The sequence below is a fragment of the Tripterygium wilfordii genome, chromosome 12 (genome assembly GCF_013401445.1).
Source record: "Tripterygium wilfordii isolate XIE 37 chromosome 12, ASM1340144v1, whole genome shotgun sequence".
Taxonomy (NCBI): domain Eukaryota; kingdom Viridiplantae; phylum Streptophyta; class Magnoliopsida; order Celastrales; family Celastraceae; genus Tripterygium; species Tripterygium wilfordii.
The window spans coordinates 11305281-11577303 of record NC_052243.1 but is presented as its reverse complement, the minus strand read 5'-3'; the positions used below and the strand labels follow the sequence as shown (position 1 = coordinate 11577303).

The following is a 272023-nucleotide window of genomic DNA, read 5'->3' as shown; positions in this document are numbered from 1 at the left end:
TAGGCTGGGATATCGTCGCCTAAGGAGTATTGCAAGTCCCCTGCTTCTTGCTCTCCTAGCCTCCACTAGGCTTGACTTCTCCGTTTTCACTGCAAATTCAAACCCATATATGAATTCCAACAAAAGCTGTTGCCTTTGTTGCAAATTCTACCATATGTGCTTTGATTGGTCTTGGGATAACATGAAAGCTTTTACTTTCTTCGGAGATGAAAAAATTATACTTAACTGTCACATGTCCACATGTACACATCACACTAGAGATGAAAAAATAAAAACAAATTACAATTAACTACCACATAAGCATTTTTAACGGAAGTGTGACAGAATAGCTAATTTGTATCACTTTTGTAAGTGCAAGCGCTTTATTGATAAAAAAAGATTACGGACTTTTTTTATCCAAAAGTCAAAGTTACATGGGCTAATTCTGTACTTACCCCTTCCAAATTCAATGACCATTTTTGAAGGTTTGCAAGGAAGGATGAACTATTTTATTAAAGAATTTTGCCGCATATTGTTTTGTGTTTTTTTCTATCAAATTTATTTTTCTGCATTGGATGAGATTTATAAACTCCGAGAATTCTAGAGTTCCATCATTCAGGGAGAAAATAGATTATTCTTCATTTGACGATGACTTGGAGCATCTCTAAATGCTAGTAATAACAAAATTAATTAATCAAAACACTAATTTAATTACTATTATTATTAAAAGAAAGAAAACCAATTTTACAAAGTTGTGGGGAGGAGGCGCCGCCTCCTTCTCTCCCAACCTCCCCCACCCCTTCCTTCTTCCCTCCTCTCCTCTCTCCTCTTCTCCTCCTCTCCCAACTTCTCCCCACTTCCCTCCTCCTCCTCTTTTCCTCTCTTTCCCTCCAGCCCATCTCTTCTTCTTCTTCTCCTCCTATGGGTTAGATTTGCCCTTTCTCCACCTAGATCTGTTTAATTTTGTTATTTTTTAATATTTTTGTATTTGAATAAGGATTTTCCTGGGTTTCTCTGCTCCAGATTTTGATATCCTTCATTTGTCGTGGATTTTCGATCATCGATGTTTTCGGTGTGCTCCGGCGACATATATTTAGATTTTTAGTGATGATATTTTCAGATCTGAAGGAATTTGACCTATCTAGTTGTAGGGGAAGTTAAGATCCTTATTGTAGATCCAAGTTGCAATCTGTGTGTGTTTTTTTTGTTTAGTTTTTGTTACTCGACATAGACTGGTGGAGTCGGACTCAATTGGCAATTGTTCGGTGGTACAGTGTCATCCAACAATGTCTGGTGATATCCATTTTAGTATTTGTGTTTTCTTAATTTGTTCTTGTTTTTTTAGTCCTCTAGGTTGTATTCCATTTTTATGGTGAGTCTGAGTGCCTACGAGTCTCATTTATCTAATGTATTGGATAACTTAATACAATCAGGTCTATGACATTTCCAAAAAAAAAATACTGTTATTATTACAATACTATAATATCTCATTTGACTTCTCAATATAATCACATACTCCAGTCCAAATAACCAAATGAATAATCATTTCTCAAAATTCTATTGTCTTCGTATATGAAAACCCAAAATTCATCAAATATCTTTGATCAACCCTATTTTGCACCTCTACTTTTTCTCTCCTATAGGATCAGATTTTGAAAGTTTGATTTTGTGGTTTGGAAGAATATTAATATTACAAATCTAACAATATATTTTTGTTTGAAATAAAAAAAAATTTGTTGCAATCGAAAATCAAATATTTGGAACTGATAAAACCTAGTGAGACAACCTTACCATTAGGTTAAGAGTAGCCTTAAATTTAATTCCATCAAAGTAGTGGGAAAGGTCCAAGTTACTTTATGGGATAAGTACTTAAAAAGCCCTTGTACTTTGCATTTTGGGTCAGTTAAGCCCCTGAACTTTTTTTTAGGCTAAATAAACTCAATTTTGCAATCAAATTACTTTTATTGAAGTGGGAAACACCTATATATAGCTATTACATTGGTTTACAATTAATGATCTACGTAATTACAATCTCTATCAAAGTCACTATCAAAGTCAACAATTGAGGCATCAATTAGTCAACAATTGAGGCATCAATTATGAACTTAGACAAATCAATATTGATTGCCGAATCTTCAATTAAGGAAAGTCTTCAATCAATATTGAGTTTGTCAATAAAGTCTTCAATCAATAAAGTAAATCTTGGGTAAATCTTTGACTCTATTCAACACTCCCCCTCAAGGTGGTGCATAGACATCGTACATGCCCAGCTTGACAAGTGAATCAGCAAACACTGAATTTGACACTCCCTTGGTTAACACATCAGCCAACTGATCTTCGGTCTTCATATACGGAACTTCAATTATTTTTTCTTCTAGCTTTTCATACACGAAATTCCTATCAATTTCCACATGTTTAGTCCGATCATGTTGCACTGGGTTCTCAGCAATTTTAATTGCTGACTGATTATCACAATACAATTTCATTGGTCTTTTAATGGACAAACTCAGCTCCCCCATAAGCCGTTTGAGCCATAACAACTCACAAATACCTTTCACCATTGCTCTGTATTCGGCTTCTGCACTAGACAATGAGACAACTTTTTGCTTTTTACTTCTCCAAGTAACCAGATTTCCTCCAACAAAAGTTAAATACCCAGTGGTTGATCTTCTTCGGTCTCCTTTACCTGCCCAATCTGAGTCGGTATAGCCCCATACGTCTGCATGCCCATTCTTAGAAAAAAGTAAGCCTTTTCCCGGTGCAGATTTTAAATATCTCAGAATTCTAATAACTGCATCCATATGTTGTTTACCAGGATTGTGCATAAATCTACTCACAACACTGACCGCATATGCAATATCTGGCCTCGTATGAGACAAATAGATTAAACGCCCAACTAACCTTTGATATCGTAATTTGTCTATTGAAGTTTGATTCGAAGACTCTTCCAATCCATGATTTTGTTCCATAGGAGATCCAATTGGCTGACATCCAAGCATACCAGTTTCTGTTAATAAGTCAAGCACATACTTTCGTTGGGATAAAAATATTCCTTGCTCAGAACGAACAACTTCAATGCCCAAAAAATATTTTAATCCTCCCAAATCCTTCATATCAAATTCAGTTGACAAATAGTCTCTCAGTTTACGCATTTCTTCAGAATCATTGCCTGTCACTACCATGTCGTCAACATAAATAATGAGAGCCGTTAATTTATGACCAACTCTTTTCAAAAATAAAGTGTGATCTGCATTACTTTGCTTATAGCCGAATCTTCTCATAGCAAGTCGGAATCGACCAAACCAAGCTCGAGGAGATTGTTTCAACCCGTATAAGGCTTTCTTCAGTTTACACACGACACTTTGATCACCTGGAGCTTCATATCCTGGGGGCAGAGACATATAAACTTCTTCTTGTAGCTCACCATGTAAAAAAGCATTTTTTACATCATATTGTTGTAGAGGCCAATCAAAATTTGCAGCTAGGGATATTAGGACTCGAACCGTATTAATTTTTGCAACAGGAGCAAACGTTTCCTGATAATCAACCCCATACGTCTGGGTGAATCCTTTAGCCACAAGTCTAGCTTTATACCTATCAACCGAACCATCAGGCTTGCACTTGACGGTGTACACCCACCTACAACCAACAGCTTTTTTTCCTTTCGGCAACTCCACCAATTCCCAAGTTTGATTTTTCTCAAGTGCTGTCATCTCCTCAGTCATTGCAGTTGCCCATTTTGGATCCAACAACGCCTCTTGCACTTTAGTAGGAATATCTATGACAGTCATATTACTGACAAAGCTTCGGCATTCCTTTGACAGTCGGTGAGTGGATGCATACTGAGCAATAGGATATTTCACTTTTCGCACAACCTCTGGTGAAAATCTATCTGGTGGAACACCACGAGTACTTCTTGGTGGGAGTACGTATCTGTCAGTTTCAATCGAGACACAAGTATTATCACAAATATTGTTAGTATTAACATCAGACTCAATGCTTACCTCAGGAGGATCTGTACGAGGAGTATCGGGAGTGGGTACTAGCGAAGATGAGAGAGAGGGAGCTTCAGCAACAGTATCGGCAACACACAGTGGATCAGGAAACAACTCCATCCAATTTGGAGCTTCAACAACAGTATCACCACTCGGGCCCGGAAGCGTGGAATTGGGTGAAGAAAAAAACATTTCATGTTCAGAAAAGGTGACATCCATAGTAACATAGAACTTACTTGTAGGAGGATGAAAACAACGATAACCCTTTTGTGAAGGATGATAACCGACAAATACACACTTGAGGGCACAAGGATCAAGTTTCGTGCGGAGATGTTTCTGTAAATGTACAAACACAACACAACCAAACACCCGGGGAGGAAGTGTGAGGTGCGATGGCAGTGTTACATAGGATGCCAATTTATCAAGTGGTGTTTGAAATTGTAGAACACGAGTGGGTACCCTATTCAAAAGATATACAGCTGTGGTAACAGCTTCTTCCCAAAAACGTGGTGCCATGTGGGCTCCAATAAGGGCAGCACGTGTAATCTCCAAAATTTGTCTGTTTCGGCGCTCAGCAACACCATTCTGTTGTGGTGTATAAGGACAAGTGGTTTCATGCAAAATTCCATGAGTCTGAAAATAAGCTTGTAACTCCTGATTTACAAATTCACCACCATTATCAGATCGAAGAACTTGTAAATTAGTAGAGAATTGTGTTTTGATCATGGTATGAAACGTGCGGAAGCAAGCAGCCACATCACTCTTATGACGCATAAGGTAAAGCCAAGTCATACGAGTGCAATCATCAATAAATAATACAAACCATCTAAAGCCAGTAGAAGTAGTAACAGGGGCAGGTCCCCAAACATCCGAATGAACCAACGCAAAAGGCACAACTCTTTTATTAGTACTATCAGAATAAGTAGCACGATGACTCTTGGCCAAAACACATGTATCACATTGAAAATTGGAAGGTTCACATGTAGAAAATAAAGTAGGAAATAAATATTTCAAGTACCCAAAGGAGACATGACCCAAACGATGATGCCATAACCGAATCTGATCTTCTGATGCCCTAGATGACCCTTTTGCTGATAGAGATCGTCCCATACTAACATCTTCCACATAATATAATCACTCTCTCTTAGTACCACGCCCAATTATCTCCCCGCTGCAGAGATCCTGAAGGAAACAAAAAGTAGGATATATTAATACTAAACAATTTAGTTGTGTAGTAACTTGTGGCACAGATAAAAGATTATTGGAAAGAGCAGGAATCAATAAAGTGTGCTCCAAGGATAATGAAGGAGTTAAGTTAACCCTTCCAGCGCCCGTAACCGGATATGAAACACCATTGGCATTGGTGACAGTAGAGCAATTTGGTAAACAAGCATCATGTAATAAGGACGCATCAAAGGTCATATGATTAGTCGCACCAGAGTCAAGAATCCAACCGGGATCTTTTTCAGAATTTGTTGCAAGAAGGGCTAGACCAACACTACCTGACTGTTGGAGAAGAGTAGGATCTACCACAGAGTGAGTGATATCAACTGGAGTAGTGGAAGCCATGGTATCCATTGAAGAAGGAGTCGGTGCCATTGGGACTGTAGGTGAGGTGCATAGCGCAACTTTACCACCTTTTCGAGCTTGTAATCGCTCTTTGTGAGCTTGCCACCACTCGGGATATCCATGCTTTTTGAAGCAAGTATCTACAATATGTTTGGTGCTGCCGCAATGAGTACATTTACCACCAGTAGGTACTGACAGTGACAAAGAACTTGTTGGAGTTCCATATTTTCGAACTGCCATAGCCATCTGAGGAACTTCTGAAGACATCATTGTATTCCGGCGAAGTTCTTCACGTCTCACAGTTGAGAAAGCATTATCAGGACCAGGTAGAGGATTAGTACGAAGAATATCTCCCCGAACAGAATCATATATATCATCAAGCCCAGCCAAAAAAGAATAGACTCGATCTTCATCAATTTCAGCCATTCGAGTCTTAATCACATCTGGCTGAGTAAAGGTAATTGGACGACGATGATCAAGCTCCTGCCAAATAACCTTAAGATCGGAATAGTATGCAGCCACAGGTCGCCCTGCCTGCTTAGTTGCCATAGCTTTTCGAGACAGATCATACAAAATAGATTTATCAGCACCCTCAAAATATGTTTGAGACACAGCATCCCAAACATCATTCGCAGTGGGTAAACGAATAAAAAGATTCATTATATCGGCCTCCATAAAGCCAATAAGCCAGCCTTTTACAGTAGCATCCTCCATCATCCACTTGTTATATGTAGAGTCACTAACAGTAGGTTTCGAGGTCGTACCTTTGAGATATTCCATCTTTCCTCGTCCAGCAACGAACATAGTAACCACCTGAGACCAAAGAGTGAAATTTGAGCCATTCAGTTTGATCCCATAAGGAATAGAGGTTGGTTCTTGAGTTGGCGTCACCACAGGTGGAACTATAAGAGCACCGGATTCAGCCATGAGTTGTTTGTAATTTCTGGATGAGATTCTGGTTCAATGGTGCAATCGGCACCTGTTATGGACGAAGCAATCGGCTTCTGTCGGATGGTTGGAGCAGTCGGCCCCTAGTAGCTACGGTGATGGAGAGGTAGTATGTTAAGAGAACTTTGCTTCGATACCAACTCAATTTTGCAATCAAATTACTTTTATTGAAGTGGGAAACACCTATATATAGCTATTACATTGGTTTACAATTAATGATCTACGTAATTACAATCTCTATCAAAGTCACTATCAAAGTCAACAATTGAGGCATCAATTAGTCAACAATTGAGGCATCAATTATGAACTTAGACAAATCAATATTGATTGCCGAATCTTCAATTAAGGAAAGTCTTCAATCAATATTGAGTTTGTCAATAAAGTCTTCAATCAATAAAGTAAATCTTGGGTAAATCTTTGACTCTATTCAACAAATAAGCCCCTCAACTATGAGAAATGGTCTAAAGAAGGCCTTCCCTCAAACCACTGTTAAATGATGCTTATGTGCACTTTAAAATCTTATGTGGATTTGATTTGAAAAAAGAAGAAGAAAATTATGTGTAAATGACATGTCACTTAAATCAAAATAACTATTAAATTAAAAATAAAAAAAATCATAAATTCTCTCTCTACTTCCTCCTCCTCCCTTCCCTCCCTCCCTGTGCAAAGTCTAATCCTATGCTGGTGGAGCAACAATGACATGGTTGGAGAGATCAATAAGGTTTATGGTAGTTATTGATGGAGATTACATGGAGAGGAACAATCGGTAGTTATTGATGGGGATCTCAAAGTTGATGAGAAACAAAGAATAACAAAATCTTAGAAGATGAAGAATAAAAGAAACCCAATTGAAAGAACCGACTGAAGATTTTGGACCATATACAAAGTCAAGCACATAGGGTTCTATTTCATCACATCTCGAGATAATTACAGACCATTATGGCAGACATTGGAGACAATTGCGAGCGGAAGGGTTCTATTTCATCACATATCACCGGCGTTATGACGGAAGGGCTCGTTTAAACCATTTTCCATAATTGAGCCTAAAAAATAGTTCAAGTGCTTAATCGACCCAAAATGCAAAGTCGAAGCCTGCAAGGGTCTTTTCAATACTTATCCCTTAATTTATTAAGAAATAATTAAAAAAAAACAGAACAGTGGTTAGACTATAATGGCATATCTCATTTTCTTATCTGATTTTGTGTCCTTTAATGTATTTTGGTCACTATCAATTTTTGGATGTATGTGGAAAGTTGGAGAAAAACAGTTAATGGGCTGGGGACAGTTTGGGCCTACAAGTATTTATATTTTATTGTACTGGGATTTTTGTTAGAATATTAATATTCCTATGGACTTTCAAAGTTGTCCATTTGCATCTGCGGTTGGCGATGCCCTTATATTATTAAATGGAACAAGTAGTGCCTACGGGTCAAACGGGCAAGAAGTCTTATTGGTCTTCTATCCACGTTTGTTGACTTTCTTAATATTTCCCTGTGCAAAAAGAGCATAAATTTTAGTTTACGGATAATTGGGAGTAAGAGCACTTTGGACAACTTAATTATAAAAAGATCATGGACATTTTTAAAATTATAAAAAAGTGTAATTTAAGCGTAATGTGGTCATCTGACTTAAGATATGTTTTAGTTTATACCTATAATATCTTTCTTCTTCTTCTCCCTCCAACTATCCAACTCTAGTGTGTCCTCTCTTTCTCTCATTCTTCTCTGCTAAAAGTTATCTCCTTCTTTCTCCCATTCTTCTTCTTCTTCTTCTTATTCTTCTGGTTCTCGATCTGAATTTGTTCTTTGTTGCATTCTTCTCCGTTTTTGGTCAAGTTTCTCCTCTCTTCATCACCTTCTTCGTCGTTGCTCAATTTGCACCGCGTCGAGTTGCTCTGCTTCGTTTTTGACAGATCTGGACTATGCTTCGTTGTTCAATCTGGGTTGTGTCTCGTTTTTTTGTAGATCTGGACTCTGATTCATTTTTTGCAGAGATGTATCACTATAGTATCAATATAGTATCACCAATACCAAAAAACCACTAAAATGATACAATTAAACCAGTATGTATACTTCATCTTCCTAATTACTTTTCCTTTTTTGATTTTCTTTTCTTGGTTACCTCTCTTGTTCGTTTTGGAAAAACATTTACAAGTGCAGAGATGTATCACTATAGTATCACGAACAACAAAAATTCATTAAAATAATACAATTGAACCAGTATACATACTTCTTCTTCATAATTACTTTTTCTTTCTTGATTTTATTTTATTGGTTTGTACATCTCTTGTTTGTTTTGGAAAAACATTTACAGCTGCAGAGATGTATCACTATAGTATCATCAACACCAAAAATCCACTAAAATGACATAATTGAACCAGAAAGACATGTAATGCAATCAAATTTACATTCTAACATTTATATCATCATTTTATGAGCAAAAGATATAAATTGAACACTAAATTGGATCTTCTATTTAAAAGTATAATTATTGTACCACAATTCGTGGAGAGAGAAAATCAAATTTGAGGTTATTTTGGTAAAAGATGATCCCCAACGTATTTTTTTAAAAGGATGTTTTAGTGATTACACCTTTTTACAATTAAGTACAATCTAATGTATCGGCCTCCAAAAGTCCCCGTAGTTTAATACACATCGCCCTATCAGAATTTGTTAATGGAAATCGTGTATGAAAAGCCAACAGGCCCATCACAACTTTGGGCCTTGATGTCACCCAGATGTGGGCCAGGTTGGGGGTTGATTAGGCCCAATATCTGGATTCCATCCAGACCCAGCCCAACTCAACATGGAGTGTCTCTCACTGTCAGTTACTCTCACCCGTTGAGAATTCAGATCCCTCTTCGGCGACTAATTGGCAGCAGCTTCCGTTGTAGTTTCTGAGTTGTGGATATGGATTCATCAGCACTACTGTTTGAGCAGCTCAAGGCTTGTACCCTGAATCCCTGAGCATATATACTAGGCCAGTCAATGCGTTTGGATTGTTTTCTTCTGATCGTGGAATTTTTTGATTTCAGATGGCGGAACCATTTTTCCTATTAGCGGGCCCTAATGTGATTGAATCCGAGGAGCACATTCTGAGGATGGCAAAGCACATAAAGGATGTGGCAGCCAAGTAGGTTCACTCTTTTTGCTTCAATCCCTTTGTTTATACTATCTTTGTTATGACTGGAAGAGATCCACAATTGAAGGAATTAGAGGTTTGTTTTTAAGGCTTATGAATTTGTTTATGATTTCTGTAATGTGTCTGTTACTGATTTGGGGGAGAATTGGAAAACTAGGAGTTTTATTATACTTCTTAGGTAGTTTAGCTCACTCAACCTTGTTGATCTCCAGCGTGGTAGAGCCTCTGCTTTCTTTCTTACAGAGTTGGTTTGCCACTAGTTTTCAAATCTAGCTTTGACAAAGCTAACAGAATGTCCTCAAAATCTTTTCGTGGTCTGGGCATGGCTGAAGGCTTGAAGGGGTAGGCTGGCGGTGAACTTTTTTGTTTTTATGCAATTTTTTTTCCTATCTTGAAGTGCTGGATGTTTCACTATACAATAATGCAGTTATAAAATCATCATCAGAAGTAGGATGTTGAACTTCTGGCTGATGTCTTATATATGTTTTGTGTGCTTGGGCTTTGCTTCATTTTTCTTCATAATAGAATAACGAAAGCAACAAAATGGTGAAAAGAGGGCATCTTTCTAGAGTATAACCTGCTCAAGGTTTGAAATTTGAACCCTCGAGGATCGTCTAGCATGTGCTTGGCTAGTCAATGTATCGTCTAGAGATTGTTTTTTTGGTTTGGTGCATTTGATCTTTACAGGTACAAGTACCATAGTCATAACTCCTACTTGAGAGTCCTAATGTGATTGAATCCAAAGAGCACACTAAGCATGCTCCAATCAAGTAGGTTCCCTCTTTGCTTCGATGCCCTTATTGTTCACGACAACTTACAAAAATGAAAGAAAGATAAGAAACTCATGTTGTTATGCAAGTCTGTAATTTTTTTTGATATGTCTTTATGATGTAATTTCCTTTTTCTGCAATTTTAGTCAGAAGAGGCCTGAGGGTCTTTATATATATTGTACATTGTACCTGTATCATATAAGTTGTTCATGTTGGCTTGAAATGCTATCAGAATAAAAAATATTGATTGGATTTAGGCCAAGCTTGGGGGGAGGGTTTACTGTGATTGGAGAATGGAGAATTCGGGAGGATTCAATAAAAAAGAATGTGTGAATTTCTATTCGAATCCCCCTCCTCTAAACCCTCCTCCTAAGCTCAGCCTTAGCCAACTTATCAAATACTTAGTGGACTAGGCAGTACAAAAGAACTACTATGCCTGTTGCAGACTGTCCCTGGGTGACTACTGTCTTGTCCACTGCAATTCTGCGGGAATCAGTTTATCTTAAAATGGTTAACTCAGTAGTGCAGCGACCACACTGATTTGTAGTTATGGGTTTATATGATGTATAAAGTATATTTGTTGTCATACTCTGCATGGGATGTTTGGATCAAGGTATTTGCTCTTATAGAATCTGATGTTTTCATGCTTTGCAGAGTTGGACAAGTTTATGATTGTTCTGTTATAGAAGTATCGTGGTGAATTACTTGCATGTTTTTCTTGGAGCAGCGTTCATCTGAGGTCAGTTGTGTATTTCCTGTGTTTTGCGTACCTTTAATATTATGATTCCATTTGGTATTGTTCTTACATTATTACTTCCATTGACTTTTTATACTTCTGGCCAAAAACAATGGTGGTAGTTGAACTTATTGTTTTACATATTAAGACGCCTTTTGAATCAAAAGAAGTAATTGAAGTGCCATGGAAGTTCCCAACCATTTTCCTTTCTCTGATAACAAAATGTAGGAGAACAGAACCTTGAACGGAGTACAGGATGGCCAGACACGTTGAAGCTGAAGAGAATATGAGACCCAAAAGCTAGAAATATGGTTATGGGAAATAAACAATCTATTCTTTTGGATTTTTTCTTGTACTTGGGTCAATATTATCTCAGAGAAAGATTAAGCAATATTAACTAGATACCTGAAAATCACTGATCACCAGCTTCCTTGTTCATGCTAGAACAATTTTATGCTACAGTATTCACTCCATTCCTTAAAACTATAATATTAAACACATGCTGAACATAACAATGACTCAACTTCAAGATTTTAGATCTATCTACATAAGAGAATATTACTCAGAATGTCCAACTCTCAAAAAGATTGAGTTGGGTATGGGGGACTAGGAACTTCAACAAGATCCTCAAGCATTTGCATGACCATCTTCATTGCAGGCCTTCTTGAAGGATCCTCTTGAATGCACCAGATGGCAATCATCACCCACTTGTACACCCTACTGACATCACTCATGGCAACTTCCTCATTATCGACCAAAACATTTAATCTTCCTGCCACATAGCATTCATAAGCCCAGTCTGCTAGTATTGCTTTCTCTTCTTCCTCCTGCTCCAGCTCCATTACCACACTTCTTCTGCAGCATATGATCTCTAGTAGCAAGATACCAAAGCTGTAAACATCAACCTTGACTGTTATTGGCACATTCTTGAACCATTCAGCAGCTACATAACCTCTTGTTCCTCTGATTAGGGTACGAGTTCGACTTTGATTGGAGAGCAGCATTTTTGCCAATCCGAAGTCAGATATTCTTGCCGTGAAGCATTCATCTAGAAGTATGTTTTGGGGCTTGATGTCACAATGGATGATAGGCACATCACACTCTTCATGTAAGTACAAAAGGCCTCTTGCAATCCCCAAAGCAATCTGCACCCTTGCATTCCAATCAGGTTTTGGAATGGAAAAGAGGAAATTTGCCAAAGTGCCATTGGCCATGAACTCGTATATCAGTATTCGATGAGACCCTTCATTACAGAATCCGAGGAATCGGACAAGATTTTTGTGATGGGTTTTGCTAATCGCTCCCATTTCTGTTTGGAATTCGCTCTCCCTATCTTTATCCAACTTGTCCAATTTCTTGACAGCAATAAGATTTTCTGAACCGTTTTTCAGAACACCTTTATACACAATGCCAAAGGTGCCTCTTCCGAGCTCTTCTTTGAACCCATTTGTCACTTCTTCGAGTTCCTTGTACGTAAAGTGTCGCAAATTTGTCTCGACAATGCTTGAATGTTTGACATCACTGACCACTTCTCTTTCACTTCTCTTGAAGAAGATCACACCAATTGCAACTACTAACAAGATGTTAAAAAGTATGGAGCCTCCTAGAGGAAGTTCTTCAACTAGAAATGATCTCTCTTTCTTATTGTTAGGCTTGTCAGAAGAGCCTGAAGGCGTAACTCCCTTTCTTGTTTTGATGAGGGCCCCTGTAACACCAGTTTCTCCTGATCTCCCATTGGAGAGTGGCAATCTTTTCTTCCAACATTGTCTACCATTGTAGATGACAACTGCACAAGAGCAATCATGCAAACAAGACTTTTCACATTGTGTTTGGTTATATGGTTCCAACCTTTCATAATCACCCAGTGGCCAGTTTACACTAGCAGACTGTGTCATCTCATACAGCTCTTCAGGGTCTCTTGCTCCATCTTCTTCTCCGCAACCTATGGAGATCGGTGGTTTGCAGCCGGAAAATCTATTATTCGGATCATTGAAATTAAAACCAGGTGGGCAGTCACAAGTGGGCTTTGAATTTTGAATTGAGCAGTAGCTATTGAAGCCACAAGCACCACTACCAAACTCACTAGTTATAGCAGTACATATGTTCTCAGGAAGGGATCGCAGTGGCGACCAGATCTGGGTGGTACTGGAATTTTTTGGATGAATATATTGTGTGAAAACACCATCAAAGTCTAATGTTGCTCGATGGTAGTAATCAAAAGTAAAATTAATACTGCTCCATGAAGGAAGTTGGGAAATCCCTCCATTATTTTTTACTATGTAGATATTTGCGGATTTGTTGAAGATCACCTGATAACCAGACTCAGCAGGGTCTGTAGTAGTTCCGCTGCTGTAATAAGAATTGTAGCGGGACTCAGATGGCCACGCTATAGGATTGAGCTCAAAAGTTCCATTAGAGAAACGGAGCTCAAACCTTCCCCTAGAGTAGTTGGTTTCAGTTAGCCTTGAAGACAACATGCTTCCCAAATCCAATATCTGGGTTGGTAAAATGGTATCTGTGGGATACTTAAAACTTTCCCAGACATAATCATTATTGTTACCTGCAAGAACAAAGTTTCCTGTGTCCAACATCGATGCAGAAGATACAGTTGTATTTGCAGGTTTCGTGTCCCACTTCGTTTGGCCTTGGGGATCTCTCAAGACAAGGCCAGAGTTGGTGAGCTCGACTGTTGATCCCGCTGGAACAGGTTTGTCTCCGTTTGCTCGCCAAACAATAGTTCTGTCAGGAATCTTATTGAACCATACGGCAAGCAAGAAAAGGTTTGTGTTGTTGAGTTGGCGAAAGCCGAATGAAAATTCTCCTGATGGTGAAGGCCACTGGGATTTTTCATCGGCAGCTGCAGTCAGTGATGAGGTGAGTGTTATGTTTGCCATGGAGAAACTAGGTGCCAGAGAAATGAAGAGGAAGAGAAGAAGGGTGGGTGAATAAGCCATTGGAGTAACCATGTTAGCAGTACTGCAGCTTGGCATGCAAAAGTTGGGGAAATTGAATCAATTTCAATCGAAGGAGGAGTCGTTTACTTATACCTATACACAGGTCCTTTATGTTGTAAGAGTCAAACTGGAATGCAACTTCTCAACTACTCATTCATTCACACTTTTACCAGTAGTTTTTCTTGTTCTTTTGTGTATTTTAAAACTGGAAGCTTCTTCGAAAATGGACCTGAGTAGTCATCTCATGAGTAGTTTCAAATCCTTTTTTTATTTTTGAAGGGGAGGGGGATTGGAACTGTGATTATTCTGATCATCAAAGTGATACACACCATTCTTATCACTCTAATTAGTGGCTCGGGTTTGAGTTTTAATTTCAGTCATCATTTTTGAACTTTTTGCAAAGAATGATCAACTATTTGATTAGTCAGAGCATTTCCGATACTAGTAATAAAATCAAAGAATTAAAATACTAATTTGAGGATGCTCTTTATGATAGTCCTATCTTATTAAAATGGTTACGGTTCAAACGGGGAAGAAGTGTTATTGGTCTTCTAGTGTAGCGTAATATCCACGTTTGTCTGTCTGTGCAAAACGCGAAAAGCATGTTTTATTTTTATACACAAAATGAAAGGAAAGGTCTTCTCACAAAAAAAAATAAAATGAAAGGGAAGCTCTATATTTTAGTTTAATACACATCGCCCTATCAGAATTTTGTTACTGGTAATGAAAAGCCCACAGGACCATAACTACTTTGGGCCTTGACGTCAAGTAGATGTAGGCCCGGTTTGGGATTTAGAAGGCCCAACATCTGGATTCCATCCAGTCATCCAGATCCAACCCAACTCAACATGGAGTGTTTCTCTAATCGTCAGTCACAGCTGCTCTCACGGTCTCGCCTCTTGAGAATTCAGATCCTAGGCTCCTCGTCTCTTTCTGATATATGTTCAGAGCCATCGCCGGCGACTAATTGGCAGCTTCCGTTGTGTTTTCTGAGTTGTGGATATGGATTCATCAACACTACTCTTTCAGCAGCTCAAGGTTTGTACCCTGAACCCCGGAGCATATATACTAGGCCTGGAAATGTGTTTGGATCGTTTTCTTCTGATCGTACTTTTATATCGAAATTTTGATTTTAGGGAGCGGAACCGTTTTTCCTATTAGCAGGCCCTAATGTGATTGAATCCGAGGAGCACATTCTGAGGATGGCGAAGCACATAAAGCATGTGGCAGCCAAGTAAGTTCACTCGTTTTGCTTCGATGCCTATATTATTTTCTTGGAAAATTAAAATAGAACGAAGGTGATCGAAGAAATGGTTTATGTTATCTTTGTTATGACTGGAGGAGATCCAGAATTGAAGGAAATAGAGGTTTCTTGCTAAGGCTTATGGAATTTGTTTATGATTTCTGTAATGTGTCTGTTACTGTTTTGTGGAAGAATTGGAAAACTAGGAGTTTTATTATACTTCTTAGGTAGTTTAGCTCATTCAACCTTGTTGATCTCCAGCGTAATAGAGCCTCTGTTTTCTTCCTTACAGAGTTGGTTTGCCACTAGTTTTCAAATCTAGGTTTGACAAAGCTAACAGAACGTCCTCAAAATCTTTTCGTGGTCTGGGCATGGCTGAAGGCTTGAAGGTGTAGGCTGGTGGTGAACTTTTTGTTTTTGTACAATTTTGTTTTGAGTTTTTCCATTCTTGGAGTGCTGGATGTTTCACTATGCGATAATGCAGTTATAAAATGATCAGAAGTAGGATGTGAACTTCTGATTGGTCTCTTATGTATGTATTGTGTGCTTGGGTTTTGCTTCATTTTTTCGTCATAATAGAATAATGAAAGCAACAAAATGGTGAAATGAGGGCATCTATCTAGAGTATGTCTTGCACAGTCTCTTAGGGAAATTTTAAGTAATATTTTGCATTCTACAATAAAAGCCTTGCTTCCATAAAAATCATAATCTGCATTGAGCATTAAGACAACTATACCATAGTGTTTGAATTACCAGTTAAACATGTATATGCACGACCCACCCTCACTCTATCATGCTCTATGTACAAAAACCTGCTTACATACTCCCATAGGCTATTAGGCACATGCCTATATACATATCTTTTTATATGAATCGTGGGTGTGATGCCCGTAATCATTTGGTGTTTTACACACAAACTTTTTTCAAATAAATAAAGAAATTTTTCAATGTTGCACTGGAGAACCTGGAGGCCGGAACAATAGAATTTTAGTGGTATTGGAAGGTCTCAAATTTAAGTTAGGATGGATAGCCTAGTATGGCTTCTTGCTAATGCATCTGTGATACATAGGGAAATTTCTTCTTAAGTTTGTGATTCTCCGTTTACTGCATCTTTTATGTTATTGTATGGCTGGATCTTTTGAAATGCCTTTTTTCCTGCTTGCAATGATCTGAAGTATTGTGAAATTTCTTAGAGTAACTAATTTTTTGTTTTGTTTGCAGATCTTAGAGAAAGTTAAAATAGCATATGACATCCCCATTGTCACTGATGTGCATGAAAGTATTCATGTAGCTTTTAGTTTTCTTTTCTAGGGTCAGGGAGGTTTTTTCTTAGATTTCTAGATCTTCTACTCTCCAGTGGTGTTTGTTCTGAAATCAACTAAAGAAATAAATTGAAGAACCACTTAGCAATGTTGTATGGTTGAACTGTTATGGGCAGCAATTGTGGATTGGTGCCTCCTCATTATTTAATGTCAGAACTTTGTAACTTTGACTTTTAATCAATGCAAAAGGAAAATTGGCTAATTTTCAATAGAGAAAAATGGGAACTAGCCCTAATTCTAAAGATCTCAAAAATACAATGAATTAAAGAAAATTGCAAAAATTTCCATGAATATTGGGACTATAGGACCTTAAAAAGTGTGGGCTTTACTTATCTATAAAATAAGATATCATGACATCTCTTCTTTCTTTTATAGTGTGAAGCAGTTGGCCAAGTTGCAGATATCATACAAATTCCAGCATTTTTATGTCTCCAGGTTAAGTTTCATGCTTGATTGCTTTCTTTGTTCGATCCCAAAGCTTCCCAGTTAAAAGTTATGTGACCCTAGTCTGAAAGTTGCATGGTCATTCTTCTTTTATCTAATTGTCACAACTTACAACAGACAGATCTGCTGGTCGCAGCAGCGAAGACTGGAAAAATTATCAATATCAAGAAGGGACAGTTTTGTGCTCCTTCAGTGAGTGTCTCACAAATTTCTATCTCTCTCTCTCTCTCTCTCTCTCACTCATTGCCATCATATTCTGTTTTTAACGAGATTGAATCTTTCTGAACTGATATTTATTGAAATTTGCAGGTTATGGAGAATTCTGCGGAGAAAGTCAGATTGGCTGGAAATCCAAATGTCATGGTTTGTGAGAGAGGAACAATGTTCGGCTATAGTAAGCTTCTAGTATCCAATTCTTCCCTTTAATTGTGAAAGGCGTTCTTGGTTATCTTTACAAATAAAGAGTAGTATGTAATAGATATTGAGGTTTCTAGTATCTTTAGTTCTTCTTCATCTTGAACTCTGGAAGTACTCTGTATTAATCCATAAAATTTCATGAAGCAACAAAGTTGCTTCATTGCAACCTAAGAGGCATAGAGTTCAAAACACGGAAAGGCTTCGCGCTACAAAGGCAAGGTTACATACATATGCCCTTCCCGAAACCTGCCACACCACTGTGGGAGCGTTATAAACCATTATCAACCCATGGATTAAGGGCTCCACAAAAACTGAACATACTAGTCTGAGATGTAACTTGATTCCAATCATTTTCTATTTTAATTTGGAATTTAAGTCATCAGCGCTTTGTGTAGGTTGTAAAGGGGTCTTGAATCTTGATGCTTAATGATATATTGATATTTTCCCTTCCGCAGTTGATTGATCCAATGTCTTGGATTTATTTTGTAGATGATTTGATTGTTGATCCACGCAATTAGAGTGGATGAGAGAAGCTAATTGTCCAGTTGTAAGTAGTTGCTCATTCATACTTAGTTTTCTTATTTGTGATTCGATCCTTCTTAGTGTTGCTATGCAAAATGGAAAAATTGCAGAACTGCAGATGTGAGAGGACTCCGAGTCCGTGGATAATCACATGGGATGGCAGGCAGCATATATACATATATACCTCAGCAATTCGTCAATGGCTGTACTTTTGATGCCTTGAATTTGAGGTGAACCCACAATTCTGCAGGTATCTTAAGTTCATATCAAATTAAGGTGCTGGCCTGGTATCTTTCATTGTGGGTCACAAGTGCGTGGTGAGATGAACCAGGATGAGATGGTCCAATAGTCTGCTATATCTGGTTGGGAGGTGGGCCGCCATTTTGAGCTGTGTGAACTGCATGGTTGGTCGTTGTCCTTCGATCTTGGATGATATTTTTGGCATTTTTGTGCATGTCTGTGGATACCTGATGAGGAATTACGCCATCAAATTAATTTGCAATTACCTTGGTGGAGGTAGGCATGATTTGGCAGTAACTTCTATAAGTTACTGTTCCGTGAAAATGGTTAGAGGAGCCGAAATTGGCATAAGATTCGCGTGACTTTGTCCTTCAAAAGACTATCAAGTATTCGAGGTTGCACTCACACTTACAAACCACGTCATTACCTTACACTAAGCCGATCGATGTGGGATTTCATGTATGTAGTTCTACCGATTTCTTCAAGTAAACTTTAGAATTGCTGAGGTATATTTGAGTAACTTATGGAACTAGCTATTGAGTTTATGTTTTGGCTTGGTGTTAAACAAGTTTGGAATTCTTTTGTAGTTCGCCGACGCTTATGGGGTCCTTAGTGATCCTGAGAAGCATGAGACATATGGTCAGTATGGCGAGGACGCGCACTCAAGGTATAAATGGGTGGCGGCATGACCCATTTGGCATCTTTTCGTCTTTCTTCGGTGGGTCATCATTTGGTGGTAAGAGCCATTTGCTCTCATTGATGCACGAGACTTAGGTACCAGATTCTTAAAGTTATAAAATGTCAGGGTTGTAAGGCCAGCGTGGCTAATATCTTCTGTGATCCTTGCATACAAGCAGACAGCAGCAGGGGACAAAGGCAGAGACAGAGACGGGGTGAGGATGTAGTTCATCCATTGAAAGACCACATCCTCGAGATGGTCTACCCTACATATGTTAAGCATGTGGCTCAGGTTGGTTGGGATGGCCCTTCTGGTAATGCTCCCAGTTGGGTGTGTCGTTCAAAACATGAATGTGATATGAATATAATTGCTGTCTGTAAAAAGATTCTATTCCAATTACATAGACTTCAATCTACACTTGACATCACTACAAATTCATAGAATAAATTTGAATACGGGAACTGAATTTATTATACAATATAGTTTATTACAAGCCGCGTGAAGCGCATGCATGCCCCTAGTATTAACTAGGTGCCTGAAAATCACCGATCACCGTCTTCCTTGTTCATGCTAGAACAATCTCGTGCTACATTATTCACTCCATTCCTTAAAACTATAATATTAAACACATGCTGAACATGACAAAGACTCGACTTCTAGCATGTCGAACTCTCAAAAGCTTGAGTTGGGCATGGGGGCTTAGGAACTTCAACGAGATCCTCTAGCATTTGCATGACCATCTTCATCGTAGGCCTTCTTAAAGGTTCCTCTTGAATGCACCAGATGGCAATCATCACCCACTTGTACACCCTTTCGACATCACTCATGGCAACTTCGTCATTATCGACCAAAACATCTAATTTCCCTGCCACATAGCATTCATAAGCCCAGTCTGCTAGTATTGCTTTCTCTTCCTCCTCCTGCTCCAGCTCCATCACCACACTTCTTCTGCAACATATGATCTCTAGTAGCAATATACCAAAGCTGTAAACATCAACCTTGACTGTTATTGGCACATTCTTGAACCATTCAGCAGCTACATAACCTCTCGTTCCTCTGATTAGGGTACGAGTTCGACTTTGATTGGAGAGCAGCATTTTTGCCAATCCAAAGTCAGATATTCTTGCTGTGAAGCATTCATCTAGAAGTATGTTTTGGGGCTTGATGTCACAATGGATGATAGGCACATCACACTCTTCATGTAAGTACAAAAGGCCTCTTGCAATCCCCAAAGCAATCTGCACCCTTGCATTCCAATCTGGTTTTGGAATTGAAAAGAGGAAATTTGCCAAAGTGCCGTTGGCCATGAACTCGTATATCAGTATTCGATGAGACCCTTCGTTACAGAATCCGAGCAATCGGACAAGATTTTTGTGATGGGTTTTGCTAATCGCTCCCATTTCTGTTTGGAATTCGCTCTCCCTATCTTTATCGAACTTGTCCAATTTCTTGACAGCAATAAGATTTTCTAAACCGTTTTTCAGAACACCTTTATACACAGTGCTAAAGGTGCCCCTTCCGAGCTCTTCCTTGAACCCATTTGTTACTTCTTCGAGCTCCTTGTACGTAAAGTGTCGCAAATTTGTCTCAACAATGCTTGAATGTTTGACATCACTGGCCACTTCTCTTTCACGTCTCTTGAAGAAGAACACACCAATTGCAACTACTAGCAAGATGTTAAAAAGTATGGAGCCTCCTAGAGGAAGTTCTTCAACTAGAAATGATCTCTCTTTCTTATTGTCAGGCTTGTCGGAAGAGCCTGGAGGCGTAACTCCCTTTGTTGTTTTGATGAGGGCCCTTGTAAAACCAGTTTCTCCTGATCTCCCGTTGGAGATTGGCAATCTTTTCTTCCAACATTGTCTACCATTGTAGATGGCAACTGCACAAGAGCAATCATGCAAACAAGACTTTTCACATTGTGTTTGGTTATATGGTTCCAACCTTTCATAATCACCCAGTGGCCAGTTTACACTATCAAGTTGTGTCATCTCATACAGCTCTTCAGGGTCTCTTGATCCATCTTCTTCTCCGCAACCTATGGAGATCAGTGGTTTGCAGCCAGAAAATCTATTATTTGGATCATTGAAATTAAAACCAGGTGGGCAGTCACAAGTAGGCTTTGAATTTTGAATGGAGCAGTAGCTATTGAAGCCACAAGCTCCACTACCAAACTCACTAGTTATAGCAGTACATATGTTCTCAGGAAGGTATCGCTGCGGCGACCAGATCTGGGTGGAATTGGAATCTTTTGGATGAGCATATTGTGTGAAAACACCATCAAAGTCTAATGTTGCTCGATGGTAGTAATCAAAAGGAAAATTAATACTACTCCATGAAGGAAGTTGGGAAATCCCTCCATTATTTTTTACTATGTAGATATTTGTGGATTTGTTGAAGACCACCTGATAACCAGACTCAGCAAGATCTGTAGTAGTTCCGCTGCTGTAATAAGAATTGTAGCGGGACTCAGATGGCCACGCTATAGGATTGAGCTCAAGAGCTCCATTAGAGAAACGGAGCTCAAACCTTCCCTTGGAGTAGTTGGTTTCAGTTAGCCTTGAAGACAACAAGCTTCCCAAATCCAATATCTGGGTCGGTAAAATTGTATCTGTGGGGTACTTAAAACTTTCCCAGACATAATCATTATTGTTACCTGCAAGAACAAAGTTTCCTGTGTCTAACATCGATGCAGAAGAGACAGTTGTATTTGCAGGTTTTGTGTTCCACTTCGTTTGGCCTTGGGGATCTCTCAAGACAAGGCCAGAGTTGGTGAGCTCGACTGTTGATCCCGCTGGAACAGGGTTGTCTCCGTTTGCATGCCAAACAATAGTTCTATCAGGAATATTATTGAACCATATGGCAAGCAAGAAAAGGTTTGTGTTGTTGAGTTGGCGAAAGCCGAATGAAAATTCTCCTGATGGTGAAGGCCACTGGGATTTTTCATCGGCAGCTGCAGTCAGTGATGAGTTGGGTGTTATGTTTGCCGTGGAGAAACTGGGTGCCAGGGAAATGAAGAGGAAGAGAAGAAGCGTGGCTGAATAAGCCATTTGAGTAACCATATTTGGACTGCATCCTGGCATGCAACAGCCGGGGCAATTGACTTATATATCTTCATTTCCTTCTGCGGTTATCTTATCAAATGGCAAAAAAAGACAGTTGGCTATGATATTCTTCATTTTTTTTTTGCGGTTGACGATGTTCATATGGTCAATATCTTATTAAATGGAATTATGGAACACGGTAGTGTTTACGGGTCAAACGGGCAAGAAGTCTTAATGTCTTATTGGTAGCGTAGAATCCACGTTTGTTCACTTTCTTAATACTTGTCTGTGCGCTTTGCTTCATTTTTCTTCATAATAGGATAAACAAAATGGTGAAAAGAGGGCATCTATCTAGAGTATAACCTGCTCAAGGTTTGAAATTTGAACCCTCGAGTATCGTCTGGCATGTGCTTCATTGGCTAGTCAATGTATCGTCTAGAGATTTTTTTTATGGTTTGGTGCATTTGATCTTTTCATATCCATAACCCTTACTTGAGAGTCCTAATGTGATTGAATCCAAGGAGCACACTAAGCATGCTGCAATCAAGTAGGTTCCCTCTTTGCTTCGATGCCCTTATTATTCACTAAAACTTTCAAAAATGAAAGAAAGATAAGAAACTCATGCTGTTATGCAAGTCTTATGTAATTTTTTTTGATATGTCTTTATGATGTAATTTCCTTTTTCTGCAATTTTAGTCAGAAGAGGCCTGAGGGTCTTTATATATATTGTACATTGTACCTGTATCATATAAGTTGTTCATGTTGGCTTGAAATGCTATCAGAATAAAAAATATTCTACCCTTTCTCCACCTAGATTTGTTTACTTTTGTTATTTATTTTTTTGTGTTTGAATAAGGATTTTACAGGGTTTCTTTTCTCCATATTTCAATCTCCTCCATTTGACGTGGATCTTCGATCATATATTGTCAGATCTGAGGGAGTTTGACCTATCTTGTTGAAGGGGAGGCCAAGATGCTTGTTGTAGATCCAAGTTGCAATCTCTATGTGTGTTTTTTTCTGTTTAGTTTTTTTTACCCGGTTTAGACCGGTGGAGTCGGACTCATTCGACAATGTTTAGTGTAATACGGTGTCATCCAGCAATGTCTGGCAATATTCATTTTAGTGTTTGTGTTTTCTTAATTTGTTCTTGTTTTTTTAGTCCTCTAAGTTGTATTCCATTTTTATGGTGAGCTCGAGTGCCTATGGGCCTCATTTACCTAATTTATTGAATAACTTCATACAATCAGGTATATGACATTTTCAAAAAAAAAATTATTGTTATTATTACAATACTATAATATCTTATTTGACTTCTCAATAGAATCACATACTCCAGTCCACATAACCAAATGGGTTGTATGGGCAAAAAATCGCCTTTATGCAAATATACACGAAAAGGGCCCATTGAAGCCCGGTCGACCAAAGAGGCCCATTGAAGCCCGATAGACCAAAGAGGCCTACTGAAGCCCAACTGAGCCAATCTAACGGGTTCATGGAAACCCATCTATTCTACAAGAGGGTCAAAGCCCATGATGCTAAGGAAACTTCTATTTGAGTCCTTGGGACTAATCAAAGTCGAAGCTCCGTCCGTACGGGTCGACATGTGTAGGTCATGTGACATTAGCACTATAAATAGAGGAGACCCTTCTCATTTATTGGGCTCTCCCACTGGAGGTATCCCTTGCTCTCCCTTTCTCTCACTAAATATTTCCCTCACCATCAACTAACTTGACCGTCGAAACTTTCCCGATCGACACTACACCGGTGTCCATGCCTGACGGTCGACCTCTAGTGTGATCTTGTACATTGTTGAAGGTCTTGTTCAACTTTACAAATTGATTGTAGACTTTTGGGTCTACATGGGTAATCATCTCCCAAAATTCATTGTCTTCATATATGAAAGCCCAAAATTCATCAAATATCTTAGATCAAATATCTTACACCTCTACTTTTTCTCTCCTATGGGTTCAGATTTTGCATACGAAAAAAGAGATTATCATTCTCTGTTACCCTATTTATTACTACTTTGAAAGTTTGAAAGTTTGAAAGTTTGATTTTGTGGTTTGGAAGAATGCTATATGCAAATGGACTATGAAAGTTCTTCATTTGCATCTTTGGTTGGCGATGCTCTTATATTAAATGGGGAACAACCGAACAAAGTAGTGCCTACGGGTCGAACGGGCAAGAAGTCTTATTGGTCTTCCATCCACGTTTGTTGACTTTCTTAAAAACAATAAATTTTAGTTCAAGAATAACGCTTGAGACCCCAAAAAGTGACCCCAAACGACCCCCATTTAATGTGAAGTATTGGATGTGAAGTGGGCCCTACATTTGTGTTTTTAATCAATGATCATTTTAATACCACATAGATATGGAGAATTTTTGGATGTCAAATTTTGGGGCCTCCAGCATTATCCTTTAGTTTAATACACATTGCCCTATCAGAATTTTCCAAATTTGTTAATGGGAATCGTGTATGAAAAGCCCACAGGCCCATTACGAATTTGGGCCTTGATGTCACCGAGATGTAGCCCTAGGTTGGGGGTTGATTAGGCCCAATATCTGGATTCCATCCAGACCCAGCCCAACTCAACATGGAGTCTCAGTGTCTCACTGTTAGTTACTCTCACGGTCTCACCTGTTGAGAATTCAGATCCCTCTTCGGCGACCAATTGGCAGCTTCCGTTGTAGTTTCTGAGTTGTGGATATGGATTCATCAGCACTACTGTTTGAGCAGCTCAAGGCTTGTACCCTGAACCCCTGAGCATATATACTAGGCCAGCCAATGTGGTTGGATCGTTTTCTTCTGATCGTGGAATTTTTTGATTTCAGATGGCGGAACCATTTTTCCTTTTAGCGGGCCCTAATGTGATTGAATCCGAGGAGCACATTCTGAGGATGGAAAAGCACATAAAGAATGTGGCAGCCAAGTAGGTTCACTCTTTTTGCTTCAAATTCAATCCCTTTGTTGTTTTTTAAAAAAAAATGGAAATAGAACGAACGTGATCGATGAAATGGTTTATACTATCTTTGTTATGACTGGAAGAGATCCACAATTGAAGGAATTAGAGATTTGTTTTTAAGACTTACGAAATTTCTTTATGATTTCCGTAATGTGTCTGTTACTGGTTTGGGGGAGAATTGGACAACTAGGAGTTTTATTATACTTCTTAGGTACTTTAGCTCATTCAACCTTCACTGTACAATAATGCAGTTATAAAATCATCAGAAGAAGTAGGATGTTGAACTTCTGGCTGATGTCTTATATATGTTTTGTGTGCTTGGGCTTTGCCTCATTTTTCTTCATAATAGAATAACGAAAGCAACAAAATGGTGAAAAGAGGGCATCTTTCTAGACTCTAGAGTATAACCTGTTCAAGGTTTGAAATTTGAACCCTTGAGTATCGTCTAGCATGTGCTTGGCTAGTCAATGTATCGTCTAGAAATTGGTTTTTTGGTTTGGTGCATTTGATCTTTACAAGTACTAGTACCATAGCCATAACTCCTACTTGAGAGTCCTAATGTAATTGAATCCGAGGAGCACACTAAGCATGCCGCAATCAAGTAGGTCCCTCTTTGCTTCGATGCCCTTATTATTCACTAAAACTTTCAAAAATGAAAGATAGATAAGAAATTCATGCTGTTATGCAGGTCTATGTAATTTTTTTGGATATGTCTTTATGATGTAATTTCCTTTTTCTGCAGTTGTAGTCAGAAGAGGCCTGAGGGTCTTTATATATATTGTACATTGTACCTGTATCATATAAGTTGTTCGTGTTGGCTTGAAATTCATCAGAAAAAAAATAATGATTGGATTTAGGCCAAGCTTGGGGGGAGGGTTTACCGTGATTGGAGAATGGAGAGTTCAGGAGGATTCAATAAAAAAAAGGTGTGAATTTCTATTGGAATCCTCCTCCTCTACACCCTCCTCCTAGGCTTAGCATTAGCCAACTTATCAAGTACTTAGTGGACAAGGCAGTACTGCCAGTACAAAAGAACTACTATGCCCGTTGCAGACTGTCCCTATGTTACTGCCTTGTCCACAGCAATTCTGCGGGAATCAGTTTATTTTTAAAAAGTTAACTCAGTAGTGCAATGACCACACTGATTCGTAGTTATGGGTTTATATGATGTAGAAAATATATTTGTTGTCAATTGTCATACTCTACGTGGGATGTTTGGATCAAGGGATTTGCTCTCATAGAATCTGATGTTTTCAGGCCATGCAGAGTTGGACAAGACATTTATGATTGTTCCGTTATAGAAGTATTGTGGTGAATTATGTTATCATTTCCTTGGAGCAGAGTTCATCTGAGGTGAGTTGTGTATTTCCTGTGTTTTGCTTACCTTTAATGTTGTGATTTCATTTGGTATTGTTCTTACATTATTACTTCCATCGACTTTGTATACTTATGGCCAAAAACATTGGTGGTAGTTGAACTTATTGTTTTACAACAGACTGCGAGACTATGTGGATTTGATTGCTGACTATCTCAAGATCCTCTAAGCCGCAATAGACGGAGAAGATGGCAACAAATCGGAGTTGGAAAGCGTCGAAGATCGGACCGATTCATGGGGTGGAATGGTTCTGGAGTTGCTTACGGAGGGTGGAAGCATGTGAGTATCAGTGGCCCCAACGCCACGGTGAAAAAAAGCCCTGCCCTTTTCCTTTGCAGGGTAGGGTCTTCACAGGTACCCTTTTCTTACGCTTCAATTTATCTCCACCCCAACCTTTTCTTCTCTTTATTTTTTACTTTTCTTCCTTTGATGGATTGTGTTCAGATTGAATTCTCTTCGCTTCAGGTAATTGCGTACTCAGTAAAGCCTCAGATCCAATGTCCAGATAGAATTGAATCAGTTAGTTTAGTGAACAACAACCACCTCGAATTGATGAATTGTTTCATGGTAATCGAATATGGTTTTCATAGGTTCTATTTTCTCTGCTTCAATTGATTTGCAATAATAGATTATTTGAATACTTTTATCCACCTCGAATGGGACGCGCTCGGATACCTTTCTGCGCTTCGATGTAATGCGTTGGGATCGATTGCTCTTTGCTTTGCTGTCGTCGCTTTCTCTTCACTTGGCATATCGTCACCAAACGCTGCTGTGTTTCTTGATCGTGCTTGGATAGCTACTTATTGTTCTTTAAGGCTCATAAGGTGGCTTCACTTGAACATCACCGAATCCCACAATGGTTTGCTCTCATATTATAGCTTATAGAGTTTGTCCGCTTGATTCAGGCTGAATTACCAGATTTCTCATCAATTTTGGATTTTAATAGGCTGAATTATAATTTTTTTGATCAAGTTTGGGATTATTTTCCCCTAATTTTCTCTTTCATTTTCTGTTTATGTTTGCTCGAGGAACATATCTCTGTATTTCTTAGTTTTCTTTAACTGGCACTTTTTTTTGGATGTCTTTGTTCCTTTTCATGTATGTAGTTCTACCGATTTCTTCAAGTAAACTTTAGAATTGCTGAGGTTTGAGTAACTTATGGAACTAGCTATTGAGTTTATGTTTTGGCTTGGTGTTAAACAAGTTTGGAATTCTTTTGTAGTTTGCCCACGCTTATGAGGTCCTTATTGATCCTGAGAAGCATGAGACATATGATCAGTATGGGGAGGACGCATTCAAGGAATAAATGGGTGGCGGCGATGACCCGTTTGGCATCTTTTCGTCTTTCTTCGGTGGGTCATCATTTGGTGGTAAGTGCCATTTGCTCTCATTGATGCACTAGACTTAGGTACCAGATTCTTAAAGTTATAAAATGTCAGGGTTGAAAGGCCAGTGTGGCTAATATCTTCTGTGATCCTTGCATGCAAGCAGACGGCAGCAGGGGACAAAGGCAGAGACAGAGACAGACACGGGGTGAGGACGTAGTTCATCCATTGAAAGACCACATCCTCGAAATGGTCTACCCTACATATGTTAAGCATGTGGCCCAGGTTGGTTGGGATGGCCCTTCTGGTAATGCTCCCAGTTGGGTGTGTTGTTCAAAACATGAATGTGATATGAATATAATCGCTGTCTGTAAAAAGATTATATTACAATTACATAGACTTCAATCTACACTTGGCATGGCTTCAAATTCATAGAATAAATTTGAATACGTGAACTGAATTTATTATACAATATAGTTTATTACAAGCCGCGTGAAGCACATGGATGCCCCTAGTATTAACTAGATGCCTGTAAATCACTGATCACCGTCTTCCTTGTTCATGCTAGAACAATTTTATGCTACATTATTCACTTCATTTCTTAAACTATAATATTAGACACATGTTGAACATGACAAAGACTCGACTTCTAGCATGTCCAACTCTCAAAAGATTGAGTTGGGCATGGAGGCTTAGGAACTTCGACAAGATCCTCTAGCATTTGCATGACCATCTTCATCGTGGGCCTTCTTGAAGGATCCTCGTGAATGCACCAGATGGCAATCATCACCCACTTGTACACCCTTCTGGCATCACTCATGACAACTTCCTCATTATCAACCAAAACATCTAATCTTCCGGCCACATAGCATTCATAAGCCCAGTCTGCTAGTATTGCTTTCTCTTCTTCCTCCTGCTCCAGCTCCATCACCACACTTCTTCTGCAGCATATGATCTCTAGTAGCAAGATACCAAAGCTGTAAACATCAACCTTGACTGTTATTGGCACATTCTTGAACCATTCAGCAGCTACATAACCTCTTGTTCCCTGATTAACTAGAAATGATCTCTCTTTCTTATTGTCAGGCTTGTCGGAAGAACTTGAAGGCGTATCTCCCTTTCTTATTTTGATGAGGGCCCTGTAAAACCAGTTTCTCCTGATCTCCCATTGGAGAGTGGCAATCTTTTCTTCCAACATTGTCTACCATTGTAGATGACAACTGCACAAGAGCAATCATGCAAACAAGACTTTTCACATTGTGTTTGGTTATATGGTTCCAACCTTTCGTCATCACCCAGTGGCCAGTTTACACTATCAAACTGTGTCATCTCATACAACTCTTCAGGGTCTCTTGATCCATCTTCTTCTCCGCAACCTATGGAGATCAATGGTTTGCAGCCCGAAAATCTATTATTCGGATCATTGAAACTAAAACCAGGTGGGCAGTCACAAGTAGGCTTTGAATTTTGAATGGAGCAGTAGCTATTGAAGCCACAAGCACCACTACCAAACTCACTAAATATAGCAGTACATATGTTCTCAGGAAGGGATCGCAGCGGCGACCGCCGACCAGATCTGGGTGGAACTGGAATTTTTTGGATGAACATATTGTGTGAAAACACCATCAAAGTCTAATGTTGCTCGATGGTAGTAATCTACGGTCAAATTAATACTACTCCATGAAGGAAGTTGGGAAATCTCTCCATTATTCTTTACTATGTAAATATCTGCGGATTTGTTGAAGATCACCTGATAACCAGTCTCAGCAGGATCTGTACTAGTTTCACTGCTGTAATAAGAATCGTAGCGAGACTCAGATGGCCACGCTATAGGATTGAGCTCAAGAACTCCATTAGAGAAATGGAGCTCAAACCTTCCCCTGGAGTAGTTGGTTTCACTTAGCCTTGAAAACAACATGCTTCCCAAATCCAATATCTGGGTTGGCAAAATGGTATCTGTGGGATTCTTAAAACTTTCCCAGACATAATCATTATTGTTACCTGCAAGAACAAAGTTTCCTGTGTCCAACATCGATGCTGAAGATACAGTTGTATTTGCAGGTTTTGCGACCCACTTAGTTTGGCCTTGGGGATCTCTCAAGACAAGGCCAGAGTAGGTGAGCTCGACTGTTGATCCCGCTGGAACAGGGTTGTCTCCGTTTGCTTGCCAAACAATAGTTCTGTCAGGAATCTTGTTGAACCATATGGCAAGCAAGAAAAGGTTTGTGTTGTTGAGTTGGCGAAAGCCGAATGAAAATTTTCCTGATGGTGAAGGCCACTGGGATTTTTCATCTGCAGCTGCAGTCAGTGATGAGCTCAGTGTTATGTTTGCCATGGAGAAACTGGGTGCCAGAGAAATGAAGAGGAAGAGGAAGAGAAGAAGGGGGGGTGAAGTAACCATGTTAGCAGTACTGCAGCTTGGCATGCAAAAGTTGGGGAAATTGAATCAATTTCAATCAAAGGAGGAGTCGTTTACTTATCCCTCTACACAGGTCCTTTATGTTGTTAAGAGTCAACTGGAATGCAACTTCTCAACTACTCATTCATCCACACTTTTACCAGTATTTTTTTTGGTTCTTTTGCATCTCCGCTCTCTCCTATGGGATATGATTTTGCATCTAAAAAAAGAAATTATCATTTTCTATACAAAAATAATAAAGATCCCAATGATAACCTTCTCAATAGTGTGTGACACGTATTCATTGGGTGTGATTTTTAGTGAGTCATTTGTTATGATGTCATTCTACCCAATGAACACATTTCACATACTATTGAGATGTTTTTGAGTTGGTTATCATTGGGATGCCTTAACAATGTTATTTTCTAGTACCATAATTATTACTACGTTAGAGTTTGGAGGGGTCAAACTATTATGTTGTCCATTCACATATGGGGTTGATGAGGATGCTCTTATAATAGTCAACTATCTTACTAATATCCACGTTTGTTGACTTTCTTAATAATACTAGTCTTTCTGTGCAAAACGCCAAAAGCCTGTTTTATTTTTATACACAAAATGAAAGCAAAGTTAAACTAAAATGAAAGGGAATTTCCATCAGAATTTGTTAATGGTAATCCGTGTAAGAAAAGCCTACAGGCCCATCACCACTTTGGGCCTTGACTTCACCGAGATGGAGGCCCAGGTTTGGGGTTGACCAGGCCCAACATCGGGATTCCATCCAGTCATCCAGACAGATCCAACCCAACTCAACATGGACTGTTTCTAATTCTCTCACCGTCAGCTACTCACACAGTCTCGCCTCTTGAGAATTCTGATCCCTCCTCGGCTCCTCTTGTTTTGTCATATATCTTCCGAGCCATCGCCGGCGACTAATTGGCAGCTTCCGTTGTATTTTCTGAGTTGTGGATATGGATTCATCAACACTACTATTTCAGCATCTCAAGGTTTGTACCCTGAACCCCGGAGCATATATACTAGGCCAGGAAATGTGTTTGGATCGTTTTCTTCTGATCGTACTTTTATATCGGAATTTTGATTTTAGGCAGCGGAACCATTTTTCCTATTAGCGGGCCCTAATGTGATTGAATCCGAGGAGCACATTCTGAGGATGGCGAAGCACATCAAGCATGTGGCAGCCAAGTAGGTTCACTCTTTTTGCTGCAATGCCTTTATTACTTTCTTGGAAAATTAAAATAGAAGGAAGATGATAAAAGAAATGGTTAATTTTCTCTTTGTTATGACTGGAGGAGATCCAGAATTGAAGGCTTATGGAATTTGTTTATGATTTCTGTAATGTGTCTATTACTGATTTGGGGAAGAATTGGAAAACTAGGAGTTTTATTATACTTCTTAAGTAGTTTAGCTCATTCAACCTTGTTGATCTCCAGCGTAAGCCTCTGTTTTCTTCCTTACAGAGTTGGTTTGCCACTAGTTTTCAAATCTAGCTTTGACAAAGCTAACAGAACGTCCTCAAAATCTTTTCGTGGTCCGGGCATGGCTGAAGGCTTGAAGGTGTAGGCTGGCGGTGAACTTCTTGTTTTTGTACAATTTTGTTTTGAGTTTTTCCGATCTTGAAGTGCTGGATGTTTCACTATGCAATAATGCAATTATAAAATGATCAGAAGTAGGATGTGAACTTCTGATTGGTCTCTTATTTATGTATTGTGTGCTTGGGCTTTGCTTCATTTTTTCGTCATAATAGAATAATGAAAGCAACAAAATGGTGAAAAGAGGGCATCTATCTAGAGTATGTCTTGTACAGTTTCTTAGATAACTGCTACTGTTAAAAACTCTTAGGGAAATTTTAAGTAATATTTTACATTCTACAATAAAAGCCTTGCTTCCATAAAAATCATAATCTGCATTGAGTATTAAGACAACCATACCATAGCGTTTGAATTACCAGTTTAACATGCATATGCATGACCCACCCTCACTCTATCATGCTCTATGTACAAAAACCTGCTTACATACTCCCATAGGCACATGCCTATATACACATCTTTTTATATGAATCGTGGGTGTGATGCCCGTAATCATTTGGTGTTTTACACACAAAAATTTTTCAAATAAATAAAGACATTTTTCAATGTTGCAATGGAGAACCTGGAGGCCGGAACAATATAATTTTAGTGGTATTGGAAGTTCTCAAATTTAAGTTAGGATGGATAGCCTAGTATGGCTTCTTGCTAATGCATCTGTGATACATAGGGAAATTTCTTCTTAAGTTTGTGATTCTCTGTTTACTGCATCTTTTATGTTATTGTATGGCTGGATCTTTTGAAATGCCTTTTTTCCTGCTTGCAATGATCTGAAGTATTGTGAAATTTCTTAGAGTAACTAATTTTTTTGTTTTGTTTGCAGATCTTAGAGAAAGTTAAAATAGCATATGACATCCCCATTGTCACTGATGTGCATGAAAGTATTCAGGTAGCTTTTAGTTTTCTTTTCTAGGGTCAGTGAGTTATTTTTCTTAGATTTCTAGAACATCTACTCCAGTGGTGTTTGTTCTGAAATCAACTAAAGAAAGAAATTGAAGAACCACTTATGTATGGTTGAACTGTTATGGGCAGCAATTGTGAATGATTGGTGCCTCGTTATTTAATGTCAGAACTTTGTAACTTTGACTTTTAATCAATGCAAAAGGAAAATTGGCCAATTTTCAATAGAGAAAAATTGGAACTTCCTAATGGGATAGATGTAGCCCTAATTCTAAAGATCTCAATAATACAATGAATTAAAGAAAATTGCAAAAATTTCCATGAATATTGGGACTATAGGACCTTAAAAAGTGTGGGCTTTACTTATCTATAAAATAAGATATAATGACATCTCTTCTTTCTTTTATAGTGTGAAACAGTTGGCCAAGTTGCAGATATCATACAAATTCCAGCATTTTTATGTCGCCAGGTTAAGTTTCATGCTTTCTTTGTTCGATCCCAAAGCTTCCCAGTTAAAAGTTATGTGACCCTAGTCTGAAAGTTGCATAGTTATTCTTCTTTTATCTAATTGTCACAACGTACAACAGACAGATCTGCTGGTCGCAGCAGCGAAGACTGGAAAAATTATCAATATCAAGAAGGGACAGTTTTGTGCTCCTTCAGTGAGTGTCTCACAAATTTCTCTCTCTCACTCATTGCCATCATATTCTGTTTTTAACGAGATTGAATCTTTCTGAACTGATATTTATTGAAATTTGCAGGTTATGGAGAATTCTGCTGAGAAAGTCAGATTGGCTGGAAATCCAAATGTCATGGTTTGTGAGAGAGGAACAATGTTTGGCTATAGTAAGCTTCTAGTATCCAATTCTTCCCTTTAATTGTGAAAGGCGATCTTGGTTATCTTTACAAATAAAGAGTAGTATGTAATAGATATTGAGGTTTCTAGTATCTCTAGTTCTTCTTCATCTTGATCTCTGGAAGTACTCTGTATTAGTCCATAAAATTTCATGAAGCAACAAAGTTGTTTCATTGCAACCTAAGAGGCATAGAGTTCAAAACAAGGAAAGGCTTTGCGCTACAAAGACAGGGTTACATACATATGCCCTTCCCAAAACCTGCCACACCACTGTGGGAGCGTTATATACCATTATCAACCAATGGATTAAGGGTTCCACAAAAACTGAACATACTAGTCTGAGATGTAACTTGATTCCAATCATTTTCTATTTTAATTTTTGGAATTTAAGTCATCAGCGGTTTGTGTAGGTTGTAAAAGGGTCTTGAATCTTGATGCTTAATGATATTTTCCCTTCCGCAGTTGATTGATCCAATGTCTTGGATTTATTTTGTAGATGATTTGATTGTTGATCCACGCAATTTAGAGTGGATGAGAGAAGCTAATTGTCCAGTTGTAAGTAGTTGCTCATTCGTACTTAGTTTTCTTATTTGTGATTCAATCCTTCTTAGTGTTGCTATGCTTAATTCTCAAGTGCTGCCCACATTTACATTTCATATTCTGGAAGATACAATTGTTCACTGAAGCGCTCCAATACAGGTGGCTGACATCACACATTCATTGCAACAGCCAGCGGGGAAGAAGGTTTGTATTTTCTTACTTTGTCTTCAATAACTAGGCACTTGGCGCAGCTTCTGTTTTATAATCAATTGAAATCACAATATTCCACATGTTTTTTATTTTGTCTATGCAAAATGTAGAAAACAAACTTGTTACTTGTTTTAAAGCATTTAGTCAGCCAATGCTCACATGTGGTTGGTTCGCAATAATCTCTTTACGGTGATATAGCTAATGTAGATTTGGAGGAAGATTTGAAATTTCTTGTTTTTGAGCGCTCATATAAGTGGTTTGGCTGGTTGTGTCATCTTAGTATGTCTTTTTTTTGTTGGAGGTTTTAGCCGCTTTCTCCTCTCCATTTGTGCTACCAATAACTTCTTCACCCTACTTTTCTGTGGTTCTAGGGGTTTTCTATGCTCACTAGGTATCCTCGTGATTCGATACCACTGTCATATTATGTCTGTAGTCAAATGTACTTTATTGCATCACATTTATGGCTGACATTATTTTCCTTATTTATGGGTTAAATTGCCTTTGTTTCTCCTTTAATAGTTGGATGGTGGAGGTGTTGCTAGTGGAGGTCTCCGTGAATTGATCCCTTGCATAGCAAGGACAGCAGTTGCTGTTGGGGTGGATGGTATCTTTATGGAGGTAGGGAGAATGAAAGTAATCAATTCATGTTCAAATCCTATCTGAAACAATGGTACTGATGCTTGATTTTTTAACAAAAGCTAGTGGAGTTTCCAACTTCTGTAATAGTATATGGTTGTGGCATGTAGTTACAGAATTGTAGATAACAGTGGTCCTGAGCCTAGCACTGTAATTCGTTGTCTTCTAGGATGGGTTTTTTTAAGAGAATTTGTCTTTTCCTCTTCTAAGCTTATATTTATGGTTATTTTGTAAAATTTTAATCTGTTGCTTCTGAGAGCGAGATCTAAAGAAGCTGAGGTTTTATAAAATACTAAGAGCAATTATTTTTTTTCCATTGGCTAGGTTCACGATGATCCTCTGAATGCCCCAGTCGATGGTCCAACACAATGGGTGAGTGTTGTATATGTTATATGTGGCTCAAATTAATATGAAAGTCTTTGGTATTAGCTAATGAAGGTTACTTCCATATGAACAAAATGTAATGCTACGCTAATAGCTATTTTCAGAGTTAATTGACTTTTTTCCATCTAATTATATGTAGCCTCTACGCAATTTGGAGGAACTGCTGCAAGAACTCGTGGCAATAGCAGTAAGTTCTTTGGAAATCCTTAAATGTGACGGAATATGTTTGATCTTCTCTTTTCATTTCTCATTTGTTGGGAGTGTTGGTTGTTGTATATCTGATCTTGATTGCAAATTATTTATTTATCAAGTTAGTTTGTTCACAAAAATTAATGTGGGGCTTTCTGTTCTTGACATTGTGAAGAGAGTAAGCAAGGGGAAGAAACGCATGAGCATTGATCTCACACCATTCCATGATTAGAAAGAGCTTGGGAGCTTTGAGCTTGCTAAAGGCAAGTCAATAACGATGTTGAATGATAAGTAATTGTTTTCTCATGGACTGTTTTATCCAAATATTAGGTACTTTTGCCATTTCAGTCCTCCACTTTTAGTTTCTGATTTTTTTTCCTCAATTTTTCAGGTCATTTTGTTTCACACTTTGTATTGAGGAACTTAAAAAAAAAAAATTCTTTATGTATGCTACTCTGCAGCTGAATTTTGTTGTTATTTTTTACGAGAAACGCTAAGTATCAGCTATGTACGTATTCATGTCCGAGTTATATACTTCATGTTTTTCTATGCTAAAAACTTCAAGTTTGTTTGTTTGGTTTGTTTTTTATTTTCTAGTAAACATAAAACATAAATCATTTATTTTTTCATTTTCTATTTTCAAGTGATTTTAGTTGAGCATACTCATGAGATTCGTATTAATTCCTTTAGTCTCTATAAGGGGTGACAAAACTTTGTTCGGTCCTAATGATCGAATTTCTCTGAGTCGGATTAAACCAAGTTATAGGTTATATTTTTGAAACCTGTGTCCAAACGTAAAGTTTTTGTCTGGTTTAAAACCGAGTCAGGGTTCAAACACATAAATTTTGTCTAGATTAGTTGTCTAGACCCTAACCTGAATTAACTTATTGTTGGATTTGCTTATTTGAATTTAAACCAATTTAGGTGTAGTCAATTAAATACGTTCGAAATTCAATTTTGATTAGGGTTCAGAGACAAATATTTTGTTCGATCCGAAATTTATTTTTTGCCACCCTTACTAATAAACTCATACCGTCTGATAAGGGCTATTGGTGTTGTCCAATGAAATTAACTATCCAAAGCAAAGCAAAGAACATCTGACGCTTTTGTAGAAGACACTACATGCGGTGGTTCTTAAAAAGAATCATTAATAAAATGCGAACCATGTACTACTGCACTAGAAGGTCCTCAGTTGCATGGGTCAGGCCAAGGTTATTAGACTCGTTGAATAAATCAATGCCCATTGGTGGATTTCTCCTACGTGACTTTGTTGAGCCACGTGCGGCTCAGAACATCTAAGAACATTACTGATCTGCTATTGCCTCAAATTTCTTCGGCCTAAGAGGTTCTCAACCGTTGTGTTAAATTAGGACTGTTTGCAATAACATGATCGCCCTCACAATTACTAGGAATAATCAATCATTCCAGCAATCCTTCTCTTTCTCAAACCCCCCTCCCCCACAATTTGTCATTTATATAGTTTTTTGACGTATTAACTCTAAAATTATTTGATGAAGCTGCAAATTAAACAATAAAAATCAAATTCACAATCCACCATTTTTATTGGGTCCCACTCAAACCTATCAATCATAATATGGCACATTACATAAAACTGTTATAAAACCAAAAACAAAAAATCCCAATTTTATTTGTAAGAAAATATATGGCTTACATAAATATAATAATCTTTATTTTCCTTCAACACAGAAAAAGAAAAAAAAAATTATCTGTTCGTAGCTGCAATTTATCGTTGAACGTGTAAACCGATAAGATTGGTTACACACTTGCATGCATGGCTTCCTTTTAGCAACCGTGTTTCGGATGAAGTTAGTTAGCCCCATCACCCGACACCTTTTCCTCTAACAGAATTCTTTAATTCTTCCATTGGCAGCAATATCTATATGGCCACGCGTCGAATTTTGGCTTAACTTACCATGTTGTTAAGTGAGAATGTACTCGTATGTGCGGGTCTGACAGTACCAATTTAGGCTCATATCGAATGTTCAAATAACAAATTTGTATGGTGTCATTCTCTATTATCAAAAAAATTTGGTAATTCTTACTTCTGACATTGTTTCCTTTTTCTTTTGTTGGTGGAGAATGCATTGCATTTTATTAATGGCGAAACGAGTAATACCAAAGCATAAATGGCAATAAAATTGTCATTCATAGTAAATGAGTGATTGCTTATATTATGCACAATTATATATATGGAAGCTTCTTAATCATGATGTTAAAGATTTTACTAAATATTCAACAAGGCTAATAGTTGTGTTTATGGTGTCATGAAATTACTAAAAGGATCAAAATTAATGGAGCTTCCTTCTGTGTATATATATATATGATCAAAGTTATATATAATGGCATATTTCTTTTTGGCCCAATACAACATCTAGTATATTCTATGAACAGAATGGTTGGTGCAAGATTAGGCCAATATTGGCTAACCCTTGTAGTCTGTTCTCTCTTGTTGCTGAGAACAGAAGGTGATAGTTATGTAGGAATCACTTACGTCCAGAATGTGGCGGCTACCGGAGCAGGTGAGAAACTTTTTTTTTTTTTTTCTCTCAAACAACTTATAAAAATTCATGGGTGCTGTTAGTTTTGATTCTCTCTGTGCTGATTAAAAACTTGTTCTTTCATTTTTTGTTTGGGTTTTTGCAGTTTGTTTGGATGGTAGTCCACCAGCATACCATTTAGATAGGGGGTTTGGCAGTGGAATCAACAACTGGTTGGTTCACTTTGAGGTTTGTCCTACTATATTAATTTAAGATACATACATGAAAAGACGTCGGCTTTGTCATAATTGCGCGAAACTTGACTGGAATACTCGTTCCGACTTGGTTTTCAAGACTCAAGACTAGTCACTACCCTAATGTCCCCACCATATTTTTGTCAAATTCCACTGTTTAGAGATCTTTTCAAAAAATGACTTCTTGTTTGGGTATATATTATTAGGGAGGAGGATGGTGTCACAATGTCACAAGTTGCCTTTGGCGTAGCCGTTCACCTTTAGGTTCGTCTAAACAAATGGATCAGCAACTTCCCTTCTCAGGAATACTAAGTAATACACAAGCTTATAATCCAGGCAAGCATTTATATATATATATATATATCCAAGAGTTTTTACATCATTCTTGATTTCTTCACTTTTTACAGTATAGTATGAACTAACTTCAATGGAGTTTTGTTTGAATATCCAGACTTCTACAACTGGAACAGAATTAAGATTAGGTACTGCGACGGGTCATCGTTCACCGGTGATGTTGAAGCAGTGAATCCAGTAAGTTACTTACTTTTCCTCAATGAATTTTTGTTTTGAATTATTTCATTGATTATTCTTAACAAGATTGAAAATTTTTCATCAGGCTACTAATCTTCACTTCAGAGGAGAAAGGATTTGGAATGCTGTCATTCAAGAACTACTGAGGAAAGGAATGAACAATGCTAAAAATGTAAGCAGTCTCTTCTTCTAGACATTTTTCACTTCCCATCTTCTTCTTTTTATCAGTTCCTTGGTTTCATTTATTTTAAATATAGGCTATGCTTTCTGGTTGTTCTGCCGGTGGCCTGGCATCGATTCTGCATTGCAACAGCTTCAAAGCCCTGTTACCTAAGGGTACTAATGTGAAATGCCTCTCCGATGCTGGTTATTTTATCGACGTGTAAGCTTGTTCATAAGAACCCTAAATAATCTCAAAAACTCTCTTCTATTATGTATCTGCATATATGTTTGTATGTGTTTTGAGTTCTAAAAGGTGTAATTTGTGGCAGGAATGATGTCTCTGGAGCAAAACAAATTGAGGAATATTTCAGTGAAATAGTTGATCTCCATGTAAGTACTTCCTTATCTCCTAATGATTTTTCAATCAAACTCATAATATAGTTTCTGGTTTTGACAGTCACAAATAAAAATTTTCAGGGATCAGTAAAGAATTTTCCGCGATCTTGCACTTCGCGAATGAAACCAGAAAAGGTATGCATCTGTATTATGATCATATTTTCACTCTCAAACCATATCTCTTGTTTGGTTGCTTTTTCTTTTAAGGTAATCGAGAACGACACCATACAAGCTTTCTTTCTAATGTTTCAAAACAAAAATGTACTTTACAGTGCTTCTTTCCGCAAAATGTGGTGCAACCAATTCAGCCACCGCTGTTTATACTAAACGCCGCCTATGATTCCTGGCAGGTTAGTACATTTCTGTTCTTAAGTGAAATCGATAACTAAATTAATCGGCAGCTCGGGATGATTTTCGACAAAGTTTGTGATTTTTTTTGTTTGATTTTCAGTTAAAAGTTGCCTGTCAGCAGTAGTGTTTTTGTTTTCTCATATTATCTGATGCATGGAGCTCTTGTGTTAATTTAGATAAGGAACATCTTGGTGCCTGACACAGCTGATCCTCATGGCTATTGGGGCCAATGCAAGGATGATATAAAGAAATGCTCACTCAGTCAACTCAAAACAATCCAAGGTTTAGTAACACAAGCTGAAGCTGCTCATCGTTATATCATATAATTTCAAGTATCGGCCAATGATGGTGTTGACCTGGTGATAAAATGTATGATAATGATAATCTCTCACCGGGATTCAATCCTCCTCGGAGGCATGAGTTCACACGTGGATTTTCCATGGGCTAGCCTGGCATGCGTAGTTTGTTAGCTAGTATGCATCCGAAAGGATAGTTGCTACGGGTCCCACCGTACACGATAAAAAAGAAGATAATTCAAGTATTGACAAGAACTATATATATGGCCTCATAAAAGAATCTGACTCTTTTTTTTTTCTTTTTCTTTTCAGGTTTTAGGTTGGAGTTTCTAAATGCATTATCTGCGGTTGGGAAATCACCAGCTAGAGGAATGTTTATTGATTCTTGCTTTTCTCACTGCCAAACAGAATTTCAGGGAACATGGTTGATGCCTGGATCACCAACGATTAGTAATACTGTAAGAGACTACCAGTATGCTTTCTCCTACTCCCTGTGTTTTATTTTGCTTGTTTCATGAAATGACTGTCTTCTTGTCTATAATTATAATTTGCAGACTGTTGCAAAGGCAGTAGGAGACTGGTTTTACGACCGAGCGCCGGTACGAATGATAGATGGCCCTTTCTCTTCCAGTTCCATTTGTGCTTTCGTTCACAAGTAGGATTCATTAGAGGAACAGATGAGATTGATTAGTCTGTTCTTTTTTTTTTATTATTGAATTAGGCTAAAAAATAAGCAAATAAGTCCTCACCCCCTCTGCGCTTATACTATGAGTGGAGGGTGTTTTCCTACCATCTTCCCACCTCATGTAATCAATTATTGTTCTCATCTAAAGACAATGCTTCATTCAAGTTTTCTTAATATAATAGTTGAGAAGTGAGACAGTCAAGAGTAAGTTTAGCAGTAAAAGATCAACTTTTGACTGTATATTCTTTTCCAATCCACACTATCAGACTTTAGGTTAAGTAGTTGTTAGGGTGGAGATATTGATCTCTCCCACCTCATCGGAAATTCCACTATACCCTTTAGGTTTTTTTTTTTTAACCGAGAACATCCCACTAAGCCTAAACTCGGGGCCAAACTAGACATGCACAAACCCACCTGACCTTCTCATGCAGCTGATAAATAAAGTCCCATGCCTTTTCCTTTAGGACAGATACCTAACACTTTATTATGCAAATATGATGATTAAACAAAGATATGAAACATCAATGGAAGAAAAAGTGAGTAATACAACACCTGTCAGAGTCAATAAGCTGAGATATCAGTGGGACCAAAATTGTGATTTTGCGTTGCCATAAGAATAAAAGGCGATTCATTGATTTAAGGAATGAAGTTGTTGGATGTTGCAGCTCAATGTTGAGAAAGTCCCATTGAGAAATCACATAAAGCTACCTCTGGGATTTAGGTACAGCAATGGTGTGTACATCAAAGAAAATTAGTGTATAAAAGTTCACAAGTCGGATCCAAAAAAATGATCATCTGCAGCATGGCAACATTCACCAATATCATGGCTCCATTCAGTACAAGTGAATCCCCATTCAAATCAGGAGTAACCAGAGTGTAACCAAGCTTCAGACAGTATAACCTGCATTCATGTCATGAAAAGGTTTAAAGTCGAACCTGGCCTATGGGACAAGGATCGAGGCGTAAGAGAAGAAAAGTATATCTAAGGAGCACTTGTGGCCTAGTGGTGGCATGCTCCTTATATACTTCATGCAAGTTTTGATTCTCCCTCCCTCAAAAATTAACAACATAACCACACACACACACACACACAAGAAAAAAAAAAAGATCTATGCATCATCTGAAACCTATGATTTAAAGTGGTAACCACCTGAGAAGCGAAAGCATAAACACAATTTATTTCGATCTCTGAATCCGATAATTTCCCACAAGCAAAAGAGCAAAATGTAAAGGAATGGAAGAACTAGGAAAAGCAAGTTTAAGCAGCCAAAATTGACAGTGTAGACCTTCCATTAACAGTTTTTCCATTCTTATAACTTCATAGTTATTTTTTTTCCATTCAAACAAAAAAGCATTTGAGCAAAACCTTCTTTTTTTTTTTTGAGCGATAGGATTACCAAAGAAGTTTTGGGAATTCAAAAAGTGCAAAGTAAATCTGAAAACCATTTGTGGAATATGTAGATTGCACAAGACAACAAAATCTCTACCTCAGACATAAGCCCAACTGCACAACAGCCTCCACAGTGACCACCCTCAAAGATAAAGCAGCTGACGGAACACGCTGAATACAGGTAGGACGTAGGATGTGATAAGTTGACAACTCAGGTCCAACTCTATAATGGAAGATCAACTTTTACACCATGGAAGCAAGATTGTTGCAGAAAGTCCTACTTAATAGCAGCAGAAGCTGAGGCTGGTGCAGCAGAAGCTGAGGTTGGTGCAACAGAAGCTGAGGCTAATGCAGCCTCTGCTATTAAGGCAACTGGTTGGCATGCCTGCAAACAAGCACCTATGTCGAAGGGGTGCAATTCAGAACCATCGAAAAGAAGATTGACACCAGGAAGAACTACTTCTCTGGTATCAGCTTCATCTGGATCAACTTTTGGCATATTCACTGAAGGAGCTTCTTCAATGGGCCTAGTAGCAGCCTCATAAACGGGAGCAAGGGCATATGATCTGCAAATAACATTCCACAATTATGGCTTCAGAGGTTCTAGATCTAGATTGCAACAGTATAACAGGAAGTAAAAGTAAACAAGTCATTCCTCACACAGTAAAAAATAGTCGATACAATATGCCCCCTCCTTTGACAAAGCATCATTGAGCCTCTCAACCTTTTGATTTGTGACAATCAATATGCATAACCAACTTCTAGCCAGCATGTAAGAGGAAGCAAACTACCATGAACAAGAAGAATGAACATACTGACCTTAAGATGCTACCATCAAAACTCAAAACTTCAGTCCGGCAGCGCTGTCGATTAGCAAGTTTTAATCTTTGATGTTCACTCAAGGCCCCTGAGATGGGGGACGATGGGTCAACAAGGGGATTCCACCTTCCACTAGCATAGTTCATGAGTTGTCGAGATATTTCCTTTGGACGCTCTTTCTGGTATAGAAGTTTGGCTGCAGGACCTGTTGCTTGGTATTCTGTGCAGACATCACGTAACCTTTTCCGTAAGGCTTGCATTGAATCATGATGCTCTGAAAGTGAATCTACTTGAAGCAATTTTGATGAGACAACCCTTTTACATATGTTGTTGCATAACTTCGGACTAAAAAGTGGTATCCCGAATTCCACACTCAATGCAACCCATTCATATCTTTCATTGTCAGGTGCAAAGTGATCCGACTCTCTTTCATTAAATAGTTTTAACAGTCGAATGTACCCAACTGTTGATAGCTCTAGCTTGTTTGCCAAAGTAGATAACATAGAGTTTAACTTTGAACTTTCCTTTTCACAGAGACTCAATTCATCACCTATACGAGCAATTGAACCATCAGAGTTCTTTAGGGGCAATGGTATATCCATAGTAATCATTTTTCCAGATTCATCAAGGTCATATCTGCTCAGGGGCTGCACTAGAACTGCCGAGTGCTTCAGAAGTGAATTTAAGCAATGCAAAAGTATACTTCCCTTAACCAGATTTCCTTCAGATTTCCCTCCCAACCCTCCAACAGTGGAACCATCCCACGACCATATGATGGCTTTCTCACAGCCAGCCAATGGCGCTGGAAGCAGGCGTAAACATTGTCCCTTCATCAGAACAACTGATAGGGGCCCACTGGCCACAGCTGAATATAGTACCAACTTCATCCATGGTGTCATAGATGAGTGAGTGGGAGGACCAAAATGAATGGGACCTGCTGGTCCAGGAAGAACTGATGAACAAGGAAGAGGAATCATGGACACAACAATATCATAGTCACGAAGAAATAACCGGTCTAAAGTTGCAGGTGCTAGAGCAGCCAAGCTTTCACAGCGGAGAATATCTACGCAATATTTCTTTTTCCGCATTGACGTTCCTTTTCCAACATCAGACCCTTCATTTGGTACAATTTTCTCATCACCCTGTACATGAGGATCTGATTCATAATCAACGGTAATATTATTGTCTTCAGATAAAGAAAATGCTGAGTCATCACCAGGACTTCCAGAAACAGGCTCAGCCAAAACAGTCTGCTGAGGCAACAGTGATCTCAAGGAATTATCAATGTCCAACCCAGTTGCACCTGTATCAGGGTGCATTGAATTCTCCGCCAAAGTCGTTGTAGCTATCAGAGAAGTGGTCTCATCACTACTTGAAGACAAAACACCCATCTTACTGCAAACTTCCTCAACTCCTGCATCAGTAGCAATCCCACCTGATAGTAGGCATTCCAGAACACAACGAAGGCTGAAAGCATGATTTGCAAATTCCTGTAATTCACCCTCAAATTTAGTTCCCTCTAATGTGCTAAGATCCTTGCAAAGATCTGCAATGCTGGCATGACCTAGTTTTCCCGCTTCATATAATGTGACGGCATGAGATTTCAAGCCTACAACACAAAGAAAGACACACAAACTGAATCAGGAAAAAAAACAAAGTGATGCAAACATTATTTTGATTGAAACAGATATGCTTCAACTACAATGATAAAACTCATCATGCAACCTCAAGAACCAAGAAAAGTTTCTCCATCTCCAGGAAATAGAAATACCTTCTACATCTACCAGATTCAGTTATCCTTGACACATACTTAATCAGTTACTCTACTGTTTTCCTTGGCATCCTATCATAATCTTTCATCTCTACTGTTGCGGATCAGAGACTACCGGTTGCCACGTGATGGCAACCAAGACCACAAAATGGCGATTATAGAAGAAGCAAAAAGGCATTCTGAAAAAAAACTGCCACAACAAGGTTTCCTGGAGGTAGCGAATTTCCCTTCGTGCTTTAGAAAAATATGGTAAAGAGGGCATTCAGAAGGGCAGCCAGACATTATGATAATTTGTAACCCCTTGCCTAAAAAATCTATTAATACTAGACCCCATTCAGCAATTGTCTGACTGAACCTCTTTCCCAATAGAAGGTTGAACCAACTCACAGCTTATAGCCCCAAGAGAGACAGCTCCAATTTACTACAGACTAAATTCAAGTATAATAATTACACAATAAATTACTCTAAATGTACTTAAAGTTTTGGATCATTACAAACTCTCAAAATTCTGATAAATTGGCATTGTGGTATCATTATTCTCATTTCACATAAATAGCTAACGTCCTCCAAAGCAGATGGACAAACATGTTCAAGTCAAGACATCATGGACTGCAAAAGATAACATGGAAGAGGAGAAAACCTGGTGAAACAGATCCCATCATTAGATAAGATGTTATATTAGCATCAACAATGAAAGCAGCACGAGCATGACCATTATGTGGCCCATAGTTTTCTGTCCCAGAAATATCTCCTTGCTGAGCAGCATTGTCATCAACAGACATGCTTGCCGAGCCTATACTAGAAAGAGAAGAATCATTTTCATCAATAAGATTGTTTCTGGGAGTGCCATGTATGGTTGTATCACGAAGAATAGATGCCGGATCAATTACTTTCACTGCCCAACCTAACCGACAAGCAAATGATGCGGCAGCCTGCAGCTGTGAGAGTTCAGCCTGTAAAGTTGATGCCAGTTCAGCAACAGTTGCATTTTCACTTGAAACAACAAAGACTGCATACAATAACCTGAAAAATGGACATAGTATCATGATGTTTTTGTCCTATCCGTGGTCCATTCAAATTACAAAAAGTACATCTACGTATAGCAATGACTGCCTTACTCCTCAATTGGATCTTCATAAGATTGCTCCCTGTTGGAAATGAACCCTTCAAGCCTGGAAACTGAACCACTATGTATGTTAGAATATGAATTCACATAACAGAAAAAATAAGCAGGGTAGAGACAGAAGTATCCCAACGATGTAATAACAAACGCACTTCCTTAATCACACCATATTTAACACATATTCAGATGACAGGAAGAAACAATGAAGCATTATCCAAACTCTATTTTGGATCCAAAAAAAACAGAGAGCAAGGTTGATTAGAAACCTAGCCTTAGCCACACCTTACACATAGAATTTCTGGTGGTCTAGACCTATGATGCCAAGGCTGTTCCCTCTATTGATAGATAAATTTGCTTTCATATGTGGGGGAATGCAGAAAGGAAGTTAAATCGGAGAAAGCCAACCATGGAACTTATGACAAAAATATTAGATAGATAACACAGAGAAGTAGGGAGAAAATTATTATAAGCTAACACAAATAGTAGAATTGTAGAAATTCGATGTAATCCACTGACAAATTCAAATCTTTTAAAGGAAAGCTCAACCACAATTAACTAACGGGGCCCGATTTGGAAAGCAATTGTGACGCGCTAATTTACCTTTAAATCGGTCATCAGGATAGACAGGAACATCAAAGTAGATCAAACCGCGACGGTGCAGACCCTTTATGATGTCAGGATCAAAGAGGATAAACGAATTAGCTTCCTCCTTACACACTTTATCTATCGTCGCTGTTTCTTCTTCTGAGAGTTTCTAAAATGTAACAGAAATCATGGTAAGTTAACATTGAAATCCAACTTTAATTAGCAAACAAAAAACTATTTACACTACTTCTGAGGCAGAAATGTGCGAACAGTCAGATAGTTTCATTTTGCATCTGCAACTTTCTGAAAGAAGATGATTAAATTCTCACCTTAAATTCTTCAAGAGTAAAGTTGACTAGACAGACCCCCCACCATGATTCAATTGGAAAGTCAACCGGTTGTGTAGGTAATAATTCTTTTGCAATTGACTTGTTCAACTTCCACATGATTTTCTGGACAGCTCGAGATGAATGAAGGATAGGTAAGAAAATAGTAAGAGTACTACAATGATGCACATGGAAAAAACCGAACACAACACCCCCCCCCCCCCCCCCCCCCAAAAAAAAACACTGTAAGCTGTGAGCTCCCAAAAGCCTAGTACCTTAGATCTGCACTTATTCATGATATCAATAAACTCATTTCTTCCAATTCCCGTCAGTCGGAAAGCATCTGCAGCACTGAAATTTGGAATGCTGTCATATGGTTGCTCTGTGAGAAATATAAAATCATAAGTATGGTAGATAATCAACGAGGCATTAGATGATCCGTGGCCAGCAAATAATTCAAATAAATTATCAAGAAAGAGGTTAAAACACAAAGTGACAAAAATGAATATGAGCATATAATGAAAGTATCAAACGCACGAAACCTTTGACAAGCAACTAGTACGTAATACTGGAACAATCATTATGAAGAACATAACCTAATTTCGGTATTTACATCTCAGAAATTCTGAATCTTGATCACCTTACCTCTATTATGTCCCCAGTTATGATTGAAGTTGAACACATTGTCTCACCTCCACACAATCCTAAGGGCATATGAGATATACAATTTAGCCCTATGGCCTTCTTGATTGTTTTCCTTTCTGTTGACTGTCTCAGAATCAATTTTTTCAGCATATTAAGTTGGCTTGAATTTTCAGGAAAATACACTTCCCCAATAATTTTGGCGAACAAAACATTTTTTTCAGCCCAAGTCATCACAACACCAAAGTTTAAACCACATTAAAGCCATACTCCCAATAGTTACACATTTATTTCCGATAACAAATAAATCTAAACTATTTAACTGTGTTGGTTCAGTGTGGACCCATACATAATGATTGGAGCAACTTGTTATTCCTTAAATAACTGTATGGACTATATTCTGAAAATATCAGGACAATCACCTTAAGAGGAGGGGGGGGGGGGATTATTTGAAGATCCATGAACTTCACTTTCTCATGTCTTTAGAAATATCCATAAATCCTTATACTAGTATTCAGTCAGAAGCTAATCGTGAAAACACAGGGTCTTCATTAACAAAAAAAAAAGAAGGTTTGAAGAAAAAGAAAAAGTGGACTGAAGGGAAACCAATGAAGATAAAGCATCTGATTAATTATATTAAATTCCTTAATCAGGTGATATAAGTCATTGAGACACAATATACCAGCACTTCTGAAATTAATTAGAAGAATGTATCCAATTACCATTTTTCATAACCTCAAATATCATATCACAGTAATATCTGAAAGGCGATAACCTCATCACACGGCAAACATACTCCGCAAGGTGATAAGGGAACAGCTGCGAGAGATGAAATCAGGGAGTAAGCAGATACTATGGAAATAGTAAAACAAATATAATATTACTGCCTGTTAATTGTACGTGTTCAATTTCCACAGTGAAGCTATAATTCATACTTAGAGCAAATAATCAAAATACACCAATAAAAAATGTCTAGCAAGCAGAGGCAGCCATCTTACAAAACCAGCAATGCCATTTTACATGGTAATATATACTTTAGAACCACTAGCTTATAGATTTCCAGAGACAGAAAGTGAGAAACAGAACAATGTTGGAGCTTTTAAGCCAGCCTCATAATCAGAATGCAAAAAAGAGTACTTACTTTTCAGTTTTAATCAAACAATATCATACTTAAATGAAATAAAAAAAATAAAAACTTCTCATCCAATTTGTTACATTTATATGGCATACCAAAATTTTCCAGAACTTTCTCAATATCACTTACCGCCAGGTTCTTTCGCAAGAAACGCATCATGTCCTCATAATATTCACCTTCTTTGCACACTTTGCGAGCAAAACAAGTGTTCCATTGAAGTCTTTTCTTAATGCAATGTTCAACTACCCTGGAAGAAGTCCCAATATGAGAATGAATTATTACATTTGATGAAAAGAAAACTCATCACCAGAGAGGCTACAACCCGAGCACTATAGTCTATAGGAATAAAGATCGATTGAATACATCATTTGGGTATCCATTTGCAATAAATATGTACTTGCATAATAATCAAGGAAAAGGACCCTATTGTCTTCTCCTCTCTAGAGAAGATAAGATGGAGGTTAGGTTGTAGGTTTTATCACTTGGTTGTGATTGCATTTATTAATCAAAAGAAAAGGATATAAATACTACAACTCTCCCAAATCGGCACTCATTGATGACAGCTACTCACAAGTTTCATGAACCATTTGATTCAGCAACTTACTACCAGTAACTTAGTAATTAATTTTGGCTTGATGTAGACTTAAAGCAATATTTATTGTCCTAATACTCTTTTACCTAACAATAAAGCAACCAAAACAAATCATTAATAGCCTTTATCAAAAGAAAAATATTGATTCCTTTTTCATGCAAAATACTGTTTTAAAGCATGAAACCCAACAACCATCCTTTCCAACTATACAATGAGTCTAAGAAGATCATTGAACAAACTTACTTTCTTTCAGGGATAATAACCTACAATACAAGAGTGGAGCATCTAGTCCAGGTTGTAACACCTTAAGGCCACTTCACACGCCTTCTAAGAAACTCATAATCTAACTGCATGCTCTTTGCAACCTAAAGATACTATATATGTCCACTGGATTTCTTACCCAATTTGAACAAGTTTCTGACATCAGACGAATGATCAATTTCGGACATCAGACGAATGATCAGAGTAACATATCTTAGTGGACTGGATAAAAAGAGGGAACCAGCTCCTAAATCTTTACTCTTTCTAGTTTACCAACCTTTAACAGAAAAAGACAACCGTTTTCCCATCCTAAACCCACTTGTGCTCCACGTCTCTATAGAAAGAAGCCTGGGAGTTAATTCTCGTGAATTTGATAGCTAGAAAAGGGAAAACCATTAGTAAACTTCAAGTCTTCAACTATTATTTTGGTCCTCATAATAAATAAATAACATGAGTTGGCTGTACTGACGGAATGACGAACTATTTTCCTTTTGGGAAAAGAACAGAAGAATATTGACTGACTGCATTCATCAGTAATTACGATCTAAATTTCAATGAATGCATCTTCATTTACACTCAAAGACAGGGGGAAAGGGGGAAGAGTAACACTCCAAAATTGCAAACCAAGAACTTACGGAAGAGTTATTACTTCAAAAATATAACACAAAGAACAAGGAAATCTACTAAGACCTTCTATGCCACTCTTCTTTAGAACCTAGAGTTGCTTGAAGCCGTTTCGGGAGGCTCTCCCAAGGGCATTCCTCTTTGATTGCTTTTAAAACCAACTGTTCCTCGACAGTAGGAGGATTGTGCTGCATATTGCCTAATCACTCGTACCTGCTCTCTGCAAGCAAATCAAGCAACAATTATAGACCACCACCACAGCAAATTGCAGGTATTAGAGAACATGCCACAGAATCAAAACGTCATCATCTTCTCAAACCCTAAATGCATACGAGAAGTTTGCATCTAATAATAGCTCATAACATACTCATCACAGTAAGCAAACTCACCATGGACATCCGTCAACATGAGAACACACAAATAGCAAATAAACAACTTTGTTGCAGGAAAACTGAAATCATAGATTCGTCTTCGTTCAACAGAAAAAATAATGAATCAAAATCCAAAATAATTCGTGTTGAATTAGCGATGATGACGAGTTTCACGTACCAAGACAGCAGCGGTTTCTGATCTGTCGGGCAATTGGCCGATCAAAGCAGAGCTTGGATCGGGCACAAGAGATCTGAAAAATCTGGGTGCCAGTTACTCCATGACGTGCATCCTCAACCTCTGACAAAGCGTACTCCGTCGTTAGAACTTAGAACACTGAATTTGGAATCGGTTGTTTCTGTTAATTCCCTTCAATTTGATGCCATCTCTTTCTTACCGTTGGAACTAATTCGTAATTACTGCCTTTTGTTTTTTCGGAATACTATAGTCGACCATTTTTCCTTTTTTCTGCGTGGAATAGTCGACCGACTTAAAGTTAGGAAAGGAAACGCCCTTTTCGAATTTCCGTGGGCCTTACTGAAGGAAACTTTCCCTTTTGAATTTCCATGGGCCTTACTGAAGGAAACTTTCCTTTTTGAATTTCCGTGGGCTTTAAGTGAAGGAAACTTTCCTAGTTATAAAAACACCCCATCAGCTTCTGATTGTAGTCAGTAGTCATTGGCACAGTGCACTTTCCTAGGGTTTCTGACCTGGGCTTCCTTACCCAGCTCTATTTTGTCCGAAACACAAAAGCTCGGCCCACTTTGGTTCTCACCGTTTCTGGGAACTGGGAAACTGAAAAATTGAAAGAGAAGAAAAAACAGCGGGAAAGACGAAGACCGCATGCGAGAGAGACCCGGAGTCGTAGGGGTGTGCATGTATGAGGGCCTGCTTTTGCTCCATTAATCCACGGCCCTCTATGAGCGCACCTCATTCTCTGCCTCGGTAAGCTGCTTCTTCGCTTTCTCGTTTGTTCTATTTTGAGTACAGTTGTTTTCTCATCGTTTTCGTTTTTTTTTTTTTCTTTTTGTGTTTTTTTGCTTTACCTTTTTCTTTTCCTTTTCTCCTAGCTAGGATCATTGTATATGTTTTCAAACTTGAATGACAGGATTGTGCGTAAAATTTTGAAGGAGCGGAGAGGAAAGCGTTCAACGGCTCTTCGTTTCGAGGTTGGGGTATGGATATAATTGCCTTATTATCATGCAGAGACAAATGTTTTTCAGTGAAAGCGGGAATTTCGTTTCTTTAGTTAGTGTTGCTTATTCAGTTGATTATGTGTAATAAGAAAAGGAAATTACGTTAATGAAATTGATCAAATATAGAACCAGTTTTTTTATGGCGTTCCTCTCGAATTGCAGTAATAAATCGTGTTTGCTAAACATAAATCGTGTTTGCTAAACTTTATTGTCACCAATGCTTACGGTTGGAAATAGCCTCTCCACATATTATGTGGGATAAAGATTTGAGTACATGTTGCATTCCCTGATCCCGCCGACTGCGGGAACGCCTTGTGCACGAGTCACGAGTGTTGTTTATCTTTGATGCTTACTATTGGAATGTATGTTGGTGAGTGGTAACTATGAATGACTACTAATGTGATTCTCTTAGTGTGTCAAATGGCTTGAAAATGGTGATAGGATTAGTTTGACAAATTGACAAGCAAAGAAACTCCAGTTCTGCGTTCCAAAATAGAAAATATAACTTATTGCTTTATGCTTCTTCTTTTTTACTGCTATGAGCAATAATTGCTTATTGCTATATGCATGTTGCACTGTCCATTCCCCTCCTTCCAGATTGTAAACATTAAATCATCGATCATTAAATCAAGCTCGGCCGGGTTAAAAATAGGATATATTGCTTAAAGCTTGATGTTTATTTGAGAATTTTTGTTTGCTATGACTTCATAAAGTAGGTTAAGCAGCTTCTTTGTTGTCCTACATGTGTTTACAGTCTGAATGGTGTTGCCACTTAATTTGTTCTATTCTAGTTTCCCAAAGGAGATGTCCCTGAATGGTTCTGCCATGCCATGAAGGTTGCTGAAATTAATATATCACCATGCTGTGCAGTGTGCACCATACCCTTCATCCCTAGAATAGAACAATAATTATATACACGCGACAGAGGATACAATTGGCTGGCATTTTCAGAATGACTTGAAGGATGTAGACTTTCGAGGATTTCGATCAATGGTTGAGCACACAGTGCAGCATCAATTTTATCGTCGTTATGCAGCTTCCTTAAGCTATACACTTCAGGTAGATTTTTCAGATTTCTTTTCCTCTGACCTTTTGTTTCTGTTCATTGATTTGCTACTCAAAAATACACAATAATTTTGTTTTCAGATAGTCATAATATTTTTAACGATTATTGAATGTCTATTGACTTGTAATAGACTGAACTTTGTTCAATAAAGAAGAGTGCCCATGGTGAAGCTGCAGTATTTGTGTGCAAATTTCATTTTCTTCTTGGTATGTGTACTGTGTTATACTACAATGCGTTCTTATGTTCTCTTTGGTGTAAATGGTCAGAGTATTTTGTTAGCTTCTCTCTTATCAGAATTCAGAAAACATGTGCAAACAGTTGTTGTTATACCTTAGGATCAACCCTGAAAAACCCTACCTTGGTGTAGCATTCTTGTGGTCAGAAAGAAAAGTCGTGGCGATTCACAACTACATTTTCTGGGTACTAAAAGTCTAGAAGTTATTCATTCCTTGTGGATTATATTAGTCTTAAGTGGGCCGTCCAATAATCCAAAGTTTCTTCCCCAATTACTTCATATGATTAGATTGCTAGTCTGAAATTTGCAGCTGCCCCTTCATTTTCCAACCTATCTAATCCTACATAGAACCGTCCTTGTAGATCTTTCCTCCCTTAGGATGTAGAGGGACCACCTACCCTTATTTGGGGTCTGAAATCTACACCACATTCCTTGGTAGTCTGTCTAAAGAAGTCTCAAAAATGTACATCCATCACAGGACAAAGAATTCAACAAAAAATGCAGCAGACCAGTGAAATGGCACTCTCCTCGAAAGCCATGTGATTGTACTGATAACTTGATGTTGATTGATCTTTTGTTAGCTTTGATGGTGGGATTTAGCTTCTTATTACTAGTACATTGGATTTGGCATTTCCTTATGTGCTAAAATAATTGACCTATACCTATTTTTCGTACTGCTGCTTATATTAGATTCCAATAGCAATATAGCATGACCCTGATCTCTCTCTATCTACATAGGCAATCCACTCCGGAGCACTATGGATGGAGTAGCGCTCTTGCGGTAGAAATCACTACAGTTTTAATCACAGAAATTCAGTTTGTTTATCAAATTAAAAACACTGTATGTATGGACTCCACACAAACAGACTGAATGTTTGATTAAAACTGAAGGATAAATGTAGTCGCGACTTCTACTGTAAGGCCCCTTAACCCAGAGCACCATGACTATGCGAGGAAAACGTGACTTGGTTGAACGACGACTTACTAGCTTCACTTGTTGTGGGACAGGTTGCCGACATTTTAGAAGTTTTGACAGGTGCGTCGTCTTCAATAAGCTGTTTTACTGACCCACAAATAGTGGCCGGTCACAAAAAAGGTTTTGCATTTTTTTCCTTCTTCTTATGCAACTCCTTTTATAAGAATTGGTGCTTGATATGAGCACGTTTCTACTTTCTTGGTGTGTTATATAATATAACAATGATAAAGTAATACCATGTAATGCTAAGCTAAAAGCCTAAAACTAGTAAATGGGGAATTCGGTAGATGCCCCTAACACAACAACAAGAAAACTTTTTTTTTGCCCAAATGAGTTAGGTTTTGACCCATGGATTTCGGCCCTTAATAAGGGCTAAGAAGGAACAAAGATGTGCAGACTCAATGTATCCTCGAGAATCGGACAATATTGTTGATGTGTATAGGGTTGTGGATTTACAACACTGACTCGTTAAGGAGTTTTAGATACAGACAAAAGTTATTTTAACATTTTAAAGATTTCTAGATTATGGTTGTGTTGTGTGACTTTGGCACCATGGAAATTAGTGATCACGTGTCAAATTAAACCTAGATTCCCAATTGAAATTATTAGGGTTTAGGGGCACGAATCTATGACTAAGCTGCCATTGTTAAAGGGCATCCCTATAGCTAGGGAGGGGATGAATAGAACCATAGATATCTATATCAACGTATAATCAATAGGGCATGGCACTATCTTTTTGGTGAGAGCCTAAGGCCCTGAAGCTTATCCTCTTTGTAGCCTTATTAACTATTGATCTAAACCTTAATCTAATCAACTAAGACATCTGCAAAACCGAGCAGTCAAGAGGTCGGTCCGATTTTGCATCAATTTTTTTTTTCATTATGATGCTGAAGGCTAAAAAAATCATTAAAAGAGCCCTCTTAATTGAGAGGGATTAAATCTTTATTTATAAACTATATCGAACGCTTACACCTAACACATGTGTGGATACAAATAACACTAAGAACTCATAATATAACTTGAATCCTTGTATATTCAGTATTAGAGTTAAAAAAAAAAAACATTTATAGCTACAAGACTGTTAAACACAGGCACATTAAGGAGAGTTATTTGTATGTAAAACAGCTGTTTTGTTATAACCCCAGATTAGACATGCAAGTGGTTTCTACTTTCTACAGCTTTTCTTCCTTTTTGTTTTTTTCTTTTCACTTTTCTTGTTGAGTTGAATTTTAGGGTTGTATTGTCACAACGATTAGTACATTTGGTGCTGATCAAGTAGACCCATCAAAGGACAACGATGGTGCAGCTAAGCTTAACTTATCCTTAGCTGGTCAACATCTACACCAATTACCCTCCCTCTTTCAATATCTAACCATGCTTGAAGGGCTATTAACACAGAAGGATCAATAAATCTTCCTGGGGAATACCTATTAATGTTCCTCAAATTCATGAATTTGTTCCCTTACCTAACTCACATTTTTGAAGAATGTTCTCATAGATTCACTAGTTTTGAAGCACAATTGCATTTGCAAATCAATGTAGGAACAATATGAAGCATATTCTACCTTTGTTCTTTGAGGATCCAACATTATCCCACTAAAATGACCAATAATATTAATAATAGAGAGATCCTTGCTCACAGATCTTACTGTGTATGCAATACTCCTTTTGTTTAAAAAATATGGACTATCCAATCATAAATCCATGCAAAAGAGAAAAAAAAAGTGGGAAGAAATCATACTAATGAGTCATTTTCAATCACCTTTCATAGTTCACATCAATCAAGAGTGTATGACTTTATATAATGCGCCTGCCTTCTTTTCTTCTTTATACTTGAATTGATTCCTTAATCATTACCTCTGAAAAAGGGTTTTGGTAATTTCTCTGCTTTCTGGGTTCTGGTTGTTTGAAGTTTGAATCCATAACTATCCCTCCTGTTCTTGGTTGCTGCAGAAGTTCTGGTTTTTTTTTTCTCTCTTTCTTCTGGAGCTGGAGCCATTCAACACAAAGCAGTTCAATTCCTTGGTGTCCTAATGATCTCAATCACTTCTGCAAAAGGTAAATGAAAATTTCAATATCAAATTGACGGTTAAGACATGTCAATATGACCATTTTCAACTAGTAGTTGTAATCTGCATTTCTTATGCCAAACTTAGAAGAAGAGAAGATGGAGAGGACCAACCAATTATACAGTAGAGAATTCCAAACAATTTTGGATAGTCTAGAAGAAGATGACAACTCAGAGGAAACTAGTCAAACCACAGAGAAGAAACGTAGATTAAATATCAGTCAGGTAAGGGCACTGGAGAAGAGTTTTGAGGCTGACAACAAGCTTGAACCAGAGCAAAAGGAAAAACTGGCACAAGAAATAGGCCTACAACCAAGACAAGTAGCAATTTGGTTCCAAAACCGCCGTGCCCGTTCGAAGACAAAGCAACTAGAGAAAGACTATGACATCCTTAAAGCCAATTATGATGCTCTCAAGGTCAATTACAGTACACTTGAGCAAGAAAAAACAGTTCTATATGAGCAGGTATTACTATAACCAACATCATGTTATATTATAAAGGTTTAGCATGCTGAATTAGACAAATTTAGTTTAAATTTTTACTTATTTCATTGTTTTTGTACTTGAATTGCAGCTAAACGAATTGAAAGCCAAGATCCAGGAAGAGAATGCAGATGCTGGTGGATGTTTTAAAGAAGAGTCCCCTGCATTCCAGCAGAGTAAAAACCATGATCTTTGTGAGCATGTGAATGGTCAAGAACTAACATACCCGGGCTATTCTTCTCTGGAGTTGAATGGCTCTTCTTCATCTGATCCATTCATGTCCGACTCCAGAATGATTTTGCATAACGTTTATCAACCACAACTAGTAAAAATAGAAGAGCAGAATTTTCTGCGGGCAGAGGATTCCTACAACTTCTTTTCAGTTGATCAAGCTCCTACTATTCACTGGTATTTCCCCGAGCAGTAAAATCAGAGAAATCATCAAAAAGTTCCTAGTGTTATTAAAGGAAAATGTTTTTCAAAACTTTGTAAATTAGGTCCACTTGTTCTTCTTCATTAACAAAACAATATCAGAGCTCAACCCTGCCACACTGGCAGGAAGTAGTTTCCTTGGGAAATTCTAGGTGTTAGTGTTGGAACTCTGATGCTTACATGCTGTGCCATCTGTTTTAAAATTTACCTAGTTGCACCAACTAATGCAAGTGTCGCATAAATTATGAAAACTTGTTCCAAATATTATGTTTACTGGCACACCAAACTCAGCCAAGATTATGTTTTCCAGGGTCCTTTATTTTGCAATTGAAAAGGACAATGAATCTATATACAATACTTAAAAGCTAAAATGTTTTGAGTTAATATATCACGCCACATGGTGGTCGCCACTATGAAAAAAAATTATCCAAATTAAAAATCTATGTAATTTGTATGGCAATCGTATTTGGCAATATATGGTAATACTATATAGTATTAAAACCTAACAGTCTTACATTAGTAGGATCGACTGAAACTGTGGTTTGGTTTCTCTTAATAAGAAAATAAGAAAGAGCAGATAACCATGCCCCTACCTGCATACACTTCGGCCCAATCTTACACGTTGCACTATTCTGACAGCTCGAGGTTTACGCCTAGTCAGTTATCCAAAAGGTATACTAGCGGTTCCTCGGATACCAAAACAAAACAAAAAAAAAAGAAAGAGCAAATAAGCAAATATGAAACCTTTGGCCTATGTATAATGTCTTGTAATCCTTTTACTGTTGTGGGGGTTTCTGATGGGCGTCTATCAAACCATGTGGTTGGTGAAAAGTAGATCCTGACTTATAGCTAACACATTCAAGTGTCGTAAGATTTTGTATATTGAAGTCCCCTATCTACCATCTAGTGGTGCCACTCTATGAGTCTATGCAAGGACAAAGCTTGATAACCGATACGGAAAAATTGAACTACAAGAAAAATTGAAAAAGGCAGAAATCTAAGCTCAGGATGGCGTATAAATCATGCACATATACACCAAGTTTCAATTTTCAACAATCGTGACAGGCACTAGGCAGGCGCCCACATCTTTACTACCACAAGTTCACTATCGCGCTGAGTTCCACCTTAAAGCCAGCGATTGAGTATAAGGTTATATAAAATACCAAACCACAAATATTTCATACTAATTAGACAATGCAATAACATTAGTGCAAGACTTTATTAAGAGATGCTTAAGACACACTACTATTCTACATAGAGGCTTAACCAATATCTTCAGGTTACTTGTTAGCAAGACTTTCTTTTCTTTCTTTCTTTCTTTCTTCAGCTAAGCTGGAAGAGTGGGAGGGAATGGGACATGGAGGTGGGGTGGGGTGGGATTCAAGCGTTGGTCACATGGTCCAATTAAGAAGGTGGTGGATTCCCCTCTTGACATTGAGATAAGATCAGTGTGTTACTCATAAGAATGTATGCAACAATTATTGTCACTGTGAAATCGCTTGCATGCCTTTTCTATGAAATCAACAGTGGCGAATCAACTTTAGTGTTACCTCCTCGGGAAGCTCATTGTTGAACGAGTGGAATTGGCGAGAACACAAGTCTCCATCAGTCCCTCTACCCCTCCATTTTGAAGTGGGAAAAGGACAGAACAAAAAGCTGCTCCGACTATTTAGCTCATCCAAGTCTCTGTTAATGTCAGAAATGGGTCCCTTCCTTGTCTGTCGTCTGCTGTCGATGCCCAATTGGAATCTAGCTAGCTTGCTTTTGGGGTGACAATCCCAATAACCCGCCAACTTGTTTCACCTTAAAAATTCTTTTCATCTTTGGAAACGCAAAATGCGGGACACCCAATAAGCCAACTGTAACAAGCTAACACGTCTCACACTCCTGCCTTTCAAGTTACCAGCTAACCCTCCAAAAAACCATAAGTTTTTCCCATTCCCAAACATGGAAGTGAGTTTCTCGTTGGCCAAATAACAAACAGCTTGCAGACACACACATACACACCCGGTTCTCTGATTTCTTCTCAACTGGTCAGCATCTATGAATGAAAACAAATTCAATATGTGAATATGTCTATCATTATAACATCAATTCAGAAAATTCAGAAGATGTTTGGAGTGGTCATCACTGCCACAAAAAAAAAAAAAAAGATATTATTGTATAAGTACGTACAGTACTCATTCGGACAAACAATATGGCCCCAGCAACAATCACAATTTACGTCCAGTCATCGACGTCATTGTATATATCCAAATGGAGTTATATACATGGTTGGTGGCTTGATTCTCTCTCTGCTAACAATCATTCCTCCTACAAACGACCAAAAAGATATACTAAAAAACATTGACTAAAAAGATGTAGAATACTGGATTTTGATTGACCAAGTTAAAGGGCCCACTTATCTGCAAATGGGATGGGCCCATCACATTGAAAAATGGGCCGCATCAGTCCACTAGAGGTTGCATTTTCAATTTCATTAGTGTGTGTGAGACTCGTGTGTCGTGTACTTATGCTGGTTCAGGCCCACCTTACTGTTCTGACTTCTTTAATAAAACTTGCTCACAGGAAGAAAAAAAAATGTTGGGAGGATGACTGAGTTGAGCTTCACGCATGCCGGTGTTCAGCTTAATTGGCTAACTATTCGTATATTTTTATTTATCGTGTGGAATTTGTATTATGTGGACAGCATATTTGTGATTATATATTGTTGCATGTGTGTAAGAGTGTGTTGCACGTTTGAGTTATGTGTCGTTCAAAAAATCTAAGATGGGCTTGTACTTTTTCAGCCCATTTGAAATCACCAGGCCGAGGTACCCAAGCCTTCTCATTATTGGGCTTTTATTACCGATTTCTTTCTTCGTTGGGCTTCCCACTGCCCATAAATAAACCAGAAAACCCTCTAAACACTCTGGTGAAAGAAAGCCTTCTCTACCGCCATCTTTCTTCCGTTACCTCCCTGCATTTTGTGCCCTCTCGGATTGACTCCGTTGGTCCCATTGTGGGTGGTTCTCACCTTGATTACTGTTCTTGTTTCCGTTTACTCCTTCTAGTTCTCTGAATATAAGGTTAGCTACTTGGTTTTCTCTCTTCAGCATCATTGTTTTGTTTTTTTTCTTTTCTTTTTAATGCCTAAATCAGTTCATAATCTGATGGTTTTTTTGTTGGATGGAAGACGAGAGATTAAGTTATTGCTTGAATATGCCGCTGGGTCTGTTAACGGGGATCGGAAGGGCATTTCGGAGGAAGCGGACTTCATCGCTGGACATCCTCTCGTCAAAGCGTGCCCCTCGTAATTACTATAAGGGCAAGAATTGCAAACCTATGGGTTTCCACACTCGCAAAGGTACTCTCTTTATTAGATTTTTCCAATCTATTTGCTTATGTTGTCTTTGATTTTTGTTATATACTTGTGGAGGGACTTCTGAACAAGTTCCTGTAGTTACAGCAATATATGTAACACTGTAACATTGATCAATAGATGTAATAATCTCTAAATTGTAAGGCTGCACACGAATTTGGGTCTATCTTCCTGTTTCATTTGGGTATGATATATGTACATGCGTATTGCTTACTCATGCGCACATGTATATATATGTAAATGCCTATCAGATGCTCATGTTTGTGTATGTTTATATTTACATATATATAACACAAAATTTTGACATATATATGCATGGGTATATGTGTTCGTCAAGTTTTCAGCTCTTGTAATATTTAGTCTCTTCAGATTGGTCAAGAAAAACCTATATGAAACACGAAAAATGGAAAACCGGTCAATAAGGAAAAAATTTAATGAAAGGGGGGTATGTGTTGCATGTGTGTAAAGTTTATTTTTAAGGGGCTAGGAATAGGCATTCCCACAAGGAACAACTCCGACATCATCCGAAGAATGAGACTGGATGGTAGTTGGAGATGGAGATGAATGAGGGGTGATGTATGAGCCTATTCTTAAACCCCAAAATAATCAACTTAAGTTTTATGTACTGCTTATAGCTTTATATATGTTTTCCCTTTTTTTCTGACGTTCGTCTTTTCCCTTCTTTCCTTTCTGCAGTGGAATGTTTACTTTTGTTGTTCCTCTTGTGAGGATCCTATTGGTGTTCCAAAACTTGGTCAGCCAATGCTATTAACAACTTGTAATCCAAAATGCATATTCATTAATTCATAATAGCGTAGGTATTCGTCATATATAAACACTAAGCAGCAGAGGTAATGAACTACCTGCGTAGACAGTAGCAGACAATGGTTGATTGGTTTCACAAGAATGTATATCATCATAGCTCACCACTGCTAATGAGATCTTAATAATAATTATATTTTACTGCATTCTCTTTTTGGTAGACGTTTGCTAGGAGTATACTTATGTGTATATAAGTTTTGGGCCAAACAAGTCGAGTTATTAGGTCAATGAAACCTATAGAGTTGTAGTTTGTACCATTTAAAAGTTTGAGCTGTAAGGTATTTCCCTTTAGTTTCCCAAAGCTTGATTGTCATTTAGTAGTTTGTGAAGTAACATAGCCATTTGTTGCAGGTGGGTATGTTCTGATGCCAGAGAAACTACCAAACTATATTGTTCCTGATTTGACAGACTTTGAGGTACTAATTTATATTTCATTCTTCACTATTCCTAACTTGATTTTTCTCAAGGATTAGAACAAGTGCAGTTCGCACTCTATACTTGTGTGCTTATTTCATTAATAAGATGCCAATTTATATGAAGATGTTGGTCCCAGTAATCAAACTTCATAGGAAATCAGTTGATTTTGCAAAAACGTACATGGTTTGGAATCTGTGTCCTGAGCTCTTAATGCCCTCAGGCCAAAACTTGAATTATTTAGTTGCTCGAGCATTTAATTTCTTTCATTAGTAAAAATTCATTCCAATAGTTGGTAGATGCTTCTTAAAAAGGAAAAATAAATAACTTGAGACTGGGTAACCATGCTAGACATCTAGGCCTGCTATATGTAAGAGTTGAGATCGAAGAAAGAGGAAGCTGAATTTACAAAACTTCTTATTTTGCTCTAAATTTAAACATTCAGTATTTATTCGAAAGTCTAATGATGTTTGGTAATCTTGAAGTAGGAAACTGATTTTCCTTCTCCTAACCTAGTTCTAAATTTTGTACGACAAGATAGTTCAGGAAATCTGATGTAGGAGAGTAAGAGCTTGTGCAAAATAAATGGAGGTAAAGTTATTGATATTTGTTCTAATTTGGTTCTGCTTGTAAGCAGAGTTGTTGAAGGATACATGATCACTTATTTCCGTGCAGTTCTCCTTTCTCTTTCTCCAGTCCCAATTTGCAAATTTGCAATTCCAACCTGCTCTTTCCAAATTTTCTGCCTTTGTAGTTCAACTTCCCATGGAGCTCCTTCCCTCGAAACAAGTAATCTGTTGTACGAAAATCATGATGCTGATATTAGTTTGGTTGATTAGATTGGCCAGGAAAGGGTACTGTGCAAATCATAAATCTTTCCACAGCCTTTTTCATCTATGAGCTAAGTCAAGCATTTAAGCATGTTCTTACATAGAGTTTATCTGTTGCCTGCAGCTCATGCCATATGTATCACAAGTTGCAACTGAAGTCAAAACAACCGAGGCTTCTGAACCGGCTAAATAACCAGACAAATTGGGCGGAGGCCTGATATTTCATTATCAGTCATTGAAAAGATGTCTAATGATGTTTGGTGATCTTGAAGGGGAGAGTGACATAGCAGTCATCACATATGTTCCTGTTCTATGAAGAACCATCAACTGATTACCTGCTTAATGAGTACGTTTCTTTGATAGCATATGATATTTGAACATGATCTTTTGAAACCCTGTATGGTAGAGATCCATAGCCCATGATCAATTGATTATAAAGTATCCAACAGGCCAGACGCCGAATCATGGATCTTGGATCTCTGATTCATCATCATGCCATCGCTTAGCCTTGTCTGAAATGTCAAATGTTATGAACTCAATTCATTTTGCAAATAAATAGAATATTGAATGAACATGAAAATTTGAGGATACTTCTCTGCTGGATATGGAAGAATATGAAAGATTGTTTTGCAGATCCATGATAGTGCACCTAATGAATTACATCCTTAGGGGAAATCATTGTACAGATTAGATGGATGGTGAGAAGTTTCCAGGCTAGGGCTTTCTATTTTCAATGTGGACGAGAGCTTCGGGAGTAGAAGTTACTGTAGTTTTAATCACATATATCTAGTATGTTTATTAAATTTAAAAAAATAAAAATGTGTGGGCGCCACATTGATAAACATGATTTAACATGATAAATCAATAAAATGTTTGTGATTAAAATAGCAGAGAAATTATAGCGACTTCTATTGCAGGACCCGTAACCCACCGACCAACGTGATTGCTTCAGCCTTCAAGCTACCTTTGAATATATTATTATTGTACAGCTTTCATGAGTTTTAGTTCTTCAATACTTAAATGTTTCCTTCCCAAAGTTATGGGACAACCCATACGGATATGTTTACAGTACATAGCAACTTCTGGTACTGGTCTACCAAACATTTTAGGCTGTCACCACTATAATAACAGCTCAATGTGTGTGAAAGCCGATTCCGTTGCAGTTGGAACACCATTAAAACGTTAGTGCACTTCATAACTACTCCAATTTTTTTTCTTATATTTCTCTTCCTCCGAGGACATGGAGATTGCAATAACTTTTGTCTTAAAACTTAAAAGGAATCTAATAATACATGCATATAGAATTATAGACTGGGATAACATGAAAAATATCTATTTTGGCCCCCTCTACTTTTGTCAAAATGTATTTTTGGCCTCTCTACTTTGTTTCGGGCAAAACAAACTCCTATATTTTACGTTTCGGATGATATAAACTCTTCCATCAGCTGATTGGCTTTTAGGAAGATGATGTGGCATATAATATGCCACGTGGTCAATTATTTGATGGAATTTCAATTGAGGGGTTTATATCGTCCGAAACTAGTAGGATTTATTACTTTTTTTATCAAAAACAAAGTAGAGGGGCCAAAAATACACTTTGACCAAAGTAGAGGGGTCAAAAATGGATCTCATCCCAAAACTTTTCAATAGGTACACATTGCCTGAATCTGGGTTAAATTGTCGGTTGCCTTTCTCTTTTATTTTTTTGTTGTAGCTATCTGCTCAATACGGCGCCGTTTCCGCATGACTGAGCAATGAGCATGCCCGCAAAAAGACGCACGCCTTAGTGATTTTCTAAGGTGGCCCCACTCCGCCCCAAAAGAAAAGTTCGGGCCTTTTCGGCCCATTCCATACTTTTACCATTTCCTTCAAACGAATCACAACCACCGACTTAATGGACCCCACGCCATGCTGACTCCATCACAGCCGTGCATTTAGTCCGCCTGACCAATGAACTTTTCCAATTTCCTTCACAAACCGTCAACAAAACAAGTTTGACAAGAAAACCCAAGAAACCTCCCATGAAACATCATCGAAAGCCAGCCAGCCAACCCACAAAACCCTCTCTCTCTCTCTCTATATATATATATATACAGACACCCAACAAAAACATAGTCATCGTCAACAAAAAAAAACCATGATGGGAAACCTCAAGAGACCATCAAAGAACGATCATGTTCTATGCAAGAAACACCCAAAACACAAACAATCTCCGGGCGTATGCTCTCTTTGTCTGAATGAAAAGCTTTCCCAAGTATCTAAAACAAGGTTACGAGGTACGAGAACAGACTCTTCTTCTTCTTCTCCTTCTCCATTATCGTCTGAGTATTCTTCTTCCTCGTGTTCTTCTTCATATCCGTCTCCATTGCATCATCGCTATCGTTTTAGTACAAGAGAAGGGAACAGCAAGGGTTCTCTATCTTTCATGTTTAGTGGGAAGAAGAACAACGTTAATGGACTCACCAAGAGTAGATCGCTGGCTTTTGTTCAAAGAAGGGGTGGCGGTGATGATGGTTATAGTGATTATAAGAAGAAAACAACAAGAGGAGGTGGGTTTTGGTCCAAGTTGTTGCATCCAAGAAGGAAGAAGACTGAGACTGGTTTGGTGCATTCAAGCACCATGAGAGAGAGAACAATTGTGGTTTCTTGAACTCTCTTTTTGTTTCTTCCATTCTTTATTCTTTTTATCAAAACGTAGAACTTTTATGTAATTTTTGTGTACAATTGATCTACTGGGATGCAAAGTAATGAAAAACCATCCAAAATTCTTGTTCTTGTTCTGTATTGATCGATTATTAGACTTGTATAATTTTTTTTAACCGAGAATGATATCATACAAAATTACACTTTAGACATCCGATATGGGTCTACAATCAAAACGGCAAGCCCATGTGCACAAAAAAAAATCCACCTAACGACGTGATAAATTGGATCAAATCTCAACGCATAATAGCAAAAATATTGTTTTCAATGGGAACCGAATTCAGAATCTTATGAGTTTATACGGATCTTCTTGTTCTTGTGATTTAGACATTTAATCTTTGTCTCTCTTGATGATAAAGACAAAATTTTCCACATGTAACAGCAAGGAGACACGCTGGCATTCAGGATTAATTATGTGGTAATAAAGGATGAAATTTCTTTAGATTAGTAGTTGAAAATTCAGCCAGTTCTAATTAACTTTTAATTAATTAATTATAGTTTGATAATTATTATTGATTTGTAGTTGAAATTCGTGATCAAAGTCCAAGGCCGTGTGTGGCAAGCTGGGTAAATCGTAAACAAATTCCTGGCAACTTCGTACGCACTTCCTCCCGCGTGCGTTCGCCAAAAAAGGTTGAAACAGTTTAGCTGGCATATAACTATATAAGTACGTCGACAGTTGGCCAAATTCCTAGTTTCCTACAAAGTACAAACCCTAGATCACATTCTTTTCAAATTTTATTTAATATTTCAAAGTCTTTTACACACACACATATACACACACGGGAGGAAGAGACCTAATTGAATTTTTGCACTTTTGAATAACAATATTATGGTAGGTAGAAATTTTATTTGCAGTAGTTGGGCATAAGAAATCATGATATGTGTAGACTTATAATTCCACATCGTGTTGAGAATACCAAACGATGTGATTTATAATAAGCTGAAACTTCTCTCAATCAACAAATTATTTCGTGGGCTCAAGTACTATTAAGTGAGACAATTTAGAGAATAAAAATCATGCGGACCGCGTGATGTATTTATAGTGAATCGGTAAACCATTATTAAAAATTATGGAGTTTTGGGTTCTACTTTCATGCCCAATTGATTTCTTTGGAGTTACCTTCAAAAGTGAAAGGTCCTTTAATTGTTTGGTGAGTGTAAGACGGAAGAATTCACATTCTCGGAATTTACTATATAAGACGGAATCCAATATAGTCGTGATTTGTGGATGAGTGTCTCGTTAAAAGAAAAATTCAATGGGTATCGGTAAGATGTGGGAATCCCCCCTCATTACACCAATAATACCTTTTTCATAACCTAAGTGAATTGAGTCTTGACCCGTGCGCTTCGATCCTTAATAGTTGGAGTAAAAAGGAACAAAGCCGCGCCGATCCGATGTATCCTTAGGTATTGGACAACTCAAAATGGATAATATTGTTGGTGTATATAGGAGTGTGGATTTACAAGAGTCAACTCACATATCTCTCGTATTAGATGATTTATGGATTAAAACTCAAGACGTATCATATGGTGCTTTTGAGATAGCAAATTAATGGAAGGTACTGAGAAAGAAGCTGGTTATTGAATTCTTCTTCCATTATTTTATGGCTTTGAATAAGGTTGCGTGCATTAAGAAGACTGAATTGGTATGATTTTGGAGATTCACTACTCACTAATCTCCTGCCTATCCCACATTGCACACGTCCATATACAATCAATTTAAATGTTTTAGAAGAATTTGTCAAACTTTTGGTTTTGTCTAAGTATACACTTCATCAGCTCCATGTCTACTTTTTTTTATAACTGAAAACGACACTATACAAGTTAATTTGTTCTTTAAACATCCAATATGAATCTAAACTCGAATCATTAGACATGCGTACACAAAAGTTTTTCACCTAACGACAAGAAAAATGGGGTCAAAGCCCAACATCTGAGCACAAGGATAAAAACACTTACACTCAGTTATGCAAACGATGATGTAATTAGTCAAATATTTTTAGTTGAAGTACAAACCCTAGATCACATTCTTTTCAATTTCTATTTAATATTTCAAATCTTTTTTCACACGGGAGGAAGAGATCTAATTGAATTTTTGCACTATTGAATAACAATATGGTAGGTACACATTTTATTACCAGTAGTTGGGTATAAGAAATCATGATATGTGTAGACTTATAATTCCACATGGTTTTGATAACATCAAATGATGTGGTTTATATATAAGAAGCTCAAACTTCTCTCAATCAACAAACAAATGTATTTTCTGCGCTCTCAAGTACCATTAAGTGAGATGATATAAAGAAACAAAATCATGCAAGCCGATGTATTCATAGTGAATCGATAAACTCAAAACTGACAATATTTGTGGATTTGAGTGGCTTTTTGATAATATGTGTCATGTAAACTCGGTTAGGAGATAAGTTGTCATGATAAACCGTCATTAAAAATTATGGAGTTTTGGGTTCCACTTTCATACTCAACCGACTTCTTTGGAGTTACCTTCAAAAGTGAAAGGTCTTTTAATTGTCTGATGAGTGTAAGACAAAAGAATTCACATTCTCGAAATTTATCATATAAGATGGGATCCAATATAATCGTGACTTGTGGATGAGTTTCTCATTAAAAGAGAGATTCATTGTCAAGTCACATATCTCGTATTAGATGATTTCAACACGTATGACACAAGGTGCTTTTGAGATTGCAAATTAATGGAAAGGTACTGAGAAATGAGCTGGTCTTCCACTATTCTATGGCTTTGAATAAGGCTGGGTGCATTCAGAAGACTGAATTGGTATGATTTTGAAGATTCACTACTCACTAATCTCCTGCCTATCCCACATTCCACACGTCTATATACAATCACTTTAAATGTTTTAAAAGAATTTGTCAAACTTTTGATTTTGTCTAAGTATATACTTCATCAATTGCATATATTTTTTCATAATCGAAAACGACATCATACAAATTTGTTCTTTGAACATCAAATATGGATCTAAATTCGGACTATTAGACCCGCGTACACAGAAAATTTTCACCTGATAACGTGATAAGTAGGATCAAAGCCCAGCGTCTGCGCACATAGAATAAAGCACAAACGCTCGGTTACAGAATTGATGATGTAATTAGTCAAATATTTTTAGTTATTGTTATTCTCATATGTCTACAGTCCAAGAAATCAATTGCATGCACTGACATTGTTGGTGTAATTATATACACAATACAAACTTGTCTTTTGAACATCCGTAATAAGTCTAAAATCGGATCGTCAAGTTCGCGTGTACATAAACTTCCCACTTGACAAGGTCAAAGCTCAGCGCGTAGCCACATATGTATTAGTCTTAGTGGGAATTGAACTCATGACGAGTTTAACCCCAAAGAGATTCACCAACTATGAATTATCACCGAAGTGGTTTACATAATTTCAATACCTTAATAATTGTATTTCCATGTATATATGTGTGTGTGTGTGTATATATATGAAATAGAAACTAAAAATGAAGATACATTAAGGATATTTGCGCATCTGCTTTACAAATGAATTGGACATTCATGAAGCCTGATCTGTTTCTTTAAGGTCTCCAAATTAGATTATTGATACAAAACATACATATATAAGAATCTTTGGTCTAAACATGCAAACAAAAAAACGTACAAACCTAACCACTTCACTTGAGGCCAAATTCCTGAGCTTGATTGACATGTTCAAAGATATGATAATCAAACATAAATCACGACTACTAGTATATATATATATTCTGCAATCATGCAAGATGCGTTTGAGATACATTTTATGTGGCCATAAAAGTTGGCGATGCATCATTACTTATATGCCCTCTTACCACCTACCATATATATACAATATTTTATGTGGCCACAAAAGTTGGCGATCCATCAAATATTTTTAGTTTATGCATTGTCGTCCCGCCCAAGCAACTCTGCAAACCCATTGCTTGCTCTCTTCTCTCTCTACGTGTTTGGTAGGAGTTACAGTTGAAGCACAAAGCGACACCATAAGCATGGGTTGGGTTTTTTTCGTTGGACCAAGTGATATAACCCATTCCGGGCCACACCAGCCCGTAATTAGCTGGGCCCACCATTAGGCTTGAGTTTATCTCCTTGGACCTCGTGATATGGCCCACTCCGGACCAGGCAAGCCCATAATTAGTTGGCCCGTTAAGCACCATTTAGGTTTGGGTTTTGAGTCTCTGGACTCGTCAGACCCAGTCGCACTGGTTTGGGCCCAGTCTTAAAACTAACGATTGGAAATCATTGGTAGTTGGATGCTGGATCCAACAATCCATTGATGGTTTTTCCTGATATGATGTTATACATTGGGCTTGTTTGGGAATGCTGTGAGGTGCTGTGAGGTGTGGTGTGGTGCTGTGAGTTATAAAACTGTGGTGCTGTGAGGTGAGTTGGAACGCAAAAAGCTGTTTGGCGCATCACTTTTAAAACTGCGGTGCGGTGCGGTGTGGTGCTGTGAGGTGTGTTTGACGTATCTAAATTACGGTTATATTAGATGACTAATAATATTAATATAAAATAACTTAATGTTTATATTGTACATTAATCAAAAATAAAATAATTTACCTAATTTGATTACGTAGGACAATTCAACATACATTGTAAGCGTTTGGGAGTGCTGTGAGGTGTGGTGAGGTGCTGTGAGGTAAAAAGTTGTGGTGCTGTGAGGTGAGTTGAAACGCCAAAGCTGTTTGGCGTGTCACAAAAAACTGTGGTGCTGTGAGGTGTGTTGCAACTGACCAGACCAGCTTTTTTCTTTTTTGGGTTCAGCCATCGAGTTGTGTTCACTCAACTAGGCCGAGAACCTTGCTTGGCAAACTGACTTTAGGTGAATACGTACTCGAACACAACTCTACAGTTCTACACTACACAAGCCACTCTTCGGAACTCGTTGACATGCATGCAACCTAGATGCTGCTACACAATAAGGCATTCATTAACAACAAAGGAAGCACAAGCTATATAAAGTATCTCTTTATTATGTGGCAGGTTTCCCCAGTCTCACCGGTCATCCGTGGTTTAACAGAAGCAATGTAGAAAAAATGTGCCGAGAAAAAACAGGGTTACCATCTTAGAGATGACCAATATCCTTGTCATATGAGCATACATCCTATGAACTCAGAATTGGACTGGTTCTGATGAACAATTCAAAATTGCTTATTAACTCGCATACTTAAATATGCCATTCCCGAAGAAATCACTTTTCATCGAGGAAATTCGACTCATTAATTCAGCACTTATAACAGCTGGAAACAAACCATTCACCAAGACAGATGCCATCTACAGAGGACCGGGAAAGGTGCCGTTCTCCCTCTGCTCATTCCATCTCTCTACCTGCCAACCATTTAGTAATATGGCAGTTAGCTTGGGAAACAAAGTAAATAAAAAAACAAAAATAAAACATAGACAAAAAGCTAACTCACAATAAGATAATTTGTTGATTGTTTTCTACCTTAAAAAAATTTAATCATGTGACCAATTACTTCAATGTTATAGACTACCAGAACAACCAACTAAAGAAAAAGTATATTAAGACACCAAGTCCATAGGATCTAGGAAATGCTTTAATTTTTGGATGCAAATGAAATTTTATTTAAGAGGCACCGAGTGAAACTCATCAAGTTAAAATACACGGTACAGTGACTAACAGAAATATAAAGAACAAAGAGAGGGGACCCATATATCAATTTATCAAGACTCAGAATTTCTAAAAGGTTACTGAAGTAACTCGACAACCAAAACTTGGTTATAGAGAAACAATGTTTATATTTATAATCTGTCCACAGATTCTATGCACAACCAGAGCCAGCATTTACCTCTCAACAGATGTTTATTCATTACCATATTGGACTCATATAAATAGATGACAAGATTGATTATGCACCTTTTCTTTAAAAAGAAAAAAAGAAAAAAGAGGAGCTGCTTTAATATTTGAATCAATGGCTTTTCCAAATCAGCTCTTTTCTGGGGTACCATAAGACAATAAGCAGGAGCTCTTAATCAATAGCACACTTGCTTGGCACTTAAGCAAGGCCATGGGAATGTAAACAATATGTATAGGCATAAAAAACAAGCTGGGAATGCAATAGCAAGGTCAATGTACGAGAACAACTCGGCCTTTTATCAATGTATGAATAACATTAAAAAACAGCTTATCTATACGCATGTCTCTTTTTTGTGTCTGTTTTTTTTAACTCAATACGTAAATTATATTTCCTACTTTCTTTATAAACTTAAAGGCACTAATTCATGCTCGTACACGTGCTATTCCTATGTATGCTGTATAACGATAAAAGCATAGTCTATCAACACCAACATATTCTTGTAGCAATTCATTAGACGCAACCAAGCAACACATATCAGATTAAATAAGTAAAAGATATAGCAAACGTTTATGAATATGTAAGATAACTGAACAGAAAACTAGCACAACTTTCACAAACTTTCATAAAATTCAAGTAAACCTTGCTAAGAAGAAACGATGACCTTTATGTTTCTTACATCTTAGGGCATGCAATGACATTGAAATATACTTACCCATTCACCAGGACAGAGCGAACGATAATACTTTGAAAACTTATCACACTCTGGAGCACCTTCTCCCTTAGCAGCTATGCACCTGTGATAATCAAAAGTAATAAACTGCGGTACATAAAACCTCAAATGACTAAAGAAGAAGAAAAAATCATTATCCATGCTTTTCTCACCGGTGATACTCAATATATCGAGTAAAGCAGTGCCTAGTTTGATTTGTAGTTGGGAAACGAAAATCTCCTGGGGCTGTCTCCAGCTGAAAATCAATCACACAACCACAGCACACAAATAAATATATAGAACAAATGAAAAAGGAACTCAAGACAGCAGATGATACACTTAGGCAATAAGAAAGCATAACAATATGTTGTAATTGGCTTAACCTTTATCTCTCGCGTCTCTTCAGAAGCTTCTTGATCGCCTGAGGTCTCCTCTTCAGTACTTTCAATACTTTCTTCAGCAGGTGGAGCAGGTTCAATGCTGCTTCCATCAGTTGGAGGGCTGGCATCACCACTCCCTTCAGAGGCAGCAGGTGTAACTTCAGTGCTTTCTTCAGCACCAGCTGCAGGTATTTCCTCAGTTTTCTGAGAGGCAACTTCCTCAGAAGCAGCACTAACAGGAATCTCAGCTTCCTTCTCTTCCGAAGGCTCTGTAGCCACAACTGGTTTCTCCTCTTTTTCCTTCAAGAGATATTGCTGTATGCCAAAACATCAAGAAAAAAATAAGTTTATGCCACAAAATGATTTAAACCAAAGACAGGAATGTCTTGTAGAAACAGAAATAGAAACTTCAAATCTACAAATCTCATTATCCTCCGAACTCCAAAGGATTTGATCTTTAGTGGCAATAGACAACAAATATACACAAGCCATCAATTCACCACATTCAATATTCAGGGACTTATGCTACAATAACAGAGACTTGGAAGTTCAAGCTCCGCAAGGGTTGAATGAAGTACCCTTGCATCCAGCCACCCTCAAGCTTACCAGAAAGATGTATATTCTGCTCAAAACTCATTTTTGTTTCTGTTTGATAGCCTAGGTCTGAACCAGCATAACAAACTCATAAAGAATCTGAACAGCATTTACCTCAATCAGTTCCAGATCACATCCTTCTTATACTTAACGTTTAAACTTCTAACATTTTCTACAACCTAAATGACTCCATAATCATTGCACCCCCTTATGCAACGATTTCATAAGCATTTCACTCCAGCAACTTAATTCAGAAATTAGGATCACAAAAGTACCAGATTCCAAAATAGCTTGAGCCTCTTGAAACCCAACCCAGGGTTGCTCAATCTCGGTCTCAGATTGTGATTCAATATATCTAATATCTCAATCAAGAGAATAATTTTATTAGTTGTTAACAACAACAACAACAACACAACATTCTATTATTATTTGACGTGCATTAATAAAGCATCCCTTGAAATCATAAAAGACTGATGCCAAAGCCAACTTATAAATCAAGAAGAAACATTCCCCTTCTTACAGAAAGGTAAATAAGTTCAATTGCAAACCAAGTACACCAAGTGTGTGTCTCAAAAGAAAGACTATCCATTTTCACAAGCGGCAGAACCTTAAACCCAAATAGAAACACTGTTTTGAAGTCCCTCATCAACATCCAGCATGAAACTATTAAAATCATTTAAATTCACAAACAACTAATATATGATGCCTTCAACAATACTTTTTCAGTACGCAAAGAATTTATTGCAAGGCATAGTGCAGCAGAGCTACAAAGATGAGGTTAAATTCATAACTTTTTCTAAATCATTACAAGCATTTAAGTCAGATCGAAAAACGAAAATCTAAGGGTCGTATACAGTCACAATGAGGAACCAATGCAATCAAAGACTCTCAGGAACCAGATTTTCCAAATAGATATCGAAATTAAGGATATAAGTTTCCTTCGCTCTCCGTCGATATTGAGAGAAGTCCATGACCTACACTCTTCTCAGCAAAACAACCAACCAAATTACTCCAAATCAGTTACATTATTTTCGCCCTGTTATCAACAAATCTACAAATTACCATAATCCATGTGCTATTTGCGTCTCATTTCACTATCATTATCCTAAAAATTACTATGATGAATCCAGTGCAATCAAAAATCATCAAACGATAAATCATTAGACATAACAATCCAAAAACTTCAAGAAAAGTGAGATTGATACCTCGGAAAGGCTTGGGGTATTGACAGCTTGAGCTTCCGCCATTGATGGACGATGTAAGCTATCGATCTGCTAGAATCTTCCCCGGAGGCGGCCAAACACAAGAATAAGAAGGGAGAGAAGCTCGAGAGGGTTAGGTTAAGATGAACAATCTGACTGCGGTGTAAATTGAGAATCCACCAACGCATGCCACGTCGCGTATGTATATACAGTAGTTTTCATAACGATTGTAGAAGGTTGTCAACTTTACAGAACCGTTAAAACATAGTTAAATGTAAACAGGGCCGTAAATGGGCCGGTCCATTTTCTAGAACGCCAAATTCTCCAGAACTCCATCCCAGTATGGGCTCTTCATATTGGACTAGATAGTGGGCTAGCCCATTACGCGATCAAAAATGTTTCTGTGCAGTTCATCCTTGGTGAGCTTTATTTACACCCTACTATTTTCCAACTATACTCCAACTTTGGTCAACTCAGCTTTGAACTTTTGTTTTGGATTATCATATCTCACTCCAAACTTTCAACGAGAGACTTACGAGCGTGCCGCCGCTGAACATGCCCTCCCCACCTTACATCCCTACACCACCACTAAGCACGCCATCCTTACCTTATCACAATGGTGAGTTTTTAGAGTCTATTTGTTTTTGGATATGTGGGTTTGCATCAATTTATGGGTGATCAAATTTTTTATTTATTAAAGTTGAATTAGTTTAGGGCTTAGGGGTTTCTCAATTGATCACTACAAGTTGACGAATCAGTTCGAGCAGAAGTAAAAGATGAGCATCATGAAGCTTCGGCAAACAATGACTCAACTTTGATTTTCACTACAAATATGTGGTATGGATATACTTGGGGTGCGATTTTAAAATAGTTTTTTTTTTTAAAGGCCAGATTTTAAAATAGTTTAGTACAAATAAAGCTCACATTCATTCTTTAATTACCGAGAGGCCCACTTTGATGCTGTGGGCTTATTAAGGTCCAATAAACAGTAAGTCCATACAGATTTTGGAAGGCCCGGTAACAGAGCCCATTTTGACCCATTAACGAAACCATATACAAGTCTCCCAACTGTAGACCGAAAGGGATGGTCCAACCTCACATGTCTGCGACGTATGTAGTCAAAGATAAGGTTCCAGGTAAGGACAGGAAAGTTAAAGTATTATTAATAATGTAATTTGTTTTCTTGGTACATTTGAGTGGTTGGCCCCACAATACCCCACAGATAGAGACAAAAGCTTGATATAGTATATCACTATATCTCATTTAATGTGGCAGGACAATTATATTATACTATATGACTATTATTGTCACACTAATCCCCTCATCATTTATAAACTAATCACCCCACCTAAGATAACTCAACCTATTGAAATTCTTATATTAACTTTTATATTACTAGCAAGTTGCAATGTCACATTTTTAAGGAATTTTCGCTTGACTTGCACGTGAATGTAACTTGTTTTTTCTATTACAAGAGATGGGATAGAGATGTGAGGTTCGAACTCGATACTTTTATGAGATATTATATATATTGGTGTCATCTGAATTACTCATGGTTTTTTGTGAATGTGACTTGTGAGATGACATATTTTGTATTCTTATTTCTATTTTTTTTTTTAAGTCAATGCTTTCCTTATACAGTTCGAATAATCCAATTATCTTGTCATCACGTATTGGATTTTGGTCGAACTTATCTTGTCGTCATATTGGAATTTCAATTTTTGTTTGTACAAACTTAATGGTCTGAGTTTATACTCATATAAGATGTTGAGAGGATAAAACAGACGGTGCCATTAAAAAAAAAAGTATTCCTTTCCCTGTCAAAGGATATTTAGGGGTTCAAATTTGGAATAGATGCTTTTGATACCAATGGTCATCCTTGGTGGAACTTTAATCAGCAAAATCCATAAAAATGTGTAAAAGGAATAAATAAGAACAAAAGGTTTTGATTATGGAATTATGGACTGTTTTTGCAGTTTAAAGTACCCCACATTATAATGACTTCATAGAGTGTTGTCTCCTTGTTGGCACCAATAATTAGGGACAAATAAGTGTTTTTTTTTTAAAGGGTAAGTAAAAGCTTTTGTAGTTCCTTGACTAAAATAGTGACCTGAAATTATTATTTTTTTCCAACTGAAATTTGGACATTTTGTTGTGCAATTTTAACATTCACTCTCAAGGTGAGTGTCCAGTGGCTACCATTACCGACCTCAAATTGAAAAGCATGTTTGGGAGAACCTCAAAAGGCAAAAATTGAAGGCAAATAAAGTTGGTTCCCCCCATCTTAGATTTATCCAAAACGCTTTTGATAGCCTTATCTCTAGGTGTGTAAATGTCGGTTACGATCAATTTTTTTATACATAAATTTAACTAATCAATTGATCGATTCTTGTTGGTTATTTCGAGCGTTTCTAAATGATTTATTTTAAAAAACAATCTGTTAATCGATTGTTTCACGGTCAATTCAGTTTCTACCCTTTTTTAACACCTCTTATCTCATTTTGTCTATGTGTGGAGTAACCTGGATGAGATGGCTTTTGGGTATGTGTAGATTAGGTACATGTATCTATGTTTGATATTATATTTATGACTGAATTGATATATGTATTGGAACATATCATTATCTCCGGGTATTACATTTATGTCTAATTTAGTCGATTGTCAACTTAACATCTATGATTTAAAATAATAACAAAATGGCAACATGAAAAATACGGGGCCACTCAGGTACGTTTCAAATTCTTAATCTTAATTGTAACGGCAATTTCACCAAACCAGATAATACAAAACCTATGATGTATTTATTTAGTTGGAAACATGAATCACGATTAATAATAAGAGCATTAATTAAGATTAATTTTCTTGGTTGTCAAAAAATAAACACCATTTATCAGCGAAAAAAATAAATAAATTTGATCATTCGATCCAATAATCATCACTCATCACCGAATCAAGTTTTGAGACGTGTTACGTACAAGGAAATGACGGTTGCAGGATCTTAAAAAATTGTTCATGATTCTCCTGCTGAAAGAGCCAAAGACCGTCACTTTTCTTTTGGGTTTTTGAAAATTGACGCAAGCATGAAACAGTATAGATGATAAGATAGAAATTACAGAGAGAAGAAAGAGGGGTGCTTGCCTTCTTTTAGGGTTCATGTCCCCAGTCATTTCTCTTTATAAAATAAAAGGAGGGAGCCAGGGGGAGGGGGAGGGGGAGAGAGAGAGAGAGAGACCGCCATTAGACCAAACTAAGCAGACCCACCAATTATTTTGATATTTTATACACATCTTCATGACCCTACTCGCCGACTGGTCAAGAAGAAGCTAATCCAGTAATCGCCACCAGACAAAGCACATTCACACACACAGATATAGCTGCTGTAGGCAGAGAGAGAGATTCTAGATCAGTAGATCTAGAGAGAGAAAAGGGGGAGGTGGGTTTTGTTTTTTGATATTGTTTAATGGATAAAAGCTGTGATTCTACCAGCAGTAGTAGCAGCGCCGGCAAGGATCAATACCTCAAAAACCTCAATAGGCTCTCAGTAAAGATCTCCAAGCCCGTTATTGTTACCAGAAAACCACCAGCCTTTGAAAATCAGAGTCAGAATCAGAACTCGGTTCACCAGCAACCTTCGTCTCAACAACCAGAGCTGTCAGAGGCACAGACACAAACACATGCTCTGCAGGCGCAGCAGCACCAACCACCGGTGTACAATATCAACAAAAATGATTTCAGAGACGTTGTTCAGAAGCTCACGGGATCTCCGGTTCATGAGCGCTTCTCTACACCACCACCAATACAAGCACCCAAGCCTCAGAGCTCTCGCTTGCAGCGTATCCGTCCTCCGCCACTCGCGCATGTTAGCAATCGGCCTCCGCTGATAAACAACGCCATTCCCGCTCAACAGCAGCAAGCTCCGGCGACGATAAATCCACTGGCTACCGCCACTGCTCCTGGCGGTTTTATCCAACGGCCGGGAGCTCCACTATCTCCGCTTCCTCCGCTCCCGTCTGTCCATGGTGCAGCTGAATCGCCCGTCTCTGCTTACATGCGGTACTTCCAGAGTCAGAACTCGATGTCTAACGTCGACCCCAATCAGAAGCAGTTCTCTGGATTCTCGCCGCTAGCACCTTTTAATTCCGCACGTTGGAATAACTCGACTCCACAACAACCGCCGCAGATTCCGCCACCTTCATCAACTTCGGGAATGCCTCCGACCCAACCGCAGTTCCAGTTGCCCTCGTCACCGCTGGCGTTTGGTTGCTCGAATTCTCCGCGGTCTCCATACCCTTTGCTCTCCCCGGGTCTGCTGTTCTCTCCTTCATCAGGGCCATTAGGGTTCCCGCTTTCACCTACAGTGCAGGTTCCGGTGCCAAGCCCTAAATGGAGAGGCCTTTGAGTTTCATCCTATTTCAGGTAAGAGCTTTTTTAAAAAGCAAGAAATGCTTAGAAGATTTGGGGTTTCAGATCGGTGTTTTTGTACATGTTGGGGTTTAAGGTTACTAGTTGTTGGATAGAAAAGCTTTTGGCTCTGGTTAATTAGTGTTTGTGATCTGTAAATGGATATTATATTCAGTCAAAGGAAAAGAACACCCTAGAATTGTTATTTTGCCTACAATTGGATACTGGGGGTGGGGATAGTATAATCTATAGTATGTTTTGTTATATTTTATCTGAGACAATTCAATGGACTTCATTTTCTATTTATGCCTTGCTAATTGCTGTTCTTCTGTTAATTTCAATTTGTCTAAATTTGCGTTCTTGTCTTTTGGTTAACTTTGACATTACATTGTAGTAGATTAGTCTTATAGAGGATGCTTTTACAATAATTTCACACATTGGAATTTATGGTGTGATGATGTCCTGCCTCTTTAGTAAATTGAAGCACATATGTGAGGTGGGAGAGGAAAGTGGCATACACTTCTTGGGTTTACTTAGTTTCATCCAAAGCCGTGGTATATCAGGAACCATGGCGACATGGTGTTGTCCTCCTTCCGGAAGATGTTAAGACTTGAGGACAGTTATCTACTTATCTTACCTAACATGTTCATACCTGATAATGTTACACGGGGTGGTGAAAAGTAGGTTGTATGATGTATTGTTAACTGGTTTATTATGATAAGTTCTGACACTAGTTTGGTTCGCGCTGGATCTTACTCTTCAGTAACTGTGATGAGTATGCATATGGTATCTTGAAAGAATTTTTGCTATTTTGGTGAGGCGCACTTTGGAAGGCTTGCTGAAGAAAGTTTGAAGGATATCTGTATCAGTGAAAGTTTAAAGTCTCCAATGTTCCTCAATCACCATAATTTTTCATTGAAGCTTTGGCTTTTTGACTTGCTAATAACGTACTTGCATGCTCATGTAGTTGGAAGCACTCATGGTCTAAAATTTTAGCACCTAGCTTCTTCCTTTTGGACGGCCATGATACTGCCTTTTGGCAGCCCAAATGCAGAGAGAGTTGCTTGATATTTTGTTTGTCTCATATGATTTTCTTCTCTAGATGTTCCACATGACCTCGTAACCTAGTGGAGATCCTTACTTTTTTCAGTTAATAGTTCTTCAGCCTATGAAGTTTATGTCATAGAGTTCTGACCCTTTCTGAAGTTCTAGCACGAGATTGTTCTTGTATTCATGATAAGAATTTGAAATGTCCATGTCAACTGAGATGTTTCTCTGTTGGGGTTGATTAATGTTTTTTCAACTTTCGTCGTTAAGTCTTCCTCTTGGTTTAGGACATTGAGGACTTCTTATTCTTGATGCAACCAGCCTCAAATCCTCTATATTTTTCGTGCATCGAGGGACAGTTGCAACCATGCATCAGAAGATGCATCTTTTAAATGTTCCGTATCATTCTTCCTGTTAGTTGCTTTGGCAGCATCCTTGTACACTTGAGAGTCAAACTACTTATGAATTGCTTATATATGCCCTGAACAATTTGGTTAATGGATGGGCACTGCAGGAGTCCTTTTTTGAATTTATCATCCCTCTTCTTGTGTCTAAATTACTGTTGGCATCGATAAATATGAAGTGGATATTCTTTAGGAAATAAATGTTCCTGCTTTATGCCTTTATTTGCTTTGTAGTTTAGGATTTATGTAATTTGTGTAAGCCGTAGGAAGACAATGTTTTGTATTTGCTGTTGTTGTCTACCTGGATGTGTTACTGACTTACTGCCGTTGCCATAGTGCCATCTTGTCCCTTTACGATCACTGACATAGGCTTTGCTGGTTGAGAGAGAGTCAAATATTATTTCATAAATTCTTAACTGCTGTAGAAGTTGTGCAACACTGTAACTATCATGGTAAACCTCTAATTGCTGCACTAAAGAAAATTGATATGGCAGAAGTGGTAACTGGAAGTCTGGAAATTGATGTGATATAGAGACATGTAAATGCATTGATATGGTAGTTCCCACAGTTTACAGTCTTTTTCTATGAAAAACATTTTCCTATGCTAGTTGATAATGTTGCTCAGAAATTTTACAGAGTTTATAGTTTTGAAGGGGCTAGAACTTGTTAATGATTCTCAAAGAGATGAGAATGGTGTTCATGTTATTCTGTTCGGGGGAAATCATTGGTTATCGAAAGAGTGATGAGTAAAACGATCACTGATTGCGTGTTCTGTATTCTTTGTCGTGCTAATGTGTGTATTATTAGAGATTGGTTTAAGTACACAGGTTTTTTTGTAGAGGGGTTGGCAATTTTAGAAGTTGATTGTTGAAACTTTGGTGGCTTGGTTCCATGTCTATTCTATCGGTCTCTTTCGTCTGCTTTGCTTTAAAATTTTGTATACTTAATATTTGAAGGATTTAATTAGACTGATTATAGTTGTAAATCAAATTCAACTTACCAATGGTGCTTAATACCCCACCATCAAACGCTATTCAATTGCCTTGTTTCATTGATAGATCATGAGTTCTCTTCCAATTTTTTGATATTTCACTAGAGATTATCTATTGGATCCTAGGGAACAAGCATGTTGAGATTGTTTTCACCTTTTATATAGCCTTGTTTTATCCTCTTACCACAATAAAGTGTTAAAAGAAATGTATTCTTGTAGGATTTGCACATATCCAATGACCCATCAGTTCTGAAAAAAAAGAAGCAGTTGCGGTGTTTCCACGATTGATTGTGAATGAATTCGTGGTAATCCCTTTGGTTGGTTATGGATTTGGAGAATCTGTTGAAGAGGGTATATTTTGTTTAAAGTAACGGTGTTAGACTGTGTCAAAAGACAAAAACAAAGGTTTTGATAGGAAAAGTCCGGCACCGCACCTTCTAAGAAATTAGGGGCTGCTTTGAATGTCAGCAAGAGCTAAAGATCAGATCAAACGTTACTCTGTAACAACAACGTGATGCTGACAGTAGAAGGAAATGTCCCAACCAACTTATACAATGGGACAGACACATGATGAGAGTGGCCTACAACTAAGTTCTCGGAAGGTTCTTAGAAAAGACATTTAGACTCTTCATTGGATTGTACAAAAAGGAGGTTTTCGTAAAGTTTAAGTTGGGTTGAGTGAAATAGTAAGCGAAAGTTTGTAGTAAAATTAAGTGAGGGTGAGTCAAATAGTATGCAACTCTTAATAAGAGTCAAGAGAGCTGAGTTATAAGAAAATTTTATTGGTGATTTAGGAAATAACAAAATAAACAACTCTTACCTCACCAATCTAACTTTGCTCCCTTAACTCTAACATGAAGTTATTGCTCCCACATTAACGCTCAACTCTGCTATAAACTAACGTGAAGTTACTACTCCCTCGTTAACGCTTGACACTAACTCTCCAACATATCAATCAAATCATCTTTAAAATAATCAAGGATGTGCCATTACCTTCAAAGCTCAAACACAACACCAAATTCATTTTATTTTTTTAAAACCCCCAATGGGTTAGAATACAGGGAAGACGCAAATGGTTTGACGAGATGTTAAGTCACTAATGATGCACTTCATCAAGCCAACAATGAAAATGGCATCCCACCAAAATCAAATCACATATTTTGAACAGCCAATAAGAATAATACTGTGATGCAAAACAATCATGGCGTTACATATCAGTATATCACCATTAATGCAGGGTAGATCAGGCCAATGAGGGGACAAGGTCAATGCCAGATTGGCCCTTTAAACCTGGGGGTACCCACCCAAATATCATACAGAAATGGAGTGCACTGTAAAATCACGGATTACAAAAGAGAACACAACCAAAAAGATGTATAAAGGAGGAGGCAGGGAAAAAAGGCTAGGTAGCTGGCTAATTGAATTAGAGGAATTCAATGCCCAATGCAACAGCTTGGATATCATCACAAATGAAGGCTCATTCAGAAACACTTAAATTGATAAAACAAACTAGAAAAAGAAAGCTGGCTCAGTACATCCATTGATTCATAACCAAACAAGAATGGCTAAAAATAGTAGATAAATTGGCAAACAAGCACCTTCTCCCATTAAAAACATATTAAGGAGAAGTTTTGCAGTTGATTGAGTTGCATCACTGCTGATCTTCATCGCGCTTGGGTGCTTCTTTAATCTCATCAGCTCCATCATCCTGGAAAATAAAATTCATAAAATTTTCACAGTTAAGTATCATACCAAAAAACAGAGTGAGATCATAATCAAATCTTAACAGGGAATGATTTCAAGACCTGCATATCAGAGGTCCATAGGGTAAGATTGTCACGCAGAAGCTGCATGATCAAAGTGCTATCCTTGTATGATTCCTCACCCAAGGTATCCAATTCGGCAATAGCTTCGTCAAAAGCCTGATTAGCGTCAGATAAATGAGCCTCTTAGTTAGCAACGCAAATAGTTACACAGTTCACAAAAACAACACTGTATGAACACATATTACTGGGAAAAGTTTGCTAACCTGCTTGGCCAGATTGCAGGCACGGTCAGGAGAATTCAGAATCTCATAGTAGAAGACAGAGAAGTTCAGAGCCAGTCCCAAACGGATCGGGTGAGTTGGAGCCAGTTCGGCATTTGCAATATCCTGCACCAGAAAGATAAACGGTAAACAAACAACACATATTCCCTAACAGAATCGATCAATAGTCTCCTTCAGAAATCGATAAACACAAGAATGGCAGTCTCTTTGTGACTATATCTAGACCTAAATCCCAGATCAATGGCTAAAATTCTGCAACATATATAAATTCAAATTGCAAATAACCAAACATATAGTGGCAACATCGGAATGATAAGCTACTTTGAAACAAACAAACACATATCGCAACGGTTAGGATATAAATACAGCTTAGAGATGAATCTGCAAACGGATCTAATGAAACAACAAAGAAACAGATCAGGAACACAAAAATCGGCATACAATATAAAATATAAATCCTCGATCGACAAATAGACACAAAAATACATATATAACGATAGAATAGACAAACCTGAGCAGCTTTGTAGGCAGTGAGGGTGCTCTCGGCCGCCTCCTTGCGCTCAGCACCAGTCTTGAACTCAGCGAGGTACCTGTGGTAGTCTCCCTTCATCTTGAGATAGAAGACCTTGGAATCACCAGAAGAGGCGGATGGGATGAGCCTGGTGTCAAGGAGCTTGAGTATGCCATCGCAGATGTTGGATAGCTCATTCTCGATCTTGGATCTGTAGTCTCGAATAGTAGAGACATGGTCCTCGTTGCCCCTGCTCTCCTCCTTCTGCTCGATGGATGAGATGATGCGCCAGGAAGCCCTACGAGCACCGATCACGTTCTTGTAAGCAACAGAGAGAAGATTCCTCTCCTCAACGGTCAGCTCCTCGTTGTCGACCGATGCCGACACCTTCTCCATGAACTCAACCATCTCCTCGTACCGCTCGGCCTGCTCCGCCAGCTTAGCCATGTACACGTTCTCCTCGCGTGGTGAAGGTGCTACCGCCATTGCTAAAATGTGAAGAATCAAAAATCGAGAGACAGAGAGAGAGAGGGAGAGATTAGATCTGAGGGAGAAAGACTGTGCGAGTGAGATTAGAGAAGAGAAAGAGGTTAGAGGAAATGCTAATTTGGGGGGATGCTAGTGTAGGGTGTGGGCGATGATTCCGTTGTAGAAGAAGAGGTATTTCAGGGATGGAATGTGGACCGTCGGATCTGTCAAGGGGGCAAATAAAGGGCACAACGGGCAAACACGGGTTTCAAAAGGCGAAAATTTGAAATTTGAAAAAAGCATATCAGTCAGTCAGTCACAAGGAAATCGGGCCTTTATTGGGCTTGGAGTCTGGGTTTCAATGGGCTGAATGGGCCTTGTCTTGCTTACAACCTGGCCCAGCTTTGGATGCCTTTCATCCAAATCTGAAATTTGAAAACAAATATTACAGATTCCTAAATTGTTTGGACCCTATAAATTTATCATAAAAATAGTTTAAATTTTTGAAAATTTAAATTGATCAAAATCTGAACAGAAATTATCTTTAATTTGTTTCCAAATCTCAATGATTTTCCACTAATGCTCTGTCTATTGTTTCAAGGTGAGGGGAAAATGTTCTTCTTTGTAACGTGGAAGTCAAAATACTTGTGTGGAAATGGTTACATGTACACACTTAGTAATGGCCTACTTGGGTTGGGCTGTGAAGGCCCATTGGGCCTCAGGACATCTCTTCCTGAGAAACAAAAAGAAGTTGACCCATTATCCTCGAAGCCAATGCGAATTATCTGCCCACATATCTTCATATTTTCATTGGGTGTTGAAAGCATAGATTAAACCAGAGCTTCAGGCAATATTCTTCTGTGATCTTGGATATTTTAGGCAGCCCTGTTAGTATTTATATTACATTGAAGTCTGCTTTGATGAAGTAAACTTGGTTGATTTGCAGAGAATAACGATTGCAGAACAGGAATGCGGTAGATCTGATGAGTTAGTTTACTACTGAAAGCTGTGAATTTTGGGCTAAACCCACATGTAGTTTAGTCTTTCATAACCATAAATCCCACATGGGTTCGATAAGTCCCAACTGAGTGGTTTATATGAGTAAGTCCATCAACTTACAATCAACTAGCATTTTCCACTTGGGCTCAAGTGTGAGATGATTCAAGGAGAAACAAAGCTGTGTGAATTCGATGTATTCACGGAAACCGATAAACTTAAAACGTGATCCTATCATGACAAGGTTTGTTGACTCAGCCCATGAACAAATGATCCCTGGGTCCAGGACCATACTGGTAGTGACTGTCATTTTCCTCCTCAACTAGAGACTACCTACCTAATACACCACTACTGGCATTTGGCAGGTGGGCTATTTTTAATGAACAGATAATGGTAGGCACTTGGACAGCACAGATTCTCATTATCAAGATTAAAAATAATCATTGCAAGGTCTAACACTAGTCTTTCTTCCCATCTTCTTCATCCACATTACATCAATGCACTATGTAAAGCTAATCCAGAGTACATTATAAAAACAAACATGAAACAGCAGTGTTAGTAACCCAGTATTCCTTTTATCCCCGCTATCCCAAATGCTGAGATGAACGCACACGATTTCATTTATATGGATCATGTTGGGTGTGTGGGGCCCACGATTTCACATGGATCATATGCGTTCGTCTCAGTATTTAAAAATCTGGGACAAAAAACACTGGAATCCTTAGTAGTTTCGAACATGAAAAATCCAAAATAGTTCAGAGAATCTCATGCAATTGGTCTGATATTATCTTGGTTTCTTGCTGCTCCTTGCTCATCCTGTATTCTCCAAAGAAGTAGGAGGTGAATCCCCAAATACACATTGCCAGGGCCATGCCCTTATCAGCATTGAATCCTTCCTTCAAGAAAATCACAGCGAAGACTTGTTGTACTGGAACTAGAAGAGATGATACAAGACCTCCTAATAGAGATGTAGAGCAAAAGATCACTCCAAGACTCCCTATTATTAGCAATTGCATTGCTATTGCTGCCAGCACCAGTATAGTGTAGTACTTGCTCTCTCCAAGACCATATCCCCTTGCTTCTTTTGGTATAGCCTACACACATAACAAGCATTAATGCATGCAAAATTTTTTCAAAACTATAATCCCACATCGGTCGTCTGACATAACTCAATCGAGTAGCTTATAAGTAAAGCCCAAAGACTCTCACATTAACTACACGTTTTCTAGGCATATGTACTATTGTGTGACGGCCTATGAATTAGAAAGCCTTGTGGACCGATGTATCCACAATGAAAATAATATTGTTGGTGTATTTGGATTGTGAATTTCAACAAATTTAGGCTCATTGAAACACAAATACAAAATTTTAAGGACTAAAATCTCACATCAGTTAGGCTTGACACGGAAGAGTGATTTATAAGCAAAGTTTAGTTTTGTAAACGTGTTTTTATGGGCCTAAATACCAATGACGACAAACATGAAAAACAAATCCGTGCAGGTGTTAAAAGATGACTAGCTATCGTAACATATATGTATACATACCTGGAAGTCCTTATTGATGATCATGGGGATTGTACAGAACAGAGTGGCAAACATTGATACAAGAAACTGAACTTGCATAACAAGATCAAATGTGACAGTCACACCGGCTTTCATGTGGGTATACTCCACTGCTGGCATTATAAAGCCATGAAGTGCAGCTGCAGCAATTGTCATGAAGAAACCCAACACATACTTGTCATCAGACACTCCGACAGGACGATTTCCGTTCATGTGGAATCCAAGAACAATTGATCCAAACGACATCAACACCACTGCATTGATTGAGTAATGTGTGAACTTATGTTTCACAACCAGATAAGCGAAAATTGCTGTGAAGGCCAGCTGGGTTGAGCCGAGAAGAGAAGAGACTGAAACAGGAAGATAAGATAAACCAAAGGAGTAAAGGTAGCTATCAAGACCAAGGAGAAATCCCAATATGGCACTGGCTGCAACTAGCCATTTTGTGACTAGTACTCCCCTGGTTCGACCGGTGGCTCGAGCTCTGGCATAAGAGATTGCAATTGGAAGGATCAAGATTGGGAATCCGGATGTGAGTAACCAGGCATTGAGCCACTTGCTTTTTCCACCATGGATGTAGTAAAGCCTCAGAAGTAGTGGACCTCCCACTTGACCAATTGACATTAATATGCAGTTTACAGCTACCAGGATTGCTTTCATGTGCTTGCTGTTGTGACGATGGTTTGATTCATTGTTGGTCTCTTGCTCTGCCTCCATGGAGCTTTCTTTCGGATAGTTTCAATACCAGTGTTTAAAAAGAGGATAGTGGGTAGTTTCTTCTTAGGTAAGAACTTGTGGTTACAAGGGAAGGGGGTGGAGAATTCTAACACCTATGAAATTCGAATCTTGATCATTAGGAGAATATACGCTATCCTTACTGCTACACGACTCAAGCGTTAGAGGGTAAGTTCTTGAGACTTGCTTTATTAGGTGGTTCTTATGATGAGATTTATTTTTTAGTATTGAATTCTGTCACTAAAAAGAATAATATACTTTTAAATAAATAATAAGACTTTAGTTATATTATGCCATAGCAAAAATATTCTCATCAGTATTTGGTTAACCTCCATCTCTGAAATGTCGACCAATTCAAACCAAATACGGTGCCTTCGGCAAGTGCAAACACACGGCCAAATGCACCCAATGCCTACGAGCTTTCTCCTTTCGATGTTGTGTACTGCAGTTCAATATCATAATTTGCAAACCCTAGTTAACCTACTACAGTTTATCTAAAGGAGCTCGAATGACCAGAAATTGTACGCTCTCGTTATCAAAAAGAATATGAAAATTGTTTCTACATTGCCTTGGAACTGTGAGTTTCTGTGAACCTCTCGGTTTGTTGCTGTTTCTCCTGTAAACTCCACTGTCATGGATTGAAAATCCCAATAGAGTGGGATGTTTATTTCCTTCGGACGCAAGAAAACTTTGAGGTTATGATAAACCTTATAAGCTATAAATCAAACTACGGAATTCTTAGGCGATGCTGTAACTCCAAAGGCAAGACAAATACCCAGCTTGATTGCGGAGAGACTATTAGATATGTCCCCAGCTGAGACAGTAGTTTGCGATTAATTGAAGCAGAAAATGCGGAAGAGCAATTACGCCTCGTAATTATTCAACTCCCCCCACACTGCTTGTTCAACCTCTTCCCAAGATTTTGCCGTTCTGAGTTCTCTCCATATGCTAAAAATAGCACCGAGGATATTCTCCTCGTGCAATATACAAAAGCACCTGCGGAAACGAGACCATGCAGATGAATTTTACTGATAAAATATATCTGTAGCACATCAATAACAAGGTTTCTAAGCCACAAAATAAATGACTAAGATAATGACAGTTACGATCTTCATAAGGATAGATGGATGAGTAGCTTTCTATTAACAGGTTCGATCACCAAAGATACTTTTTTAATGTATAACTGCATATATCTGGCTTATAGACAGTCCACAAACGTAAATCTTCACTAATCCTCAAGGGTATGACTTCATTGATAAATGCTCAGAAAAACAATAACGATAAGACATATCAATGACAACCAAAAAACATTAAAAACAAAGTAGCAAATGAAAAGTAAGAACTTACATGGCATGGTAAGAAAGTCGTGTAAACTTATCACCGCCCTCGACCAAGTCAGGCTGTGGCGTTCTTGTCAGGAAAGGTAGTTTATAGCTCTCTAAAAATTGCTTCAAAAGAGTAGGATCACCCCTAAATATATCCAGGCAAATAGGTATCACATCATAAAGGGGGTCACCTGCAAGAGAGAGAGAGAGAGAGAAGTCAACATGACATTCTGGAAATGATGCTACGTTTAGAAGGTAAGACGAGTACAGTGCATAAATATATATTTCTTTGAATGAAAAAATTTATTCAAGCACCAAGAGGGTGCAACCCAGAAAGATTACATGGATGAGAGTGCATAAATATATGAAGGCACTAACCTATAGATATATCACTGAAATCCAGAATGTGAGTGGGACTCCAAGATTTGCCTTCTTCCCTGTCATGATAACCATTCATGGAACCATCACTCGCCACGGCTACATCTTCATTTTCAATGCAGAAAGTACTATCTCGATAAGGCTCCATGTGAATATTGTCATCCATAATGTCAGAATGTATCCAGCAACTAGGTTTGGAAACCTTTTTCAAGCCACTTTCATCCTGAAAAATTGGGGGAAGAGTAAGAAATCACACATGATTAACAACTACATTGACTTAGAAGAGGTTTACCATGAACGTTATGGAAATGTGAATACATCAAAAAAGGAACAGTGGAAAGCAAAAAAGGACCTGGTATACATTGAAAAACTTCGCAAAATCATCTGGGAGATATTCATTCACTTTCTCTATCAGTGCTCCTGGAATTGGATGTCCCCTGCATATTGCAACACAAGAAATTAAAAGGGATGATCACAGGAAAAATCGCACCACAGGATACATGATCAATCTCCTCCAGTGTTCAACGAAGGAGCACAGAGATATTTGATATAATTTTATTTGATAGCTATTAGATATTTGAAATACTTTATTTGAAATATCCGTAGGCCTACCAGTTGGTCAATCGACTTGTAACAACCTTCTTCTTCCTGATCAGAGTTCTGATCAACATATCCCATTCTGGAGGAACGTCTGACTTAACAGGAACATCGTCTATGCAACCATTAGCAAATGGTGATTCCATTTTCTGCTCAATATTTGGGAAAACAGAACTATTTAAAGGTGGATAGGGCAAGAGATGAAGGTTGCGCAGTTGTTCTCCCAGAAAGGAAGCAAGGTTTACAGCATCTTCCAATGTCAATGCATCTCTTCTGCAAATGGGAACAGGTAAACAAAAGAAGCCAATTAGGTAGTCATTGCAATGCTGATTTGAACATTGGTTGCACTGAAATGTAAACAAAATGCTAACAGTCGATTACAACTTACAATTCAGCAAATATCTTTCCTTTGCATCTTTTCGTAATAATAAATGGCCATATTCTTGTGCTTCTAGTCATACTTATTGATTCATCAATCAATAATCCGGCTTTTTTATATTCAAATTGCTTCTTCGTCCATACACCAAAAGGAAACTCATCTTCAGCACACAACTCAGGGACCAAATCGCAATCGCCAATCACATCCGGCACGCCTTTCCCATCCCAGGGAACCATATGATAAGATCCATTATCGAAATAAAGAATCCCATGAGCCAAAACTTCAGGAACATGGTTTTTCAGAGGAGACTTGGTTTTACTCAGAAGATTGTAAAACTGGAGCTGCACAACCACTCCTGCATTTAGAGGATGTATGTGAAAGATATAGGAGACAAGAAGGAAGACTCAAATTGTACCTCAGTGCCTAAACAATACAATGAAGCTTCCAACCCTCCTTCAACAAAGATTTTAACTACGCAGTCAGCAATGAGATAAACCTGTGAGAAATCCATCTGTTATAAAGAGCTACAATGGGAATTCAAAATTTCAAGCTACCAAGGAATTTATATGTTTTAAGGGAAAATTATTGTCGTATTATTATGTTATATTGGGGTAAACACTTGAAAGAGGAAGCAAATACGCATCCAGAATAAATGAAAGTATTGGAAGAGATCAAAAAAGCCAAACGGATGTAAATCAGTCTCTTTAACATAAACAGCTGCACTATGAACAACTGAGATCAAAGTAACTGTAGCGAAGCTGGTACTTTCAAAGGCAAGACAAAGAACGATCCTACCATCATCTCTTGTCAATGATAGTATGTGATGAAATAAGCAGCATGTGCAGTGTCCTAAATTCAATCGCTTCGCCCAGAAAATGATGATGATGGGTAAATGGGTAACACTCTCGTATAAGGAAAGCACGCAGAAATTATGTGGAGAGGTTGTTTCCAGGAATTGAATTTGTAATGTCTAGGTTGCACCTCTGCAACTCTATAACTGGATCACATGTTCGAAAAAGGTAAATAACTCACATGCACAAGACTCCCCGCAATAGGCGGGGTTGGTAACAAGCAGGAAAAAAACATTTACATTGATTTCCTGTAGAATTTAATTTGTTGCAGGATTATTCCTAATACAATTGGAAGGTTCGACTTGAAATGCAAAAGAGAAGTATGATTCCGGAAAGCCTGGCACTTCAAAGAGACAATAAACTCAACTTACAGTATTACTTCCATTCAAAAAATAAAAAGTAAGTTTAAAAAAAAAAAAAACACTTACAGGATTGCTACCCGTGCCAACAGGAAGTCTTTCATCATCTGTTGGAGAGGGCATGTTGTGGAAGGCACAGATCTCGGTCAGGCATTCTAACCACTTGTCCGCATTTAGTGATAAGCATGCTCCCTAAGACAATCCAGAGAAAAACATTGTTCATTGAAAATGAGTGATTTGTTTAAACAGATGAACATGCATATGGTACCCAGATTCTCTAAGTTGAATCTCCTAATAATACCCCAATTAGCTACAACCTCATAGGTCTTCTTCGTCTTAAGAAGAATTTTTGTTTTATTATTCAAACAGAGAATTTTTTCCCACAAATCAGAATAACAGATCCTCAAATTCAATCCAGGTGAAGATTTTATTAAAAAAAAATAGAAGGCAAAAGTAACCCATTCATATTGATAAATCAAAACATGACCCACAAGAAATTAAGCAAAACCAAGCCTTCATTCCCTTTTTATGTCCTGGCACACCCACCACCACACAAGCACCAACCAACTCAAGGGGTCCCAAAAAAAAAATTATATTCCTCATCTTCGCTGCCTTCCTTAACAAGGCAAAGAGCATCCTTTGCACTGCCTTCCTAATAAGGCAACAAATTCACAGTTCATGAGGCTGGCTAAAACGCCATGTTACTCAAAGAACATAAGACAATCTTCCCTATTTGGAAATAAATAGGTTGATTAACTTTTTTGATGAATTGATCCACCCATTTGCCCTGCATAAACAAGTCAAAAGGCCAATATTATAAGGTATTACCTTCCATATAAGCTCCCTCATTCCTGGTTTCTGCACCCAAAGCTTAGATAACCACTCTCTCATTTCCCTTTGCCCTATGCAATTGCTCGAGCTCCATGGAGCATTGTAGTGGTCTCTCTCAATATCCAAAAAAGTAGCCAAATAATTGATATTATAAGAAAAATCTTGCTTCCAATCATAACTTTTAGAGGCACCAATAGCCATCTTTTTTTGATTTGTGTCATCTCCATATTTTTTAATTTTGATCCTTTTTTCTTTCCTTTGCAGGTCAGGATAACTCAAGTTCTCTTCATCATAGATTGGATTCTTTTTGTTATCACCAAAACTACCTTCATCCAGAGCTTGCAAACCTGCACGGCAAACTCCCTTATGACGATATCCAGGAGCCATATCCAAACACACAAATTCAAAATTTTTGGAGTTCACAAAATTCTGTGTTACAGCAACAGTTGTCTCCAAGTTGAGAACACAGTGCCACCATCCACTTGGAACAAAAATTGTCTCCCCAGGTAGTTGCGTGCACTCAATAGGCTTGTCTTCTTCGCCAAGAAGTGGATAGAAATCCAGCCACCACTGACACATGATAAAAGAACAAATGAATCATGAAATATGGAATTCAAGATGAAAAAACATAATTCTGGTAAACTGAACCACACACCTGCAGTGATGATGGACTGTCAATATGGACATCACCATCTTCGTCATTTACATGCATTGTAACGCCTAGAGGTAATCTTCCAGGAGGATACATTGCCCACCTATTCAAACATGAATAAGATTTGTGTCTTATGCATCAGATACAATAATCACAGCAGAACAGTACAGGATAGTATATCTAATGCAGCAAAAATATGTATACCCATGATAATGAATAATCAGCAAAAGTATGTATACCCATGATAATGGAGAATCAAATTGGCACACCTAAGATTGATTATGGAACAGATATGCTATCTTTCCATAGGTAGACTGGATATTGCATTTACTGAGCTATGTTAAAAAGCAGTAATGGAGCCAGGATTTCATAGGTGTGTTGGGACTTCGAAAGAATTCATAGATGCAAATTGAGATAGCTATAAATAGGAGAGGGAAAAGACTAAACTGATTTAGACTGGACTAGATTAATGATTCGAAATTTCCAGCCCCCATCCCCCCCCCCCCCCAAAAAAAAAAAATGGAAGAAAAGCCAATAGTTCAAGATGATGAATAATCCACGAAGTCCTAAAAAAATGAATGAGTATAGTGTCTTTCAAGAAATCAGAAAAGTGAAAGCATGAACACGTTAATTGCACGCATAAAGTTTTTTAAAAGGAGCCGTTATTTGAAAAGCTTATCTACTCCTTTTCAAAATTTTCCTCATCGTAATTTCTTTCAATTGATTTCGTTACCATTCATCTTCAATTATCGATGCTCTCCTCAATCATACGCATGAACTCATAGAACATAGGTCACTCCAAAATCTTAAGTTGAATAGACTCTTGGACTGTATAGCACCAGAAGTTAAATCTGAAACTAGCTTGACTTATAAACCAACAGAAGAGGCGACATACGGAGCAACCAATGCCATGTTCAGCATCCATAGAACCAAAACCCTGCCATGCAATAACTAAAGGGAAAAATAAAGTTTTAAGAAATATTATGGCATAGGGGAAAGGTAGAATTATAAGGTTTATGACATCAAGAGAACCCACCCAATAAAGGAGTAAGCCAAAGTTCTTACTATATGCACAGTTTCATCAAATAAGCATGAGGTGCAACACAATAGGATTTGCATGAAAAATATAGTAGAAAATTACATGCATACACAAGTTTCAAGTGATTGTGGGAATGATTTACCTTTTGCGCCCACTTAGAAGAGTATTCCAGGCACTGGTAAGTGCTGGGTCAACATGCCATGAGGCACCAGATCTCTCTGGCCCAATTATAAGCCATCTAAATGGTGGTCTCTGATCTTTGTCCAAGACATCAAATAAGTCTTCTTGAAATAGGTGAGGCACACTGTAATCTTTCAACAAGTCAGGAGCAGCTTCCCCAAACTGCATTCAAAAATCTCAACATTAAAAATGAGAGAGAGAGAGAGAGAGAGAGAATTATGTGACTATCAACCACCAAAAGCACCTTGTCATCAAAAATATATAAAGGATCTTCATCATGCTGATGATCTATGTATGTAACGTAATCCTTGAACTTCATTGAAACTTTCCTCGAACTCCCTGAAATCCTAAATTTTGTCTCTCCGTATCTTGGCGACAGCTGATCAATTGTCCATGTACTCCTTGCTGGCCAAGTATCAGCAAGTCCAGCAAGTAAAACCTGGAATATGGTTTGGCCGCAAAATCCATGAAAAAAAATAAAAACACAAACTATTTGCAATTGAAATTCACAATTTCCAGTACAGATCTATCGGAATAATTAAATATCATGTGAGTTATTCATTCGAAGAGAGCAGAGAGAGAGACCATTACTCGTGGTAGTATTAACAGATGTGATGTAAGCAGAAGTAAAAAAAAATTAAGCACCTCGATAGAAAGAGTGTTGAGGTGATGGATACTGTTGGTGTAAGCTAAAGTACCATGGCAAAAAGCTTGGTAATTCCAGGGTTGTTGCAGTAAAGGTGGCTACAACAGCTTCTTGATGATGATGATAATGTGACAGGGAGAAATCACTTCAGAACAGCTGAAAGGGAGCTCTAGTATTGGCAATGATTGTGAAAGTGGTCATTCTAGCAGCAATGACATTGTCATAAGCAGGCGCCAAGTGCGGTAGAGGCCATAGAGATATAAGCTTTATTCAGCCAGTACTCAGTAGAGCTAACGTGGAGAGGTGGGTCGTTTGAAAACGAAAGACTTAATGCCTTTAAAGTCAATAGACAATATGACATTATCTTCCTAGCTTCTTTTATATTAAAAAACAACATTATCTCCCTAGTTAAATTTTCTGACGTTATTTTATAATACTTAAAGCTTTGCTCCCCGTGATACATTTAATCTAGCAATCCTGTTTTCAAACTACGTCTGGTATTGTCTTCTTAAGCATAGCAGCCATATGGAATCAAATCAGGAGTCCGAATGGAGAAACATATGAAATACACTAAGTTACACAGGAGGCCAACCCTGGTACAAATAGAAGATTGAAGTGTACAACTCGACTGCAGGTATTAAGCAGCCAATAGAAGAAGAAAAGTTAAGGGCAATAGATATAGCCATATAGGTATAATGGAAAGGAAAAATGGACACTCCTTAAGGAGATTGATATATTCAAAAACAACTGATTGAATCCAAGAACAAATTATGGACACCATACCGGTTTTTGCCCATCATAGTGGTGATAAAACTCTTCCAAAGACAGGTCATTCCTTCTGTCCACATTTCCGTCATCAAATGAGAACCCCTTCAAAGTGGTGTGACATCTGTATAATCTTCTGTACAAGAACAAAGAGTTGAAACCTGCAGAAAGTTAAATACGAAGTGGCATTAGACAAATTATTGAACTTATAATCACAATAAGGGGAAGTATATCAGAAAATTTTCCAAATGTCACTATGGAAAAGAAGTAAAGGTATCAGAAAAAGAGTCATGCCAGTACAGGACTTTTACCATCAAAATGCAGTAGTTTTTGGCAAGAATCTAGGTATTGATTGGGCACACCCTCTCTAAAACCAGAAACAAAAAACAAACTGTTATACCGCATAAACTAGGTGGTAAAAAGAAAGAGAAACTTGCGCTCAATCTGAAACTCCCTATATAGGAGGACATTTGAAGCATGACCCAGGACGTACAAATGCATTGCTGTTTTCTTCCAAGAGCCTTTGTACTGAAGTGGACCATCTGCTCTACCAAGGCATAAGCCCATCCAGAGAGGTTCTTCATTGCAAAATATATACATCGCACTGCACATTAAAGAGGAGAAGGAAAACTATTAACAAGCAGAAATTAAAAAAAAAAAATTTGGACACCTAAATAGCCTATGAAAAATGCATTTTAAACCTCATTCAGCTGGCCCGTCGGATGTTTAGGAGGCCCTACATATGTGTTTATGATCAATGGGTAGCCCATGTGCCACATGGATTGGTGGTTAAAATAAGGGACTGTTTATGATCAAAACACCAGTATTTAGGGGTCTATCATTACTCTTCGGACACCTAAATAATAGACTAATAGTGTCATAACTTTCTCTAACACAATCCATTATGAGTTCAGTGAATAATTAACAACACTATTGACGAGGTCTAAATAATTCTCTAGTTTGCAGGTATCTTCCCTGGCATTTAGAAAGAGAGATTGGCGAAATGCGAAATAATTCTCTAATACATCGTGTATGCCAAAGAATTTGTATATAAAAAGAGCAAAATTCGTATATGATCATATGAATTGAAGATCATTTACAATTTTAATCCATGGAAACGCAAACAACAGAGAGTAGAGCACACCAATTAAGAGAGAGCGAGAAAAATAGGCGTACCTGCTAACACAAGCAAGACGAGCGACATCTCGAGGAGCGAGAGTCTCGATAATGAAACAGATTAGCTCATCGGGAAAAACATTGAGGTCACCTAGAGCGTCTGGTCTGCGATCTCTAAACCCTGGTGTCTGCGCCTGAGAATTTTCCATCGACGGCGGAGAATCTCAATTTTTGATTAGACGAACGAAAGAAGAAATCACGAATCGAAGATCTCTGCTCAGCTGCCGCGTTGGCCTTTTGAATGTTCACAAACGAACGCGGAGAAGAATTGAATCACAATTTTTTAAAACGTAATACATACTGCATCCGCCATTGAAACTTGAAAGAACGCGGAGAACGGGAGAAGAGTGTTTTTCTTATTCGCGGCATTATCGTGTGCGGGCAACTCACGCCACTCATTCCACACGTGAGGAGTGAGTATTCATTTTTCGGGAAATTTTATCTACACACCACACAAATACTATCTTTACACCACTTTTTGAATATTATAAGTTTACACCAAAAAATTATAAATTTACACACAAAATGATAGTGAAAAGACAACTCTACCCTTAATTTGAAAAATATTAAAATTATTATTGTGTGTAAATTACACATACTCTCTCTAACCCCCAATTCTAACCCCTTAAATCCCTCAATTCTAACCCCTTAAATCCCACCATCTCTTATCGATTCCAAGTTCCAACATTGCCCAACCCAGATGATTACTCCTATCGATTATACATTCCTACAGACTATACACATTGTCTCGCTCACATATCTGAATATTTATCTTCACCCAGTCCTTTTTTGCAATGTTTATCGCTCACAGATCTGAATCCTTTTGTAGTTTTGATCCCAATCTTGTTTTATGGGTTGTCCATTTGAAATGAAAATTTCAGCTTTGTCATAATATTTTCAGATCTAGTTTTTGGTTTTTCGCTTACCTTGGAGAGGTGGCAGGTGGTTGCCTCCATGCTTTAGGACAATGTGGAAGATCTTGGTGGTGATGGCTCTCCCCTGCCTCTCTCAGCTTGATATTACAATCACTCGAATTGCATGTTAGAGAGAGAAAGATTTGATTAGGACTTGGTCTGTGGGAGATGGTGATAGAGAGAGAATTTGGGGGTTAGGTGTCATCAACTATAGCTTTTAGATAACTCTTAAGAGCCTGGATTTAAGTGATGGTAGGGGCTGCTATTCTAAAAGAATGGCAACCTACCCCAATCTAGGGAATTTGGGTATTTAAGCATGATAGAATTTTGATGTAAATTTAATCTATCTAATTAAATATGTAAATATAATTTATTTTTATTTTTAATTAAAGGGTTAATATATCATTTTAAACAGGGATATTTATGTCAATATTTTTGGAACTATCAACCTCGATTTTGATAGTTCTTCTACATATGCGGTATTTTGTTACAAAAATATTGACGTAGCGTTAGTTTGTGGTTTTCGCAATTGAATCGACGGTATGATATGGTATTAAAAACTATGTCTATAACACACACGAGCAAGGCACCCATACTTTTTTGCATTTTTTTAAAAGGACTTTTTTTTGCAGTTCTCGTATGAATCGGCGTCAAAATAAGCACATATATTTTCACTTTTGCCACTGCCCCCGACAGTTTTGATTTCAACCTTCAATCTGCATAGAAGCATCCTAGAGGTAAGCTTTTCTCTTCACATCTCAGTTTTTTTGCCATTTAATCTCTTCTTCACCACATCTCTGTTCAATTACAAGAATTTACTCACTGCAATTTGGTGCTGAAATCACTGACCTTGAAGAAAAGGGGGCTTCGTACAATCGATCCCATGGAGGCTGAGTTATCTGAGGTTTTTATTTGGGTTGTAGGTGTAGATGAAGCGGAGATGAAGATCTGGGGATGAAAGAGTTGAAGATGAGAGAAGGAAACCTTTTTTTTATTTTTTATGATCAATTTTTTTTTCGGGTACAATATATACAAAATATATGTAAAAAGAATGAAAAAATATTATCTTTATTTTCTAACATTTAATTTGTCATCCATTTTTATACATTACAAATTCATTGTTATATCTTCATGCAATTAAATTTGGATAAATTTCACAATTTATTATCACACCTCACCGCAATTCGTGTACATCCAAACATTAAACTGCACATCAACTCACCTCACCACACATCAACTCACCTCACCACACCACAGTTTTTTATGTGACACGCCAAATTCTTTTTATCAACAAAACTCACCTTAAATTTGGATAAATTTCACAATTTATTATCACACCTCACCGCAATTCGTGTACATCCAAACATTAAACTGCACATCAACTCACCTCACCACACATCAACTCACCTCACCACACCACAGTTTTTTATGTGACACGCCAAATTCTTTTTATCAACAAAACTCACCTCACAACACCACAATGTTTTTCCTCACAGCACCTCACCTTACAACATCAAAATACAACCCAATGTTCAACAATGCGCCCAACTTTCCCTATCCAACAACTAATTCATAAGTAAAAGTTTCTCAACCTTACAATCGGCTAGGAAGCTTACTTCATCCGAACCTTCATTCCAAAAACTTATTTCATCTTCATCAAAAACTTATTTCATCTTCATCTTCATTATCTTAGCTTTTATCCCAAAATAATCAACAGATAAAATCCATGAAGTTTCACATAAAGGGATCACCTCATATATTAACTAATAAACTTTATTCTTTTGATGTTTCTTCCGAGTCTCAAACCATTCCAATCTTTTAATATACACATACATACCACAAGAACAATTTAACTCAGCACCTAGGTACCACATTCATACGGATACTAGAAAGTCTTAAGGAAAAAAGAACAAACAATATTCATGCGCAATTGCAGCTATTCTAAAACCCAACAGAGGGAAGAGGCTGTTGTGATCCGATTCTTCTCTTTCTCAGGCGCTCTGCAATAATGAATGCAAGCTCCAGAGACTGGGAAGCATTCAACCTAGGGTCGCAGTGAGTATGGTAGCGTGAACCCAGATCGTCAAATGTTACAGTCCGTGATCCACCGATGCACTCCGTCACATTCTGGCCAGTCATCTCCAGATGGACTCCTCCAGGGTGGCTTCCTTCTTGCTCATGCACATCAAAGAATGCCCTTACCTCTGCCTGCAAAAGTAACAGGTAAAACAGTTTAAGTCATTGTAAATCAATAATCACAGTTGTCACATAACCATGGAACTTTTATGGTTTTTTATTTTGGGTTTGTTACTTTACAATCACACATCAAAGGTAGGATTGAGTACTCTCAACCCAGTCAATCATATTTCCACCTATCCTCAGTTATTCCCATAATTCACTGGCTCTCAACCAGTCATGGATATCATAACTCCTGCTCAATAATTCCCACAGTAAAGGTGAACTTTAAGATATCAGATAAAGTTTTCAAAAAATGGCAAACTTGTTCGAAACTCCCACCCTAACTGATGATGTGAACATAACAACCTACCCACCAAAGACATTTCTTGAGTGAGATAATCATTTCATTCTTAAAGGGGGTAGCGTTTGACCATTTCACCTATACCTGCTGTCTCTTTCCCACCTACCACACCTCCATCATATTGCCGGCATACTAAGTTTGTTGCTAAGAAATGAAAGGCATAATAGTTTCAAGATAAACAATGACAATTGATAAGGACAGTTGAGCTATTTTGCCCACTTTCCTGAATAATCAGCACCATTATCAAACATGATCGAGAAATATAGCTACCCAAGATGAGGGAACTTAAGACTAAACCTCATCTTACATAATAGAATAGTTTCACTATTTGATGCAAGTTGATGATAATGGCCAGCCTAACTAAAGAACGAACAGGAAAGTGTCATAGAAAAACATTTGTTTAAATGGGGTACCATAAAAGCTAATGATGAACAACTGTAATTGTGAAACATAACTTGATCAGAAGTGAGTAACAAGCAAAAACAATGAATACATTATGAAACTACTTATTTTGGGAGATCATATAGAACTTAATACTCTTTCTTTAGTCAATAAAATTACTATAGCGGTTTAGGGAAACATGATTAACTTCCAGTATCATTTATGGAGTCAATAAGACTCAATTTATTTCCTTTGTCTTTTATTCTATTTAGTAATCTAAGCTAAAGTTTCATCCCAACCCTTCCCCTTTACTTCGTGTCAACCTTTCTTCCTTTAAAAATAATTTGAATCTATGAACTAAATGCAATACAATCATGCAGTCAAGATTCCAGTTAGTACCAAAAATATGGCTGCCTATCAACTATTTACGCTTTGTATCAAAGACCAAAACATTACAAAGCAACAAAAAAAAATGATCTGAATCATACCCTGATAGAATCAAAGGGGCGAGTTTTAAGACCACAAGGAGCCTTTATTGTATTTCCATGCATAGGATCACTGACCCACGTGACGATTTGTCCTGCCCTGCGGACAGCCCTAATTAGATGCGGGAGCTTTACTCTCATGTTCTCGGCTCCCATTCTTGTGATCACCGTTATCCTCCCTGGTTTGTTCTGAGGATTCAAAATCTCAATGAGCTTAACTAGCTCATTGGGGTCCATCTTATCACTCACCTGTAGCACAACAATGAATGTATATAAGCTGAATGATATCTCAATCGCATTACACATTAAAGTTTAAATTAGTTCTGTGACACTGTCAAATTTTCTCAAAAACCAAGTTAAATTCAGATAGATTCATATAACTTGAAAAGGACATCTATGTTTAAGAATAAACCCAAGAAAACAATTTCAGGAAAAAAAAAGGGGTTCCCTTTAGTGCACCAATCCATCCAACAGAACCAAAATTAGAATATGCAACTACCTTAATTCCAAGTGGATTTGCAATTCCACGAAGAAACTCAACATGTGCACCATCGAGCTGCCTGGTACGTTCTCCAGCCCAGAGAAAATGAGCAGAGCAATCATAGTAGAGGCCAGAAGTTGAATCAAGCCTTGTGAGTGACTGCTCATATGGCAAAAGCAAGCACTCATGAGATGTCCAGAATTCTGTTGTCGTCATTATAGGGTGGTCAATTGTGAGTCCAGCTGCAGACATGAACCCAAGGGCCTCATCAACCCGGCTAGCAAGCTCACGATACCTGCCATGAAATCACAAAAATAACCATATTCATAACTACCTCCACAGAAGGAGCATCGTTCTCTTATGAAACGACAAAATGCAAGTATTAATCTTTCGTAGGCCTTAAGAATGCAGAAGGACAATCATGATCCTAGATAGAAATGAATGACAAAAACGAATACACGTTGTGGATTCCCATTGATTTTCACATAAACTCATGTAGCAGACACAAAACTTTTGAAATAGGCTCGGATGACAATGATGAGTTCCCAGGACTGATTGGGAGCATCATTCTATCACGAAACGACAAAAAATAACCATATAATTTCTTCATTTAAGGGTGCTGCGAGAGTATTATTCTATTATGAAAACGACAACTCCCAGGAATGTTGGGAGAGTGTAATTCTGTTGAGATGTGACAACGATAATTATATGATTATTCATAGCTTCCGGGAGTGCATTGGAAGTATCATTCTATTACGAAGTGGCGAAGTTAAAAAGTATAAAGAGTTCACAACTCGTGCAACAGTCGAGAGAGTATCATCTCATTGTAAATAGAGAGTCAACAACCAATTGCATACATCTCACTATGCTAGCTATGAATGCATGTATACGCTGCTGCATATGATATTAAGAAGAAAGTTTGAAGATACAGTTTTCATCGTTCAACCGGTAAGAACAAACCATATAGATCCCATAGCAAAAGGTTAGAAACAGGTTATATTCTAGTACTCAGATTCTTGCCGGAGTAATCATAGCAGTGCAACTAAAATAACTAGTTATTATCTAACCTTTACACCATAAACCAAAACCCACAATAGCACCAAATATCATGACAATAGAAAGCAACTGAGTATGAATCCAATTAATAAACTTCCATGAAATTATTACCAACGAATGGAGGACCAAAACAAAGAAAGTAAAAAAATGGTAGCTTCTAGCTGAATTGAACATACCTATCCCCCTGCTCGCTGTGCTCCGTGAAATCCAAATTCCACTGCGTCACCCTCTGCATAGCAGCATAACCACCAGTAGCGAAAGCCCTAAGAAGATTAAGAGTGGCCGCAGATTGACAATAAGCCCTAATCAACCTCTGCGGGTCCGGAGTCCTTGACTTCAAGTCGAAAGCATCTCCATTCACATTGTCCCCTCTGTAACTCGGCAGTTTGACACCGTTCTTCTCCTCGAATGATTCAGACCTGGGCTTCGCAAACTGACCCGCCATCCTCCCCACCTACAAGCCAATCCAATTCAGTTTCAAGGAAATCGCATAGAAACCAATCATAACCAAAAAATAGACCAAAAATCATAAGAATCTCAATCTATTTCACTCGAGAATCTGACCTTGATAACAGGCATTTGACCACCGAACATCAGTACAACCCCCATCTGGAGAAGGATCCTGAAGGTGTCACGAATATTGTTGGCATTGAACTCCTTGAAGCTCTCCGCACAATCCCCACCTTGCAACAGAAAAGCATTACCCAAGGCAGCCTCCCCTAGACGCTCCTCCAAGCTTCGTGCCTCTCCTGCGAACACAATCGGAGGGAACGAATCAATCGTCTTGAGCACCGATTCCAACTCCTCCTGATCCGGGTACTCCGGAAGCTGCAGAGCCTTCTTCGATTTCCAGCTCTCCACGCTCCATTTCCCGGGAACCGCATTGTGGGTCGTTGTCGGCGCAGCCGGTTTAGGCGTTACAGCCTGCGGTTGTTTCTTATCAGATACGGCAGGGGTCTTGGCGGGTTCGGCGGCGTGAACGGCGGAGATGGGAAGGATAGATCTTGATTTTTGTTTGATGGGGTAGGTGAAGAGGGAGGGTTGGTGGGTTTTGGAAGAGAGTAGGAGAGACGATTGGCTCTGAACAAAAGATTTGGTAGGAACAATGGAGGTGCCAGTGAGAGCCATTTCTATAGGTACCTTTGAAACTCTGCACAGATTGATAAGAGGGTACCTGAGACGAACAATGAGGCGCCGAGGAATTTATAAGCCGGGGATGTCTGGTCTGGTAAGACTCATACCAGCGCGGCCGGGGGTAGTTGGGGGAGTGGCATTTCTGTGAATTTAAAATCGAAAATAATATTTTGGTAAATTGAGTGGTCATTGATGCACTTTTAATTTTTTTAAATATTTTTTGTGCTTTTTTTTTTTAAAATAAGATGTCCTCCACCTACCTTTCCTATCGTCATATGACGTTTGCTCACGTAAATAAATATGGCCTGCATTTTTTTTCCCACTAATGTTGTATAATAATTTGAGATCTACCCTTCCATTATGAAAGATTGTTTAAGAAAAAAATTAATCTGAAATTAGTGAAATAAATGTCTAGATTATCATTAAGTATTAGAGAAACATTGGGTAATATGACTTTTGATAACTAAAAGAATTGGCAATTTTCAATATCATGTCAAATTTTGTTTTTAACACATAAAACATGTCATCATTTGAGAAATTAATTTCTTTTTGGAGATAGATAACCAAAGGTAAAAAAAAGAGATAAGGATGCGTATACGTATTTTTGTATAACCACTAACAATATCGTACACATTTATCCTCTGAACATATGATATATATCTAAACTCGTGTTATCTGTTCACATAATTTCTCACCTAATACAAGATAAATTGGACTAAAGCCTAACACATGGCCACCAAAATATTGCTTCTAATGGGAGTCGAACTAAAACCTTTCAAATCTATATAGTTTGATCCCAAAGATTCATTAATAGACTATCACCTAAATGATTTAATTTTTTGTATCCTCTTGCATAAAAATAATTTCTCACCTAATACATGGTAAATTGGACTAAAGCTTAACTCATCGCCACCAAAATATTGTTTCTATTGGGAGTCGAACTAAAACCCTCCAAATCTATATAGTTTGACCCTCGAGATTCATTAATAGACTATCGCCCGAATGATTTAATTCTTTGTACCTTCTTGCATAAAAATAGAATATCTTCTTTGTTGATACCGGCTCCCACGTTTAGGTCACCTACCCAAGAGCAATATAACAACAATGATTCACATATTACGCACAAAAATCAAAATATATAAGTAATTGGTCAAATTATGGTCCAACATTCACTATGTTTTTTATTTGGGAAATCCAATTTTTGACTTTGTCATGTAAATATCCTACCAAGTATTAAGCAAAGTAAAAATGTACAATTCATAAATACTTGTATGGGAACGAAATTATTGAGCCAAACCAATACATAATATAGCATGGCTAGTGGAAATGAATTTCCAAGATAATTCATATAAAAGTTTCTTTAATTGATAAATATATGTGAAATTACAAGTATGCCTATGCCCTTTTACAATTGAAGAAAAGCAAGTCTCCTTATCATGTCGGGTTTTAGCTTTAGAAAGTAGAGGGAAGTCCAAGTCATCCTCCACCCAACTCCCTCTACTTCCCACTTCACCAATCTTCCCTCCCTACCCACCCCCACACACGTAATATTTCATAATTCACACTATTTTCTTGCCCTTTTTTGGATACCGACACGTGTACTTTTCATTGGTACACAATTTTGACATATTTTCTCCATTAAATTAAGGATAACGATGAGTGATGGCATTCGCACATCAAATAAATATGATTAATTAGACTCAATTTCCTTTTCTATAAAGTACCTCATTAATAAAATTTGCGTGCTGTCTTATAGAAAACTAAAATTACCCTCAATAAAATAAAATTTTTGTCTTTTATACCAATCTTTTAACGGAAGCACTATACATTCATAAAATAAATATCCATAAATTTACATAAACATGTGGTATGCATATGTAGCTTCTTTAATAAAATTTTTTTTTTTTAATCTATGTGACATGCCTATTTGGCTTGCCACCTAGATTATGTAAGTTTATGGACAAGAAAATTAATCATATCTCTTATTTTTCTCCTTTTTTTGCGTAAGTCATCCTTTATTTATGTGACTCTTTTCACTATTCATTATCGAACTACCACCACTCGTATAAAAATAATCTATTAAGAAAATCTCATATGTGTAGAAAACTCAAATTAATTCTTAATTGATGCATAGCGTGATAGAAACAAAGCGATTTCAATAATAATGACAACTTAGGCTAAACAATCTATCTAGAATCGAACAAAGTAGGGTTAGATAATAATCTCTTATTTTCTTATAATTCGACAAAAACTCCCTCTCTATTAAGAATTTACAATCTTAGTATAACCAAAATGAAACCTAATCAAATGAAAAAAAAATTATAATTAGATAAAAAAAAAAGAAATTCCAAAAAACGTAGGCCTTCCTCTAGGAAAGGGAATCTACTTCAGCATCTAATATTTTTTTAGCATAAACAATAAGGCAGACATGAGATCTGGACTCTTGAAATTATGGAGATGATTAGATGAAGACAAAAACAGGTTTGTTTCCTTCACATGCGTAGCATGTGGTACTATGAGAGTGTATGTTAAGCACGGCCCCCATAGGACAGGACGGGACTTGCCTTTCATCCGTGGGCCTCATTGTAATAAGTGAATTTAAGAGAGACATGTGCGTATAATTGTGGATGTTTTCGCTGATGTTCATGAGATTGGGCTTCGACTACTTTTGGTGATAGGTGGTCCAACTAAAAATATATAGTTTTATTTTTTTATTTTAAATAAAAAATATATTATTAGATTCGTAAAATCGATCAAAATATAAATATAATTTTTTAAAATATTTTAACCCCTAATTTATCTACAACGCAATTAATACTACTAGAATTACAGACATACTATTTATGTGGAAAAATTAAGCAACAAACCCCACAAAATTCGTAAAATGCAGAAAAATATTCTGACTTTTGGAACTGCAAAACAGCAAAAGCAAACATTACACAGTACTGTTTATTAGCTGTGTTTAGTCCATGCATGGTAAAAGAAGTATGTTTTTCCTTCTTGTTTCCTTGACAGTACAAAGATAATGATATTGCTACAAGTAACACAACAGCACTGAATTAATTATTAAGGAGCAATTCGTCTTGTTCGAAATGACAATACAAAACCAAAAAAAAAGACAAAAAAAGAAAAAGAAAAGAGAATCTTCTTATTGAATATTGATGATCGATGATCGATCACCTTTAGTTTTTGAGAGGGGATCCGCTCTCTTATCATATGATCAAAAGTGGGACCTTCTTCTCTGCATAAATTATTTTCATTCCAATTTTACCCCTCCCAAACATGAAAGAGCAAGGGCAGAGAAGTCAGAGAAATTTAAGCCTTCGTACTGGACATGCGCGTGCTCTTGTTTGTTTGCTTTTCAACTCGACCATGGTAGAGTGTCGAGGGTCGCTTCGATCGATTTTTTGATATATATTTAACTGATCAATAGGTCGATTATTAGTCATTTCGATCCATTTTTGACGTACATTTAACTAATCAATCGATTGATTATTAGTAGTTTAGTCGATTTTTGTGAGTAGGAAGATTTTTTTGTGGACAGAGAAAGGGGGGAACCACGTCCTCACAATCGAAAGTGCAAAATTTAGAGGGGGTATGAGGGGCCTCTCATAATATTACGATGGGCCAGCCCACATGGCATTTTATATTAGTATTTGTTTGGTTTGTTAAATTTTAAAGCTCGAAAGGGACATGACATCACCGATGATCTGGACATTGGAACTCAAAATTTGGCAAATAAACAAGTTGGCTCACACGTAGTAATTCCGACAGTGGTCTTTTTCCTCTTCATTATTTGATAAGCACCATTGGTTAACAAATAGAAAACGTGGAAGTGATGAAACTCTCTCTCTCTCTCTTTTTTAAATTTTTAAAATTTAAAATTTTAAGGTTTTGATGGGCGGCTCACAACCTCCGACTCCGAGGCTCCGACTGAGTTGGTCAAAACACACATCTCAAAATATCACTCTCTCTTTTAATCACGTGTAATCACATGACTAACTACCTGGTTTGCCTAGTCCACTGATATGTGATAACCATTTGATGATATATATGAAAAAAGAGAGAGAGAGAAAAGGTTACGGATATTTGAGTCATTTGTAATTTCGAAAATTTGAAAAACGCAATGTACATAGGTTTATATCTTAGGCATATGAATATTTAAAGTTCGATTCCAATATAAAACATATTTTCTTAGTGATATTTAAAAAAAATAAATTATATCTTATAAGGCGTCATCCATCCATTTGATAGTGAATGTAATTATTTTCACCGGTAGTTACGTCTAAACATTCTATATTGTCAAATATTTAGGGCGGAAAACACCAATACCTTAGAAAATAAGGCAAATGGTGACTTTGACACACTTCCTCCCATTTACAGAGAAACCATTTCTAAGGCAAATGGTTTTGACAACACTTCCTCCCATGTACAGAGAAACCATGACTTTCTTGATGATGCCAAAGACACCAATGATAAGGGTGAATGAAAAAGCTAGACTTTTAACATTCACTTTTGTGATGTTTAATAAAAGGGCATTGAAATTGAGATGATGGGGGGTTAAGTTGGACGCTCAGTGGCAGGCAGCCTGGCATTAATTTCATACTATCTGACCCCTTCAAATCTCATCAACCAAAAATATCCTTGTGGGCCACCTTCCAATAGAGACTCAAATAATTATTGACTTAAGCTACAATGATTAATGAATACTACTTCCACAAGACATCATTTCCATCCTTCTCAAAGTTCATAATTATACGGATATGCACAATCGGGAAAGTTTCTCACTCAACAATTTGCCCAAGTACACATATTAGAATAATTTTCAACTTTGATTATGAACATTTGGTGACTGAATTAGACCCGATCGACTGAACCTGGTCAACTCTTTCAGTAACTAGAAATTACATTATCCATCATTTTTAAGTATGTGGAATTTCATGTGCTTTTATAATAAAAGCAAGCTTAGTCTTGTAAAGAGAGAAGTAGGACAATGAAGTAACATATACAAATACACAATCCACACAACTCCATTCTCATTGAAACATAGAGCATTATATTGAAGTTCCAAAGTAGAAGCATTTTACTTGCTAGCTACATGAAGGAAAACTTAACCTATGGAGACTGAGGCCAACCGTGCATTCCCAAATCTTCATCAGCTCTTTCATAGAACCTCAGCTCAAGCTCCTCCAGCCTGCCTTCATCGTCCCACATTCCATCAAAGATGTCATCATCATCATAATCCGCCATTTCACTAGCTAAAAAGTCCCAGGCAAAGTAGTCGGATGCTGCATCCGAGTACTCCGAGCAATCATCCCACTCATTGATCTCATAGTAGTCCACCACAAGAGGTCCCAAAACTTTCAATTTGGGGAACTTTTCTTTGACATATTTATCGTCGAGTTTCACATCCCAGCACCCTCTCAAATCCAACAATTCAAGATCCTTGCAGCTTGAGAGGATCCGCATTACACTCCCCGTGGTGGTAAGATTGTAAGCCATTTCAAGGTGCTTAAGCTTCGGCATTCTGGTGGCAATTGCAAGAGCCTCATCTTCTTGTGAGAGCTTGCCTGCTGAATTCAATGGGTGCATGTTACGGCACAGCCCCACAAGCAATTTACAGTGCTTTCCAATGGCCTCCAGAGCGCGAGCCCCAATTGTACTACAATAGCTTACATCCAAGAAAGTAACAGTAGAGAGCTTCCCCACAATCTGTTCAACTATACAATCACTTATCTCACTTCTAGGCAGTCGCAACATCTGAAGAGATCCAGCACTTGCAAAATTAAAGAAAAAAAATTCCATATCACAAACCAGTCAATTGAAGAACAAAACCAAGAAATCCAATAAAGGTAGAGCAACTGCTGAAATTGAGTTCTATCATACATATATAACAATAGAGTGAGTATCAAAAACCACTTGGCGATAAGCTGGTTATCTATCCGGACTTAAGAGGGTAAATAATCTCGCCCAAGGTCTTGAGTTCGATTCTAAGTTGACGCCACCTTCTCAATTCCCAAAATATGGGCAATTGATTGAAGTAGTGAACCAAATGCCTATCACAGAGATCTATACAAATTTTATAAAGTGAAATTTAAGAATGCATTCTTAGGCTTACTGCTCAGCAATGAAGGAGAAAGTTGTATCATTGCGGAGGCTAGAAACACAGAGTTTCCGGAGGGATCCACAGCTTTTTGAGACCAGCATACGAACCATTCGATCGAGGTGGTCAGGCTCACATTGACAACTCCATTCCTCAATGTCTATCTCCTGCCAGCAATATGGGCCGGACACGGCTTTGTTCCAAGACTTGCACACCCTGGGAATCACTGTTAGTTTCTCTTGCAGAGAAAGATTGCTGAAGATTAACCCCAGAGCATCAGGTATCAGCTCGTCCCAACGCCGGACCTCTTCCATCCAATCAACCTTCAAACGATCAAATAAGCAAAATTAGAACATAGTTTCACAGCTAATCATCTTCAGCGAGCATGGAAAAGAAATGAAAAGATAGAAATCAACAAGAAAATAAAGCAAAGCTACCGAAACAAGAAGAAAGATGGCACATTTAGTTGCTACTGCAGATATAAAGGCCAAATAGAGAAGAAAGAGCCAAAGATTAAGCACAGAAAAGAGCGTTGTAGATCTGCAAGCATAGAGAACAGTAATTTAAAGATCTTGAATCAAGAAATCAAGACTGAACAGAAGAACAAGAGAAGCGAAAATCAGTTGCATGCACATTATGGATCAAGATTGAGTGAGAGAGTTAGAAACTAAGCTTGATTTGCAGGGCCAAAAATAGCAAAAGAAGAGGAAAATGAGATCTTTATCTCAAATCGAACAAGCAAAAGCTCATTTTTACCTAATTAAAACCAAATGAACCAAACCACACAACCAAAGGCGAAAAAACATGGAAGCAATCGTTTCAATTTTCTGTTTTCTTGCTCCATTTTCTTCGCAACCAAACAGAAAGTAGAATGAAACTGAAAAGCCAGAGAGAAGAACCAAGAAAGGAAAATTAACATTCACGCAACAGAAGTTGAATATTTTTTTTACCTCAAGAGTTTCTTGCTTTTGCTTTTGGGATCTGGATTAGGCAGAGAGAGACTCAGTTATCGGCCACAAAAACAGAGAGAAAAACGAAATAAGGGGAGAGAGAGGTAAAAGGAGGAAAGCTACAAAACTAGAAACATCTACCCACCAAACTAGTCTAGAAGAATCAATGCAGAACAAGAACAAGAGTAATAAAAAATGAAAAAATAAAAACAGGGGAGAAAATAAAAGGAAGTAATAACATTATTTCTTTCTTTGTTTTTTTTTGTGAATAAATGAGTTACACATGTTTTGAAACTGTCAAATTCAATGATTCATGCCCTTCTAAATGGGCCTTGTTTGGGTTTCAAAAAAGATTTGGAGGTAGGAAAATGACTAGAGGTTTGTAGATTATAGAGGAAGGAAGAAGGGACACCCACCGAATATAGAGCATAATGATAGGTCAAATTGACCAGACTTAGTGGACTGGATATGTCGTAAAGGTTCCAATGTTCAACTGTTCTGGGATTGGTTTCATATTTACGCATTACTCTCTTTCACTTTCATTTTCATTGGTACCAAGCAAACAAAGAAAACTTGTGCACTCTTATAAGTAAAGGGGTTAGTGCCATTTTTTGTCACTTGACACTTAACATTTTAAACGTTTTATTTTGGACATTGATACTATTGAGTTGTAACACGATAATTTGTTGAGTTTAAGACGATCAATTTGATGACATGACATAAAAAGTCAAAGAAATCATTTTTTAATTACCACATGCACAGGTGGAATTCCTTTATTAACTTTTTTTCTCCATTAAAATACACATATGGCAAATTCACCTAATAACTTATCTGCATATGAACTAATTCTTGGAGAAGTTGTCAATGCTGGCACGGTCAGAGGTTTTTAAACAAACAAAGGAGTTGTTACAGAGATTCATGGTGAACTCAAAACCCCAAATATAATTATTCTTATTGGCAGCTTCACGAGATCCATCTAATTGCCATCCAAGCACAACATATGCAGCAGGGGAACAAACAGCCCAGCACCGATTTGAATTCAAAGACAAGAACCAAAGGAAAAAAAAAACCCCCCTTCGAAACCCACTAATGTGATTTCATTAAATAACTTTTCTTTACTAATAATCTTCCTCTGCAAAACCCCCCAAAACATTCAATTTCAAAGACTAAGGGCTTGCCTATTTGAGGTGTTCAGAGGTGTTGGTTAGGAGGTGTTGGGTTGGGAGGGGTTGGGGGTGTTGGGATTTTTATATATAACCTTATAGAGAGGTTTTGTCCCAATAATCTCAAACTCCTAAAACAGTCAAGCGAACACCTCCCAACCCAACACCCCTGAACATCTCAAACGGGCAAGCCCTAAATCAAACCCACCCACGTCGCCATTTCGTGCAGGAGCGGTCGTGCAGCAACGTACACTAACAAGCCCCGAGAATTGCGATATTGGGTTTGGCTCTATCAGGCAGGGAGATCGACAACGTCGTTCTGGCGTACACTACGATCACTGAAATAGGTGAACATGAGAGAGCGGTCGTGGGCCTCGTCGACGTCGGAGGTTGTGGAGAGTTTGATGCACGAGCACCGTTCAGGGAGAAGAAGGCGGAGGCCACACTGGTCCCCACCCACGACGCCACTCCGTGCAGGAGCAGTCGTGCACGTTAATCACTTTCAACCCTAATACACATCTCACATAATAACATAGACACATAAGCTAGCTATTTGTCATGTCATTATTTAAACAATACTTCTGTTTGGTCAATGTGCCATGTCAGCACTTTAACTGATCGAATTAACATAAAAGCTAACCTTTGCACGACTTAATAAAGTCAAATGGCTATTTTGAAATGTTTAGAACGTTAGTTGCTAAATTGTAACATAACTCATCTGTCAATGATCAAAAGTGACATTTACCCTGGCATAAAGGGAGTAACATTTCAAAGAAACCGCCACTATTATGAGCAACTGGTGCCAACAATTATTTGATTCTAATAAGAGTTGCTAAACTATTTTTTTGGGCCAAGCCCATTGTACAGCACTTTTTAACTACCTTTCGCTCCATCATAACACCCCTCATTCTTCTAAAAAATGCTAAATTTAACTTCACCACCATCATAAGTGTTATTTTAACACCTCATTTAGAATTCCCCTTGGAGTTAAAAATTTTGAGTTTGTGATGTTATAATAGTAGTTAAACTGTTAGGAAGTGAATCTCACATCAGAAGTATGAGATTTTGATGTGGGGTTTATATGAACATTGGGCTCTCTAACCTCACAAAGTTAACTTCTGGAATATGATTCTCCCAAGGTTCATAACATAAACCCATATACACTCCCTTCTGAGTTGCTCTAAAATAGATAGATTTTACGACCATTAATCCACGAACAATGAAGTAACCAAAAGATTTAGGATGTCAACATCAGTACTAGATCATACAACCAGCAAAATCACGGATAAGCCGGTAGTAGAATTACTTGGAATTGCAAGGCAATTGAACTTCAATCATTACTCAAAGTGATTCCACCTCACAGAATCCAATCCATCACTGGTTTCTTCCTCTCTTTTATTCCTTCTTGTCTGCAAATCCTACAAACTTGCATGTAAAACAACATTCAGCCCATCACCTTTTCGTGCCAAGAAAAAACCAATATGTTACTTCTCCTCTTTGCACATTGGTAGAGAGATTAGAGACATTGTTCACATGCCCTTTTTTTGACACTGATAAAGTGACAGCCTAAATTGCCTTATCACCTTCTAAATCCAAAACCAGCAGTAAATTTTGAACAGAATTGTCTAATATTAGCTCTACAATCACACACATAACAGTGTCATAGCATCTACTTCAATTAAATAACTCAGCAGACTACTTCAGGAATATCATCAAAAGAAATACATGCTTAAAACAAAATAGATAGCGGCGACTTCAAAACTGCATCTGCATCGCAATTTCGCATGGTAAGGAGACAAAAAGATGCACAATCAACGTAATGATATAACCAAAATACACTACTTCAATCCAGTTACCAGCTCCTATAATAGCTGAGGAGAGTCGTTCCCATAGGTTGTGCTTGATCAATAGAACAAACAAACTATTGGTTCCTGAGAAAAAGAAAACAGCAAGAATGGAATTAATATCATTAGCTAGAATTCTTATGCATGTGAGCATGGTTCAATAGGAATGTCAATAAGCAAACAACATCGAATACAAACACCAGTCTAAAAGACTCACTTGCAGATGGACACGAAGTGTGTACATGTGAATCACAATAAGTAAGAGTTCTGGACCACCCATACGGGTCAAGAGAATAAATAAGATTTTAGAGTGATGACAATGAAATACAACCACAAGTGCTAAAACAAAACACCATTAATATTATCATGCTATAATATGAGGGTCACCTAAAGTCCCACCTTGATAACAATTACCAAAGTATCCATAGAACTACAGGAACTGGAGAGGCTATCAACCAGAATTGGCACCTCAATTGCTACTGGAGGTGATACTGACTTCAGGGTAGGAAGTGGAGCAAATGTTGGAGTACAGGAATCTGAGAAGTATGGAGGATAATTTCGATGTAATCTAAGAAGGATGTAAAAAAGTATAAATACGGCTGCAATTGTAAAATAGAGCTTTGCATGCCTTATAGGCTTTGCATGCTGAAGTACTACACCCTCCCCACACATTTGGTTTTCAAGCTTATTAAAAATACATTGGTATTATCTAAACAAGATGTTACAAGGAAACTGGTGCTTTTACAGGGGAATCTACTTGCACTGTGTGCAACGGTAAGTAGATTAGTAGAACCCATACATGCTCTCTTCTTGTACAAGGTAAAAGGGAAAAAAAAAAGAAGCCAGTCTCTTGATTTCCATTTCTTTCCCCATAGGCAAAAATCAAATCACGCATATCACAGAAAAATTAGTCATATTACCCAAATGCTGACTAGCAACAAAAGGCTAACAGGAAAAAGAAATAAAAGCGACAGCATAAATTACTACAACAAAACACTTGGAACAGGATGATTAAAGTGCTCAATATTCATAGAAAAGAACAAAGTACATACCATTCGATCAGCCAGCCAAACAGAAAATGCTGCATAATGGGCACCTTCTCCAAAACCTCTGCCTTATACATCTTAAGCATCCCACTATTCACCTTTTTCCAATTAGGCACTCCACTGACATCATCCAACAAGGGGGAGTGCTCCGCAAACAAGCCCTTCTTCACCTTCCTTATGAAGGCAATGCATGAGAGATACATATACTCATTAGAGAAATTCTCCAGAATATCATCATTATGAACGGACTTGGGTTTCATATACTTGTGATCGATCAACTGGGAGGAGCCGAAAATAAAAGGCAAGAAATGGTAATCATCAAGCCCCCACACACCATGAGAACCCGCCGGTTCCAAGTTATAAACTAACTGCAACTTCCTCATCAATTCAAGATACTTGGCGAAAACCCTAGCCACCACAGCTTGATAATCCTCCTCCTTAATGATTCCAATTTTAGCCAAACAATACAGCCACGCCGCGAAATTCGTCTCGTGGCCAGTTCCGTAATCAATCCGGCTCGAATTTCCGAAACTGTCAGTGAAATAAGGGACGATCTCAATTGTTGCCGATTTGAGATCGTCCGGGAGGAATTCTAGCATTAGAGAGTCACTTTTCTCAACCAGACGGTTATGCCAGGTCCTATAAGAAACGTTACCATAGCGGGCCATTTGTTCGAGGGGAGGGATCTCGTCAACCCATTGAATTAGGGTTTGAAGAATGGAAACGATAGTTTTGGTAACAGGCGATTCGTGGCAAGGATCGGAGAGTTTGTGGCAGCGGATGGACTCAGAGAGAGCTACAACGAAGCCGAGGAATTTATCTCCCGAATCGAAATCGAGGAAACGGCGGATGTCATCGGGAGACTGAATTTTCTTGGAGGGGGCTTGGAACTCGTAAGGAGGAGATACAACGTCGACCTTTCGGGACTGAGGGACAGGAGCAAGGATTATAGTTTGCTGTCGCGTCTGGGCGTCAGGGAGGTTCACGGCAGGAGCGCGAATAGGACGGTATATCGGAGGTGGAGAGATTTCCGACCATGATATCGTTGGAGGTGGCGCGACGGCAGTGGATCCGCCGCATTTGATGCAAGTACCGGCGGAGGAGGAGGTTGGAGATTTCGGAGAGTCATCGTGGTGATGGTGGTCTTCGGATTCCATATTTCCAGGTTGCAAGACGAAATTCGGTGACGACTAGCTTGATAACAAAGACGAAAGCGAACTGGGGAAGCTTTTAGCCTTTTACAGGGTGACCTGAATTCTGAATCCTGAATCCATTGATGATACAAAACTGGGCTTACAATGGTGGGCTTTCTGTCAGATTCCAATTGGGCCTCTTAGCTTCAACTTTGCGATCCAAATTACCTGTCTTGGTTTTGAAAATGAAGCCCAGTTAAGCCTATATGGGTTAAAAACCGTTGCCCAAAATACTTAAGTCCACGTTAAAAGGCCCACGAAAGCCTCGATCAAGCTGGCCCAAATGTCTGTCCGAAGGTATGTCCAATCCAAGTCCAAACAAAGCCCAAGACCCACAGTGAATAGGCACAAGAATGGGCATGTAAGGCCTAAGGCTCGTGATACTAAGGAAGCCTCATATTGGGCCTTAGGCTCAATCACAACCCAAGAGAGAAGTTTGTCCGTACGGTCAACACGTGCTGATCACATGGTCTGAAACACTATAAATAGAGAAGGACCCCTCCTCTCTCTCAACCATCTGGTATCTCTCTAAAAGTCATTCACTTCTCTCACTAAAATATTTCTCACCATTGATTGACTTGATCATTGGAGCTTCTTCAATCGACACTACACCAATGTCCAAGCTTCAAGGTCGACCCTCTCTTTGATATTGTAGAATTTTGTCATAGATCTCGATCGACGATTACAAGTCGATTGCAGATTTTAGGATATATAAAGTCTCTTGATCCATACACACCAGGACAAGCTGATTTCGATGCAGCCTGAAACCGCCTGAAGCCTCTGGTGTAGAAATTCCACCCATACCTAGTTGATTTCTCAATTCAACTCGTAGTATCTCGACTCTCGAGTCCGCTGCTTATACTAGACCCCCAACTAACTTTCATTTTATCTCCAATCCACATGACGTGGGATAATCATAAATAATAAACATGTATGTGGGTCTTCTTAATATCCAATACTTCACATGGATCTAGGTATAAAATGTGGATCATAAATTGAGAGTCTCAAGCATTTTTCATGTAAAATCCATAGGTAAAACAACTAAAGCGAGAATGTGATTGTCTATTTTTACTCACCAGTTGTCCTCCAATATTTTTTTCTTACATTGGATATGAGCATAAACTCATGTCATCATATTCACGCTTAGTTAAATTTCCTACCTCAGAAACAACATTACTCTTGAAACTTGGAAAACAAATCATATTTGCATTATGGTTCAACAAAAATGAAATTTATTTACAACTACATCAATTATATTTCTTCTCAAAGCTCCATAGTTTCTTACCATACACTTCTTCAGTTCTTCAGAATTTTCTTATCATTGAATAATTCAATTGAACATGGTTTAACACTTAACACAACACCCCTGATATTGAAGGAGATGGTGTCAAACTCATAATCTATTAATCTCCACTTATATTGTTATTCCACATCAAAAGATGTAAGGATTCATTTTTATTTTTGGTTTAAGTGAATTGAGCTTACCTATTTACGTGGACCCAAGGAAGAATAAAATTATACGAACCCAATGTATGGAGGTATGAAATTATAACATATCTCCTTCTCGACGTTTAAAATATTGGATATGTGTGGAGTAATGCAAACCAATTCAAAATCCAAATACAAGTAAAGCTGCAAGCAGAATTTGGACACAGATACTTTTCAGTGAAAAAGGAAACCGAAGCGATTTCCTTTTCATTTCATTAAATCAATAGTAGCTAAAGAAATCAATAAATCAATAAATTACAATATCTGAGCTAAGATCATAAACTCCCCTGTTCCACTACATTTATCTATCAAACCAAAGTCGAACAAGAAGATGTAGAAGGATCATACAAGGCAGGAAGCAAGAACTTCCTTCCATTATCACCATTCGCGTTGTAGCTAGCACCAGTTGTTGAATCCATCAACAATTTCCCAGCATAACCCGGATAAGATCCAGACCCGTAAACACCAGGACAAGCAGAAGCAGCCTCTAGTGCCGCCCCTGGTTCTCCCTGATAGTACCCATTCCCAAATGGGTTCGTAGCCGTACCAGCCAAAAGACTAGCCAAATTGATCACCATCCCGTCCATGGCCACATCGTTATTGGGTGCAATCAATGGTGGGTTCTGGGGTCCATAGATTGGTTGATGGAATGGCCAGGCACATTGACCGGGACACTGTGTCTCAGAGTTTCCAACCCAGATGTAGGCAAATTTGGGGATTTTGCCATTAATGTGAGCAGCTTTGGATCCCAAGGCAGACCCATGAGAGCCACATTTCATACAGAATCCCTCAACGGCTACATCAGAGGCTGTCAAAACAACATTAATAGCATTCTGTTTTTCACCCTTCGAGGCCAATTGGACAAGTTGTTTGCTAGAGAGTGATTTCCCAAGCGAGCAACTCTCGTCAAGAATCTGTTTTCCCAAATCGAGGGAGAGAGTAGATTTCTTGGAGGTGAGATGGTAGTATTTCTCGGTGGTCTTCCACCACTGGGAAACAGAGGGTTGTTGGGTAGTAGTCTTTGAAGGTTGTGAAGAGAGGGATGTGATGAAATCGGAAACAATGGCTCTCTGGGATGGCTTGAACTTGCCATACCAAATCAGATTGACTGAGATTTTCCCAGAAAGAAGAGCACCATTGTGGTAGTGCAATAGCTGACTCTGCTGGTCCCGAACCAGCTCCATCAAATGCCTTGTAGCAAGTGAGACTTGCAAGAAGAAAAGAACCAAAATCGATTTCAAGAAAAACTGAGAAACGAAAGAACCCATTGCTATTTTTGATCAAGGAATAGTTGGTTTGAGTTTGTTTTTGGTGAAATGGAGGAGGTAGAAGAGGGTACTTATACAGGTCTGATTCGGAATGGGAAATTGAAAAAAGAAAGAAATATTTGAAGCTGCAGAGAAAGAGAGCAATGGCTTTCCATTTACGAATGCCAGTAAGAACACGTTTTCAATCAATCCAAAAGTCTCCACTCGCTAATCCCGTTTGTGCGCCTCACGCACCAATCACAATCCTGCGTGATTTCCAAACTAGGCCTTCACCTTGCCCCCAGAACTGGAAGTAAAGAGTATTACAGCTTTGTCACAGTTTGCAAGACCAGAAAATACCAAAAATACCCTTAATAGTTGGGGTCTCAACCAGTGTGTAGAACAGGGGTATGGTTGTAAAAGAACGAAAGGATAGACGTTGGGGGGCGGACAGGCTGGAGAGTTCATGGGATATCTATAGGGAAGTGTGGGACTGTATACTGTTTCCAGCTGGCTTTAAGCGAGTGGTGATTATGGAGCCTTTGGTATCCTAGGCAAGGCACGTGAGTGGACGCGCTAGTAGACACGCCAAGGCGCCAAGCTCGTTTGGGGACCTGTCCTTGTCTTGTGCTGTTCTCACGGTTCATATTCTTACCAAATACGTTACCCAGAGACAGCTGTAAGGCTACTGTCCGGAGCCGTAATAATAATATGTCCGTTGGATTGAATTTGTATTTCGAATTGTGAATGCGAAAGAGTCTATAATTTCTAATCTTGGGCCAAATGGGCCGGACTATCTTAGGTAGCAGTACTATATTAGTGTCGTCAAGTCCAATATTAGCTCGGTTTTGGTGTCGTATCAGATGGTTGGCTAGTGCCGGCAAGTGACTGTGCTTTGCTTTGAGGATCTGCACAGGAGAAAACATGAGTTAAGGGATTCGTGAAGTGAGTTTTCGGGGAATGTTCTGATGCTCAAGTCCATTCAAGATGTTGTTATTTGGGACTGTTCGGAGCGCTCTCTCTCAATATTAGCAATTAAAAGTGTAGAATTTAGAACTGTTTACCTGGTGGTGGAGGTCCACTTTAATATGAGATTGAGTGACGTCTTATAAGACGATTTTTAGAAGGACTTTCTGAAGGGTGAATCTTCTCATGATTCCTTCATGTTTCTTGATTCCATGTAGTGTTCAGTCGGTAGAGTTTCGGATGTGATACTCGCAATTTCATACCAAGGTGTTTTATCTTTTTGGGTGTACCGTTTCTTAGGAACATATTGTCCCGCATCGGTTGGGACACCACTAATTGAGTGATATATATGGGCAAAGTCCACTCCTTATATGCAATAAAGTCTTTTCTCAAGCCTAATGAGTTGGGCTTTGTCCCATTAGTAGCTTGGCTTGGCTTCGACCTTTAATAGTTGGGATTGAGATAAACAAAGCCATGCGGGCCTGATGCATTCTAAGAAACCGAACAAACCAAAATGGACAATATTATTGACATGTATGGAGGTGTGACTTTTTGATATCGTTGGCTGACTTTTCGGATACCATTTGCTTGGCAACTCGGTAGGGCCTGTTCGGTACTTCGACTAGGGAAATAAATTATGGAGCTTTAAGAGAATATTAGATATATTAAGCATAATAAACATTATTATCCAAACATAGCATATATAAATATATCGTGTATAGTATACCTAAGCGTCCACTTACAATGGGCCTACATTCCCGATGGACTGAATAGGACAACTTGTGCGTGTCTGAAGGGTGGGTTATACATATCTATATAAACATGGACATATACTGTCCTTCCTTGGCTGTTGCTAGTTTCCTACACCCAGACAAGTGAATCAAAATGGTTAATTTAATATGGTGTTATGGCTGAACCAATTGAATCCAGCTCAAAATCCAAGAGCTTAACGTGGTATGTAAGACTGTGTTTACACTTGATAACATCTTTGACATAAGTTTATATAATCATAGTAAGATTCACTTTGCCTGCTACATACATTGCTTCTGTGACGTAAGGGAATCACATTGGGCTTATGCCTAACTTATCGTGTCATTATGGGATAAACTATTGTATACGTTGACTCAACGATTCGAGTTTAAGGTCATATCGAATTTTTAAAGGATAAATTTGTATGATGTGATTCTCGGTTTAAAAAAAGAGAGAATCTTTCTACGCAATCAATACCTATATAAATCCATCCATCATATATCCCATAGTGGGACTTTAAAAAAAATTGCAATGCTTTAAGAAACACACACATTCAAAAGACATGAATAATGATACATAAAGTCACACAATACATGATATTTGTTATGAGATGAACCGGCAGAAGTTGGCTCCAATCTTTCATTATAATTAGTAAATGCCAGCAGGATGTTTATTGTCGAGTAGTCATATTGCCATAAATAAAACCAAAGTAGTATACAGCTTGCGCGCACAACATGCCTAGCTATATATATTTGAATTTGACCCAACGTTTTTTATTACTCAAGATTTAGAAGCGTGACATACATGCAGCAGATTGGGATAGACTGCTATTCTAAAATAATACAAGCAAGACATAATGTGTCGTTTGATGCAAAGTGTGTAACATGTTATATGTATATTTTAAAAAATATTCAATAGTTGAATACATGATCCAACGGTCAAAATCTTCATACTTTTTTTAAAAATTATTTCTTGGGAATTTTTAAAAATAATTTTTACCTCAAAAATGAGGAAGAGGAGTATGATAGTGATGCTTTCAATATATATATATATATGTATAGGTGACCTTCATCGGGTGTCATCTATTAATCCAAACAATAACTTCCCACTTAATTCAAATTGCTAAAATTGCATCAATGGAAGGAGCTAGGATGGGCAATTCAGAGCTCATATTCATGGAACTAATTTATTGACTCAATTAAACCACCAGGTATGGTACGTGAGCCTACAAGTATGGGAGCTAGCTTTAGCTTTAAGCTTCTGTGTTTTGTACTTTCTTTGTGAGAAGATCAATATATATAATAATGGTATAAATATATGAATGTACATGGAACTTTGACATGGACATGCATGCCAGATTGCGTAGGAATTCAGAGCAACACACATGAAGCCCATAGCTCTACCACGCCTATCGTGGTCCATCATTTTGTTTTGTAATTCGATAACGTCATCATCCAGTTTTATTCCTTGCACATCCAATATTAACCTAAACTCATGTTATCATGCTCGTGCATAGAAAATTTCTCCTTGACGACAAGGTAAAGTTGGACTAAAGTTCAAGACATCACCACAAAAATATTTGTTCTTGGGAGCTCAGGGCCTTCCCAATCATCCTTGCGTGCCATAGATAATTAATCTCCATCAATAAAAGAGTTGGGTTTGAAAAAAAAGCAAGAATATTCCCATGCTGGATGCCTTACTCACTCTTTATCTTATCCTCCCAAGTTCCTCTCGTGATCTATCGAATATTGTTGGATGGAGTGAAGTTGTCTATGAAAAGCAACCCCCACTCGGTCGATCAGTGCAGGATACCTTGCACCCAGCCATATATCTACCTTATATATATATATATATATATATACACACACACAGATACACTCCGCTTGCCAGTTGCTTTCCCTATCCTCTAAGCAGTCAGCACAGTAACTAATAATAAATAAATAAATAAATGCTTTCTGAATCCTGAATCGAAACGTGTATCACTAGCTTTTTCAAAAAGATATATTTAAGCTTGTTATCTGGTTTACCCTAATGGGCCATTGCTTTCCTCTATTTCTGAGTACGTCCCACTTTATCGGCCCAGAAATTCGTTATTGTAGAGTTTGGGTCCGTTTGACAGACAATCCTACAAGCATCATATATGCTATCTGAAATATTAGTATTGTTTGATTCAATTTATGTTGATAGCATACATGTTATTTATAGTGTGTGACAAATTACGTGTAAAAATATTGTGTATTTTACTTTTAATACAAAAATAAAATGAAGCTAGATACAACATCCAATTCGGTGCTCACACCTTCAAACGAATTCAGAAACAAAAAAAAAATTAATAGAGCCAAAACGAAATAAAAACTTAATATTTCCGGCAAAGATGGGCCAAGAAACCACAAGTAATGTTCATATACTTGATAGCAACTAGCAAGTGGGAAAAACACAATGCATAATGGCCAACATACAACAGGGTAGTGCATATTGTCTAATATATAAAGCGTGTCTTAACACAAATGAAACCGTTAAGATAGATTAGTAGCAATAGATATAAAAAATCCACGCCTCATACATATCAATAATATTGTTCGCTTTGAGTTATCTAGTTTCTGAAGATACATCGGGTGCACACGACTTTGTTTTTTCTTAGCTCAACTACTAAAGGCCGAAATCCATGGGTCAAAGCTCAACTCACATGAGTCAGAAAAAGAATTTGTTGTACGTATGAGGTGGGGCTTTCGCTATATAAACCCATTGGTTGGGCTATTCTCAACCGATGTGGGACTTTTGTGAACTCATAACAACCAGTGGAGGAACTATGTATAGCTAAGGGGAAAAGATATTTAATAGTAATAATATAGATATTAAAAAAAAATTATCTATGAGACTTTGCCCCCTTTGTGTAAAATGATTCAAGTTTGTAGACCAAAACACTCAAAACACAAGTCCATGAGCTAACTAATAACAAGGCCAGCACACATGACACACGAATCAAGTTTTGATAACCATGATATAGCCCAAGATCAATACACTAGTCTTTAACAGGAGAAGATACGAAAGACGTAGGGCATCGTTGCCCTGACTCATCATTTAGGGATTACATTTGTCGAGAGTTCGACATACTGAGACAATATTATCAAAACATGAGAACTCGAAAAAAAACAATTGTAAAAGTTTTATCATTGTTTTGGATATGGTTTGTTAGTTTTATCTTAATGTTAACAAGCGATTTATATAAAACTTCAAAAAAAAATTCGAGAGCATTGTCATTGAACCCCCACACTAAGTTTCGTCCCTCTTTAATATTCAATGCTAGTTCCGGCCCCTGATAACAACAGAAGGTATCTGAGAGGTGATGTGGCATGAGATGAGACTAGGTGAAAAGATGAGAATTTGAGCATAAGTCAAAAAAAAAAATAAAAATCGCTAAGTGCAATGAATAAGCATATAAGAGAATCAGGAATGGAAAAACATACTGAATATGTTCTTACTGGATTGGAACATCATCAAGTTGCCACTTTACTGATACAACGGCCTTTAATTCTGCAGCAAGTTCCTAAATAGCAGTCCCTACTCTTATTTACTTTTTTTGATACAAATAATTTTAAAAGTTTATAAAAAAAATGATAAATATCAATTATTTTGAATTTAATGTTGAATAAAAAATCAAATTAATTAAAGAATACGCGTGAGAAACCTGAATGGTTCTATACTTTAAGTGGCGGATGTAGAAAATAAATTAAGGAGGGACTTGATTAGTGACGGAGTTAGGAATTTAAGGAGGGGTCAAAAGTTGATGGGGCTATTTAATGAAAATTGATTGGAAATAAGTAAATATTTATATAGTCGGTAAATTAAGAAAATATCTATGTAATCATCAAATTAAGTGTATAATCTAGATAGTCATTAAGTTGCACTTCACAAATTAAAATATTAATAATGTTCAAGATAACAAAAAAACAATCATTTAAGTTTTACTAGACAGTTTTTCATCGAGTAGAAATCATATAACTTGGTATCAACCAATATTTGTTATATTGTATGAATGTTTATCCATTAATAATTATAATTTCCATATTAATCATACATATTATATAGTTATTAGTAGAAGGGTTTAGTTTTAACTTTTAAGATTATCTAAGTCATCAAGAGGAATAAAATGGCTATTATTAAAGCCCACTACTAGTAAAACTCATTATTAAATGTGTAACATGTTATATATTTGTATTTAAAAATCCAATAATTAAATACAAGATTGACGGTCAAAATCTTACATATTTTCTATTTATTATTATTTGAGAATTTTTTTAAAAAAAATTATTTTAATGTTTTCATGGGACCATCTATTTTTTTTTTTTTTTTTTGCTTAGAGCACGAGGTGTCCTGGGAGGGCCCCAACTGTGGGAGGCACCTTTAAGCCCGTACCACACCCAGACTAATCCTCGCTCACACTGAGTCGGCCCACTAAGGTATAAAGTGGTGACCAACAGGGTACTCCATACATGAGCGGGGATTGAACCCCTGACGTCATTAAGGGATGAGGCCTTCTATTTTTTAGATGTAATTCCCAATGTTTTTAAAACCGGACCGGTCATCAAACCAGAAAAGTCTTTGGTTTACGGTTCAAAGGTTTAATCGGGGTTCAAATCGGGTTCGAACTGGTTTTAACGTAATGAATTATTTATATATATATTTATATTATATGCATATAATATATAAGAAAACTTCATAAAAATACAATATATTCAAATAAAGTATTATTTTAAGCAAAGAAAGTCTCATAACTTAGTAGTTAAAGCTTTTTTTAATAAACAAAAGGTCATGAGTTCAAACCATACAAATAACAAAAATAAAAAAATATTTTATTAACTTTAATAAATGAACCGAACCGGTCGGTTCAACCGAAAACATCCCGGTTCGTAAATTATCAGTTCTGACACCTTAACCGGACCGGATAAGTGACCGGTCACCTGTTGGACCGGTCCGACCGGCCGGTCCGGTCCGGTTTTCAAAACCTTGGTAATTCCTTGTGCACTTTCGGCAGTAGGTGCTTTTATCCTCTGATTCTGTTGGCATAAGGGTATTCTAGGAATATGGCCATCTATGTGTGAGAGAGACGATTTTGGTTTGCTCATACGACTCACTCTCTCTCCCTCTTGTTATTGGAGAAGACCAATCCAACAGAGAAGAGAACGTAAACAAGAGTTGTATTCATCAATCTCTTGCTATGGCGGATCTTCCAGCGACTTCATCATCACCTCCATCTTCAAATGGTTATGAAGCGACTTCATCAACGACTCCATCACCACCTCCATCTTCAAATGGTTGGGCTCCATCACCAGCTCCATCTTCAAATGGTCATAGAGGTATGCTATTGATTTTAGTTTTGAGTTTAAGATACCCAAAATACAAATGGATTCTTGAAGAGCTCAAATTGAGTCTAACAATTGGTATCGGAACGGATCTATTTGATTTTGGAGTTGTTAATCCAAAAATTACTTCTTGATTTTGGAATCGGGTCTACTTTCATGGAGTCTCACTGGAAACCCATTTGACCGTTTTCTGTGTATCGGCATTCGGCAACACCTATTATGGGATGACTTTGAATGCTGAGATGGGTGGGTTTGTTTTTTTTATTTTTTTTTAGTTATCGCCATCAATAAGATGAAACCCACTTCCACTTTGCGATTTTGGGGTTGAATTCCGCAGTCACGTGATTTTACCCACGCATATTCGAATTAAACCCATGATGAATTGATGAGTCAGGGTATGAGTTTTTCATATGCTGAGTGTGGGGGATTTTTTTTAATGTGGGGATAAATCCTAGGGCCTAGCCCCGTTCACATCCATTAAGGTGTGTTGTGTCCTTTGGGTCTGGGTCTGCACGTATTTTATTTTTGAAAATGATCTCGTCTTGCCACTAGAACCCATGAACTCTTGATGATGGGAAAATGAGTATCCAACTTACTATTAGCTGAGTGGTACGATTCGCAATTTCCATTTTAAGAGTTTCAATATTTGTTCATATACATTAACACAAATTATGACTCCATTTTCAACGATTGAGATAGAGATATATACCTGTAAATGGCTCTGGTATATCTATTGTGATTTACTCTCTAAGCACATAAATTCTTTTCTATTTCAGGGTTTACATTTGGGGAAATAAATACTTTTCGAGCGAGCTCGAGCAAAGTTATTTGTTGCGATTTCTCATCTGATGGCAAGTTGCTTGCTAGTGGTGGCCTTGATAAAAAGGTAAATGCATGAATCAACTTTTAATATACAGGAACAAAAATATGCACCCTCTGAAGAATTCAATCCGGGTTATGTTGTACTTCTCAAAATGCCTTGAAATTTTGCATGATTTGCATTCCTGATGGTTTTGTGAATGCAGGTGGTAATGTGGTACACGGATTCTTTAAAGCCAAAAACTATTCTTGAAGAGCATTCGGCACTAATTACTGATGTCCGTTTCAGTCCGAGCATGCCATGGCTTGCAACATCTTCATTTGACAAAACTGTTAGGCTTTGGGATGCTGGCAACGTTAGTTAACACTTTCCTTTAGTTGGTCCTGGATCCTTTTCTTACCTTATTTTGCCATATGTTGATCACTTGGCATGTAACTGAAATGCAGCCGGGTTATTCACTTCGTACATTCACGGGGCATTCTGCTGCTGTTATGTCGCTAGATTTCCACCCAAATAAGGATGACCTTATCTGCTCGTGCGACGGGGATGGTGAAATTCGGTACTGGAGTATTGCCAACGGTAGCTGTGCAAAAGTATTCCAGGTAGAATCTTGAGCACTGTTCAGTATTAACATAGTAAAGTGGTGCTTGGTTGTGGTGCCTTTGTATTTCTCAGATTGTCCCATTTTGGTACATGATGTCCTCTCTTGCATGAATTAGGGTGGTAGGAACAATGTGAGATTTCAACCTCGTCTTGGGAGGTATCTTGCTGCAGCTGCAGAGAATGTTGTATCAATATTCGATGTGGAGACGCAAGCTTGTCGGTATTTGTTGCAGGTTTGTTTTCATATTCTTTTTATCTTCTTCTTTATGACACCAGAGATCTGGATTCTATATCCTGCCTGATCCGAAGTTACTTCAATGTAAACAAAGGGCCACATGTTCCAGCCTTTGAAATAGCATTACAACAATGTTGTGCGAGGCTGAGAAAATTGTATCATCGATAAGATGGAGGAAACATGATGAAAGCTTTGTATCCCTGAGGAACAACAATTCTTTGACTGTAAATTTCAATTACTCAGGGTAGTGTCTAATAGGTAAAGCTGATACTGATTTTATGTTCCGATGCTCCTTGCTTACTGGTTTGCAGATCATTTCTTCTTCTCTCTTTCAATGTTTTTCACTTTTCTCAAGGGTTTACCCCTTCTTCTGTGGCATAATGACCTTTCTGAATTTGGATTTTTAATTTTAGGGGCATACTAAGGCAATTGATTCTGTGGTTTGGGATCCGTCTGGTGAATTCCTGGCATCTGTTAGTGAGGACTCGGTTAGAGTGTGGTCACTTGGATCAGGTACTGAAGGGGAATGTGTTCATGAGTTGAGTTGTAATGGCAACAAATTCCACTGTTGTGTGTTCCATCATACATATCCTTCACTGCTAGTCATTGGATGTTACCAGGTAAGCTACTTCACTTCATTTATCTTCCTTATTTTATGTTACATTTTTTTTTCTTCTGTCATGGTATCTCTTTGAGATGGGCTTAAACCCGTGATTTGCTGCCCTTCTTTCTGAGTCTTGTTTCTGTCATTACATGTTGGCTGAAAATGTCCGTGGCCTGGTTCTAAAATTCCGTATATGAACATTTCACTGTTGCGGTTTAATTTAATGGTTGTCTCTGGCAATAATTTGTTTTCTGATATGGGAACTGGGTATTGAATGCAGACGTTGGAGCTCTGGAACATGACAGAGAGCAAGACTATGACTGTCGTAGCTCATGAAGAACTGATAGCCTCACTTGCTGTATCAACTGCGACAGGGTTGATTGCTTCAGCTAGTCACGACAAGTTTGTCAAACTTTGGGAGTGATATGATTCCTTCTCCAAAAACCATATAAGATTAGTTTGTTATTAGTATATATCTGATGCTTCTAGTCTGGGGATTTCAATCGCACAACCTGCCCCTTCTTTGGCGTTTTGCGCAATGTCGGGCCTAAAGAAAAAAAAATTTATCCCATTTAAAGCTGAGTTCGAGTTCAAACATAAAAATCTTGTACGGATTAGATTATTGTCTTGTTTACTTGTTTGGATTTAACTAATTTGGGTTTGATCAATTAAATACGTTTTAAATTCAATTTGAGTTACAATCGGAAGATGTAATTATTAATATTTGGTAAAGATGTTGTCCGACCCCAAACTTTTTTGCTTCCCACCTGTGACAGTTCCAATACAAATACAATTGCGCTAGCTCAACGATTGAAACGACCGACTCAGACTTGAGCGACATGGCCGGGTCCGATTCGACGAGTAAACTACAGACGATTCTTCACCTGCTTGAGTCGGCAGGGTGTGATGATGTCGGGGGATCGGATGTTTCAGTTTCCGACAAGATCACCAGAGGTCTCTCTTTGTGCGTTGCCGCCAATTCCCCCTTAGACGCCGTTTCTAATGAAACCTCGGCTCACCTCGACAAAATGCACGTAAATATTCTATGTAATCTATACCATATATTAAAATCGGTGAGGTCTTCCTTTTTCCAAGCGAGTTGGTCAGTTGTTGTACATGCGGGAGTTGGAGAATTACTCTGGGATCTTTTGGGGTTAGATCGATGTTGAGGGGTATTTTCGTATTTCTATCGATTGATTGTTTTGTGCACGTGTCTGTGTTTTTTTGACGCGTGTTTTTTTTCAACAAACAGTGACACGTCTGCTCAACGATGTGCTTCTACGAGAAGGCTCAGTGGGGCTTCTCTGCATCAGAGAAGATCGACGTTTTCTTTCATCGTCCGTCTCAGTTTCCCGGGAAGATTTCAGCGTATCTTCTCCTCTTTTTCATCATAGTCCTTTTATTTTAGCGTCTTTCTCAGCACCCTAAACCAGGTAGCACAGAGAACAGAGGAGGGCTTTCTTTATTCTCTCGATTTGAGCGGGGAATTTACGTTCAATCACAGTAGCATTGGCATGACGAAGGAGATTCAGAGGGGATGTGAAGGCTTTGGTATCAAGCAATGCTTTTGTGGGTGTATGGATGACTTGCAAAGTTTTGTTATCTCCATCGATGTTGTTCGTTGAGCGGATTGTTCTCTTCTTCCCAAACACAGTTCCAAGCTTTCAGATCGTCACACAGTAAAAAACACCATCAAATTTTCTATTGCTCACCTCAATTTATGAGGTACTTCTTCTCTCCATCTCCAACGTCATTTTACTCCTATGTTGAGTTGATTAATTTTATGGGTTTTGTAGATAGATTCTTCGCCCATAGACACCATATCTATCTGTAGTTGTTGACAGAAAAAGTCATCTGCCCTGGATTTTTTTGAAAATTCTGCTTTGAACAATCACTGTATGTGAACGTGAGCACCTTATCAGTAAAACCCACAAAAAAATGGACAAGAAATCGAATTTGAAGTAAGGAACAACCTGAAATTATTATGAGCAATTACACAGATGAACCAATAGAAGCTAATTTTGACGAGTGAAGATGATAAGTTGTACAAACCACCATTCCCATTCAAAAGAAAATAGAGAAAGCAAGGGCAAAATATCAGTATCAGTCTGTATGTAAGAAGTCCGAGTAGCTTACCAGGACTGGAGTAGCAGGTATTTCAGGATGACTGAAACCCTAGATATGTTACCGTTAGTTGAATAAACAGTAGAAGTAGAGTAGTTGGCATACCAGGTTGGAAGAAAAGGTATGGGCTTTCGTGAAGAGGAAAAGCAAAGAGAAGGTGAATTTGGGGTTTTAATTAGGGATTTTGACTGTAGTCTTTGAGGTCAAACTGATAGTGTCTAAGAATATGGGCTTTTTCGTAGTTGAATGGGTTGTATCCTGAGTTTATTCTCCGAGGCTTTCTAGGTTAGTCTGGCCGTCTGGGTACCTGGCAAGAAGTGGCTGTGTCTGGAGAAAGCATTGGCTGATATGTATCACAATAAACAACAACAGCAGCAGTAACATGAGAGGTAGGATTACTTGCTTGAGCTGAGAGAGAAAATGGGTGCGAGAACAAAGTTGCAAGAAGGACAAGAGGAATGATTGATAGATCCATAAGCATAGACGGGGAATAAGCTTTTACAGAAGTAACAATGGTTATAGTTGTAACTCTATGAACAGAGCATAATTGGAGAGTATATCCATATAATGCAGCCCGTGAGTATTTGGTTTAGGGACCAACTGTAATCAAAGGACGAGCTGGAGGAAAAAGTTTTAATATATTCACTACAAACAAAGTCGTGTGAAGTAGTCTTTTTGGCAGTTTTCTCCACTTGGAAATTTTGATGATTTTGGTTCATTTTTTTAAAATGTAAACTAATGTAGGATGCAACTCAAGTGTCGTTCATGTCAATTTCAGTGTGTTTTCAATCAATTTGTTCGATTAATTGTCAGGAAAACAGAGTGATGGCATGTTCAAATGCGGCTGGCTACCTTGAGACATTTCTGATTGTAAGGAATGAAAAGGATACAATTTCAGTTCACATCACAGTATGAAGTGGACTATTCATCCAGGTAGTTCTACTTAATTGCCATTTTCTTTTGGTTTGTCGCCTAATATGATAAACCGACTGTATCAGATTGACAGTATTTTAATATTACTTTGGTGACTAATTAGGCACATTCAGATACATAGCCCTACTGAAACGGAAAGATAGTAATCCTCCCATCTTAAAAATGACAGTTGTTAATAACTTACAAGAAGAGTACTCTATCACAAGTGGTTATGGCAGGGTCAGGGTCAGACAAGACCCCTAAAATCATGCAAAACCCCTAAAGTTCTGTAGGCGAGTTCTATTTCGACATGAAAAAAGCAATAAAACATTTGTTTTGAATATTTTGGTTCATTGTTTTTTTTTAATTTGTGTTTTTCGTTGTTATGCTGCGTCTCTGTTGTCTGCCTTTCATCTTCTGTTTGGTTTCTTAGTATGATCACAACATATAATATATACTTATATAAATAGATCTTAAATATATGACTAATATATTCCTTTATTCTAAGTTTTTAACTGCATATAGCCTGATACATTTTCAAGTCTTTGTATATCAAAATAAAAATGGTTTCCTACGACAATAGGTCATTTGCAAAGCTTGATGATTATTGTTTTCTTCCCTTTATTATGTATGCACTTTGATGTTTTGTCTATGGTTTATCTATCACCTTGAAGGAAAGTGCATTGAGTTGCGCCATCCGCGCAGCGAGATGCTAGTCACTATTAATTCTTCTTGAATAAGGAAAATTGGTTGATTGGATTATTGATTGATGGTTCTTCGGTTGCAGAGAAAGAAAATAGCGAGCGTATTGAAGAAGCGCTAAGTTCGTTTGCTCCTAGGTAACTGTACTTGGATACTGTGTCGATACTTTTTTAAGTGATCCATATTTCAGAGAAAATATTCTGATGAGAACTGCATTACTTCTTGTTCTTTTTTTTTTTTTTGCCCTACTATCGCCATTCAAGGCATTCATTTTTGTGGGTTTTCTTTCAGTTAAGGTCAGAACAAACATATGGAGTCATCTCCATTATTTTATCCTTATGTTTGTCTTCTTTAAATTTATTTTTCCTAGTTTAAACAAACATGATTGAGTTTTGTTTATCTAATGCTGTGTCCGACCCTGAATCTTTAGTCAAGGTAAGAGGTGCCACTGTAACTTAAAATATAATTTTATTCTTGCAAAGTAATGGATACAGTCTTGCATAAATATTAACAACCATAGCAGAGCAAAAGACAGCTTTTTTGCTTTTCCATTTCAAAGCGGGAACTTGATCGACTCCTACCCTGCTAGATACCTTGCTCGTCTTCCAATACTAGCAAGAAGCGCAGATTTTATTCTCCCAAGTCTCCTTCCTACCTCTTCCGTATTGATCCTCTCATCAGGTGAATCAGTGGTGCAATCAATAGCCAAACTCAGGATTGATGACACGCATTGCTTCTTCGCAGCAAAATGCAGATCGTTTTGAAGTAACAAATCGGAGTTGACAACTTCAGTGACTGAGCCATTTAATAGTGAGTCACCAACCAGCTTCTTCAAGCTCATATCCCCTGAAAATATTTCATCTGTTGGCTTCTTGCTTGTAATTGTTTCCATCAACAGGATTCCGTAGCTATAAACATCACCTTTTCTGGATATATTTCCTTCACTCCCGTACTCTATCAAATTCATACAGCAAAAAGAAATTAGAAAGAGAAGTTTAAAATCTAGTATCTAACATGATGAATTAGAAACAACCTGGGGCCATATACCCAATTGTCGCCAGGGTTTGGGTCGGCGTCATAGATTGTCCTTCCCCTAAGAGCTTGGCGATGCCAAAGTCAGCCAAATGCCCAACCATATTTTCATCCAACAACACATTGCTTGGCTTTATATCACAGTGTAAAATTGTGGTTGAATAACCATAATGAAGATACTCCAATGCTGAAGCAACATCTATCATAATTTCCAATCTCTTCAAAATGTCCAAATGATGAGTGTCAGAATGCAGCCATTTCTCCAAGCTTCCATTGGGCATGTAGTCTAGTAAGATGGCCTTGAAATCATGAAGAGGATTTGAACAGCAACTGATGACTTTCACCAGGTTTCGATGGCGTATATTGCCGATTACCTCGCATTCAGATTCAAAACTTCGATATCCTCCTTCAAGTTGCAAGTTATATACCTTTACCGCTACATTGATCCCATTAGCTAGTATTCCCTTGTAAACTGTACCATAACTTCCTCTGCCTATTAGGTTCCTTTCATCGAAACCATCTGTTGCCCGCACAAGTTCATGATAGGAAGTTCTTCTCCATGTCGTTAGAGATAATGCACCTTCATCAACAACTGGAAGTTTCCTTTTGTTCTTTTGATATCTGAAGAACAAAAGTAGGATGACTAGAACAAGGAGCATCAATGCAGTACTTGTCAGGATATATACTACAACAACTTTCCTTGATGTTTTAGTGGAACTAGGTTTGCAAGGTGGGAGTCGTAGCCATGGCGCACCACACAATGCTGTGTTCCCAACAAATGATTGAATAGAAAAGTTGGTAAATGGCCCTCCATTAGGAATTGCTCCCTCGAGTCTATTGAAAGACAAGTTCAAATACTTGAGATACAAGAGTCCCTCCAAGGACTTGGGAATTTCTCCAGAGATACTGTTATTGGACAGATCCAAGAATTCTAAGCTAATCAAGTTACCAAATGATTGGGGAATATGACCCTGCAATCTATTATTTGATAAACAAAGATATTGTAAATCAGTGAGATGAGTATAACTATTTGGCATGTCTCCTGACAAGTAGTTGTTGGACATATCTACTTGTACCACAACCTTCAAGTTTTGAATGTCTGGTGATAGGGAGCCATTGAGAGAATTCCCAGACAAGTTTAGAAGCAAGATATCTCGTAACATCCACAGGGTTGAGGGTATCGTCCCTGTTAGGTTATTGAAGCTTAGTTCAAGCTTCCTTAGAGATTCAAGATTACCTATGCATTGGGGGATTGGTCCAGAAAGCTTATTAAACCCCAAAAATAAGTCAGACACTTTCTTCAAATCACATAACTCTATAGGGATGGCTCCTTGTAGTTTATTCTTGTAAAGAACCAAGCGCTGGATCTCCACTAACGTTCTAATAGAGGTTGGAATGGTTCCTGTGAAATCATTGTATCCAAGATCCAACCATATCAAGTTGGTTAGATTGCCAATTTCTACAGGAATGTTACCTTTAATGTTGCATCCACTTGCATAGAAATATTGCATAGAAGCAGATAGATTTCCTATAGAAATTGGAAGAGTTCCATCCAATGGATTAGGACAGATTGCCAAGTGGGTCAGATGTTTGCAGTTTGACAAAGATGATAGGAAGCTCATTCCGACAGATGAAGGCTCAGTTGTTAAATGATTGTCTGAAAAATCGAGCCACTTCAAATTTCCTAAATTACCAAGTGAATCGGGAATAAAACCAGAGAAGGCATTGGTATATAAAACCAACATAATTAGCTGAGAAGCGTTGGAGATAGAACTGGGGATTGGTCCAGTGAGTTTGTTGTTTGCGATCTCAAGGTATTCAAGACTTGGAAGCCAGAGGCCTGTGCTTGCTGGAAGCCTCCCAAAGAGGTCGTTATCTGATAGATAAATGTCTTGCATGGTTGAGATGTTAAAAATTGTTGATGGAATGAAGCCACTGATTCTGTTAAATCCTAATGATAAATATTGTAACTGGTTGAGGTTATCGATCTCAGGTATGGTGCCTGCTACATGTTCAACATATCAGATCCTACATATATAATGCTCACACACAAGTCATTACACTTGTTTAAAATTAGGGAAATGAGTTATTATAGAAAACAACTGCTTACCTGACAAATAGTTAGAAGTAAAATCAATCCCCTTCAGTAGGGTCAAATTCTTAATAACCAGAGGAATTGGCCCTGTTAGGTGACATTGTTGTATGCGTAAATACTCCAAACTCTTCAAGTCACCTATCTGTCCTGGAATTTTGCCTGTCCAATGAAATTTATTAAAAAAAAATTACTTCGTCTGCTGAATACTCATTAGTGACGAACCTTTGTAATAAGATTATATTGCAAGGGGTGACTGCCATTAGATATATGTATTTAAAAGTAAATGTAGGTCTTATTTGCTTGTCAAAGCTTGATTGCAGCGAGAATGTCCTTGTGGGTTGGTATACCAAGGTCAGAGCAATGTAATTAGGGAAGTGAGGAATGAAAGCATACCATTGAAGTTGTTAGGGCCAAGATACAACCCTTGAAGCCTCGTCAAATTCCTGATTTCTTCAGGGATGCTTCCTTGGAAATTGTTCGCTCCCAATGATAGATACACTAGTTGTTTGCACAGAAATAAACTTGGCGGAATCCTTCCAGAGTACATGTTCTCATGCAAGTAGAGATATTCTAATTGGGGTAGATCGTAGAACATATCCAAGGGAAGATGACCAGACATGTTATTAGTATTGACAATAAGATGTCGCAATGAAGAAGTATTGATATTGATAGTGGGAGGCATTGACCCCGAAAGCCAGTTGTTGTTGATAATCATAAATTGCAAGGAAGACATATTGAAGATGGTGGAGGGAATATAGCCTGACAGCTCATTATGATCCAAATATAGCTGCTTTAAGTTGTGGAGGTTACTAATGGCTTCAGGTATGGATCCTCGTAGACTATTGTTGCCTAAGTACAACATCTCTAGTTTTGACAAGTTGAACAAAGAAGTAGGGATGCCGTCAATGAAATTATTGCAGTACAAGTTCATACTTCGAAGGTTAGAAAGATCTCCAAGCCACGATGGTATTTCACCACTGAAGTTATTGTATGCCAAGCTAATATGTCGAAGCCGACGTAATCTGGCTAACTCAATTGGCAAAGAGCCGTGAAAACTGTTATTTCCAAAGGAGAGCCAAGATAGGAAGGATAAGTTCCCAATATGAGGGGGGATGGTTCCTGTAAGACCCATGCTGAAGAGATTCAAGGCAGTGACTCTATGGTGGCGAGCTTCGCAAGTGACACCTATCCAGGTGCAAACGGAGGTAGCAGTAGACCAATTTGTTTGCAAGAGTTTTTGAGAGTCGACAACAATGTGATCTTTCAAGGCTAGAAGGGCAGATTGATCTGTGGTGATGTTTTTAACTTCAATAGCTGATCCAGCCAATACATAGAACAACATTGCAATTGTGAAAGAGAGAATGAAGCAACCAGTATCCATAGCTGCAGTTAATACTAGTGATTTGAAAAGATAAAGTTGGCAACTACATTATATAAGGAACAATTCTAGTGGAATTTGCCTAGCCGTGAGTGAAGGGTTAGAGGATTTCAAGTTTAGCGTCAAGGTGCACCCAATTAATTAAAGAGTCCCCACCAATACAAATCATGAACTAGAACCACACAATTTGAGGATCATGAGTTTTCCGATGGATGATATATGGATAGATGAAGGCTTAGTTTGTAAATTTTTTTGAAAGTAGTAGATATACTCAGAAATTGTGATAGCAGAAGTGCTAAATAATTTTAGTAGCAGATATGCTGCATGAATGTTGGATAAGTGTTTGATTGTACTTTTATTTATAACAATTATTCTATGTAGCATATTGTGACAAATTACGCTCAAGACTATTAAGCATTTTAGCTGTAGGCAAGACATAAATGTACATATAAACATAAAAGTTTAAATTTCTAAAATTAATGAAAATGAAGTAAAGATAATTAATTTACAACTCATAAAATAATAATATTGGTGAGTACTATTAATTAATTAATTATACAAAGTGTAAAAATTGTGATATTTAATCAAACACTTTCTTAATAAGTAAGGATATATTTGACATATCAGTAATCGATTGGGGACAAAATAGGAAAAAGCTAGTTAAAATTTGTGAAACTGACAAACTGTACAAATTTGGAGAATTTTATAAATAGTATAAATGTTCTCAAAAAAACCATTGGAATAAGTGTCATGCAATTGTTGTTTGGATGACTTGTAGCATTTATATTAACAAATATTGCTAAAAAATGTCATCCAAACTGACCCTATCTAGAAAGCTAATTTTCTATGCACAATCTATTTTCTTTAGTCTCGACCACAGATTTTCAATCCTATCATCTTGGGCAGTTTATATATTTTCCACAATTGCTGGTATCTATGATTGTGAATTTTTGTGCCCAATTGAGTAAGACATGTCTTAGTCTTTTTGTCTTTAGCGGAGTATCTTCTATTCATCTTTTTGTCTTCAAGGGAGTATAACCCGCAGGACTGGGAACCCATTTACGCGAGAGTTAGGGAATCTGATTCTTCCATAATTTTTGCTGTTAATTCCGACAATTATCAACTAGCAGAGTTTGGACCTTTTATTGATATAATAAGGGAACTTGTGTCTTCATTGGGGTCTTTTAGTTTAGGTTTTGTTCCTCAGGCTAACAATGGAGTGGCGCATTCTCTTGCTAGACTGTTTAGGAATTTTGATGGCTTACGAGTTCGTCTAGAAGAATTCCCTTCGTGTCTTTCTGCTTTAGTTACTCATTAGGCTATAAACCCTTCTATTTTTTTTTTTAATTTCAATTGTAAGTTATGAGCTGATTAAAAAAAAAGACACGTCTAGGAGAAATACAAATGAGATTGCCGAAAGGAGAATTGACAAAACCAATAACACCGTAGATTGACAAAGTCCATAGAGAAAACCGGGAAAAGACCGGCGTTTACAAAGAGAGTCTAATTGAGTAATTGACATCGTTGTACATGGGACCATGCCACTGTTCTAGACCTCTTGGTATGAGAGAACCAAGAGATGTAGAGAAGCCACAATGGTAGAATTTAGTCAGTTCATTCTTCTTCTCATCTTCTGATATGTTGAATGCTTTGAAGATGTGATGGAAACCCACACGTGCCTACAGCACGAATCAACCCCCCTTGCCAACCAAAGCCCAACCGACGCCCTTACGGGCCGGCTGTAACCAAGGCCCATGGGCTGAATCCCATGAAAACCTTGGCTGATAGGTTGGGCAGACCTACCGCTTATAAGCTAGGGGCGGTACTCCTATTTTAACGATGTGGTATTCCATCACTCCACCCCCCTTGGGGAGCCGACGCCCACGGCGGCTACGCTCGCCCGACAGACGGCAGCCCTTTCCCGGACGGTAGCCCTCTCCGTCGGCAGCCCTCTCCGAGGACGCACGACTCTCTCAATGAAAGCACCAATGATGGAAACCCACACGTGCCTACAGCACGAATCAACCCCCCTTGCCAACCAAAGCCCAACCGACGCCCTTACGGGCCGGCTGTAACCAAGGCCCATGGGCTGAATCCCATGAAAACCTTGGCTGATAGGTTGGGCAGACCTACCGCTTATAAGCTAGGGGCGGTACTCCTATTTTAACGATGTGGTATTCCATCAAGATGATCGAGACACGCTGCCCAAAAGTGATGACCTATGGGTTTGGGTCCATCCATGTTTATTTGAAAAATTTGCAAATAATTGAGAACCATGAGTAACTTAGACGACACTCATGTGTGTGATATCTCATAGAGTTCTCGAGTTCGAGCCTCTTCCAATCCCTTGTAATCAATAGCTAGGGTTCGAATACACAAGCCCCGCACACATCATGAGTTTAAAAGACCTATTGAGGAGTGACATTTCGACTTGCAAACAACAACTGTCAACAAAAAATGTTAAGGATCTCAGTGTTAGTTAAGATGGTGGATGATCCATGAAAATGGGTTCCCAGTGCTAGCTGAGATGGTTGATGATCTGTTATGGTACAGACTCTGTCTCTCAACTTAAGCTAGAAAAATTCAGGCCACCATTACTCTCGTACTTGGGCTAGCTCAATGCATTGAGCTTTGATTGTTTTGACAGTGATTATGAAATATCTTAAATTGTTATCAACACTTCAAGTATTTCAAAATATTTCATATGACCAATCATTTTCATGATATTGTCTCTCTATCGAGTACTAATTAATTCGATAAAGTTTGATTGATTTGGCTGGTGAGTAGTTCACCTTATGATGATAAATCATAATTAGCATTTAAGATTATATAATTCGGTTCGATTCCGTACTTGATATTATATTTTAAGATTGATTTCGGACGTTTTAAGTGGAATTATATTTACGATTGAACTGAATATACTGTAATTCTAAGTGGGATTAAATTTACGATTGAACTGAATATACTGTGATTGTTTGGTTCAATTTATATTGATAGCATATATGTTGTTCAATTTATATTGAAATGAAATTATATCTCCATTAATTGAATTCTTAATTAATTTAATTTTTGGGAGTGAGAACCAACTCATTGATCAACTTCTCCAACTTCATGATAGAAGACCCACTAGCACCAGCAATGGCCTCCTCACCCAATCTCTTCCACTCCATTGCTTTCTTTTTCATTTCTTTTCCCTTCTCTCCATCCATTAACTCTCTCACCAGCCTCTCAATCTCCTCTCTCTTCACATCATTGTCAATTTCCATTCCTACCCCCCACTTTGCACAGCAAAACCAGCAGTTCGTTTGTTGCTCTGCAAAGAATGGCCAACACATCATTGGCACACCACTAGCCAAACTTTCCATAGTAGAATTCCACCCACTGTGAGTCAAAAACCCTCCCACTGCAGGGTGTCTCAATACTTTCTCCTGTGCACACCAACTGACCATTAAACCCCTCTGTTTAGTCCCATTAACAAACTCTCCAGGCAGCACCGCAGAGTCTCCGGTGACAAGATCAGGCCTTATTACCCACAAAAAGGGTTTCTCACTATTTGCAAGTCCCCAAGCGAATTCAATCAACTGTTCTGGATTCATGACTGTGACGCTGCCAAAATTAACATAAACAACTGAACTGGGTTCTCTGAGATCGAGCCATTCGAGGCAGCCTGGTTCTTCTTTCCACAGGCTGGATGTTATTGAATCCAGATTCTTGTCTGGGACTGGGTTATTGAGAAGGAGATTGAGAGGGCCTATGGTGTAGATTGGAGGAAGAATTGATGAGAGAGGCTCCAATACCTCGTGTTCTAATCTGTCAAATGTGTTGAAAATTACTGCAGAGGCATTACGGGCATTTTCTACTTCTCCGAGGGCAAAATGGACCATAAAGTCATCAGCGTTGGTAGTTCTAACAAAGCTTGGCATGTACTTCAATTGTATGCCGTCCATTCCAGGAATCCAGTCAATTATTGTATCCAAATACCCATTTGTTAGATAACTTGTATCTGCATGAATTTATTAGGAGTCTAACACACCTTAATTAACAACAAAAACGGAAAAAAAATTCAGATAAACTATATATTAATCACCTGTAAATCTGATAATTCTAATAGCTAATCCATTGGTCGATTAAATTCATGTAAAAAAAATCTGGGAAAAAAACACTCGTAATGTATAGTTTTCAGCCCTACTCCTGAATTATATATATAAATAACATCCCTTTCATGTATAAAATCTTCATAAAGAATAGGTTGCAAAGATTTATACCCTTGAGAGGCACAAAACCCTTTTCCATCAATTGGCGATAGTTCATGTAAGCCACAAAACCAGCAACACTCGCCGTCCAGAAAAGAGCAACAGGGACACCAAATTCTCTCCCTGCCTGGAGAGTGAAGCTCATGATGTTATCAGCAACAATACAACTCACAGGAGGATCAACCTTCGACTCATTAAGTCTTGAAACAAGGCTTATAAAAGGACCTAAGCAAGTCTTCTTTGTGGAGTCACATAGAGATGGCACGTCTTGGGTGGCATCGATATCAGACGGCGGCAGACCATCTGGGATGGTCTCGAACCTGAAGGTGGGGAGACCTTGGAGGGTTTCAGGGCCAAGAGATTTAAGAAGGCGTTTATGGTTGAAATCAGTGTTTACAAAGGTGATATGGAAGCCTTTTTGGTGGAGGAGTTTTGCTAGTTTGAGCATTGGATTTATGTGGCCTTGAGCTGGGAAGGGAACACATACTGCATGGGGACGAGAATTTTCTTTCAAAAGATAACCGATCTCCATCTCCCTCTCTCAAACTCACTCTTGATCTCTATGGTGGCTAATGGACAACCTAGAACCTGAATTTATAGATTAAGATCCTTATTAATGTAAGTGGCTTATACTTTGTTGATAATCCACCTACCCACATCAAAGATATTATCCGTTTTTGATTTACAGGACCCCATATATACGATTGATGAAAAAATCTCTAGGAAGAGAGTTGGTGATGATCGAAACTTCATATATGCTACTTAATAAGTTATAATGGTCCACCAAACGGACCGTACATATGCATGAATATCACTTTACAATAAAGCTAGGATCACAGAATAATCTATGGAGAACAGCTCATCACTATAATTACGTATTATCTTATAATTTGTTTGGTGGAGCAATTGTTTAGGGTTTTTGGGTGTGGATATGACCTTCCTCAATGACTTTTGACAATGATAGCTGATATTAGATAAAAAAGTCAAAATATAAATACTAATATATATATATTACATTTAAGTCAAAAAGTAAATAGTGTTTTATATATTATATGTATATGTATATAATTGTCAAAAAATAAATAGTGTTATATATATATATGTGTATGTATATAATTGTCAAAAAATAAATAGTGTTATATATATATATATATATGAGGGTGGAGAGATCGAGGACAACGGCATCAAGAAGCAAAGAGGAGAAAAAAAAAACTTTCTGAAAGAAATCAAGGAGTAAGAGATGGAGAAAGATAAGAGAGTGAGTTTTTGAGTTTTATTTTCTCTTGTACAACAATCCTCACATATTCTTTCTAGAATTTTATGAGATCAATTACTGGTTATGTAAACCTAGTATGAGGAACTAATCCTCTTACTAGGGTGATAATGGATCCGCTCTATTGTATTTAAATAAATTTGGTTTGATTAATTATTAGTTTATTTATGTTATGTCAAGTGTTAATTAGCTATTCTTTATTGATAATTAAACCTTGATGTTTAGCTACCATCTAGGATTGATTACCATGATGCAAATTGAGGCATATGCCCATGTCCAATTTGAGACCAGCTTCTTGCAATTAACACCGGAGTTACCTAGACATAGATGCCATATGCTAGGATCGTTGTGATCGCTACATAAGTTACCATAAATCCTAATGCATTCTTGATTGTCCTAGCCAATCCATATGTCCATGGATGGTTGCAATTGAGAATAGACGTGGTAAGTCAGATGCTCATGACTATTACATAAATTAGGAGACTTGATCTTTGACATACATGAATGAAATGATAATTATTGGCTAAATAATTTAAATACAATAGAGTTGGTGAAATCGGATCCCTAGTGTTTGTTTATTTGTGTTAATCCTTATTCAATTTGTTTCCATTGATAATTACGAAGAGTTGGAATTGCATATATTTAATATTCAGTCCTTGTGGATACGACACTCGTATTTGCCACTTCTATACTACAATTGATTCATGCACTTGCGAGTATAATTTGGGTTTGGAATTGCTATACTTTTAACGGGTCTTAAACATCACATCAAGTTTTTGACACCGTTGTCGGGGACTGATTTAATATATTGTTATCTAACTCTTGTATATATGTGTATATATATATATATATATATATTAATATTAGTATACTACACCTTCTTAATGGAAGGTTTTTTAGTTTTATATTTATGGATGGCTTAACCGCCCCTTCTAACTATATATTATTGGTTGGTTCTACTGCTACCGCCTATATCTGTTTATAATAACTGCCACTAACAGTAACATTTATTTATTTATTTTTTTACTGTATTATTTATATTTGTGGTTGGCTTTACATTGCCCCACCTTTATATATATATATATATATATATGGTCGGCTGAGCCGCCTAATATAACCTTAACATTTTTTTTTTACAGTATTATTTATATATGTGGTTGGCTTTACACTGCCCCACCTTTATATATATATATATATGTTATGTGGTCGGTTGAGCCGCCTAATATAACTTTTTATTTCTGTTAATATTTATGGTTGGCCTTTATGCCCCATTTTATTGTCTTTTATATTAATTTTTTTTATTTTGTGTATATGAACTCTTTTAATTTTGTTCAAAAAAAATAAATAAAAAAAATTCATTTTGGCCTTTTCACCATCATTCTCTAATGGTTGACTCGGCAATCTGCCCAGCTGATATTTCTCACCGTGAAATTAAACAAATTTTGGAGAAGCCTATGAATATCAAAAGAACTGATTGGAGTATAAAATTGAATGATGTTCTTTGGGCATATCGCACTGCATATAAAACTCCAATTGGCATGTCTCCATATCGTTTGATTTTTGGCAAAGCTTGTCATCTTTTTGTGGAGCTCGAGCACAAGACATTCTGGGCAATAAAAAGGTTGAATTTTGATTACGATGCAGCTGGTGAGAAGAGGAAACTGCAGCTCAAAGAACTTGATGAGCTACGTGACGAGGCATACGAAAATGCGAGGATTTACAAGGAAAAAACAAAAAGATACCATGATCAGCACATTGCAATGAAAGAATTTTCTCCTGGTCAAAAGGTACTTTTGTTTAACTCTCGTCTCAAACTTTTTCCAGGGAAGTTACGTTCAAGATGGTATGGTCCATTTCAAGTTGTTCGAGTATATTCCCATGGAGCTGTTGACATTAAAAACTTGGAGACGGGAAATGAGTTCAAGGTTAATGGTCATCGCCTCCAACCTTATTTGGAAGCTACTTTTGACAGAACTGTTTCCAGCATTACTCTGCAAGATCCAGGTAATTGAGTGTTGGGAACACTCCGTCTTGCCCAGACAATAAATACAACGCTTATGGGAGGCAACCCATATTTCTTTTTCATTTATTTATTTATTTATTTTTATTGTTATTTTTTAATATTATCTAGTTGAAAAAAAAAGTCTTCCTCGAGCGTGGAAATGAACAGGGAAGTGTGACAGTAAATAGACTGCTGATGTGACAGGCACCCCAGATTTCTTCATATATGCAGTACATTTTTTTTATTTACTGTCAATCCATCTTCATCTCAAATCATTTTTTTGGAGTGTGTTTTCTCTCTCTAACAGAGATCAGAAACTATGTCGAGACGCCCACGCACCATCGCATCAAAATCGCAGTCTAAGCTTGCATTGTTCAACGAAGCTGAAATCATTCCTGAGTGTAGAATTGACAAAACGATACAACGAGAAGTCATCAACAGATGGCGATGAACTACTTGAGGGAGCATTCCTTGTTGTTTCTAGTAGATCCAGATCCAGAAAATAACTTACTGGTGTATCCTCAAATCGTTCGCTCTTTCTATCACACTCTCATCGAGCTACCACGAAGTGAGCGGACTAGGGATCAACTGGTTTATCAGGTTATTATAGTTGGTGTGAAAGTTCAATTCACAACAACATACCTGTGTTGCTGCTTAGGGTATCCACCAGCAGATGATGAAACCATTGGATTTCAACAATCGATCTTTGCATCAAAACAGAAAATGATTGATGATATGTGTGGAGGAAAGAGGAATAAACACAACAAAGCTACACGCCGCGCCTACTTGCCATCAAAGATGTGGTTGTTGGATGATGCTATTAGGGAAAATCTGTGTCCTATTGGCCATGAGCAAGAACGACGAGGAAAATTCTTGTCATTTTTATACTCTATGTATAAGGGGCATTGGTTTGACATTGGGAAGATCTATCTGGCCACAATTTTCAAAGCGAAATATTTTGTCGAGAAGAAGCCAACAAAGGTGGGAAAATTATTTTTCCCACGGCTTATCACAAGGTTGCTTTTGTTCAAAAGCATTCGACCTCCTCAGCCTCAAGCATCTTTGGGATAGCCCGGCTAGAGATAGGGCTACAAACACTAGAGGTTGGACAACAAAGGCTGGCGCATATGTTGACCGTGCTCATGGATATGATACGAAAGTGAAAACATAGCAATCCAACGGTCAGAATTTTTTTTTGTATCAGGTTGTATTTCTCTGAACCATAGCTTCGCATATTTATTTTTCATATATTTTTTTTTTATTTTTTTCTTCTTCTTTTTCCATTAAGGACAATGCAAGATTTTAAGTGGGGGAGGAACTAATTTAAAAAAAATAAAAATTTGTAGCTAGAGGAGGCAAGTGCTGTGCTACGTTAGGTGCAAGCTTGAAACACTTGTAGTTGATCTATTGGAGGGATGCCAACTCAAGCAGCTAACTAATTAGTAGTTTGTCCAGGAAACAACCACCGATAAGGTATTTGGGAGTCCTAAGCATGGATTGGACGAAATGTCCATCATTGTAAAGCCCCAAAGTGGAGATACAAAGGACTGTCGACCTTGGCTTGGGTTCCATTGAGCCGACTAGAAACTCTTAGAGAATGACAACCTATTGTAAGGCCTTGTTAGCATTTTACCCTTTGCTACGGGGTATATCTCTTTAGTTAGGTTGATAGTAACCTAGCATCCAGTCTCAAGGATCCTGGTGTTGAGACAAATTTCATTTGTTTGCGGTGCTTTAGGAATATTGAGTCTTAGAATCGTTTGTTTGTTAAATGTCTATTCCATTTAATGGTTTGATTTAAAAAAAAAATTTGTGATTTGGAAAGTCATGTTTCTACCATATTGTTAAATTGGTTTGAATATCTCTGAAATGTGGAATATAATTTGAGTTGAAAACCCATAATCACTTGTGGATTTTTCTGACTTTAGTTTTGTTTCACCTATTCTATTTAATAATTGGATCAATTGCACAGAATTACATATTTGCGGGGTATGATATTTAAGATTAATTATGAATATTGTGATTTTCTTGAGTTGAATTGGAATTCTTTAAATATTAATATCTTGGGATACATGTATATATTCATATTTATGCTAAAAAAAAAAGAAAAAAAAGAACATTATGAATAAATGGGAGTGTCTATAAATTTTTCTGCTGAGTAATCGGGTCTCTTGCCTCAGTAAGCATTGAGTGTTCGCGTAAAAAGGTAGAAAAATCAAGACATCAACCCATGTGACAAGCGAAGTTTTGTAGCCTTTTTGACTCGAGTTATCAAGACATCAATTGCACAAGTCACATAAAAATATTATATATATATATATAAAAGTCAATAAATAAAATCCCTTGATATTAATTATTCATTGAGTCTGATGATTATTGTGATATTACAGTGTTTGTGTTAATATTAAATTAAAGCCACGTATTTATGTTATTATTCGCTACGCACTACACATCACGCTAAGATAGAATGAGTGATATGAGATTTAGTCAGAATGATTTGTTCTAGTGATAGTGGTTGATGGATTCTTGAATATATTCATACTAATGAGATAATTGGATTATTTATATATATGACATGACTTTTCCGATAGCTTGAATTACTAGGGACTAGCAATAAGCTGGTTGGGGTTGTAATATTAGATAAAAAAGTCAAAATATAAGTAGTAATATATATATATATATATATATATATATATATATATATATATATATTACGTTTAAGTCAAAAAGTAAATAGTGTTATATATATATAATTGTAAAAAAGTAAATAGTGTTTTATATTATATATATATATATATATGTATGTATATAGTTGTCAAAAAATAAATAGTGTTATATATATATATATAAGGGTAGAGGGATCGGGGAGAACGGCATCAAGAAGCACAGAGAAGAAAAAAAACTTTCCGAAGAAATCAATAAGAGAAGGAGAAATATTAGAGAGTGAGTTTTGAGTTTTATTTTCTCTTGTACAACAATCCTCATATATTCGTTTTAGAATTTTGTGAGATCAATTACTGGTTATGTAAACCTAGTATGAGGAACTAATCCTCTTACTAGGGTGAAGGATCCGCTCTATTGTATTTAAATAAATTTGGTTTGATTAATTATTAGTTTATTTATGCTATGTCAAGTGTTAATTAGTTATTATTTATTGATAATTAAATCCTGATGTTTAGCTACCATCTAGGATTGATTACCATGAGGTAAATTGAGGTATATGCCCATATCCAATTTGAAACCAGCTTCTTGCAATTAACACCGGAGTTACCTAGACATAGATGTCATATGGTAGGATCGTTGTGATCGCTACATAAGTTACCATAAATCCTAATGCATTCTTGATTGTCCTAGCAAATCCATATGCCCATGGATGGTTGCAATTGAGAATAGACGTGGTAAGTCAGATGCCCATGACTATTACATAAATTAGGGGACTTGATCTTTGACATACATGAATGAAATGATAATTATTGGCTAAATAATTTAAATACAATGGAGTTGGTGAAATCGGATCCCTAGTGTTTGTTTATTTGTGTTAATCCTTATTCATTTTGTTTCTATTTATAATTACGAAGAGTTGGAATTGCATATATTTAATATTCCGTCCTTGTAGGTATGACACTCATATTTGCCACTTCTATACTACAATTGATTCGTGCACTTGCGAGTATAATTTGGGTTTGGAATCGCTATATTTTTAGCGGGTCTTAAACATCACATCAATAGCATTAGCAGATTAACCAGGGCATATCATGTCACACCGACTCTTCCTGGATTTGGGATTCTAAATAATGTGGGGTAAGTCGTTGGCATTTTACGACAGGATGTGGTCCCAAAGTGTTTGCGAGAAGTTCCGAATATAGGACTCATGGGTTTACATGGAGTTTCAGGAACCGACTCCGCCAACCCCTTGGGATTTGATTTAATCAATACTTGTTACTTCGAACAAGAGTTTCTAATCAACTGGTTTATTGTTGGGACAGAAAGCTTCTGCAACCTCCTTCCTCTCCATATGGGAAGCAAAGCGGGCCTGTGTATGCAATAGGTGTTTTACGGCCGGACTTGTAAATGCCCTGAGTTTTAATTCAAGTTTCAGGCCCAGTCTAACCTCGCATCTAGCCCATTAACCAAGTTTACATTCATTTTGGGCTTTCAGCCCAGCCCCAAGGTTAACCGCATGTGTTACTTTCTATTGCGCGGGTGACATTGCATGATCGGACGGCCTGGACTGTATTTAAGTCACTAGAAGTTACGAATACGGAGGCTGCTCAATTCTTTAGAGTTTACAATTAGTCGGATAAGTTTGAAAAATTGAAAAAAAACAAAATTGCTGTGACACATATCCTAAATCATTGAATTAAAATTGTAGAGTCCATTATTTGTAAAGCTCCCGGATCCGAAAGAGAATAGTACAGGAAATGAATTCTTTTGACAAATTGTAGTGGTTAAAAAAACATTTTATAATAAAATTTATTCATACATTTTATTCATTTATGCCTACTAACTTACGATTTATAGGCCAACACTACAATTTTCAACTTAAGAAATTAACCAAAACACACAATATATTAATCAAAACGCATAGTCTTGGCTTGAATGGTTGACTAAACAAAGTTCGTTGGGTCAACCCCATCAAAGGAAGGAGGAAAAGCAGCATGACCAGACCCAAACGCTCTAATGTGATCTTTCAGCGATCTCTTGTGCTTAAAATCAGAACCACAAATGCAAAGCCATCGCTTCCCACAATTCTTCTCATGAGTTCTCCAATCACCTTTCACAGCCAAGAACTTGCCACACTTGCGACACATAAATGGCTTCAAACCATGCTTTCTCTTGTAATGAGTTTGCAGCGTTCGAAAATCCTTCAATGGCTTCGCTCTCGGATGCTGTATGTTGTTCTTGCACCCTTCAGCACAGCAGTAGCATGGAATGTCCAGCATTGCTCGCGGCTGCGCTCCTTTTAGTGATTCTGGCCCTTTCCGGTACTGGGACCCGTGTCCCCACATATGCATCTGCACCAAAAACCACATCGTGTCCATATCAAACAAATAGCAGTCTCACGAATCCCAATGTTTTTTGAGATAACTGAGACGAAAAAACATTAGAATCCTTAGCATTGTTCGTTGAACAAAACTAAAAAACAGAGGAAAAACAGAGTACTCTGTAGTTTTGGTAATGCAGGGGATTATTAAATGGACCTGAAGATTGTTGTAGCGGTTGAAGGTCTTGAAGCAGAGATGACAAGAAAAATGAGTGAACCCAATGAGTATCTGTTCAGGAGTTGGGATCCAGTACTGCTTATTCTCCATCACATTAGCTGATGCCATGGAACTGGAACAATCAGGAAGACCGATACGTAAAGCTACAGTCACTTCATCTTTCTCATCAATGTACTGATCTTCTTGATTCTGTGACATGCGAGAATCATTTGCGTTGATCGGAAAGAGATCGAGCGGCTCAATATTAGTTTTGTTGGTGGTAGAAGATGAAGAGTCCATGCTTATTATGGTTAATAAGGCTAATGGTTTTGCATTATGAAAATGGTGTAATCTTTGGTTAGTTTTATAAGGAGGTTGCGAACAAATTGTGATTAGGGGTTAGGGTGGCTGGAGAATATTATGGTTGAATGAAAACAACCATTGTTAAGGGGTGCCTTAATTCACTTCTGCTCCATTTGTTTTTCCACATTTGGGATGGAAAGGAAATAACTTAAATTCTGTGGACCATGGATGCTGAATTGGGCAAGAAATGCAGTCCAGAGAGTTAAATCTTACAAGGCAATGTGTTTTATAAGCTGGTTAACATTAACTCACAACAATCAACCTAACTTTCTTGACATTGTATTGACGGTACAACGTACCAAGAGAGATTAAGAATGACAAAAACATTTGATGTTGATTAGTAGAGCATGGAAACATTGCTTTTGGACCGTTGGATGATGAGTGATTTGAATTTTCAGAAACTTGATGGATTCTAATGAAATAATATTACCTTTTTGAGGGCCTACAGTTAGAATTTTAGGGTGGTAGTTGGAATTCACTATGGGTACTATTATAGTGTGTGATCTTATATGGTTAAAATGACTAATAGGTTCTAATTTTGAGGAGGTGTATGTGGAGCTTTGGCTGTTATTTTACAGTCGGATATACTTTGGTCAATTTAGTTACCATTGAGTTATTACAATTTTTTCATATATAAATATATATATATATTTATATTTCTATTGTGTCGAGATGTTTGATGACGTATAAAATCTCATCGACTTCTCTACTGCTCACTTTTGCAGGCATCTCAGTTGAACAAAATCGATATCAAGTTGTCATTGCTCGATCTCCACATAGGTAGAAGACGTGAGCTACGGGGTTTCCGAGGTATACCTCGAGAGGGGGACGCTCCAAAACTCAAATGAGATTGATAGACAATATGACTAGTGAGATAGTTCGGTGTTGAGAGCTCACTCTTTAGCTAGTAGTCAAAAGTAAAAAGTGAGAGAGATTTACTTACGTGGAGGTTCCTTGTTATATGTGTTTCAAAATACATATCCCCCACTAATTGTGGGAGGAATTTTCAGAGGTGAATCCCCAAAAAATCTTATGCAGATCATCTCGAGATCTTCTACCGATTCTGTGATAAGGTATTCTCTGTGCTCAAGATCGCTCCTGAGGTCATGCTTGTTGATAGTAGTTAGGAGTAAGGACCAAGGTGATATCTAGTTGTACCGAGATGTTCTGTAGTCCGATCTCCTCTTATTCATATTGTATGACAACATTTGTCAGCTTCTCATATGAGGGATACTTTGGTGTTATCAATGTTTTTTTAAGTAATAACCAATATTTCAATTCACGATATCAAACGTTCAACCTAGCGCCACAAAAACAACCTAAGAATTTACAAACATCGGACAACACTAAACATTCAAGGAAATTACAAACATCGGACTACACGGGACTCCACCGGAATATACCCGAGGAGACAAAAAACAATGGTACTAGCTCAAGAATCTTGGCTTCTCCTTTATCTAGATTCAAGAGAGATCGATCTCCACTAGATCTAGGAACCGCATCATCATGCACCAAATATTTGTCATCGGAACACGCCAAAAATAACCGATGATAAAAAGTTTCGACATATGGATGAGATCTAGATTTTTAGTGAAGAAAACCCGAACCAAAATCTTATTCAACACAAAAACAAAGATACTTTAGTAAATATACTACTATTGGGGAGGAGAAAGGAAGGCGAGAGAGGCTCGACACCTTCCTTCTCCACTTCCTCTGAGAATTTTTTTTGTTTGTGAGAGAAAAACGAGAGAGGCGGGTAGGTTTCTTTGAGAGAAAAAAGAGAGAATCTTTTGGTTGATTGTCTTCATTTGGTATTATCAATGTCAAATTCTCAGATTGGGAGAACAATAATAGCTACAAAAGAATAGTAGAATAAGTTTTCCCTTTTCTTTTTTTTTTTTGTAAGAAAGAAAAATGAAATGGTTGATTAGTCCTTTTTTCTGATGTAGCTGAGGAACAGTCTGTTTCTGAAGCAAATTCATCCATTTCTTACAGGCTTTGTACTGGAAAAAAATTGAATAATTGACTGGAAAGGAGAGGAGTGAGATGCAGAACATGAGTTGTCAAGATTATACAAATCAATTATTGGCGCAGATTTTTTTTGAAATAATTTTTAAAAATTATTACTGTTTTGTATATTTTTTTTAAAAATTTCGAAAAATTTGTCTCTGTATTTTGATTGTTTTTACAAATTTAACGATATAATTTTTGAAAGAAAAATTAAAGTCAATATGAAAATTCTAGACCATTAGATATATACTCAAAATATTTTATGTTTATTTTTATGATAAATTTAATGTTTATTTTAAATAAAAAAAACATCGTAGATGATGTAATGGTAATGTCCTGGCGATGGGCCCTGAAACTACGGACTGAATGTGCAGTGTGATGATACATCTGAATCCGAAAAGACCTAAACAAAGTCAAGGACAAAGCACATGAAATGTGTTGGAGATGGGCCAAGTGTCTGGTAAAAAGAAGTTGGGACTGAACTCTAGGCCCAGATTCTTCTGCAAATTGAGGATTTACAATCAGAGACTAACATAATGTCAATTGTCTAGGGGTGCAAAAGATCCGGAAAATCTTTCGACCCGTTTAGAGCATCTCCAATGATAAAGAATAATATAGCATTTGATATGTCTTGGCTACAATGACAGCATATTTTAAGCAGTCCATAAATAATTTTACGTTCATATATTTAGTGTAAAAAGTGACTTTAACATGAAAAGTGGAGTGGAGAGAGAAAAAGTGAGAGAGTGTTTGTCACATGTCAATCAAATAGTGGATGTGTGGGTTCAATTTTTTATCTTAATTTATTCTTGATATGTCAAGAAACCACTAAATTTAGAGATAATATCAAGTGTTGTTTTGATCTCATTATAGATATGTAGTGCTGGTAATTTGTTTGAAGTGCTTTAAATCTTATTTTACAAATACTCATTGGAGTTGCTCTTACCAGACTCGAGGTTAAACGGGTTGTAACCCGACCCAACTCATTTATGATGAGCTACCCAAGTTAGGACCTCAATATATATATATATTGTTAAAGTGATGCAATCTCTTCTTTTTTTATATTTTATTTGGAAACCCTAAACCCATTCAGAAACAAACACGGTTGAATTCGCAATCTCTAATGAATCAATTTGGCGGAGGTGTAATTTGTATAATGAGAGTGCGCACGCACGTTCGTTGAAAGCCGTATCGCATGCATGCAATGTGAGCAAATCGTGGCCGATTACATCATTTCACACTAGTTGAGCAAAATTAACAAACTCAAATACTCCAAAATAGTACTGGCAGATCTTAACCAAATCTTTATCATATCGTATCCCATAATACCTGCCTGTAAGTGTAACCATCACAACCATGAAAAGTATTGTAAGAAGAATAACAAGTTGTTGTGATTACGTACAATCACACCATAGTTTGAGGTTCCATGAATAAATTCTCGTAAAAAAAAATCGATCGTTTACATCCCTAACCGATAACGTGGAAACATTTGCAATTTGGCCATAGATTGAGGTTCTATGTATATTTCCCTTATATACACACATGTGGTTGAACGTGAATCGTGATGGGCCCATTATTATTGTCTGCAACTAAATGTTGGTAGTTTTGGTCCGCTGTCATGCCTTAATTGAGGAGCAATTTGTTTCACAAATAAGTAGCCTGGCAGGTGGTTCAAAATGGATTTTGATGACAACGGGGGAGGTAGGATTAGGAGAAGGAAAAGAAAAGTGAGACACGTAAAGCACAGGATGACCACACATTGGACAGTTGAGAGAAGATGTCAATTACCTTGCGCTGGCAGGCATGTGTATGTATTTGGCTTCTCATCAGTATCATATCTTCTACTGCTGCCTGCTGGGGGCATCTGATACGTCCCTGCCACAATACCGCTAGTCTCTGATTGATTTATTAACATATGCCTTTCTCTAATTGTGAATACATATTCTAGGCCCGTAAAAACATCAGAAATCTCAATCCAGTCAAATCAATAAATATTTAAGATCTTGTATGACTATGAACAAGATTCAAGTCTATCAATCTGTTAGGATGTCTCAATTGCATATATCACCGCATTTTCACTTGACACCCATCATAATGATAAACGACGACTCATCTCGTCGTGACCTTCTCTTGTATGATATATTGAGTTCACTTTCAGTTTATCGGTTCATGTGAATACATCGAGCCGATATGCACGTCTTTATTTTTTTGGATCGTCTTACTTAACAATACTTAAGTTCAAAAAATACTTTTGTTGATGGAGAGAAACTTTGTTTTTTTCTTTTTTTTTTTTTTGCTTGGAGAATAAAAAGTTTCAACTTAAACAATCTTCACATGATTGAAGCAGTTTTATGAGATGAAATTATGAAAGTGAAAATGCATTCTAGGGTACGGATCAGCGACATGTTAGCCAGATCAAATTATTCAAATCCAAATAAATATTTGAAAAGAGTTGCAGAAAAATAGTTGTATGTTTCAGACTTTCAGGTACGGCGAGAAAGCAGGTCAAGCTACGGACGTAATGGAAAATACTGAAGAAGGTGGGGTCACCGGGCCGGGATCGGGGGATGCATCACATTCATGATGCATGTGTGACAGTGTGAGTCTTCATGTCCCACAACAACAGCTTGTTGTTTGAGATGATAAATTTGATCCCGGTAATTCTTAGCTTAAAGAGGAGGTCGTGAGTTCAAGTCTTATGAGTGTTTTCATTATTACAATTTATGATATGAGTATTTGTTAAACCTAACGTGTGCAAATGCGTTGTACTGTGTCTCGACCCAAATCTCAACTGATTAGTAGTTTACCAACTAATCATCCAATGAAGCTGGATGTTAAAAAAATAAGTCTTCTTGTGATGATGCTAAATTCTGGGTGGAGGATTTAACCATGATCATTATTTGTAGCCCATTTTTTATTAAATACACCCTATTCTAATGTGTTTTTAAAAGGTTAATAAAATGTATTTAATAAAAAATGAGATGAAATAATGTTGATCATTAACAGTTAAAAGTTAGCTTCTTTTTTTTTATAAAGCATTAAGGCCGTGATTCATGCGCGCGTGTTTTTTTTTCCCTTCCTTTTTAACTGCTTATTCTGGGTATTACCACAGTAACCTTTTCCAATCTCTGCAGCTCGCTCCTTCCTTCTCCATATATGCCACCTCCACCGGCCACTCGTCTACCGCTAATAAGAAAAACACCATTTTCATCACTGAAACATTCAGAGAACTTGGAGCAGTTCGGCTTCAACAGGTATGCCTCTTCATTGCAAGCTGTTAATTCTGTTTCATTATTTTGTGTTGTCTGTTTTTACGATAGCTACATATGAATGAGGATATTTTTGTTGGTAATTGAGATTTTGAAAGCCTTGGATTTAGGGTTTTAGACCTAAAAAAGAAGGGAAATAAAGTTCAGTTTGTCTTGAACTTTAAACTCCGCGAGTTTACTTTGTCTAATCAAATTGGGTTGAGAAATGAGAGAGGCCAGAACAGATGATAATACCCGTTTTGAATCTTAAAAGAATTATCTGAAAATTTTTCAGTATTCTCATTTAGGTTTTTCCCATTTTGAATCCTAAAGAGTTATCTGATATCTGTTCATTGTCTGGTTCTGAATTTTTAAAAGTTTCTCATCTGGGTTTACTTCATTGGTTGTATTTAAACAGGTTGGATATTAAAGAACAAGTTTTTGAAGCTTCTGGAGAGGAGCTGCCGGTAGGATAACTCTGGCCGACACTCTGGTGCCACTTTTGTATGCCGGAGCAGGCGTCAGTCCCTTGTTATCCGGTCCTTGTTCTTCTTGCTCTTTTACTAGGGCATTGCTTTGGTGCCTTCCTATTGACTACGGCTAACTCTCGATCAAGCATCTCCAATGTAATCATCTCTTTTTCAAGGTTTCCTCTAGCAATTCAAACTCAGTTATCAACTGCCGGAGATTTGAGCATTGTTAAAATACATTCGAACCAAGAAAGACAAGGAATTCAGAGTGATCCATTTTCGGCTTATTGCAAGAACTTTGAATTGCACAAATTGTGAAATGGCCAAATTTAGCTGCTTATCTGTATTAACTGGGCGAAAGAAGAAAGATAAGGTAAACATAATCATGCAGAATGTATTCTTCATTATAAAATCATACTGTTTGAAGTTTGTTGTATCTCATGACTGCTTGTATGTAACCCTCTTCTCTATGTGTTTATAGGAAGATAGCAGTTTTTCAAGAAGTCTTGATTTCAACAGAGGGCTTAGATCCCTGCAAATTAAGTTTGAGAGCCCAATGAAACCTTCCGAGAGTGATGAATTGCGGACTAATTCTGTCAGTATCTCCGAACCTCTCCAGAAGAATTATTGTTCTGATACCAAGGTGATGAGACATGAGAATCTTGACAGCAGTGACACAGAAGTAACCTATGAGGGGGAGGATGAGCATGAAGAGAACAATTCAATCAAGAGAGATTTCTCTGACCTCGATCTTCAGGCCCACGTTGCTAATTCTGGTGAAATAGACTCTCCTCAAACTTTTGCGGAGTTGAATTATTCTAATTCATTTGGCACTCAGATGAATGAACTTGTTGTGAAGAGGGCTGGGGGAGATTTTACTGATAGGATACAAAGAGGACATATAAGTGATTCCGGGATTGGAAAGGCAGAATTCTGGCCTTCACCAAAGCTTAAGCGCTCTTGCTCTAATTTGGAAATGAGTAACATGCTCCAAAAGATTGCCGAGCTGCCTCCTTCAAATTCTCAGTCATTTGAAGAATTGCAGGCCTTGTCTAAGAGTGCGAGGAGGCAAGTGTATCCCAACAGCCCTGCATCTGTAATGACATATTGCAGTGCTGATAGAGTGATGTTAAAGCAGCATTCTTCGAGCCAAATTCTACCTTCCAGGAGTAGAAGGCTGTGGTGGAAACTGTTTCTCTGGAGCCACAGGAACCTCCACAAACCATGGACCCAGAAAGTAAGATCAGTTGCTGTCAATGATGCTTTAAACCAGCAATATGGGTACTCATCAGACCCACTTGAACTAAACCAGGCCATGGCATCAAGCAAGATTGAATCACCTGGATCATTTACTGGAGAATCCTTTAAAGAAGGATGCAGCAAGGAACACGACAATCAGAGTTGGGATGGTTTTCATGGTGGAAATTGTGGTTTATGGCCACAGAACGAATGGGTTGCTTTCCCAGTGGAGTCATCCTCCTTTGCAAGTGTGGACAAGTGGGTGAGAGACCTTGAGACCAAACCCCAGCCCCCACCAGATTGGGATGATAACCATGATGAGGGCATTGTTTTCCCTCCCTCTCCTGAAAATGGCAGATCACCAACAAGAAGCACAACCCTTTTAGCCCAGCGTTCGGAGATCATTCTGTCAGAGGAGATTGTTCATGCCAATAGCGTCATCCAGTCACTGAACTCCTCCTCAAGTGTGGCTCACATATCAGGCATTGGCTTGAAAGCTATTCCCATGATATCAGGCTTCTATAGCCTTCGAACTGTTAACTTATCAAACAATTCTATAGGTATGTCTTTACTGAAAGGGAAATACATAAGGATTACAGAAGTTTATTGGGACTAACTGGAAATTCTCTTTGTTGTCCCCCTATCTGCAGTTCACATCACTCCAGGATCACTGCCAACGGGCCTTCACGTTCTTAACTTGTCCAGAAACAAAATCAGCACTATCGGACTGAGAGACTTAACCCGGTTGCGAGCTCTTGATCTCAGTTACAACCGAATTACTCGAATTGGACAAGGTAAATTATATCAAGCATACCAAATTTGTGGCTTCCAACTGGATTTTTATGACTTTCTTACAATTTCTTCCCCACGAAAAATGTTTTTTCCCTAATAATTCAGCTATATAATTCTAATTGCATGCTCCGCAATTTGATGCCAGGTCTGTCAAAGTGTACACTAATCAAAGAACTATATCTTGCTGGGAATAAGATCAGTGATGTTGAGGGTTTGCATAGGCTCCTAAAGCTGACAGTGCTAGACCTGAGTTTCAACAAGATAACCACAACAAAAGCTCTTGGCCAGCTTGTTGCCAACTACAATTCATTGCTAGCTCTGAATCTTTTGGGTAATCCAATTCAGGGCAATATCAGCGATGAGCAGATGCGTAAGGCAGTTTGCGGACTCTTGCCAAAGCTTGTGTACCTGAACAAGCAGCCCATCAAACCTCAGAGAGCACGAGAGGTCCTCACTGACAGTGTTGCTAAAGCTGCTCTTGGGAACAGCAGTTTGAGCTCTCGTAGAAAAGCCGTGAAAAGAGCAAGCATGGCTCTGTCACCATCCTCCAGTGGGCGTAGGAGTAGTGTTAATGTTGGTGTTGGCCAGAAGAGCAGAAGCAGATCAAAGAGCCGGGTTCATCGACAGTTGAATAGGGATATATCTGCAGGAGCTTCTTCATCCCATCATTAGTTGTTTCTTCTCCTGTATTGTCACTCCAAACCTGTTTGCATGGAAGACATTGCTGGTCTCAGCAAAACTAGCTTAATTCATTTGTTATGGTTTCTTAATTTCTTTTGCTGGTTTGTTCAAACAGGAAAAGGGTTGCTTCTATTTGTTCTCTTCAACAAGAGGAAGTAGTTACTCCATAAACCCATCAAGTTCACTAGAATGCTAACTTAACATGATGATGATGATGATGCATTCGTCCACTCCAGTGGCGGATCCAAGAATTGGGGGCATAGTTGAACTTGATTCCCCCAATTAGAAGGATTCATTTCCAACCAACTCGGTCGCCGGTCGGTGGTTCAAAAATGAGTCTCTTTCGAAGGAAAACGATGTGAAAAAGGTTAGTTTGAGGTCACTAAACAAAACTTAAAATTGAAAATACAAAGGGGGAAAAAAAAAAGAAAAAAGGGTCCCATGGTAGGGAAATTGCCCGTTTGGCATACGCCTGATTTCAAGTGCAGTTAATGTTCTGTGTACTAAATTAAGCACATTTTTGGTGGCTATATCAGAGTATACTGTCCCATCACTTCTAGCTAGGCCCATGATTTTATCAGAGTACAATTGTTGAAGGCCAGAAGGTTGTTGGACTGACTCTATATCACCATTAAACTCATCTGCATTCAATACGCTGCACAGTGTATCATGTTCATGCAGCTCGTTTGTTGACACGGTCAACTTGACGTAACTCTTAGTACAAACAGAGAACTTGATTGCTGTAACTCTTAACACAATCAGAAAGTTGTAAGTTCAAGTTTCATGAGTATTTTCATTATTGTAATTTCCGACATGAACCCTTGTTTAACCCAACATATGCGACTGTCACCCCACATTATCTTCTCACATTAAGCTTTGGCTTGGACCTCAACTAGTCTATGAGGGTTGTGAGCTTCTCGCACTGGGCCTCGGCGTAGATCTCAACTACTCCATCAGGGTTGCAAATTTACCAATTGATTGTCCCGTGGACAACTCGATACGTTCACATCACAAGGAAAAAAAAAAGTATCAGGTATATCATCAATTGCATCACATTCAATGCAGGTTTCAGCCCCTGAAAAGTAAATTTAAAAGCTCTGCCTTTCGACACACGAAGAGATCACCCCATCTATGATAAACAACCTGGATAAGCATGAAAGCAGTAAAATAGAATAAAAAGCTGCTTCATATAAATTACACTGCCAAGCTTCTCTGTATGCTGAAGCAAAAGATCACCTTATTTTGCAATAATCTTCACAATCTTAATCATGTGGTTGTATAGCTATAAAAACATTGCAGAGAAAATACAATTTAAACCTATACTTCTTCTCCTTTGCTCAGAACTTTAATTGAGTAATTACATGTCCCTATGTACACCTTAGGCCTCCATAGGAATTGTGGTTGATTTCACCCAGATTCATCTGTTTCTTCTCCAGTGTTTTCAGGCACCTTCTTTCTGTTGTTCAAAATTTCTATCCTCTTTGCTATGGTGGAGTTTTATTTAAAATCCACCTGAAATAAATATGAATACTATGAATTAATTTCTTTGGCTCCATCTTCAACTCGATTAGCTGGCTTGTCTCTTAAAGATAGGTTTCTGGCAGATGAGCAGTCTTTCATCACTATCAAGTTCTATAACTCGTGCATCCCACCTCAGCCGTGTTGTGAGAGCTCTAGCTGATTCAACCAGAGGAGTTGTGTCGCGGATTATTACCCAACCCTGCACCAATCACCAGCATATTATGTAACCATGCAACAGAAAGGAAAGCAACATGGAAATCATTGAGTGTCTATCATGTCTATTTCCTGTAGACATGAAATGTTAAATCCCAGCAAACATTCAGAAAAATCACAACTATGAATTCCACAAGAATTAGGACATCCACTTAAACTTTTAGCAATCTTCGTTGCCCTCGAGGTAAGGTTGCCACTTTTTTCACAGTTGCATCTAACGAAACCAAAATGAACATATTCATATTTGCAGCTATTGTTCAAATATCTTAAAAAACCTAACGTGTTCATTTATCATGGGGATATCTAAAACCTTCAAGTAACTCCATCTAGGAAGTATGAGTTCCATACATATTATGGGAGAAGCACAGGTGATTTTCGTACCTCTGGACGAAGTAATCGGTCAATTTCTGTGAATATATCAAGCATGGTACACCTGTGTTTCTGTTCAGCTTCAAGAGAGAGAAGCCCTGCTGCATGCACCATATCATATGTTCTAGGGTATGTCGGAAAAGCTTCACACCTGGCAAGAACATATCTGTGCAATTAACAAAGAATGCAACTATGACAAAAGCTGGAGTTTTTAACATTAGTAGTGAGTTAAAGCAAAGGATAAAGAGAAATATCTCATATCCTCAAACAAATCAAATACCATAAAACCTCAACTTCATCAAACAAACTAAAAGGAGATCTATTCCATCATTCATTCATGGGCCAACATTAACACTTCTGATTCTCTGTGAATTCCCAGGATTTTAACCATATATCCACGTACTATTCTAATATAAAGGAATATCGAATTGTAGAACTAGTGCAAACTGCACTATCAATGCAGAAATCGGAAACATAGGAAAAGGACATGCTAAATAACTAAACAAGTTATGTGAGGTGATCAAATTACCAGTCATGCAATACACCAACAAAGCCTCTGTCAAGGATCAAGGGAAGGTAGTTGGGTCCGGTAGTTGGAACCACATTCATAACCCACACAGACTTCCCACTTTCCAATAATGCATTGTTGAAACCACCAAAATTTGCATTCATGTCTAGCACATTTCGGACCATGTTATAAGGAGGTGAGGGATCCTCATCACCAGGCCTTTTTGGGTGATCTGAGAATATTAGTGGTGACAGAAGAGACCAATAATTTGCAACAGCTCTTTTCCAGTTTTCTGCATCCGCAGCAAATTCTTCTGAAGGCAGACCTGGCAAAACATAAAAACCTTGGGATGAAACAAAGCATTGAGTACACAAAACTCTAATCCGTAGCTCCAATAGAATGAAGTTGCATTCAATTAACCCAACCAGGTGAAAGAAAGGGGGTGAAAAAAGGAAAAAGAAAAAAATTACCATAAATTGCAAGTTCACTCTTATTCAAGTTAGACCTTGAAGGCCAGGTTGACTTCGCTTGAAGAGGAATCCATCTACGGCTTCGAGTTCCAGCTATACAAGCTTCAAGTGGTCGATAATATGGAGATTCAACTTCCTGACCTTTACCACAGATAGAGGGACTTGAACCTGGCTTCCTAAAAAGACAATCAATTTATGGCATAAATCATGATCAATTAATTCATGTAAGCATTAAAACATGCATGTTCACACATCTTTATTCCTCTAAGATAATTAGAATCAAGTAGTCAATATACAAAGCTATTTTATGTTGAACAAGTATAAAATGGCCACCCTGGCATCCTTACCTCGAACTATAACAACTCTTCTTGCTAGTCTTTCTCCATACAACGGTTTCATCTTGCTGTGACATCATCTCCCAGCACAGATTTTCTGCAAAATTTTGAACAAGGTTCCACCTTTTCTGATTTTCTTTGTTGCGAAGAAACCCCTGAGTATTGGTAAGTGGTGAGGTCCAGACAAAGTATCCACCAGGCTTCAAAACTCTATCAACTTCAACTAAGAAAATACCATCTCTAACACGGGCCACGAAAATGCGGTGAGCCATAGCATCTTTACTGGGGGGAACAACAATTCTCTAGCTATAAGGTGCAAAGAATCAATGATAAACTCTATAACTGAAACAGCCGTACTTTATGCATTGCAAGGAGTAGTTTATAATCATTGGCTAACAATGGGAAAGATCCTATGTAAATAAATATTCATGCGAACCAAGGTTTCAACAACATACATCCAAAAACATGTCACGCAATGTAAATCATCTCCGATCCAGAAAAAATATTCGAACATCTTACATTGAAATCATCGCCAAATTCAGAGAAAATGTACAAAAAATAAAGGATTCAAAGTTGAACAAGGTTTTCCTGCTTTTCAAATATTCTGTGAGCGAGGCATTATAAAGCCATTATTCAGCCTGGCTAAACAGAACGAATGTCTATCCACTATATTTCCAAATAGTTCATTGATGTTGGTATAGCCATCATAAACAACAAATCATTATCTCTCAGGTCCCAGAAAAATTAACAACTATTCACTATTCAGGCTATAAATCAATTCACAATATTTAAGTGAGGTAAAAGTTCTATGGACTGTTGTTAACATGAACATGTGACATCATATCCAAAAACCAGAGTACTTTAACGTTGGTGAAGGAAGAAAAAGCTACATCATGGACCTGTCCCCAAATAAACTTCAAGCATTTGTTACTGTCAATAAGATAGAACGTATACTCTAATTTTGTAGATACACCAACCAAGGTGGAGGAAAGTGAGAAATCTAAGCGCAAATCCAAATTCTGAACCAAATATAACAAGGAACTTTCCAGCACAAAATGAGCAAAAGATAATTCATATTAACCTCTAGAAATTAATTTCCTCATAACGTATCATTCGTATGCCCCTTGAACGCATCCAATTCAGCAAACCGAAAAAGAAGTACAAGTATTCTAGTAGATTGGGAAATGTTCACCCATTCATTTACAAAAATCCTACATGAAAGAATCTCTTTTCACTGTCTCAGAACTGTTACCTTTTTTGTCCCAGTCAATGCCACATCGTGCGCAATGCAGCATATCAAAGGAGAGAGATGGATATGGCAACTGCTTTGAAGTAAAAGAACCAATCATTGCGGGAAGACCTCTTTCAAGAGTTAGTTGGACTTGACTGCCTGAAGCCTCATAGTTTGCAATGCACATGGTTAACAGCTGTTTTGAAAAGAGGTGTGCTCCAAAGCTACCATAACCACATCCTATATCCAAAATAGTTCTAACCTGAAAAATGTAGGAGGCCAACATAAGAAGAGATGAATATCAGTCATGTTAAAATGCAACTATGCTTCTGTTCAATGTCTGGATTCCAGGGAAAAAGGATCATATATTGACTTACTCCAGCTTGTATCAACTGAGAATCATTTGTCAGCCCCATCATTCTAGCAATTTGATGTGTGTAATCTTCTACACCATCAAATAGGGGAGAGGCTGAACGAAAGGAAATCTGATCATCCTCCAACATCATCATCCTGCGCCAAATGATTGAGAAATGGATGACCAGTCAGCAGGAAAATTAAAGCTCATGCAAAAGTTTGGCTCGCAAAATAAATTTCCACATACCTCTTCGTCAAGCTACCAGAGGAAAGTACCTCCTGGGCAGTTATTTTAACATTATTAGACCAGATGACATCCTTCCCAGTTGGCCACCTAAGAGGAATCCTATAATTTACAGGTGGAAGAAGTAAACAATTTTGCCTTGAACCATGACCACACTGACGATCAAACATGTCACCATCGGAAGAACCTAAAGCAAGGTTTTCCGACATGTTGAAGCAAGGCACATAGTTTTCTGACTCTTGAGAACAAAACTCCAATTCTTTTAACCTTGAAGTACCAAATGAGATCTCACCAATATCCCACAAATCTGAAACCAATTGCTCCTGGAGCCGCCTATACCCGTGGACAAGATGGCGTTGCGACGATGTTGATATGGAGATTGTCCACCAAAAAGATCCAGTAAGAGCAAGAAATATTATCAACACTAAACTGACCTTCAGTGAGAGCAACATTAATCTGTGCCGACTCCTAGGAGTTCCAATGCTGAAGGAATCAGATGCAAAGCCATTCTCCCCAACTCCATATTTTGACGGAGAATTATCTGGAAGAAGTAACCGAAAAGGAAACCTTAAGGCTAAGTAATTGTTATCAGAAGAAAATGTTCTATCCAAATCTTCCCTTTCAGCTTTAGTTTTCATTTGAGAGTCCCATAGGTCTTGACTATTACCCGATATCCGCATCCCCGATATACCTCGATGTAGAGGCCTGGACATTTCCTATACCTTGGAAAACCTCAAGAAGCGCTGCAGAAAAATGAGAAAGAATATATATATATATATATATATATATATTAGAAAACTTATGCATAGACATGCCAATTAAAGTCCTTTACTCAATTGAATTTTGTAAAAAAATGGAACCAGAGATATAGTTCTAAGCAGAATCCTGGTTAAGTTTTCTGTTCAATCAAAGCTAAAAATTGTAGAGAATATAGCAAGCTGGAAATGTTTCAAAAGCAAATACAATAACGTTCGTCACAAAAATGAATCAAGGAAGAGTTATATGAGAGAAAACTACTATAATAAACGAGAAAACAAGACATATTCCCTAGTTAATTAGATCCACAATCTGGTGCAGAATTTAATTACTAAAGGAAGAAATCTTTTTTTTTAATGGGAGTTAGAAATCTTCATGGTAATCCTAAGATTATAATCCAAAAAAGGATCAAAAAAGACACCTCATTTAAGGTCTAAAATAGAAGGCAAGTAAATCAAATGCATTTCTAGACAGCAATACAATCAAATCAATTCCACTGAATTCCCAAATCTATAAATCACCAAAAGAGCAAGTTCATTTCAACCAAAATTCACACCAGTAACACTAAACGAAACCCAGAAGAAGAATTGAGCCCAACAAACCCATTATGTAGATCAACCTAACCGAGTACTAAACGCATATCGTTTAACAGTCGGATCAAATCCAATCAAGCAAGACGAATAGAAAGCCAAAACAAAGAAGAAGAAGTTACCTTTTGTAGGAGCTAGAAGCCTAGAATTGTAGACAAATTGGCAGATTGAAATACTGACAGACCAAGCCAAAAGTCACCGAAAATCAGCTCAAATTCATGAATAGTTCGACAATGACACCACCGAAACACATTCGATTTTGTTGTGTTCTTGAGCTGCGATTACTTCTCTCGTCCCTCTCTCTCTCTCAAACTCAGATACTTGGGTATAGCGAAAAATGAAAACTTTGGGTGGGATTGAGTCCAGAGAGAGCCCGTGACGAGGGTGAAGAACTGTCCCTTTATAGTAATTCAGCCACTCCACTTGTAGTAATTCACGCGCTTTAGCTGAACAGAGTTTGACTCTTAACTGTAATTCTTTAATTATTAAATTAACCCTGAATTTGATTAATTACCCAAAATCGAAGACTAATTGAAGAGATCTACCGACTATTGATAAAACCTCATTAATTACACTTTGCAGAGCCTGTAATTAATTGAGAGGTGGGGTTTCAATCGTTTAAGGAATCCATTTTTTGTATTGAGATATGGTAGATCTAAGAGAGAGCGAGGAAGAGACAAGATTGAAATCCGAATTCATAACAGCACTGTTTTTTTTTGTTGATGAGATGACGTGATGACCGGAATTGCCGAACCCTCGCCACTTTTTGTGCAAGTAAATTGTGTACAATATGCTTCACTTTCCATAATCGAGAGTGCGACGAAAAAAATATTAGGATCCGTGAGATTGTAGTTCCATAACTCCATATGGATGTATGCCCTAATGCACTTATCAGATTTAATATCAATGTAGACAAACTTTCCATTGGAAACGGCATCAAAGGAATTCAGATAATTAGGTGGCCGACCAGCGACGAACGAGGCTCCGACGCTCAAGTCATGGTCTTAAATCTCGATAGTATTCAAAAAGACATTATGGTTTCAAAGAGTCCTTATCTCTCCCCGTTAGGGTTTTTGTGCTTTAATAACCCATTTTCGCACGTATCGTGGTTCCATACCCAAAGGATCTACTCATAACCCTCGTATGGTCACTCCACATGTACCCATACAACAACCCTTTGGATCGTCCACGTGACCTTAGGCTTTGCTTGGATTGAAAATAAAGAGTTAAATAGGGTTAAGGGATGGAGAGTTAAGCGAGGAGAAGTTAATTATGGGAAGGGGACAACCCTTACTCACCCTTACTTAGATAGAAGATAACAAATATGGACAAATGAGGATAGTAGAGTGGGAATTCACCCCCTCATTCTACCATACTAAACTCTTCCCTTCCAATCCAAGCGCCGCTACTTAACCCTCCCAAACGCATCCTAAGACAGATTTTCAGAATGTATTGACTGACCTAAATCATTCCCTGCTTCAACGGGCACTACTTACTCACCATATCCTTTTTCCTCCTTTCTGAATAGAGAAAAGCAAATGACAATAAATATAAAAAAGGGGTGCAAAGCATTAAAGATAGAGAATGCAATATGTAGGGACCTACAACCTTATTGGCAGATATGGACGAGAAAGGATGAATTTGGTCACATGATCAGAAACTGAATCAGATAACAAATGGAGCCACACTTCCTTTTATTGCACATTCACAGAAGATAGGCTTTAAGGGTAGTTTAGTAATTCAACTTTGTAATTTTTTGATGTTGACCTGTAAATAGGGGTGGCAAAAATTCGGTTTCGGGTCGGACAACATCATGTGTTTATGAAATATTTACATGTCCGGACCATAACCCGTATTGGATTTCTAACGTACTTAATTGAACCGGACAAAAGATTTGTGTTTTGGATCTATATTTTGGACATATAACTTATGTGTAAACTTAATTTAATCCAGATTTAACAAATTCGGTCATCCGGAACGGACATAATTTTGTCACCCCTACCCGTAAGCGTGATGGTGGAAATGTGGAATTTCATTGGTAAAGGGAAAATATGTTGGATCGTCAACCATTGCAACTCTCCAATTAAATATTATATATATATATATATATAAGTTTTTTAAAATTAAATTGTTTAAAACAAACAAATGGAATTTTATTTATTTTCACGAAGAGATCGAAAGAATGGGAAGCCGACAGAGATATAAATAAAATAATAATTTAGAATCTGATAGAGAAATGTGAACTGGACCTTGTAATAATAAACAGTCACATGCAGCAACGAGAGTCAATTTAAAGAATAATAATAAAATTATTAATCAAATTTGTCATAATAGGGGCCCACTGAGCCGCGTTTCATTTTGTCGGTGATCGCGGTTGGTCTGCATGGCCGTTTGTAAAGTGAACGCGTTACAGAGGATCAAATCGCCTCTTCTTCTTCGTTTTATTTTAATTTTTTTCTTGTAAAAAATTTTCGACAAAGGGTATGTAGTTGACGTAGAACTCCAATTGTCCCATTTGTCCCGTCTGCGTTCAGTTTACTATGAATACATCGGATTATTCTCATGATTTTATCATTATTCCGGGGTCTTATTAGATTATAAATGATGGACTTTACCCATATATATTCACTTAAAATTTACCTAACCGATATGAGATATGTGGTCTTAACTCTTAACATTACTACTGCTGAGGTGGCATTTGGGTGCCGAGGACCCGAGGTCGACAAAAGTTACTCACAAGGATTTTTTGGACAGGCAAAGTACGAACCATAAGGGATCCGATTTGGTCCTACATATAACTCGTAACATACAAGATTATTTTCACCTCCCTGTTATCCTGTACTTGGTTGGGATTTCTTTTTATAACTATATATTTTCACCTACTTTATTAATATACTGGTGAACCACAATCTAATCCTACCATTAAGCTAGCAAATGCGGCCCCATTTGGTGCAGCTTCTCCGGTTAGCGGGATGTTAGTGTACCCGCTATCAGATATCCAAAAAGCTCATGTCGAACAGACTAGAACTCCATTTTGGAGTGTTCAGTCAGAGTGTAATTTTATTAGCATTAGTCAAAATTATTGATTATAACCGAACCAATCGTTCGGTTATTGTACGTTCAAAAACAATTAGATATTTTTTTAAAGAATCAATCCAAAAAATCAAACGATAACTCAGAAACTAAAAAAAAAAACAGATAATAATCGACTGATCAATTGATTAAATTTATATCGATAACCCACCGTGAAAATTCCTAACTTTTGTCCACAACATAACGCTTTTCCCAAATTTGTTAATTCCATTCTAACTCTCCATTCACATGACATCACCGATCGTGGATCGCACATTGTGTGATGAATTTGACTACACCCATCCATCCACCACACACCCAAAACCATCCAAGTCAAATAGTTTTCATTGCTTTTGTTTGCTGCCTACGACTTTTATTAACACACAAGAGAAGGGAAGCTTCCAAGTCAACAGTGATTTTGATATAGACGTGTTGGCATTCTTTATTCACAGAGAAGTCTCATCTCACTCCATTTGTGAAATTGTGGCCATCGCAGTCCAATTGGTTCCTCTTTGTCTTTCATGCTTGTCTCCACCTCACAAAGGAGACTATGTAATTGCCATTATAGACCGCAAAAAATTAATCGATGTCATGGCCCATTGGCAGGCCTAGAGATTGTGAGGCAATGCCACTAGCTAGCTTGACCACACCGCTGGCCCCGTATATGAAATTCGTTTTGCATGTGCTTACAAAAACTGCAATTGCGGGGCATTTACCCCAACTATTTCTAGTGTGTTGTTTAAATTTATTGTTCTATTATTATGTGGATGCCCCATTTGTACTTTGTTTTGGATAACTCTAAATTGGGGTCCTCAGGGGTATAAAAGTTTTTCCCCTGACAACGGGGTATAACTTGGGACAAAACGTTACGTGTGTCCATAAGGGTATTGCTCTAAATGATAATAGAACTGATGACCTTCCAAGTTATATACGGTTTGGCCTTGTAGAGATTGAACACTAGAGCATCACCTAAGTGGTTACCCCGTTTGTAATTTGATATGTGTGATTAAATAATATGAGCGTAATTGATTTGTTAAATTGTTATATATATAATTAATGATTTTCCCAAAGCAAGTGTGGTTATTGAGATCATTCCACATTTACTACAACTTCTTTTTGATAACTGAGAATGATATCATACAAGTTTTTTATTGGACATTCGATATGCATCTAAACTCGGGCTTTAAGGTCTACACGCACATAATTTTTCCTCTTCTCGACAAGATAAGTTGGGCAAAAGCCCAACGCTTGACAATTGAATTATCACCCAAGTGAAAATCGAAATCATGACATTCCAAGTCCATAGGGTTTGACCCTAAAAAAATTCACCACTTTGAATTATCACCCAAGTGGTTTACATTTACTACAACCCTAAAATTGGATCCTGATCTTCTTTGTTTTGTCTCTAGCATTATGCTAATCAAAGTAAGCACATGCATGGGATTTAATTTCTTTGTGGGTTTGTTAATTTGTCACTATCTTAATAAAACATCAATTACTTAGACAGTCGAAGTTAGGTTAACCCAACACTTTTGATATGTGTTGCATCAACGTAATTATCGCCTAAATTGGCAACTATAACTTGCCAAATCGTCGTAGACCAAGGACTAGTTGTTCAATTATATATATATATATATACATTCCACGTTTTATAAATCAAAAAAAAAGTGTCAAAAGAGGTTCACTAGAATTGGAAATGCAAAGTAGAGTGATCATACAATTGAGTTATCTACTAATCTTAAAAAGAAAAAAAAATGTCGTTTTTAAAGGAGGAGAAATAGGATTCATATAGAAAAATAAAACATAAAATAAAAAAATGTATTGGGATCTGTTCGTACAATTGGGTGACAAATACTTTGGTAGCAAAATCACATTTGTTTATAATTGTGCTGATTTGATGCTCTCCCCCGAGGAGATTCTTTGGGTCTTCACTTATCTATCTGTACCACACTAACCCAGCAGCCTCTCTCTCTCTTTTTTAAGGTAAGAAATTTATTTCAAATATATATGTACAACAAGTAGAAAAAAAAGAAAAACTTAGAAACAGAGGAGAATGACAATATACAAACTTGTCCTTCGAATATTCAATAAGGACCCAAACTCGAGTTGTGATCAGATCTGCGCACACATAAATTTTTCACTTGATGATAAAAAAAGAGGTGGTACTCGTCTCCTCCTCCTCCTCCTCGACAAGATGACGGCTTATTTATGAGAGAGAGTTTGGGTGAGAAAGTTAGAGAAAAAGTAGGGTTTCAATCCCCTTGTAGTTGTCAGCATCAACCCATAACTTACTCTACTATACACACCATATGCTTATTGATTAGCTGCTAATCATGGATTTGATAAGAGGAATAAATTATTTTTTCCCAAGTACTTTGATTTTATTCTTTGGTGGGTTGGGAAGGATGAGACTATTTATGAGCACTGTTAAGTGGTTGAGGACTAATGAAACAAACTAATTATCAATTGATAGCCTATTGAACTCCTTCCAAGTGAGGAGTGCCCACTATGACACTGTCACGCAATTATCTCCTAGGTCGAGATTGAGAAAAATGTAACCTAAACCAAAGAAAGGAAGACAGGGGTCCAATATCAAAAAGGGGAACAGCACAAAACCCATTATTGAGCAGACGAGTGAGACAGACACTTGGGATAATGTATATCCAAACACCAAATGGGGTGCAACTATCATTGAATTACAATTCTCTCGCCAGTTCAGTAGACCTAGCTACGTTGTGGAAGTCCCATCCAGAACCACTAATGATTAATTATGCCACTATGCCACGTTACCAAGAAGGACCCACGCAAGCCACTATATAGTGTGCATTTGTATCTGATGAGTTGTAAATTGTATGATTTTGATTTTGATTTTGATTTTGATGACATAACTTATAAGAAGCAGACGTATGTAATGTAGTAATCCGTAATCAAGTTGTTTGCATGTGAGCCCCGCCCCCTCGGCCTCCACATCACCAAACGTCCCTCTTATTTATTCATATCATGGGTCCACCATAATATGGATAAACTTTCACAAATTTAATTAAAAAAATAATAATAGGGAAAAAAATGAAAATAATGGGGTGAGAGAGGCTCGAACTCTCGACCTCAGGATAACTCAGAAGCTATGAGACCTACGCGCTAGCCAACTGCGCCACCACCCCTTTGTAGTTTAATCGTTTAAGAAAACAATCAAGACTAAACTAATGGTCCATGGATCGTGTTTATCGTGTCTCTTAGTGGGCTTTTCGTTCAAATGACTGGATGTTTTGGTAAAAGCCCAAATAAGACCAAGCCAGGTAACTGGTCCAAGCCCAGTAAAGTGGCCGTCAGCCTAACTGGTAACTATCTTACGACCACGCCAGGTCCCAAATAACTATTTCGCGGTCTCTGCGGAAATCGAATAGTATAGTGCAATTTGGAAATGACTAGTATCCTTGCAACATCGAGCACGTGTGATCCTATTCGGTTGGATTTCATGTGTCTACGTGCACTGTTGTGAATCCTTCAAATTGGGATTGGCACACCCCTCCCTGTGCTCGTGCCCGTCCCCGCGTAACCCTTCTCGTCTACCGAGAACCAATAGACCCATCCTTAGAGACGATTTTATTATCACAGTTCCTTCGACGCGAAAATGTTCAGGGCCCGGTCCCTTCTTTCTCTTCTATGGTCCTTGCAACTTTCATCTTGATTTTCTTTTGTGGGTTTTCGATTTTGGGCATCTATGGGGATTAGGGTCTGGGAAGCTGGTATCTTGATGTTGGTGGTCTTGGGGAGGTTAACACGCGGTGTCTCCGGGTCGGAACCGGTTAGGGCTTCGGTTTGCCTAGTGGAGTCGCTCACGGATTCAATTTTGGGCCATCGAGAGGGATACTGCTACCTAAACGGTGGTGTTGATTTCGCCCATTTCATTGGTGTTACTGAGGTACGCATACTGGGTTCCTTCTTTGTTTCTTTTTTAATCAAAGTTCTTATATTTCCATTAGTCCTTCATCGGCAAGTTTTGTAGGAAATGAAATTTACATGAAATCCTGTATCTGGTTTCATATTGTATGTTATGAATTAGAATTGGGAACATGTGGTTGTTTTGGTTAGTGTAAGGAGCAAACTAGAGTTACTCCGGCAAGAGCTACTGCTAAAAGTTAGCATTATTATTTACAAGTCATAGAATTTAGAATTTTTTTTATCATATCTGGAGTTGTAACTTCAGTTGGGGTTTGCTTCAGTCTCTATTTGCGAATGTTTAAAAGAAGCTGCCTAGGGTGATGTATCTTGGAGAAATCCTGTTCTCGTAAAATCCTTTGCAGGATAGCTGGATTTCATCTTTTTTTGTTCTTATGCTTGAGGTTGAGCTGTTAAACCTATTGGGCACAATTTAGGTAACTTTTCAGTAGTAGTTTTCTTTTCAGGGATAAATATTGTGCTTCTTTGATATATGATATTTCTCAAGGAAAAGCCAGTAGTTAAGTTAGCCCACAGTTGTTTAGGATTGGCTACTTTTGCCAGTTGCTACTAGAAATACTGTTTGTTGTTGATAGATATGATAAGAAATTAAGAACTGACAGGGACGGTCATTGTGGTAATGTCCTAGATGACCTTTAAGTTTATCATGGTTATGACCTCTTCTGACATTTATGGAGATTGACTTCATATCTAGTTATACTCTATTCCTGTTTGTTTCAATAATCAAGTCTCTAACTGAAGTCTTTTCTGCTTTGAAGGGGGATGAAGTTTCACTGCAAAAGGCACTAAATATGGTCCACAAGCACAGACATGAATACATAGCTCTGCTGTTCTATGCTTCTTGGTGTCCTTTTTCTAGGACTTTTAGGCCAAGCTTGTCTATCCTTTCATCTTTGTACCCATCAATTCCCCATTTTGCAATTGAAGAATCAGCTGTCCGGCCAAGGTTTGCAAATGAACCTATCTCTGTAGATTTGTACTGTGGTGGTTATTTTGTTGATGGTTGCAAATGATGCTGATTGGTTTTTGCAGCATACTGTCAAAGTATGGAGTTCATGGGTTTCCTACTCTTTTTCTTTTGAACTCCACAATGCGTGTGAGCTATCATGGTTCCCGAACTCTTGGTTCTTTTATTGCTTTCTACAGTGATGTTACTGGTAAGTCATTTCTTATTGGAACTATTCTTCTGGGTTTCGCGTTTTTATTTTTTAGAGCATTACATCTTATCTAAATGTGAGTAATAGTCAATGGTTCGATTTTTCTTTGTTTAAAAAACAGGCGATTAATAGTTGATTGGGAAGTTTCCTTTACACAAGATATATTCTCAGTCATTATCCTTGAATAGATAATAGTTTTTGAAAGAAAGAGTAGAGAGGAAAAAAGAAAGAATAATAGTATTTGCAATTTGTTAATATTTATCAATTTGCATTAGTCTCATATTGTTATATTTCTCCTTCTTCACTGCTTCAATTCCATTTCTTCTGGGTGTCTGGTGGATATACAAGAGGAAGAGATTAATGGTTAGAGGGAAAAGGAAGATAGGCATAAAATAGGCAAAGGATTTGAAATTGAAATAGTAAATTTGGAGTTAAGTAATTTTTTTTCCCCTAATTCCCTCAATTGGGTTGGGTTGTAAATTTTTTATATTGAGGCATCTCTGTTTGTTTGAACCTATGACGTCCATCAAATATGTCAAATGTTTTCCCACATCTTTATATGGGAGGGCGATGGGTAAGTCTGTGTTCTTCCCTTTCTCTGAATTTGTGAATATAGAAAATTTTGATTGGTGGTAGTGGTACATCAGCACATGCCATTCTCGCAAAAATAACAGGGGTTGTTCTCTGTGTGCATGATGTTATAGAATTTATTTACATAATGGATTTAGTGCATAAATGTAGGTCTGGAGCCCATATCCCTCGATAAAATTGGACAAGCTTCAAATCAGGAGAAGCATGATAATGTTGAGCCCGAAAGCTGCCCATTCTTTTGGGCAAGATTTCCGGGGAATTTGCTTAGGCAGGAGACCTATTTGGCGTTGGCTACCGCTTTTGTGCTTCTTAGATTGCTTTACCTAGTCTCTCCTAGGTTCCTGTTATTTGCCCAATTTGTTTGGAGGCGATGCATTCAATTTCAGAGATTGGGGAGCTTGTTGGAGCATTCACTGGCTTATCTGAATCGAGCAAAACAATTGTCGAATTACGCACATGAATGCAAGCGAAGGAATTTTCAGGACAGAGCAATGAATGCTAGGGTGTGGGCGTCAAAGTCACTTGCGACAGTCTCCATTGGGGATGCAAGCGCCGGTAGGTCTGGTCCAGCAGGTGAATGTTCTTGACCACCTTTCTGGAATTGGGAAGCAAATTATTTAGCTGTTATGCTGAATGGGTTTGATGCATATTTTATTTTGCGAGGTAGTTTTTACTTTCAGAATCATCGGAGGTATAACACAAAATTCCATTCTACGTAGCAAAGTGAAATGTTTACTTTGTTCTGAACTGTAGTGATTCATTTCCTTTTTGTTCATATGTTGGAGAATACAAAAGATTTATTCGCCCCGGATACATAACTGGACTGAAGTTTGTGGATACATAAATGGACTCAAATTATTGATTTCAAGATACTCGAACGAACCCATGACTTCTCGGTGATGGAAGAGAGTGATGATTGAGTTCACTAATGGGGTCATCAAAATGCTAGTCAACAACCTTATCAATGTGCTTACTAAACACTATTCCAGACATGTCCAGTAACGAACCAAACATCAATAAAAGGTTTCAAATCCTGACCAGAGCCTGGATTCAAATTGATTCCTTAACGTGTGAGCTAATCTTATTTGGAGCCCTATTCAAGTCTGCCGGAAAACCAGTGGTTATGAGATCCCACTCCTGGATCATAACCTATTTTCCAAAACTTCTGCTCTTGGCTTGGCATCGAACCATACTGAAAAATAAATACACAATCAAACCCACATTTGTCATGGATACATGCTCTGGTCTTCTGTGCAAATTGGAAGAAAAATATACATACGATCTCTAAGACAACTTTTCAAAGATATCAAACAATATCAAGCACCACAACCTAATCAATAAAATCAATTTACAAAGGAGTAGGAGTAAGTAACCCATCTATAGTTCTTGTTTTCATTATGCAAATTCCATATTTCAGAACTCCAGGGATTACGTCGACCAGGTATCTGCTTCGTTGGCTGTCTAATCCAGAAATTGGAATCTCGTGTAAAGAAACTCTTATTTAGGTATCTACTGCACCTGGAGAGCGGAAATGCTTAAGAAGGTTTCATCCCCTAAATCTAACGACGATACAGGATATATCATCTTTACTCTCTCTTTTCACAGCCTCGACTATTAATTGCTTTGCAGCTTTCTGCGGGTCTTTGATCTTTCTTGCAATGTCGACAGCTTCTTGGTTAGCCACCACCTGCATTAATCGCACTTAAAAATTTATCTCCGGGGAGTGAGTTCGACAAAAGCGTTGCCAGGGGCGGATAAAAGGGCCCACGGCCAAAAGTTGCTGCTCCACCCCAGACCACTGGCTAGACTATTCTTGTAGAAGCATAATCCAATCAGTGCTGAAAATAGTTAAAGGGTGAAATGCCTCACCTTCCAAAGACCATCACTTGCAAGGATTAGGAGCTCTGTGCTGTTATCAACGTCAACATTTTGTATGTCGGGATCGGATCGCAAATGAGTCTTAAGGCTTTTGTCCCCAAAAGCACGAGAAACTGCCAGCTGGCCATTAACTCTAGGCACATCACCTAATAGAGAGATACACAAGATAGAATAATTATGTATAGTGAATGTAAGTGCAACCGTCAATCTTGTATGATCAAATCAACAGTACCAACTATGTATGCACCATGTAAAGTTTAAGCTGTTGCTTATCTATTATAGCTCCTATGTTGGAATACCAAGTTGGAACTAATGATACATGCAAAACAAAGATGCATCACACTTGCATTCACCACAAGTTTGATACATTTCGGTACTAAAAGAAAAAATCAAAAAATTATATTGATTCCCTACAGTTCACCAGCATTGATGTTCATTTGTAAAAATAAAAACTACGCATTGTTGAATTCATGAATGCAGACATGAAATCAACTCACAAATCTGATATAGATACTATGGGGCAATTGTAATATTGTTCCATTACAAATAAGGTGTAATGGTAAAATAGCTTCTTCATAATACAGGATCAAGGTTGCGTATATTTGTCATCCCCAAATCATATAGTGAAAAGAGCCCTGTGTCCCGGCCTCCCGGGCATTAATATTGCAAAACAATTAAGAGAAAACCTAATGCACTTTGATAGGAAAACAAATGGATAATTGTTGAGGATCCGGTAAAGAATACAACAAGAAGCTGATCCAATTCAAACAAAAGCACCAAGACGCCCAAAATAAGGATAAGTATGATTGATTGAATTTACAGGACTAAACTCAAAACAACCTCTAAAGTAGAAAACACAAAATGAATCTAACCCAGCCCAAGCTAATCGGAGCAGGAATACTCCAAAGAGCCGAATTAGTCTAGTCTAGAACACACAAAATGGTCTTATCCTAGCCCAAGGAAATCAAAGCAAAGAATGGCAAGTCAGCACCTAGTTGAAGAGCAGCACCAGAGGGCAGCGTGAGGCACCACCCTTGCGCCTCAGCACCTTGGACAACGCTGATATTGACTATCCTTAATCAAAGTTTACTGTCCTTGTGGGCCCACTTCATATGCTGGCATGGCATGGTGAGTTCGTATCACACTCCATTGAAGAAAGATACACAGTTTATTGAACTACTAATTGCGAGGGGAAAAAGCCTATGTTTTATAGTTGAGATCTTAACATTCAGAGTGCTGAAAGCTTTTGACAAGAAGCAGTCAGTCCATCATAGGAATTGCATAGATTTATGCAATGTTGGTTGTTGAGGAAGAAGTTGTTGTTTGGCATGCTGACACATACATATTTCTTACTAGCAACAACCAAACATGACTTTACATAATCAATCAACTCAGTACCAGATGGTTATCTTAAAAAAGAAGGCAAAAGTAATGATGTCTCTCCATCCAACATATGCTGTAATAGAGTTTCCAAGGGAAATTTAGGCCAAACAAACTACCTTCTAATATTATGTAAGAACAAAGGACTACTGTTGAAAACGATTGGATTTGTATCATCACTTCACATGCAGAGTCTAGGTATATCCAAGGAAAGCTACAAAAAATATACGGAAAAGTCTAATGTTTACCATCTTCAAACCAATCAAGTTGTTTATTTGGTTTGTCTGCTTGGTCCAAGAGGGTGATGATAGGGTAATTGAATGACAAGCAGTGGCTGCTATAAATACCTGGCATGTTTGAGACAAAGCCGCCTTTGTTCTCGATGCTGCCTCTTTCTGTGTTGGGCTCATGGTCTATGGTCATTTGAAGTGCCTGGCCACCTCTTGAAAGAACCGCACGTGAATCTCCAACATTGGCTACCCATAATCTTTGACCATTTATCAAAATTGCAGTAACAGCAGTAGACCCGCCCCGCCCCAAATCAGCACTCTGTGAAAGAATTGCTTGGTCTGTCCTCTCATAAGCTTTTGCAATGGCTCTATTGGGGTCAACCCAAAAGTTTTCCTAGAATGATAATAGGAGAGAGCTTAAGAAACACTTCCAAATTATTTATAAGAAGATCACAATGAGTAATTAGCCATTAGAAATTAAGGCAACATCTTACCTCCTTCAGTATATTGGAAAACAAATGCTTTTGTAGGAAGGCAGGCACAGTATCTCCCAAATGACCATCATAAATAGCAAATAACCCCAACTCATGCCCTTGTATGTGAATAAACTTAGCAACATGATAGTCCTCCATTGGATGATTAGCTTTCCCCTTTACTAAGCTGAAACCATACTTGATTAACCCCTCATGGCCTTTTCCCTTACCAGAGTTTGATGATGAACGTCCTACGAGCTACATGGCAAAAGTATTGTAGATAGAGATACAAATAGAAACTCAGTAACTATCTCCAAAATCTAAAAGCACCAATATTGGACCATACCAATAGAAAATGATTACATAAAATGAAAATTTTAAGTTAATCTAGTGCAGCAAACATCAATAACTACCCGGGGGGGGGGGGGGGGACATCAAAACAAGCAACCATTTCGCATTCTGATGGTTACAGAAAATAGTCAACTTGAACTAAGTTCAACAAGTGTGTGTGTCTCCATTCCGCAGCAACAAGTCTCTCTCTAAAGTAAATAAAAACCATATGATTTCGTATTCTGATGGATGGAGAGAACAGTCTACATGAACTAAGTTCAACAAGTGTGTCTCCATTTCATAGCCTCTCTATAGTAAGTAAAAACAATATGGTCTTATAGTATGGGTGGGAGCTACAAATAAGTTCTAAAGATGCAATCTCCCCAAAATAGATTTTTCCAACAGTTTTCAGTTTTCAGTTCAATGATCAATGTTGGTGTAAAATTCAGAGACCTGGTAATTGGTAAATGGTAGCACAATAAAGGCTAGGTGACAATGTAGCAATAGAGTCCACCAACTAGAGCACTTACCTAAGGAAACAAAATTTATATGGCAATACCATCAGAACTGATTCCTTTGATTACCAAGAAAAGAAATGCAATTTAAGCAAATAAATTCTTAAGTAAAATTTTCCAATATCCAAAACCCAAGTAAAAGGCAGTGACAGAGACTGATTTCACAACACTCATACCACAATAGCTCCATAATTAAATGAATTCATCAACCCAAAGATCAAGCCAGCTTGTATGCCAATAAACATTCGAGTAAAATAAAGGATCACCACTGATAAAGAAGGAAACAAAGTGGGGAAAAAGGGCAGGTACCTGAGAGTAGGAAGAATTAAAACAGCATAACCAATCCATCAAAATGAAAAAAAATTTCTTCAACACCTCTACCGAGCTAAATTAAATTCCCACCATCCACCTCTCGCATCAACTTTCAATCCAAATTCCAAACAAAACCCACTTCTCCAAATTCACAATCTGCAGCATCAAAACCCCAAAACGATCATATAAACAAGAAATAAAACATATATAAACCCTTACCCCCTAAAGCCCCAAAGAAACCCAAATTCAGAATGACCGACAAAAACAATAGTTGGTATCAGATAATTCATTCTTACGATCCAACTAAGTGCTTGAATTGGTCAACTTCTGCAGTCTTATTCTGCGTAGGGTTTTTTTTCGCTTGTTCCCCCTTCTTCTCCTCCTTATTGGTTTGCACAAGAAATTGAACAAACAAATGGTGAATATTGAAAATCAAAAGAAGAGAAATTTGACAAGCAAAAGGGCTTTTGATCATTGAAAATCAAAAGATTGAAGGCAATCAGTTGATGTGGGCGTGCCTCCGTGCCTGTGATGATAGGTAACCGTTTCGGGAAGTCTTCGCAGTCAGGGAGAGAGAGAGTATTGTAAAGAGAAAAGTCTACCGCAAAAGGAGACCTCTTCTTTGTTGTTGACTTTGTTGCTTCTTGCTATTATCCTCTTTTTGTCTGTTTCTTTATTTTGCACTGTTGCCACGACCCTATCTGCTCCGATCAACCTCCCCGCCCACATAACAATATAATAATTATTACTACCCAACCAAACCCATATTATTCTCCTCCAACGTCCCTGCCTAGTCCTTTTATCGTCTACTTTCATTTCATTTTTCTCATTTTTCAAGTAGATCATGTTGGGTTGACTAAGAAGTTAAAACCAGAAAGAAGAACTGTTTTTTTTTTTTTGAAACGGGGTTTGAAGAAGGTTAGGATTCGAACGCACGTCCTAATGGATGGATAATCCTTTACATACAACATGATTATCGTTCAACCAACGACTCACTCACTTGTCAGAGAGAAGAAACATGTATTTTTAGAAGTGATAATTTATTACATATAAGAAATATTACTGTATAGGAATTCTCTTATGCGGACACCCGCAAGTTATATTAACTTACGCACCTCAATCTCTTGAAACATGTGGGACCCAAAGTAGTGGGTCCCACTTGCCATTACACTTTTCAAAACACTTAAAAAGTAAAGTGCACAAGTTATTAAGTTGTGGACGTCGGCATAAGAGAATTTTTGTATTACTACATATTCCATATATGTATGTCTAAAATAAATACCCTAGGACACCACATTGTTGGTTATTTTTTTAATAATTGATAACTACCTCATACGAGTTCAGCCAAATTTGTCCTTTAGACAGTTGACATCCTCTAAACTTGAGCAGTCAGACCCTTTCTCTGTAGATTGAAATTCTTGTAATTCCTAAACAAACTTTTCATTTACACAAATTTACCATATGTACTTAAATTTAGGCAAAATCCCAGCGTGAGTCGTCAGATCCTTTCTCTATAGATTGAAATTCTAGTAATTCCTAAAAAAACTTTTCATTTACACAAATTTTCCATCTGTGCCTAAACTTGGGCAAAAACCCAACGTGCGGCCACAAGGATATCGCTCCAATTGGAATCGAACGTAGGACTTCCTGGGCTCATACAGTTTGACTTCAAAGAGATTCACCACTAAGTTATCACCGAAGTGGTTGGTTACTTAGTATCTTATAAATACCTTATAGCAAGCGTTACATTTGAAGTATGAACATCATAAGGCAGAGGAGTATTTTACTTGCAGCTTGGAATTATTTTGTTCAACCAAAAAAAACACGGTTGCTAATTAATGAACTATCTAACAATAATTCTAAGGGACTTGGTCCTGGGTTTGATTGTCAAACCTAATTATTTATCATTCCATAATTTCCATGGTTATGGACCAGCACATCTCACTATCCCCCGATTGCTATGTGCATGTAATTTTTAGGACCAAAATTGTGCATGTACTATTAGTTACTACTGTATATACATAATACATATATACACCTAATTTCCTCACTTTTGATGTGATATTAATCTTTTTAGTCATCTGGGTTTTAATTTAACTGCATATATATATATATATATATATATCTTGGCATGATAAATGGTAGTGGCACACATCATCTGAATCATAGATTAGATTATCTTTATATTCTTATTGTGGGTGCATATATATATGGCTTTTGATTTTCAACTTTGATTACTGAAAAGACTTTTTTTTATATAGAAAATATGACCATATGTATTTCCACAGTCTCTGTCAATCTATATTTAATTATATTGGTCCCTAATCTATCTCTCTTTTGAAATAAAAAAATAAGGAGTACTGTTGTTGACTAACATTGCAGTGGTCCTTAATCGAATCCGATGCTTTTGCTCTTAAAAAAAAACATTTCAGATTCAGTACCTTTTGATTTTTCTGTCCATTGACAAAAAGAAATCAAAAAGGAAACTAAAAATGAACCAAAATTATATATAAGATGATGATAGCTAGGCTTTAATTTATGCCCTATTTTCAGTACCTTTGGTTCATTAATATTCTAAGGCTTTATTTCTCATTTGTTGAAATTATTTTGTTATAAATCGGTGGTTATATTCTTTTCTAGCTACTGTTATTTACTGAACCCCAGAGACATGCAAGTCCTGCTGGTTAGGAGGGCACTAGAAGTCTAGAATAGAATTAGGAAACATGAACTTCACTTCATGTCTACCATGGTTACATATACACCCACATGCATGCATCTTAGTATGTGTTAACATGCCAATTCCAAAGCCAATACTGTTTTTTTGATTGGTGAATCTCTTTGGGTTAAACTGTATATACCCAAGAAGTCTTGATCAGTTCGATTTCTAGTGGGAGCAATATTCTTCATGGCCATGCACTGAAAATTTGGGGTCTAGCTTTGATGACAGTAATTTACACACTTGGACATGTCTCAGGTGCTCGTTTCAATCCCTGCAGTTTCGTTCGCCTTGGCTGCTGCAAGAAAGTTAAGTTGGAAACATGTGAGTGATGATCATCAATTCAACAATGCTTATTTGTAACATCTATTTATATAGCATGTACGAAACAAAGAAGTTTCGGTTGGGATAGTAAATTTAACTATGGTAAAGGTTGTAAGTTCAACTTCAACGCCTAGTAGATTTGATGTTATTTCTTCCCACGCCTAGCCGTTTCGGCATTATTTCCTTGTATGCGCCAAAGGCCTATGGGAGGTTCTCTTTGCACGGGCTTCGGCTCTGTCTCAACTATTGTTAGCGTGGATCGAGCTGGAGGCCCGAGTGAGCTGGCCAGTTGTCCGCTAGGTTGGGGAATTATCGCTAAGCAAAAAGAAAAAGTTGTATAAACTCATAGAACAAAAGTTATATAGGTTCCCATGTATGTATAAGCTCAGTTGTCGGGAGCAACACTTGCAAGTCTTACTCTCAGAGTATTGTTCAACAATGAAGATGATCTTCGGCTGATCGCAACCCAGTATACAGATTCAAGCTATCACATGGGAATTCGTAATCACTTTCATTTTGATGTTCATTATTCTTGGCGTTGCTACAGATCATAGAGCGGTATGATCTTTGAAATTCCAAGACTTGCTTTGATTCAATCTAGATGCACAAAATCTTCACGGACTCTCATTGCTTTCTGAACAACATGACAGAGCAAAGGCCTCGCCGGAATTGCCATAGGCGGTACGTTGCTGTTCAACGTCATGATTGCTGGGTAAATGAACCCACCTCCATAGCTCCTCCATCTTCTTTACTTTCTATAGCTGCTCAGTCTTCTCTGCAAATTGTGCAGGCCAATAACCGGAGCTTCAATGAACCCAGCAAGGAGCGTAGGACCTGATGTAGTTTCCGCTGTTTATAAGAATCTTGGGTCTTCATTGTAGCCCCAGTTGTTGGAGCTTTGGCTGCAGACCTGGCTTACAGTGTACTCAGAGTCCCTAAAACAGAGGATCCTGAGGGGAGAGGGAGAGCACAAAAAGTGTATACAATGAACTTTATTTCCTTCCGATCCATAACAAGAACTCCATAACTTTACATTGTACCAAGAACTTCTGCTCTGCTAACATTAGGTACTTTTCTATTCAATAGCTGAGACATTTCACATCATTCGTACATATTCTAACATAACGCAAACATAAAGTGTAATCAAATACCCAACCAATCAAGTAAACAAGAAAGGGCACACTTTGCATTTATTAGAGGACTACACATACCTACATTGATGCTCCTCTGCCTTATAAGAATTGACAAATACTATACAGGAAAAAAATCTACATATATTGTACGTCAATGAAAAAGGATAGCAGTTGGGATGCATTTATCATTTTCGACAATCATACACATCGGTTGTCAGCATTCCATCAAGTTCGGTTGGTGAAGTAAGAAAACTGCAGACAGAGACTCATCAAGCAACCATAAGCACCATTGCGTCCTTCAACCCCAGGATTTAGTCTCAATGCACATCCGTTTACCTAAATCCCAAAAAACGCCCCGAACAGGCAACAAGAATAAACGATTTTAATATTCGACGCTCAGAAAAAAGGCCCAACAGCCAAGAACAAGCAATACTTCTTTTTGATGAATAAGAACAAACACTAAATTGAAAAATAAAATAGCATTCAATGTTCACAATCTTATCACTCCCTTTCTTCCAGGATTAACAATTAAAGGAATCACTTATGGCTCTAGCCGTATAATTAGATGACATTGACAATTCTGGTCACACACAATCTCTCCAGACATAGAATCGTCAAACATCGTGAGAAAGTAATTTGCAGAACATTCTTTTGAACCTTAATGAAGGTACAAACTGTTATTTTCAATCAGTTCTCAAGGAATCATATATTTTCCGAGTCTTACAAAATGTGCAAAGATTTCTTACCCTGTTTGAGAAAGCCGCCTCCACGACATTATCTGGTGAGATTGTGGATGACTCTGTAAGTATGATGAACTAGTTCCGATGCCATTTTCATCCCCAACAAAATGCTCTGAGAAACTAGAAGTTGGAGGAGACCAAACCGGAACTACACCCCCATCCCTTTCTCTCTGACCATTACCACTACTCGAAGATTCTGCTGTGGAATCTTCAGCATTCCCCAGTGCAATCGTGATATTGAACTGTGGCATTGTGCTATTACCTAGACGATTTTGTGTAACCTCTTGGTTTAGGGGGTCTCTTGTTGGCTCTTGATTGACATGTATATCTCTTGGAACTTCTGCTCTGCCTTCTTCTGCAAAATTTCGAACTGAAGAAGTTTCTTCCTCTTCAACTCTCACCAAAGAACAAGTAATACTTGGAACCATCTGATCCTCGTAACGTCGAATTGTAGCAGGAGGATTGTTCCTCACAGGTTCATGGTTCTCCTCCATCAGGGTATCTTGGGGAAAAGCAAATGGTGCTGATTCAGTGGACTCCCCAAGCCCTTCCTCGGTCCCATTCTCCATTACAGCTCTTGAAGCTGCTTCTTGCTGCCACATAGCTGAAAGTGCTTGTTGCAACCTGACTTTTGCTGCATCTATCCCTACGACTGGAAGGGGGTAATTTGATCCCAGCTCAATTCCGGCAGCTTCAAGTACAGATTCAGGCGCATTCCATGGGTGGTGTATCCATTCTGTTGGTAGTCTGGCCAGCTCAGGAAGCCACCGCCGCACATATTCTCCATTGGGGTCGAACTTGTAACCCTCAAACTATAAAACATTGATGAATTAAATTAAGAAATTACCTCACTGACAGTTTCTTATCTAAAATAATTGAGTAGTTGATATGCATAAGTTAAAACTTAAATGTGATATATAGATTTGAGTTTTGGCACTTGGCAAGAATATAGAGACATCAATCAAAAAACAACACAGAAGACAAAATCTATTAGGGCAATTCGACTAATGCAAAACTTCTATTCAAAGTGTTATTAAAGATACACGAAATATTTATGCAAAACTGCATCAATGATTAACAAAGTCCAAAGATCAGGAATGCTGCTAAGTGTCAACCAGAATTATAAAATCAACCAGAACCCGTAGTATATAAGTCCAAGATGCAGTAAAGATGTAGTCAGATATTTGCAAGAGGAAATCATTAATCAATATATTCAAGCAAAATGAAAACCTTCACTTCAACTTACAGAACCTCAACAGCAACTATAGAATAGGCCTTCCGTTTTAGCATTTTACCAAGTTAAGGTATCAAGCGGGGGCATAAACAATGTATGATATAAGCTTCCAACATATATCATTGTTTAGGCACTTGGGCAGGAGAACACAAGACAGGAGTCCAAAACACACAAGTACTGCCAAAAGATATAAGGCCAACTTAAAGAGAAAATTCTGCAGGGGGTCACAAATACAACAAAATCATCGAAACTCAAAACACAAGAAAGAGAAATAGTGAATGATATAATTAAGAATCATGTAACACAAAGTTCACAGGTTCTAACCCTGGAAAAACTCTCCGCATATTATGCGGGGGAAGGCTATGTACATCTTACCTGTTCTCGACCCCGCACACTGTGAGAGCCTTGTGATTGAGAGTTGTTGTTTACAACGCAAAGTTCACACCACCATGACAAAAAGAAATATGTATGTGCGCAGATATTTATGTGCATGTAAAACTGTGTGTAAAGAGACAAGGAGCAGAAATAATATATGAAGTACTATTCCACCTGTGGATTGTCTATGCGATCCAACTCACGGCTATCTGGGAGAGTACCAGATATATATTGCCAACCAAGAGCAAAAAGAAATAAGTATGTGCGCAGATATTTATGTGCATGTAAAACTGTGTGTAAAGAGACATGGAGCAGAAATAATATATGAAGTACTATTCCACCTGTGGATTGTCTATGCGATCCAACTCGCGGCTATCTGGGAGAGTACCAGATATATATTGCCAACCAAGAGCATCGCTTTCTAAATCTGCATCCAATAATGTATCCCAGAAGTATTTCATTCCCCATCTCCATGGAAGTTGCAGGACCTTCACAAAGAAACTGGCAACTACAACTCTTATACGATCATGCAGCCAACCTGTGGCCCACAATTCTCTCATACCAGCATCCACTAACGGATAACCAGTTCTACCTTGTCTCCATGCCTTAAAATAGCCTTCATCAACAACCCAAGGAAAAAACTTAAGGTGCCCTAGAAGAGGTCGTTCATGACTGTAAGGATGGTTAAAACTCATGTATCTTGAATACTCTCTAAGGCCAATTGACTTCAGAAACAAGTTCACACTCTCTACACCAGCCTTGTTCCCTTCATTGGCCCACAAGACCTGCTTGATCCGAACAAGATGGAAGACTTTTCTAACACTTACCTCCCCAAAATGAAGGTGGGGGGAGAGAAATGAGGTTGTAGCAGCATCTGCCTTTCTACGATTCGTTGAGTACTCAATTAATGCTCCATTTAGGAATGTGGTCAAAGCTTTATCAGCATTACTCCACCCCGGTGACCATGCTCGAGCAAGAAGGGCATTACTTCCCTTCTCAGATTCGTCTTCAAACATCAAACTATCTGAAGGGCACCTAGATACATCACCTGTAAGAGTGCAAGCAATGTTGTAGATGACCAAATATATGAGAGGTTGAAAATATCATAAGTTAACTGTTACCAGTGCTTTGAAATTAACTAACTTATAAATTCTAATACTACCAAACTATTTGAAAAGTCAAACAACAATAGTTTCTCATTTTATCCAGAATAACACTTGGCATATGCAGGTGAACCCGATGAACGAGTTTCTGCTACCACATCCATCTAAAGATCTCTCTATTACATGTTTGAACCTCGCAGTAATTTTACGGGTTTTTTGTTGCAAATCTAATGAAACTTTAGCAGAGAAAAGTGAATTATGCCATGCTTTCTACTATCTGCTATTATTTCCTTTCCTGTCACTAAAGTTAGACAAAACTTGAAGACAAGTATTAATCCCTGAATTCTTCCAATTATATTAGTTCAGCACAACTACACAAATACATAATGCCTCGCCACACATTTTAACATAATCGGACATGATGCAGCCATTGCACAGACTTAGAAAGTCACAGACCAATTTCAGAATATGTTACTTCCCAACCCCACAAAGGTGTATAAAGATAACTACCAAAACACCTCATTTTTGTTTTGATAAACTTAATCATTGATTGTCAAATAAAATATAATACGCAGTCAGCCTTAAGTTTCCACACATTATTGCAAGAAAAGGTTTTGTTTTGCAAATTTGATTAACTATTGGAAACAAAAGTTTCCTATCGACAATAATTTTCTATTTTTTTGATGCTCTTCTACTCTTTCTGATCTTACGTAAAAAATTTAAGAATCATTGTGGGGGCATGAACCTGAAATTATCCGTTTTGGTGGTAGAAGTGGAGCCTCTGGATCATAAGGCATGCTAAGGCATCTTTCCCAGAAAGCAGTAAAAGTTGTGAAAGGGTGACCTTGGGCATCATTAACATCCCACGGTTCGTAGAGTAAATCCGAATTGAAGGAACGAACAGCAACACCATGAGCACCTAAAACCTCTTTTGCCCTGTGATCCCTGACGAGGGACATGGGATCTGAAATCATACAACAGCCACTAAATGTTGATATGCAACATTGGATCTAGATTTCTCTGTTCACTATTTGATAAAAGTTTCGACAAACTAAAGATACAGAAATCAATTTGTTAAAAGAAACACAATACATACATGCCTTTTCATTCTTCAATATAAAGTTTTAAACACATAATGAGCCGATCATGATAGAAAAAACTATAGATAGAAGTAACATGAATCTAAATATCATAAAACCTGAAGAAAAGAGGGCTCCAGTAGTAATATAATACTAAGAAGAAAACTTCATCTATTCCAGAATGAAAAATACTATATTATACAAAGATGCACAATCCAATCAAAATCATAGAACATGGATAAAGAGGAATAAACATTAAAATAAACAAAACCCATCTGCGAAAATCAATTAATTATTTCAGAGGTCAAAACCACATGATGCCCAATCTCCATGCAAATAAAAAAATGAATAAAATTAACAGACTTTAAGACAAAATTGCAAGACTGTCTGAGTTAAAAGAAACTGACCATATAAGTGGTTGAAGAAGAGCTGAGTAGCACCAGTAGATTTGACAATCTCAAGAAGAGTGGCCACACTGTCAGCTGACCTCTTGGTTAGGAGGGTTGTGCCAAGGCTCCTCAGGGAAGATTCAAGGTGAGCCAAGCTGTGCTTAATCCACCACCTTGAAACCCTCCCTGGGTTGTAGTGACCCTCCTCTTCGGGTGCCCATATAAATACTGCAACCACAGCACCTGCTCTCACACCAGCTAATAGTGCTGGGTTATCCTCTACCCTCAGATCTCTCCTAAACCATACTATGCTACACCCACCACCTGCCATCTCCAAAACTCACCAAACCCAGAAAAAAAAAAACAACCCAATTTGTCTCTCTCAATCCTTAACCACTAACAATTTACATAATTTATTGTCCTCCCTCAGACATCCCGTGAAGCACACCAACTTGGAAGAAGGATTTCAGACCAAAACTTGGGCTTTGATCTATCTGTTACCTGCGTTATCTTGTTGGATTGTTTTTTATTGCCTTTTTTTTTTCACTCCACTTTTCTTGGATGGATTTATTTGGGAAAGAATAATATAATTATTTTCTTCTCAATTTGATTCAAATTACATTTACATCCCTTTACATCAAATCAAAGCCTATTCATATATATTCCTCCCATTATCACATGGTTATCTTTTCTGCCCCAATGCAAAGTTTTTATAGATTTATTTACTTTGGGAGAAGTTACTAATTTGCATGAAGAAAATTCAAAATTGAGAAAATCATGGGCATATTCGTCATTTCAATTAAAAAATAGAAGTGAAAATCAAAGAATTAAGATGTAACTGCAATTTTAATTTACATTAAACTTGAATGAATTATTGTTATTTTTCATAAAAGAATTTAATTTTCATTAACAAGTTTTTTTCTTGGTCTAGTTGCAGCCCAAAAGGCCCCACAAATTGAGAGAGGGATGGGCCTTGTGGAGAGCGTAAGTGAATAGGAATATAGGATTGGTGAATGGAGTGGGGTCTCATCAAAATTGATAGAAAAAAATTGTAGCCACAACTTTTATTTTCTATCTACATATATTTTCACTTTCCCTCTTATCTTTTACAAGAAAACAAAATACCCATCAACAACACCTCTCTAGTTGTTTATTCTCTAATCCTCTCTTGTTGACACCTTGGCAGGGTGGAAAATTCTCTAAAACCTTGAAAGAGAGACTCCCTATTATTACCATTATAATCTTCAAGTCCATAATTGAGTGGAGATGCTTAAAAGTGTGTGAGCCTGACGATTTGAGTTTAAGTCATATCGAATGTCTAAATGATACATTTTATGGTATCAGGACTCGTATAGCCGACCCTAAATTTTTAGGGTAAAGGCTCAGATGATGAATTGTTATTATTATTATTACAAATTGGTCTTATAATGGAAGGCTGGGTTGGTATATGAATGAAGGGGACATGAAGCATGGGAAAGATAAGATATGCTGACTACTTGGGTGTGGCCTTTTGTGTTGTGGTGGACCTTTCTTCTGCTTTTCTTGGAGCTCATGATAAGGCTTAGATTCCAACCATGAATTTTGTGCATATCACTGTTAAAAGTGATTTATGATGTTTTCTCTGTATATATACACATTCATGCACTCAATCCAATAATTTGGTCGGACTATATTTCTTTTATATATGGTAATTTGCAATCATTATGTTTCGAGTATGTATTCCATAATAAACTCACAAACCTGCACAATATTTTGCAAATCACATTTGTCAAGCAAACACGATTTAATGTATTGAAGGATTCATCCCCACATCAAATCACCGATCATATTTGATTTCTATCGGGAGCAATAATATCATTGTGGTTAGGGTTAGTTCAAAAAAATCGACAAAACCTAAATTGACCGCAAACGAATTAATTGATCGATTTAAAAAAAAAATTACACATCTCTACTAAAAACTTAACCGAATCGAAAAAAATTGACAAAACCAATTAACTAGTTGATCAGTTTCATTTATGTCAAAAAAAAAAAAAACCAACTATGAACACCCTTAGTTGTGGACTTGTGGACTGGACTTTAATCCAACTTACCTTGTTATCAAGTGGAAAATTTCTGTACGCATGAACCTGATTGCCTGATTTTAGATTCACAACTATGAACCTGATTATCTGGATATCAAAATAGCAAACTTATAGTGTCATCCTTGAATATTATAAGAAAAAAATCAGATTAATTTGATATAGCTAAAATGAAGAAAAATTGGAAAGGTGATTCGCTTTCGCACACGTGGATAGGCCATTCCCATCCGCTAGACTACAAAAACAATTTTTCAGACTACTGGATTCTCCATTTTAGGCTCCTTTCTTATGGTTTTTTTGCACACAAAGTTAGGTTACTTTATCCTTTCCTTCCTCTGCAATCAGATTGATTAGATATCCAAATACAACTCCTCTCCGAGAATTCTTTGTTCAGTGAACCATGTCAACTTCAATGGTAGATGACACACACCTTTTTCTCTTTGCATCATACTATCATGATCAACTTACGGCCCTACACACAACTAAAGGTTTACAAAGGTGGGCGCCATATATGGGCCTAAATTCAACCGGAGTTGTAAAATGGACTTGGGCCAAGCTATTCTGAGCCCAGTTAGATCAAGGCCCATGATGAACAAAATGGTAGAAGACAAACGGGACAACAACACTTTTGGGTATTTAATAATTTGACACAATTCAACTCGGGAATTCATTTTTCAAACGTTTCAAGTTGGGAATTGAAAATTCAAATTGTTCCAACTTCGTCACTTAGTCAGTTTTCAGACCTTTTGGACAGTGAAAATACTTATCAAATTGTCTATCTGAAAGGCATAAAGCTGCCCGTGTGGGTGGTTTGAAACAAATTTGAATTTTCGATTCCCAATTTGAAACATTTGAAAAATGGGTTTCCGATTTGAACTGGGTCAAATTATTCAGTATCGAAAAATGTTATTACCCGGAAGACAAACAAACTAGACTTGAAATTATAAAAATGCAGTACTCAATACTCATCGTGATAAGCAAAAGAAACAATTGTGAATTATAGGGTAGTGTTAACGGGCATCCTTAGGACACTTGTTAAGAATTGATTATAACATATCACAGTATGTTAGGTCCGATGAACATTCCCTCATATTTTTTTTAAACTTAAAATACATGTCAATTTTCAGGTTTCAATATATTTTTTTTCATCTTTACCTAGTGCACTAATGGCAGTCATTAATATTTTCCATTATCTATTATGTCACAAATCCCTTTCTTGATGTTGCCACTCGTAGGTTATTAATCATTACAATTTTGATGCCACCAACTATTGATTCTACAAATCAGTTTGTATAGGATTCTACAAATCATCCATCACACGCTTACCATGCATGCATATTATGGAATTAAATTTCAATGACGTAAGAAACTTTGAGTAGTATCTAACAAATGGGGTAGGATTATTAGGTGGGTTAATTAATAATTGGTCCAATAATTTTAATAATTAAGACAGCACCTAATCATATATATATATATATGTCTTGTGTGTTTTTTCTCTTGCTTGGACAATAATAACCATGACTTTGATTAATTAATTAATCAATCAAAAACTTCCAATGATTGTTGTAGTACCTATATATGTGTGTGTGTAGGAGTTACTCAGAAAAGAATCACTTAGGTGATATCGGTGTAGTGAATTTCTCTGTAGCCAAATTGTATGGATTTGGAGGATGATGAGTTCGACTTCTATTGAGAGTAATACCATAATGATTACGCGTTGAACTTTGATCAAACTTATCATATAGTCAGGTGGAAAACTTTTGTGTGCGTAGGCATGACATTCCGAATTTAAGCTAATATTGGATTACCAAAAGGTAAATTTCTATGATGTCGTCGTCGGGTTAAAAAAAAAAAAATTCTCAGAAGAGTATAGGTAATTAAGTCTCGATCGTTTAAGTCGAATTTGTCATTATTGACATGTGTTACACGTTAAGTGCATTAGATGTAATAGCTTCATTAGAAAGACATGGATGAAATAATGCCAAGAAGAAATATGGTGTGGTCAATACCTTGTAAGAAAAGCAAATTACAAGTCATGATAATCTTCAAGGAAATTAATTAGTTGGAATCTTTGCCTAATTAATCAACATCACCTATATATTCTTAATAATCATATTAGTGCCACAAATGAATGATTTTATAATTGCTATAGTAGGGAATATTTGTTCAATATACACTTCAATTTCTTTCTTTAATCGTAGAAACACTACCATGTGTTTTTCCATAGTAAATTTCTTCTGAAATACTATATCATGATGCATGGTGTTCCAGAATCAATCTAATGTGCTGAATTAGGAAAATTTTGAAATATATGAGTTTTGGAGTTCCAAAGTGAATGACTCAGTGTTTAATAACCACAAAGCAATATAGCTGAATTGGTTATATATATATATATATATGAGTTTATGACAATGTATGCCGCTAAGGTCGGGAGTTCGAATTAGGCAAGAATATTTTTCTCAAGTTATTATTCAAAGGGCATGATTGATGGTTTCTCGGTTAAAAAAAGGACTCTAAGTGTTTAAGATCTACTGAATATTTTCTCGAGCATTTCCTTATGCATGGCCCACTATTCAAATGATTTTTTTTCACCTATAACAAGAAACTACTTTGATGCAATATATTCCTCTCAAGTCTCAACTCTCAAGTAACTTCATTTTTTTAATCATTAATTCACCCACTTTTCTTTTTCTTTTGGTGGTTGATATAATGAATTGAACCTCTTTCTACTTTAAGTTGACTTGTTGATCATGGCATAGAAAATCTCAATCCAATACTGGAAAAATAAAAAGCAAAAGAAGTACGTCTTCTATTTATTAGATTCAGAAGAAAGAAAACTCAAAACTAATTCACAAAATTAAATCCCTATATTACTACACACACACACATATATATAGTATATAAATCAATTAACCTATATGTATGTGGAAGATATGGGATGGTATATAGAGTATAACACAGTAACAGAAGACTACACAAGAAGATATACATGCAACCGATCCAAGCCAAACTATGAAAGCTCTTGCAAAATAGAATCTTCAAAAGAAAATTGACTCCAACATAAAGAAGAAGTAGTAGTACTCTCTCCACCGTAGCTAGAAGTAGTAGTGCTAGCATCCCCGGCAGGATTGTTCGACGGCGGTGGTGTTTCGATTACAGATGGAGGGACAGAAGAAGGATGATGATCGGTAGGAGATGGAAGATTAATCCATGGAGCAATATCAGATAAGTTATTTGTTTGGTCAATGATATTATTAGTCGTGAGAGATGTTTGGAAAGTGACTTGTTGTGGGACTGATAATAAAGGAGGATTTGGGTTTTGATGGTGGTGGAGTGGTTGATCTGCACCAGTACCATTAATATTTCCAATGGAAAATGAGGAGAGCTGGTCCTCCATTTCCAGTCCTAGTTGGTTTTGTTTGATTGAGTTGAGTAGTTCTAGGACCTCCATGTCTGTCATCCCATTTTGACAAAATGATGGATTGGATACTGAATTAGTGGCAGATTGGAACATATACTGTAGGTACTGAAGCTTGGTCAACTGAGCTTCTGCTTGTAATCTGAAAGACACATATATACATAAAATGCATGTGTTAGATATCTCAAAAGCCATATGGTTTCACACGCGGTATCATCCCACTAGGAGCAATATCCATGTGGCTATGCGTTGGGATTTGGCCAACTTATGCAGTCTATCGTCAGATGAGAAACTTACCTGATGGCCTAAGTTTAGACTCATATCGAATGTCTAAAGTATAAACTAATATGATGTTGTTCTCGGTTACTAAAAAAATACTCACAATGGGTGATGCTCCATGATGTCTCTTAGGTTGGCCAAGGCCATAAGATGAGGTAGGGTGGCAAAAAGGTCAGTTCTTGGCTGGTGGGTCATGGGATCAAAACCCATCTGAATCAGCTTCTTCTTCAAGTGGGTATTCCAGAAGTTCTTGATTTCATTGTCGGTTCGTCCAGGCAGGTGGGTTGCTATTGCTGACCATCTTGTAAGAAACAACACAAACATATATACATAAACAAGTGAGCAAATTATATGTGTATATGTACTTTTATAATAGTTTTATGAACATGAATAGAACATGGATATATAGCTAGTATTTACTTGTTGCCAAGGATGGAATGGAGGTGGAGAATGGTTTGTTCTTCTTCTCGAGAGAATTTGCCTCTCTTGATATCAGGCCTTAAGTAATTTGTCCACCTTAATCTACAGCTCTTCCCACATCTGTTAAGACCTGAAAAAACAACGACCAAACTAGGTAATTAATAAAGTTAATTATACCATGAGAAGAAAGAGAGATAGTGTGTATGTGTGTGATATATATATATACCTGCAAGCTTTGGGAGAGCTCTCCAACTTCCATGGCCATGTTCTTGTATGAAGTGGACAAGCTTTTGATCTTCTTCAGGAGTCCAAGGACCTTTCTTGAGACCATTCTCATCACAACAAGGAGACCTTCCCATTTCTTTGTCTCCCTGCATATCTACCCCCAATAACTAAGTCTATTTATAATCAAATCTTGAGTCTCAACCGTGTGTCCATTGATTATTCAAAAACAAATAAATTAATGTACACAACACTCTCTTTGCCTTGTCATACAATTGGGACTTTTCCTCCCATTTGGTTGCAATACTAGCCTAGTGTCCACTCTTATAAGTCAAATGACCAATATACCCTTTAATTTCATTTTAAATTTAAAAATTACATATCAACAGATCTTTGACTCTGTCTAAATAATCTTTGACTCTGTCTAAATAATCTAGGACTTAAATTGTACACTATCCCTTTAATCTCTTTAATAACCATAGATGCACTACCAACTATACTTGTGAGCCAAAAAATAAATTATACTTGTATGAGTCTGTTTTTAGCGAACAATCCTTTAGCCGGAGGTGGTTAAGGCATATATATACTTGAATTGAGTAGTACTCAAATTCAAACCTCCACGTCTGCTTATCTGCAAAAGAAGAAGATATGTTCTTAGCCAACAATCTCTTAGTCAAGGTGGATATATAAGACATACTTGAATTTCGTGGTATATATCCAAGTTCCAACCTCCACTGTCACTTACCTTTAAAAAAATGTTCTTAGCCACTATCCACGGAAAGGATTAGGCAACTATTGAGTTTTCTTTGGAAGGTCAATCTAACTCATGTTGTTCATATTTTATGTGTATGCATATTATAACAACTCACTATCAAAATCAAACAACTATATATTAATATCAGACTCCACTAGGGTCATACCAAAGATAGACAGATAGTATGGTTGGGAATTTTGCGCATATAATTACTTTATCAGGTTATTATACCCTTTGTATCTAATATATTGACTTTAAAGTACTTTTTGCAAGTAATTCTATGCCGGTTCCTTTTACAAACTTGGAACAAATTGGTATGTGCGATTCTAGGGGCGTTGCCCCCAGACTCCCGCATAACTTTGCCCCATGAGATAAAATTTTGTGTCGGGCCGACATAAAAACACAGTATTTCTATTTCCTTGGAAGACTAATTACTAATTTTTTTTACAAGGCACAATTAATATTGATACAACCTTAAGGAGGACAACTTCGTCTTTTAGCAGTGAAGGCTAAAGGAAAGAAAAGAGAGAGAGAGAGGGGCAGAGAGAACCGATTACGTAATACGTGGCAGGTCACAGTAGGTCTAGGGAACTTGGTTCATGCACGCAATAATACATTTTTCGTCATTGTTTGCATGGCTTCAAAATGACTTACGTCTTCTTTTGGATTTCACTAAGATACCCCATGAGAATCTACGGACAATAAACTGTATATAGTTAAAATCAAAATTGTACTAATACAATTACATAAAGACATAAAAATACAGAGAACAACGAGTAGCTTAGATAACACTCATGTGTGTGGTATTTTATAGAGGTCTCAAGTTCGAGCCTCCCCATCCCCTTCCCCTTCCCCTGTATTAAAAAAAAGACATAAAAATATAAAGATATACATCAAATGAATATAATAATTAATGGCAAACGTAAATAAGAATTTACCCTAAATTGATCAATTGAGAGATTATTTTTATAAGAAAGAGACCAATCAAGGGGATGGGATGTGACCCGTTGACCAAGTTAGAGGGGAATTTGGTGCAGCAAACGCCCCAAATCCTCACCTTAATTGTCATTTTTCTTATAGTAGTAATTAAGTAATTAACGATATATACACACATATATATATAATGATTCTCCTATGAGATCCTAAAAATTAAGATATCCCATATAATAGAAATCAAGTAATTATAGAGGGTTTTAGAGAGTGAATGTAGATCGAGTATTGAAACACTATAAATATTATCGTGTTTTTTACTATTATATTATATTCCCTATTCAATAATAAATTTCGTTAGTACTATTGGTTGCATGCTCTTACATACCATGACATTCTTCACACGATTGGCAATGCTTCAAAGGCATTTCATGGCTTGTCCTCATTCTCTTTGTTATTATGCAAACTTACCTTTTTTTTATTCAATTAAAATAATATGGTTACCCAGTTGAACAAGCTGGACAGTGTTTTCAGTCTTTGTTGAGTGCCTGAAAGTTGAAATACCAACTAGTAGGTTTTTTAATTAGTTGTGGAAATCCCTGTTATTGGTGCAGTTTGAATATTGGACTATTAGAACAATACGTAAAAGTTAATATCTTTATATACATCATCATCCTCTATATTTAATTTTTAATCTCATGTATATATAGATACATTTTGTTTTTCTTCCTCTTGGTCAATTAGAAAAAGGCCAAGCTTAGTGCAAAACTCTCTCTCTACATAATTACCGTGAGGTCCGCCGAGGCTAATATCTTTGTTAAGACTTGTATCCCACATCGGTTCAATATAGAGCCGCCGATGTGGTTTATTCATAAAGATTCAATCTCTCAATCAAGTGGTAGGATCCTTTAAAGACAAAACCGTGCGGGCATTAGACCAAGAGCGGACAATATTTCTTCAAGTTGTTTGGGTTGAATTTATGCGGTACTCTCACAAATATCTTATTTATAATATGATATCAGAGCACGGTTCAACCCTAAAAGACCTATGCCCGTATTCACTTGTTGGGCCTCCCATAACCGAACTCACAAGTGTGGGAGACTGTTAAGACTTGTATCTCACATCGGTTAAATGTAAAGCGCCACCACCGATGTGGTTTATCAGTAAGATCAAATTTCTCTCAACTGAAAAGACCCTTTCAAGGACAAAATCATGTGATCCTTAGGTACAAAGCGAAAAATACCTATTTGTGTTAATTTGCATTGAATTTTATGCGGTATTCTCACGAATATATGATTTATAATAATTTTATCTATTTTTGTGGTATATTGGACATAAGAAATAATGAACTTCTCTCCCTAAAAATAGCATATTAAATTTGCATATCCATATTTGGTTTTTCTGCACCGTTTGATTTTGTAGGAGTATTCAATTAGCCATGCATTTTTTTTTTAAATGGAGAGGGAGATTCGAACATTGATCATCAGAGTGATACACATAATCTTTATCACTTCAACTAGTGACTCGGATGTGCCATGTAGTTATTTGAGTCTTAGGAGAAACGATGTTTTTTGGATCCTTACACAAACACTGTCCAATAATGATGCCCTCTCTAATGTTAGTTTGTCAACTTAATTAACTCATTATCAACTTAATTATGTCCTTTTCAACTTCAATTATTACTGCCAGCAGCCCAAGGAGTGAGAGACCATGTATAATGTATTTCCCACGTAACAAATCTATATATATATATATACACACACATGAGTAAGTGAGTCATTATTAAATGACAACCACATTACATGTAATGGATCACCCATCCGCTAGGTCATAGGATCGAATCCTACCCCCTAAATCTCTGTTTAAAAACAAACACTAAGTTTGGCCCTTCAACCAAGGGTCCTTGTCGGGTGGACCATGTCTGCTTTCAACAAAAAAAGCAGTAATCTTTTTTTTTAATGATTTGAACTTCACTACACGAAACTTAATATAATCTTTTTCTATTAGTACGACAATGTCAACAGTCAGCTAAACAACTGATTTGCTTGCTTCAATGGGTTTCCAACACATTTTTTTACAACAAAGGTTGGATTATTGAAGTTCGTGCGAGAGGGGAGGGTAAACCCCATTGTTTCGTTATTGTTAGTAGGGGTGGGGGTGGGATTTTGGGGGCAGCTGTAAAATTATTACAGCACCCCATTGTAATATCATTTTTGGATTGAAATTTTTTTTATTTTTATTTTGAAAAATTATATATGTGTAGTATTCGATATAACGATTCTAATGACAGAGTTTTTTTTCTAAACAAAAATCAAATTTAACATGAAAAATGCATAATAATTCTAAACCGTTGAATATAAACTCAAAACATTCGATGTTTTGATCGGGAAGAATTTGATTTTTGTTTCGAACAAAAAATATATCATTGGATTCGTTAGACCGAATACTATACATGTATAATTTTTAAAAAATAAATAAAATTTTTTTTACTGCATCCAATGTGCTACCCGTGGGGGGTGTGGGGACGGAGTCCTCGTGGTATGGTAAGACATTACTGATCGATATAAATTGGTTATTTTTAGTATGGGAATATAATTGTATTTTTTTCGGGTACCTAGCTAGGCAGCTAGTATAAAAGGGAGGAACCCTAGCCAAATTGTACTATTGAAATTATCATATTGAAAACAGTCATAGACTCCGTGAACATAGACACTCTTCCAGAACCACGTAGACTTTTTGCTTTTTTTTTTATTCTCTACTCTTTCCATTACTCTGTTTGTGTGTTGCTATATTATCTGTGTGTTTGCGAGAAACTAATTTTACAATAGGCGTGCCCCAGGGTTTGGATTAGGTTAAGGATCACAAAGTGACCGTTGAGCGGGATTTCCCAAATAATAATAAAAACAACAACAACAAAGGACTCTTCGTGGTCATCTAATCATTGGCCTGTAACGTACCATGTATGTATACATGTCTCTCTATCTCCCTACACATATACTTCATACATACATAAAATTGTTCAATTTCTTATTACATTTGTTATTTCATTTTCAATGGAGAAATGTTGGTAAGGGAATGGAACCAATTATTGGTACCTGCTCCTAGAGTGCTGCTAGGGAGTAACTTGCCAAAAGCTTCTCATGGATAACCTAATCATGACCAAGAAAAGATTACAGGATTTGGAAGAAAACAAAATAGTTGACTTTGAATTATCTATGATTATAAATTTAAAAAAAAAAAAAACGAGGTTTAGTGAGTTTGTCTTTATATGCAAAATGCATTAGTTTAGGCGAGGACAAACGAAATTATTGTTTCATGAATAGCACGTGACTAGGTGTCTACGACTATATAATTTGTGTACCAAAAAAACGTACTGGTCAATCTCAAATGCCATATCATATGGATTTAGAAATTTTTGAATTCAATTTTTATTGGGAGTAATCTTTGTGATCACTTGTTGGATTTTAACTCAATTTATCATGTCGTCAGGTGAAAAACTTCTATGCTCATAGATATGACGACCCAAATTTAAGTCCATATTGGATTTCCAAGATGCAAACTTACATGATATCATTCTCGGTTAAAAAAAAAAATGGTAAAGATCCCAATAGTTTGATATCCCAGTTATCCCAGCATCTGAGTTGGATGCACATGATTTAAGTGAATTTGAGGGCTCCATAGGTCTCACATGATACATAAAAAATCATGTGCATATAACTCAGCAACTGAGATAATTGGAATACAGATGCTCGGCTTGGGATCCACACTAGTTTCTTCCAAGATGCAAACTCACATGATATCATTCTAGGTTAAAAAAAGGAAAAATGACTAAGATCCCAACAGTTTGATATCCTAGTTATTCTAGCATCTGAATTGGACGCACATGATTCAAGTGAATTTGAGGGCTCCACAGGTTTCACATGATGTACAAAAAATTATGTGCATATAACTCATCAGTTGAGATAACTGGAATATAAGTGATGGGATCCCTTAAAAAAAACAGAGTAGCAAAAATACCAATTGTCATGGGCCGGTTAGGAAAGTCAGAAGATGTGGGTCGGATTCGCTTTTAAAAATGGACTAATACTTGTTTATAAGCCCAAAAACTACAATATCGGATCAAACCAAATTAGTCCAAGCCTTTTAGTCATCCAATCATCATCGGGCATGTTTCAGAGAGTCCAATCAGGCCCAAGCCCATTCAAGCTTGTCGGACCACCTTTTCATTTTTATGTCATAAATATCTTGCTGTCATGTTTCTTTGCAGTTGGAAGTTGGATCCACAAAAAAAAAAGAAATAAGAAAACCGTTGAGAAACGCAAAGCATTAACTCCCAAATCATTTCACTCACACCTGCAAAACCCACCGGCCACCGCCATACTCATCTTATTCTCTCTCTATCTCTACATTTGGTGCTGCAGCTGATCTAAGAGCAGCACTCCATGGCTAATGATGCTGCTCTTAGGTCCTGCCTGGTTTGGTTGGCTGTTATTATGGTTGTAGTAGGATTATGTACACATTCTTTCAAGAAAATTATGGTCACTTACGTTGTGGGTATTCTCTTGATTGCCGGAGTGCTGTTGCCTGATTGGGATTTCTTCAGTCGAGATTTCTCGCGATGGGGCTCTCCAATTACTTTCCAAGAGAAGGCAGCAGCTGAAGCTCAAAGATCTGGACCTCTAAGGTTCGTATTAATTAATTGTTCCTTTGTTGGATTTTCTAGTGGGTACCTTGTATAAGAAATCTCACTCCACACAAATTAACAGATATTGTCCGTTTTAGATTACTTTTTGTTAGGGATGATACATTGGGCTTTGTTTCAACGGTTTTTGAGCTCAGAAAAGTCGTTTGTTGATTGTGAAAATTTTCAACTTTTCTTATAAATCACATCGTTTGGTGCTATCGGATTCTTATGAGTTTATCATATGATTTCTACTTAATGAATCTGACAGGAAAAAAAAAGGGTTAAAATATTAGCATTCTTCTGAAAATTTATGTAGTTTTGTGTTGAAGATGTATATATAATTTGTTTTGGCAGGTATAGGATCTATCCTATCAGATTGGTTGCTTATACTACAATATATAGCTTTGCTCTGTACAAGTGGTGGTGGTTCATATCAAGCTGAACAATTTAAGGATTGCTATTTTTTTGCTGGGGGTAACTTGTACAACAGTGACTATTTGGAGTTTCTAAGTCATTTGGTGCTTTGTAAATGCATAAGATTGGTCTAAACCAGTTTGTTTTTTGAATCGCTGCCATTCTGTAGAATTACTTCATTGACTGAGAGCCAACCAGATTAGAAATGTCACTTGATTGTATTCTTCATAAAATTATTTGAGTGATCTTGATGCTTGAGAATTTCTCTCAAAACTATTTGGGTAATAGTTTGGTTATTGAATCTCTTCGGAGTCAAAACATATTAATTCGAAAGATTCGAAGTTCGATTATCATTGTGAGCATACCCCTATGGCTATGCATCAGACATGTCGTCAATTGAGAAACTGAGAAACTTTTATATGCACAGGCCCAACGGCTCGAGTTTAAACTATACCAATGTACAAATGGCAAGCTAAAAAAAACACTTCGCTAAGAACTTACAAGGATAGTGTATATAAGGCTATAACCAGCCCAATTTCTCGTACGGTAGAGCGCAATATGTTAATGGGCTCTTATGGGCTTTCAGCTTTCACGGTCTCGTTTTAGTTTTAGGGTTAATTTAAGCAAAATCATGAAAGTCGAATTATCAAACCAGCAAAACCACAAGTCCCGTGACACCGCGCAAGAAGACGAGTACAACAGAGGATCAAAATGAGGCTACTGATCCACAACATGCTATCATCCAACATCAAGGGCGTGATCAACGGCTTCCCTCTCCGGATCGAAGTTGACAAGGTTGAGGAGAAGCAGGTAGACTTCGACGCTGCATTCCTCAGAAAAATGTTTCACAAGATCGAATGGAAGGCCCTCCTCGACGCTGCGCTGACCCTGGGCTATGCTGAACTTCCCGAAGAGGCTCCCGATTCGTCCGTGCTTGAATCTGATGAGTTCTTGCAGAAATTCCACCACGCTCTCTTAGAGCTCGACCTTGAAGAGGGTGCTCTGGTATGTCCAGAGACGGGTCGCAAATTCCCTGTCACTAAGGGGATTCCCAATATGTTGCTTCATGAGGATGAGGTCTGAGAGATTGCCGTAGCCGCCGGGTCGTGTGAGACAGAGAGTGCGTCATTTTTAGGGTTCTTGGGATTTAGTAATTTGATTTTCAGTCTCTGAAATTAATGGAACTTGTTTTGCTGTTCAAATAGGAAAACCCTAGGACTCTTGAAATATTTTCAATCAAACTCTCCTATTGTCATTTTGCATCTCCACTTTCTATCAGATTTTGCATTTGTTAAGGCATTGGAGGTCCGATTTTGCGGTTTGAGAGAGCAAAATAGCGTTACCTGTTGGGTCATTTCATTCTCCATTTGCATCTTCCGTTGGAGATGCTCGGAATTGACGGCAAAAACCAGCAAACAACAATTGGAAATGTCTCAATCGGCCATACTTGCTAATTACTAGCAGAATTCTCCTTCATGCAAGAAATTTGTTGTCTAGATAAACAAAGAGGGCAAATATTGCAATTCATTCAGATAAAATGAATGCATATACCTACTCTCTGTACTCCAGAATGGGTGGCCACGGCACTGTCATGTCATGTATTATAAGTTTAGGTAAAAGAATGCATGACCCCAGAAAGAGAAGAAACTACAAGACTTAAGGTAGATGACTAGATGTAAGTCATGCCAAAGGGCAAAGGTGTCTACTGAGGCTATGCAAAGGAGTTTGGTCCGTTTGGAGGCCTGATCAATCATATATGTGAACAAAAGTATGCATTTATGCTTTATGAAGTACAAAAATAAGCCAGTAACGTTAATGGGGAACAGCCACCTGTAAATGACTAATTACCATCCGCTGGAAAAATTGTGCATTTCCTCCTTTGAGGTACAAGAATAAGTCGGGAATATTTAAGGTAATCCCAACTGTGAATGACTAGTTCTTACCGTTCTGAATCTACATCCTATGCTCCTTTCTAAGTAACAGAAAAGTCCTACCGTTATTCACTGTAGGATCCAGAGTCTTCCGTTCATTCCACTTTGAGAACAATCTTCATGCACTCATAAACAAAGTAACTTATGGATGCCGATGGAAGTACCTGAAGTGTAAAATTTCAAGATCAAGACAGCAGACCCTAAAAGAAAGATGCTGAAGGAGTATGTGATGCGCAACCAAGTAAACCATGTTAATTTAATCAGTAAAGGAGATCGTGTTTTTAGATAATTTATCCCAGCAAGATAGCCCCAAAAACAAAATATATGTTATGAAATAGAGAGTTCGCCACCAGATACAGAAGTATGACTGGGAAATTAGTCATTTATATTACATGGCATCCAAAATCCAAGACATGATCGACAGTCATACAATATAAAGTGTGTTTTATGAATACCGAACAGTGCATGTTCATCAGGACCACAAAATAAGCATAAGATTTCATTCCATCATCATCTTATAAATACGTGTGTGCATACACACACATTCACATACCTGCAGTAAGCTGGGAATGAGGCCAACATAAAGAGCTGATATGCCTCCTTGCTCCACGACTCTCACACAGGTAGCTAGAGCACTCATTTTCGTTGCCCTGACCTGCAATTGAAGCTGTCTACGCACAACTTCAAATGGGTATGTAGCAACTTCTGCACAAGCACCAGCAAAAGCCCCATACAATAATGTCCTAACTGGTCCCAACTCCAACTGCTCCAAAGCATTCAATTCCTGATCCTGTTGATTCATCTTCCGTATTCTTTTTCTGCCTTCCGGTGAGTGTAGATAAGCTGATTTCAATATGTCATAGACACCATAGAAAACAGCACCTGAAGGTGCCATGCTTAAAATAGACGGCACTAAACCCTTGTAAAGAGACAAGAATCCTTGTGTTTGGATCATATGGCGAAAAGTACTGATCACACCACCTAATGCCTCCCCACCAGGTGCCACCATCATTGTCCTTATCTGGAAGATACAATGATTAATCATAGTTCAGAATTAAATAGTAATCATGGTTACGATCAACAAGACTATGGAATCCGAAATAAATGTCTGCTAAAGGCATAAATCCATTCAAAAATGGCAGTTTCATTGCAGAAAACAAGTATGAACATTTGATTTTCCAGTTGCACCTTTAATACTTAAAAAGCATAAAAGAAAACTAGAAGAAAAAAATAGAAAGACTGGTTTAAAAAGTGTAGAAGTCGTTTTCTTATCCATGAGACTGGACAACAATGCAGGGAAACCTGGCTTGAGAAAGCTGAGAGTTAAGTCTTTACTTCCTGAGAACTAAGTTTTAATTCGTCCCTTACAGTCAGTAAAGTTTGTCTCTTCTATAGCCTTAGCAACAAACCAAGAATTCAACAACAACCCAAGCTAATAAAAGCTGTACCGATTCCATAGGAAGCCCAATACAGCTTTAATGCAAATGAAATAATTTTATTGCTTGACACCTTGCAGGGTCTTTAAGTTTTACGGAAAAATGCATTAACACTCCGATGCACTCAAAGATAGTTCCCCACTCTAGTCTAAGAAAGACCATTAAGCTCCCCCAATGTTTGATATAATGGGTAAATTTCTCCTCCATTACACACAACTTTATTAAATTTTAAATGTTGACTAAAATTAGAACAAAGAAAATACCTAAACAGCTCTCCCCCTAAAATCCCCAAAGTTGTGAACTCCCTAATTCATATCTACCAACAAAATTTTCTCAGGACTCTAAGCCCCCAAATAAAAAATTTGCATCTATACAAAGCATATTTCCAATTGGCTTACCTCTTGCTCGCTCCCATAAGATTGGATTGAAATTGTCTCTCTTTAGAGCATATTGGTAATATGAAGAAGGCAGAGGAATTCATTAACTCCAGCAACTAAATGCAAAGCATCAAGCAGTTTTCAAGACCCATTTATACATCATGAGGTTTCTCTAGACAAGCAATGTTAAGGAATCACAAATTTAATAATGTGGCATTCAAAACTGGGATATTTTGACAACAAAATGTAGAAATTTCTCCTAGAATCTGTGTTGCATGACTTGACCTGGGAGGGCGAGAGCTTTGGGTCATTAATTGTTCACATACTATAATCTGCACCTTGATGTGTACTGTTGCCATGAAAGTAAAATCTCAATTTGTATATTTTTTTTGAAACATTAAAACAAGGAAAGAAGATAAGGGAGAATTGATCCGGCACTTTGCTTTTTTGACGCAACTATCAATACTGCGAACTTTGGCTAATGTCAAATCAATTAAATGAATATGAACATAATTATGCTCTAGTCTTAGTGTAATGCAATCAACACCTGACCATTCAAGGGATCATGATAATGTTAAAAATTAATAGCATGAGTGTTATCCCTTCAAATACATTCACAATATCTTCAAACAAGCAGAAATCATAACCATAAATATATATTAATTGTCACTGACAAAAGATATAAAGAGAGGGCAAGGCAATTAATCTGAAGCTAGTGCGAAGCTAATGATTTGGTGTCCACTCATACCATATTTCTTTTCAGGATCATTAATCAAAAAAAATCCAATGTGATTTTCTTTAAGCAGAGTGAAATTAATTGTATTAAATAAAGGTTTGTGGGTGGTTTTGTATTCCCAGAAAAAATATGTATCCATGAATTATTTTAGCCTTACCCCCATTTTATTGCACCATATGAACTTTACCACTAAACCAAGGCCGTCCCTCTTTAGAACACCTTGTACAGACATCATTTCAAATGAACATTGTGACCAATTTCACCAGGTCATTCAATAGTAATACGCAGATATAAGTATAGTAGCTCCGATACCAAAGGAAGATATGCCCAAAATTAGGCGATAACAAATGAGGCATGAGAGGGAAAAGGAAGGAAGAAATCCAAGCTTCCACATACAGTGTCAAGCGGTAAGCAGAGTACAGTAGCCGTCATGCCAGCTGCAGCACCAGCAATAAACCTCTCAGAGTTTGTAGTTTCCTCATTTCCGGACAGTCTAAGCAATTGCTTCCTATACGTGTCATAAGCACAGAAATTGACTGCTTTAAAAGGAGCGGTTCGAAGAATGTTGACGAAGTTCCCCTTCCAAAAACCTTTCAACCCTTGAGTTCCTGAAATTTTCCTGATGAGCTCAAATAGATTCTTCTGTTCACCACGAACTATGTATTCCAGCTTTAGCCTCTCGAGTGGGGCAACACAAGTTCTGAAACAAAAGCAGTTGTTCAGATATAGTTGAGGCAGAGAGATGTTCAAACACTAACAAGCAGTTCTGTCCAATTTTGATGCAGAAGACAAAGACTGTACATCTTTTCTCTCCCGATACTTTATGCTACAAAATTCATTGCATCAGTGTGATTTCTATTTGTTGAGTAAAGGTGGAACACTAACCATATGGATATTCAGTTGCTGTTTCACTAATATACAGTAATGTCATTAACAAATCCATAGCTCAAATCCACAAGCAGAATCAGATGCTAATTGAAAGCCATTTTTCAGTAAAAATATGTGAATACTTTGTAAGGTTATACATCATGGCTTTACAACGGTTAAACACTGGATAAAAGAAATGCACAAAGGCCTGGCTCCACCAGCAGAATAACTTACAGTACCAAAATAACGAAACAAAAAATTTAAACGTTGGATAACACAAACCTTGAAACCATGGCAGCAACAGCTCCAGCCCACAAATGCTTAGTTGTGTTCATTGCGCCTCCTCCCCTTCCCCGTACCCTAACCTTTCGTTTATCCTTTACCCCAACAATTGCAGTACCAACCAGTGGAAGCTCTTCAGAGCTCTTGCCCTCTCCATTTTCCACCAAAAGCACCTTTGGCTTCTGTACAATATTATCGCCTCTCAGGCTTATTGACGAAAAGAGACCGCCAACTGCCACCTTAACTCTTTTTCCTCGCCTGTGAACTCCACAAACCTCTCTTTCCGGAGTAGAAACCGAACTCGAAATGCCAATTGAAGAAATCAAATGAACAAGCGATGAGGAAACGGTGGGCTCGAGAAATAAGCCACCGGAAGTGTATGAGCTCAAATTGGAGCGCGAATTAGTTGAAAAAGAAGATTCAAATTGTTCGTTCCGAAGTGAATTTTCGAGCCAAACATCGACGCCTGGCATTGTAATGTAAGAAAATCTGGAGTCGAGAAAGATAGGGAGTTAGAACATTGGGTATTTCGATAGATTTAGCTCCAGTGGAATTGGGAGAGGAAGATTAAGGGCTGCAGAATCAGAGAAGGAAAATAGCGGACTCGGCCTTGGTTCCATCGTCTCGCATAGTAGACTGTGACTCGATCCACTTTTCTTTCTCTCTCGATTTTCAGTTCCCTTTTTTTTGGTTTTCTACTTTCCCTGGAAAATCTGCTAGCATTTATTTTCATTTAATATTAATTATTATGTTCTTGGCTTCTTGCAGAGGTAAAACTAAATACAAAAAATATTAAAAAAATATGCGCTTGATAATTATTATCGAGAAAATGTGTTTTCCTGGCTGTCTGCGCTGCTACCACTGGATTAGAGCATCCACAATGATGCTATATTTAACATTGTTAACAACACTTTTTGGATAAATATAGTGCTATATCATCACAATGGGTATAATGAAGTGTATTTTAAGTACTTGAAATGTTACTTTTTTGATAAGTATAGCGCTACATGCACACAATGGGTGAAAAATGACACTTGAATATTTAGTTATGGAAAAATGATACTTGAGAGTTGGAATATATATAGTTGATGAATAGTGAAGAGAGAGGTGATAAAAATGAAGAGAGATGTGATAAAAAGGAAGAGAGTGAGGATTAAAAGGAAGAGAGAGATGATAGAAAAAAAAAAAGAGAAGATGAAAAGGAAGAGAGAAGATAGAAATGAAAAGAGAAGATGAAAAGGAATAGAGAGAAAATAGAGAAAATGAGCATAGAGTGTTGGAATGTATGGAGTGTTGATGAATAATATTTATTGTGGGATCCACTCACCCAATTAAACTGTGTCACATAGGAGAGAGGAGAAGATAGAGAATGATTTTGAAGTATTGGATATTTATGTTACCACTGTGGACGCTCTTACTGGAATGATAGCGTCAGCCGCGTGCGTGTATTGCCTCACGTGACAGACCACGTCGGCTATATAAATAGCCAATCACTTGGCGCCCAATTCAGTTCTACTGGTACTTTTCGATAGAGCTGGTTAGAGCAAGAGAGATCAGAACAAATTTCTAGAGTTTTTTCTCTGATATTCGATTCGAAATGCAGCACCTAGGGTTTACAAGCTTGAAGAGTCATGATCGCTACAAATCCTTGGCAGGAGCGGCCACCGGATCTGCGAAGACCTCCTCGATCTCTTCGCGTCCCTCTTCGGACATGATCTCATCGGGGAGTTTCGCGAACTTGAAGCTTACTGCAGGTTTTGATCGGAAGATTTAGTGTGTTTTGTCTATTTTTTGGATAATGTGGACGGATTGGTGATTTCTGGTGTTAATTTGTTTCGTCCGTAGAGAAATTGGTGAAAGAGCAAGCCACGGTCAAAACCTATCTGGAAATGGCGGTATGGTTCTCTCTCCGCGTATGTGCGTGTAAGAGACGCATAAACTGTCGTTCTATGTACATGTGTGTATTTACAGCAGTCTCTCTAGACTCTTGGTACGTATATAGTTTATGTGCTTTTTTCATTTTTAAAATCTCTCTGCAGCAGTACATGTCTGATTTCTGGAGAATAGATGTTCATGGCGACACTTCCACATCTTTTATTAGTCTCTTCGTTTTAAGTAAAATATTCAATGTTTAATCTAGGGTTTCATTGAGTTGTTCACTTCATTTTAAGTAAAATATTGTTTATTCTATGTTTAATCTTGGGTTTCATTGCGTTGTAATTTTTGTGTCATTATTTTCTTAGCAAGATGCTGAAATCTCTCCTATCATATGAAAATAAATGGTAATTTGAAATTATTTTGACCAAAATCCAGACCTCGAAGTTGAAGAAATCGACTGAGCTTATTCATCTGTTGGAGGAAAAACTGCAAAATGCTTTCAATGAGAATGCAAAGCTGAAGGTGAAGCAGAAAGAAGATGAGAAACTATGGAACGGATTGGAATCTAAATTTTCTTCAACTAAGATGCTATGCGATCAACTTACAGAAACTTTAAAGCAGCTAGCTCGACAGGTTCAGGATGGTAGGTATTTTAATATGTTTGAATCCTCTGAGTTTATTGTTTTTGACTTATATTGCAAATATAGTTCTTTCTTGCTTTGCAGCTGAAAAGGATAAAGAATTTTTCAAAGGAAAACTATCTGAAAGTTCGGTTGCCATTGATAGTTTGAGCCAGCAGATGAATAATTTGTCCCTCAAATTAGGGTCAGCAGAGGAAATAATTAGAAATCGTAAGATGCTCAAATCTCATTAAGTTGTTAATTTGTTATAGCTATGTATTTAATGAAGTGGTGGAATTTTGTTCTCTGAGGTTATGTCCAGCCTTTTTTATAATCAAACTATTCTAGTATGTGTGTTAGTCAATTGACCTGATTGTCGAGGATGAAAGAGTCTGTCTATTTGGGAATTTGACATGTCGTTTTATAATGTGTCCATGCTGTAGGTGACAAGGAGCTGGAGGAGGTCAAAACAGAGAAAGATGAAATAGACAAGAAGTACAGAGATGAGCAGTGCCAAACTGCTGATTTGATGGGAGAAAAAGGTCATTGGGAGATTCATTATTTTGTGGCAATTTATATTTTCCGATAAATTCTCTCTCTCTCTCTAATGCGAGCTAGTTGAAAAAAGCAAAATCGAAAAACTAGGCCATAGCAGTTCAAGAACAGGCAAAAAAGAGTTTGTTCACTGCGGAAAATAGCTGTGGCCCTTTAATTTGATTTGATTTTTTCTCCTTTTTCCTTTCTTGGGATTATCTTTGTTTTGCATTGGTCCTTTCCAAAAAAAAAGAAGAATTTATTGCTGCACAGCAATACTATTGAGTCACCATTGAGTAAAAGTGTAACGAATTTGGTGTTCTTTATCAAGTGTATTAAGATGGCTGGGAATTCCGCAAATTTTATTTGGGTGACTCAAATATCATTTTAGCATTATTTCTATGTCGCCTTCTCCTAGGAGTTTCTAACTTGTAACAAGAACCATAATTTTCTACCGCCGAAGAAGTCTAGCCATAAAAAATTTGCAGCTGCATGATGTGTGAAACAAAATGATTGTCGGCTTGAAGTAAGAGACATTGTGAGAATTTCATATATACTGGTATAAGCACTTGTTTGACAGAACTCAAGCGGTAGTATTTAGTTGAGGGATTTACTATCATTGGGAAACATGTTGTGCGGGTCAAACATTGTAAGATATATGTCTTATGTTGTGGCTATAGAAAACTTTTCCCTTGTACCTTTTGAGGACGTTGGTTTATTTTCTTATTTTAGCATTCCGCTGTCACAATTTTGGAGGGATTGCACCGCAAATTGAATTTTTGTATTGTTCCTTCTTTTCATTTTTTCTTTTCTGGGTCCTCTTTGCAATTTCTTGTAGATTCTTTGATAAGGAAGTTTGAAGAAACAGTAGCAGCTAATACACTGGCTGTAGAGAGTATGAAATCCAGGTTGGGAGAGGCACAAATTGAGTTGAGAGCCAAAGAAGATGAAATTAGTCATTTGATGAGCACTCAGGATAACTTAGTGAAAGAAAACAGTGATCTTCAGTCAAGCAATGAAGATACTGCTAAAAGATTACATTTGTTACACCTGGAGACAATAAGTCTTGAAACTTTCATTAATCTGTTAGTGGAACAGTTGGTCGAATTGGAAAGGCAAAGAGTGGCTTTTGCAGACAAGTTTGATCAGCTAAACACTCTTTATGATTCTTGGTTTAAGCTAGTCCGCCAGGAGAGAGAACTTTTTGCTAAGCATGTGCAAACACAACATGATCAACTCTACAAGAAGTTCCTCTGTGTAACATCAGAGAAAGATTCCTTGAAAGTGATGAATCAAGAGTTGAATGATAATATCATAGAGCTTCACAAAGCCAAAGAGTCTGTCATGGAACAACTTTCTGAGGAACGCCGCTTAGCAGAGGAGAGAATTCATTGTTTGGAATCTGAAGCAAAGACTTTTGCCTCAAAGAAGATTGAAAGTGAAACTTTGGTTTCCAAATTAGAGGGGACTATTGCCGCTTTGTCTGAAAGTTCAAGATCATCTGAGATTAAAATGGTCCGTAAGTTTTTTACCATCATCTGTGCTATATGGGCTTGGTTTCTATCCTAAGCCAAAATCAATACTGTTACATCTTGCAGCAAGATTTATTGTTAAAAATTTCGGTGCTGGAAATGGAGAACGAAGATAATACAGAGAAATTACAGGCAGAGATGCAGAAAAAAATTGAAGAAGTAGATGGTCAACAGAAGGAGATAGAGAAACATAAGTACTATGTGGATTCACTGGAGAAACAAGTTGGCCAGCTTGATAACATTTTAGAAGAGAAGGAACATCTTATTTCACAATACAAGGACAGAGAGAAGAAGATGGAAGATCAAATCGCGGAGGTTTTGAACTAGCTAAAGAGTATACATGCTAATGAAATTTACCATCTATCACTTACAAGTTCCAGCATATTATTGCAGAATCATGTGTCGCTGGCTGCTGTGGAAAGCAAACTTGCAGAAGCTAAAAAGCAGTATGATCTTATGCTGGAGAGTAAACAGTCGGAGCTATCTAGACATTTGAAAGATATATCTCAGAGGAATGACCAGGTGTAGTTTGTTAGCATTTCTTTTATCAATCGTCATCCGGTAAAGCATGTTTCTCAAAAATGACTCTAATTTGTGTTTGTAGGCAATTAATGACATTCGGAAGAAGTATGAGATGGAGAAGCTGGAGATTGTTAATATGGAAAAGGAAAAGGTTTGCTCGTAATAGCCATCTAATGCAATATGTTTGGGAGTGAATCATGTTTCCATCCTGTTTAAACTTTCAGGCTAACAAAGGTATCAAAGATATGGAGAGAAAATGTGAACAGAAACTTGCAGACTGCAAGGAAGAATCAAGTCAACAGTTGATGCACATTCAGGAGGAGCATGCTGCTCTGGTATGCTGATAAACCAGACTTAAAATTTAGACTGTTGACCATATAAATTCTAAAAATGGATTGTTGATCATATAGTTGTATGATGCAAATGGGATGATCTCTGATTTTTTGAAATCATGATTATGATACATAAAATAATCTCAGTTCTTATTTCTAGTCCATAAAGAAAATTAATATTTCTTTGAGATGTGACTAAATAATTTGCATCAGTAGTAGCTATTTAATGAAATTATTATAGTACCTATATATACAAGAACAAAAGTGATATCTAAAGTTGGACTAAATACCCATTTTGGTCTCCGAAAGATGTATAATTATGTTGTATGATTCCACTGTCTTAAGAATTTCTACCTGTTTTTCTCGATCGAGTTCTTGAAAACAAACCAAGATAGAGGCTGACTGTATTAGACACCAAGATAGAGGCTGACTGTATTAGACACCAAAGTTATGTCGCATGGTTGCTTGTTTCATCCTTTATTCTTTTTAAGGATATGCCATTTATGAAAGCGAGGTTTTCAAAGAGATGAAGGAATGGGCTGCAAATAATGCTACCAGATCCCTCATTCTGGAAAAGCCAGTGGATTTAAATGATGTGTTATTTGAATTGTTATTTCTAGTCAGCATTGAGAATATTTTCTTTTAAGATTTGACTACGTCTTTTGCATGACTTGCAAAAGCAGCAAAACTGCATGTCTGGATGCATAAAAGCTTTTGCACCATTCTGAATAAATGATTCCATATTTGTGTCAAAGATAGAATATCCCACCGCGCAATCTTATGCCATGTCCGCAAGATACATGGGTTAATCAGAAATGTTTAGAGTGGTCTTGCAATAAAGCCTTAATATTATTAAATCAATAAAGAAAGTGAGAGTTGTTGAAAGATATTTCCTATGACATAATGTAGATTCAGTTTAGTATCTTACAGTTATCTCCAATTCACTTTTTCCGCCTGCTTGCATCTATCTTCAGCTGATGCTTATTTCAAACTTTATAAGCTCAATTGTTTATTTTTCTGTCCTTCTCATCCATAGGTCATTCACATTCAGCAAGAGTATGATAAAAAGGAACTCAAACTTAGAGCTGATCATAGTGAACAGCTAAAATGTGTTCAACTTCAAGCTGAAAAGGAACTGAGAGAGGTATATCTTGCTTTTAATTCAAGTCAAGCTGTACGTATTACAGTAGATTTTCATTTTATTGCTAACACTTTATGTACTTGTGTAGAAATCAACATCGCTCAGGAATGAACATGAAGTTCAACTGAAAGCTTTGAGGTCCCAGCATGAAGATGTGTGTCAGAGGCTTCAAGAGGAATTGGATCTGCAGAAGTCAAAAGTATCTCTCTCTCTATCAGGTGCTTTATTAAATCACGAGCTTTACTTTGAATCACTCTGCGGTTACATATTGCAGGAAGACAGGCAAAGAGCTTTATTGCAATTGCAGTGGAGAGTGATGGGAAACAAGCCACAAGAAGACCAAGAAGTGAATTCAAAGCAGGTTCTCTCTCTCTCTCCTCCCCCCCCCCCCCCCTCAACGACACACATGGTAATTATAAGTTTAATAAAAATGTGCAAACTTATGTTACGAAAACATATGCAAGGCATCAAGAGGTATGGTCGCGTTTGTTCTTTAGTTAAAGCTCCAATGAGAATGTTTATGCTCGTGGAAGGAAGGATCATTTAACTTCCATTTTGTGTCTTCCAACCTAATTTAGTTTCATTTTAGTAAACTTGAATTTTGAAATTTCTTGTTTCAAATGTAAAGAAATTAAATTTTCCTGGTATGATGATGAGCTTTCTAAAGCAAGATCAATTTGATATAAAATTATACTGCAGCATCACTCTGTTTCTTCAATCAAGATGAGGGATTATGGTGGTGGTAAAAGAAGTGAACATGCCGTGGTAAGGGCAAAAAACATTTCTTTGCGTTTGCACTAGTTTGATTATCTTTTTGTGCTATACCATATTAGGCAATTCAGTACATCATTTTTATTGTTTTTAGAATTCACCTTTCCTCGAGGTAACACAAACGCCTGTCTCAAAGTTACTGAAGAAAGTAGAGAATGCCAAATCAGGAAGTGTGATTGATATTCATAAGCATCACAAGAGGGTGTGTGGCTCAATTCTTAGCCCTTTTCTTTTTCAAGTTTTGAGTGAGTGTACATGTATTTTATGCTGTAATATTCATGCCATTTTACTTCTAAGTTGTAGATAGAACAATAATTCAATCTTACCATTCTGATGTCAGGTGACTCGTCGTGAATATGAAGTTGAAACTTCTAATGGAAGAACAATTACAAAACGAAGGAAGACGAAAAGTACAGTTATGTTCGATGTATGTTCCTGTTTATTTGGAAGCTCAATTAAGTATATAAACTACGTGCAAGCAATGCTTATTGTTTGGATTTTTCTTCCAACATTAATCAGGATCCGAGGAAACATAAGAAGATTAATACACCAAAAACCAGAACCCCTAGAAGTGTTGTCAAGGTAACGATTTATCTACAACAGTCTCATTTTATTGTGCTGTACTCTGATTATGCTTTCTTTCCTGTCAAATGTTATTAAGAAAAACTTTCCTTTAAGCATGACAATTGAGAAATTGATTTTAAATGATATGGCATCCAGGCTCCGGCCAGTCATTCAGCCGTAGTTGGCTTTTTGTTTCATATGAAAGATTTACTTCAAAAGCATGTATGTGTTAACAATACCTAATACAGGTTAACTCTGTAATGAGTGTTGAGATTTGTTAGCACTAGGAAGGCAGTAAAGTTTTTGTCATCTATGTGTCTTAAAATCATCCTGTTTATATATGTCATGCAGGGGGTCATGGGAAGAGGTCGTCCACATCCTTCAAATATAGGCGATTTGTTTTCAGAAGGTTCGCTAAACCCATATGCAGATGATCCCTATGCCTTTGATTGAAGGTATTTGCCTTATATCTCTCTGATCATAACTTTAAGCAAATGCATCATTATTGTCAGGTGGCAAGAACATCCTTTAATTTTTCCTGGAAACTGATGGGACTTGTTTTATAACTTAATATTTGACCTCATCAATGGGGCAGGTAACTAAACAGTCAATCTGCTATACTTGCAATGACTTCAACTAGTTAATATATCGAATCTTGATGTCCCTTCTCTCTGAGTTGTCTGCACTCTGCAGGCTTGTTAGACGGTCTATATTTTGAAAAAAGAAAAAAAAAAGAAAAAAAGGAAATGATAAGAGAGAATAAAACTTTCATCCTACAGTTGGCCTTCCTAGTAAAGCACTTATCTTTGAAGTTTTGTTTTTGTCGTTCTTGTGATGGAGCTATGTTGATGATGTGTCATAATAAGTATTGAGACACAAGCATTTTTGCATACTGTGTTCAGCAATGGTATCTATCTTATACTGGTATAGCTTGGCTGGAGTCTAAACTAAATGAGTTTCCATTGTTCCCTTTGAAATGTATTGCTTTGTTTCTAATGGTAAGTTGATTTCTTATCCGGTAGCACTTTGAAATTTGGACGACTTACCGATACTGTAGTGTTTTGGACATTGAAGATGACACTCAGTTATTGGTCCTTAATTTTTGCAAGAATGACGAAACTTTGCCCCAAGCAGTTTGACTCTTGGAAATATCATTAATTGTTGGTAAGGTAAACAACTCCTGTGCACAAGGTTCACGTAGTGGGTGGAGCCGGGAATAGATAGAATGTACACATACCTTACCCTCATATATTAATTGTTTTGAGAAATTGAACCATCTAGGTTGCACCACTACAACTCTTCCACTGGCCACATATTCGCGTGTGGATCATAGGACATTCCCTGTTGATTAGACCTAAATATCACCTTCCTTCAATGTAGTTTCATCAAGAGATTGTTGTAAGGAATTTCATTCTTGCTGCAGATGATTTAAGTTCAAGGGATTGGCCAGCATGGCATGAATGGTATCGAAATTGAGAAGTCAGAAAACAATGCCTTTTGGTTTCTTCTGGAAAGATATGCCGATGACATTGGCAAAATTTGTATAGAGCAAACATCTTGGCTTCGCGGCAACACTCTGATATGAAGGTAAAGTGAATTGGTCATTTTTTTGTCTGCTGGACAGTATAGATTGCCTGTCACTTCAAAGTCGCAAGTGTGCATATCTGTGATTACAAAGTCTGTTTTTGAATGTCGACAAATTTTCTATGTTCACTTTTGTTGAACTCGTGTATCACTGGACTGTTTGGGAATACACTTCGATATTCGTTTTGTGAATGAAGCCAACGTATAGAGTGGTGCCAAACTGCATTATACAGATGTAATTAGTGTCAAATTATTCTTACTTGGTCGTGCATCTCGCTCATTCTTAACATACGCAATGCCCATTTCTGTTTGCCTGACCATATTGATTTGGGCTTTCCTAGTTAATTCCCCCTATGGGTTCAACTTTAATGGGTTCTCTAGTACTACTTGTCTGCCTTCTGTTTAGTGTTTCCATGGCGTAGGCTTTTTTAATCTTTTATAGGCTGTCCAAGATAATTCTCTGTGGGCTTTAAGTTGAGCAATTTTCTCCTATAATTTCTTCCCGGCCTCTTCTTTCGTGGGCTTGGCCTTCTTTAATGGGCTCATCTTATCACTCCTCCCACGGCCACGTGAGAGGACAGATCGAACCACCCAAAAACCCATTAAGATTCAATTTCTCAAGAATTTGAAGAGGCGAATGGTTCATCTCCGTGGCTGCCGATAGTATGGTCTTCTCCATTATTTTCAGATTTGGGCTTCCACAATGATCAATGAAGTCTAAAATTTTACATCTAAGGATGTCACATACTCACATCAACTATTTGTTACTATTATCCAAATAATGTCCATCATTTTCTCTCCACATATTTTTTACGTTACTAAAACGAATAACGTGGCTTAACACGAGTCATCAAGTGAGAATTCTAGATTTTACAATTCAAGTGGATTGTAGAGCCCCGAACCCATTTTCTGCTACGCTACATTGGATATGCTAGCTTTACACAATTACGTGTTGTTTATGTACGTGTGAGTTGACAAGCTGCAAATAATACTAGGTTTCTTTAGCAACTAAAAAATGACCTTTCAAGTTTCGGCTATTTTTAGAACTCCGTCATTAAGTTCGTTCTAAGGCACAGTTTTCTTCCCGTCACTGTTCTCCCAGATACCCCGTCAAATGTTGGATATATTATACATGCATCATTGCATCACTAAAATAATGATGCAGCCCTAATTCACTGAACCGTACACAGCCCGGACTACAAATCTTTGAATAAACCAAGACAGAGATACGAGACATATCTTTCATTAAACCCTGCACTCTATGTTTTTTTGATTTTATTTGTTAAATGGAACATCTGCACAAGAAACTCCCTAATGAAGAACAAGTAACAATAATAAAATTCTAGGTTGTCTACCATATAAAATGACCCTGACAATTACCATGTCTCTCGTGAGGTTGTCAAGCGCACAAACTCTCTCCTGTTTACTCCACTTCTCAGTACTTTACTACTTTATTAGCGACAAAACTTGACAATGGAGTCGTTTAAGATTAGTTTAGTAAGCATTGTCGCCATATAGTGCAAGGTGCGAACCTTCCTCTCATAGCCTAGTCTCTTTCCTTCTTAACTTGTCCAGTGTGATTGTATCATGTCTACGTACGGATGAGAGGCAGTAACTGTTGCTTTCTATAATGTATCTCCTTGCAAACTACAAGTACTCACACTGAAGGCTTTCCAGTTTCAATACAATGGGGTTCTTGAGTTGAGTATTGTTTTCTTAAGAAAATATAAATGAGTAACAAATGTATTCTTTTTTGGTAACCGAAAATGACACCAATCAAGTTTACCCTTTGAATAGGTAACGTGACCCTAAACTCAAGCCGTCTTACCCGTACGAAGTTAGCTAGCGTGGACCTAAATTCAAGCCGTTAGGCCCATACGCAAATAATTGTCTCATATGATGAGATGATAAGTTGGACAAAAACTCAACATGGAGCCACAAGAGTATTGCTCCTATTAGAAATCGAATTCAGAACCTCCCAAGTCATACAATTTGACCTAGAGAGATTCACCGACTAGTCATCACCTAAGTGGTTTGAGTAACAAATGTTTAAAACCTATCAACCTCTACCTAGAAATATATAGTAAAACGGACCAAAGTTTTCAACAATTAAGCCACTTGTTTCCCCAACTCCAATCAAGTTTAGCATGGAATGGTACAGAGCAGGTACAAGGTCCTGCTAAGTATTTCTTTAGTTAGCTTATAGGGGACACGAAGCACATCTTAATGTACACTGTTCTTGGTTGATTTATTAAGCTAATCATCATACTGATTACAATAGGATATGACAGGCAAGAGAGATTAGGTAAATCTTTTGAAATTTGAGCATTCATGTCATTAAACCTAGGAATGCGTACATTATCTCCCTTATAATTTGTTTGTAAAGCAAGATATCCAATCAAATTAGAACAATGAAGTCCCAAAGCTTGTTTAAAATATTTTCCTCATAGATTTTAGTGCCGAGGATGATGTGTCACAACCCAAAGAGAGAACAAAGAGAGAGAGAGAGGGAAGAGGAGAAGGGTCTGTGATTTCCTATATAAGAAGCACAAAAGCCTGTAGGAGGCAGCCAAGGTGCAGTTTCTGTTTCACTCTCTGAATAGCCACAACAGTACAAAGAGAAAAATAGTAGGTATGAAGATGAGCAAAACAACCATGGAAGATTCCAAGAAGAAAATGCCATGCAGAAGGCTTGGAGGGTTTCTCAGAGAACAAAAAGGAAGACTATATATTATTAGGAGATGTGTAGTCATGCTTCTATGCTGGCATGACTAGATATAAAGATGGTTTGTGATTGGCATCTAGATATAAAACTTTTTAGGAAGCATTCATAGATCATAGTAGTCAAAATTACAGTGCCAGGGTAGCTAGAGTCTTGTATTTCATTCCTTTTCCCCCACTACTTTCATGTTTTGAGCTTCAAGCTTCGAAATGTAAATAGCAGAGAGAAATACTAGACGCAATTGCTTCTACATATAACAGATGATTCCTACTTTACTTAATAAGCTCTGCTTTAAGTAATGCCATAATGTTTCGAGTAATAATGTGACAACTATAATTGCAAAAAAATGAACATATCTACGATAAATTATATCAGTTGGCACATAAATCATCTGTGTCAAAGCTTGTTGAATGAAAAATGTGCAGATTTCACCTAAATAACTTACATCAAACCTAGCCAGTGGCGGTCTAACTTCGATCCACCAATGAACAACAAATTAAACCAAACGAATTGTATGCAGAAGACAGTTTCAGCCACTCAATCATTACGATATATACAACATTTTTTCAAAGTAAAAGCATGGATGGATTATATACTTACAAAGAAAGGCATTGATCATAATTGAAAGATGTTAAAACGAAGTCTTAAGCGACAATAAGGTTGAATTGAGCCTTGTTCGCTCCAGCAAAAATTTCTTGAAATCTATAGAATCTTCAGGCTAGTTATTCAATTCTTCCATTTAAGAGACAATCAGAGCTTCTCATCACAATACATCAACCACTTGTACATCATCAAACAATCTTAACAGTGTATGATTTGATTCGCCCATGCATTATATGACAGATAAATTGTTATGTGTATGCAAACACTGAACGTCCATTACAAAGACCTCATATAGTACTTTAGTTAACTGTAGCTTTGAAAATAAAATTCCAAAATGAATTGATAGCTGAATTTGAAGAGACTAAAATCTGAATATGAAACAGAAAAAGGAAAAGATTATCCAAAAATTAGTTCAGACTAGAGATCCACTCAGATTATCAGTTGAAACAGAGGAGTTATTCTATATTTGGCTAGGAATTTAGATCCTACTTCTGTTGAATGTGAGAATGGCAGAATCACCTATTAAGCATATTAAGACATATACCAGTTCTATTTACCAACACAAAAAACCGCCGATATCATAAAATCAAGGAGAATTGAAGGCAAGCATCAACAAGAGAGTGGAAGCAGAAAGCACAGTGACAACCTGAAGAGCGAACTCCATGAAGCTGCAAAGCTTGATCCTCCGACTCTTTACTCGTTCCCTCACCAATTCGATCTTCAGATCTGTGATTACTCTCCTCATTGTCTCCTTTACCTGTACCAAATCAAAAATCAGAAAGCAGAAGTTGAAGATTCTAAGAATGCTCGATCTCAGACACAGAGAGACTCAAATTAACCTCGTCTTTGTCAACGAGGAGGTAATTTGGGCCGGATCTCAGCGAGAGAAGCCGAACCGCGGCGTTGGCGCAGCGAATTGCGATCTGCGACTTCAGTGCTTCGTCCCTGTTATCCATCTCCATTTGATTCTCTCTACTCTCTCTCTTTCTGTTTTGCACTTTTGATTTTCAAGTCTCCGAATTTGAAGTTTCGATCAAATCGAGCGCGGGAAGCATCCGGAGGTTAACAGCATAATACTTTGACACGTGTATAGCTTGACACGTGGTGGTATGAAACCAGTCGTAGTCAAACCACCCCAAAACCGAAACCCTATCAAGTATCAATGGACTCATCTTCTTTCTCTCTTTCAATTCAATTATCGTTGTGACTTGGAATTCCAAATTGCCGTTGAAGAATATGAAAACATGGAATGCGACGAATCAATAGCGAGCTTGCATTCTCATAACCCAATTGCTCGGATCAGGCAGTCCTTTCAAGTTCCTCCACATTCTGGTAACTCACTCTCTTCCATCCACCAACTTTCAATACTACATATGCGTTTCTTTCCCTGGAATACAAGCTTTCCTGGAGTTATAAGGTTCTTGGTCATTGTTCAGTGCAGAGCTCCTTAGGTTTCGTTGCTTCTGTCAAGCCATTGTTTCCCTGGTTGGGACTGCCCTTGATTTCATATTTTAAAATTGTAAGACTCTATTGCTTATACAACTGGGTATGATACATTTGATCATTTGCGTCTCTTATTCTTTTAGGATTATATTATGTTTCGTCCGCTTCAAATTGTAACCCGGTGGAGTTGTCGAACAATTGATAGATGTGCTGCACTGTGGTTACTCAATACTGACCTTGTTAAGATTAAGAATTTTCATTCTGATGTGTGGAACAAACTAACTATTTTTTGCTGTCATCTTTGACATTTTATTGTTATCATTGTGGTTTCTCATTTCAGTCGTGGTTCATGGGTGATACTTGGCTACACTATCTTTGTACGTCTCTTCACCCCTTGCATGCAAACATTGTCTATCACATTATAGTTATACTGCATGAATTTTTTTTGATGCATCAAAGGGTTCAGTCAATTCGTGACGTGTTTTGTTTAAGGCCTGACATTCTCACATCATTGCAGTTACCAATTTACCTCTTCTTAACCAATTGCATCAAGTACCAATCATGTTAAGCCTTGTAAATCGCTGCATTAAGGAGATTGGGGGAGGGGTGGTGGGAGGGCCTTGCTATGGAGAAGGTGAGCTTTGCTTGCCTTGCAACATTACAGCTGCTTCTTTTCTTGCTTAATTTTTGTCTGACTGATGAATCAAGAGACTTATAAATGGTGCTTTAAAATGCGAGCTTTAGAGTAGGTATGCTTTATTGGAAGAATAATACTGTAGAGTGTACACAGAAATTGGCATGGTGCTTTGTACCATGTCTGGCATCACATGATAACCAGTGTTCCTTCTTTCTAGTCCTCTGTAGTTGCATTTCATTTTATTTTTGGTAAAACTTGTCTTGAACTTTTCAATGGTATCTGATCCCTGCTTTCCATGTTAATGATTCAGAACAGTAACCTGCCCAGTCCCCCCACCCCAGTCGCAAAGACATAGGGTTGCTTACATAAGGATATGGCTGCTTTTACCAAGCTGAGAAGTAAGTTTTTCTTATTCTGTGTAGTTGTTCAGTAACAAGCATATTATCCTATTGTAATGATTCAGCAGATCAGAGTTGTCATGAATCGCAAAGTGCAGCGAGGACCTCGCAGCGAGGTCTGAGTAACAATACCTAGATGTTAAATCTGAAGAGTAGGTTCAAACAGCAGAGAATCTGCATTTTGTATGTCCATTAGGTTTCCTAGTGTATTGAAGAAGTCAACCTATGTTTAGGGTCCCATTGGTGACAATTGAGTAGAATTATGCTAACAAGAAAAACATGGTAGTGTAGCCAAGAATGGTGCTATTGAAATTCAATGTACTTTAGGGAAAAAACAAGAAAAGCGTGGCAAAGATGGATTTGGGGGTTCCGCTATTTCCTAGAATCTACAATTCAAATCTAATGGTAGAGAAAAAGTCGGACAAATTTTAAAAATGAAAAAACAAAAATGTGGTGTGATGTGGGGCACACCTCCCAAATCATTCAAATCGTAAATTCTACAATTTTAAACGAATTGTGGAGCCCCTAAATCGGGAAAAGATTGTGACATACCGCTTGAACCTTCTAGCAGGGAAAAACAAAGGTGTGCCTCTTAGCTAGTGAACATAAGGTTTCATCATCTTCTTTTGGGAGAAAATGGTCCCCTGTTTGTGGGTGAAAGAAAGATGGTTTTATATACTTTCTGAACCCGTTTGTAAGGCTACCTAGTACCAAGGTCAGGAGTCTTAGTTTAAAACTAAGTACCAACAGTGGGTTGGAACTTGGAACTGTTCAAACCTAATCAATATGAAGTGGTTATTCGATCTTCAAGCCAACTACTCTTTGCACAGCCATGTGATCTCATAAAGTATGATATATACAGGACTTAATGAACAACTTGGGTTGAGTTTTACATTGGTTATTGCCCTATTTCTGCTTCTTTTTTTTTAATCTTTTGAGTTTGAGATTGTCTGTGGTTAAGTTGCCAAAATCAACCTTAACCATAATGAAAGGTATTCTGACATGATTGATTAGGATGCATGATTTTCTGATCTACCATCATTATAATGGGCTGCATGATAAACTGGAACAGGAATATGCATACATAAGAACATTACTAATGTACATTTTTTCATACGTCAGAAGACTCAGAACGTCATATAATTTAGTCTCTCTATCTCTTTAACTTCTAATACTAAACAGGGAATCCCATGAATTGCCCTTGATGGATTCCTATTATGTGAAATTAGGGTTTTGATCCTTGCTAGCAAAAGAGGGTAAGTCTTTGCTTGAACAGTTTTGCAGGGCTTTGGTCTGGTGGATGAAGGAATTTGCAGTTTGGACATGCTGGAGAGGACTTGGCCATCATCACCAACATATGGCACCGTGAGCACACACTTGCCACCATCTCTTCTTGATCCCCTCCAACTGCTAGCCATGATGGACTGCGAGCTGGGCCTTCTGAATTCTTCTTATTGTATCTGCTGGAGTCCATGAACGGTTCTGGAGAACCACTTTGTAAGTTCAATTCAAGGTCTAAGCTCATATGATCACCAGTATTTTCAGGCTCGTGACTCCTCCTTGGATCTTTTGTTGTTCTTATATGGGTCATTGAATTGTAGAAATATATCTTTCCTGACTACAACCAAATAAGATGTCTCCAACTCAAGAACCTTAAAACAATATCTACAATACTATGTATAAATATATTTGACAAAGGATTACCTGAATATCGAGGCACTGTCGCCACTCTAGTGGCAAAGGAGTCTCGAGGTGTAGCTCGATATCAGAGATTGGTTTTGTGCTTTCTGCAACTTTTGATCTTTTGTCAACAAGAACTGCTTCAGCTTTTGAGTCTTCACACTTTCTCTTCTTTGATGAATTCCCCAACTCTGAAACTGTAGCTGACTGTTTCCCATTTGGAGAGAAGTTTACTGCTTGAAAGGAAATCATAATACCTTGAAACTGAAAGTCACTTGGTTTCTCTCATCTCTTTGTGAAGTGATCGAATAGTGAGAAGGTTTTGAGGGGGTTATATAGGCTGAGTTAAGGCTTGTATGGTAAGGAAAATAACTGCTAGGGAGAATCTAATAGGGCAACATTGAAGGTAGAAAACTAAAAGGTCCTATCTATGCATGACGTGCATCCCAAGTTGGCTCTTCATTTACTACACAGCTCCAAATTTTTTTGAGTGATTGACGAACTACTCAACCCAGCATGCCCTTTAGACAGTTGAGTGGACGTAATCCTCGGGTCGTCAGAATAGTCCTAACCCCTTCGGAAGTAGACAAATCTAACGAACGAGGAAAGCCCTAGAAAAATATTCCCAACTAGTTCGAACTCTCTACCTTAGTGTCATCCGTCTTAAATTCAAAGATATATATAACCAACTAACTTATTGTTTGTGTTTTCCAACTATCTCTTAATACATGAAAAATTTGTATAAATATACATGCATGAGCTTTGATATATGTCGCCAAAAGCATCCAACACACGAGACCTCAATGCTTGAGTGTCATTCACATGATAAATTAGGGCATGCTGTGTGTATGTGACTATATGTATACATGTATATATGTATATATTTGTTGGCACTTAATAGAGGCGGTGAGAGGAAGTAGATGGAGAGGTGTGGAAAGACCATTAAATGAGAGGCGTCTGTATACAGTTGAAGAAGGTCTTGAAGTTTTAATAACACAATAACTCCAACTTCCTCATTTGGGTCACTCAAATAACTATGAACCTTTAAAGCTCTCAACAGTCCTCTTTGGCAATTAAAACCAAAACCAAATTCATGACCTATACCAATTAAAATCACTCCTCCATCCTAGAACTCCATCAAAGCCTTTAAAGTTCTCAACACCATATCTGCCATGAAATAGGGCTCCAATTGTTTGCTACTCTTGTAGCTACAATTCTCCCCCACCTCTTAAATCATAAATTAAAATGTGTTTTTGAGTATTTTGGTGTTGATAATATTGGAATATAGTAGATTTTGAAGAAAAAAAAATTAAAAATCCTAAAAACTAAAACTAAACCTAGACCATAAACTCTAAACCTTAATTAACACTAATTTCTACCTCCTGAGCTCTATTTTGTCATTTTCAAACAAACAAAACCATGATTTAGCATGATTTTGAGGAAGAATTGTAGCTACAATTGTGACTAAAAATTAAAGCCCCTCCCAATTCCTCTGCCAGTTGAAAACATCCATGTCACAGGAGCTTCATATTGGCCTTCATCTTCACTAGCTACATGCATGCATCAAATTATTTGTCAAAGTCATACAATTAATACCATGAGACTTTTGATAATTAAGGCAGCAAAAAATAATTAATCAAGCACTCAACGTGATATCCATTAATTTTTTTTTCAAAAAAATCACAATTTTATATTTGACTATTAAATTTATTACCTCTTAATTGCATTTCTGTTTATATGGTACAAATTCATTGTCATATTTGGGTGCCATCTTTAGGGCTTACAATCGTGCAATGCAAGCAAGAAAGAGAGTTTTTCTCTGGCAGAATTGTTTTCCAGGAGAAGTTGTTTTGCTTGAGAAAATTAAGATCTAGCATGTAGGCTTTTAGAGGGATATTTCCTCAGCCGAATACCATCAACTAAATACCAAACTATTTTTCACTGCATGTAGTCAAAAGAGTAGGAAACATATTATGGTTCTTTCCTAACTAAGGGGTGTAGACGTCAATATTATTCACAAGTGGAAATTTATAAAAATAATTTAAAAAAAGGGGGCCAAAAGGTATTAATTAAAGACATTGAGAGAGAGAGAGAGAGAGAGGATTGAGAAGGTTCAAAATCAGTCTACCTGCCTTCATTAATTCATCTTGAATTCACTTAAATGCAGAATTCAAGAATGACCATTGAAGACCCACCTCGCTTTCTTCACACATCTTCCTCTTCTGTTTAATGCTCTCAACCCACCTCTCCTTCCCTCCATTTATGCCTTACCTCTTCCCCTTTGGTTAGAAAATCCAACCCAAACTCTACAAATTAATATTATTCACTTTGGATCAAAGGCCCTCACGACTCTGTTCTTTTTGAATCATCGTCATTGATTCTTAAGCCTAAAAAATGAATCATTTGTATGAGAGATGTTAGAACTTTACTTATATACTACTCATTAATTAGGTTAATGTCAATCCGATGTAAGATATAATCTTGACACTCACAATTGTGAGTTGGGTTATGTCAGACCTAACAAATAGACCGGTAGAAGCCACATCCAAATAGACCAAATCTTTACTTTTTTTATATAAGTACTATGCTAGTAAATTTAGCCCAAACATTACAAATCAATATGGTTCGCTTTCGACCAAACACTCTTACAACTTGTTATTCTTGGACCGTCACCATTGCTTCTTTGGCCGAGAAAACACGTTAATTGTCTGAGACTCTGAGAGTGACTAAACTTTTACTTATATACCACTCCATTGAGTTATGTACTTATGTCAATCCAATGTATGATAAAGTCTCAACATCTCTCTAGATGTATCTAATTAGGTTTCAATCAATTCTTGCTGCATATATAATTTTGCTGCACGGGTATTTATATAGGAGAGCAGGCTGATAAAAGTATATGAAAATTCAATTAGAAATACTAGTACACAGTTATTTCTTCCTGATTGGCCAGTGCCACCTTTGGGATCAAGAAGAGGTTCATTAAAATGCATTTATCTTTGATCGAAGCTGCAGTTATGGTTATGTGCTTTGGATGGATGGGAGGTCGACGTATTTAGGTATATAAGATCTGATGACATGGGTCCCACCTACCTTTATTGTACAATACCAGAATACCTAGTTAGGGTATGCCCTCTACGGTTTCAATTAGTTTGCCCATAAATATGGTCTCCTCATACTCTAGCCATGATGTCACCCCTTTTTCTACCCACAATATTTTATTAAGAGGATATATGTCATTCTCTCAACTGGTAAATATGTGACTCAATAGTGACGTTGTAGTGGTGCAATTTAAAAGTCACAGTTTGAATTCATAGAGCGGAGTTGTTTATTTTTTTTTATTATATTACATTATTACTCCTCTCAGTGGGAGCTTTTTTTTTTTTCTTCCCATAAATGCAATGAGATCTAAAAGTTTGTTCGAACTATTTGAGCTCGAGCTTATTAGGCTCGGCTCGAATTTGTTGAACTCCGAGCTTGAGCTGAGCTCGGAGATAGGGTTAAGCTTCGATTACATAATCGAGCTCAAATCCATGAATGCAGATATTCACTTGAAAACTCACAAGCGGATCTCTTTTTTTGGCATATAAATATTTTTAATAGTTTTTAAAAAACATAAAAACGGTTAAAATTAATCTTGAGCTTGAATTTAAGCTCAAAAAGTAGAATACATAGGTAAGGATAGTCGAGCCAAGCTCGAGCTCAATCATTGTAGAACCGATCTCCAGCTCGAACACGATTTTTGGGTTCGAAATTCGAATCAAGCTCATACCTTTACAAGCAAGCCAAGCTTGAGCATGCAGGTGTTCGGCTCGTATATAAACGTGTTGCTTATATCCATGTGTACTTTATATGTTAATGCTTTTATAGTGAGAGAAGTCTCATCTTGAGATTTTTCAAAATAAGTGAAAAACGAAATGTTAGTACGTATAGCATCATTTATTGAGCCACAACGTTCCATAATAAATAGCCGCCATTGAATCAAATATTTGAACTTTGAATACACATATCTTTTAACTCAATTGATTGTCAACCGAGTCAATTCTCATTGGTTCATTCGGATTATTATTAAGTAAGCGAGTTGACAGCTTAAATGTCCTATGTTATATACATTAATTACTAAAAATGAAATACTCATGGGTGTCAAGTGTGTAGTGTTGTCTTATCCTGTCTGAGTTGTAGTTTCGAAAAAATTACTAAAAAAGAAACAAACCCTAGGTCATCGTGGGGTTGCCGGTTTAACTCAAAGCAGATGTGGCCCAGAAGAGTTATGGTGGGCTGAGTTAATTTTAGAAACAAACCCCAATCTTATGTGACGGGTGATAATCATTAATTATAAATACATATATCAAGCATTTTTCCATTGAAAAAGCCAGCTAATGTTGCAAGAAAAAAAATTAAATCAGAAAATTAAAACCGTGAGTTCATACATGAAACCTTAGAGCATCCACAGTGATGCACCAAATATCCAGCACTTCAAAATCATTCTCTCTCTTCTCATCTATCCTACGTGGCACAATTTAATTGGATGAGTGAATCCCACAATATACATTATTCATCAACACTCCATACATTCCAACACTTCATACTCACTTTCTCTATTTTCTCTCTCTTCCTTTTTATCATCTCTCTCTTCTTTTTCATATCTCTCTCTTCTTTTCATCTTCTCTTTCTTCCTTTTTATCATCTCTCTCTTCCTTTTCATCACCTCTCTCTTCACTATTGATCACCTCTCTCTTCACTATTCATCAACTATATACATACTCCAACTCTCAAGTATCCTTTTTCCACAACTAAATTTTCAAGTGTAATTTTTCACCCATTGTGTGTATGTAGCACTATATTTATCAAAAAAGTAACATTTCAAGTACTTGAAATACACTACATTATACCCATTGTGAACATCTAGCACTTAACTTATCAAGAAAGTATCATCTCAAGTACTTCAAATTCTTCCCATTGTGGATGCTCTTACAGACCTTTATATTAACTAGATTATGATGTTGCTGGACTTGGGTTATGAGCTCATGTTGTGGCCCAATTTAGTTGCTTGACACCAATCCAGTAAGCCTTCTCAAACTTTAGGCCCGTAAATTACGACTGAACCATTAGGCCCATCAATACCGAAAGAAAGCCCAATTCAGTATTTGTATTGCTTCTGTTCTTTCAGTTTCGAAATCTAGTCCGGTTTGTTTTTTTTTTTTTTTTAAAAAAATAACCCTGATCTCCCCATGTACTTTACCCTTCAATTTTCTTGACTTTGGTTTCTTTCCTGTATGAATAAATAAATAATATATATTTTTGATTATTTCCATTCAATAATATAAATAGAAAATAAAGAATATTCATTAAACAAAATCAATATCACCTAAAGTGGACTTGATTAGACAATTAATATAAGATCAAGACTAATATTTTGACATTTTATCCTTAAAAGACAAAATGGGTGCTTTGGATCTCTTGAGCATACGCTTCCCAAGATACAATGACTCACAAACAAAAGTAACATTTTAATCTATTAGAGTGAATGAAATGATGGAAATTAAGTTGAACCAGTGGTTCAAATGCCTATACTAAAATGAATAAGAACATAAACAATACTCATGCAGAAGACTCTCAAAGTGGGTAGGGGCAAGAATATGCAAGATGTACACAGACCTTACCCTTACCTAATATATGGAGAGACTGGTTTCAGGAATTGAACTCACACCTCGAGATTATACCCCAACAACTCTATTAGTGGACCACACATTCACATGTATATACTGGAATGGATATTTTCTATAAATCGATAGCTGATACAAAATGAGTTTGAGAGTCGATCCTTTGCGACTATCTCCATGTACTTGCCCAGAAATCACGTATTGTGAGCCTTCCACTTAGACTTTAGACAAAGTTGGGTGTGCCCAACCAAATGCAAGCAAAATGAATTCATCTCTCGTCAACCACTACCTGAGTGGTTTTTTTTTTACCAATACCAGAGTTAGACTTTAAACAAAGTTGAGCCCAAGAAAGTTTTTTCTTTTCTCAACCAGAGTGGGCGATGTCCTGTTAGTGAAGTTCACTGTTTGAAGTCAATAGCACCAACAACTTGCACTAAAGAGACGTGAAAGGATTAAGGAAATCAGTCCATCTATTGTCAGCCACTACCTGAGTGGTTGAATAAAGTTGTGCCCAAGAAAGTTTTTTCAAATGCATACTTTCTCAACCAGACTAGAAAAAAATTTATGTTCTCTGTTCGAAGTCAATAGCACCAACAACTTCCACGAGAGAGACATGAAAGGATTAGGGAAGGATGTATGAATTTCCTTCGACTGATGTCTGCATCAATTGTTTATTTAGTCTTTTTCTTAATTTTTTTCATTGATACTAGAAAAAGATTTGCAACAAAAAAAACAAAGAAAGAAAAGAAAAAGAACAGAGACAGAGACTTTACTAATGAGAGATTGAAAAAAAATATACAGTGGGAGATCCACTATGAAATCTCTGATAATGGGGTGTGATTGGCAGTATAACCCGGCGGGGGGGGGGGGGGGGGGGGGGGGGGGGGTGTGGTTTCAACCCATCACTTTGCATTACACTGCCAAAAATGGGGAGAAAGGAAAATTTGTCTTTGGAGAAGTCACTCTCCTTCCTTGTCCTCATTGTCATGCTGCATAACTCACTCAATGTTGCTTCTGACTCTGTTGATGAAGCCAATGCTCTTCTCAAATGGAAAGCCAGCCTTCCTAACCAAACTCAGTCGAAGTTAGCTTCATGGTCTCTCCCTCCTAAAAATGCCACCGTCTCCCAACCATGCACTTGGTTTGGAATTTCTTGCAAAAATGGAAGCGTCAATATATTCAATCTTTCAAATTCAGGTATTGCAGGCACACTCGATGAATTTTCATTCAAATCCTTCCCTAATCTCGCATACGTTGATCTATGGAACAATGGCCTCAGTGGTTCCATTCCACCCCAAATCAGTCAGCTCACAAAGCTCATATATCTTGACTTGTCTAGTAATCAGTTTTCTGGGAGTATCCCACCTGAGATTGGCTTGTTAACTCATCTTGAGGTCCTGTATCCAGATAGAAATCAGTTGAATGGCTCCATTCCCGAAGAGATAGGCAATTTAAAGTCTCTTAACGAGCTTGCTCTGTCTAGCAACCAACTAGATGGACCAATTCCAACTTCTTTGGGAAATTTAACCAATCTAGTTAGCTTGTATCTCTATAACAACTCACTATCAGGTTATATTCCTCCACAAATAGGGAACCTCTCCAATTTGATTGAGCTCGACATAGATACCAATCTCCTAACAGGTCGTATCCCTTCCACTTTGGGAAACTTGAAGAACCTGAAAGTGTTGCATGCGTTTCAGAATCAACTTTTTGGATCCATTCCCCCAGAGATAGGAAATCTGAAATCACTTCATGAGCTAGATTTGAGCCAAAATAAACTCAATTGTTCTATTCCAGCTTCCCTTGGCAGTTTGAAAGAATTGCAAATTCTTTCTCTCCGTGACAACAAACTTTCTGGATTCATTTCTCAAATAGAAAATGTCAGATAGTGTCAGATAGTGGACAAAAGTATTTTTTCATTCATTGACTCACGTATATATAGTGTTATACAGATCTAATCAACCACTTACCAGCTGGACATAGACTAAATTTACTCCTTAAATTGTGCCATAACACTTGACTAATTACAGCCGTAATACTTGACTAATTTGTGCCGTAACACTTGACTAATTACAGACTAATTACAGCCGTAATACTTGACTAATTTGTGCCGTAACACTTGACTAATTACAGACTAATTACAGCCGTAACACTTGACTAATTACAGCTGGATACAATATACACAACTCACGTCTACACTCCCCCTCAAGTTGGTGCGTAAAGATCTACCATGCCCAACTTGTCAAGTGAGTTAGAAAACACAACACTAGAAACCGCCTTTGTCAAGACATCAGCTAACTGATCTTCAGACTTCACAAATGGTACATCAATAATCTGTGCTTCTAGTTTTTCTTTGATAAAGTTCTTATCTACCTCCACATGTTTGGTGCGGTCATGTTGTACCGGGTTATGTGCAATAGCAATCGCAGCCTTATTGTCACAGTACAAGGACATAGCAGAACTCGGCTTATACCCGAGATCTCTCAGCAAATATTTAATCCACAATAATTCACATATTCCATAGGACATTGCTCTATACTCAGCCTCTGCACTTGATCGAGAGACAACCTTTTGTTTCTTACTTCTCCACGTAACAAGGTTACCTCCGACAAAAGTGAAGTAACCTGAAGTAGAACGTCTATTTGTATTATCACCTGCCCAATCAGCATCAGTATAACCCTCAACATCTAAGTGACCATTCTTTGTGAACATGACACCTTTTCCAGGTGCACTCTTCAAGTATCGAAGAATTCGAATGACTGCATCCATATGTCTCTCACTAGGTGTATGCATGAATTGACTTACCACACTAACAGCATAAGCAATATCAGGTCTAGTATGAGATAGATAAATTAATCTGCCTACTAGATGTTGATACTTCTCCTTGTTGATAGGAACCTCTCCCGGGTCTTCATGTAGCTTATGATTTTGTTCAATTGGTGTGTCAACTGGTTTGCAAGCAAGCATCCCTGTATCAGTCAATAAGTCTAGGATATATTTTCTCTGGGAAAGAAATATTCCTTGATTTGACCGTATCACCTCTATGCCAAGAAAGTACTTCAATTCTCCAAGTTCTTTCATCTCAAATTCATTTGACAGAAGTTTTTTTAAATTTTCTATCTCAACACTATCATTCCCTGTCAATATCATATCATCCACGTAAATAATTAAAGCAGTTACCTTATCTTTCTTGTGCTTCAGAAATAAGGTATGGTCTGAGTTACTTTGTCTGTATCCAAACTTTTTCATTGACAAAGCAAATTTACCAAACCAAGCTCGGGGAGACTGTTTTAAGCCATATAACGCTCTCTTTAACTTGCACACCATTTTAGGTTGTTCTGAAACTCCAGGTGGTAGATCCATGTATACATCTTCCTTTAACTGACCATGTAAAAAGGCATTCTTTACGTCATATTGTAACAAAGGCCAATCATTATTTGCGGCTACAGATAACAATACTCTTACAGTGTTGATCTTTGCTACCGGTGCAAAAGTCTCATTATAATCCACCCCAAATCTCTGATTGTAACCTTTGGCCACCAGTCTTGCTTTGTATCTTTCTATCGATCCATCAGCATTATATTTGATAGTAAAAATCCATCTACACCCAATAGTTTTCTTCCCCGGAGGTAACTGAACTATGTCCCAAGTATCATTCTTTTGTAATGCTCTCATTTCTTCAGCCATAGCTTCAGTCCACTTAGTGTCTGCTAATGCTTCTTTTACCTGTCTTGGAATAGATACAGTAGATATTTGATATAAAAACGACTCATATGACTTGGGTACTCTATGGGTTGACACATGATTGCCTATAGGATATTTGGCTTTAGCATTCAAGTCGGCAGAATATTGAAGTTTTGATTTGCCTCGGTTTGTTCGAGCAGGTAACTGATATGCTGGGATAGTAGACTCAAATTCAGGCATATTGGAAGAATTAGATAAAACATCATTTATTTCAGAAATTACCTCATTTGGACTCTGGACGTGGTCTTCTTGTGGTTTCTCGGTAGTTTCAGGACTGATTTCAGATGTTGGCATCCAATCACTAGTTCCTTGACAGTCGGGCACAGTAGCTGAAGTGGTATTTCTGGGTAAAGTATGGGTAGTCGGTTCAGGTACAGCATCAAGAGTAGTCGATGGTGGAGGTGGAATATCTGGTGGAGGAGTGGAAGTTTCTGGTGGAGTGACTGTAAGTGGATCCCAATGACTATTATCATCCATATCCATATTCATACTCTCCCCCTGAGGAGAAGAGGCATTTGGGAAAAAATAGGAGAAATCTTCATTGAAGGTAACATCCATAGTTACATAGAACTTTTGAGTGGGAGGATGATAACACCGATAGCCCTTTTTGTAAGGAGCGTACCCCACAAAGACACACTTAATGGCACAGGGATCAAGTTTACTCCTTTGATGAGGGTGAACATGAACATAAGCCACACAACCAAAAACTTTGGGAGGAAGATTAGGAATGGGAGGCGCAATTGTCATATGAGTAGTAAGGACTTGTAGTGGAGTTTTGTATTGAAGGATGCGAGAAGGTACCCTGTTGATGACATACATGGCAGATAATAAGGCATCCCCCCATAGGTATTTTGGAACATGTTTATCTATTAGTAGAGCTCGGGTAACCTCCAAAAGTTGACGATTGCGTCTCTCAGCCACACCGTTTTGTTGTGGAGTATAGGGACAAGAAGTCTGGTGAAGTATTCCACGTGACTGAAAAAAGGTGGTAAGAGTTTCATTGACATATTCCCTTCCATTGTCTGAGCGAAGAACCCTAACAGGTGTATCAAACTGAGTTTGAACCATAGTACAAAATTGTTTAACAATACGAGGGACGTCACTCTTGTTTTTAAACAAATAAATCCATGTAGTACGAGAGCAATCATCAATAAATGAAATGAACCATCGCATACCACCAGAGGTAGGATTTTGGGATGGACCCCAGACATCAGAATGAATCAAAGCAAAAGGTTTTATCGATGCAGAATCACTTAAGGGAAAAATATTGCGGTGACTTTTAGCAAAAACACAGGTCTCACAACAATTGAAGTTACGAAACACGTCAGATTTAAATAATGAAGGAAACAAATGTTTTAGATAGCCTAAACATGGATGTCCTAAACGTTGATGCCATAAACGAATCAACTTTTCATTCCTCAACAGGTGGGTACTAGTGTGATTTGCCACAACATCAGAACCAATGCCACTGAAGTACCATAAGTCCCCTCTCTTAGAACCACGCCCAATCTCCTCCTGAGTGTAAAGATCCTGAAAAATACAATGTTTTGGAAAAAAATGACAAGAATAGGCAGTCATAAGTTTAGACACAGATAACAAATCACGGTCTAAAGATGGAACAAGAAGCACATTAGATAAGACAATGGTAGGGGTAAGTTGGATGGTTCCTGTACCAGTGACAGGAGCAGTTTGGCCATTGGCTGTGGTGACAAAAAACTTGGAGTGATTTTTAGTGAAGGTAGTAAATTTTCTAGAGTCATTAGTCATATGATCAGTCGCTCCAGTATCAACTATCCATGCATTATTACAAGCAGACACAGAAGTACATAGAGCAAAACTAAAGTTACCTGACATGTCCTTTTTCTCAAGTTCAGTGTCATCATCAGTTGTTGTGGTGGTCACAAGAGAAGCTCGACTCCCTTGTTTCTTACCAATCAAGTCATCTACAGAATAAGTCTTCTCTACAGCACTCCAAATAGCGCCAGCAGTAGGGAGACGATCAAAGAGGGCTCGGACATGATTTTCCATGGCATTAAGAAGCCATGTTTGAACCGTACAGTTTTCTTCTTCCCAAGTTTCAAAAGCTATAGCATCAGTTGTAGCAGGAGCCTTCTTTGTTCCAGTTATATAGCCAAGTTTTTTTTTTGCTAGCAATGGACATACGAGCAGCACGGGACCAAGAATCATAATTGGATCTCCCAGTTAATTTCTCATGAGAGATCTTGAAGTTGTCAGTTGTATTACCAGACATGATGAAGTATCTAGAGGTGGTAGGTAGTAGGTAGCAGCGGAAGTTGAGAACAATAAGCAGTGGAAGACAAGACAGTGCAAGTTTATGTGAAGGAAAAGAATTAGTTAAGAAGCAGTTTTACGTGAAGTAGTAGACAACCAAAGTTGTAGAGAAGAAGTTTTAAGAGACAGCAGGAAATTTTATGGTTTTCGATCGTACTTGCTCCGATACCATGTCAGATAGTGTCAGATAGTGGACAAAAGTATTTTTTCATTCATTGACTCACGTATATATAGTGTTATACAGATCTAATCAACCACTTACCAGCTGGACATAGACTAAATTTACTCCTTAAATTGTGCCATAACACTTGACTAATTACAGCCGTAATACTTGACTAATTTGTGCCGTAACACTTGACTAATTACAGACTAATTACAGCCGTAATACTTGACTAATTTGTGCCGTAACACTTGACTAATTACAGACTAATTACAGCCGTAACACTTGACTAATTACAACTGGATACAATATACACAACTCACGTCTACAGAAAATCTCACAAAGCTGACTCTACTTGAATTAGATATTAACCATTTCATTGGTTACCTGCCTGAAAAGATTTGCCAGAGTGGAATACTTCAAAACTTTACCGCAAGTGACAACAATTTCACAGGTCCTATACCCAAAATCTTGAGAAACTGCACAAGTTTGGTTCGATTGCGCTTGAAAGGAAATCAGCTAGTTGGAAATGTATCAGAAGACTTTGGAGTCTACCCAAATCTAGGATACATTGATCTGAGTGATAACAAGTTCCATGGTGAGATCTCATCTAAATGGGTAAGATGCCCAAAATTAGTCACCCTACGAATTTCTGGCAACAATATTACTGGAAGCATACCACTTGATATTGGAAACTTCAATCAGCTACATGAACTTGATTTTTCTTCCAATCATATTGTTGGAGAGATACCAAGGGGACTCGGAAGGTTGACTTCCTTGTTCAAAGTGCGTTTGAATGGAAACCTACTCTCTGGTAGCGTACCTCCAGAATTTGGATCATTGACTAACCTTGAGTTTCTGGACCTGTCTGCAAATAGATTGAGCCATTCAATACCAAATCATCTTGGGAATCTCGTGAAGCTAAACTACTTAAATTTGAGCAATAATCAAATTGGACAAGAAATACCAGTTCAGTTATTGAAGTTATTTCACCTTTCCGAACTAGACCTGAGTCATAACTTGCTTGTTGGCCATATACCGTCAGGCATAAACTCTTTGGATAGCTTAGAGAAGCTTAATCTCTCCCGCAACAATCTGTCAGGCAGCATTCCAGACAGCTTCAAGAATATGCGTGGCTTGTCCTACGTAGACATATCCTACAATGAGTTGGAAGGTCCTATACCGGACAGTAGAGCATTTCGAGATGCTGGCTTTGAAGCATTGCAGGGAAACAAAGGATTGTGTGGTAATGTCCAAGGACTGGAACCGTGCAAACCTTCAGTGAAACAGAAGGACAACACGAAGAAGAACAGAAAAGTCATGTTCTCAATCATATTCTTCCCTCTTTTAGGAGTACTTTTACTTCTACTTGCTCTCAGCGGAATTTTCTTCATCAGAGGCAAAAGAAAAAAAGATCCCCAAGTTGAAAAAGGTAACCTGCCTAGTAAAAATGTATTTTCGATATCAACTTTTGATGGAAAGACTATGTACGAAGAAATCATCAGAGCAACAGAGGATTTTCATGCCTCATATTGCATTGGAAAGGGCGGATTTGGAAGCGTCTACAAAGTGGAGTTGCCGTCAGCTGACATTGTAGCCGTGAAGAAACTCCATTCGCTGTCTGATAGCCAGTATACATCCCAAAAGGAGTTCTTGAACGAGATAAAGGTGTTACTGGAGATAAGGCATCGAAACATTGTGAAACTTCATGGGTTCTGCTCGAGTGCTCGATACTCATTTCTATTCTATGAGTACCTTGAAAGGGGCAGCTTGGCCTCAGTCCTGAGCAAAGAAGTTACGGCTAAAGAATTGGATTGGAATAAGAGAGTGGACATTGTTAAATGCGTTTCCCACGCCCACTCTTACATGCACCACGATAGCTTTCCACCGATTGTCCATCGAGACATTTCAAGCAGCAATATTTTGCTGGATACCAACTATGTGGCTCATATCTCAGACTTTGGCACCGCTAAGATTCTTAAACCGGATTCATCTAATTGCACTGCATTTGCTGGCACATATGGATATGTTGCACCAGGTAATGTATTTTATAATTTTGTTAGCTTCATAGACTATGGGTTTATTAGCCTATTTGATAAAGTTTATGAGCTAGCTTATAAGTTGAGGATATACGCTCGACCAAACACTCCGTATAAGCTAGCTTATAAGTTGCAAATTTTTTTTTCAAATTGTAACTTATTTTAGATTTTTTTTCCTTATATCTTTTATTTTCTTTTATCAATATAATATTATATACAATATCATAAATTTTTTAAAATTTAATTTAATTTATATAAAATATTTTATAATCTAAAATTCTAAATTAAAATTAATAAATCATGAAAAAAATAAATTAAAGAAAACTTGACGAAAAATGAAAAATCATAAAATAACAAACTACAATGATATTTAAAATTTTCATGTTTTTTGTATAGTTTTTATTTTATTTTTTATACTAAACTTAAGTAGATTTTTTACATCTTATAAGTTAGGCTTAGCTAAATTTCACCAAACACCTGACAGTTTATACCTAACTTATTTTCACAGCTTATAAGTTAGTTTATTTTGACCGCAAATAAACCTATCAAACAGAACCTATATATGACTAGATATATGTATGATCTTATAGATGTTAAATGTCTTAAATTTATTATTGTTATTTTTTTTTACAGAGCTTGCTTTCACAACAAAGATAACAGAGAAGTGTGATGTGTATAGCTTTGGAGTAATAGTCCTGGAAGTGATAAAAGGAGAGCATCCCGGTGACATCATTACCACTCTATCCTCCACTTGGACTGAGGAGAACATGTTAACAGAAGATGTTTTGGACCAACGCCTTCCACCTCCTTCACGTAATGTTGTGCATGAACTGAGAAATATGGTGGAAATAGCAATTCAATGCTTGAATGCTGATTCACAATCTAGGCCAACAATGGGTATGATTTCCAAGCTATTTTTGTCCTCATCAATACGTAAAAGAAAGAGATTATATCAGTCATGAACATTTCTTATTACTGGGTGTCGCTTGTTATAAGTTGTTTCGGCTTTTAGGGCGGCCCTTCCCTGCGTTATGGTGGCTGGTTGAATTAGTTCTGCATTGCAATAATTATGTTTGTCTTGGTTTATGTCGTTCTTGTTCTTGGTCAGAGTTACGGTTTAACAATAATGTGTGTGGTTGTAAGTCGTCGGGACTCTTCAAAAAGGCTTAATAGCTTAACAACCTAATGTTTCTGTAATGATGTTGGAATGGAGTAATACAACAGATTGAATGGTGGAACCAACTCTCTACACGTCTTCTTCATAGTATCATTTTTATTGTGTCTGCCATTCCTTGCAGTACCAGGTTCCTCGGTAAAACATTTCCATGCATCCTATAGACAAATCACATGCACTGAAGTGGGGAACAATGTCAAACCAGAAAAGTGAATGCAATATTGAATCCTACCCTTTTAATGCCGAGAACGTCCATATCTAATGAAACGTTTTGGAACTGAACCTAGTGCCTCCTTTGTGGTGGTGGGGGGGAGAGTGCCAAAATCTTTGGCATTCAAAGAAGCATTTGATAGAGAATCACTTTTCTGGCCAAAGGTTAGGGGTTCAACTTGTTAGGTCGGTTATTAACAAACCAAACAAAATGAAACACCGAGACACAAATTGTTCAGCGGCTAGGGTTTCTTCTATTCCCAAGCTTGATATATTGTCTTAACATCAGATCACACAAAACAAGACAACCAAAGCAACTAAGACAAGATAATTCAAACGACTAAACTGTCCTTTTACCAAAAGAATAAACATCACAAATAACTTTACTTCCATCTACAGGAAACACGTATCGTGAATAATTTTGATGTCTTAACAACACTTGCCCGAAAATCACTTCCATCTACAGCTAACACGTATCCTTAACAATTTTGAAGTCTTGACAATACTTGACCCAAAATCACTTCCATCTACAGTAAACACGTTTTGTGGAAAATTCAGGGAATGTCCTGTCAGTGAAGTCTTGACAATACTTGACCCAAAATCACTTCCATCTACAGTAAACACGTTTTGTGGAAAATTCAGGGAATGTCCTGTCAGTGAAGTTCAGTCTCTTAAGTCAATAGCACCAACGACTTGACATTCGAGAGACATGAAAGGATAAGGAAAGGTGCATGAATTTCCATCCTCTGATGTCTGCATCAATTGTTTATCTAGTCTACTACCAATATAGTAAAAAGCGACCATTTTTTCATTCATACAAGATGAAGACTTGAAACAAAATAGAAATAGAGACAAAAACTTTGACCCAAGTCCGAAGAGGATGTCATTAGTCAGTCAAAGTCCTCGCAAATAACAAATACAACCTTCTTTTTCTCACTAATGAGAGAATGAAAAGAAAAAATACAGTAGGAGAGACCCTCAACGATATCTCTGATAATCTCACAACCAACAAAGTTTCTATCGAGGCTTTGATCTTCTGTTAGGTTATTTGATTTTGATTTGATTGTATAGTTCTCTGATAAGCGAGATTGATTTTCTACTATGCAACTGCTTAATACTCATCCTGACAAGTGAACCAACACAGCACGCTCGTTGGTTTTTGTAGCATGGATGAAGATCCATATTCTCAATACTTAATTGTTATTGAGGATGGTCAGACTTCAATCAACAATTTTGAAGTCTTCAAAGCACTTGCCGAAAAATCACTTCCATCTACAGTAAACACGTATTGGGCGACTTCCACCTAAACTTTAGACAAAGTTGTGCCCAACCAACTTCAAGTGTGGTACGATCCCACACTTGAAGAGGTTTTTAGACTTTTAACAATTTTGAAGTCTTGACAACACTTGCCCAAAAATCACTTCCACCTCACCTGATAGAAGGTAAAATTATTGGAGGCTGTTACCCTACAAACCACAGTGATTGATATGCCTTATTTCTCACATAAAAGTCCACCTCCGTGATTGCAGGATAACAAGAATACTGATTGTATCATAATCACCAATTAATTCGAATGAGAGCTTTCACATTGATAGCTCTAAACAGATTCTCTAATTTATCTACTAAATACCATTTTTTGATAATTCACAGATTCTCTACTGAACAACAACTACATCAATGTCTCTATATATTTTTAAGGGAAAATTAAATATTAGTCCCTTATAGAAGAGTTTTGTTCCAAGAAGGACACTCTTAAAAGTCTTATTCCATAAAGTCCATGTAGTTTGAACTAATATTCCAAGAAAGACAAAAAATTAAAATATATGGTTTTATTGTCTAAAATACCTTCATCTTCATCTTCAAATATGACACATGCCTCCTGCACATGATTCATCTTTGATCTTCATCGGAAGCTTCATCTCCACCCCTCATGCATTATTCGAGAGTTCTATGCCATTTTTTAGTGATTTTTCATCCCCATTTTTGTTGTATTCGAACTAGATCAACTCATACTCACCACAGGACCTATAGATCTTGTTATTTTCCTTCGATTTGTCATCACATCATTATTTTCGGCATTTTCTATGGTGATTTTCGTGGTTTTTTGGGATCTGCAAACTGCAGATGATATGTTATCTATTTCAATTAATTTGATATATGTCATAATGTTATCTGTCTTGCCAAATGTTATCTGTCTTGTTAAAATGTTATATGTCTTTAATGAAATGTTATATGTTTGAAGTTTCGAAACAGATAACATATCATAACAGATCCGAAACAGATATTATATCTGCAGATTCAGATCTGATTTCACAAGAAAAAAAAAGAGTTCGAAAAAGCAATAAAACCTCATAGGTGATGCGCCTTAGTCTGTGGAGTTGATTGAGGGAGTTGATAGTTGCTGACGTTGGCCATATTAGCCGGATCTAGCTATTTTTCAAACGGTGGTTGTGATTTCACGAAGCTTTTTCATTGACTCAAGTAATAATCAACTGTGGGTGATGGCTGGGCTTTGATCGGGCTAACCTAGAGCTTTATTTCGGTAGTTGGCTCGTCGAAAATGATGGACGGACGACCAAATTCGGATATGGTGGAGCAAAGGAGGAGGAAGAAGAAAGAAGGAAGAAAAAGAAGGGAGGGTATTTTTGTAAATTTGTAGGTTTTGTCCCTTTTTCAAAAGGTTTTTTTAGGTTGTCATTATTTGAATATAACTTTTGGTTTTTGTCCTTATGAGGAAAAACTCCTATTTTTAAATCTCTACATCATTAAAATATTATTTTATCATTACTTGTGTATTAAATAATTGATTTCGAGTTAAAATTTACTTTTGTATGTGTGAGTTTCTAATTTGTATTAAAATATTGATTTCTTCGTCATTTACTAGTATTTGTTATTTAATTTTTAGAAAAATAATTAATACTAATAAAAACTAAAAGATATTAACAAATATGTACAATTAAAAATATAGTAGTGCTAGGTAGCCCTAGTCCATGAGAGTCCAAATCTCTTAAATGAAATTTTAAAACGTTTTAACTCTCAAAAAATATGTTAGCTTTTAAAAAAAATTACATATTCAGAATTAGCACATATAACTCTTTCTAACAAGATCCATTGTCGATGAGTTTTATCGGGTAAATCTTAATCCATTGTTTTTTTCAATGGAATTTCTTAATTCCATTATTTTTTTTTCAATGGAATTTCAAAAACAAATGAATTCAGAACTAAATCTTAATTCAATTGTTTTCTTAATTCAAAACAATGAATTCTAAACTATACTTTAATAAACAATAGAATTTATATTAAAACAATAAATTTTGGATAATAAATTATAGGATAAAATAATGGAAATAAAACTTTTTCATTGATTAAATCAATGGAATAAACCTATTGGGCTCTCATGAACTACCAAACTGATGGGTTAAATGTGATTTTCCTTAAAAATAATCAATCTGTGTCCATTATTACAGATAAATGAAAACAAAGCATATCATTCATATCCACGTGTCATTCAATGGTTTGTCAAGAGAGCATCCAAACTTGAAAGTCAATTAAGTCCACCCATTTTCGTCTTATTAATTTATGATTTATTGAGTTCAGATTGGATAAAAGTTGCGCCACAGTTATTGCATCCAATGTGAATTTCTCAAATGCTCAGCAGATGCCAATGTGAAGTGATTTTTCCCAAATTCGTTGTTTTCAGACAAATATTCGTTCTCTTCACCACCTAAAGTAAACGCGTATTGTGGGTCTTCCACTTGGATTTTAGATAAAAGTTGTCGTCAACAAATTGCTGAGCATGACCAAGAAAGTTGTGGAAAATTTAGGGGAATGTCCTATTAGTGAAGCTTACTGTCTTAAGTCAATAGCATCAACGACTTGCCACTAGAGAGACATGGGAGGATCAGTATAAGGATTAGTATTTTTTTTTAATTTAGTGACAATATAGTAACTTTTTTCCATTGATACAAGAAAAAGACTTGCATCAAAATAGACACAGAGACAAAGACTTTGACCCAAGACTGATGAAAATGTCACTTTCTCCCAACTATGAAATCTCTGATAATGGGGGTGTGAAACTGGTAGTATAAAATGGAGTTTCAACCCATCACTTTCCATCACACTGCCAAAAATGGGGAGAAAGGAAAATTTATGTTTGGAGAAGTCAGTCTCCCTCCTTGTCCTCATTGTTATGCTGCATAACTCACTCATTGTTGCTTCTGACTCTGTTGATGAAGCCAACGCTCTTCTCAAATGGAAAGGCAGCCTCCCTTACCAAGCCCAGTCCAAGTTAGCTTCATGGTCTCTCCTTCCTAAAAATGCCACTTTCTCCCAACCATGCACTTGGTTTGGAATTTCTTGCAAAGATGGAAGTGTCAATATATTCAATCTTTCAAATTCAGGTATTGAAGGCACACTCCATGAATTTTCATTCTCATCATTCTCTAATCTTGCATACTTTGATCTATACATCAATGGCCTCAGTGGTTCCATTCCACCCCAAATCAGTCAGCTCACAAAGCTCATATATCTTGACTTGTCTAGTAATCAGTTTTCTGGGAATATCCCACCTCAGATTGGCTTGTTAACTCATCTTGAGATCCTGTATCTAGATAAAAATCAGTTGAATGGCTCCATTCCCGAAGAGATATGCAATTTAAAGTCCCTTAATGAGCTCGCTCTGTCTAGCAACCATCTAGATGGACCAATTCCAACTTCTTTGGGAAAGTTAAGCAATCTAGAAGGCTTGTATCTCTATAACAACTCACTATCTGGTTATATTCCTCCACAAATAGGGAACCTCTCCAATTTGGTTGAGCTCGATATGACTACCAATCTCCTAACAGGTCAAATTCCTGCTTCTCTAGGTGGTCTCACAAATCTCACCATTCTCCATCTTTATCGTAATGAACTATCAGGGCCAATTCCAACTTCTTTGGGAAACTTAAGGAATCTAATTGACTTGGATCTCTTTGAAAATCAGTTGAATGGCTCCATTCCTGAAGAGATAGGCAATTTAAAGTCCCTTTATGAGCTTGCTCTGTATAGAAACTATCTAGATGGGCCAATTCCAAGTTCTTTGGGAAATTTAAGCAATCTCGTTCACTTGTACCTCTATAATAACACACTATCTGGTTATATTCCTCCACAAATAGGGAAACTCTATAATTTGGTTGAGCTCGATATGAATACCAATCTTCTAACAGGTCAAATTCCGGCTTCTCTAGGTGGTCTCACAAATCTCACCGTTCTCTATCTTTTTCTTAATAAACTATCTGGGCCTATTCCTGAGGAGATAAGAAATCTAAAATCACTTTCTGATATAGGGTTGGACAGAAATCAACTTAATGGTTCTGTTCCAACTTCCCTTGGAAGTTTGAAAGACTTGGAATTTCTTTATCTCCGTGACAATAAACTTTCTGGATTCATTCCTCAAGAAATAGAAAATCTCACAAAGCTGACTGAACTACTATTAGATACTAACCAGTTCACTGGTTACCTACCCGAAAAGATTTGCCAGAATGGAATCCTTCAAAACTTGACTACACAAGACAACAATTTCACAGGTCCTATTCCCAAAAGCTTGAAAAACTGCACCAGTTTGGTACGATTGCGCTTGGGAAGAAATCTGCTAGTTGGAAATGTATCAGAAGACTTTGGAGTCTACCCAAATCTAACATTCATTGAACTGAGTGGCAATAAGTTGCATGGTGAGATCTCATCCAACTGGGGAAGATGTCCACAACTAGCCACCCTAAGAATATCTGGGAACAATATTACTGGGAGAATACCATCCGATATTGGAAAATCTAGTCACCTACATGTCCTTGATTTCTCTTTCAATGGTATGGTTGGCGAGATTCCAAACGAACTAGGAAGGTTGAATTCTTTGGTGAAAGTGTATTTGAATGGAAATTTACTCTCTGGTGGCATACCTCAAGAATTTGGATCATTGACAAACCTTGAGTATCTGGACCTTTCTGCAAATAGACTGAGCCATTCAATCCCAGACAATTTCCAAGAGCTCGTAAAGCTGAACTACTTAAATTTGAGCAACAATCGGTTTGGCCAGGAAATTCCAGTTCAGTTACTAAAGTTAGTTCACCTTTCCCAACTAGACCTGAGTCATAACTTGCTTGTTGGTCATATACCGTTTGGCATAAACTCTTTGGATAGCTTAGAGAAGCTCAATCTCTCCCACAACAATCTCTCAGGCAGCATTCCAGACAGCTTCAAGAATATGCGTGGCTTGTCCTACATTGACATATCCTATAATCAATTGGAAGGACCTATACCAGATAGTAGAGCATTTCGAGATGCTGGCATTGAAGCATTACAGGGAAACAAAGGATTGTGTGCTGATGTCCAAGGACTAGAACCATGCAAACCTTCATTACAGCACAAAGACAACACGAAGAAGAGTAGAAAAGTCCTGTTCTTAATCATATTCTTCCCTCTTTTAGGAGTACTTTTACTTCTACTTGCTCTCTATGGATTTTTCTTCATCAAAGGAAAAAGAAAGGAAGATCCCCAAGCTGAAAGAGGTAATCTGCCTAATAATGGTGTCATTTCCATATCAACTTTTGATGGAAAGATTATGTACGAAGAAGTCATTAGAGCAACTGAGGATTTTGATGCCTCATATTGCATCGGAAATGGTGGATTTGGAAACGTCTATAAAGCAGAGTTGCAATCAGCTGGCATTGTGGCTGTGAAGAAACTCCATTCATCGTGTGACAGCAGGTATACATCCCAAAAGGAGTTCTTGAACGAGATAAAAGTGTTACTCGAGATAAGGCATCGAAATATTGTGAAGCTTCATGGGTTCTGCTCGAGTGCTCGATACTCATTTCTTGTCTATGAGTTCCTTGAAAGGGGTAGCTTGGCCTCAATCCTGAGCAAAGAAGCAGCGGCTAAAGAATTAGATTGGAATAAGAGAGTGGACATTGTTAACTGTGTTGCCCACGCCCTCTCTTACATGCATCACGATTGCTTTCCTCCAATTGTCCATCGAGACATTTCAAGCGGGAATATTTTGCTCGATTCGAACTATGTGGCCCATATATCAGACTTTGGCACCGCTAAACTTCTAAAACCTGACTCATCTAACTGCACCGCGTTTGCTGGAACATATGGATATGTTGCTCCAGGTAATGTATTTCATAATGTTATGGTACCTTTCACATATTCGGGTTGGATATATATCTAGATATATGTATGATCTAATAGCTGTTAAATGTATTTCAATTATTATTATTATTATTATTTTGCAGAGCTTGCTTTCACAACGAAGGTAACAGAGAAGTGTGATGTGTATAGCTTTGGGGTAATAGCACTGGAAGTGATCAAAGGAGAGCATCCTGGTGACATCATCCCCTCTCTATCCTCCGCTTGGACTGAGGATAACACGTTAACAGTAGATGTTTTGGACGAACGCCTTCCACCTCCTTCACGTGATGTTGCTTGCGAACTGATAAATGTGGTGAAAATAGCAACTCAATGCTTGAATGCTAATTCACAATCTAGGCCAACAATGGGTATGATTTCCAAGCTATTTTTGTCCTCATCAATAGGTAAAAGAAAGAGACTATACCAGCCATGAGCATTTATTGTTATTGGTGTCGCTTGTTATAAGTTGTTAGGGCTTGTAACGCCCTTCCTGTGTTATGGTGGCTGGTTGCATTAGTTCTGCATTGCAACAATTATGTTTGTATTTAGTTACGTTATGTTTGTCTTGGTTTATGTTGTTCTTGTTCTTAACATTGGCCTAGTTTATTATAATGTGTGTAGTCGTAAGTTGATCTTCTGGACTGTTCAGAAAGGCTTAACAACCTAATGTTTCTGTAATCATGTTGGAATGGAGTAGTAATACAACAGATTGAATGGTGGAACCAACTCTCTACACTTCTTCTTCATAGTATCATTTTTATTGCGTCTGTTCAAGTGCTTTCTCTTGCTTCAACATCAAGTAAGAGAAGCCCCATTATTTGATGGTGGTAACGGAGCTTATAGAGTTCTTAAAGGACCTGTTTAGAAGAAGATAATTACGATAATTCTGGACTTCTTGACGGATTTTCTTGATAATTCTACCTCTAGCGGTTAAAGACGGACAATATCAGTCATCAGTAGCCAACACTATTTCATCAACAGTTCAATGTGAATTCACTTTCGTCACGCACTACTAGGCTGGCTTTAGCTAACCTGGTTTTTGGAGCTCTTCCTTGCAGTAGCAGGTTGCTCGCGCGGTAAAACACTTCCATGCACCCTATAGACATAATCACATTGAAGTGGGTAAAAAATGTCAAACCAGAAAAGTGGATGCAATAATGACTCGTGTATGATGAAGTTCAAGATAGTTTGAACTCTCATATGATAATACATAATCAAGACGGCAACAAATGATCCAATGGTACTTCAACAAAGACAGTGAAGTTGTACTACATGATGAAGGAAAGACTTGAAAGTAAATATATACATTATTTGCCTCGGTTTTCAGTGGTCCGATGGTTGATCCTATGGTGGGGGAGGCGATTGCTCTTCGCTTGGGTATTAATAGATGTTTAGATTTTCAATTTCGAGAGGTTCAATTCGAGGGATGCCCTTCTTGTGATCAACGCGGTTGTTAACAGCCCTGCTACTCGTCCCAGCAATCGGGCTTCCAGTGATCCCAGTTGCGGAGGTGTATGGAGGAGATTAAAAGTGCAAGTGGGGCCCATTATTTGCACTTTTAATCTCCTCCATACATCAGTGATCCCAATTGCTGGGACAAATAGCTTTTTCATGTTGTTAAACCTCCTTTGGTTTCGCATTGGGTGATTGAAAATTTAGTTGAAGATATCAAGGACAATTTGTAAGGGATCTCGAATTGGAGTCTCTCAAAGGTTAGCAGGCGTCAAAATGCTTGGGCGGATGGTATCGCCAAATGGGCAGCGGCTAGGAACATTTCCAGCAGCATTCCCACTTATTTCCTTCCAATGGTGCAATTATGGTTGGATACCAAACACGAGCCTCTTGACCATTGTTTTGGTCTTGTTCCTTTCTTGTTTAACTTCTGTTTGTGCCTTTTTTACTAAAAAAAAGAAAAAAAAATGAGATGAATTTTTTTAAAAAAATAATTATGAAAAACTAAAAAACATGGATTTGAATAAGTTATTGAAAGGAGCATTAGTAGTAGTTTTTTGTTAATGCATCTGCCAGCAGCCGGGTTGATAGTGACGATTCAGACATGTCTGTCCGTCAGATAGAGGCATCCAAGTCTCTAGGTAACGGCACGGCCTCAGTTCCTGTTAGTTCGATGTCTGCATCAATTGTTTATTTAGTCCTCTTTTAATTGAATTGTTTATCTACTCTACTGACAATATAATCAAATGCAACCTTTTTTTATTTACACGAGAAAAAGACATGCAACAAAATATAAATAGAGACAAAGACTTTGATCCAAGCCTGATGGGATTGAAGGTTGAAAAAAATACAGCTTCTTTTTCGCTCTCTAATGAGAGATTGAAAGGATGAAAAAAATACAATAGGGGACCCTCTATGAAATTGAAGTCTCTGATACTAGGGTGTGAAACTGGAAGTATAAAATGGAGTTTCAGCCCATCAATTTGCATTACACTGCCAAAAATGGGGAGAAAGGAAATTTTATGTTTGAAGAAGTCACTCTCCTTCTTTGTCCTCCTTGTTATGCTGCATAACTCGCTCAATGTTGCTTCTGACTCTGTTGATGAAGCCAATGCTCTTCTCAAATGGAAAGCCAGCCTTCCTAACCAAACCCAGTTGAAGTTAGCTTCATGGTCTCTCCTTCCTATAAATGCCACTGTCTCCAATCCGTGCACTTGGTTTGGGATTTCTTGCAAAGATGGAAGCGTCAATAGACTCAATCTTTCAAGTTCAGGTATTGAAGGCACACTTGATGATTTTTATTTCACATCCTTCCCTAATCTTGCATACGTTGATCTATACTTCAATGGCCTCAGTGGTTCAATTCCACCCCAAATCAGTCAGCTCACAAAGCTCATATATCTTGACTTGTCGAGTAATCAATTTACTGGGAATATCCCACCTCAGATTGACTTGTTAACTCATCTTGAGGTCCTGCATCTATTTCAAAATCAATTGAATGGATCCATTCCTGAAGAGATTGGCAATTTAAAGTCCCTTAACGACCTTGCTCTGTATGTCAACCATCTAGATGGGCCAATTCCAACTTCCTTGGGAAAGTTAAGCAATCTAGTTGGCTTGTATCTCTATAACAACTCACTATCTGGTTATATTCCTCCACAAATAGGGAACCTCTCCAATTTGGTTGTGCTCTCCATGGGTTACAATCTCCTAACAGGTCCTATCCCTTCCACTTTGGGAAACTTGAAGAACCTGACATTTTTGTATGTACTTCACAACCAGCTTTTTGGATCCATTCCCCCAGAGATAGGAAATTTGATCTCTCTTCAAGAGCTAAGCTTAAGTTCAAACGATCTTTCTGGTCAAATTCCCGCTTCTCTTGGTGCTCTCACAAATATTACCTTTCTCTATCTTTATCGTAATAAGCTATCTGGGCCTATTCCTGAGGAAGTGGGAAATCTGATATCTCTTCAAGAGCTAAGCTTCCATTCAAACGAACTTTCTGGTCCAATTCCACCTTCTCTCGGTGGTCTCACAAATCTCACCCTTCTCCATCTTTATCTTAATAAACTATCTGGGCCTGTTCCTAAGGAGGTAGAAAATCTGATATCTGTTCGAGAGCTAATCTTAGATTCAAACGATCTTTCTGGTCCAATTCCGACTTCCCTAGGCGGTCTCACAAATCTCACCGTTCTCAGTCTTTTTCTTAATAAACTGTCTGGCCCTATTCCTAAGGAAATAGGAAATCTGAAATCACTTCATGAGCTAGATTTGAGCCAAAATAAACTCAATTGTTCCGTTCCAGCTTCCCTTGGCAGTTTGAAAGAATTGGAAGTTCTTTTACTCCGTGATAACAAACTTTCTGGATTCATTCCTCAAGAAATAGCAAATCTCACAAAGTTGATTGTGCTGCAACTAGATCATAACCATTTTACTGGTTACCTGCCTGAAAATATTTGCCCGAGTGGAATACTTCAAAACTTCACAGCAAATGACAACAATTTCACAGGTCGTGTACCCAAAAGCTTGAGAAATTGCACAAGTTTGGTTCGAATACGCTTAAATGGAAACCGATTTGTTGGAAATGTATCAGAAGATTTTGGAGTCTACCCGAATCTAGGATTTATTGATCTAAGTGACAATAAGTTCCATGGAGAGATGTCATCTAAATGGGTAAGATGTCCAAAATTAGTCACCATACGAATTTCTGGCAACAATATTACTGGAAGCATACCACTTGATATTGGAAACTTCAATCAGTTGCATGAACTTGATTTTTCTTACAATCATATAGTTGGGGTGATTCCAAGGGAACTCGGAAGGTTGACTTCCTTATTCAAAGTGCTTTTGAATGGAAATCTACTCTCTGGTAGCGTACCTTCAGAATTTGGATCATTGACTAACCTCGAGTACCTGGACTTGTCTGCAAATAGATTGAGCCATTCAATACCAAATTATCTCGGGAATCTCGTGAAGCTAAACTACTTAAATTTGAGCAGTAATCAATTCAACCAGATAATTCCAATTCAGTTGTTGAAGTTAGTTCACCTTTCCCAACTAGACCTGAGTAATAACATGCTTATTGGTAAAATACCATATGAAATAGACTCTTTGGAAAGCATTGAGAAGTTGAATCTTTCCCATAATAGTCTCTCAGGAGGCATTCCATACAGCTTCAATAATATGCGTGGCTTGTCCTACATTGACATATCCTATAATGAATTGGAAGGCCCTATACCGGACAGCAGAGCATTTCGAGATGCTGGCTTTGAAGCATTGCAGGGAAACAAAGGATTGTGTGGTGATGTCCAAGGACTTGAACCATGCGAACCTTCAGTGCAGCACAAAGACAACACAAAGAAGAGTAGAAAAGCCCTGTTCTTAATCATATTCTTCCCTCTTTTAGGAGTACTTCTACTTCTACTTGCTCTCTGTGGAATTTTCTTCATCAAAGGAAAAAGAAAGGAAGATCTTCAAGGTGAAAAAGGTAACCTGCCTAATAAAGGTGTCTTTTCCATATCAACTTTTGATGGAAAGATTATGTACGAAGAAATCATCAGAGCAACCGAGGATTTTGATGCCTCATATTGCATCGGAATGGGTGGATCTGGAAGTGTCTACAAAGCCGATTTGCAATCCACTGGCATTGTAGCTGTGAAGAAATTTCATTCGTTGTCTGATAGCCAGTATATATCCCAAAAGGAGTTCTTGAACGAAATAAAGGTGTTATTGGAGATAAGGCATCGAAACATCGTGAAGCTTTATGGGTTCTGCTCAAGTGCTCGATACTCATTTTTGGTTTATGAGTACCTTGAAAGGGGTAGCTTGGCCTCAATCCTAAGCAATGAAGTAGCTGCTAAAGAATTAGATTGGAATAAGAGAGTGGACATTGTTAAATGTACTGCTCACGCCCTCTCTTACATGCACCACAATTGCTTTCCTCCAATTGTCCATCGAGACATTTCAAGTAGCAATATTTTGTTGGATTCCAACTATGTGGCTCATATCTCCGACTTTGGCACCGCTAAGCTTCTTAAACCGGACTCATCTAACTGCACTGCATTTGCTGGAACATATGGATATGTTGCTCCAGGTAATGTATTTCATAATATTTTGGTACCTTTCACATATTTGGGTTGGATATATATCTAGATATCTGTATGATCTAATAGCTGTTAAATGTATTTCAATTATTATTATTATTATTTTGCAGAGCTTGCTTTCACAACGAAGGTAACGGAGAAGTGTGATGTGTATAGCTTTGGGGTAATAGCACTGGAAGTGATCAAAGGAGAGCATCCCGGGGACATCATCCCCTCTCTATCCTCGGCTTGGACTGAGGATAACACGTTAACAGTAGATGTTTTGGACAAACGCCTTCCACCTCCTTCACGTGATGTTGCTTGTGAACTGATAAATGTGGTGCAAATAGCAACTCAATGCTTGAATGCTAATTCACAATCTAGGCCAACAATGGGTATGATTTCCAAGCTATTTTTGTCCTCATCAATAGGTAAAAGAAATAGATTATACCAGTCATGAGCATTTATTGTTATTGGTGTCGCTTGTTATAAGTTGTTAGGGCTTGTAACGCCCTTCCTGTGTTATGGTGGCTGGTTGCATTAGTTCTGCATTGCAACAATTATGTTTGTATTTAGTTACGTTATGTTTGTCTTGGTTTATGTTGTTCTTGTTCTTAACATTGGCCTAGTTTATTATGTGTGTAGTCGTAAGTTGATCTTCTGGACTGTTCAGAAAGGCTTAACAACCTAATGTTTGTGTAATGATGTTGGTATGGAGTAATACGACAGATTGAATGGTGAAAACAATTCTCTACCCTTCTTCTTCTTCTTCACAGTATCATTTTTATTGTGTCTGTTCAAGTGCTTTCTCTTGCTTTAAGATCAAGTAAGAGAAGCCCTGTTATTCGATTTGACGGTAGTAGCGGAGCTTATAGAGTTCTTAAAGGACCTGTGTGGCTGTGTAGTAGGAGAAAATTATGATAATTCTAGACTTCTTCATGGAATTTCTTGATAATTCTGTTGGTTCTGAGACTTAAGCTTTACTCTTTACTGTGTTTGGCTTGGTCTTTGTCTGACCAAGAGTTATTTTGTATTACTAAGTTGACTGCCATGTCATTTGTTTTAATTATTTTTTTTTATCCTTTGTAAGTTGTGTTGCCAGGTAAGCGACTAGGAATATATATCTAGTTTTGTCTTGATCTGGTTGTTGTACTGGAAGTCGTATGAACAAAAAAGAAAAAAAGCTTGTTTTTGATTTGTTTTTTCTCTTCTTCTTATGTCTTTGTCTGATGTACGAAGATTGAAACTATATTGTGTTCGGATCTGTGCTGTTGAAGGAGTGAAGCTGCTTGTGTACTGATTTGTGTTTGATTGCAGCTTCTCATTTCTCTGTCTCAAGATCAGATCAAGACAAGTTTTGGGTTCTGTGGTGTGACAGTGGTATCGGAGCTTTGTTCTTACGGATCTGTGGTTGGGTAAGTTGAATTGAAGCTCAAAGTAAGTTTCCCTCTCTGTTGTTGGTTGCTATGTCTCAATCTTCACTTCCTCCCCCTCCTGTTTTCAAGGGTGAAAACTATGACTTCTGGGCAGCTAGAATGGAGTCTTTTTTCATGGCTCATGGGTTGTGGCATTTGATTGAGGATGGTTATGATCCAGAATCATTGTCAGCAAACCCTACTGTTCAAGAGCTTAAAGATCACAATGATCTGAAGCTTAAGAACTTTAAAGCTCTTATTTTTTTACATTCTGCTATTGATGAGAAAATATTTCCGAGAATAGTTGATGTAAAAGTGGCTAAAACTGCCTGGAGTAAGCTGCAAGAGGAATTTCAGGGTAGTGTTAGGGTTAGACAACAGAAATTATTAACCCTAAAGAGGGAGTTTGAAATGTTGAAGATGAGAGATTCTGAAACTGTGGGAGACTACTCAGCTAAGCTAAATGAAATTGTCAATCAGATGAAGTTATATGGAGAGGCTATCTCAGACTACAGGGTAGTTGAGAAAATACTAATTAGTTTGCCTGATAGGTTTGAGGCAAAAGTTTCTGCTATTGAAGAATCTTGTGATTTGAGCAAGATGTCTATTTCAGAGTTGTGTAGTAAACTACAAGCTCAGGAGTTGAGATTTTCCAGGAAAACTGAAGAGGCCTCAGAGGGTGCATTTCATATGAAACACAAAGGGAAGCAATCCTCTGGTTTGAAAGATGGCAAGAAAAAATTGTTTGACAAAAGTGGAAAGGGGAAGTCTAAGGAAGATTCTAGTACTAGTGAGCAGTCCAAGTCAGGTCAGGGTAGATTTCCACCTTGTCCTCACTGTAACAAGACCAATCATGCAGAGAAATCTTGTTGGCAGAAGTATGGGAGGCCTCAATGCAGGTTTTGTAAGAAATTGGGGCATATCGAGAAGTATTGTAGAGACAAACAGAATCAAGGGCAATATGGTGGTTCTGGAGGTTCTGGTGTTTCACATGAGGCACATTTCTCAAATGTTCAAAAGCAAGCAGGGCAGGATCACTTGTTTATGGTAGTGAGTAGTTCACATACTACTGTTGAGGGTTCTTGGCTCATTGACAGTGGTTGTACCAGTCATATGGCCAAGGACATTAACATGTTTTCTTCTCTGGATAAAAATGTCAGAACAAAGGTGTTGTTGGGTAATGGTGATGTGGTGCAAGCTGAAGGCAAGGGTTCTGTGGCTTTGAGTACTAAGCAAGGTACTAAATTTGTTTCAGATGTGTTGTTAGTACCTCAATTGAACAAAAATTTGCTCTCTGTTGCACAAATGATGAAGAAGGGATATTCTTTGTTTTTTGATGATTTTAGTTGCACTATTACTGCTCCTACTGGTTGTGAGGTTGCTAAGGTGAAGATGGTTGAAAATTCTTTTCCTTTAATTACAAATTCTGTTAGCCATGGTGCTTATGCCATGCAGGGAGATGAGTCTTTGCTATGGCATAGCAGGTATGGACATTTTAATTTGAAGTCTTTGAAGTTAGCTTGTGATCAGAAGATGATCAGGGATATGTCAGTTTCTCATATCAGTGATGAGGTCTGTGGTGCATGTCAGTTTGGGAAGCAACATAGACAGTCATTTCCAGCAAGTTCTTCATGGAGAGCTAGTGAGAAATTGCAGCTGATCCACACTGATGTGTGTGGTCCAATGTCTATTCCTTCTTTGAGTCAGAACAAGTATTTTGTTCTGTTTATTGATGATTTTACAAGAATGACTTGGGTTTACTTTCTCTCAAGTAAATCTCAAGTGTTCTCTGTGTTCAAGAAGTTTAGGAGTATGGTTGAAGCTCAAAGTGGGATGAGAATTAAGAGTATTAGATCTGATAATGGGAAGGAGTATACATCAAATGAGTTTGATAAATTCTGTGAAGACATGGGTATAGCTCACCAATTGACAGTGAGTTATTCACCTCAACAGAATGGAGTGTCTGAGAGGAAGAATAGGACCGTGATGGAAATGGCAAGGTGTATGCTTGCTGAAAAGAAGGTGACAAAGAATTTTTGGGCAGAAGCAGTGTATACTGCTGTGTATCTTCTAAACAGACTTCCTACAAGGTCTGTGAAGGAGATGACACCTATTGAAGCTTGGTTAGGGATTAAACCCTCAGCTAAGCACTTAAAGGTCTTTGGATCTATCTGCTACTCTCATGTTCCTTCTGTTAAAAGGAGCAAGTTGGATCAAAAATCATATTTGGGAATTTTCTTGGGTTATGCATCAAAATCCAAGGGTTATAGGATCTACAATCTGCAAACTGAGAAAATCACAGTAAGCAGGGATGTAATTGTGGATGAAACAGCCTACTGGGATTGGGAGAGTCAAAATATTGTGAAGAATTCAGGGTTACAGCAGCTGCCAGACACAAACAGCAGCAGTGATCCAGTAGCTAAATCTCAGGTTGATGATGCTGATGAGGATGAATCCTCTTCCAAGAAGATGAAGTCTTTGGCAGAGATATATGAGCAGTGTAATGCTGTTATGCTAGAACCTTCTAGCTATGCTGAAGCTGAAAAGCATGAAGAGTGGAGGCTTGCTATGAAGGAGGAGTTGGAGATGATTGAAAAAAATTCTACTTGGAATCTCACTCCTAGACCTAGTGACAGAAATGTTATTGGTGTCAAGTGGATATTTAAAACAAAACTAAATCCAGATGGCTCAGTGTTTAAACACAAAGCCAGACTAGTTGTGAAAGGTTATGCACAACAACCAGGGGTGGATTATTCAGATACATTTGCTCCGGTTGCTAGACATGACACTGTGAGACTTCTCATTGCCCTAGCAGCTTATCATGGTTGGAAAATTTTTCATTTAGATGTTAAGTCTGCTTTTTTGAATGGAATTCTGAAGGAAGATATATATATTGATCAGCCTGAAGGGTATATTGCAGCTGAAAGTGAAGGGAAAGTTCTCAAGCTCAATAAGGCTCTTTATGGCCTAAAACAGGCTCCTAGAGCCTGGTATAGCAGAATTGATTCTTTTCTGCTTGATCAAGGTTTCAGTAGAAGTAAAAATGAAGCTACGTTGTATGTGAAGAATGGTGAGGATCACTTGATTGTGTCCTTATATGTAGATGATTTTCTGGTGACTGGGAGTAATCCAAAGTCTGTGGAGGTCTTTAAAGCTCAAATGAAGGATGAATTTGAGATGTCAGACCTAGGTGGAATGAAGTATTTTCTTGGGATGGAAGTACATCAAAACAGTTCAGGTGTTTTCCTTTCACAAAGGAGATATGCCTTGAACATTTTAAAGAAGTTCAATATGGAGAAGAGCAAGCCAGTTGCTACTCCACTTTCTTTGACAAGTAAATTGTCTTTGAATGATAAAGATGCCAAAACTGATGCTAAGGCATATAGGAGTTTAGTTGGGAGTTTGTTGTACTTGACAGCTACTAGGCCTGATTTGATGTATGCTGCTAGTTTGTTGTCAAGGTTCATGAATTCTCCAAGTCAAGTTCACCATGGAGCTGCCAAAAGGGTATTGAGATATCTTAGAGGCACTGTAGATCTTGGAATCTATTTTCTGAGAGGAGTTGGTGGTGTTCTTGAAGGTTATGTTGATAGTGACTATGCTGGGAGTGCTACTGATTTTAAAAGCACAACTGGTTTTATTTTTTCATATGGTTCAGGTGCTGTTTCATGGAACTCCAAGAAGCAAGAGATCACAGCACAATCAACAGCAGAAGCTGAGTATATAGCTGCTGCTGCTGCTTCAAATCATAATATGTGGTTAAGGAAGCTTCTGTCAGACTTGGGGCATGTTCAAGATGAAGCTACTGTGTGTTGGTGTGATAGTAAATCAGCCATTGCTATAGCTGATAATCCAGTTCAGTTTGGCAAGACTAAGCACATGAATGTCAAGTTTCATGCTGTCAGAGAAGCTCAGGAACTTGGTTCTATTCAGATGGTGCATTGCAAGTCTGAGGAACAAATTGCTGATATATTTACAAAAGCTTTGCCTAAGGGTCAGTTTGAATTTCTGAGGAGTTTAATGGGCATGTCCAAGCTTAGTCTCAAGGAGGAGTTTGTTGGTTCTGAGACTTAAGCTTTACTCTTTACTGTGTTTGGCTTGGTCTTTGTCTGACCAAGAGTTATTTTGTATTACTAAGTTGACTGCCATGTCATTTGTTTTAATTATTTTTTTTTATCCTTTGTAAGTTGTGTTGCCAGGTAAGCGACTAGGAATATATATCTAGTTTTGTCTTGATCTGGTTGTTGTACTGGAAGTCGTATGAACAAAAAAGAAAAAAAGCTTGTTTTTGATTTGTTTTTTCTCTTCTTCTTATGTCTTTGTCTGATGTACGAAGATTGAAACTATATTGTGTTCGGATCTGTGCTGTTGAAGGAGTGAAGCTGCTTGTGTACTGATTTGTGTTTGATTGCAGCTTCTCATTTCTCTGTCTCAAGATCAGATCAAGACAAGTTTTGGGTTCTGTGGTGTGACAAATTCTACATCTAGCGGTTAAAGATGGACAATATCAGTCATCAGAAGCCAACACTTTCATCAACAGTTCAATGTGAATTCTCTTTCGTCACGCACTGCTAGGCTGGCTTTAGCTAACCCGGTTTTGGTGCTCTTCCTTGCAGTACCAGGTTCCTTGGTAAAACATTTCCATGCACCCTATAAAAACATAATCACACTGAAGTGGGTAAAAATTGTCAAAGTAGAAAAGTGGATGCCATATTAAAACTTACCCTTGTAATGCCGAGAACATCCATAGATAATGAAACGTTTTGGAATTGAACCCATTAGTAATCGTCAATCGGGGCCTCCTTTGTGAAGGGAAGGTGCCAAAATCTTTGGCATTCAAAGAAGCATTTGATGGAGAATCACTTTGGCCTCTCCTTAGCAAGTGCCATGCAAAACAGACCAAACTTCTCTGGTCAAAGATTAAGAAGAGTTCAACTCCCACCTCTTCCAAATATCAAAAAGGAAAGGGAAAAAGATAAATCAGGCTTGGGAAATAAAATAAACATGGATGTTGCAATAACTGTTAAAAGCAAGAAACAGAGAGCAATTCATGAACAATTAGTGATCTGCTGTCTGCAAAATGCTTCAGACATTTTTCAACGACTTGGCTGCAAAATTTCTGCAATGAGAGCTGTTCATAGTGCCCACTAAACTCAGAAATCAAAATAGTGAAGGCAGCGTGGATTCTTTAGCTCTATAATATACTGAATGACAATTTCTGCAACAGAAAAAAAAAAGGAGTTTCATAATCAAATAGAGCCAAACTGAACCATGCAACATAATGAATTAAAATTTAAAAAACAAAAAACAACCATTCTGACAAAATTGCTATTCTGTGTCTGTATATAATGCATTCTAAATAACAAAGAAAACATAATAAATAAATTTTGTAATCTTTATTCATTGGAGTGGATTGCTTCAAATGTTGATCGTTGCATAGACTCAAGATTTTTTTTTTCATTTGGATTTTTCTCTTAAAATTGTGGTGCTTGGTTCTTATTTGTTATTGTGCAATTGTTTCTTAAAGTAGATTAACTAGTGTGTTATCACACGTATTTTCATATTCCAATAATCTTAACGATATTCTAATATTGTTATACAACAATGAAATTCATACGATAAAAAATAATGGATTTCACTTGAAAAACAATGAATTTCAATTACGAAGCAACGCTTTGAAAACTGTTCCTCTTCAAATTTGCCCAACATGACCTATACCAATTAAGTAATTAACATCAATCCTTCTAGTAAAGAAACTTGGTGAGTTTATTTTCATGGAGGAGAACCGATTACATGCTTCAACTATATACAACAATACATAACGGATATAAAACAAGGAACTGACAATTAGTACACTGAGACAGACTGTCATAGCACGTGTCCGTTGAGAGGGACGAACACATTTCAAATAAATAAAATACTACTTAATTGGGCCTAACGCAGCTGGGCTTTATTTTGTATGGGCTGGACCTGCGTTGTCTACTTTACGTAGAGCCAGCGGGTACAGCAACGAATCCTAACGAATAAAAAATGTGAAATAATTATCCTAACGAATCCAACATATTATATTTTTTTTGTTCAAAACAAAAAATAAATTCAACATAAAAAATACATAACAATTCTAGATCATCAGATATAAACTCAAAACATTTTATTTTTCGATTACAATGAATTTGACTCTTATTTATAACAAAAAATATATTGTTGAATTCGTTAGATCGAATATTATATATTTATAATTTTTTTAAAAAAATAAATATCTTTTAGATCCCGAAACGCAAGAGGGGCTACATCGGATGTATTGTAGTTACATCCACATAGAACTCCATCAAAGCCTTTAAAGTTTTCAACTCCATCTCTGCCCACATAAAAAAATCCATTTCGCATGAGCTTCATATTAACATCCATCTCACTACCACTCTTCTTTTTTTTCCCCTTTAATGCTGGGGTGGATTAGTTCTAAAATAATATTACATTGATAAACAACTCATAAATCTACATAAACAATTTTAGTTAGGCCGCACTTTTAATCAAACACTTGGACCGACCACTTAGTTAAATTAATCCATTTTTAAAAATATGAGTCAAAAAAATGTTATGGACCGATCACTTAGTTACAGTTGAATAATATTTGAGGCTAAGGGAAGTGCCCAATGACCAAAAAATAAACCTAGGTTATCAGTTTGCTATTCGCAAACATACTTACCATTAAGCTAAATAACACGAACAAAAGCTATATAAATAGAATACACTTTTCAATTCAATCAATAGACAATAATGAAAGTCTGCTCGTTCTTAGAACAATACCAGTCAAGTCAAGCCAACGAAAACGGCCAATAATGTCCAGAGATAGTTAATGCGTCAAAGACCTCGCTGATAAGGTTAATAGTATTATTTTTCTTTGAATTAATGATCTACAGAACCTTTTATCCTCACTACATGCATGCATCATGCGACCTTGTCTGAACCACCCACATGCCTACAAATTAAGTGCTCTTTACACAAGTGGAAATTTATAAAATATAAACACAATTTTAAAAAAGGGGGGACAAAGGCCATTAAAGACGTTGAGAGATGGAATTGAAGAGGCTGAAAATAATACCACCTGCTTTCATTAATTCATCTTGAATTCACTTAAAAGCAGAATTCAAGAACGACCATTGAAAACTGATGTAGAAGAAATTGCAGTTGCATTCTATGAATTTTGGGATTGAAAACAAGGGTTTTAACGATAGAGCTTGAAGAGCTCATAACTTTCAATCCGAAAAGAGTTATGGGGCCCATAATATGTTTTTGAGAAGGGAATTTTGTGCCCTACACAAAATTGTCACGTTTAAATGGTCTACACAGCACTTCTATTTTACTGCACGTAATTTTCCTTATTTAATTCGGTTTCCTTTGTTTATTTTTCTAATTGGTTTAGAGTTTATTTTCTAGTATTCTAATAGGTTTATGATTTCTTTTCTAGTATAAATACTCCTTTAAGTTGTAATTCCGAATACACTTGAATTTTAATGGCATAATACCAACGAGAATTGTTCTCTAGTTCTTTGAGTTTATTTGTTTTGGAGGTATTGACGACGATCATACATTTGTCAGTTTTCATTGTGCGTTAAAAACCCATGCCTCGCTTTCTTAAACATCTCTTTCTTCTGTTCAACACTTAATTATAATTAAGGGACAAGAAAAGATAAGTAGGGAATAGGACCAACGATTTAAATAATTTAGAAGTCGATCTTGACGAAACTTGCCCAAAAATCACTTCCATCTATACAGTACGTAATTATAATTCAGAGTGGAAAATTCAGGGAATAGGACCAACGACTTGACACTCGAGAGATATGAAAGGACAAGTAGGGGACCCTCTATGAAATCTCTGATAATAATGGGGTGTGAAACTCATGGCACTATAAAATGGGGTTTCAACCCATGGCTTTGCATTACACTGCAAAAAATGGGGAGAAAGGAAAATTTGTGTTTGGAGAAGTCACTCTCCCTCTTTGTCCTCATTGTTATGCTGCATAACTCACTCAATGTTGCTTCTGACTCTATTGATGAAGCCAATGCTCTTCTCAAATGGAAAGCCAGCCTTCCTAATCAAACCCAATCTAAATTAGCTTCATGGTCTCTCCTTCCTAAAAATTCCACTGTCTCCCAACCATGCACTTGGTTTGGAATTTCTTGCGAAGATGGAAGTATCAATAGACTCAATCTCTCAAATTCAGGTAATGAAGGCACACTCGATGAATTTTCATTTAAATCCTTCACTAATCTTGCATACGTTGATCTAAGCATCAATGGCCTTAGTGGTTCCATTTCACCCCAAATCAGTCAGCTAACAAAGCTCATATATCTCGACTTGTCGAGTAATCATTTTTCTGGAAATATCTCACCTCAGATTGGCTTGCTTACTCATCTTGAGGTTCTGCATCTATTTGAAAATCAGTTGAATGGCTCCATTCCACCAGAGATAGGAAATCTAAAATCACTTTATGATCTACAGTTGGGCCATAATCAACTCAATGGTTCTCTTCCAGCTTCCCTTGCCAATTTAAAAGACTTGGAAATTCTTTTTCTCTGTGACAACAAACTTTCTGGTTTCATTCCTCAAGAAATAGAAAATCTCACAAAGTTGACTAAGCTGGCATTAGATAGTAACCAGTTCACTGGTTACCTGTTAGAAAAGATTTTTCATAGCAGAATACTTCAACTCTTCTCTGCAGCTGACAACAATTTCACAGGTCCTATACCCAAAAGCTTGAGAAACTGCACAAGTTTGGTTCGATTGCGCTTGGAAGGAAATCAACTAGTTGGAAATGTATCAGAAGCCTTTGGAGTCCACCCAAATCTAACGTTTATTAATATTAGTGACAATAAGTTTCATGGTGAGATCTCATCTAAATGGGGAAGATGTCCAAAATTAGTCACCCTACGAATTTCTAGAAACAATATTACTGGAAGCATACCACCTGATATTGAAAACATCAATCATCTGCATGAACTTGATTTTTCTTCCAATCATATAGTTGGGGAGATTCCAAGGGAACTCGGAAGGTTGACTTCCTTATTCAAACTGTGTTTGAATGGAAATCTACTCTCTGGTAGCGTACTTCCAGAATTTGGATCATTCACTAACCTTGAGTATCTAGACCTGTCTTCAAATAGATTGAGCCATTCAATACCAAATCAACTCGGGAATCTCACGAAGCTAAACTACTTAAATTTGAGCAATAATCAATTCAACCAGATAATTCCAGTTCAGTTGTTGAAGTTAGTTCACCTTTCCCAACTGGACCTAAGGAATAACTTGCTTATCGGTAATATACCGTCTGAAATAAACTCTTTGGAAAGCATTGAGAAGCTTAATCTTTCCCATAATAATCTCTCTGGAGGCATTCCTTACAGCTTCAATAATATGCATGGCTTGTCCTACGTTGACATATCCTATAATGAGTTGGAAGGTCCTATACCAGACAGCAGAGCATTTCGAGATGCTGGCTTTGAAGCACTGCAGGGAAACAAAGGATTGTGTGGTGATGTCCAAGGACTAAAACCATGCAAACTAGACAACACGAAGAAGAGCAAAAAAGTCATGTTCTTAATCATATTCTTCCCTCTTTTAGGAGTACTTTTATTTCTACTTGCTCTTTGTGGAATTTTCTTCATCAGAGGAAAAAGAAAGGGAGATCCTCAAGCTGAAAAAAGTAGCATGCCTAATAAAAGTGTCTTTTCCATATCAACATTTGATGGAAAGATTATGCACGAAGAAATCATCAGAGCAACCAAGGATTTTGATGCCTCACATTGCATTGGAAAGGGTGGATTTGGAAGCGTCTACAAAGCAGAGTTGCCATCAGCTGGCATTGTGGCTGTGAAGAAACTTCATTCGTCGTGTGACAGTCATTATACATCCCAAAAGGAGTTCTTGAATGAGATAAGGATGTTATTGGAGATACGACATCGAAACATTGTGAAGCTTCATGGGTTCTGTTCGAGTGCTCGATACTCATTTCTAGTCTATGAATACCTTGAAAGGGGCAGCTTGACCTCAATCCTGAGCAAAGGAGCAGCGGCTAAAGAATTAGATTGGAATAAGAGAGTGGAGATTGTTAAATGTATTGCCCATGCCCTCTCTTACATGCATCACGATTGCTTTCCTCCAATTGTCCATCGAGACATTTCAAGCAACAATATTTTGTTGGATTCCAACTATGTGGCTCATATATCAGACTTTGGTATCGCTAAGCTTCTTAAACCTGACTCATCTAATTGGACCGCATTTGCTGGCACATATGGATATGTTGCTCCAGGTACGCAGGTAACATATTCCATTGTTCTATTACTTCAAACAATCGAAAATTTGTTGAATTTATTTACATTTTTATGCAGAACTTGCTTACACGATGAAGGTAACCGAGAAATGTGATGTGTATAGCTTTGGGGTAATAGCACTGGAAGTGATCAAAGGAGAGCATCCCGGTGACATCATCTCTTCTATATCCTCCACTTGGACTGAGGAGAACACGCTGACAGAAGATATTTTGGACCAACGCCTTCCACCTCCTTCACGTAATGTTGTGCGTGAACTAATAAATGTGGTGAAAATAGCAACTCAATGCTTGAATCCTAATTCACAATCTAGGCCAACAATGGGTATGATTTCCAAGCTATTTTTGTCCTCATCAATAGGTAAAAGAAAGAGATTATACCAATCATGAACATTTCTTGTTATTGGGCGTCGCTTGTTATAAGTTTTTAGGACCTGTAAGGCCCTTCCTGTGTTATGGTGGCTGGTTGCATTATATTTTGTTCTTGGTCAAAGTTACTATTTAACATTGACCAAGTTTATTATAATGTGTGTGGTTGTAAGTTGACCAAGCTTATGTTTCTGTAATGATGTTGGTATAGAGTAATACGACAGATTGAATGATGGAACCAACTCTCTACACTTCTTCATAGTATCTTTTTTATTGTGTCTGTTCAAGTGCTTTCTCTTCCTTCAACATCAAGAGAAGCCCTACTATTTGACAATATTTGACAGTAGTAACGGAGCTTCTAAGTTTCTTAAAGGACCTGTGTAGAAGGAAAATCATGATAATTTAGAGTTCTTAACGGAATTTCTTGATAATTCTACATCTAGCGGTTAAGATAGATAATATCAGTCATCAGTAGCCAACACAATTTCATCGTCAGTTCAATGTGAATTAACCTTCGTCACGCACTGCTATAGGTTTAGCTAACCTGTTTTTTGGAGCTCTTCCTTGCAGTACCAAGTTCCTCCGTAAACAATTTCCATGCACCCTATAGACAATACACTGAAGTGGGTAAAAAATGTCGAACCAGAAAAATGGATGCAACCCCTGCAGTGCCGAGAACATCCATATATATAATGAAACCAGGGATGTCGTCCTTGGGGCGGGTGAGACGGCCGGTCACCAAGACCCCCAAAACCCTAGGCCCATATTTTAGAAAAAATATTGGACTATTAATATTATAGTAGTCATAAGAAATGCTAAATGAGTTGGTTATATTATCTATTGAAAGTGATTGCCCGAAAAAAGTTGATTACACCAACATAATTAGTGATTTTACATTTTAAAATATTATAATATTCATATTTTTAAATAATATGGGACATTAAATTTTTTCTCAAATGACCCATTTTTAAAAGTTCGTCCGGGCCCTGGAGGACTCCGGTATGAAACGTTTTGGAACTGAACCCAGTAATCATCCTCATTTAGTGCCTCCATTGTGAGGGGAGAGAGCCAAAATCTTTGGCATTCGGAGAAGCATTTGACAGAGAATCACTTCTTTGGTCAAAGGTTAGGGGTTCGATCAACTCCCACGTCCCCAACTATCCATAAGGAGAGGGAAAAACACAAATCAGACCTGGGAATAAAATAAACTTGCAAAGGCGATATCCAAACATCCAGTTTACAAAAACTCTGAAACAGATCATGGAAGTTCAGAGCAACAACATGAAAACAGAATACTACATTAAATATCTAATTTGGATGCTTTCTTTCAATGCCACAGCAAGTAAAGCTGCTGGTCGTGGTAAAATTTCAGGAGTTGGTGCAAAGATATCATGTCCACTGAATTCCCTAAATTTAGCATCAGAAAGCTACCTTTCAACCGGATTCGGATGCATCATTTTTCACCATTGGCTGCGAAAATGCCACTTCCAGTCATCTCCTTCATTTTTTACCGTGAGCAAGGTTTCCTGGAAATAGGGAAGTGGACAGTTTTAGAAAACAAAGATACATATTGAACACCAAAATGGTGGGTGCATGATGCAAGCAGTAGGATAAATCCACAACAATCAACTGGAAACCCAAAAACTAATAGAGATAACCTCCACGATTCAATATGATAAAGACCCAGTACACAGGCAAGTTGGAAATCACTTCCGGAGGAGGGAATCACTCCCGTTTTACAACAGATTGAGTTTCACACCCAGAACAATAACAAACTGAACATAATACTATCGAAAGGAAATAAGCTTGTTAATTTCTTTTAGCATACACTTCAATGAGAACTTATAGACAGATCACTGAACAATGCACTAACAGTAAGCCGCAAGAGGCCTGTATGATGGACCTGAACAAGGTCAGGGGCCCAAGTCTCGTTGGGCTCGCGTCCAGCGCCACACCCACCTCCTTGTAGACTCCAGGACGCAACGATTGCTCACTCCACAATCCCGACAAGGTTCACCGGAACCAGAGTCACCGTCTCCGGCTTCATGGCTGTGTTTTGTTTGTCTCTATGACCTGAGATTCTCTCTTCTCCATTTGTTCTGCTCCTGTTGTACGTGCAACTCCGACAAACTAATTTTTCAAGGAAGCCCATTAGGTGGGCCAAACCCAAGAGGCTTAACTTGTACAGAAAGCCCAGGCCATAATAGTAAAGCCCATGACGGCGAGGTGTATGAGCCAGGGGCCCAGGCCAGGTATATGGTTGCTTTACGTTAAACTTGAACAGATTTCTACTACTTGGGCCTACGGCTACAGAAAAGTGGACCAGCAGGTCCAATCGAAGTGTAGTTGGGTTCCACTTGGGCTGTAGCAAGCGAACAAGGGAGATCAGCAATCAACATCAGGATATATATTAATTATGATACCATGGGGGACTAGAGAGGCTCAGTATGATTGCATTTCCTACAAAAGTCTATATGAGAGTTATTAGTGAGAGCAGTCGCACTTCACCAGTCACCTCCACTTGGAAGTGGGCCCCAACACCCATCACAACACCTAACACATCGTAATCATATGCCCCTAATCTATCCCACGTGGAATTCCAACCCCACCATACACGTTTCTTCATTCGCGCCTTTTGCGGAGGACTTTAATGGTCCCCGCGTTCAACTCCTGAGTCTCCTGACTTGTGCCGTTGCTAGATCTCTCTGACGTCTCTTGCTACGTCACTTGACTGTTAGTGACCATCCGTTACGGTATCTTTTTTTTTTTTTTTTATCAGGCTCCGTTACGGTATCTAATATGACCGTTTGGATGGGAATTATCTGGTAAGAATGTTTTTATTGCATTTATATAAATATCTCTACTTTTTTAAGTCCTAGATATATGACCAAATGACTGAAATCAAAATTATTGATTTAGGGTTTAGAATATAGGAATTTAAGGTTTAGGGTTTAGAATTAAGTTTTAATAGTTTTTGGGATTTACAATTTGAAATTTAGAGTCTAAGGTTTTAGAGTTTAGGTTAGGTTTTAGAGGTTTAAGGGTTTTAGATTTTAGGATTTAAGATTGTTTAATTTTGAATATTTTAAAAATTTATGAACCTAAGAGTGTGTTTGGATTGAGAAATTTGGACGAAAGGTAAGAAATAATACTTTTATGGTTTTACCTCTCTAATGGTTGTATAGATAAAAAAAAAAGAAAATGAAATTGATTTAATTTATTAATTTATTCTTATTTTTTTATGTTAAAGATTTCAAGTATTATGTATAAGAGTAAAATATGTTTTTAACATATAAATAATTTAATTAGTCATCCATCCACTCCAAATGACTCATTTTGGGATGAAGTATGTCAGATAAAAGTTTAATCAAATCTTATCCTCAATTCTCTCCAAATCCATCCCTTTAATTTTTATTTAAACTATCCAAATAAGAGAATTTGATAGAAATTATATATTTCATTTTTTTCCCCTTCCCTCCAAATCCTTCAATCTAAAGTTCCAAACACACTCTAAAAGGGATTGGACAGTGATTATCATTGACATATCTGTTAAAACATATGGTCCTCAAAGTGTTGTAGTTAATGATTTCTTATCAAGTGATCATAATTTCTATCTAATGACTCAAACATATTATCATATGTGCATGTATATAGGCAGAAAATCATTCATTGATTCTTGTCGTTTGCGATATCCAAACATACAAAAAAAAAAAAGGGTCTATATATGTGCATCCTTCTCGGTGAGTGTCACGTGAATATGTTTGCTATATGATTCTTTTTTAATAAGTTTTTATGACTCTTAATACCAATTTGTCAATTATATTTAAAAACCAATGTGTGCGTCACACGAGAAATTATTCAATGATTCTAGCATATCATGTTATATGCAAATGTGATATATCATAACCAATACTACAATGTCAATTCACGAGCAGTTGGTGATAACACGAGTTGTTGAGAATGAAAATATTTAATTTATATTTGAAACTTCAAAAATACATCAACCATGTGTGAATTAACATCGTCCCGTTAATTCTGATGCACTACATCAACATATGACGTGATGTGGCAGACTCGCAATATCACAAAATAATTATTCAACGGGGGACATGAATCTACAAACAATTTCTAAAGCAATATATTCGTGCAATACTCATTGATCTTATTCTTCATGCATGCACTAGCTAATTAGTAAACTAAATGGGTACTAATTAATTTCATAGCACAATAGAATCAATTAATAAGACAACTAGCTCGTTGGTTAATTTGCAGCCGCACTTAACATATTTATCTAATGAGTCTCGGTAATATAAAATCAAAAAGGGTGTACATTGGGGGAGACATGTGGGGTTCCTGAAAATCACGTAAGAACAATTGAGGCAGACAAATTTAAATGTCTTATAGTGTCTGCAAGAACCCCATATATCTCGAATTTCAGGCATTGGTAGAGATTCTATGTTGGATACAATGAGAGAAGGGAGAGAGAAAGAATAAAGGAAAAAGGAATAAGGAAACCCTATTAAAACGCTGCGTTTCATGTCAAGTGGAGTATGAAAACTTGCCAACCGCCCTAGCTACGTTGGCCAGATACGTCCAAAGCTGACCAATTCAACCCTTCCAGACAAGATGTCCCGAGAGGAGTCTTCGAGCACCGTGACTTGGTTATAGATTGAACCATTTTTAATTCATGTGATTAGTGTATTCTTAAATCCCAAGAAATGACGTCTCAAATTTTGTAGGGATTGTGAGGGATGTGAAGGAGAAAATGAGAGCTAAAAAGAAAGAGGTGAGAGAAATTTGAGCTCAAACCACTTGAGGTATTGTTCATTTTGAGATTAATGTCCACACGATTTTGTCTTTATTAAAAGGGTTATCAAGTGTTGAGGTTTTGGGCTTGACTTATAAACCACATCACTTGGTACTCTCTATGCGATATGGAATATTGTCATTTTAACACTGCTCACACATGTGGGCTCGGTTATGCGAAGCTCAAAAAGTGGACTATGGGGTTATTGTCATTGTGGTACCCCTCGCCTTGTGAGTGGTCTATCCATAAGGATATTCAAAAGGTATAACCCAAACAAGTGGATGTCTTGTCAGGATCGAGCATATACTCTGATACTATATTATAATTCGAAGAAATTGTGAGGTATGAGAAGAAGAAGAATAAGAATATGAGAGCAAATCTACACCCCCATACAATCAACTATATTCTCCACTTTGGGTTGTTCAGTTCAAGTGAAGCAAGTGGACTAAGCCTAACTCACCAAACTAGCAAAAAGGCATAGTTTTTTGTTCAGGGGTGGGCTTGGGTTTATAAACCACACATGATTGGGATTACCAACTGATGTGGGATGTTTTAACACTCTCCCACACTTGTTGATTGGGTTATGTCTAACCCAACAAGTAAAGTAGAGGTCATGTCCAACTAGATCTAATTGCTATGATACCATGTTGTAAATCCATACCGCCATACAACCAACATTTATTATTCTCTTTGAGTTGTCCGATTCCCGTGGATACGCCGAGCCCGCATGGCTTTGTTTCTCTCAAGCCTAACAGTGGCTAAGCCCAACTCACCAAACTAAGGAAAATGCCTAGTTGTTTGTTGAGGGGTGGGCTTGAGTTTATAAACCACACATGGTTAGGATTATCAACCGATGGTGTGTGATATTTTAACAATGAGATGTAGAAGAAAAAGGTGAGATAAGTTTGGGCAAAGGCCCGCATGACTTTATCCTTATTAAAAGAGCTCTCAAATGTTCGAGGTTAGGCTTGACTTATCAACCTCATTATTTGGTACTCTTCCACGGGACGTGGGATATTCTCATTTTAACATGTATGTACAGAGACACGATTGGATTTGGATCATTGGATGGTAGAGCAATTGCGATGGTATTTTTTGCTAGAGCCAATAAAATGTATTAGGATATGTATTTTGTTGATGTAACTGAGCCAACAAAATATATTGATACAATGGTGTAAATTTGTTACTTTGATTTTATATAAAAGAGGTGGGACCCAATATTGATTTTAGTGTAAAATGTTTGTGCGCGCTATGGAAACTTCGTACACTGTCACCGCCTATCAAGCCTCCCATCTGTTGAAATGTGTCTGAGCTCCTTTTATATTCTCTCAAATGGGTCTCAAGCCTAGGGTTTGTTTTTTGATATTTGTGAGAGAGTCTACTTTTTTATCAAATGTTTTTGAATTTGTTGAATTAGCCATATCAACTTTTATACGTGACATGTCACATGTTTATGGATGATTATTGATAATAGTTTTATGTATGATAAAAGAGTTTCCGGTGTGCTATGGAGCTCACTTATTAGGGCAAACATATGGACATGGCCAATGCTATGCCCACATTCATGCTCCAATAAATTTGTTCCATTGGAGTTTTTTTGTTTTTGAGATGGATCATTAGAATGAGACAACAAGACACTCCATACCCCATTAAAAAAGGCCACCATTGCAATCGCTAATTCAACGACTCACCAAAGGAGTCAAGACCTTTGTGTTTCTTGGTGTCCAATACTGCAACAAGAGTCTAAACACGCGAGAGTTGTTTGTACAAACTAGTCTTGGTTAGACCAAATTGCGTCACAATGCAAGTATCTTCCATCACTGCTTACGCACATAACTTACACAACTGAAATATGTCCTAAACCCAATTAATCGGTGAAAGCAAATTAACAAATCGCTTTCAAGTGGAAGATAATTAAGGATGTCATCAACACTATGAATTGAAAGGGAGATCAATACTATACAATAAAAATATATGAACTTATAATATTGATAATGTATTTTCAGTCTTATAATAATGACTATGTATCAAGATTTATAATATATTATTAATCAAAAGAAAATTTCAACCGAGAACGACACGAGACAAACTTATCCGTACGCGTAGAAGTTTTTCACCTGACGACATAATAAATTGAAACAAAACTCAGTGCGTGACCACAAGAATATTGCTCTCATTGGAAATCAAATTTTAGACTTTTCGAGTCTATATGATTTGCTCACATAATGATTGACCAACTAAATTTTCACCCAAATAATAATATATTAATTAAAACCTTCTGATTATGTATGTTCTACTCAAAACTTTATCGTAGGAGGCAAGATGTCATATACTCCATGTATATACATATACATATATCTATGCAAATAAACAATACAATATTATTGGTTTGTCTTATATAAAGTCCAGAAATATTCTTTCTGAATTGAGAGGATGGAAAAAGGTTACAGTATGAATTTCGAGTTGGGTCGAAATTGACGGGACAAGGATAGTGAAGAGAGAGTGAGAGAGGGTTAGGAACTTATGATTTCTTGAAGAAGCCAGTCGAGTCTCTCTCACAAGACCCAAAACCAATGACTGAACTCATAAGGAAATTACAGATATGGATACTGAGGAAAAAAATAATAATTCATGATTGCTAAAAACCAGATTATGCTCTGGCGTGGGCCACCATGATTCCAAAAGAGAAATTAAGAGTCAAGTCACCACATCCTCTCAATATGTCTTCATCCCTCATATTGTCACCCCCCTAATCCTAATCATTCTATATATATATATATATATATATATATATATCTTGATTGTGTTACTCATTATCTATCTTCTCTCGCTTCTTTTCTTTTGTGCTTTCAATCTTTTACTAATTAACTATCATGTTTCAGTAATTTCTTTTGCCTAAACGAGCACAAAGATTTTTATTACAATCTCCCCTTCATATTTTTTTCAAAGAAAAAGAGATATTCGAACCCTAACCATGAGGATAATATATGTCATCCTTATCACTGTAACTAATGACTCGGGTGTAATCTCCTCTTGATTAGAAGGCTATTCTACCTATATATGCTTGTATTATTTGAGTTGTATATTGATTCCAAGCGTTATTTTCATTTTTCAAGGATAAAATATCTACCACGTGCAAGAAATCTGGGACAATCAATAAATAGACGAAAATAATTAATGATTGTTGACTTCTAGGCGAGATTAATTAATTTTTTTTGTTAAATTAGAACTTTATTAATGAGAGAGAATTAAACAAGGAAAAGCAAGAATCTTATAGAAATTCACGGACAAGCAAGAAAATCTTTCCACAACTACAAGCAACGGACGACAACAACACAAAACCCCAACCCGACCGAACAACAAAAGAAAGTAAGCAGATCTTCTGGGCAAAAAGTGAATCTAAGTAGTGATAATAAGGATCTGGGCCTCTCTGCAATTTTTAGAGATCAAAATTCTCATACAATTATCATCTAACGATTTTGAAGGCGTGCTTATTCTCCACGTACCATTCTCTGGAAATCTGCCCTAATAATAACCCACCAAATCTCCATTTTAAGTTGCATGGAGTAATTAACCATTTAGTTAATTATAAGAATGGCCATGAAGTCACCATTTACTTCTTACTGAAAAAAATAAACAACAAACAAGCGGAGTGGAATGTGGAATCACTGAAGAAATTAACCTGAGGTTTTGTGACTTTTTGTCTCTGGACTCATTAGATTAGACCATTGTATCTGAGGTTAGCTGGGTCAACAAGAAATAGATGAAACACATGTATCATGTATCTATCCATATATACATATATAGTGGGTAGCCTAAAAGTACTTTTAGCACCCAACGAGGAGAGACTTTTGACCCCATTATATATCCAAGTTGAAAGCTAACCAGTTTGGATCGCCTAATGGACATATATCAGTTGATGATCATAGAGAAGCAATCAAATACATTTAAATTGATTTTCTTTATAAAAAAAAAAAGGAAAGGAGAGGGGGAGGGGGAGGGAGAGGGAGAGGGAGAGGGAGCAAGTACTTGACATGTTTAACTTCTAGTTCATGATTGCTGCTGGTGAGAATATATTCTTATAGTCTTGCCACCAATTAATGGCTCCATTATATCTATTGTCCCAAATACAAAAGCACAAACCAAATCTCAAAATCCGATCTCTTTCTTTGAAGTTTGTAACGCAGACCAAGTTGATGATACTGCACCTCAAAAGTAATGGAAAAGGAATATTGTGATTGAAAATAACATAAAACCTAAGGGGGCATTTGGTGTTTAGAGGATGGGATTAACATATTCTCTTATTTGGTTAATTTTTAGAGAATGAAATCTAAAATTCATTTTAAAATGATAAGAATGGTTATTCTCCATAACGAATAATGAGTTTTGATGTGTAAAAAACTCTGTTATCAATGTTATAAATTATTGTTTTATTTTTTAAAAAGAAAAAAAGGGTAATATGAAAATTATACTATTAAAATTCTCACACTTATAACTCACTCTTTATTTTATATCAAACATGATCATGCTCACCTCGCACAATTATGAACCAAGCATGAGATGAGTTCGAGGTGAATGTTAATGAGTATGAATTGAGCATGACCATGTTTGGTATAAAATAAAGAATGAGTATGAATCTGAGAATATTAATAGTACAACATATTATCCTTTTTTATTTTTAGAAAATAAAATAATATTTTATAACAAGTGTCAAAGAGTATTTTATACATCAAAACTTTCTCCCTTGTGGAGAA

General features: G+C 37.5%; 40 protein-coding genes, 1 long non-coding RNA gene and 1 other non-coding gene across 66 annotated transcripts; 21 read left to right on the top strand and 21 right to left on the bottom strand.

The window, feature by feature from the left end:
* Positions 1 to 11414: 11414 nt before the first annotated feature.
* On the bottom strand, positions 11415 to 14104 carry LOC120010572 (G-type lectin S-receptor-like serine/threonine-protein kinase LECRK3). The gene has a single exon (XM_038861354.1). It carries the CDS (start codon positions 14102 to 14104, stop codon positions 11717 to 11719), a length of 2388 nt encoding a protein of 795 aa, XP_038717282.1. The 3' UTR covers positions 11415 to 11716.
* Positions 14105 to 14958: 854 nt separating this feature from the next.
* LOC120010918 (2-dehydro-3-deoxyphosphooctonate aldolase 1) lies at positions 14959 to 35887 on the top strand. 6 transcript variants are annotated; one of them, XM_038861847.1, is made up of 14 exons: positions 14959 to 15130; positions 15229 to 15326; positions 15628 to 15724; positions 16557 to 16622; positions 17033 to 17092; positions 17219 to 17293; positions 17411 to 17495; positions 33918 to 33976; positions 34121 to 34165; positions 34691 to 34789; positions 35132 to 35179; positions 35331 to 35378; positions 35556 to 35643; positions 35772 to 35817. In XM_038861847.1, the coding sequence occupies exons 1-13, from the start codon at positions 15095 to 15097 to the stop codon at positions 35610 to 35612; spliced, it is 873 nt and encodes a 290-aa protein (XP_038717775.1). In that variant the 5' UTR covers positions 14959 to 15094; the 3' UTR covers positions 35613 to 35643; positions 35772 to 35817. The 6 variants fall into 6 exon arrangements, 5 of the variants coding, with proteins under 5 accessions (XP_038717775.1, XP_038717776.1, XP_038717774.1 ...); XM_038861846.1 differs by lacking the exons at positions 15628 to 15724; positions 16557 to 16622; positions 17033 to 17092; positions 17219 to 17293; positions 17411 to 17495 and adding exons at positions 31540 to 31636; positions 32489 to 32554; positions 32975 to 33034; positions 33153 to 33227; positions 33327 to 33411 and having other exon boundaries at positions 14966 to 15130; XM_038861845.1 differs by lacking the exons at positions 15229 to 15326; positions 15628 to 15724; positions 16557 to 16622; ... (1 more) ...; positions 17219 to 17293; positions 17411 to 17495 and adding exons at positions 31167 to 31264; positions 31540 to 31636; positions 32489 to 32554; ... (1 more) ...; positions 33153 to 33227; positions 33327 to 33411 and having other exon boundaries at positions 14969 to 15130.
* Positions 18161 to 19429, top strand: LOC120010919. Of its 3 annotated transcripts, none has more exons than XM_038861849.1 (3): positions 18161 to 18739; positions 18868 to 19016; positions 19138 to 19429. In XM_038861849.1, exons 1-3 carry the CDS (start codon positions 18726 to 18728, stop codon positions 19398 to 19400), a joined length of 426 nt encoding a protein of 141 aa, XP_038717777.1. In that variant the 5' UTR covers positions 18161 to 18725; the 3' UTR covers positions 19401 to 19429. The 3 variants fall into 3 exon arrangements, with proteins under 3 accessions (XP_038717777.1, XP_038717778.1, XP_038717779.1); XM_038861850.1 differs by having other exon boundaries at positions 18161 to 18786; XM_038861851.1 differs by having other exon boundaries at positions 18161 to 19016; positions 19086 to 19429.
* Positions 24981 to 31554, bottom strand: LOC120010922. Its single transcript, XR_005470954.1, has 2 exons — positions 31498 to 31554; positions 24981 to 25193 (listed from the first exon to the last, which is right to left on the bottom strand). It is a non-coding gene; the product is annotated as an uncharacterized LOC120010922 (long non-coding RNA).
* LOC120010920 lies at positions 26912 to 28112 on the top strand. The gene is made up of 3 exons (XM_038861852.1): positions 26912 to 27197; positions 27561 to 27708; positions 27830 to 28112. Exons 2-3 carry the CDS (start codon positions 27645 to 27647, stop codon positions 28096 to 28098), a joined length of 333 nt encoding a protein of 110 aa, XP_038717780.1. The 5' UTR covers positions 26912 to 27197; positions 27561 to 27644; the 3' UTR covers positions 28099 to 28112.
* Positions 35888 to 37793: 1906 nt separating the features above from the next.
* Positions 37794 to 40734, top strand: LOC120011487 (pectin acetylesterase 8-like). Its single transcript, XM_038862612.1, has 12 exons — positions 37794 to 37920; positions 38045 to 38127; positions 38339 to 38468; positions 38584 to 38663; positions 38749 to 38835; positions 38921 to 39045; positions 39155 to 39215; positions 39303 to 39356; positions 39494 to 39571; positions 39749 to 39854; positions 40181 to 40326; positions 40423 to 40734. The coding sequence occupies exons 1-12, from the start codon at positions 37794 to 37796 to the stop codon at positions 40525 to 40527; spliced, it is 1182 nt and encodes a 393-aa protein (XP_038718540.1). The 3' UTR covers positions 40528 to 40734.
* A 430-nt stretch (positions 40735 to 41164) lies between these two features.
* Positions 41165 to 50659, bottom strand: LOC120010995 (protein FAM91A1-like). Of its 7 annotated transcripts, XR_005470964.1 has the most exons (12): positions 50371 to 50659; positions 49888 to 50041; positions 48474 to 48591; positions 47932 to 48028; positions 46843 to 46949; positions 46571 to 46693; positions 46257 to 46410; positions 45652 to 45712; positions 45174 to 45556; positions 42763 to 44371; positions 42041 to 42509; positions 41165 to 41454 (listed from the first exon to the last, which is right to left on the bottom strand). XR_005470964.1 is itself a non-coding variant. In XM_038861983.1 (11 exons), the coding sequence occupies exons 2-11, from the start codon at positions 50013 to 50015 to the stop codon at positions 42221 to 42223; spliced, it is 3069 nt and encodes a 1022-aa protein (XP_038717911.1). In that variant the 5' UTR covers positions 50016 to 50041; positions 50371 to 50659; the 3' UTR covers positions 41705 to 42220. The 7 variants fall into 7 exon arrangements, 6 of the variants coding, with proteins under 6 accessions (XP_038717911.1, XP_038717912.1, XP_038717915.1 ...); XM_038861983.1 differs by lacking the exon at positions 41165 to 41454 and having other exon boundaries at positions 41705 to 42509; XM_038861984.1 differs by lacking the exon at positions 41165 to 41454 and having other exon boundaries at positions 41705 to 42509; positions 46843 to 46918; positions 47985 to 48028.
* Positions 50660 to 55595: 4936 nt separating this feature from the next.
* On the top strand, positions 55596 to 56908 carry LOC120010996 (homeobox-leucine zipper protein ATHB-6-like). 2 transcript variants are annotated; one of them, XM_038861990.1, is made up of 3 exons: positions 55596 to 55721; positions 55823 to 56196; positions 56306 to 56908. In XM_038861990.1, exons 1-3 carry the CDS (start codon positions 55697 to 55699, stop codon positions 56639 to 56641), a joined length of 735 nt encoding a protein of 244 aa, XP_038717918.1. In that variant the 5' UTR covers positions 55596 to 55696; the 3' UTR covers positions 56642 to 56908. The 2 variants fall into 2 exon arrangements, with proteins under 2 accessions (XP_038717918.1, XP_038717917.1); XM_038861989.1 differs by having other exon boundaries at positions 55623 to 55721; positions 55820 to 56196.
* Positions 56909 to 59550: 2642 nt separating this feature from the next.
* LOC120010994 (39S ribosomal protein L41-B, mitochondrial-like) lies at positions 59551 to 62658 on the top strand. Its single transcript, XM_038861981.1, has 4 exons — positions 59551 to 59714; positions 59822 to 59992; positions 61181 to 61245; positions 62198 to 62658. The coding sequence occupies exons 2-4, from the start codon at positions 59848 to 59850 to the stop codon at positions 62264 to 62266; spliced, it is 279 nt and encodes a 92-aa protein (XP_038717909.1). The 5' UTR covers positions 59551 to 59714; positions 59822 to 59847; the 3' UTR covers positions 62267 to 62658.
* A 1514-nt stretch (positions 62659 to 64172) lies between these two features.
* Positions 64173 to 64859, top strand: LOC120010993. The gene has a single exon (XM_038861980.1). The coding sequence runs from the start codon at positions 64211 to 64213 to the stop codon at positions 64721 to 64723; it is 513 nt and encodes a 170-aa protein (XP_038717908.1). The 5' UTR covers positions 64173 to 64210; the 3' UTR covers positions 64724 to 64859.
* Positions 64860 to 69762: 4903 nt separating this feature from the next.
* LOC120010992 (cytochrome c oxidase subunit 6b-1-like) lies at positions 69763 to 73688 on the bottom strand. The gene is made up of 5 exons (XM_038861979.1): positions 73520 to 73688; positions 71724 to 72035; positions 71514 to 71596; positions 71344 to 71425; positions 69763 to 70140 (listed from the first exon to the last, which is right to left on the bottom strand). The coding sequence occupies exons 1-5, from the start codon at positions 73559 to 73561 to the stop codon at positions 70087 to 70089; spliced, it is 573 nt and encodes a 190-aa protein (XP_038717907.1). The 5' UTR covers positions 73562 to 73688; the 3' UTR covers positions 69763 to 70086.
* Positions 73689 to 76720: 3032 nt separating this feature from the next.
* LOC120010990 (VQ motif-containing protein 9) lies at positions 76721 to 78223 on the top strand. The gene has a single exon (XM_038861977.1). It carries the CDS (start codon positions 76977 to 76979, stop codon positions 77913 to 77915), a length of 939 nt encoding a protein of 312 aa, XP_038717905.1. The 5' UTR covers positions 76721 to 76976; the 3' UTR covers positions 77916 to 78223.
* A 3532-nt stretch (positions 78224 to 81755) lies between these two features.
* On the bottom strand, positions 81756 to 83545 carry LOC120010991 (14-3-3-like protein). The gene is made up of 4 exons (XM_038861978.1): positions 82918 to 83545; positions 82389 to 82511; positions 82165 to 82281; positions 81756 to 82067 (listed from the first exon to the last, which is right to left on the bottom strand). Exons 1-4 carry the CDS (start codon positions 83401 to 83403, stop codon positions 82011 to 82013), a joined length of 783 nt encoding a protein of 260 aa, XP_038717906.1. The 5' UTR covers positions 83404 to 83545; the 3' UTR covers positions 81756 to 82010.
* A 1251-nt stretch (positions 83546 to 84796) lies between these two features.
* On the bottom strand, positions 84797 to 86816 carry LOC120010989 (purine permease 1-like). Its single transcript, XM_038861976.1, has 2 exons — positions 85926 to 86816; positions 84797 to 85475 (listed from the first exon to the last, which is right to left on the bottom strand). Exons 1-2 carry the CDS (start codon positions 86658 to 86660, stop codon positions 85137 to 85139), a joined length of 1074 nt encoding a protein of 357 aa, XP_038717904.1. The 5' UTR covers positions 86661 to 86816; the 3' UTR covers positions 84797 to 85136.
* Positions 86817 to 87078: 262 nt separating this feature from the next.
* Positions 87079 to 96242, bottom strand: LOC120010988 (F-box protein At1g78280). Of its 2 annotated transcripts, none has more exons than XM_038861974.1 (16): positions 95857 to 96242; positions 95174 to 95284; positions 94992 to 95047; positions 94699 to 94841; positions 93514 to 93708; positions 93232 to 93431; positions 92054 to 92153; positions 91396 to 91968; positions 90637 to 90759; positions 89773 to 89853; positions 89367 to 89698; positions 88994 to 89251; positions 88734 to 88818; positions 88382 to 88604; positions 88026 to 88194; positions 87079 to 87674 (listed from the first exon to the last, which is right to left on the bottom strand). In XM_038861974.1, the coding sequence occupies exons 1-16, from the start codon at positions 96003 to 96005 to the stop codon at positions 87542 to 87544; spliced, it is 2931 nt and encodes a 976-aa protein (XP_038717902.1). In that variant the 5' UTR covers positions 96006 to 96242; the 3' UTR covers positions 87079 to 87541. The 2 variants fall into 2 exon arrangements, with proteins under 2 accessions (XP_038717902.1, XP_038717903.1); XM_038861975.1 differs by having other exon boundaries at positions 88743 to 88818.
* A 2260-nt stretch (positions 96243 to 98502) lies between these two features.
* On the bottom strand, positions 98503 to 102898 carry LOC120010841 (phospho-2-dehydro-3-deoxyheptonate aldolase 1, chloroplastic-like). Its single transcript, XM_038861731.1, has 5 exons — positions 102277 to 102898; positions 101889 to 102166; positions 100675 to 100951; positions 100179 to 100424; positions 98503 to 98978 (listed from the first exon to the last, which is right to left on the bottom strand). The coding sequence occupies exons 1-5, from the start codon at positions 102838 to 102840 to the stop codon at positions 98712 to 98714; spliced, it is 1632 nt and encodes a 543-aa protein (XP_038717659.1). The 5' UTR covers positions 102841 to 102898; the 3' UTR covers positions 98503 to 98711.
* Positions 102899 to 107811: 4913 nt separating this feature from the next.
* On the bottom strand, positions 107812 to 110056 carry LOC120011589 (F-box protein FBW2). Of its 5 annotated transcripts, none has more exons than XM_038862741.1 (4): positions 109900 to 110041; positions 109387 to 109489; positions 108965 to 109272; positions 107812 to 108622 (listed from the first exon to the last, which is right to left on the bottom strand). In XM_038862741.1, the coding sequence occupies exons 3-4, from the start codon at positions 109261 to 109263 to the stop codon at positions 107962 to 107964; spliced, it is 960 nt and encodes a 319-aa protein (XP_038718669.1). In that variant the 5' UTR covers positions 109264 to 109272; positions 109387 to 109489; positions 109900 to 110041; the 3' UTR covers positions 107812 to 107961. The 5 variants fall into 5 exon arrangements, with proteins under 5 accessions (XP_038718669.1, XP_038718666.1, XP_038718667.1 ...); XM_038862738.1 differs by lacking the exon at positions 109900 to 110041 and adding an exon at positions 109706 to 109893; XM_038862739.1 differs by lacking the exon at positions 109900 to 110041 and adding an exon at positions 109577 to 109599.
* Positions 110057 to 112556: 2500 nt separating this feature from the next.
* Positions 112557 to 115197, bottom strand: LOC120011389 (serine/threonine-protein phosphatase 2A activator). The gene is made up of 2 exons (XM_038862496.1): positions 113959 to 115197; positions 112557 to 112993 (listed from the first exon to the last, which is right to left on the bottom strand). Exons 1-2 carry the CDS (start codon positions 115107 to 115109, stop codon positions 112984 to 112986), a joined length of 1161 nt encoding a protein of 386 aa, XP_038718424.1. The 5' UTR covers positions 115110 to 115197; the 3' UTR covers positions 112557 to 112983.
* A 1607-nt stretch (positions 115198 to 116804) lies between these two features.
* LOC120011405 (protein PHOSPHATE-INDUCED 1-like) lies at positions 116805 to 117972 on the bottom strand. Its single transcript, XM_038862514.1, has one exon. It carries the CDS (start codon positions 117899 to 117901, stop codon positions 116942 to 116944), a length of 960 nt encoding a protein of 319 aa, XP_038718442.1. The 5' UTR covers positions 117902 to 117972; the 3' UTR covers positions 116805 to 116941.
* Positions 117973 to 124707: 6735 nt separating this feature from the next.
* LOC120010401 (transcriptional corepressor LEUNIG-like) lies at positions 124708 to 127874 on the top strand. The gene is made up of 7 exons (XM_038861189.1): positions 124708 to 124953; positions 125736 to 125845; positions 125985 to 126134; positions 126226 to 126381; positions 126499 to 126615; positions 127031 to 127237; positions 127502 to 127874. The coding sequence occupies exons 1-7, from the start codon at positions 124815 to 124817 to the stop codon at positions 127643 to 127645; spliced, it is 1023 nt and encodes a 340-aa protein (XP_038717117.1). The 5' UTR covers positions 124708 to 124814; the 3' UTR covers positions 127646 to 127874.
* Positions 127875 to 130624: 2750 nt separating this feature from the next.
* On the bottom strand, positions 130625 to 135467 carry LOC120010571 (probable LRR receptor-like serine/threonine-protein kinase At3g47570). Its single transcript, XM_038861353.1, has 3 exons — positions 134480 to 135467; positions 134102 to 134245; positions 130625 to 133993 (listed from the first exon to the last, which is right to left on the bottom strand). The coding sequence occupies exons 1-3, from the start codon at positions 135465 to 135467 to the stop codon at positions 131982 to 131984; spliced, it is 3144 nt and encodes a 1047-aa protein (XP_038717281.1). The 3' UTR covers positions 130625 to 131981.
* Positions 135468 to 138336: 2869 nt separating this feature from the next.
* On the bottom strand, positions 138337 to 140445 carry LOC120010613 (7-deoxyloganetin glucosyltransferase-like). The gene is made up of 2 exons (XM_038861394.1): positions 139730 to 140445; positions 138337 to 139467 (listed from the first exon to the last, which is right to left on the bottom strand). Exons 1-2 carry the CDS (start codon positions 140247 to 140249, stop codon positions 138527 to 138529), a joined length of 1461 nt encoding a protein of 486 aa, XP_038717322.1. The 5' UTR covers positions 140250 to 140445; the 3' UTR covers positions 138337 to 138526.
* Positions 140446 to 147509: 7064 nt separating this feature from the next.
* LOC120011556 (protein TRANSPARENT TESTA 1) lies at positions 147510 to 148596 on the bottom strand. The gene is made up of 2 exons (XM_038862700.1): positions 148194 to 148596; positions 147510 to 148007 (listed from the first exon to the last, which is right to left on the bottom strand). Exons 1-2 carry the CDS (start codon positions 148491 to 148493, stop codon positions 147600 to 147602), a joined length of 708 nt encoding a protein of 235 aa, XP_038718628.1. The 5' UTR covers positions 148494 to 148596; the 3' UTR covers positions 147510 to 147599.
* A 5073-nt stretch (positions 148597 to 153669) lies between these two features.
* LOC120010110 lies at positions 153670 to 157142 on the top strand. Its single transcript, XM_038860810.1, has 5 exons — positions 153670 to 153820; positions 154233 to 154657; positions 154766 to 156083; positions 156174 to 156317; positions 156461 to 157142. Exons 2-5 carry the CDS (start codon positions 154604 to 154606, stop codon positions 156985 to 156987), a joined length of 2043 nt encoding a protein of 680 aa, XP_038716738.1. The 5' UTR covers positions 153670 to 153820; positions 154233 to 154603; the 3' UTR covers positions 156988 to 157142.
* Positions 157143 to 158144: 1002 nt separating this feature from the next.
* Positions 158145 to 163990, bottom strand: LOC120010820 (probable pectin methyltransferase QUA2). Of its 2 annotated transcripts, XM_038861703.1 has the most exons (10): positions 163710 to 163990; positions 162909 to 162984; positions 162245 to 162782; positions 162021 to 162153; positions 161665 to 161905; positions 160425 to 160650; positions 160078 to 160253; positions 159629 to 159932; positions 159112 to 159250; positions 158145 to 158716 (listed from the first exon to the last, which is right to left on the bottom strand). In XM_038861703.1, exons 2-10 carry the CDS (start codon positions 162952 to 162954, stop codon positions 158564 to 158566), a joined length of 1956 nt encoding a protein of 651 aa, XP_038717631.1. In that variant the 5' UTR covers positions 162955 to 162984; positions 163710 to 163990; the 3' UTR covers positions 158145 to 158563. The 2 variants fall into 2 exon arrangements, with proteins under 2 accessions (XP_038717631.1, XP_038717630.1); XM_038861702.1 differs by having other exon boundaries at positions 162245 to 162984; positions 163710 to 163989.
* A 5745-nt stretch (positions 163991 to 169735) lies between these two features.
* Positions 169736 to 169820, bottom strand: TRNAM-CAU. The gene is given in 2 exon segments: positions 169736 to 169771; positions 169783 to 169820. It is a non-coding gene; the product is annotated as a tRNA-Met (tRNA).
* A 339-nt stretch (positions 169821 to 170159) lies between these two features.
* Positions 170160 to 173180, top strand: LOC120010830 (5'-adenylylsulfate reductase-like 4). Its single transcript, XM_038861712.1, has 4 exons — positions 170160 to 170581; positions 171378 to 171565; positions 171652 to 171776; positions 172518 to 173180. The coding sequence occupies exons 1-4, from the start codon at positions 170381 to 170383 to the stop codon at positions 172952 to 172954; spliced, it is 951 nt and encodes a 316-aa protein (XP_038717640.1). The 5' UTR covers positions 170160 to 170380; the 3' UTR covers positions 172955 to 173180.
* A 365-nt stretch (positions 173181 to 173545) lies between these two features.
* On the bottom strand, positions 173546 to 178066 carry LOC120010831 (probable protein phosphatase 2C 10). Its single transcript, XM_038861714.1, has 6 exons — positions 177782 to 178066; positions 177483 to 177641; positions 176350 to 176586; positions 175973 to 176249; positions 174237 to 174391; positions 173546 to 174054 (listed from the first exon to the last, which is right to left on the bottom strand). Exons 2-6 carry the CDS (start codon positions 177519 to 177521, stop codon positions 173914 to 173916), a joined length of 849 nt encoding a protein of 282 aa, XP_038717642.1. The 5' UTR covers positions 177522 to 177641; positions 177782 to 178066; the 3' UTR covers positions 173546 to 173913.
* Positions 178067 to 181572: 3506 nt separating this feature from the next.
* Positions 181573 to 187139, bottom strand: LOC120011141 (cryptochrome-1). 2 transcript variants are annotated; one of them, XM_038862201.1, is made up of 5 exons: positions 186597 to 187139; positions 185856 to 186074; positions 184349 to 185055; positions 182405 to 183210; positions 181573 to 181994 (listed from the first exon to the last, which is right to left on the bottom strand). In XM_038862201.1, the coding sequence occupies exons 1-5, from the start codon at positions 186907 to 186909 to the stop codon at positions 181991 to 181993; spliced, it is 2049 nt and encodes a 682-aa protein (XP_038718129.1). In that variant the 5' UTR covers positions 186910 to 187139; the 3' UTR covers positions 181573 to 181990. The 2 variants fall into 2 exon arrangements, with proteins under 2 accessions (XP_038718129.1, XP_038718130.1); XM_038862202.1 differs by lacking the exon at positions 181573 to 181994 and having other exon boundaries at positions 182102 to 183210.
* Positions 187140 to 191441: 4302 nt separating this feature from the next.
* On the bottom strand, positions 191442 to 193158 carry LOC120011393 (transcription factor MYB93-like). The gene is made up of 4 exons (XM_038862500.1): positions 193000 to 193158; positions 192774 to 192903; positions 192457 to 192654; positions 191442 to 192216 (listed from the first exon to the last, which is right to left on the bottom strand). Exons 1-4 carry the CDS (start codon positions 193148 to 193150, stop codon positions 191667 to 191669), a joined length of 1029 nt encoding a protein of 342 aa, XP_038718428.1. The 5' UTR covers positions 193151 to 193158; the 3' UTR covers positions 191442 to 191666.
* Positions 193159 to 199018: 5860 nt separating this feature from the next.
* Positions 199019 to 199925, top strand: LOC120011560 (signal peptidase complex-like protein DTM1). The gene is made up of 2 exons (XM_038862705.1): positions 199019 to 199363; positions 199718 to 199925. Exons 1-2 carry the CDS (start codon positions 199122 to 199124, stop codon positions 199803 to 199805), a joined length of 330 nt encoding a protein of 109 aa, XP_038718633.1. The 5' UTR covers positions 199019 to 199121; the 3' UTR covers positions 199806 to 199925.
* A 500-nt stretch (positions 199926 to 200425) lies between these two features.
* Positions 200426 to 201072, top strand: LOC120011199 (multifunctional methyltransferase subunit TRM112 homolog A-like). The gene has a single exon (XM_038862263.1). It carries the CDS (start codon positions 200489 to 200491, stop codon positions 200858 to 200860), a length of 372 nt encoding a protein of 123 aa, XP_038718191.1. The 5' UTR covers positions 200426 to 200488; the 3' UTR covers positions 200861 to 201072.
* A 460-nt stretch (positions 201073 to 201532) lies between these two features.
* On the bottom strand, positions 201533 to 206123 carry LOC120011198 (probable mitochondrial adenine nucleotide transporter BTL3). Its single transcript, XM_038862262.1, has 4 exons — positions 205407 to 206123; positions 204654 to 204957; positions 202262 to 202729; positions 201533 to 201872 (listed from the first exon to the last, which is right to left on the bottom strand). The coding sequence occupies exons 1-4, from the start codon at positions 205877 to 205879 to the stop codon at positions 201804 to 201806; spliced, it is 1314 nt and encodes a 437-aa protein (XP_038718190.1). The 5' UTR covers positions 205880 to 206123; the 3' UTR covers positions 201533 to 201803.
* Positions 206124 to 206882: 759 nt separating this feature from the next.
* LOC120010351 (synaptonemal complex protein 2-like) lies at positions 206883 to 215104 on the top strand. Of its 2 annotated transcripts, none has more exons than XM_038861120.1 (19): positions 206883 to 207160; positions 207252 to 207301; positions 207720 to 207927; positions 208010 to 208135; positions 208348 to 208446; positions 209277 to 209953; positions 210037 to 210285; positions 210364 to 210492; positions 210575 to 210643; positions 210717 to 210827; positions 211861 to 211968; positions 212054 to 212164; positions 212240 to 212326; positions 212665 to 212730; positions 212831 to 212938; positions 213077 to 213163; positions 213256 to 213318; positions 213652 to 213755; positions 214724 to 215104. In XM_038861120.1, exons 1-18 carry the CDS (start codon positions 207004 to 207006, stop codon positions 213751 to 213753), a joined length of 2607 nt encoding a protein of 868 aa, XP_038717048.1. In that variant the 5' UTR covers positions 206883 to 207003; the 3' UTR covers positions 213754 to 213755; positions 214724 to 215104. The 2 variants fall into 2 exon arrangements, with proteins under 2 accessions (XP_038717048.1, XP_038717049.1); XM_038861121.1 differs by having other exon boundaries at positions 207062 to 207160; positions 207252 to 207396.
* A 2414-nt stretch (positions 215105 to 217518) lies between these two features.
* Positions 217519 to 217660, top strand: LOC120010232. Its single transcript, XM_038860957.1, has one exon. The coding sequence runs from the start codon at positions 217519 to 217521 to the stop codon at positions 217657 to 217659; it is 141 nt and encodes a 46-aa protein (XP_038716885.1). The 3' UTR covers position 217660.
* A 1622-nt stretch (positions 217661 to 219282) lies between these two features.
* Positions 219283 to 222100, top strand: LOC120011420. 3 transcript variants are annotated; one of them, XM_038862527.1, is made up of 6 exons: positions 219283 to 219541; positions 219646 to 219728; positions 219993 to 220029; positions 220170 to 220286; positions 220605 to 220687; positions 221964 to 222100. In XM_038862527.1, exons 1-5 carry the CDS (start codon positions 219319 to 219321, stop codon positions 220682 to 220684), a joined length of 540 nt encoding a protein of 179 aa, XP_038718455.1. In that variant the 5' UTR covers positions 219283 to 219318; the 3' UTR covers positions 220685 to 220687; positions 221964 to 222100. The 3 variants fall into 3 exon arrangements, 2 of the variants coding, with proteins under 2 accessions (XP_038718455.1, XP_038718456.1); XM_038862528.1 differs by having other exon boundaries at positions 220600 to 220687; XR_005471019.1 differs by having other exon boundaries at positions 219418 to 219541; positions 219651 to 219728; positions 220600 to 220687.
* LOC120011419 lies at positions 221689 to 222652 on the bottom strand. The gene is made up of 2 exons (XM_038862526.1): positions 222392 to 222652; positions 221689 to 222305 (listed from the first exon to the last, which is right to left on the bottom strand). The coding sequence occupies exons 1-2, from the start codon at positions 222617 to 222619 to the stop codon at positions 221931 to 221933; spliced, it is 603 nt and encodes a 200-aa protein (XP_038718454.1). The 5' UTR covers positions 222620 to 222652; the 3' UTR covers positions 221689 to 221930.
* A 6304-nt stretch (positions 222653 to 228956) lies between these two features.
* LOC120010570 (probable leucine-rich repeat receptor-like protein kinase At1g35710) lies at positions 228957 to 229919 on the top strand. The gene has a single exon (XM_038861352.1). It carries the CDS (start codon positions 228957 to 228959, stop codon positions 229917 to 229919), a length of 963 nt encoding a protein of 320 aa, XP_038717280.1.
* Positions 229920 to 235088: 5169 nt separating this feature from the next.
* Positions 235089 to 237507, top strand: LOC120010277 (MDIS1-interacting receptor like kinase 2-like). The gene is made up of 2 exons (XM_038861031.1): positions 235089 to 236264; positions 236899 to 237507. The coding sequence occupies exons 1-2, from the start codon at positions 235355 to 235357 to the stop codon at positions 237225 to 237227; spliced, it is 1239 nt and encodes a 412-aa protein (XP_038716959.1). The 5' UTR covers positions 235089 to 235354; the 3' UTR covers positions 237228 to 237507.
* A 4218-nt stretch (positions 237508 to 241725) lies between these two features.
* LOC120010276 (probable leucine-rich repeat receptor-like protein kinase At1g35710) lies at positions 241726 to 245536 on the top strand. Its single transcript, XM_038861030.1, has 2 exons — positions 241726 to 244797; positions 244921 to 245536. The coding sequence occupies exons 1-2, from the start codon at positions 241779 to 241781 to the stop codon at positions 245247 to 245249; spliced, it is 3348 nt and encodes a 1115-aa protein (XP_038716958.1). The 5' UTR covers positions 241726 to 241778; the 3' UTR covers positions 245250 to 245536.
* A 1594-nt stretch (positions 245537 to 247130) lies between these two features.
* LOC120010275 (probable leucine-rich repeat receptor-like protein kinase At1g35710) lies at positions 247131 to 251086 on the top strand. The gene is made up of 2 exons (XM_038861029.1): positions 247131 to 250361; positions 250482 to 251086. The coding sequence occupies exons 1-2, from the start codon at positions 247184 to 247186 to the stop codon at positions 250808 to 250810; spliced, it is 3507 nt and encodes a 1168-aa protein (XP_038716957.1). The 5' UTR covers positions 247131 to 247183; the 3' UTR covers positions 250811 to 251086.
* A 5530-nt stretch (positions 251087 to 256616) lies between these two features.
* Positions 256617 to 262803, top strand: LOC120010569 (MDIS1-interacting receptor like kinase 2-like). Its single transcript, XM_038861351.1, has 4 exons — positions 256617 to 256905; positions 259574 to 262075; positions 262155 to 262454; positions 262751 to 262803. Exons 1-4 carry the CDS (start codon positions 256617 to 256619, stop codon positions 262801 to 262803), a joined length of 3144 nt encoding a protein of 1047 aa, XP_038717279.1.
* Positions 262804 to 272023: the final 9220 nt, after the last annotated feature.

Bases quoted from the DNA above. Each gene is read 5' to 3' on its own strand.
- LOC120010401 (XM_038861189.1), top strand. From the start codon at position 124,815: ATGGCGGATCTTCCAGCGACTTCATCATCACCTCCATCTTCAAATGGT. The intron at 126,135-126,225 runs GTTAGTTAACAC...ACTGAAATGCAG, and splicing joins GGCTTTGGGATGCTGGCAAC to CCGGGTTATTCACTTCGTAC. The intron at 127,238-127,501 runs GTAAGCTACTTC...TATTGAATGCAG, and splicing joins TAGTCATTGGATGTTACCAG to ACGTTGGAGCTCTGGAACAT.
- LOC120010570 (XM_038861352.1), top strand. From the start codon at position 228,957: ATGGGGAGAAAGGAAAATTTGTCTTTGGAGAAGTCACTCTCCTTCCTT.
- LOC120011389 (XM_038862496.1), bottom strand. From the start codon at position 115,109: ATGGAATCCGAAGACCACCATCACCACGATGACTCTCCGAAATCTCCA.
- LOC120011199 (XM_038862263.1), top strand. From the start codon at position 200,489: ATGAGGCTACTGATCCACAACATGCTATCATCCAACATCAAGGGCGTG.
- LOC120010993 (XM_038861980.1), top strand. From the start codon at position 64,211: ATGATGGGAAACCTCAAGAGACCATCAAAGAACGATCATGTTCTATGC.
- LOC120010831 (XM_038861714.1), bottom strand. From the start codon at position 177,521: ATGGATTGGTTATGCTGTTTTAATTCTTCCTACTCTCAG. The intron at 174,392-175,972 runs GTATTTATAGCA...TCTCTCTATTAG, and splicing joins CTTTGTCTCAAACATGCCAG to GTGATGTGCCTAGAGTTAAT. The intron at 174,055-174,236 runs GTGAGGCATTTC...CGATTAATGCAG, and splicing joins CAAGTGATGGTCTTTGGAAG to GTGGTGGCTAACCAAGAAGC.
- LOC120010996 (XM_038861989.1), top strand. From the start codon at position 55,697: ATGATCTCAATCACTTCTGCAAAAG. The intron at 55,722-55,819 runs GTAAATGAAAAT...TGCCAAACTTAG, and splicing joins CTCAATCACTTCTGCAAAAG to AAGAAGAGAAGATGGAGAGG. The intron at 56,197-56,305 runs GTATTACTATAA...CTTGAATTGCAG, and splicing joins AAACAGTTCTATATGAGCAG to CTAAACGAATTGAAAGCCAA.
- LOC120010841 (XM_038861731.1), bottom strand. From the start codon at position 102,840: ATGGCTCTCACTGGCACCTCCATTGTTCCTACCAAATCTTTTGTTCAG. The intron at 102,167-102,276 runs GTCAGATTCTCG...ATTGGCTTGTAG, and splicing joins GTCAAATGCCTGTTATCAAG to GTGGGGAGGATGGCGGGTCA. The intron at 98,979-100,178 runs GTATGATTCAGA...TTACTTTTGCAG, and splicing joins GCCCCTTTGATTCTATCAGG to GCAGAGGTAAGGGCATTCTT.
- LOC120011589 (XM_038862738.1), bottom strand. From the start codon at position 109,755: ATGTTTTTTCGCCTTTGGTTGTGTGGTTTGGTTCATTTGGTTTTAATT. The intron at 109,490-109,705 runs GTAAAAATGAGC...CTATGCTTGCAG, and splicing joins GTTCATTTGGTTTTAATTAG to ATCTACAACGCTCTTTTCTG. The intron at 108,623-108,964 runs GTAAGCCTAAGA...TAATTTTGCAAG, and splicing joins TTCTCCTTCATTGCTGAGCA to TGCTGGATCTCTTCAGATGT.
- LOC120010351 (XM_038861120.1), top strand. From the start codon at position 207,004: ATGCAGCACCTAGGGTTTACAAGCTTGAAGAGTCATGATCGCTACAAA. The intron at 210,828-211,860 runs GTATGCTGATAA...TCTCATCCATAG, and splicing joins AGGAGGAGCATGCTGCTCTG to GTCATTCACATTCAGCAAGA. The intron at 212,327-212,664 runs GTTCTCTCTCTC...ATTATACTGCAG, and splicing joins AAGAAGTGAATTCAAAGCAG to CATCACTCTGTTTCTTCAAT.
- LOC120010820 (XM_038861702.1), bottom strand. From the start codon at position 162,954: ATGTCCAGGCCTCTACATCGAGGTATATCGGGGATGCGGATATCGGGT. The intron at 161,906-162,020 runs GTAAGTCAATAT...TACATTTTTCAG, and splicing joins CTCAGTTGATACAAGCTGGA to GTTAGAACTATTTTGGATAT. The intron at 159,933-160,077 runs GTAATTTTTTTC...ATGTTTTGCCAG, and splicing joins GAGTGAACTTGCAATTTATG to GTCTGCCTTCAGAAGAATTT.
- LOC120011487 (XM_038862612.1), top strand. From the start codon at position 37,794: ATGGTTGGTGCAAGATTAGGCCAATATTGGCTAACCCTTGTAGTCTGT. The intron at 37,921-38,044 runs GTGAGAAACTTT...GGGTTTTTGCAG, and splicing joins TGTGGCGGCTACCGGAGCAG to TTTGTTTGGATGGTAGTCCA. The intron at 39,357-39,493 runs GTATGCATCTGT...TGTACTTTACAG, and splicing joins CGCGAATGAAACCAGAAAAG to TGCTTCTTTCCGCAAAATGT.
- LOC120010572 (XM_038861354.1), bottom strand. From the start codon at position 14,104: ATGGTTACTCCAATGGCTTATTCACCCACCCTTCTTCTCTTCCTCTTC.
- LOC120011560 (XM_038862705.1), top strand. From the start codon at position 199,122: ATGGCTAATGATGCTGCTCTTAGGTCCTGCCTGGTTTGGTTGGCTGTT. The intron at 199,364-199,717 runs GTTCGTATTAAT...TTGTTTTGGCAG, and splicing joins CAAAGATCTGGACCTCTAAG to GTATAGGATCTATCCTATCA.
- LOC120010571 (XM_038861353.1), bottom strand. From the start codon at position 135,467: ATGGATACTGGTTGCTTCATTCTCTCTTTCACAATTGCAATGTTGTTC. The intron at 134,246-134,479 runs GTATGCTTTCAT...TTCATTGGACAG, and splicing joins TGGCCCTAACAACTTCAATG to GCAAAATTCCAGGACAGATA. The intron at 133,994-134,101 runs GTAAGCAGTTGT...AACATGTAGCAG, and splicing joins TACTTCTAACTATTTGTCAG to GCACCATACCTGAGATCGAT.
- LOC120011141 (XM_038862201.1), bottom strand. From the start codon at position 186,909: ATGGCAGGTGGTGGGTGTAGCATAGTATGGTTTAGGAGAGATCTGAGG. The intron at 186,075-186,596 runs GTCAGTTTCTTT...GTATGATTTCAG, and splicing joins CTTCTTCAACCACTTATATG to ATCCCATGTCCCTCGTCAGG. The intron at 185,056-185,855 runs GTTCATGCCCCC...GCACTCTTACAG, and splicing joins ACCAAAACGGATAATTTCAG to GTGATGTATCTAGGTGCCCT.
- LOC120010990 (XM_038861977.1), top strand. From the start codon at position 76,977: ATGGATAAAAGCTGTGATTCTACCAGCAGTAGTAGCAGCGCCGGCAAG.
- LOC120011405 (XM_038862514.1), bottom strand. From the start codon at position 117,901: ATGGGTTCTTTCGTTTCTCAGTTTTTCTTGAAATCGATTTTGGTTCTT.
- LOC120010920 (XM_038861852.1), top strand. From the start codon at position 27,645: ATGGGTGGCGGCGATGACCCGTTTGGCATCTTTTCGTCTTTCTTCGGT. The intron at 27,709-27,829 runs GTAAGTGCCATT...GCATGCAAGCAG, and splicing joins CGGTGGGTCATCATTTGGTG to ACGGCAGCAGGGGACAAAGG.
- LOC120010994 (XM_038861981.1), top strand. From the start codon at position 59,848: ATGCCGCTGGGTCTGTTAACGGGGATCGGAAGGGCATTTCGGAGGAAG. The intron at 59,993-61,180 runs GTACTCTCTTTA...CATTTGTTGCAG, and splicing joins GGGTTTCCACACTCGCAAAG to GTGGGTATGTTCTGATGCCA. The intron at 61,246-62,197 runs GTACTAATTTAT...TGTTGCCTGCAG, and splicing joins CTGATTTGACAGACTTTGAG to CTCATGCCATATGTATCACA.
- LOC120010277 (XM_038861031.1), top strand. From the start codon at position 235,355: ATGCGTGGCTTGTCCTACGTAGACATATCCTACAATGAGTTGGAAGGT. The intron at 236,265-236,898 runs GTAATGTATTTT...TTTTTTTTACAG, and splicing joins ATATGGATATGTTGCACCAG to AGCTTGCTTTCACAACAAAG.
- LOC120011393 (XM_038862500.1), bottom strand. From the start codon at position 193,150: ATGCAGGGAGACAAAGAAATGGGAAGGTCTCCTTGTTGTGATGAGAAT. The intron at 192,904-192,999 runs GTATATATATAT...TTGTTTTTTCAG, and splicing joins AGCTCTCCCAAAGCTTGCAG to GTCTTAACAGATGTGGGAAG. The intron at 192,217-192,456 runs GTGAGTATTTTT...TGTGTCTTTCAG, and splicing joins ATCATGGAGCATCACCCATT to ATTACAAGCAGAAGCTCAGT.
- LOC120010613 (XM_038861394.1), bottom strand. From the start codon at position 140,249: ATGGAGATCGGTTATCTTTTGAAAGAAAATTCTCGTCCCCATGCAGTA. The intron at 139,468-139,729 runs GTATAAATCTTT...AAATTCATGCAG, and splicing joins GGGTTTTGTGCCTCTCAAGG to ATACAAGTTATCTAACAAAT.
- LOC120010992 (XM_038861979.1), bottom strand. From the start codon at position 73,561: ATGGCGGAAGCTCAAGCTGTCAATACCCCAAGCCTTTCCGAG. The intron at 71,426-71,513 runs GTGAGAAAAGCA...TGATTATCACAG, and splicing joins CGATATATTGAGTATCACCG to GTGCATAGCTGCTAAGGGAG. The intron at 70,141-71,343 runs GTAAGTATATTT...AATGGTTGGCAG, and splicing joins CGCTCTGTCCTGGTGAATGG to GTAGAGAGATGGAATGAGCA.
- LOC120010569 (XM_038861351.1), top strand. From the start codon at position 256,617: ATGGAGAATCACTTTGGCCTCTCCTTAGCAAGTGCCATGCAAAACAGA. The intron at 262,076-262,154 runs GTACGCAGGTAA...ATTTTTATGCAG, and splicing joins ATATGGATATGTTGCTCCAG to AACTTGCTTACACGATGAAG. The intron at 262,455-262,750 runs GTAAAAGAAAGA...TGTCTGTTCAAG, and splicing joins ATTTTTGTCCTCATCAATAG to TGCTTTCTCTTCCTTCAACA.
- LOC120010991 (XM_038861978.1), bottom strand. From the start codon at position 83,403: ATGGCGGTAGCACCTTCACCACGCGAGGAGAACGTGTACATGGCTAAG. The intron at 82,282-82,388 runs GTTAGCAAACTT...GACGCTAATCAG, and splicing joins CCTGCAATCTGGCCAAGCAG to GCTTTTGACGAAGCTATTGC. The intron at 82,068-82,164 runs GTCTTGAAATCA...TTTATTTTCCAG, and splicing joins TATGGACCTCTGATATGCAG to GATGATGGAGCTGATGAGAT.
- LOC120010275 (XM_038861029.1), top strand. From the start codon at position 247,184: ATGAAATTGAAGTCTCTGATACTAGGGTGTGAAACTGGAAGTATAAAA. The intron at 250,362-250,481 runs GTAATGTATTTC...ATTATTTTGCAG, and splicing joins ATATGGATATGTTGCTCCAG to AGCTTGCTTTCACAACGAAG.
- LOC120010995 (XM_038861983.1), bottom strand. From the start codon at position 50,015: ATGCAGCACAATCCTCCTACTGTCGAGGAACAGTTGGTTTTAAAAGCA. The intron at 48,592-49,887 runs GTCTTAGTAGAT...GACTTCTTCCAG, and splicing joins AAAGAAGAGTGGCATAGAAG to GGTAGTTGAACATTGCATTA. The intron at 46,950-47,931 runs GTAATTGGATAC...TATTTCTCACAG, and splicing joins ATTTGAGGTTATGAAAAATG to AGCAACCATATGACAGCATT.
- LOC120010988 (XM_038861974.1), bottom strand. From the start codon at position 96,005: ATGGAAAATTCTCAGGCGCAGACACCAGGGTTTAGAGATCGCAGACCA. The intron at 89,252-89,366 runs GTAAGTTGTAAT...TCCCATTTGCAG, and splicing joins GGAAAGATATTTGCTGAATT to AAGAGATGCATTGACATTGG. The intron at 88,819-88,993 runs GTAGGCCTACGG...TGCAATATGCAG, and splicing joins ACAAGTCGATTGACCAACTG to GGGACATCCAATTCCAGGAG.
- LOC120010918 (XM_038861847.1), top strand. From the start codon at position 15,095: ATGGATTCATCAACACTACTCTTTCAGCAGCTCAAG. The intron at 16,623-17,032 runs GTAGCTTTTAGT...TTTCTTTTATAG, and splicing joins ATGTGCATGAAAGTATTCAT to TGTGAAGCAGTTGGCCAAGT. The intron at 33,977-34,120 runs GTAAGTAGTTGC...GCTCCAATACAG, and splicing joins GAGAAGCTAATTGTCCAGTT to GTGGCTGACATCACACATTC.
- LOC120010830 (XM_038861712.1), top strand. From the start codon at position 170,381: ATGGGGATTAGGGTCTGGGAAGCTGGTATCTTGATGTTGGTGGTCTTG. The intron at 170,582-171,377 runs GTACGCATACTG...TCTGCTTTGAAG, and splicing joins ATTTCATTGGTGTTACTGAG to GGGGATGAAGTTTCACTGCA. The intron at 171,566-171,651 runs GTTTGCAAATGA...TGGTTTTTGCAG, and splicing joins GAATCAGCTGTCCGGCCAAG to CATACTGTCAAAGTATGGAG.
- LOC120010110 (XM_038860810.1), top strand. From the start codon at position 154,604: ATGGCCAAATTTAGCTGCTTATCTGTATTAACTGGGCGAAAGAAGAAA. The intron at 154,658-154,765 runs GTAAACATAATC...ATGTGTTTATAG, and splicing joins GGCGAAAGAAGAAAGATAAG to GAAGATAGCAGTTTTTCAAG. The intron at 156,084-156,173 runs GTATGTCTTTAC...CCCTATCTGCAG, and splicing joins CTTATCAAACAATTCTATAG to TTCACATCACTCCAGGATCA.
- LOC120010276 (XM_038861030.1), top strand. From the start codon at position 241,779: ATGGGGAGAAAGGAAAATTTATGTTTGGAGAAGTCAGTCTCCCTCCTT. The intron at 244,798-244,920 runs GTAATGTATTTC...ATTATTTTGCAG, and splicing joins ATATGGATATGTTGCTCCAG to AGCTTGCTTTCACAACGAAG.
- LOC120011419 (XM_038862526.1), bottom strand. From the start codon at position 222,619: ATGATTTCCTTTCAAGCAGTAAACTTCTCTCCAAATGGGAAACAGTCA. The intron at 222,306-222,391 runs GTAATCCTTTGT...ATTTGGTTGTAG, and splicing joins GACAGTGCCTCGATATTCAG to TCAGGAAAGATATATTTCTA.
- LOC120010232 (XM_038860957.1), top strand. From the start codon at position 217,519: ATGAAGATGAGCAAAACAACCATGGAAGATTCCAAGAAGAAAATGCCA.
- LOC120010919 (XM_038861849.1), top strand. The intron at 19,017-19,137 runs GTAAGAGCCATT...GCATACAAGCAG, and splicing joins CGGTGGGTCATCATTTGGTG to ACAGCAGCAGGGGACAAAGG.
- LOC120011198 (XM_038862262.1), bottom strand. From the start codon at position 205,879: ATGCCAGGCGTCGATGTTTGGCTCGAAAATTCACTTCGGAACGAACAA. The intron at 204,958-205,406 runs GTTTGTGTTATC...CTTTTGTTTCAG, and splicing joins GTTGCTGCCATGGTTTCAAG to AACTTGTGTTGCCCCACTCG. The intron at 202,730-204,653 runs GTATGTGGAAGC...TGTATCTTCCAG, and splicing joins TCTGCTTACCGCTTGACACT to ATAAGGACAATGATGGTGGC.
- LOC120011556 (XM_038862700.1), bottom strand. From the start codon at position 148,493: ATGGACTCTTCATCTTCTACCACCAACAAAACTAATATTGAGCCGCTC. The intron at 148,008-148,193 runs GTCCATTTAATA...TTTTTGGTGCAG, and splicing joins ACCGCTACAACAATCTTCAG to ATGCATATGTGGGGACACGG.
- LOC120011420 (XM_038862527.1), top strand. From the start codon at position 219,319: ATGAAACCAGTCGTAGTCAAACCACCCCAAAACCGAAACCCTATCAAG. The intron at 219,729-219,992 runs GTAAGACTCTAT...TTCTCATTTCAG, and splicing joins TGATTTCATATTTTAAAATT to TCGTGGTTCATGGGTGATAC. The intron at 220,287-220,604 runs GTGAGCTTTGCT...GATTCAGAACAG, and splicing joins AGGGCCTTGCTATGGAGAAG to TAACCTGCCCAGTCCCCCCA.
- LOC120010989 (XM_038861976.1), bottom strand. From the start codon at position 86,660: ATGGAGGCAGAGCAAGAGACCAACAATGAATCAAACCATCGTCACAAC. The intron at 85,476-85,925 runs GTATGTATACAT...TTATGTGTGTAG, and splicing joins TCATCAATAAGGACTTCCAG to GCTATACCAAAAGAAGCAAG.